General features: G+C 52.2%; 10 protein-coding genes and 1 pseudogene across 22 annotated transcripts; 5 read left to right on the forward strand and 6 right to left on the reverse strand.

Moving 5' to 3' along the window:
• Nucleotides 1-7,440: 7,440 nt before the first annotated feature.
• Nucleotides 7,441-21,748, reverse strand: LOC121160434 (lysosomal alpha-mannosidase-like). Its single transcript, XM_040986225.1, has 24 exons — nt 21,605-21,748; nt 20,898-21,000; nt 20,580-20,753; nt 19,931-20,124; nt 19,614-19,746; nt 19,224-19,369; nt 18,477-18,593; nt 15,139-15,221; nt 14,935-15,055; nt 14,780-14,858; nt 14,499-14,608; nt 14,124-14,231; nt 13,721-13,837; nt 13,043-13,228; nt 12,074-12,171; nt 11,875-11,992; nt 10,689-10,807; nt 9,964-10,065; nt 9,724-9,811; nt 9,526-9,606; nt 9,175-9,402; nt 8,299-8,454; nt 8,098-8,200; nt 7,441-7,702 (listed from the first exon to the last, which is right to left on the reverse strand). Exons 1-24 carry the CDS (start codon nt 21,746-21,748, stop codon nt 7,563-7,565), a joined length of 3,048 nt encoding a protein of 1,015 aa, XP_040842159.1. The 3' UTR covers nt 7,441-7,562.
• Nucleotides 21,749-24,838: 3,090 nt separating this feature from the next.
• On the forward strand, nt 24,839-29,865 carry LOC121160446 (zinc finger protein 709). 3 transcript variants are annotated; one of them, XM_040986242.1, is made up of 5 exons: nt 24,839-24,904; nt 26,048-26,174; nt 26,348-26,408; nt 27,060-27,263; nt 27,351-29,865. In XM_040986242.1, exons 1-5 carry the CDS (start codon nt 24,902-24,904, stop codon nt 28,801-28,803), a joined length of 1,848 nt encoding a protein of 615 aa, XP_040842176.1. In that variant the 5' UTR covers nt 24,839-24,901; the 3' UTR covers nt 28,804-29,865. The 3 variants fall into 3 exon arrangements, with proteins under 3 accessions (XP_040842176.1, XP_040842175.1, XP_040842177.1); XM_040986241.1 differs by having other exon boundaries at nt 27,060-29,865; XM_040986243.1 differs by lacking the exons at nt 24,839-24,904; nt 26,348-26,408 and having other exon boundaries at nt 25,962-26,174; nt 27,060-29,865.
• Nucleotides 29,866-36,118: 6,253 nt separating this feature from the next.
• Nucleotides 36,119-42,654, reverse strand: LOC121160447 (zinc finger protein 182-like). The gene is made up of 4 exons (XM_040986244.1): nt 42,646-42,654; nt 42,434-42,609; nt 39,033-39,159; nt 36,119-37,230 (listed from the first exon to the last, which is right to left on the reverse strand). Exons 2-4 carry the CDS (start codon nt 42,467-42,469, stop codon nt 36,197-36,199), a joined length of 1,197 nt encoding a protein of 398 aa, XP_040842178.1. The 5' UTR covers nt 42,470-42,609; nt 42,646-42,654; the 3' UTR covers nt 36,119-36,196.
• A 3,784-nt stretch (nt 42,655-46,438) lies between these two features.
• LOC121160444 (zinc finger protein 791-like) lies at nt 46,439-95,892 on the reverse strand. Of its 3 annotated transcripts, XM_040986236.1 has the most exons (8): nt 95,536-95,892; nt 94,959-95,047; nt 93,812-93,938; nt 92,796-92,879; nt 91,560-91,642; nt 90,396-90,974; nt 88,537-90,227; nt 70,874-70,886 (listed from the first exon to the last, which is right to left on the reverse strand). In XM_040986236.1, exons 2-7 carry the CDS (start codon nt 94,989-94,991, stop codon nt 89,223-89,225), a joined length of 1,911 nt encoding a protein of 636 aa, XP_040842170.1. In that variant the 5' UTR covers nt 94,992-95,047; nt 95,536-95,892; the 3' UTR covers nt 70,874-70,886; nt 88,537-89,222. The 3 variants fall into 3 exon arrangements, with proteins under 3 accessions (XP_040842171.1, XP_040842170.1, XP_040842169.1); XM_040986235.1 differs by having other exon boundaries at nt 88,537-90,974; XM_040986237.1 differs by lacking the exons at nt 70,874-70,886; nt 88,537-90,227; nt 90,396-90,974; ... (3 more) ...; nt 94,959-95,047; nt 95,536-95,892 and adding exons at nt 46,439-48,384; nt 50,076-50,136; nt 50,337-50,463; nt 54,159-54,216; nt 68,161-68,272.
• Nucleotides 68,734-73,599, forward strand: LOC121160450 (putative zinc finger protein 487). The gene is made up of 4 exons (XM_040986248.1): nt 68,734-68,885; nt 72,157-72,283; nt 72,513-72,605; nt 73,351-73,599. The coding sequence occupies exons 1-4, from the start codon at nt 68,850-68,852 to the stop codon at nt 73,503-73,505; spliced, it is 411 nt and encodes a 136-aa protein (XP_040842182.1). The 5' UTR covers nt 68,734-68,849; the 3' UTR covers nt 73,506-73,599.
• LOC121160445 (zinc finger protein 883-like) lies at nt 80,555-123,106 on the forward strand. Of its 2 annotated transcripts, XM_040986238.1 has the most exons (7): nt 80,555-80,765; nt 81,894-81,948; nt 82,623-82,749; nt 84,337-85,249; nt 85,536-86,929; nt 120,757-120,772; nt 120,984-123,105. In XM_040986238.1, the coding sequence occupies exons 4-7, from the start codon at nt 85,113-85,115 to the stop codon at nt 122,128-122,130; spliced, it is 2,694 nt and encodes an 897-aa protein (XP_040842172.1). In that variant the 5' UTR covers nt 80,555-80,765; nt 81,894-81,948; nt 82,623-82,749; nt 84,337-85,112; the 3' UTR covers nt 122,131-123,105. The 2 variants fall into 2 exon arrangements, with proteins under 2 accessions (XP_040842172.1, XP_040842174.1); XM_040986240.1 differs by lacking the exons at nt 80,555-80,765; nt 81,894-81,948; nt 82,623-82,749; nt 84,337-85,249; nt 85,536-86,929 and adding exons at nt 114,015-114,901; nt 117,078-117,169; nt 117,341-117,467; nt 118,393-118,473; nt 118,887-118,969 and having other exon boundaries at nt 120,517-123,106.
• LOC121160513 lies at nt 83,476-83,560 on the reverse strand (annotated as a pseudogene).
• FBXL12 (F-box and leucine rich repeat protein 12) lies at nt 120,230-139,275 on the reverse strand. 4 transcript variants are annotated; one of them, XR_005884550.1, is made up of 3 exons: nt 130,583-130,675; nt 129,732-129,804; nt 120,230-120,551 (listed from the first exon to the last, which is right to left on the reverse strand). XR_005884550.1 is itself a non-coding variant. In XM_040986247.1 (3 exons), exon 3 carries the CDS (start codon nt 127,525-127,527, stop codon nt 126,706-126,708), a length of 822 nt encoding a protein of 273 aa, XP_040842181.1. In that variant the 5' UTR covers nt 129,732-129,804; nt 139,229-139,275; the 3' UTR covers nt 126,662-126,705. The 4 variants fall into 4 exon arrangements, 3 of the variants coding, with proteins under 3 accessions (XP_040842181.1, XP_040842179.1, XP_040842180.1); XM_040986247.1 differs by lacking the exons at nt 120,230-120,551; nt 130,583-130,675 and adding exons at nt 126,662-127,527; nt 139,229-139,275; XM_040986245.1 differs by lacking the exon at nt 120,230-120,551 and adding an exon at nt 126,662-127,527 and having other exon boundaries at nt 130,583-130,844.
• A 53-nt stretch (nt 139,276-139,328) lies between these two features.
• Nucleotides 139,329-141,461, forward strand: UBL5 (ubiquitin like 5). Of its 2 annotated transcripts, none has more exons than XM_040986189.1 (5): nt 139,329-139,410; nt 140,393-140,449; nt 140,574-140,657; nt 140,746-140,783; nt 141,319-141,461. In XM_040986189.1, the coding sequence occupies exons 2-5, from the start codon at nt 140,394-140,396 to the stop codon at nt 141,360-141,362; spliced, it is 222 nt and encodes a 73-aa protein (XP_040842123.1). In that variant the 5' UTR covers nt 139,329-139,410; nt 140,393; the 3' UTR covers nt 141,363-141,461. The 2 variants fall into 2 exon arrangements, with proteins under 2 accessions (XP_040842123.1, XP_040842122.1); XM_040986188.1 differs by having other exon boundaries at nt 139,335-139,410; nt 140,389-140,449.
• A 4,012-nt stretch (nt 141,462-145,473) lies between these two features.
• PIN1 (peptidylprolyl cis/trans isomerase, NIMA-interacting 1) lies at nt 145,474-152,952 on the forward strand. The gene is made up of 4 exons (XM_040986249.1): nt 145,474-145,581; nt 146,242-146,463; nt 151,704-151,814; nt 152,503-152,952. Exons 1-4 carry the CDS (start codon nt 145,524-145,526, stop codon nt 152,610-152,612), a joined length of 501 nt encoding a protein of 166 aa, XP_040842183.1. The 5' UTR covers nt 145,474-145,523; the 3' UTR covers nt 152,613-152,952.
• A 1,499-nt stretch (nt 152,953-154,451) lies between these two features.
• Nucleotides 154,452-209,226, reverse strand: OLFM2 (olfactomedin 2). Of its 4 annotated transcripts, XM_040986252.1 has the most exons (8): nt 200,251-200,430; nt 175,625-175,667; nt 160,640-160,650; nt 158,102-158,239; nt 156,781-156,927; nt 156,446-156,665; nt 156,052-156,158; nt 154,452-155,435 (listed from the first exon to the last, which is right to left on the reverse strand). In XM_040986252.1, exons 1-8 carry the CDS (start codon nt 200,353-200,355, stop codon nt 154,758-154,760), a joined length of 1,449 nt encoding a protein of 482 aa, XP_040842186.1. In that variant the 5' UTR covers nt 200,356-200,430; the 3' UTR covers nt 154,452-154,757. The 4 variants fall into 4 exon arrangements, with proteins under 4 accessions (XP_040842186.1, XP_040842187.1, XP_040842188.1 ...); XM_040986253.1 differs by lacking the exons at nt 160,640-160,650; nt 175,625-175,667 and adding an exon at nt 178,920-178,950 and having other exon boundaries at nt 200,249-200,430; XM_040986254.1 differs by lacking the exons at nt 160,640-160,650; nt 175,625-175,667; nt 200,251-200,430 and adding an exon at nt 209,136-209,226 and having other exon boundaries at nt 158,102-158,251.
• Nucleotides 209,227-217,825: the final 8,599 nt, after the last annotated feature.

The raw sequence follows: 217,825 nt of genomic DNA on the forward strand, positions 1-217,825 counted from the left end.
CACGTCAGCGGTGGCCGATGGTCCACGGCTGGCCTGCAGGAGAAAGAGTCTTGAGTCCGGGATGGCCCTGGAGGAGGGTGAAGCGTTCCCTGGTGAACGAGAGGGCAGCAGCATCTGGCTGGAGGCCGTGGGGCCAAATTCCTGCCTCAAATGCACACGACAGGGATGCCTAAGCCCTCGAGTGTTTCCTCGGAGCCCCTGACTTTAAAGGGAAAGGGGTCCTCATGAGCCCATGCCCGGAGATGGCATGGGAGGCCACGCTGGACACCCATGCCACCGAGGTTGTGGCAAGAGGAGGCTTGTGGGCCCTCATGGACACACACACACACACACACATACACACACGGGCCCTGTAGGAGAGAAAGACAGTGGGCAGGCAGGCAGGAGGGCAGGGACAGACTCCAGCACCTGGGAAAGGGGGTCATGAGCACTGACACACGAACAGCAAGCAAGCAAGCAAGCAGGTCATTGTGGGGAGGCCGCAGCCATCCACGTGGGCTTGAGCTGTCGAGCGACCAGGTAGGAAAGTGTCTTGTGAAAAGGGATGAGGAGCCACCAGAGAGAGCGCCGGAGAAGGCCTGGAGCCTGAAGACACCCACGAGGAAGGGCAGGGCTTCTGCCGAAAAGCAGGAGGATAACAGACCTGTTGCCAGAGACCAGCACTAAGCAAGCGAGCAGGAAAGCGGTGTCTAACAGGACAACTTGGATCAAGCACTGAGCGGGCAGGGGTAGGCAGGACAGCTGTGGAGGGCCTCCAGGAGGGGCTGGGGTGCACGGCCAAGGCACGGGCAAGCGGGGAAGGGGTAACGAGTGTGTGAGTAGAGGGCAGGGATACGGGGGAGCACCTCCCCAAAGAGCCTCTCCAAAAGAAGGGTTCAGGGCAGAGGGCAGGAAGGGCTGCGGGGAAACAGTCCAGGGGTCCAGGCCTGTGCTGCCAGGAGCACAGGCCCTGAAAGCGCTCCCTTGTCCAGGCCCAAGTGGTTCCCCGGCCACCGTCATACCTGCTCATGACTTCTGCCACCTGCAGTACAAGTTCCCAAGTGTGCCCCAAAAGCCTGGCCATTGGGCCCGGTGCGGTGGCGCAGTGGTTAAGGTCCTCGTTAAGAGCATGCCCGGGATCCCATATGGGCGCCGGTACTACTCCCAGCAGCCCCGCTTCCCATCCAGCTCCCTGCCTGTGGCCCGGGAAAGCAGTCGAGGACAGTCCAAGGCTCTGGGACCCTGCACCCACATGGGAGACCCGGAAGAGGCTCCTGGCTTCGGATTGGCTCAGCTCCAGCCGTGGCGGCCACCTGGGGAGTGAATCATCGGACAGAAGATCTTCCTCTCTGTCTCTCCTCCTCTCTGTATATCCGCCTTTCCAATAAAAATAAAAGCCTGACCATCTCCTTGCACTGCAACACGAACACAGCACTGCATGCCTGCTCGGTTGAGCTCGGCTGGGCTCAGCTGTGCTCGATTGTGCTCGGCGGAGGGGGGGGTGGAGGGGGAAAGGTGCTGGGAATATAGACGCCTCAGAATGCACCTCGAGAGACAAGGGGATGGTGTCTATTGTCCCAGAGCGCCCGTTCGAAGGCTACCTAGTGGAACATCTTTTTTCAAAATGCCTCATCACTCCAGCGGCAAGAGTATTTAAGTGGCCCGACGTGGGACTACAACTTCCAGAGAGCCCATGGGCACGCAGACTGACGTGGGCCTCGAACTCCCACAGTGCCCTGAGCGTGCTGACCTAGGACCCCAGCTCCCACAATGCCCTGAGCATGCTGACTGACGTGGGACTGCAACTCCCACAGAGCCCTGAGCACGCACACTGACATGGGACTGCAACTCCCAGAGTTCTTTGGGTGTCCTGACGGAGTATCTTGCTGGTGAAGGCACCCTGACACTTTTACCACAGAGGCCCAGGCTCATGCTAGGCACCAAGCGTCCTACACCCCCTCCTGGGCCTTGATATGCGGGCCGTTCGGCCTTGGACCCCTGGTCTTTTAACGACACGTGTCCGGGAGCGCTGTCCGGGACCCCCACCTGACGCTGCGGCGACTCACGGCTGGGCTGTCTAGCACTCAGAAGGCCCGAGCCCACCCGGGATACAAAGGGCAGCTTTGCGCGCCCTCTCGTGGCCAATAGCACTCACTGCAGGACGCTCCTCCAGGCCTCTCCTGCCAGATCAAGGGAAGCGGACCCAGCCCAGAGAGGCATTCTCTCTCAAGACCCTCTTGACAGAGGTTGCACAGGAGTTCCATGACAGAAGCCTTACGCACGCCCTCGGGGTCTGCATTCGCACGGAAAAAAGCAGTCTAGAGCCACAGCACAGCACAGCAATGCACAGGACACAGCACACTCCCTCCCAGGAGCCCAGCAGCTTTCTGTCTCTTCCTGCCTGCCTACCTGCCAGCCTCCCTCTGTCCTATTTTCTTTGAAGCACAGAGCAACAAGACAGGGAGAGGCAGCAATCTTTCTTTTTTTTTTTTCTTTCTTTCTTTTTTTTTTTTTTGACTATCTTTGCATAGTTAGTTTGGGTAAATAGGGTCAAGGGTTACAGGAAAGTGGGTAAGACTATTATTTCCATATTGTTTCCTTCATGTATCTGAGGTAAAGGGGGATATTGAGGGAGAAGCCCCAGCCAGTTTCCCACCCACCCACCCCAAGTCCTGCAAGTGGGGCATGCTCTGAGATATTCGCTCAAGAGGTTTCAATAGTTCACCAGTTATGAATCGCTGCCAATCTCGCCCCTCCAAACACGATGAGGTCGTTGAAAAATCCACTGATTGACATTGTCCATCATAGCGTCTCTATTTGCCCGGTATTTTGTTGCCAACCTATAGCTGAGGTGGTTGATGAACTTGTTCCATCTTCTGTCCTTTCATGGTTAGGGTTCTGAGTCTGGCATTTCAATTGGGGAGATCGCCAAAGAAACTTCGTCTGAGGTGTTCCCAGGCCAGATTCTTGTATGCACCAGCAAGTACAGGGTCCGGCACAGTCCATCACCCTGGTCAGCTGGTGGTTGCAATTGCCGGGTTGGTTCTGTTTTCAGCCCTGCTTTCCACTGGAACCAATGGGTGTTGCAGTCCAGACTGGTTCTGCACAGCGCATACTTGGCCCTCACATAAACCCGTGGGAGCTGCAGCCTGGTGAGAGCGACCCGCAATAATCCCCACCAGGCCTGCCCCCTACCCTGGTTTGCCAGTATGTGTAGCAGACCAGTGTAGTCTGTCCCACATCCCCCTTGGCTCTCGTACACGGCAAATGGCATTGAAGTTTAGATCCATCTAAGCAGCTCAACAACCAAGCCCTCACGGGTGTCGATGAGTGCCTCTCTGTCTAGCCACCCCAACCCCTGTCCTAGTTTTTGTGCCAACCCGTGGAAGTCGTAACCCAAGAGGGGGGGAACCCACTATTTCCCTCCCAGGTCTCTCACTCCTGGATTGTGCACTTTCCAGGTGGTTATGCAGTTTAACTGGCAGCAATCTTTCTTGCATCTGCTGGCTCACTTCCCCAGGGACCACCACCAGAGCCAGCAGTGGCTGGGCCAGGACAAGCCTGGGAATCAGGAGCTTCCTCCAGATCTCCCACAGGAGCACAGGGGCACAGGAGCACAGGGGCACAAGCCCCTGCATCAGGGACCAGGAAAGTTGTGGGATATTCATACACACAGGAGCAGATTCTCGGCATCAATGAAACCATATGTTCAGAGCCCAGAAAATATTACATTCCCATATGTTGGCCCAGGACTATCACATCCTCTATTTACCCCCATAATAGTACTGGTCCACTGATTCAGTCCACGTCAGCATGTCTGGCTGCATCTTTGGAGAAGTCTGCACAGGGACCCCAAACACACACACACACACACACACACACACACACCCTGTGAAAAACCCCAGAGCTAAGGGGTGGAGTAGAGGAGAGCCACAGCTCAGGACACACCCTGACTGACATGAGGGTGTGGTGGGGAGCCACCACCTGGCCTTGATCACCAGCAGAGGAGGCCGGGCCCTTCCAAGCAGGACACAGAGCTGTGCCCACCCCCACTGCCCCAGGGACAGCTCTCACTCAGCTCTGGGCATGTCATCCCAGCAGGAGCTGAGGTGTGCTCATACTTGCAGACAGCTGAGCTGCCAGCTAAGGCCACAGCAGTCCTAGTTTTTACATCAGGGTACTGGGACACAGATGGGAGTTGGGATCCCTAAGGTGGCAGTGGAAGTAGGGGAGCCAGGCTGCAGTCCAGGGATCCTGTACATACACCCTATGTTCTCACTAATGCCCCCCTATACACAGCTGCTCTGGCCCCCTCACACCCCTCCCACCACAAGATCCAGGGCATGCATGAGCCAGTGAGCCCGAAACCCAGTGGGGAAGGCCCTCTTCCAGAAGAAAAAGCAATAGGCTCCGTTTCTTCTCTTGGAGCAGCAGTCCAGCCACTCAGATGTGTCCCTTCACCCCATTATTGGACCTGCCAACACCTGCAGACCCACCTCAGGATCACACACCCCAGATTTCAATCACCATGTAGGTTCACTCATCTCATATCCCACAGCTCCCATATCAACACAAAGTCAAAACACGGTAGTGGGGTGTCACCTGTGCTCACATATGCCAGTGCTGACTCCTGCAGCCTGCCTGAGGTGGCCATGGTTCCACTGCCCCGCCACAGCCCAGCCAGGGCCACCACTGCTGGAGTGTTCCTGGGTCCCTCCCAGCTTGGCTGCACTCCAGCCTAGAACAAACCTGGCCAATCAGTGCTGCAGGGTGTGGAGCTCCATCTTCCCTGAATTGGCTGCAGCCCTGAGGCAGCCCCGAGGCAGCCCCGAATCCCTGACCTAGCTCAGGAGACAGTTTCCATTCAGACCGTGACAGCTCTATCCCTTCTTGTGAGAAGAGGGCATCACTCTCCAACCAACCCCCCATGGGGCACTGAGCCCACTGCCGAGGGAGTAGCTCTCACAGTTCAGGCCCCTCCTGAAGGCTGCAGCCCTTACCACTCCCATGTGGAGCATTCGGCCCACCCACATCCCACCCAAGCCAGTGACCTGGAACAGCATGATTTGTGTGCTGCATGAGCAGGTGTGTCTTTGGTCAGCTTGATGACATAAATCCTAGAAGGGCAACCAGAGCGCCAATGGCACCAGGCAAAACCTTTGGTTCACCCAATGGCACCATTTGGAGTTTTGGCAGTATAGGCTTAGATTTGATCTGGGGGATGGCACAGTTGGCGGTAATCAAGGTCCTGAGGGTTCATATCCATGTGAGGAACATCTTCCGTGGGTCTTCCATGGACAAGGCTACTGTACCTGCAGTGCTAGATCATCAGACCCACCAGTGAGAGTCAGAACAGGGAATAGGTAATGTGAGGCTGGTCCATGACACTAACTAGAATGTGAATTATGTCTGGGGACAGAATCTGTGGGGGAGTATGTGGGCTTGCCCATGTGGAACAGCAATCTCCTTTGGCATGCCCAAGATCTGTGGCTGGAACAGGCTTCTTTGGGGAGCTAAGGGGACGCCCTGGCTGGGTTGTAGCTTCCACTGGTGAGTGTGAGAGCCAGAATGTGGATAGCAGCCTGGCCTGGACATGGCATGGGTGTGGACTGGCTCTGGGTACATTAGACTGGGTTCGACTCCAGCACCCACTGGTACTTGTGAGAGCCAGCGTGGATGTAGAACAGGCTTGGCTAAGTCTCAGCTCACACTGAACCACATGAGAGCTATGTCAGTGTGGACCAGTTATGACAGAGCTGCAATATCCAGCAATAACCACCAGATTGTGTATGAGCAGGTTGGGTAAAGACACAGTTCCTGCTGAATAGAAGGTGGACAAAGCCAACCCAGGCCAAGGACCCACCAGGGGATGCAAGATCTACCACTAACAGGACACCTGGTAGAAGAGCTTGGGAAAATCCTTTGTTAGGATTCAGTCCCTGCAGGTGAGCACAACAACCAAGGCAAGGAGCAGCCTAGACCAGGCCAGGTTACAGTATCTGTCAGCATACATGTGGGTCATGTCTGCAGGCCAAGCCAGGCTGGGACTGTTCATAACATCCACTGGCAGATTTAAGGACCAGGATGGGGTGCAGGAGGGGCTGGGCCAGGCCAGGCTACAACCAACCAGTTCACACTAGGGCCAGGATAAGAAGCTGGCTGAGTTGGGATAGACTGCAGCACACACCAGGTGGAGCAAAACCTGGGGCAGGCTGGACCAAACCAGGATGAAGCACCCACTGTTCAATGCTGAGGTGAGGTAAGCCATGTCAGTCTGGGGGTGGTGGGTCCCAGAACCGTGAGTCCCAAGGGTGGGGCATCTGGCAGGGCCTAGGTTGCCTGTCCCTGGTCTTTGGGCCCACCTGTGCAGTTGGTGCCAGGTCTGTGAGCCCCGGGGGTGGAGGCTCCTGTAGAGCCTGGGTTGCCTGGCCTGGGTCCTTGGGCATGCTTGTGCATTGGGTGTCAGGTCCATGAGAATCAGGGAAAGGACTGGGTATCTGACATGGGTCCTTGGGCCGTCCACCCCAGTGGAAAAGACAGAGTACTGGATGGCTAGCCCAGATACAAATAGAGGATATGGAAGCACATTAGGACCTGCAGAGGACAGCTAGTACTATGGTACTGATAAATGTGCATGTGACACCTAGGGAACTCAGTGTGTTGATGAATGGCATAATTCCAAAAGAGCATCATATGTGTTCCAGGGGCAGAACTAATCCATTTGGGTCACTACATTCACATACCACCAGGATTATAAGCAGCTCTCCTGGGAACCCAGTTTTCTCACTTCTGATCTAATGCACATAGAGCACACTGCATTGAAATGAAGCATGTTGAACACCCCACAGAAAACAAGATTCTAGAATTTCCCACACACAGGAACCAGCTCCAGCCCACCTGCCTGGGGCCTCCCGCTGGGCCCCAACTCTGGTTCTAGCCCCGCTGCCAGGACCTCCCAGATTGCCACCACACACATACAACCTCGAACTCTATGGCAATTCAGGCAGCTTGGGGCTCCCTGAACCCAGAACCATCACAGGCCCTGCCTCAGGAGCTGTTTGAGACGGCTGAAGCAGGGTCTGAGCAGAGGGAGAGGAAATGAGGACATGTGCAAGGTGACACATGAAGCTGGGGCCACAGACATGGGGTATGGGTGAGAAGGTTCCACTGGGGGCACTGGCCCTGGGGAGAGCAGGATAAGCTGCTGTTTGCCAGGCTGGGCTTTCACATCAGAACAGCAGCTCAAGGTCCAAGGGTCTGCTCCAATTCCCCTCTCTCTCTTGTGACTGGAAGGTCATAGGTGTTGGGTAACAGTCTGGGATCCCTGGAATCCATGTGGGAGACGTGACTGGACTTTGGTGTCTGGCTTTGGCCACACCCAGTCTGGCTGTTGAGGCCATTCGAGGAGTGAACCAAAGGACAGTACCCCGTCTCCCTGCACTTTGCCTTTCCTTCAGCTAGGCTTTGGTGGCCTTGCAGAATCGTACATTCTGTCTCCTTCCAGAAACAGTCCCACAGTGACCTCATGCTTAGCAGTGTCACTTTAATGGCATCGATGGGTGACAAAGCAGCCATCAGCGAGCTCAGGAGTCTAAGGGGTCTTCTCTGTGGCTCCAGGGGTCCAATTTCCCCATGACTGAAGCCACAAAGGTGCGGATCTCCATGGGCTGCAGCGTAATGGCGGTCAGGTTCACGGGGGCAGCAGGGGGGTACGGAGCAGCATCTAGGGAGGGAGTTGGAGGACCAAGAGTAAGATGGGTGCAGAATTCCTCACCCCACTTCACTTCGTGCTCTGAACACACCTGTGAGCCCACAAATCTATCCCAAATTCAACACTTAGAGTTCACAAAATCCTCTCCAACACCTGGTCCATATTCCAAGAGGCACAGAGCAATCCCAGGAAATGGTCCCCTTCCCAGAACAATCTCCTAGGGAGACCCTCAAATCATGTCATGCAACCAAGTGTTGAGTCCTCAATGCTTATGGATCATTCCATGAACCCACTGCGGGCTCAGCGCTCCTGCCTGGATCTGCCCTGGATACTCTCTATCCTGGATGCCTGCCCAGTCTCATAGCTCCTGCACTGTCCCCAGCTGCCAGCTGCAGGCAGGAACCCACCCGTGTCTGGAGTCCACTTGAGCCTGGAGGCACTTTCTCGGAGCTGGTTGGCCGCCAGCGTGGTCTCCTGCAGGTGGGTGATGGTGACGGTGGAGAACAGGTCCTGTGGGAACCATGGAAGGGCCCGGAGTGAACAAGCAGAGCCAGAATTCCGCTGTTCCTCTGTCTCTCCTGGCTCTTGCCCACCTCTGCTCTCCTTACCTGCAAATTCAAGGTCACAGGAGAGCTCAGGTTGCGTCCTGAGTCCTCCCCAAGGGCGAATTGGTGCTCCAAGCGCAGCAGCAGCCTGTCTGGGCCCCAGCGGGCCAGTGTGAGCAGGTGCACGGATGGCGGGAGCTCCCAGAGCAGCCCTGAGAACTGTGGGAGGGGTAGGCAGGGCCTAGTCGGGGGGCGGGGCATGGACCAGGAAGGCGGAGCTCCCAGAGCAGCCCTGAGAACTGTGGGAGGGGTAGGCAGGGCCTAGTCGGGGGGCGGGGCATGGACCAGGAAGGCGGAGCTCCCAGAGCAGCCCTGAGAACTGTGGGAGGGGTAGGCAGGGCCTAGTCGGGGGGCGGGGCATGGACCAGGAAGGCGGAGCTCCCAGAGCAGCCCTGAGAACTGTGGGAGGGGTAGGCAGGGCCTAGTCAAGGGGCGGGGCATGGACCAGGAAGGCGGATGGAGAGGACAAACCCTACACAGGAAGAGCAAAGAACACCACAGAACATTGGGTGGCTTAGGGAGCCTTAGTAAATGAGACCATGGGACCTTCCCAGACTGAGAGGCCCTGAGGCAGGAAGGATATGCAGCTGGGGCAGGGCTGTAGTTCCCAAGAGGAGAAGCAGGGCAACGTGCAGAGGGTGAGTGGATCAGAAGGCAGACTTCAGGAACTGGTGGGATTGAGGCAAGAAGGTGGTAAAGGGGCAGGCGCTGGACTTTGCCCACTCAGGAGTGAATGGACACTTGGACCAGCCCTGGGTAGGAGCTACGCGAGGCCTAGCCTTGTCCTGGCCTCTTCTGAGTGAATTAAGTTCAGCGGTGGATCCCCACTAAGCCAAGGAAAACCAGCCCCTGAGGCTCTGTGCACCACACTCCCCCTACCTGTGTGCGCCTCGGGGCTCCCTGGAAGTATGGAGCGCCCCCGCCTGGGGCCAGAAACACCTGTGGGGCCAGGACCTCCTTCTCAGCCAGTAGCCGATGCCCGGCGGCCGCCTGGTCTACCGCGTCCAGCAGCACCAAGTGGCGCCCTCGCACCACCAAGCCCGAACCCTGCTCCAGCAGTGCCTCCCCGACTCCGCGGAAATCGTCTCGCAGCAGCTTCCGGTGCACCTACAGGAGTGTGCCCGGGAGAGGGTGAGGGTATAGCACGTGTCCTTCTGCAGAGTCCCGCAGGGCAGCAGTGTGGGACCTGTGGAGGAGGACCCAAGCTTGGCTGCAGCCCCCCACATTCACCATGAGCTCCAGCGAGCCGTCCTGTAGGCTGCTGCCCCCCTGCGAGCGGTCAGTCAGCACCGTCAGCTGCGTCTGCCCATCCTGGAGGACAGGGCTGAGCGTGAGGAGAAGTGGGGAGCCAGTGCCCAGCCCCAACCCAGGCGGTGGGGAGACCCTCCCCGTCCTGGAGAGCGAGCAGCATGGAGTGTGGGAGGGTACCTTGATGAAAATGCGGGTGTTGACTGGGTAGTAGTTGCCCGCCACCACCTGGGTCTGGTTCAAGCTCCAGGTGGGCCGATAATCCCGCCTGGAGTGGGAGGTCACTGGGTCAGCCCTGGGACTGGCTCGCCCATTCTTCCCTCTGCTTCTCTCCCATATTCCCATGGCTCAGCCAATGCCCCCACTCCTGGGCCCCAGCATTTCCCGGACTGTCCCTGGGGTGCCTCTTGGCCCTCGCACCTCCTCGTCAGGATCTCCCGGCCGTTGCTGTCCGTGTAGAAGTAGCCCTTGGTGTCCAGCGGCGTGTCAAAACGACTGATGACCTCCTTCCCCCAGCCATCACTGTGTTCAATGTGACAAAGCGTGTGAGCCCCACTGAACTCCACTCCGGGCAGTTATGAGCATGCCAGCTGGGACGTGGCCATTCATCACAGGGCCTGGGGTTCAGTCCCTCTGTGCCTGCTTCCTGCTAATGCAGCGGGAACAGCCCAGCCACACAGTGGAGACTCAGATGGTATTGCTGCCTCCCAGCTTCCACCTGGACACTCTCGTTTCCAATGAGTTTTCCAGGATCGTTTTGTTTAAAGGAAGATTGAATGACCCCGAGGGGGAGAGGCCCAAGAGTAAGAGACCTTCCATCAGCTGCTTCACTTCCTGAATGGCTCTGTGTTCTACAGGACAAAGCCATGAACCCTGAATTCCATCTTGGATTCCCACATGGGTGGCAGGCACATGAGTACTTGAGCCAACTTACGTTTCTTATCCAAGTGTACTCATAGGGCATGCAGTGGGAAATGGAGCAGCTAGGGACTCCACAGCCCATGGACTGGGAAACCAGCAGGACTCATGATGGTTCAACTCTCTGTGTCACTAATCAGCCCCTTTGTCTTTGATTTCAAATGTTCTTAAGTAAATCACCTCCAGTCTGCATTTTCCACAGACCCACACCCACGCAAGGAACTCACGAAGTGGGTATGGGGCCCACTGTCCACTGCAGCTCCAGGTGCCGCTGTCCCCGGTACAGGCGAACCACCTGGGAACACCAGTCTGAGAAGTTCTGGTGCACTTCCTGCACTAAGGATGACTAGAAACACACAGAGCAGAGGGCAGAGGGCAGTGGTCAGCACAGCCATGGGCAGAGGTGAGTCAGGCATGTCCCACCCAGCTGTGAGCCCCTCAACTCCAATAGGTGCACAGGAATCCTACCTTAACCCACACCTGCCTGGATTGATGCCCACACTCCCCTCATCACCAACATGGATTTCCAGAGGGGGCACATGTGCCAGCTGACTGCCAATGTCCCACCTCCCCTCCTCAGAGCAGTTATCACTTGATTGTGATGGACAGTCTTTTCTTGACTGCTTTCCTGTCTTCCATGAATCTATCCATAGCTGTGTGACGGGAGCCTGGCTCATGGCACTGAGAAAGGGTTTCATGGAGTAGCTGGAACTCGGGCACCCATTATAGACTAAAGAGAAGCTAAGGGGTAGGGAAGACAGTGCATGACACAGAAAGCATTGGGGTGACTGGTATATTCAGAGCTTCCTCAGCGCACAGCCTGTTTCACTGGTAGAAAGAGCATTCCGTCTGGGTTGAGTTCAGTGAATTTGGGTCAACGGTTACAACAGACCAACCTGTCTCATGGAGATGAGGAATAAACTCAAACTTCAAGTTTTGAACATGCACAGACTTAAGTCCTGCCACTCTGTCTTTTCCTGCCCTGAAGGAAACATCCCTGACAGGCCCCAAGAGCTGGCATCCCCAGGGCATACCTACTCTCAGGAGACTGTCCCAAGCTTCCGTCCAAGTGTCACCCTTGACATCTTCCCACCAGTATCACCTCTTCATCCCACAGACCATCTTGAATCCTCCGGTTCCTGAACTTGTGCTCCCCATTTAGTGCACACCCAGCCCTGCTTCCAATTCAGAGTTATGCCAACACCCACGACAGGTGTGAACGGCTTCCTATCTGATTCCTCAGGAGACAGCTGCCATGATGTCAGCCCCCTCCAGGTCCCTTCCACCTACCAACATCCTACTTGGTCTGAGCCCTGTTAGGTGAGGAAGATGGCATCCTCTTCTCCCTGCACTGAACCAAAGACCCATGCTCCCCAGCCTGCCATCCCCACTGCCCAGTCGGCATTCCCGGACCTTCACAAGGTAGATATCAGCCCGCTGGCTCATGGGCAGTGGCCGTCGTCGGTGTGGTCTAAACACATAGGCACCAGAGGACTGCCGGAGCTTCCTGTCACCTATACTGGCTTTGTACCTGTAGACAACACAGGCAAGAGTCAGTAAGGGGCTCCAGGTCCATTAGCCCCCTGCATGGATCTGCCAAACACCTTCTTACCAGAAAAAAGACTGGCTCACAGGCAGTACAACTTTCTGGTCCATGTTCTCAATCCTTATCAAGAGGCCGGTCTCAACACTGAATGTAGCCCGAATGTACTATGCAGAAATGGGAGGACACACGTGAATGACCATAGCCTCAGTCAGTGCCAGCTCCATCTTCCCTCCTTCACTTGCATGCCTCACGCTTGATTCCTTTAAGGACTCCCAATTCTCTGTCTGCCTCACTCCATGCTTCTGCAGGGTTTATTTGATGACATGATTCAGGAGGGCACCTGTGACATCTCAACTTCACCATCCATGTCATCTGCTTCATACCAAAGCCAAGCTGGGCATCCTATACAGCACTATGATTTCTGCACGCACACAACATGGGAGGGCCCATGGGAACCTTGCCATTCCTTTACAACCCAAAGAAAACCACAGGTGTTGAGTGGCGGCCCAGCAGATGGAGCTGCTGCTTTCCACACCAGCAGCCATCGCTGAAACCCAAGTTTGAGACCCAGGTACTCTACTTCCATTCCAGTTCTTGCTGAGGCACCTGAGAGGTCAGCAGATGATGGCTCAAGTGTGTGTGCTCCAAGAACCTTCTGTGGAGACCAGGATGGTGATCCTGGTTCCTGGCCAGACTTGACTTTTGGCTTTTGTGGCCATATGAGAAGTCAGTTATCTGACAGAAGATCTCTCTCTTTCTCTCTCTCTCTTCTCCAAATGAATAACACTTGCTGTTCAATAAATAAAACTGTCCTTCTTCATTTGCCATCAGCTCTGATCTATCTGTCAGTGTTACTCATCTTCACAGCCTCATGAAAGCCATTCAGGCCCACATGAAGGTTGTTCAAGGTCACGCTACAGGAGAGTGTGGAATGGTAGACCTCAAACTCAGGGAGTGCCAACACAGGACACACATAGCTCACCACATATCCAAGTTGTCACCAGCTTAGGGACATGGATACAAGAGGAGTCTCACCTCGTTTTTGATCATTAAGACATCTGAACTGGGATGCCGGGGAATGTACTTGGGTATGTAGAACTTGGGGTTCTGACGAGACACCCGGGCTATGGAGTAGACGCTGAAGCCCAAGGCAGGCACTGAGGCTGAGAACAGCAGCTCTGGGATGGGTATCTGTGTCTCTGCTTGTGGGTTCATCACCACCTCAGGTGAGGTAAAAGGGAAACAGAGTCAGAGGCTGTGAGCTCAGAGCATGACATGCATTACACACAGGCATCAAACGCAAGGAATGGTTGGGTTCCTGGGTAAGGAAAAGAAATCCAGGTACAGAGGGTGAAGAGGTGGAGTCTGTGCCAAACCAGGATAGAGGAAACTCATGGGAGTGTGTAAAGAATGGGATGGGAGGAGAAGGGAAGGAGGAGGAAGAGGAGAGATGTGGGAGGCATAGCAGGGAAGAAAAGATTTCATGGGAGGAGAGAGTTTAGGGGCCAGAGGCATCTGAGGAGCAGGAGTTCTCCACATTCAGGACACGGGGTACGAGAGGGATAGTCAAAGGGAACACACGGTACAAAGATGCTCTGAGGGTCTGGTACTCAGGGTGGGAGCATAATGACATGCCCAGGGACAGAGCTGACCATGAGGGATGGGGGGTGCCCATGGGTGTCCAAGCGGGAAGCAGTCACTGAAGGGACTCACATCGCTGGTCACAGCGTGGCCCTTGGGGTCCTTCACGAGGAAGGTGCCTTCATTGACTGGCAGCCGCACCATGTGAACCACCTTCCGCCCCAAGGGGTTGTAAATGGTGACCTGGAACTGGGGCAAGGGAGCAGGGAGGGCATGGGGCACGGCAGGGCTTCCCCACCGTCATGCTGTAGTCTCCCTGCTGACCCCTAGATACTCAGCGATCGGCAGGACAAGCCCCGTCTGAGCACACTGCTCTCTCCTTGCTGGCTTCATTGCACCTCATGGAATTCCCCAGATCCAGTGTCCAGAAGAGTCACCAACCACCTGGTCTACACCCACCATCAGGAGCCCTGCCACCCCTCTCCACCTCAAGCTCCTATCATGGCCCTTACTCCCTCCTGCCCCACCAGCTCACTCGAGCTGAAATCTGGCTGAGCACACAGAAGCTGATGTTGAGGTCTGGACAGGTGGAATAATCCTCGATGGAGCCACTGAGCCATGCCAGAGCGTTGCTCATGAGAACCTGCAGAGCGGGTAGCAAGGGGAGGCTTCACTCTCAACAATTCTTTAGGCCTCTTCTGCCTCTTACCTGTGCTCAACCCCACCACACAGCAGCCCATTGGTCCCTCTTCAAAGAGGCTTAGTCCATGACCAAGGGGCTGGGCCACATTGCTTTGTTCACTCGGTGACTCATGCCTTGGCCCTCTCACCTATGTCTTGGACATGCCCCATTCTGTCTGCCCCTTCATTCCATGTACACCATTATTCCTCTCCGTGGCTTCCCACACACCTGGCAGGGTCTCCAGCCTATGGCTAGCTTGTGTGCATAGTCATCGGCCACATTCTGGCGGGCAGTGCCAGAGATGGCATCATGGTGCTGCAGCACGGCCATCGCCTCCTCTGCAGACAAACAGGGCACAGTGTGGGGTCTCCACGGGACTCAGCCCTGCCCAGCACGGGGACAGGAAAGGTCAGGGACTGAAGGGCAGGTTACTATTGGCTCTAAGAAGGACTTGGGGGGCAAACCAGGGTTGGTTTCCACCTTCAACCCCATTTCTGCCCCTTCCCTACCGAGGACTGTGCTGGTTCCCCAGCCATAAGGTCCCTTGTTGGCCTCCCAGCCTGTCAGTGCCTCCAGCTGCTTGCACACCTGGGGAGCAGGGCCAAGTTAGGGCACCAGGCTTATCCCCCCTCCTGGTTACCACTTGCCTCAGGGTCCCACACACCTGCAGGAAGTTGTAGCTGACACGCTCATAGTGCTTGAGAGCCGGTCGGCTGGAGAAGTAGCCGGTCCAGAACTGGTGGGGGCCATCAGCATACGGAAAGAAGTCGTCCTCTTTTACTGACCTGCATGTGCGTGGGCATGGAGGACTGGATCACAGGCCATGTGACGTGTCACCCCCTCCCAGCTTCCCAGTGTCCCCAAATACCAGGTGAGGTTGGCCTTGTTGAGCTCCCGCAGGTAGCACGCAGGGGTGGAGTAGAGTACGTGGACCTGGCTCCCATTCGCCTGCTGTTGATGGAGGGTATTGGGTGAGCTAAAGGGCAGCACTCCTTCCTCAGGACCCATAGCTGTGCAAGCCCAGAGGCCCATGTGGTGCCCACAGGCAGGCATCCAACAGGCTCTGGTGCTGCCAGGGGAGGAGAGTGGTTGATCTCAGGGGCCCACAGCTGTGCATGCCCAGAGGCCAACATGGTTGCCCACATTTGAACATCCATTGGGCTCAGGTGCTAAATACCCCTCTGGAGTGCACACCAGTGGTCATGGGTGAAAAAGAATCTCAGGCAATGCCAAATATTGCCATTCTTAGAAGGATTCAGGAATTACGGAATAAGAATCTGAAATTTACTCAACTGTTTCAATAACTCAAGTATTAGTGTGACATTGTACGGCAGGAATATCCATTTTCAGCCCTTTCAGAGTCTTGCCAAAATAACTTTTTTTATAATGAATGTACAACTTCAACTGAGGGAGGAGAAGCCAGGAAGTCAATGTCCAGAAGGAGGAAGATGTTTGCTCTGCTAGCCTGTGTGCCCAGTGTACATGGCAGGTACTCAACCAACACTGGCATCAATGAAAGGATATGCATCCATGTGCATATGTCTATGCACAATACATGATCAACATATATCTCTACATACCTGTGACCAGAACATATGCACACACACATGCCTTTTCAGTACATGCTTATAAATACATGATCAACACATATGTCCACACACATTAACAATATATATGTCTATACACACCGTGATCAGAACAATGTCCACACACGTACATGATCAGTACATGTGTGTACACAATGCATGATCAGTACATCTGTCCTAACACACATGCATGTTTATTACCTCTGTCCTCACAAAAAAGTACAGTTGCTCACATACATGATCAATATGTGTCTGTACATATTTGTGATCAGAATACATGTTCATACTCATGCATGGTCAGTACATATGTCCACACACATGCATGATCAATGCACGTCTATATGCATGTGTGATCAGTGCATGTCTACATAGATAGATCCACATTACACATGACCACAGATAAATGATCTGTACACATGTCTACACATTTACATTATCAGTTCAAATGTTAATACAATATACGATCAGAATATATGTCTGCATACATACATGATCAACACACATCTGTGATCAGAACATATAATCACACAAAAACATGGTTGATATACATCCACACATAATCAGTACATGTCTATGCACATACATAATCGATATATGCCTATATACATCTGTGACCAGAACATACGTCTACAGATACATGATCAGTACATGTGTGTACACAATGCATGATCAGTACGTGTGTGTACACAATGCATGATCAGTACACATATCCACATGCATACATGATCAATACATACATCTACGCACGTACATACTGACAACATATATCGATACACTTACACGCTCAGTACATACATGTACGCAAGCATGATTAATACAAATATCCACACACTACATGATCAGTACATGTGTGTGCACAGTGCATGATCAATACATATATCTGTACAATGTATGGTCAGTACATGTACCCACAATCATACATGATCAACACATGTGTCTACACACTTACGTCATCAGAACAGGTCTGCACACATGCATCGCATGATTGACAGTCACACATCATCATCCACAGGTGACTTTCCAAGATCGCCAGAGAATAGCAAATTCCACAGATGCCTAGTCTTGTAATCAGCAGCAATATTTTGTGGAATGTATGCAATCCTCCTGTGTACTTTAAGTCATCACCAGATGTAGAATCACTGATACATTGTAAGCACTTGAAACACTTGTTATCCAGTATAGTTTAGGGAGAAATTACAAGAGAAGTCTCAGGCAGGCATTTGAGACAATGGTTAGGATCCAAGGAAGGCTGTCTACAGCCCACACCACAGAGTCTGGCTTCAGATTCCCACTCTGTTCCCCATCCCAGTTTCTGCTACTGCACACCCTGGAAGGTTCCAACTTCAAGAGTCTACCACACACATTTGGGGATCAAATCAGCAATCAGAGGCCCTATGTGAGTCTCTAGTTATCATCATAATAATATGAATACACATTCTGGGCTGGGCATTTGGTGGGTGAGCTACGTTGTGTGGGACACCCCCATCCCCTTTGAGTGCTTGGGCTCAGGTCTGGCTCGACTCTTGAACCTGGCTTCTGGGAATGGTACAGATAGCCGAGACCCTGCCACCCATGTGCAGACCGGCATTGAGTTCTAGCTCCAGCTTCACCCCGCACCAGCTTAGGTGTTGCACAAATTTTGGGAATAAAGCAGCAGGTCGCCATCTGTCTTTCAAACCAAACCAATCAATCATCAAAAACAGCCAAATTGTTACAATGAACAAGAAAAAGTCCAATTTCTCAGGAAACACACATTTTTAAAAGATTTATGCATTTAGTTGAAAGGCAGAGACAGGCCTTCACTGGTGGTTCACTCTCCAAATGGGCCTCAGTGCCTGAGGCTAGGGCAGGCAGAAGCCAGAAGCCAGGAACTCCCACGGAGGTGATAGAAGCCCAACAAGCTGGGTTAAGTTGCTTGATTCTCCAGATACATGGATAGATGACTGGTCTGGAAGTGGGGTGCCAGGGCTGAAACCCACAGTGCCTGTGTGGAAGGCAGCTGTGTAGCCCACTGAACCACACTGCTGGCCTGTGTGGTTTCCTGTACACGTACTGCAGGAAGCAACTTAACCCATAGGCTCTTTTCTAAAACTGATTTTTATGCACACTTGGTCGAATTTTCAGATGTCGACTCCACAGACGCAGAGAGCCACCTACCCAGTTCCACACACACATACACACCATGTCCATTCAGCAATTATAAAGTTTTTAAACAAAAATGGAAGATGGTAGTAGAGAATACAAAAGAGCTGTGATGACAGAAGCAGGCCAAGAGAGGCACTGTGTGGCTGGTTTTGAAGACAAAGGGGAGGGCATGAGCCAAGGGGCACAGGTGGCGTTCAGAGCTGCGAAAGGAAAAGGCACAAGCTCTCCCCCAAAGCCTGCCAAAGGACACAGCCCTGCCATGGCTGCATTCCAGCCCAGTGCAACCCGTGCCACACCGCTGACCTCAGAACCGGTGCTCCTGGGTTTCTGCCATTCTCAGCTGCTCAGCTTGTGCTTGTTTGTTGCAGAAGCAAGAGAACACCAAGACGGGACCTTTAGTTCTGCCCTGGACCCCCGTCTTGGGTACTCAAGGACACACTCTTACACAGGAGCACCACAGGATGAGCACACTGACCTCTGCATTGACCAGCCGGATGAGCTTGTCAAGGTTCTGGAACCATGAGTTGGCGTACTCATAGTGGAAGTCACCACCCATGGTCATCACGATGTGGTTGGTGCGATAGTACTGGTGCTGCAGGGCAAAGGGTGGTTCGCAGGCCACACTGTGTCTGGCCATGTGTCTAGCTGCATCTTAGTGTATACAAGGAAGCTCTAAAAACTTTGTGGAAACAACACAGATGCATTCATTTTGTTGCAATACAATCCTTAAAGCCTCATTTTTCATTTTTCTGAGAGCCTTTAGATGAGCCTTCATAAGCATTCCAGATTGTCATTACAGTGTAAGCACATGGGCCAGCGTGTAAGATTCTCTACAATGCACACATCCACATTGCAGCATGTTGGTTCGAGTCCCAGCTGCAATCCTGGATTGCAGCTTCCTCCTAAAGAGTAGCCCAGTAGGCAACAGGCCACAGTTTGGTACTTGATGCTACCCAACCCTGCGCCTGTGTGTGGCCCACACACAGGTGAGCAGCTCAGGTGGGCCCACACACAGGTGAGTACACGTCTAAAGGCACAATGCTATGCTATCTCCTGCACACTTCATTGAGAACAGTCTGCTCATCAGAAGGGCATAAGTGACGGTACCCTCCCCTAAGGGCTCCGAGTAGGTGTTAGGTCATGTCTGCGTCATGAGAAATGCTGTGTACACCTTGTCCCACCTTGTACACCTCAATCCCACAGGTTCTGGACACTGGGTTACCTGGTAAGTAGCCATATGCAGGAAATAATCAACCACTTCTTGGGCATTGTACTCGAAGTCTTCAGGGTCGTCCACTATGAACCTGTCATCACACAGCGTGTCCCAGCACAGATTCTTTGGGGGATCATAAAGGTTGGGGAGCACACCTGCGGGTCACACTAGGCTCAAAGGCTAATCCAGTGCCCCAGACTTTCCCTAAGAAAGAAGCTGGTCTGGCCTCCCCCAGGACAGACTTCAGAATTTGCAGGGGCCAGGACCAAAGGAAAGTTGAGGTCCTCGTTCAAAATGGAGGAAGGTTTTTAGATGATGGCAGCAGAGCAGTCAATCAGGCCCAAGGTCCCTGCGAGTCAGGGGCTCTGTGTGACTGCTGAGGTCAGCCCACAGCCTCACCAGTGAAGAGGTCAGCAGTCGGGGGCTTCAGGCTGGCGCTGGCTCGCCACACCAGCTCCATCTTCTTCCTCTTCATTCGTGCCGCTCTATCTTGGTAATCCACACGCCCCAGGAAGACGCCATCAAAACCCATCTGGGGGGAGTCCCATGGGGGTACTGTAATATGTGCCCAGCCCTCCACTATCAAGCTCACATTAGCTTGGGGGAGATAGGTAGAACCAAGGTCAGAGAGAGACGGAGGGAAAGACAGAACTGGAGCAGCAGAGGGACGAGTCAGAGCTAGGGAAAGGGTGCACCTAGTGAGGCAGGCACAGCACCTGAGCAAACAGGGAAGCCTGCTCCCGAGAGTGGCCAAAGGGGTCAATGTGCCAGGCCACACGGGGGCGCCCGTTATCCCCAAATGTCTTCTGCAGGAAGTGAAGCCCCAGGGTCATCTGGTCCACAATGGCACCATAGTGGGTGGCCGCCTCGTCGTTCATCACCCAGCCACCATTGGCAAACTCCAGGCGCCCTGTGCAGGAAGGGTCACAGACAGGGTTAAGGGCTGGGAACATATATGGTCAAAGGCAGTGTGGTCAGTGTCTCGAGCTGGGTGTGGGCTCAGGTTATCGAGCTGTGTGTGGAGTCAGTGTCTAGGGCTGTGTGTGGGTTCAGAGTCAAGGCCTAGGTGTGGGCAGGGAATGGGTCAGGGTCAAGAGCTGGGGATGAGAGGACTACACAGCCCTACAAAGAGAAAAATGCTCATTCCCAGGCCCCTCTGTCCAGATATGGGGAGCAGAGCTTCCCCAAGGAGCCCCTGGATGTGGACTTTGCACAACACACAGATGTTCCCCAGACCTGCCAGTGTACACTGGAATATGTGCTGTGTGCACAGCCTGCACAACAGCGTGAGGAATCTCACAGACCAGGGCTACAGGAGGCCAAGCAGAGCTGCCCGTTCTCTCCACGTCCTGGGGACAGGCTCACCCTGGCGCACCAGCTCCTGCACAGCTTGCTGCGTTGTGTTCGTCTGCTGGTGCCACCAGCGGGAGAAGAAGGCCATCTCCACGTAGACAAACCTGCGGCTGGGCTCTGCCTGCAGGGCAGCGAACACCGAGTCCAGGATATTCTTCACACCTGAGCGCAGCCGTTCATTCTGCGCTGTAGACACAGGGGTCAGGGGTCAGGCACTGAGGGAGTGCTAGGCGGGGGGGTGGGGGTACTTCCAGACAGGAGCCCATGCAGGCACTGCCCCACCCTGCTGTTCAGGGCACATGTGGAAGGCCGTCCCCACCCTCGACTTACCCCCCTTATAGTACTGGTCCACTGTATAGATCCAACCCACATCATCATGTGTGTGGGCCACCAGGTGGACGTTCAGCATGTCTGGCTGCACTCTGGGACAAGTCTGCACAGGGACCCCAAACACACACACACACACCCTGTGAAAAACCCCAGAGCTAAGGGGTGGAGTAGAGGGGAGCCACAGCTCAGGACACACCCTGACTGACATGAGGGTGTGGTGGGGAGCCACCATCTGGCCTTGATCACCAGCAGAGGAGGCCGGGCCCTTCCAAGCAGGACACAGAGCTGTGCCCACCCACACTGCCCCAGGGACAGCTCTCACTCAGCTCTGGGCATGTCATCCCAGCAGGAGCTGAGGTGTGCTCAGCCTTGCAGACAGCTGAGCTGCCAGCTAAGGCCACAGCAGTCCTAGTTTTTACATCTGGGACACAGAGTAGAGGTGAAAACCCCAGGGGGCCAGCGGAAGTGGGGGCGCCAAGCTGCAGCCCAGAGAGGCTGTGCACCGCCGAGCTCACTCAGCGCCCCTTACACAGCTCTCTCTGGGATTACAAAGTTGAGGCCACTGACCCCAGCCACAGGGCGACTGTCCCTGCCTTGGGTCAGCCACAGTTCCCGGGCGCCCGCGGGGGGCTCCGCAGCCCCTCCAGCCGCCCCCTCCTCAGGGCTTCACCTCAGCTGGCCTCCTTCCCGCCCGCGGACTCCCTCACCTTGTAGTCCGCGGCGCGAGTACGGCCGGCCGCCAGCCACAGCAGGAAGAGCCAGGCCGGGGGGCGCAGCGACCCCCGCCCGGCGCGCCCAGCGGCCCCGCAGGCTCCGGCTCGGCCTCGGCGGGCAGCAGTGCCGGTGCTCATGGCTCCCCTCAGCCCGCCCGCCTGCTTCTCCGTCTGCTCCTCCGCCCGCCAGCGCTCTGCCCAGCTCCAGCCGACCAATCAGCGACGGTCCCGGGCTGATGCTCGGCCTGGCGCCGCCTTCAGACCCTGAGGTGGCAGAGCTGAAGCCTGGGATGCCTGTGAACCCCCGTGAGCAGGGACAAGTCCTGCCTTGGGCGTTCCTCCAGGGGCTGAGGACAACTGCCCCTTTGAGAGTAGAGGCCTCAGCTTTCCAGCGGTGGAGGGTGTTCCTGGGAGGGGAGGGTCCCTGTGCATCCTAGGATAGAACTGGCCCAGTAGCAAATGAGATGAGCATGGGGTCCCTCACTTCGGGCTCTGGATGCTGGGGGAAACCAAGTGCCCCTTGCCGCTGCTGTTTCTCAGTCCAGCGACTGCTCACTTTTCCAGTAAGAAAACCAAAGCCAGGATCCCTCATGACGGCATGATCTCCGAGGTCACAGAGACCACCCACACCTCTGTGTGTCGCCTTGCCCAGCTCAGGCTACCCCTACCACTGGTTGGGGCAGAGGGTCTGTTATTTAAAATAGACTTTTAGTTTACATTATTACACGCAGCTAATTCCCCCAACCTGATTCTTTACCATGAGCCGGAAACACCAAACACGACGAGCTATCTTAGGAGGTTTATTCCAGCGGTGCAGGAACAGATGGAAGTGGTGGGAGTTCAGTGGGAAAAAGCTGGGGCCCCTTATGTTCAGGTAAGCCCTGCTTCATTTACAGAGGTAATGCCACCACCTGGACACTGGCATCCCATACAGGTAAAGGACCAGATTCTTACTCATGACACCAAAACCAAAAGCTGCTACAAGTATAACTTGGGGGGCATGGGCACATGGTGGCCTAGCAGCTAAGGTCCTCACCTTGCATGCGCCAGGATCCCATACGGGCAGTTCGTGTCCTGGCAGCCCTGCTCCCCATCCAGCTCCCTACTTGTGGCCTGGGAAAGTAGTCAAGGATGGCCCAAAGCTTTGGGACCCTGAACACATGCGGGAGACCCAGAAGAAGCTTCTGGCGCAGCTATGGCCATTGTGGCCGCTTGGGGAGTGAATCAGTGGACAGAAGATCTTCCTCTCTGTTTCTCTTTCTCTCTGCATATGACTTTCCAATAAGAATAAATAAATCTTTAAATAAATATACAAATTTGGACTTAATTTTCATGCTTTGAAAGACACTACAGTGTGTTCATGGGAACGTGAAATGCTGCAGCCATACAGAAAACAGTATGCATATTCCTCAAAAAAAGAAGAAATAAAACAGGGTTCATGAAAGATTCACCAATTCCAGTTTTGGTTATAACCAAAAGCAGCTTTAAAACCTACATATTTTCATTTTGTATCAAACATACAAAGAGATGGGTGGAGAGAGATCTTCTATCCACCTCAAATGTCTACAGAAGCTGGGCCAGCTGATGTCAGAAAGGAACCCAAAGGAGGCAATTAGGTTAAAAACTGCCTCTCAGGGTGAGCGAAAACAGCAAGCTGGACTTGGAAATGGAGCTGGACGACATCCCCGGGCCAGGGGACCAGAGCCGTGGCAAAGCGCCCAAATGACGGACCCTGGACCCTCAGACTTTGCCTAGTCCGGAAGCCCAAGCGGACACTTAGCATGCGAAGCAGCCGACGGGCGATCTTCTGTAAAGTCCACCTCAATTATTAAAAAAAAATCTATGGAGTCAGATTCTTTGTTCAGAGTCTGAATCTGAATAAAGATCACAAGTTAGGGTTAGTGGTGCCTGTTTCTGCCAAGTCACGGAGAAAAATCCACCCCCCTGGTTCCTGGGAGCCCCTCTCGCCCCAGGACAAAAGGCCTTGCTCCTTTTGGAAACTGAGTCTGCAACTTCCGACTCACAACTGGACACCCCGCCCCCCACCCCAGTGCATCCCCACACCCAGGTCCGGCCCGAGCACTATTGGGCCGGATTTTGAAATCTCCAGATAATCATCAAGTCTGAAGTCATTGCTAAGGCATAAAGGTGATTTACTCAGGTTAACCTAGGTCTCCCAGTCACCTCCCCCGGCCCAACATGGCTGGACGGGGAAGAGGCAGCCGCAGCAAGGCCGCTGCAGGACCTGCAGGGAGGACACAAAGAAGAGCCAGAGAGAGCCGAAGCCCCCCAGGTCTTACACATTTCAGGCTATTAATTATACAGTCATGATTTAGTGGGCTTCTATTGGTGGATTTGAAACAAGCAACTTTCAAAAAGTACAAATTGATGAGCTATTGGGCAGTGAATCTTATCAAACACCAGGGACCTCCTTCCTGAGGAGTGGTCTGCCTACGTGACCTGCCGGGTGTCCTGCCCGGTGTCACTAGACTATCAGGCCTGGAGTTCACACAGCCCCCGGCCAAGCCATTAAGGCAGAATCACAAAAGGCAGAAAACATCTAGGTTCTTCAGCAAACACGTCCCCCCCCCCCCCCCCCCCCCCCCCCGCGCCCAGCAGGTCCAGCCTTGTCCATCCCCCGCGCCCAGCAGGCCCGTCCATCCCCCGCGCCCAGCAGGCCCGTCCATCCCCCGCGCCCAGCAGGTCCAGCCTTGTCCATCCCCCGCGCCCATGTCCGGCCCGTCCATCCCCCGCGCCCAGCAGGTCCGTCCATCCCCCGCGCCCATGTCCGGCCCGTCCATCCCCCGAGCCCAGCAGGCCCGTCCATCCCCCGCGCCCAGCAGGCCCGTCCATCCCCCGCGCCCAGCAGGTCCGGCCCGTCCATCACCCCCATCCCATGTCCGCCCGTCCATCCCCGCGCCTGAGGGGACACTCACTCCGCCCGCAGCCAAGCTGGGCTCTGTGACGCGTCTTCGCCCGGCTGTCACTCAGGCAACGGAGGCGGGCCGGCGCCAAGCGTCCAATCAGGCGCGCCGCTGGGTGGGCGGGGCGACGCGGCGCTGGCGGCGAGGACGCGGCGAGCTGAGGGGCGGGCGCCGGCTCCGATCCTTGGCGGCCCGGGCTCCGGCCTGTCGTCCGACGGCTCCGATCCTTGGCGGCCCGGGCTCCGGCCTGTCGTCCGACGGCTCCGATCCTTGGCGGCCCGGGCTCCGGCCTGTCGTCCGACGGCTCCGGGCCCGCACAGGCCGCGGCCCCCGCGCCGAAGCCGCCGGCCGCCACGGAAGCCGGGAGATGGTGAGTCCGCGCGGCTGGCTGGGACCGCGGTGGGCCTGCTCAGGACAGTTCCGGAGTCTGAGGCGCCGGTCGGGGCGGCCCCCGCGGGGCTGCGGGGTGGGACTCCGGATGTCCTGGCCGTCCCTGCGCGGGGCGACCTCGGCCTCAGCGCCGCGTCCGCCTTCCTCGTGTGTGATGACCACGGAGGGTCACAGGCGGGGGCGGTGACCCAGGCTGGAGCTGCGGAGTTCCTCCCCGGGGGAGACGCTGCGATTGCTGGGGGCGTTCCTCCCAGTGAGGGGCTCAGATCCACGATCCATCCTCCTCTTTGTAAGAATGGCAATGAAATCCCCAAGTCCTACTTGCCAAAGGCCAAATGTCCATCTCTCTAGCACAGCGTCTTTTTTTTTTTTCTTTTCCTTCAAGATTCATTTATTTCTTTGAAAGGGCGAGTTACAGTAAGAAAGAATCTTACATCCATGGGTTCACTCCCAGAATGGCAGTAACGGGAGCCAGAAGCTTCTTCCAAGTCTTGCATATAAGGACAAAGTCCCAAGCACTTGGACCATGCTCTGCTGCTTTCCCAGGCCACAGGCGGGGAGCTGGGTGGGAACTGGAATAGCCGCGACTCACACCTGCTTTTTTATATGTGATGCTGGTGCTGGTGCGGACACTTCGCCAGCTAGGCCGTAGCAATAACCAGTCGCAGTATCAATCAGCATTTTGTCCTGGCTACAAACAAAAATTTTTAATTGGGCATGGTGTGATGGCTCAATGACTAAATCCTCACTTTGCAAGCATCAGGATTCCATATGGACACCGATTTCTTTCCTGTCAGCCCCACTTCCCACCCAGCTCCCTGCTTGTGGCCTGGGAAAGCAGTCGAGGACGGCCCACAGCCTGGGGACCCTGCACCCACGTGGGAGACCCAGGAGAGGCTCCTGGCTCCTATCTTTAGATAAGCTCAGCTTTGGCCATTGTGACCAATAAACTGGTGCCCAAACGGAATCCCAGTGCATGCAAGGCAAGAACGTTAGCCACTAGGCTACTGACCCAGCCCCAGATACATTCCTTTTTTTTTTTTTTTTTTAAAGAATTGAGTATTGATTTCTCAGTGCTGTCAGTTTTTTGCATGCTGATTTACACACCTGTGAAATGTTTTAGGACTCGGTAGCCTTTGAGGATGTGGCTGTGAACTTTACCCAGGAGGAATGGGTTTTGCTGGATCCTTCTCAGAAGAGACTGTACAGAGATGTGATGCAGGAGACCTTCTCTAACCTGGTCTCTGTAGGTAAGAATGGAGTTACTGCCTCAATGAGAGAACAAGTGTTCCAAGATTTGAAATATGGAAAAATAATACTTTGATAAATAAATAAGACATGATAATGTTCATCATGGACCTAATGAAAAAATCTAGTAATTTTTCCGATAATTTATAAACACTTTTCTGGATCTGCATTTTAGGGAACAAATGGGAGAACTTAAATGTTGAAGATCAGTACCAAAGCCTGGGGAGTGTTCCAAGGTGAGCTGGATTTGTAAATTTGCCAATAATGTTTTCAATGAAATAGATAATATACAAATAATTCTTATTATACCAAAAGAAACAATAGTAAGATGCCCCATGTTATTCCTGTCAGTGCTTTGTTTTGTTTTTTGTTTTTTTCTTAAGACTTATTTATTAGAAAGTCAGATATACAGAGAGGAGAGAGAGAGAGAGGAGGGAGATCTTCCGTCTGATGAAGCACTCCCCAAGTAACTGCAACGGCAGGTGCTGCGCCAATCCAGTGCCAGGAACCAGGAACCTCTTCCAGGTCTCCCACATGGGTGCAGAGTCCCAAAGCTTTGGGCCATCCTTGATTGCTTTCCCAGGCCACAAGCAGGGAGCTGGATGGGAAGTGGGGCTGCTGGGATTAGAACCGGCACCCCTATGGGATCCTGGCGAGTTCAAGGCGAGGACTTTAGCCACTAGGCCATGCCGCCGGGCCCTCCTGTCAGTGTTTTTACAATAGCTATGATCAAATACTCTTCCAGAGTATTCTTTACGTCTGCTGTCCCTGAAAATAGTAAAAATAGTTTCTTCTACTGATTGTGAGATTGACAATAATCATTAGTAATTATACAACAATTACTTAAAAGCCATTCCCATTAATAATAGGTTTCTCATTTGTTACAGAAGTCATATGGCAGAGAGACTCTGTGAAGAGAAAGGAAGTAGTCAATTTGGAGACACTTTTAGTCAAACTCCAAATCTGAAATTGAACAAGAAAACTCTTAGTGGAGCAAAACCATATGAATGCAATGTGTGTGGAAAAGTCTATATGTGTCATTCATCTCTTAATAGACACATGAAATCTCATACTGAACACAAACCATATGGGTATAACAAATATGGAGAAAAGTCATATGAATGTAAAGAATGTGGCAAAACCTTTAACTTTCGAAGTTCATTTCGAATACATGAAAGGACTCACACTGGAGAGAAACCATATAAATGTAAGCAGTGCGGGAAAGCTTTCAGTTGGCCCAGTTCCTTTCAGATTCACGAAAGAACTCACACTGGAGAGAAACCTTACGAATGTAAGGAATGTGGAAAAGCCTTCATTTATCACACCACCTTTCGGGGACACATGAGAATGCATACAGGAGAGAAACCATATAAGTGTAAAGAATGTGGGAAAACCTTCAGTCACCCCAGTTCATTTCGAAACCATGAAAGAACCCACAGTGGAGAGAAACCCTATGAGTGTAAACAATGTGGAAAAGCCTTCAGATATTATCAAACTTTCCAAATACATGAAAGGACTCACACTGGAGAGAAACCCTATCAGTGTCAACAGTGCGGGAAAGCTCTCAGTTGTCCCACGTCCTTCCGAAGTCATGAAAGGATTCACACCGGAGAGAAACCCTACAAATGTAGAAAATGTGGTAAGGCCTTCAGTTTTCCTAGTTCATTTCGAAAACATGAAAGAATTCATACTGGAGAGAAGCCCTATGACTGTAAGGAATGCGGGAAGGCCTTCATTTCTCTCCCAAGCTTTCGAAGACACATGATCATGCACACTGGAAATGGGCCTTACAAATGCAAGCAGTGCGGGAAAGCCTTTGATTGTCCCAGCTCGTTCCAAATACACGAAAGGACTCACACCGGGGAGAAACCCTATGAATGTAAGCAGTGTGGCAAGGCCTTCAGCTGTTCCAGTTCCTTTCGAATGCACGAAAGGACTCACACAGGAGAGAAACCTCACGAATGTAAGCAGTGTGGCAAGGCCTTCAGCTGCTCCAGTTCTGTACGAATACACGAAAGGACTCACACTGGGGAGAAACCCTATCAGTGTAAGCAGTGTGGGAAAGCCTTCAGCTGTTCCAGTTCCTTTCGAATGCACGAGAGAATTCACACTGGGGAGAAACCTTATGAGTGTAAGCAGTGTGGCAAGGCCTTCAGTTTTTCCAGTTCCTTTCGAATGCACGAAAGGACTCACACCGGGGAGAAACCCTATGAGTGTAAGCAGTGTGGCAAGGCCTTCAGCTGCTCCAGTTCCTTTCGAATGCACGGAAGGACCCACACGGGAGAGAAACCTTACGAGTGTAAGCAGTGTGGCAAGGCCTTCAGCTGCTCCAGTTCCATTCGAATACATGAAAGGACCCACACAGGAGAGAAGCCCTATGAATGTAAGCAGTGTGGCAAGGCCTTCACTTGTTCTAGCTCTGTCCGAATGCACGAAAGAACTCACTCTGGACAGAAGCCCTATGAATGCAAACAGTGCCATAAAGCCTTCAGTTGTGCCCGTTCCTTCCGCATCCACGAAAGGACTCACACTGGGGAGAAACCGTATGAATGTCAGCTATGTGGTAAGGCTTTCAAGTGTCCCCGATCCTTTAGAGTCCATGAAAGAACTCACGTTGGAGACATTCTATAAATGTAAGCGATGTGGTAACCTCCAGTTCTCCCAGTGTACTCGGAAGCCGTACTCACACTGGAGAGCAACTTTTTGAATATAAGCGATGTGCTCAAGTCTTCCATTGGCTCACATCCTGACCAAACTTTTGTTTTACTGGGTAGGAACAAAAGTGAGAAAATACAGAAGTTTTTAATTTTAACAATTTTCGTGGTACTTCTTTTCCTGTGAACTTCAAACTCAGGGGGTAACTTCTGCTAGAGAGAGGTACTGTGGGAAAGCCTGGTACAAAGTGATTCATGTACATTCCATAAAAGGCATAATATAACAAAAAGTTGTAAATGCATTATTCCTATAAGTTCATCATTTCTTAAGAAATGTAATTAGAATATGGATTTCTATCTACATTTGCAAACTTACAGTGCCATGAGAAGATTCTAGAACCCTCGTTAACCAGTAGTACACAGTTTAATAGGCAGTTTGATTTTTGGTTACATCGTTTACTACAGTTTTCTTTCCATCCTGAAGTTTGTTGGATTTATGGGTGGACTGAAGTGTATTTCTAATATGCAAGTAGATTGAATTTTTATGTAGTTTTTAAATTGTCCTGCAGGGAACCACTGTAAAATAGCACTGGTCATTAGTGGGATTTCCTTTGTCACCTTGTGTGATACGTGCTCCATGTCCTTCACTCATCATGTGTGTTCCAGTTTTCTTTGTACCTGAAACAGTCTTACTTTGTGGAGGGCATAGGGTTTGTATTCTGTTTTCAGTGCTACAATATAGTTGATACATTTGTGATTATGCAAAATTGATTATATTCTCCAGTTTGACTTCCTTTGATCTTTTGCTCTTTGCTGTTTATCATTCTTTCTGGCTAGAATTTGGATAATAGTTACAGAGTTGTTACACAACGATATAAACCACATTGGGAAATGTCTTTCTTGTATTGTGTCAACATGGATGAATGTTGTGACCTGTGTTTTTCTACAGTATGTCTCTGTGGTTCCATGTTAGAATTCACTGATGGCTGCTTGCAGAGGAGTATACAAGGTAGAAGTGAAGACAAGATGTTAGACTCTGCAGCCACCATACATAAAAACAGGGAAGTACATAGGGTCTTCCGGGACATCTATTTCCACTTCATCTTCCCAATTCTGCTTGAGCAGTGAAGAGTACAGTCATGTACCACTTAATAGTTCAGTCAGCAACAGACTACAGTGACAGTGGTGAGCTGAGAAATGGCCATTGCTTTGTGTTGCCATGGTGTAATGCATTCTTTGTGTGCTTGTGGTGGTGTTGGTGTCAAGAAACCTGTACTGGTAGTATTATAAAAATATACCACATACAAGATATGTATAGTATGGAATATGTGACAATAATAAAGAACTATGTTACTTATGTATTTCATATACTTACTGTGTAGGATGTTTTCTTATTTATCATGATGTTCACGCAGATTATTTCAGCAGGGATTTGTCATGGGTGATAATGGCTCTTTGCATAGTATTGACTCTCAAGACTTTCTAGTGAGACAAATGTGGCAGAAGACCATCATGTAGCTGATCTTGACCCTGTGTAACCCTAGGCTAATCTGTATTTAATTTTTAGCAAAAAAAAAAAAGTTTATAAAAGGTAAAAACACATATATACAAACCACTTTTCAAAGTAGATGACAGCTTATCAAATAAAGATATAGAAAGCAATATTTTTGTGTGACTGTACAGTATATTTGTGTTTAAATTGCTTTAAATTAAGAGATTCAAATGTCTGTAGAGTAAGTTACAGTAATCTCATTGAAGAAAAACTTGTATAGATTTAGAATAAGCTACGTCTTTAATTTCATAAATCCACAGCAGTCAGCATAACATCCCAGGCTTCCCTGTTAACTAGCCTTTCACTGTGTTTCCTCAAGAAACTTTCAGTTCTGCAAGCTCCCTTCATGCCCAGTGACCTCTACAGATGTACCCTTTTTATCTTTGGTGGTTTTGTTCTTGTTTTTAGGATTTATTTATTTTTATTCAAAAGGCAGATTGACAGGAGAGAAAGAGATCACCCAATAACTGGCCCACTCCTTAAGTGGCCACAATGGCCAGTGCTGAGCCAATCGCAAGCAAAGAGCCAGGAGCTTCCTCTGGTTTTCCCGCAAGAATACAGGGTCCCAAGGCCTTGGCCCACGTTCCTCTACTGCTCTCCCAGGCCAAAATTTGGAAGCTGAATTGGAAGTGGAGCAGCCAGGGCACAAACTGACACCCATATGGGATCCCAGCAGATGCAAAGCAAGGATTTTAGCTACTAGGTTACTGTGCCAGGCCTTTTTCTTTTTAATCTTTTATACTGTATCTTTAATGTGCTTTATTGAGCTGCCAGTTTTCTACAGTATTCAGTAGTGTACCGTGTTATAGCTTAGGAGCAGTAGACTACCATACATAGTATGCTATACCATCTAAGTACATCAGAGAGATACACTATAATGTTCTCATAAGGGCAAGATTCATGTTTTCACAGATACTTAATGTCTAATTACAGGGAAGCCTCCATCACGGTTTGGATTTTCTGCCACCCATGCAGGTGCAGGGTCCCAAGGCTTTGGGCCGTCCTCCACTGCTTTCCCAGGCCACAGGCAGGGAGCTGGGTGGGAAGTAGGGTTGCTGGAATTAGAACCAGTGCCCATATGGCATCCTGGCATGTTCAAGGTGAGGACTTTAGCCACTAGTCCACTGAACAGGGCCAAGTTTGACATTTTGCATTTCCAATCTTATGTCTTAAGAAAATTTTCAATGTCTTTACTACTGATTAATGAAGACTTTTGTGGTATTAGTATAGTTAGAATGGCCAGCCTATTCATCATCTTTATTGATCTCTTTTTGATTATAAAACATCTTTTTGTAAAACATTTAAACATGGGTTTACATAGTTGTTGTAATGATTTGAAAATCCTGTCAGAAAGCATTAATCCTAGAACGATTTTGGTCATTCTTGCAGAGAATCAAGCATGGCTAGCATAAGAGCTTTCTGGAGGTAAAGGGGACATAGACTGGAAAGCAGAATAAGGAACTGCAAATACCAGGCATTTCTTCACAGAAATGGAATGGCCCTTATGCTTCCTGATTATGCAACTTTGAGCGTATTGTAAGATTGACAAAATGATTGGGTCCCTGAACTCAAATGTCATTTAAACACTGAGTAGCTTAGAAATACAAGAATAACCTTGCCCATTCCATTGTTTTCTTCCAATAATTCATAGCACATTTCCTTATATTGTTTTTTCTTAACTATTATCAGGTGGGTTTTTTGATAAGATCCAATTTCATTACTGAATTTATAGATGTGACTTTGCAGAACCTTTTTTTAGAATGATCTTTCTTCTTTTAAACTTGGGTTCTTAGCACAATGGTCATAGATTAGCTTCCTACAGCTGCCTTGGTTGGCTTATAGCATCTCTATCACTTTATATATATATATTTTTATGACAACATCTGCACAACTATAGCTTTGTAGCTTCTGCATCTTCTCCAGTGTCTGGGGCAGCTAGAGCTCAACTAGGAGCTTGCAGATCCCTAGAATGAGCCCAACTGTATGTTTTTGGAAATCTTTTGACCATGGTCCTGGTCATGATGTACCAGGTGGCTGCCATGTGCTGCCTCCTAAGCCACAAACATGAGAAGCCTTATCACACCATTGACCTGGAGGGTATTTTGAGGAGGATACTAGATCCAAAAGTGTGGTTTCCTGCCCTGCCACACAAAGCACTTAACACAAGCTGCTATCTGTGGTCTTGCCTTCTGTCCTCTCCCAGTGTCCCAGGATGGACCAGGAGATATGGTGGGGAAATCTGGGGCCACATGCTCCACTAACATGCTGGGCTTAAAAGTGGGTAAAAGTGATGGGGTTTCCTGTGCCTCCGGGTGTGGAATGGCCTTGACGCTGGCACAGTGAACGGTGCACATAGAGAAGCCACAGGTGTTCTTGTGCACACGCTCACAAACATGGCTACCCTGCAGAGAGATGCAGTTCCTGTGGGAATCGCAGGAAACAGCTGGGATATGGGAGTGAACAAAGCCACACTAACCCAGTGAGTTAGTTCATGCTGAAACTGCCCAAGTTATAAGAATGGCCTAGGCATTCAAGGGACTGAGCTCCTGGTAGCGATGGAGACGCTTACGATACTCATGCTTTCTGGGAATGTATCTTTCCTGTCATATGATGATGATTGCTTATTTACTGTAAATATTTAAAATCTACAAAATCATTAGGAAATTCTTATAAACTGATCTGTGTTCATGTGAAGTGTAGTGTTAGATTTGCTTCTCATAAACTGGTGTTTACTTTTTATTAACAGAATAGTTGATATAACATACACTCATTTTCAAACTTATTCATTTCTCATAAATACAATCATAAGAATATAATGACATTCTTTCCTGGTTCCCATGGTTCCCACTCTCCCTCTCTAATCTAGCACTTTTTTACTTGTTTCATACTTCTTTATATATTAAATTCAAGAAGTTATAATTCCACTAACAAGAGATTAACCAACAAAAAGTAAAAAGACCTTAGTTTAGCAAGAATATAAGCAAGAGCTATAAACATAATCCAAGGGAAGGATGGTCAGTCCACTTATACAGTGTCAAAATAATCGCAAATTATTAAAATTATGGTAGTATAACATCCTTAATCACTACTTATAATAAATATTATAAAGTTTGAGAAAATTGCATCTATAATATTCATAGAGACAGGCCATTCTTTATAGATTTATTATTATTATTGAGGATCCAGGTATAACAGATAAAAGCACCATCTGCAAAGCAAGCGTATTAAACAGTTGCTGATTAATGTCCTAGCTATTAAACTTCAAATTCTGTGCTCTGGCAAAGACATAGAAAAACAACCACAGATGAAGCAAGGCCCTGGCGTGACGTCCCACTGACTAAATCCTTGCCTTCCATGTGCTGGGATCAATGATGGGCACCAGTTCGTATCCCACATGCTAAACTGCTCATTAAGCTGTGACTTTCGAAAACCAGTAGTCGTCTCTTTTGATATAATTTCTTTCATCTTTTCAGCTCTTTGCATCAATTAAAGATTTTTGTCCAATGCACAGTGCATTACTTGGTTTTTAAAAAACAGTTTTCTGGGCCCGGCACGGTGGCGCAAGTGGTTAAAGGTCCTCGCCTTGCACGCCCGGGATCCCATATGGGCGCCGGTTCTAATCCCGGCAGCCCCGCTTCCCTTCCAGCTCCCTGCCTGTGGCCTGGGAAAGCAGTCGAGGATGGTCCAAGGCTTTGGGACCCTGCACCCGCGTGGGAGACCCGGAGGAGGCTCCTGGCTTCGGATCGGCATAGTATCGGCCCGTTGCGCTCACTTGGGGAGTGAATCATCGGACGGAAGATCTTCCTCTCTGTCTCTCCTCTCTGTATATCCGCCTTTCCAATAGAAAAATAATAAAAATAAATCTTTAAAAAAAAAAAAAAAACAGTTTTCTTTGAAAGGAAGAATTTTACTGAAAGAGGAGGAAAGACACAGAGACCAATCTTCCATTCACTCCCCAAATGGCAGCAATGTTTAGAACTACGCTGATCAAAAGCTGGGAGCCAGGAACATCTTCCTGGCCTCCAACATCAGTGCAGAAGCACAGAGCTGGATCGGGACTGGAGCACGCAGGACATGAAGTGATGTCCATATGACGTGCTGGCACACGCAGGCAGAGGATTAGTAAAGGCCCACATTACTTGGTCTTATTTTTACTTTGAAACTCCCAAATGTAAGATTTCCATTTTGGTTTAAAAGGCAGGGGTACACAGACATCTTTTATCCTCTGTCCAACATCTCAAATGCCTACAAAATTTAAACATACCCTGCTAGAAGCCAGAATTTAGGAGCTCCTTCAGGTCTCACTTATGAACGATAGCCATATAAACAATTTGCCCACCATCCCTCCCACCCCCAACTCTGGTACACTGTGGGAAAATGAGTCAAAAACCCTGAGTAATGACATTATAATATGGGAAGCAGGCAATCCAGCAGGAACCTAACTTACTGTGCCAGAATACTGCCCCAATCTTTGGCTTTAAACTTTTGTCATAAATCGAATTTACCTCACCGCAAAAAATAAAACAGAGATTGGGCCCGGCACAATAGCATAGTGGTTAAAGTCCTCGCCTTGCACGTGCAGTGATCCCATATGGGCGCTGGTTCTAATTCCAGCAACCCCACTTCCCATCCAGCTCCCTGCCTGTGGCCTGGGAAAGCAGTGGAGGACGGCCCAAAGCCTTGGGACTCTGCATCTGCATGGGAGACCTGGAAGAGCTCCTGGCTTCTGATTGGCTCAGCTCAGCTGATGCGGCCTCTTGGGGAGCGAACCATCAGACAGAAGATCTTCCTCTCTGTCTCTCCTCTTCTCTGGATATCTGCCTTTCCAATAAAAAATAAAATCTTAAAAAAGAACTTGTCAAACACAAGCCATATATCCAAAATCATTAAGAAATAACCATAGACATGACAAGTCTACAAACAGCAGCAAACATTAAGGAAATCCCTGAGGGAATGAAAAGGGACAGCTAGAAAGCTAGCTTATGCGTAAGTTGGTAGGTACTGTCACCTGGTTTCTGCCATCCCCACCCACAACTCCTCCTGTGGGCAGTGTCACGTGGCTATTCTGCCATCCAGGCACATACATGTTCTGGCCATGTGAATGGGCTCTCTCACAGACACACTACAGAGGGTGAAGACATATTTCTCTATCACCCCTTTCATTTCAGGCCTCACCAGCCCTGAACATGGCTCCCGTGTGTCTATGACCCCTCTTACCCTTTAAATAAATTTTCAAATGAAAAAAGTACAAAGACCACACATATTCCCTACTCACAACAAAGTAAGAGCAAATATAAACTGCACCTCAAAGGAAGAACACTTTAGCACTTTGATATTAAAAGATTTTCCATATTCATTACATTTTCATTGTGTTCTCAATCTGTAATCTTGCTAATTCTTTTCAGTCAATACACTGATTTTTTTTTCTGTGAATATAGTGATGTCTGTTGAATTCTTTTCACAAAAAATGTCGTACTCAAAATACCTTATGCAAGGCTTTCTGAATCTGGTTAATACCAAATCTGTGCTAATTAAGCAATGTGCCAACACAGTCACCTTTTATGTTTTTAAAATGTTTAATAATCTTTTTGTTAACAGTTCTCTCACCCACTTTTCCCCATTCCTCAAATCTTCCCACTCTGATCAATGGTCCACATGCCACGCATCCTTAATTGTGTAAACATAAAAAAAAAAATTGAAAAACTTATAAACATTTTTAAAGGTCTTGTAATACAAGAATTTTTGTGAAAATATTTTCCCACTCTCATTCATTTGGTTTCTTTCTTACGACTCTGCTAATGTGTAAGAACAGACAATTTCAAGTTAAAGGCTTTACCATATTCATTGCATGCAAAGTCTCTTCCTCTGAGTGAACTCTCTGGTGTGTAATGAGAGATGACCTCCGGGTAAAGGCTTTTTCGCACTTATTACATTCATAAGGCTTCTCCCCTGAGTGGATTCTTTCATGTCTAATGACAGATGCCCTCCGATTAAAGGCTTTTCCACACTCACTACATCTATAAGGTTTCTCCCCCGTGTGAATTATCTGATGTCTAATCAAATCTGAATTTCCCCAAAAGACTTTATCACATTCACTACATGTATAAGATTTCTGCCTTGTGTGAATTCTCTTATGATTAGTGAGAGATGACCTCCGGTTATAGGCTTTTGAACACTCACTACATTTATATGGTTTCTCCCCTGTGTGCGTTATCTGGTGTTTATTGAGCTCTGACTTATCCCAAAAGGCTTTTTGGCACTGACTACATGTGTAGGGTTTCTCCCCTGTGTGAATTCTCTGATGTGAAATGAGATTTGATCTCCGGTTAAAGGTTTTTGCACACACACTGCATGTGTAAGGTCTCTCCCCCGTATGAATTCTCTGATGTTTAATGAGATCTGAGTGCCATTTAAAAGTGTTTCCACATGCTCCACATTCATAAGGTATCTCCCCTGAGTGGATTCTCTGATGTGCAATGAGATGTGACCTCTGATTAAACGCTTTTCCACACTCACTACATACACAATAAGCTTTCTCCCCTGAGTGGATTCTCTGATGTGCAATGAGATCTGACATTTTCCCAAAAACATTACCACACTCCTCAGATGCATAAGGATTTTCCCTTGTGTGAATTCGCAGATGCCTAATGAGAGATGACTTATGATTAAAGCCTTTTCCACACTCTGTACATTCATAAGGATTCTCCCCTGTGTGAATTTTCTTATGTGTAGTGAGATGTGATTGCTGGTTAAACGCTTTTCCACATTCACTACATACATATGGTTTCTCCCCTGTGTGAATTCTCTGATGGTTAATAAGAGTGGATTTCCAGTTGAACGCTTTCCCACACTCTTTACATGCATAAGGTCTTTCCCCTGTGTGAATTCTCTGATGTCGAATGAATTCTGACCATTTCTGGAAAGGCTTTTTACAATAGCCACATATATGTGGACTTTTTGTTGTATTCACTGAAGGATCTGTCTGGTAAAAAAAACATTTCTCACTCTGGAAATGCTCAAGGTATTTTTCTCCAGAGTATGCTTGCTGATGCTTGCCAATGGAGGGATTTTTGGGGAAAGTTTTCTTTTCAACCTGAATTTCTTCTCCCACCATGGCACGTGGCTTATCACAGCTGTTTCTGTTGCAAAGCTTCTTACGTGTAAAGCACATCTTCTTCCTGCTAAAGGTTTTCCCTTTCCTGCTATGTTCAAAAGACTGCTGCACAGTGTGCCTCTTCACATGCTGCCTGAGATTGTTCCTGCATGGAAGTCTGCTCCCAGGTACATCAAACACATCCTGTTGTTTCTCAAACGGCATCTCATCAGGACTCCTAGAAAAAAGCAACTCTGAAATAAATGATATTCCTCAAATTTCTTTTCTGTACACGTTCCCATTCACACCATCAGTTTCAAATATGGCCAGAACTTCAATTAAGTATCTTTAACAACCTTTGTTAGAATTTTGTTTGTTAAAAACTTTAAAGCCTTTTGCGAGTGATAAATTGTACTCATGATCACAACTTGCCTGAAGCTTATTTCTTGACGTCCCTGATTATCACCAAGCAGCTCATCCTTTCTGTGGGAATCTGAAATGAGAAACTATATTCATCAGTCACATCTAAGTATTTCTTCTCAAACATGCATCTGAAGTCAATGTTGACTGCTCTGCTAATGGATCAGGCAGAGAGAGAAACAGAACCCTCTACTGTTTAACTTTGTGAGTGCTTGCAAAGCTCATCATTTCCTTTATTTGCTACTACATGCGAGCGAGATGCAGAGAAATAACAAAATGATCCATAATGACCAATCAATCATTCACTAGCTCTCAAATTGATGCAACTGCATGGACTGTATCTACCAAACAGAGGAATGTAATTCAAGCACCTCAAACAAAATAAGACAGTGCCTCTCTGCTGGCCATTAACAAGCCCTGAAATAATCAATCATTGAAAAAATAATCTGAAGGGAAAACATGTGTGAACGTAGGCTGAGGAACAAATGAGAAATTCCGGAATATATCTACCCTAGGAAATAACCATTGTAATCCGACAGTGTCTTAACAGTTTTCATAAATCTGAGAAAATATCCTCTAAGAGTACAAAAATCTGACACAATACTATCTAAGAGGAGAAAAACTGGAACATACAAACACACATGTACATAAATATAAACATGATTCTTGGAGACCGTAGAACGCCTGTGTCTGATGCATGGCATCAGCTGTCCTTACGGATGAAACTTAAAAAAAAGCGAAAAAAACCATTTAACTAGAATTCTATCACCATTTCCTGAGCCATGTATCAGCCTCCCTGCCCAGTATGTGCCGACTTACATGAAAGTGTACAGTGTCCACATTTTTCCACCGTCCATAGCATTTCTCCTTGCTCCAACTTGAAGATCAGAGTAGGCTTGGTCATTTCATACCCTGTGAATGGGAAATAATGCTAGATGCTTGTGGGGGACATACACACAGGAGAAAAGCTTGGTTCCGGGATCTGTGCCACAAAAGGACTAATACGAATGATTTACTGGAGCGTAGATACATTCTTTATAGACTCAACCATTAGAATTACCAGGCACTAAACTTTATAAACTGGTCCTTCTTTCGTCGACTAAGAAAGCAGTCTGCTTGGGCACGACAGATTTTCACTCACCCAAGGACAGCAGATTGCTATAGGTCTCAAGCATCACATCCCTGTACAGGGTCCGCTGAGCATTGTCCATGTGCTGCCATTCCTCCTGGGTGAAGTCCACAGCCACGTCTTCAAATGACACCAGCACCTGGAACAGCACATTTCCCTCAGCCCTGGCTCACTCACACACTGACACTGCATTCTCCTCCTCATGTTTAACTGGCACCTTCTATGCATGCAGTCTACATCGCAATCTACGTGACAATACAAGGTAAAAACAAAATGAAAAGATTTTGTCCTGAATTCAATTTGTAATTAAAAAGTACAACAGAATATTTCTCATCATTCTGTCACTGACTGCTTAATGATTCTGAAATGAGCTCACTGTGTAATTTACAGACGTAAATATAAACACATGACATAAAGATCATGGTAGATGAGATAAAGAAGACACATGATTAATCGTGGTCAGAATAAGATAACTTCTGAATAGTTTTTGGAGGGATTTAAAAAAATTTATTTTAAGGATTTTATTTTTATTACAAAGTCAGATTTACAGAAAAGGAAACACAGAGAGGAAATCTTCCATCTGCAGCTTCACTCCCCAAGTGAACAGCCAGAGTTGAATCATCTAAAGCCAGGAGCCTCTCCAGGTCCCCCACGCGGGTGCAGGGTCCCAAGGCTTTGAGCTGTTCTCCACCAATTTCCCAGGCAGAAGCAGGTGGCTGGAAGAGAAGTGGAGAAGCGGGGATCCCAGCAGTTACTTGCAAGGCAAAGATTTAGCAACTAGGCTACCATTCTAAGCCCTACATAATGTTTAAGACTGTACTAAAAAAAGTTAAAGATTTTTGATATATTTATAAAAATGCTCAAATATTTTTGATGTTAAAAAAGCCTATAAAGCAATATTACTAAACTTGGAAAAATTGAAATGTTAGAAATATTTTAAAATATATATTTTTAATTTTTAAAAAGATTTTATTTATTTATTGGAAAGTCAGATATACAGAGAGGAGGAGAGACAGGGAAGAATTTATATTGCCATGAAGATCTTAATTTTTCAATGCTGCCATCCACAGTGACTGAATTAATCTTCAATCCCTGAACATTGTGAAAAAGTGCAACTTTTCCAACATCATCATCAGCATTTGTTACCCTTTGTCTTCTAAACAGCCATTCTGACAGGCTTGAGGTGACAGCTCATGCAGATTTAGATTTACATATCCCTAATGGCTACTTAGGTTGAGCATTTATCTGTTTTGACAACCATCTACTGGGGTCCTTTGACCATTTTATCATTTGATTGGAGATTCTTATGTTGTTAAGGCCACATGGAGATTAAAAAACAAAATTGGCAATCTGAACACACTCTGTCATGCTATTTGCCAAATTTTTCAATGAGTGTAGAAAGTGAAGTCAAGGGCCCAGCATGGTAACCTAATGGCTAAAGTCCTTGCCTTGAATGCACCGGGGAGCGTTTCCCAGTTATGGGAGATCTTTTTCTCTGTCTCTCCTCTCCGTAAATCTGACTTTCCAACAAAAATAAATAATAATTTAAAAAAGTAAAAGGTCAAAATGGGTGAAAACTACAATGAGATTTCATTCTTGTCTAGAGGAAAATGCCTTTGGAAAGCACTCTAGTAATATGAGACAATAAATTCAAAGTACAATCACTGGGACCGGCGTGGTGGTATAGCAAGCTAACTCTCCACCTGAGACATCAGCATCCCATGCTCGTGGCAGTTTATGTCCTGCTTTCTTCACTGTGATACAGCCTCCTGCTGTGGCTTAGGAGCAGAGGATATCACAAAAGATCAAACCCTTGCCCCTGCACCATGTGGTAGATCTGGAAGAGGCTCAGGTTCTTGGCTTTGGATTGGCCCAAGGTCTTGCCATTGCATATCGGGTTCCCTCGTCCAGCGAGCAAGACTCCGACATGGTACACATTCTTTACAAGGTTTTATTATTCAAGAGGCAGCAAGCATATAGCAGAAGAACTGAGAATGCAAGCACAAAGCAAAGGGGAAGCAGCCACAGCATGCTGCTTGGTCTTCCAACGTGAGGAGACAACCTTCCTCTTGCCGCCCATTCTTTTACCTACATCATTAACCAATCCCCTTAAAGGTCACCATAGCATGCAGCAAGCACACCAATCATGGCTCTGATCACGTGCACATCATACAGCTTCCATGCACGCTCGACCCGATCCTCTGCGACTTCCCTAAACTTGTGTACCACCTCTGCGCCATGAGGAAGTGGTCTTGGGGCACGAATCCTCTCTCCACAATTGCACCCTTCTGTAGAGTGAATGTGGAAGCTCTCTCTCCTTTTCTCGGTAACTTTGCATTTCAAATCAAGGAACACATGATAGGGGAGAGCCCTGTGATTTAGCAGGTGGCCACTGCCATCCCGCATGGCACGGCTTCATCTCCTGAATGTTCCAATTCTGATCCAGGTCCCTGCTAAAGCGCCTGGAAAGGAAGTGGATCACGCAAGCACTCGTGTCTTTGCACACAAGTGGGACACACTAAACTCCTGGCTCATGCTTCAGACTGGCTCACCTCTGTCCGTTCTTGACTTTTGGGTAGTAAACCAGCTGATGGTGGATCTGTCCCTTTGTCTATCTCAATGGTTTTGCCTTTAAGACCAATACATAAATCTTCAGAAAGAACCTGCAAGGCATTGTTGCATAGCAGGTTAAGTTACTTCCTGCTCCATGTCCAGCGCAGCGATCTACCAACGTGTGCTGCAAAACAGTGGAAGATGGTCCAGGAATTTGGGCAGGAGATTTCCACGGGAGGCCCAGATGAACCTCTTCCTGTTTCTCTCTGACTTAATCCGTTCTGACCATCGTGACTAGCTGTTGGAGAACGGAACAGCCAACAGCAGATATGCCTGTCTCTCTTTCTGCAACTCAGCTTTTAAAACAAACAAACAATAGTTATCAAAAGATCATGCAGCTGATTCTAAATTCCACCCATTCCTGGAGCAGCTCATGAATGTAGTATAACCTCCAAATGCCATTAGGAACAAACTGCTATTTCAGTAATTACAAAAAAGAAAAACTGGGAATTTAATAACTAGTGTGCTTTTTCTTTTCTTCTTATACTCAGTAACTCTTACCACTGCAAAACGTTGATTGATTATTTCTAGGTTGGTACTAAAGTGCTTTCATGATCTCGTTTATAAGATCAATACATACAATTTCAGACTTGATATCCCACAAGAATGAATGAATTCTTAGCCTCAATTTGAATCATGGCATCAGAAAGCCTGGAGAGAGCTACAATCAGGTTTCACAGCCCTAATGCCTTAGTCATGACACTTTACAGTGCTTACCACAACTTGTTTCTCCTTTTTCAACTAAAAAAACCTTCAAAACTCCTAGCACGCAATGTAAAACAAGCTGAGAAGCAACTTACCGAAGCAGTGTTCATGTTCTCTGGCTTTGCAGACATTTTGTGGGCCGCCCCCCGGCTGCTGCCGAGCCCGGCGTCCTTCCGACGGCTCCCGCGGGGCAGCGAGCAACCAGGGCGGCCGCGGTGAGCCACCCGGGGCCTCTCCGGGACGCACGGCCGGCACCCGCCGACCCGCCGACCTGCCGACCCGCCGACAGACCGATCGACCTGCCGACCCGCCACCAACACACCACCGACACACCACCGACACACCGCACGCAGCGAGCCCGGGCGCGCCTGTGGCGTCAGAGCAGCCGCAGCCAATCAGCGCGCGCTGGGCTTGGGGGCGGTCCCTCGGGGTTCGGACGGGAGGGATGAGGGGCGGGGCTTCGCCTCAGGCCTGAAGCGACCGCGTCTCCTGCAGCTCGAGCCTTTGTCCTGCAGGAGGCGCTGTGGCCTCAGAGCGTTCCGGCGCGGCCGCCTCTCCCGCTCCTTCTCTGACGTCACAGGCGCGCCGGGGCTCGCTGCGTGCGGTGTGTTGGTGGCGGTCGGCGGGTGCCGGCCGTGTGTCCCGGAGAGGCCCCGGGTGGCTCACCGCGGCCGCTTCTCCCGTTCCTGCGTGAAGGCTTGGAGGCCACTAAGGTGTGATCACAAGTTACCGAATGTTCACTGGCTTCGGGGACCTCCTTGGTACTGACTTTTCTGTGTGTGAGTGTTACATCATTAGACTCTTTTTTTTTAACATTTATTTATTTATTGGAAAGTCAGATATACAGAGAGGAAGATCTTCCGTCCGATGATTCACTCCCCAAGTGAGCGCAACGGCCGATGCTGTGCCGATCCGAAGCCAGGATCCAGGAGCCACTTCCAGGTCTCCCACGCGGGTGAGGCCTCAGGCAAGGAGCTGGATGGGAAGCAGGGCCAGCAGGATTAGAACCTGCGCCCATATGGGATCCCAGCAGGTGCAAGGCGGGACTTTAGCCACTAGGCTACCTCGCTGGGCAGTAATGCTGAGCATACAGATTCACTGCAGTCTGAATTATAATAAGGAAATCCCTATTATCTGTTAACCTGCGAATAGTTTCCTTTTGCGATTAGAAGCTGTTTTATCATACAGCTTTTTAATACTTAATGTCAATCATTGTATTTGTCTTCCATATAAATTCTATACATGATTGATTTTTAAATGTTAGCCATCTTTGCATCTCTGAATATCCCATTTGTTTCTTGTTTTCTGGTTTTGTTGTTAGCCCACCAATCATATTTGCTTAAGATCTTTAGGGTTGAGGGGGGGCCCGGCGCAGTAAGCTAGCAGTAAAGTCCTCATCTTGAATGCAGCAGGATCACATATGGGTACCAGTTCATGTCTCAGTGAACCCACTTCCCACCCAGCTCCCTGCCTGTGGCCTGGGAAGGCAGTGGAGGACGGCCCAAAGCCTGGGGACCCTGCACCTACGTGGGAGACCTGGAGGAGGCTCCTGGCTCCTGGCTCTGGATCGGGACAGCACCAGCCATTGCGCTCATTTGGGGAGTGCATCCTCGGATGGAAGCTCTTCCTCTCTCTCTCCTCCTCTCTGTATATCTGACTTTGTAATGAAAATAAAAAATAAATCTATGAGGATCTTGACCCCATTTGTTTAAAACTTCCATGGGAACAGCTGAAATGGCACAGTCAGCAATGCTTGCAATGCTGGCATCACTTATGACTGTCAGTGTAAATCCTGACTGCTCTGCTTCCAGTGCAGCTCCCTGACAATGTGCCTAGGGAAGCAATAGTCAAGTGTTTGGGGCCTACGTTCATGTTGGAAAGGCCAGTGAAGTGCCTGGCTCAGCCTGGCCCAGCCTCAGCTGTCATTTGAGAAGTGCGCCAATGGATGGAAGGTTTTAACTCCCAAATAAATAAATGCAATGAGATAACTTACAGGTATTTGCTCAGGAAATGTAAGACACAGGATTTGTTAATACACAAATTACTTAAGAGCATCTGATATTTCTGACAAATACACACCACAGCACCGCTTCATAAAAAATGCAGATTTTACTCCTATACAACAAGACAGAGTTGAACTATATGTATTGGGAGGATTTAGCAGTAATTAAGCATACCCACAATTTTGTGAACAGGAGAACTCTGGGAGCAAGCAGTCATCCTACAATGCATTAGGAGAATGAACTCTCCTGATTCTGCTTTGCCCTTGTAGGTGTCACAGTAGAATCAACAACACAGAATTACTAAGAGTTATTAACAACAGAGCTATACAAATTACATCTCCTACTAGTACACCCTAAAGAGACACAGCTTCAGAAAACCTTCCACTAAACATTTCTATGCTATCTCAAGTTAGCTGCTTAGTAGCATGAGGCCAATATAAAATGCAAACTATAGATAGATTTTTTTCGACAGGAGCTTGTAAATATTTATGTAGATATCCGAATATCTTGGCCCGGCTCTGTAGTCTAGTGGCTAAAGTCCCTCTCCTGCATGTGCCGGGATTCAATATGATTGCCGATTCTAATCCTGGTGGCCCCCACTTCTCTGCTTGTGACCTGGTGGCCACACAAGTTCCATGCTTCTGGCCTGGGTGAGCAGTAGAGGATGGCCCAAAGCTTTGGGAACCCAAAGCTGTGGGAGACTCGGAAGAAGCTCCTGGCTCCTGATCAGCTCAGCTCTGGCTGTTGCGGCAACTTGGGGAGTGAATCAGTGGATGGAAGATCTTCCTCTCTGTCTCTGCTCTTTCTGTATACGCCTGACTTTCCAAGAAAAATAACAAATCTTTTTTTTTTTTCAGACAAAAAAGTTTTTTTGCGAAGGGACCAGGTGAGCAGGGAAGGAAGAGGAAAGCACCTCCAGAAAGGAAGCCAGGAGGTGGGGCGCCTCTCAAAAGAGAAGGGAGAGACACCCAGAAAAATAAACAAATCTTAAAAAAAAAAAGAAATCTGCACTACTTGAAAATAAAGTCAAATTGTTGGGTGTTCTGAAAATACTCTTGATTTGGCAGAGGGGTAAACAGGAAAATTAACAAGAAGCAGTTATGTACCAAGAGCCTATACCTTGGCTTGGTTCTGGTATCTAATGTATTCATTTAAAAACTTTTAAATAGGATCACATTTTCCTCTGAGTTTTTATTTTTAATGTTTATCTGAGCAACAGAGACAGCCACATCTCCCATGCACTGTCTCATTCCCTAAATGCCCACAGTAGCCAGAGAGATGAGGCCCAATCTCAGAATTCAGTTTTCTAGATGGGTGAAAGGGATCCAATTATTTGATCCATTATTTGCTACTTTCCCACATTCTTTACGTTTATAAGATTTTTCTCCAATTGGTACTGTTAGTGTATACATTAGCAGGAAATCACTGCTTAAACTCTCTGCCAAACACTTGTCCATCTTTATTTTGACTAGAAAATCTTATGGTTATTAGCTTATTGGTGAATTTTAACACAGAACCATAAGGGGAAGATATTCTAGAAAATGAAGGCTATGTCCAACTATGTCATCTTACCATCAATGTCTTTCCTTAATTCAAAGTCTATTATATAAATCTCAATAGAAGACAAAATATGAAAATCCATGATCTAAGGTAAACTATTAAAAATTCTGAAAACTATGTACACCCACCAGTTTATGCCAGCAATAGAAACAAAGATAGGGAAAAGGTTGTATGACCGAGAAACTGAGAAAGTAGTAATTCTTTTCACAATAAAGGAGAATTATTTTTATATTTAAAAGATTTATTTATGTATATTGGCAAGTCGGATATACAGAAAAAAGGAGAGACAGGAAGATTTTCTGTCTGCTGATTTAGTCCCCAAGTGACTACAACGGCCAGAGCTGAGCTAATTTGAAGCCAGGCGCCAGGAGCTTCTTCTGGGTCTCCCACTTGGGCAAAGGGTCCCCAGGCTTTGGGCCGTCCCCAACTGCCCTCCCAGGCCACAAGCAGGGAGCTGGGTGGGAAGTGGGGCCACTGGGACACGAAGTGGTGCCCATATGGTATCTTGGCGCATGCAAGGCAAGGACTTTAGCCGCTAGCTACTGTGCCCAGAATTTAAAACCATTCATTCAATGCCTCCCATATAAACTCCTTAGGGAAAGTTCAACAAGTTATCACTCATTTTTTTTTTTTGAGAGAATGAAAAGAATCATATAAAAATTAAGTCTAATTGTTTATTAGATTTACACTTCAATTCAGCAATGGCTTTAAGGTAAAGTCTTGATTTCAACAGAAAGCCTTTCTCCTTGAACTATACAACATCACATCAAAGTCTCTTAGCAAAAGTGGATGACAGTTGATAAAACATGGTACACTATAGGATTACCTTGCATCTAGCTCTTTGTTACATTTTCAGTTCTCTACATTGGGGAGTTCCCAACTTTGGAATTATTATTGAAATGGGAAACATTCTCATTGGTTTCTATCCAGTGTGAGTTGTCACATGTTTTTGCAAGGACCTGGACAAACGGAAAGTTTTCCCACACTGCTTACATACATAAAGCTTCTCCCTACTGTGGGTTCTTTCATGTCTCTGAGAGGAACTACGAAGACTGAAGGCTTTCCCACATTCTTTGCATTTATACGGTTTCTCTCCTGTGTGTACTCTCATGTGTCCCTGAAAGCTGGTGGGATAAATGAAGGTTTTTCCACACTCCTTACATTTGTAAGGTTTCTCTCCGGTGTGAGCTCTCTCATGTATCTTTACGTAACCGGAACAACTAAAGGCTTTCCCACACTGCTTGCATTCATAAGGCTTCTCTCCAGTGTGAGTTCGTTCATGCGTTCTCAAAGCGCTGAGATAGCCAAAAGCTTTCCCACATACCCTACATTTATATGGCCCTTCACCAGTGTGCGTGATCATGTGTCTTCGAAAATTTTCAACAGAAATGAAAGCTTTTGCACATTCCTTACATTCAAAGGGTTTTTCTCCAGTGTGATTTCTTTCATGAACTTGCAAATCCAGAGGGTAATTGAAGGTCTTTCCACATTTTTTACATTTGTAGGGTTTCTCTCCAGTGTGAGTCCTTTCATGTACTCGACAGTAGCTGAGTCGGCTGAAGGCTTTTCCACATAGTTTACATTTATAGGGCTTCTCTCCCGTGTGCACTCTCAGGTGTACTCGAAAGGCTGGCCGAGCACGAAAGGATTTCCCACATTCCTTACATTTATAAGGCTTCTCTCCGGTATGGGTTCTCTCATGAATCTGAACAGAAGTTGAACACCTGAAGGCTTTGCCACATTGTTTACATGCATAGGGCTTCTCTCCAGTGTGAATTCTTTCATGTACTCGTAGAAAACTGGGATGAATGAAGGCCTTCCCACAGTCCTTACATTTATAAGGTCTGTCTCCATTGTGTGTGATCATGTGTGTGTGTATACTTGTGTGGGAAATGAAGGCTTTCCCACATTCCTTACATTTATAGGGTTTCTCTCCAGTGTGAGTTCTTTCATGTATTTGAATAGAACTGGGACAACTGAAAGCTTTGCCACATTTCTTACATGCGTAGGGCTTTTCTCCAGTGTGAATCCTTTCATGAACTCGGAGAGAACTGGAAGAGCTGAGAGATTTGCCGCAGTACTGACATTCATAGGGTTTCTTCCCTGTGCGAGTCTGTTCATGAGTTTGGAAAGGTTGGTGGTATATTAAGGTTTTTCCACATTGCTGAAATGTGTAAGGGTTTTCTCCAGTGTGAGTCCTTTCATGTATCTGGAAGGATTTGAGGTAACTGAAGGCATTCCCACATACCTTACACTTGTAAGGCTTTCCTCCAAACTTAAGGCCTTCTGGCTTATATCCAGTGTGAGATCGGATGTGCCTGACGAGGGACGAGTGCAGCATGTAGTCCTTTCCACACACAATACATTCGTAAGGCTTCACTCCAGTCGTCTGCCTAGTCAGGCTGAGATTTAGAATCTGACTGAAAGAGTCTTCACACTGACTCTCCTTTTCACTTTCACAGAGTCTCTCTGTCATACAACTTCTGTTTAAAAAAAAAAACACAGTAATAATAGTTGTTAATGATTCTATATTTATTAACAAGTATCAGAATTACATTTTTATCATTTTCAGGGAAACTGGGTTTTCAGTCTTATTTCAGTTGTTTGGAAGTGAATATACTCTGCTTCACAAGAGGGCTCCCCATAACTATTACCAATATATAGTTTAGAAATCAGAGTCTAGTATGATTACTCAGTGCCTAAATCCTCACCATGCAAACCTGGAATCCCATGGTCACTAATTTGTGTCCCGACTCTGCTCCACTTCCAGATCAGCTCTCTGCTAATGGACTAGGAAAGCAGTAGAGGATGGCCTAAGTCCTTGGGACCCTGGACCCGTGTGGGAGACCCTGGAGAAACTTTTGGCTTTGGTTGGCTCAGTTCTGGCCGTTACAGTGAACCAGCAAATGGAAGAGCTTTCTCTCTGTCTCTTCTCTCTGTCAAATCTGCATTTCTAATAAAAATACAAAATTTTTTTGGAAACAAACAAGCAAACAAAAACACAGGCAGAGAAAGAAAAAGAGGCACAAAACTCCCCACAGTCCATCTACTAGTTCCCTTCTCAAATTCCAGCAACAGAAGGGCTAGGTCAAATCAACACCAGGAACTGGAAACTCAATTCAAGCCTTATACCTTCACAAGGTATTCCAGAAATTTGGACTCGTCAGCAGAGTCAGAACTTAAACCCAGGCACTCCAATATGGAATGCAACTTAGCTTAGATGACAACTTAGCTTAGATGACAACTTAGCTAAGATGACAACTTAGCTTAGATGACAACTTAGCTGCTAGGCCAAACACCCACTTATATGTGGTTTCTTTTTTTTTTTTTTTTAAGATTTATTATTTTTTTTTTTTTATTGGAAAGGCAGATATACAGAGAGGAGAGACAGAGAGGAAGATCTTCCCTCCGATGATTCGCTCCCCAAGGGAGCTCAACGGTCGATGCTATGCTGATCCGAAGCCAGGAGCCTCCTCCGGTCTCCCACGCGGGTGCAGGGTCCCAAAGCCTTGGGCCGTCCTCCACTGCTTTCCCAGGCCACAAGCAGGGAGCTGGAAGGGAAGTGGAGCTGCCGGGATTAGAACCAGCGCCCATATGGGATCCCGGGCATGGAAGGCGAGGACCTTAACCACCTGTGCCACCGCGCTGGGCCCTATATGTGGTTTCTTAATAGTGTTTCCAAGTAAAATATTTTTCATACACTGAACATCTTTGTCACTGAGAAATACTTTGGATGGATTCGCCAGCTCCCCCCAGAAAACTGGATATACAGAAAGGAGGAGAGACAGAAAGAGCTTCCATCCAATGATTCACTCCCCAAGTGGCTGCAATGGCCAGAGCTGTGCCGGTCAGGAGCCAACAGCCTCTTCCGGGTCTCCCACACGGGTGCAGGATCCCAAGGCCTTTGGCCATCCTCAATTGCTTTCCCAGGCCACAGGCAGGGAGCCGGGTGGGAAGTGGGCCACCGGGATTAGAACCAGCGCCCATATGGGATCCCAGCACAAGCAAAGTGAGAACTTTAGCCACTAGACTACATTGCTGGGCCCTGGATGGAAATTTTGTTAAGAACACAGCCTGGGTTTATGTGGCTGCTAGGTTTTCAAATTTCTTGTTAACTTCCACACGAAGTAAGACTTGACTGTTTTGTATGTTTGTTTGTTTGTAAGCAACTCACCTTAGAGTTCTTGCTTCTTTTTTATACCGATCTTTAATATTCTGGTCTTGACATTTCTGTCCTAAAGTGGAAACCCCAAAAAACCACTATTAAGTTCATCGAAACTGGAGAAAAATAAAATCACAGTCCACGAAGAGATATGAGCTCAGCTGGTTTATTACCACCTCTACTCCATTTTCAAATTGCAAAGCTTGGAACAGTGATGATGAGCAAGACATGATCTGTTGTCTGTTCCTCAGGTGAAGGAACCTCCATCCTTACCTACGGAGGCCAAGTGCCTGAGGGTCTCCTGCGTCACATCTCTGTAGAGTCTTTTCTGTGAGGGATTCAGTAGCGCCCATTCTTCACGGGTGAAGTTCACGGACACATCCTCAAAGGCCACTGAATCCTGAAACATCCCTCATACGTATTGGTGAGCTGGCACACGGGATCTAAACCCAACTCATAAAACAGCCACAAACAGTTCTGTGGTCTCTTGACACTCATTGTATAGCTTTCTTGTCAGACCTTGACCTGTCCACTCTCATGGGAGTATAGTGGCATCTTGAACACATAGACTTAGCTACACTGTCACTATGGTCACTGCAAGTCTCACTTCTAACTGAAGCATGTGGTTCAACTTAGAGAAACCCTATACAAAGGAAGCATATTTTAGGAACTAATGAGAACAGTTAGTTAACTTGAGGAATGCACTGCTAACCTACAGAAGTCTACTGCAGTCCTCTGCAAGGGTGGGAGCTGTTTTTTTATGCCTAGGAACATTTGGTTATTTAAGCGTGAGTTTTACAAAGGGTCATGCAAATTTATCAGCTTAAAATTAGCCTGTAATGCACTTGCCTGCTGGACTGCAGCTCCCACTGGTGAACATGGGAGCCAGGGCTGACGGCAGTCCAGGCCGGTCCAGGTGGCAGCACCATCAGCATACGGGTGGGTCAGGTCTGGGGATGGGTTAGACTAAGCTAATCCTGCAGCATCCATGAAAGTACATGAGAGCCAGATGGAATGTGGCGTAGACTGAGGTAGGCCACAGCACATGTTGGCACACACAAAAACCAGGGCTGGAGGCCACCTCAGTGGGGGTTACTGCGGTGTGCTGTGGCACTCACCGGCATATGTGAAGACCAGGCCTGTGGTGGGCTAGGATAGGCAGCTGAACCCATCAGTTCAAACGACAAATGGAAACGACCAGGCAGCTGCACCCACTGGTATGTGCACTTGCTGGTGCAACTGGTGATATACTGAACCTGACCTTGATGGCTTGAGATCACCTCAGACAAGGTTTCCTAGGAATCTCTGCAACTAGACCACTGGACTCAAACCCTGGCTACAGAGGATGTGTAATCCACCCATGGAGCGCATGTACTGGGACTGGGCCTCCTCAGTTGCTGACACCTGTGCAGTGGACAGCAAGTCCAGATGCATCATCTGCTGCTTTCCCAGGCACATTAGCTGGGAGTTGGTATGGAACACAGAACATCTGGAACACAATAGCCACTTCATCCAGTCCAGCAGAGGACATTGGATAGGTCGTCAGAGGCAGGAAAACAGAATAGGTTGGACAATTCTCCTGGCCAAGCTTTGCAATCTGTTTCTGGGCCTGTAGATGATACTAAGGTGTACTTGGTCAACCAACAGATCTTGGAAAGGACCATTTTCCCCCTACCGCAACTCCCCGAGGGGGCTGATGTAATTTGCAGCAAAAAATGCTGCCATGCACTTTCCCCTACAGACACAGGAGGAAAAAAAACAAAAGGAAACATTTGTCCCACCCACCTTCCCCCACACCACAATCCTCACCACCCTATTGTAGACTCCCAGGAGGAAATTCCTCTCAACTATGTAAGCAATTTGAAAAATAAAATAAGTCTGCACGAGACTTACTAAATTTTCAGTCACAGCTACAGTTGCCATGGCAGGACTAAGTAAGATGACTGCACTGCCACTGTAATAAAGCCCATGGGCACAGCCTCCTGATTTACCTTCTGTTTGGAGAGGCAGAATGGGTTTGCATTTGTCAGTAAACTCACCAAAGGGCAGCAATGGCAAGAGCTGTGGCCATTGCAAGCATCTGGTGAGTAAACTTGAAGATCGAAGATCTCTCTCTGTCTCTCTTTTTCTCTTTAACTCTGCATTTCAAATAAAAAGAACATACAATAGGGGAAATCTTGTGGTTTATTAGGTAAAACCACTGGCATCCCACATGGGCAATGGTTCATGTCCTGAACGCTCCATTTCTGATCCAGCTTCCTGCTAATGGGCCTGGAAAGCAAGTGGAGGATTACCCAAGCACTGTGTCCCTGTGCACAAGTGGGACACCTGGATGAAGCTCCTGGTACATGGCTTCAGACCGGCTCACCTCTGGCCAGTCTGGATTTTGGGGGAAGGAACTAGCAGATCTGACATTCCGTCTGTCTCAGTGACTCTGCCTTTTAAATCAGTAAATAAATCCTTAAAGATAAACCTTAAGAGAGAGAGAGAGAGAGAGACACACAGAGAGGAAGATCTTCCATCCACTCCCCAAGAAGCCACAATGGCCAGAACCATGCTGATCCAAAGCCAGGAGCCAGGAGCCCCTTCTGGGTCTCCCACGTATGTGCAGGGTTTCAAGGCCTAGGGTCTTCCTCAACTGCTTTCCCAGGCCACAAGCAGGGAGCTGGATAATAAGTGGGGCTGCAGGGGATATGAACTGGCATCCATATGCAATATCCCAAAGGTACAACACAAGGACTTTAGCTACTAGGCTACCTCACTGGGCCTGAAAATTTAAAGCTGACTAGAACGTGAAGAGTCAAGGACTAGAGGAAGGTTGGTGAGACGACTATTTCCACATTCTCTTTTTTCCTTTCCTGTATCTGAGGGAAAGGGGGATAAGGGGAGAAACATACTCAGCCTACCAATTTGCTCAGGTATTCACTGCTAACACTTGACTAGAGTAATTAATCAATTTCTTTTGTCCTCCATCCTCTGTTAATGCTAACAGGTGTCCTCTGTAGGCTCCAGTGTACTGTCAAATCCTCCATGTGCATCTGGATATGCTGTCCATTGCTCTGTCTAAGCCACTGGGGAGGACCAGCTCTGACGCATGCCATGGTCAGGCCGTGGGACCTGTAACTCTCTCCACAATTGGAGTTCTGAGTCCTGCAATTCAGTTGGGGGGATCTTTAAAACAAACATCATCTTAGGTGATCCCAGACCTGGTTTTTTGGGTATGCTTGCCAGTACAGAGTCCAGCACAGTCTATAACCCAATCAGCCTAGGCATATGCTAGTGATTGCAATTATTGGGTCAGTTCTGCCTCGAGTCCATTCTTCTACACCAACCAATGGGTGTTGCAGCCCAGCTCAGTCCTGCCCACCACACACTTGGCCCTTACATACACCAGTGGGAGCTGCAGCCAAGTTGGGGCAACTCCCAGTAACCCTTACAAGGCCCGCCCCCTGCCCTGGTTCCCATGTTTGCCAGTATGTACAGCAGACTGGTCCAGTCTGTCACACATTCCATTCAGTTCTCATACATGTCAATGGGCATTGAAGCTTAGTTCAACCCAGCCAGCCCCAAGGTCGAGCCCACAATGGTACCAGTGGGTGCCACTCTGTCTAGCCATGCCTACCTCTAGTCCTAGTTCTCATGCTCACGAGTGGGAGTGGCAACCCAAGAAGGAGGTGCCCCCTGTTTCCCTACGATCATGCACTCTCTAGGTGGTTCCGCAGAAAAACTGGAAACTTAATAACCAATGTGGTTTTCTTTGGACGAATAACTCTCTGTTTAACACTCAGGAAATCTTACCACTGTAAAATGTTGAGCTTGTTTCTAGGTTGGTACTAAAGTGCTTTCATGATCTCGTTTATAAGATCAATACATACAATTTCAGACTTGATATCCCACAAGAATGAATGAATTCTTAGCTCCAATTTGAATCATGGCATCAGAAAGCCTTGAGAGAGCTACAATCAGGTTTCACAGCCCTAATGCCTTAGTCATGACACTTTACAGTGCTTACCACAACTTGTTTCTCCTTTTTCAACTAAAAAAACCTTCAAAACTCCTAGCACGCAATGTAAAACAAGCTGAGAAGCAACTTACCGAAGCAGTGTTCATGTTCTCTGGCTTTGCAGACATCTTGTGGGCCACAGGGCTACACCTGGAAGGGAAGATGAATGGAGGGAGTTACGAGAGAACCGATCTTGCTCGTTCCTAGTCTTCACTATGCTGAGCAATGGCAGCACAGAAACGGACACAGGATACCAGACACAGTGGCTGGAGAAACAAAACCAGTAAGCTTCCCTGGGCAGGAATAATACCTTACAGATGAGAGTGGCTAGGAAGACCTCCTCGAAAGAGTACCAGCAATTTCACTAACTCTGCAGCGATCAAACTCAAGTTATCCTTAGCTTACACAAGCACACACTTACTACTTATTTTGAGGAAAAAAAAAAAAAAGGTACTGTCAAACAGTAACTTAATTCTTTCAAAGACTATTTCTCAAACAAGTTGCAATGTTCCATAGAAAGAACATTATCCTATCATAAAATCTATCATAAAGAAAAATGGGGTGGTTGGACAAAACAGCATCCACCATCATGTATGTGGGCTCGACAGTGGGGCTGGCTGGGTTGAACTAGGCTTCAATGCCCATTGACATGTATGAGAACTGAATGGAATGTGTAACAGACTGGACCAGTCTGCTGTACATACTGGCAAACATGGGAACCAGGGCAGGGGGCGGGCCTTGTAAGGGTTACTGGGAGTTGCCCCAACTTGGCTGCAGCTCCCACTGGTGTATGTAAGGGCCAAGTGTGTGGTGGGCAGGACTGAGCTGGGCTGCAACACCCATTGGTTGGTGTAGAAGAATGGACTCGAGGCAGAACTGACCCAATAATTGCAATCACTAGCATATGCCTAGGCTGATTGGGTTATAGACTGTGCTGGACTCTGTACTGGCAAGCATACCCAAAAAACCAGGTCTGGGATCACCTAAGATGATGTTTGTTTTAAAGATCCCCCCAACTGAATTGCAGGACTCAGAACTCCAATTGTGGAGAGAAGTGCAGGTGTCATGGTGTGACTGTGGAGTGCATGTGTCAAAACTGAGTGACATCAGTGGCTCAGATGGAGCAATGGACAGCATATCCAGATGCACAGGGAGTAGTCCATTGGAGCCTGCACTGGACCCCTGGTATCACAACAGCGCACAGAGCAAATGGAGCAAGTACCCTAGCCAAGGGTGTCTCTCTCTCCCTCCTCTTTCGAGAGGCACCCCACCTCCCGGCTTCCTTTCCGGAGGTGCTTCCCCTTCCTTCCCTTCCCTGCTCCCCTGGTCCCTTCGCAAATAAAACTTTTCTGTTTGTAACAGATTCCCAGCTTTTTATTTCTAGACTAAGCTGAGGAAAGAACCCACCGGGCATTCTGGTAACATATTTTCCCTGGCGCCCAACGTGGGGCTCAAAAAAAGAGACTAGAGGGGAGCCACGTGGCCCAACTCAACCGAGAGAAGACTTCACAAGGTCTGTATGCCTTCCCTCAAGTGAGACTGTACCCGTGGAAGTGACCCTTGGCACCCCATGGCTCTGCATGAACATGGCCGACCCCCGATCACGGCCTAGCTACGGTCAAACCTCCAGAGGGATTGTATAATTAGGGGGTGGTGTAAGGAAGGGCGACTGTTTAGGCTTCCAGAAGCCTAATCCCTAACCACCTCTGCCCTTTCCTATCACTTCATTCTCCTTTCGGGAGCAAGGCCGTGGGTGCGTGTGTTCAGAGGAAATCTGGAGGAGGACTGACAGTCTCTGGCAGAGGCAACACTTCTGCGTGACTAGAAACTCCCCAGGTGAATTCTAAATGCCGACCGCCCAAATGGGTACCCTGGTGCTGAGCTCCCAGCCACGTTTCGGGCTGGTGTCTCCTCGGTGGAGGAGGGGTGAGACTCCTGGCCACCCCCACGGAGTGTGCGGCTTGGGTTGATCCCTTAAAGTGACTCGAGCGGAGCTTTGGACGACCCCCTCTACACTCTCCAGATGAGTTGAGAAAAGGCCAGTCCCTTTGTTCCGTCTCCCATCTCAGGTCTATCACCTAAGCAGCTTCCCGCCTCTGAAATCCAAACAGCCTTAGAATGGGAGAGCACATCTGGAGCTGCGCTGTTAGGAGATTTTTCCCTTAGAAGCTCCGATAGCCACAGGGAGTCTTTGAGGAATTCAGGGAACCTGCAGCCTGGTAGAAACCTTATCACCTTTGAAGGCAGATCCAACCATAGAAAAGGGAGGGGCGGTCTTGGAGTATGCTAGTTCAGGAATTTAGGACCAAAGTTCTATTTGCATTCCTGTTGTGATTCTTAACAGCTACCATTTGGGGTGGGGGAAACTTCCAAATCAGCTAGCCCAAGGCAATTTGAGAAACTTGCCCTTGCTGTTTTCCAGTTTGCTTTTTGTTTCCTAGTTTGTTTTGGGGCAAGCCTGTTTTAAGGCCAGCTCCATGCCTTGCCAACTTTCAGCCATATTGAGATCATGCACATTTCTATGGGCTTTTATTTTGATCAGGCTGAGAAGAAAGTTCAAGCAATAAACATTGGCAGTCATGTTCCTTAGCTCCGGGGCTACTTTAGATTTTCAGGAAAAGGATAGACAGCAGGACCACTCCTGTAATGACTGCGCACGGGGTCAGACTGGACTTGCCCCCAGCTCTGACATACACTTTGGGCATAGGCTAGACAAGGGAGAAGGGGGCAAGTCTCTCTCTAGCCTGTTCATTGTCTCTTTATTGCTCAGATGGGATCTCAACATTCGCGAGTGGACTCCCGAACTCCTCTTAGTTGTATCCTTAAACATTGGGACATACTTGGCTCACGGATCGTGAGCAAAAAGGACTTGATATTTTTCTGCATGAAGACTTGGCCCAAATACTCTCTTGCTAATAGTGAAACTTGGCCTCCTACAGGGAGTCTTAATCACCACACTATTTCAGAACTGGACAATTATTGTAGACGCTGGGGGGAAGGTGGGTAGAAATTTCCTATGTTCGAATGTTTCTTCATCTCCAGCATCACCTTAAGAATGGCAAAATAGAAAAAAAAACCTAATTCAGACAACTGGGGAGTTGGCCATTTCTGATTCAAAGGAAGAAGGTAATTTGCAAGTGAATAAAGATTCTCCTTCATTGAAGGAATCACGTGAAGGGATTCTGATAGGAACAGTCTGACTATAAGTACTCCACATTTACATTGCTCCAGCAAAACATGACCATAAATAAAAATGGAGCTTTGGGAAATATGGGTTACAGTACTATTAATAATCTTAATTGTATCCTTAATATTGTTATAGTTGTAAGGACTTACTCCAATATCCCACCCTGTACCCTGCGCCATTTCTTCTTCCTCACAGCTCACGGAATTCGCGCCAGTCCAGCCATCCACCAATCAGATGTAACCTGGCATTCCACCTGAGAATCCCACCCCCAATCTCCCAGCCCCTTCCCCAACCCTGCCCACTCACCAATCATCCCCAGGCATTCACCTGCAGGCACCAATCCCCTGGGGCCTTGACCTCAATCCCTCCGAATCCCCACCCCCCACACCTTGCAGACAAAAAAGGCCTCCAGGTGCGGTTCTCTCTCTCTTGCTCTCTCTTCTGGGTTCCTCTCCCCTGCTCTTCCTCTCTCCTCCTTCTTACCTCCCTTCCCCCCTTTCCCTTGTTCCTGCCCCACTCGGTTCTCTCTCTCTCTGTCTCTCTCTCCTCTTGTTTCCTCTCTTCCCCTCTCTCCTCCTTCTGGCCTCCCTCCCCCCCTTCCCCTTCCCCCTTTTCCTGCCCCGCTGGAATAAACTTCCTAAGATATGTCGTTGCGTCTGGTGTTTTCAGCTCGCGGTAAAGAACCAGGTTGCGGGAATTGGCTGCGGGTAAAGTATCGTTAATATCCTATGACCTAGAACTCTTCCACTGTTTTAAATAACTAACAATAGTTTTATCAGAAATTGATGACCCAGAGATAGCTGCAATAATAGACCTCCTTTGCAAGTTATGCTGTGACTTAATAATGGATATAGTGTGTATGTTAGAGTCTTTTAACAAAGGTGACTCCATCTTCCTAAACTACTGGTGAAATGGGGCCTCCTCTCCTATCACTCCTGTCAAGAGACTCCTAGGCGCACAAGCCCTCCCCTTATCACCTTTGTCAAGAAGCCACCATGTACGTAAGCATGTCATGGTAGAAATGATAAGGAAGAAATAATTGTATATTAATGAATATGTATGTTTTTTAGAACTGAGAGAAAGCAAGTGTTACTGACAGATAACATGTAATAACCAATCAAAACATTGTAAACAACTGCCTGTCTTGCCCCTGGATTTGTATATAAACCCATGCATTTGTCCCAGTCACTGAAGCCAACAGGCTCCCACTAGACTGGAGCCAAAGCCCCTGGGCTTGCACTCGAACTTGCAGGCTCCCACGAGGCCGGAGCCAAAGGCCTAGCAGACTTCCAAGAGACCGAAGTCAAGAGGCACTCTCGGTGGCTTCCCATCCTGTTTCGTGTGTGCTTGCCTAAATAAATGCTTGATTGCAAAGCATCCACTCTCGACTCCTGGCATTTGTTCGGGTGACCGGGCTCGGTGTTCGCGACAGATTCCATCAGCCCCTCCTCCACAGGGACCTAGTCTCTGCTTATCTCATCCTGAGGAGCCCTGCCCCCCCTTATCCACAGGCATCAAAGGAAAAGGCTTCTAGGTCTTATCCTCCAGTGAAAGGAGAAGCCATGCTTCCTCTTCAAGCTGTGGGGGTAGGAGAGTTTGGTGTACAGATTGGTTACAAGCCTTTCCGTCTTGGAGAACTCAAGGAAATAAAAAATGATTTGGGCAGTTACACCGACAACCCTGAACAATATGTATAAACTTTTGAACGACTCTGAGAGAGGAGTTAGAGTGGGTAGTAGGCAGTTAGGGTATTCTGGGTCCCCGAGTAAAAGAGAATTTCCCCACCATGTCTTGGATTCACCAGGTCACATTTCTTCCAAGGGACAGGGGTGCTATTAGCATATCAATTCCCCATCTGAAGTATTGGCCATTACTTCCGGCCACTGTGGGAGGGCCTCAGGCTGATCTCTTTATCATTGAAAGGAGAGCAGGAAGAAATAATACACATCTGCCTAAGGCCTGGAATGTCCCATGTCTGGCACCTCTCTGGTCTTTTGCCCCAAAACCAGATACCTGGGGACCAGGAAATTCCTTTGTCCTTGGAAAACCCCCTTCCGAAATAAAGCCTTGAAAGATCCCAACACTTCCCATGCACGGGTCCTTTCTATCTCACTAGGACGGGAGTTTCTCTTCCCAACTTTTCTAATAAATGTTGCTTTAAAACTAAACTGTGTCGGCACGAAAATTCTTCTTCCCTGCGAGACAAGAATTTGAGGTTGCTGCTATACTCGGAATCAAAAATCCTGCAACAACTCCAGTCAGTATATGACCTAGCTTGGAAGGATGTAATGTATTATTAGATGACACCATAAACTCCTTAGAACGAAAGAGGGTGCTGGAAATAGCTCCTGAGGCTGGAAACAATTATTATGCATCTCAGGCGAAAAGCATCAAAGACAAGGCAAACATCCCCATTGGAGCAGAGGCAATCCCCACAAAGAATCCCACCTGGGACCCTCAGGACAAAAGACACGAGTGGGAACGAAATCACTTCATTTACTGTATTCTAGAGGGATTAAGAAGAGCAAAAGTTAAGCCTTTGAATTATAGCCAGCTCACCACTGTCCATCAGGGGGAGAATGAGCCACCAAAGACCTTTCTAGAACGCCTCAAGGGGGCAATTGTGAAGTTCACTAATTTAGACCCAGATACAGTGGAGGGTGGAGCGATCCTCAAAGACAAGTTCCTTGTGCAGTCTGCCCCAGATATCAGGAGAAAGCTCCAAAAACTTATGGCAGACCCTGACAAGTCTTCCTTGGACCAGTTGATCCAGGCAGCCAATGCTGTCTACTATAATGGAGACTTAGAGAAGGAAAGGCAGAAGGACAGGCGCCACAGTGAGATGCTGGCCGCTATGAGTGCATCCACCCCAGGGAAAAGGGCCAGGACAACTGTGGGAAGCCAGGACAACTGTGCTACAACTGTAGGAAGCCAGGACAACTGTGCTACAACTGTGGGAAGCCAGGACATTTTCAGAGGGAGTGCCCTTGAACCTCAGGTCAGGAGTTTCCTCCAGGACCATGTCCCATCTGCAAAGGGGATCATTGGAATTTGTGCTACCCACAGCTCCAGAGAGAGCAGGGGTCTGCTGACCAGGACCCCCAGTGACGGGTCCCAGGGACTCCTATCTAGGCTCCCACCACCTAGGTTCGTACTGAGGAGCTTCATGTCTCACTGATGGTGGGCTCTCAAAAGGTCATTTTCTTGCTGGACAGGTGCGTGATTCTCTGCCTTGCCCTTCTCTCTTAGGCTGAGGTCCGTTCAACGTAACTGTTTGAGACATCTCTGGCCGTGGGCTTGTACTTGGGGATATCTCCACTTCTACCACTCTGTCCTTGTTATTCCTCTGACAACCGTCCCTTTATTGGGAATGAGATATTGGTAAAGGTCCTTGCAGGCTCAGTCTTGGCCCCTGATGTACAAGGTCATTTTCCCTCCTGGGGTAGATACTGACTCTATGGTCTAAGGTCAACCAGATTCTATAGAACCAACCTAAGGCACACTGGAAGATTTAAAGCTGCTTTTCAAAAAGGCACCTAACAGGTAAGTGTTTTCTATATACTCCCCCACATCTTTTCACCCGATACCATGATTGCAGCTAGCAGGATGGGGCCCTAACTAAGAACGTTATAGTGCAGGCTTATAGAATCAGGCCCATTGTTGAGCAGGCTTGTCAACTTAAGCTCATCAGACAAAAGCCTAGGTCTAGCACAGTGCAGGGAACAGGAGCAGATTCTTCACTCCTGGACACAAGCCATTCTGATGGAGACATCCCAAAGGCATGGAAGGTTGATCAAGTGTGAGTCAAGTGTGCTGATCTCACCTTCGTCTCCTTCCTCTGTGGTCTTCAGTGCACACCTGGATGCCACAGGCTAGTCATAGGTATCCTCATTTCAGTACTCCCAGCACATGCTATTCTGATGAGTGTGTCCCAGTGCAAAACCAGGATATACTTGAACTGGCAGGAGTCCCAGAACTAGCATGGCACAGGAAATGGGAGGCTGAACAGGGATATTTCAGTCTTTGCCACCTTATATACTAGGATTCCTTTGAGCATCAGAACTTAATACACCACAGCCTGCCTGCCTGTATTAAACTTTCAATTGGAAAAAAATTAGCCTATGGACCCTCTTTGCATCTGTGTTGGCTCCTGCTCTACATAGAGCATGCAACTGGCTTCTCAACTGTCTTATGTTTGTTTCCTGATTAGGGGTCTTCAGACTCAAGGTGGCCTTGTACATGCAAACTTGTGTGACAACCAGACCAACTTCTGCCATGGCAACTTGGATGACCTGGACTATCTCTCTGGATCCCACACCTTCAGGGGCCCCTTACCCAAACATCACCCAGATTCAGCAGGAAGCAGCCAGAAGACATCGTCTCCCCTTTTCCCCTACAGTAGGATGTGGGATTTCAAGAGGGGGGACTGAGACCATCCTGGTCCTCTGAGGTCTTGGCCACACCTTCAGGTGGGTGGCACCAGCATTGCCCACCCATTTCTTAACTAATTAGGAGACCACCAATGGGAAACATCTTACCTGTAGGCTTCCGCCCAACAAGGAGGGGTCAGGAAATGCTTAAAATCCTAAGACACTCCCAAAGGCCCCTTTGGTTTCTCTCTCTCCCTCCTCTTTCAAGAGGCACCCCACCTCCTGGCTTCCTTTTCTGGAGGTGCTTCCCCTTCCTTCCCTTCCCTGCTCCCCTGGTCCCTTCGCAAATAAACTTTTCTGTTTGTAACAGGAAAAAAAAAAAAAAAAAGTACCCTAGCCAAGTGTTAGCAGTGAAAATCTGGGCAGAGACTCTAAGGTGAACTATATCAGCTAGTGAATCCTCAAAAGATTTCATCGTGCTTGGAATGGTGAGATGGGCAGCAATTCAGAACTGTTGAACTATCTTAACTCCCAACCAGAATGGTTGGGAGGGTGCGTGTGGCCTCTCTCTTTGTCTCTCCCCTTCCTCCCCATATAGGAAGGACAAAAGAGAATGTGGAAACAATGGTCTTACCCACTTACTGCAGACTTTGACTCTTTGAGCCCTAATCAACTATGTAAAGATCATCAAAATAAAAAAATTGTACAGGGCCCGGCGCGGTGGCGCAAGTGGTTAAAGGTCCTCGTCTTGCACGCCCGGGATCCCATATGGGCGCCGGTTCTAATCCCGGCAGCTCAACTTCCCTTCCAGCTCCCTGCTTGTGGCCTGGGAAAGCAGTCGAGGACGGCCCAAAGCTTTGGGAACCTGCACCCGCGTGGGAGACCCAGAAGAGGCTCCTGGCTTCGGATCTGCATAGTATCGACCCGTTGCGTTCACTTGCGGAGTGAATCATCGGACGGAAGATCTTCCTCTCTGTCTCTCCTCTCTGTATATCTGCCTTTCCAATAAAAATAATAAAAATAAATCTTTAAAAAAAAATTGTACAAAAAAACAATAAACCCTGTTTTTGTACTTGGCAGTTCAAGACCACATGCTTCTAGCTAGTGATCATAGATAGGGCATCAAACTATGTAAAGGAAAATTCTATAGAACAGCAAGCAAATGTACACAACCATTGGCAGGATTCAGTACAAGTTAATTGCACAGTAAAAGTACCCAACCAAGGGTAACTGCCAATTAGCAATGTTATCACACAGACATCAGTTAAGATTAGACAAACAAAATGGAGACAAACCACATGGAGAATAAGTGAATGCAGAAAATATTAAGACAATAATCCTTCTACCCTAAAACACCTGCTACAGCATCAGATTTATCTTTAATTTCTAACATAATATTGACCCATATGTAAAACACCATTCATTAGTATATGAGAAACAAAAGGTGATACATATACATCATATAATTATTTACACACATACATAAAACTAATGCAATGTTTATACATAAAACTATAACATATAATAATATTATTTTGTGATATATAAATATATATTTATTGTTACTGATAACAAAACTAAAAGGGCATCCTTGTAACATGTGAAGCTGTCGATTGCCCAGCATCCCATAGGAAACCAGCTGTTCCATTTCCAATCCTGTTCTCTGCTAATAGCCTGGGAAAGAGTGGACGATAGTCCACTTTCCTGGGCCTTTACTGCCCACATGAAGGACCTGGAGGCAGCTCCAGGCTCCTGGCTTCAGCTTGGACCAGCACTGGCCTCTCAGACCATCAGGGGAGTCAGCAAGTGGGTACAAGATCTGTTTCTATTACTCTAACTCCTGCTTGCAAATAAATAGATTTTCAAAGGTTTATTTATTCACTTATTTATTTACTTGAAAAGCTGAGAGGAGAAGAGATCTATCTGTTGGTTCACTCCATATACAGCAGCAATTGCTGGGGTTGTGCCAGGCCAAAGCAAGCAAACCGGAGCTTCTTCTGTGTGACCCACATGGGTGGAGGGGCCCAAATACTTGGGAATCCTTGGGCTGCTTTCCCAGACTCATGAGGAGGGAGCAGAGTTGGAAGTGCAGCAGTAGGTCTTGAACCTGCAGGCAGGTGCGAGTAACAGAGTAACCTAGGCTGTTGTACTGCATCAATCAAAGAAATAAAGTTGAAGCAATCAAAAACATCAAACATCAAAGAGTCAGCAATGCGTCACCTGTGGGAACAGAGCTACAAAAGACCAAGGCCTGAACTGACAAAGGCTTTTTTCCCTTCTCACCTGGTTTATGGTGTTTACAGTCCTGCTGAAATTTGCAGAAAATAAAGATGTCAAGAATTTTCTATCTTTCTGAGATCATTGAATAAACTCAGGTTCCATACAAGAGAACAAAGATGTAACATCCAACTCATGGCATGTAATTCCTACACAAGTGGACACAGTATAAATGAAAGCACAGAATATGACAGAAAATGAGCTCTGGGAAGCAGCCAGCTTACACTTCACAAGGGGTTCACACTCAGAAGCTTATCCAGGTTCCCAGGTCTTGGGGATCACTCTCGCTGAGGACACAGAGCCTAGGGGGGCTCACTCCACTGACCGAGGGAATCCAAAGCAGCCAGAACTGTACAAATGTGATTCCAAACAGCCTGGAATGCCTCCTCCAGAATCTGAGTTATTTTATGCAACCACTCAATACCAACTGTAGGGTGTGACCTGTGGGCTATTTGGTTGTTATCACTGCTTTTTAAAATATTTAATTTATTTTTATTGTAAAGTCAGATATACAGAGAGGAAGATCTTCTGATGGTTTACTCCCCAAGCGGCCGCCAGGGCTGGAGCTGAGCTGATGTGAAGCCAGGAGCCTCCTTCAGCTCTCCCACACAGTAGCAGGGTCCCAAGATGTTGGGCTATCCTGGACTGCTTTTCTACCAAAGCAGGGAGCTGGATGGGAAGGAGGGCCACTAGGATTAGAACTGGCACCCATTTGGGATCTCAGCATGTGCAAGGCCAGGACTTTAGCACCAGGTTGTCATGCTAGGTCCTTGTTATCACTTCTAAGAGCAAGCATGCTATGTTTGCTAAATACCAACTTATCACTATGAACTAATTACAAAGCAATTAAAATCTTTCTTCATCTGGAGTTAGTAGGGGCCTTAGAGTCAAAGGTCAGACTATGCACTGCTAAAGTTAGCAGATAGCAGGTGTTACCTTCTCTTTACCATAAACTTGCCTATTGTCTGGTATGTACATCCCTAAAATCTTAAGATCATTGGGCCTGAGCCTAGTGAGGGAGCTTAGTCGCAGAAGAACTTACTTTGCATGCACCAGAATCCCAGATGGGCGCTGGTTCTAATCCCAGCAGCGCTGCTTTCCACTTTGCTCCCTGTCTGTGGCCTGGGAAAGCAGTCGAGGATAGCACAAAGCCTTGGGACTCTGTGCATGCGTGGGAGACGTGGAAGAAACTGGCTCCTGGCTGCAGACTGGCTTAGCTCTGGCCATGGCGGACACTTGGGGAGTGAATCATCAGATAGAAGATCCTCCTCTTGGGCCCGGCGCAGTGGCGCAGTGGTTAAGGTCCTCGCCTTCCATGCCCAGGATCCCATATAGGCGCCGGTTCTATCCCGGCTGCCCCACTTCCCTTCCAGCTCCCTGCCTGTGGCCTGGGAAAGCAGTGGAGGACAGCCCAAAGCTTTGGGACTCTGCACCCGCGTGGGAGACCCGGAAGAGGCTCCTGGCTTCGGATCTGCATAGTATCGACCCGTTGCGCTCACTTGCGGAGTGAATCATCGGACGGAAGATCTTCCTCTCTGTCTCTCCTCTCTGTAAATCAGCCTTTCCAATAAAAAAATAATAAAAATAAATCTTTGTTGAAAAAAAAAGATCATCCTCTCTACCTTATTTTCCAATAAAAAAATACATAAATCTTTTAAAAATATATGTCATTGGGCCAGAGACTGAGCACAAAAAACAATAACATCATAGTCTCATGGCTAAGTCCAACCTTTGCATCCACTGGGATCCCATATGGGCCCTGGTTCTAGTCCCAACTGCTCCACTTCCCATCCAGCCTCCTTCTTGTGGCCTGGGAAAGCACAGAAAACAGCCCAAAGCCTTGGGACCCCCCATGGAGACCAGGAAGAAGCTCCTGGCTTCGGATCCGATCAGCTCTGGCCATTGCGGCCTCCTGAGAAGTGAACTAGCATATCCTCTCTCTCCTTCTCTCTGCAAATCTTACCTTAAAATAAAAACAAATGAATCATTAAACATTTATTTTTATTGAAAGTCAGATATACAGAGAGGAGGAGAGACAGTGGGAAAGATTTTCCGTCCGATGATTCACTCCCCAAGTAACTGCAACGGCCGATGCTATGCCGATCTGAAGCCAGGATCCAGGAACTTCTTCCAGGTCTCCCACATGGGTGCAGAGTCCCAAGGCTCTGGGCCGTCCTCCACTGCTTTCCCAGGCCACAGGCAGGGAGCTGGACGAGAAGTGGAGTTGCCGGGATTAGAACCAGCGCCCATATGGGATCCTGGCGTGTTCAAGGCGAGGACTTTAGCCGCTAGCCCACACCGCCGGGCCCAACAAATGAATCTTTAAAAAAAATTTTTAAATGAATCTTTTAAAGATAATAATTTTTTAAATCAAACCAGTGACAAGTACACTTATAAATTTATATGCACTCTGCCCCATCAGAATTTGAACTCATTGATGCACAGTTGAGAGCCTCTAGACCATGAGCCCTGTTAAGAGTAGAAAATATGGAGTGTGATGGTGCACCTGCTAGCCCTGCAACTCTGGGGAAACCACGTGGCATTTGGCTCCAAAAAAAAACCTTATCAAATGATGATGATAAAAGTACCAATATCAAAGACTGGTGAATATTAAAATAAGATACATTAAGTATTTGGAATAAGAATTAGCATATAGCTCTTTTCATGGCCATTGGTGGTTATGAGACTAGAACCTCGTAGTTAAGTCATCTATTTTTGGAAACAAGCTTACTTATGCTCAAATCCTGGTTCTACCATGTAATAGCTGTGTGACCCAGGAAACTACTTAGAGTCTCTGAGGGTCACTGCCAGCACCAGTAATTTCTGGATGACAATGGATAACGGTGCACCAAATTCTTAGGCTTTTGGGAAGTCTGAGTTAAAGGAGGGTATGTGGTTAGAGCTCTCAGCAGCGTGTGGCTATTCTTTAAAAGCAGGCAAGGTGGTGAAAGATGGGGTGGTGAAAGACGGGTTTGAGTTTGGGATTTAGCCCACCTCTGAGGAAATCTTGCTTCCTATTTTGTCACGTGCAAACTGCAAGCTGGCCTGCTGCCTACTTCTTTATGCATTTTTAAATAATTTTATTTTATTTTTGAATGGACGCAATACTTTGTGTGGAATGCCTTGCAATGTTGTGATCTGATACATGCATACATTATGAAATTATTGATGACAACCATATTTTCACCCTTAGGAGCAGATTCTCTATGATTTTTCAGGGTATCTGTAGCCCTTTCTCATTTCACTGGGTTCTCCCCACATGGCCTCTTCAAAGTTCCTGTCTCGGAATCCAGCATTAGTGCATAAATGTATCAGCCCTCCTAAGATGAAGGAATTGGGGCTTTCCTTCTTTCCATCTGAGCTTGAAACATCAAAGTGCTTGCGAGTATATCCCTTCTGCTCTGTAACTGGCAGGCACTGCCACCCTCAGTCAGGCTTTACCTCACCTATATCCACGACAAAGGGTCAAGGCTACCGAGAGCATCTGTGACCATGCACTGATAGCTCCTGTTTTACTGACGCATCACCTCAGGAGGAGACCTAGTGACCACCTGCTCTGACCACTAGGCTGAGTTAGCACACAGCCCAAGTAACACCAGGGTCAGGTCTGTTTGGAAATGCGCTGAACAGACAAGCAAAATTAAAAGATGTTTTCCTTCTTCCTACCTACTCTTATGGAGAATACATGATTTTTTTTTTCCGGAGGTAGGATATACAGAATCGGGAAGCGTTCTGCACATTTAGAGATGTATTCCCAGGCTCACTGCTCTCTATGGGGCCTGACTGACTCCTCCGCATCTCACCAGGGCATTTCTTCCCCACGATGAGAACTTACAGAGGGAACCAGCGGGACCACAGGAGAAGCCATCTGAAGTCAGTTCGGGCAACTGGCGGCTTCTCGGCTTTTCCCTCGGGTTCTGACAGGGAAGCCACGTCGGCTCAGCCCTCTGCGCTCCCCCCACTTCTCCACAAGGGCGCTCTGCCAGCTACACCGCAACCTGCGGGCGACCCGCCAGGGCCACAGCACCGCCTTCCCAGCCGCCGGAGTCCCTGCTCGGCTCTCCCTCCACACCACCAAGCCGACGCGGACCCCGCAGGCCCGGGCCTGAGAGCTGCAGCTGGGGGCCGCACACGCCGTGCCCACGAACACGAGGACCCACACCCCCGGCCTCCCAGGACTCGCCCACTCCCGCCGCGCCACCGGGACACGTGGGAGGCCTGAGGGTCGCAGGGCCTGAGGGGACGGCCGCGCACACTCACCGCCCCCCGGCTGCTGCCGAGCCCGGCGTCCTTCCGACGGCTCCCGCGGGGCAGCGAGCAACCAGGGCGGCCGCGGGGAGCCACCCGGGGCCTCTCCGGGACACACGGCCGGCACCCGCCGACCGCCACCAACACGCCGCGCGCAGCGAGCCCCGGCGCGCCTGTGACGTCAGAGAAGGAGCGGGAGAGGCGGCCGCGCCGGAACGCTCTGAGGCCACAGCGCCCCCTGCAGGACAAAGGCTCGAGCTGCAGGAGACGCGGTCGCTTCAGGCCTGAGGCGAAGCCCCGCCCCTCATCCCTCCCGTCCGAACCCCGAGGGACCGCCCCCAAGCCCAGCGCGCGCTGATTGGCTGCGGCTGCTCTGACGCCACAGGCGCGCCCGGGCTCGCTGCGTGCGGTGTGTCGGTGGTGGGTCGGTGGTGTGTCGGTGGTGTGTCGGTGGTGGGTCGGCGGGTCGATCGGTCGGTCGGCGGGTCGGCGGGTCGGCGGGTCGGCGGGTCGATCGGTCGGTCGGTCGGTCGGTCGGTCGGTCGGTCGGCGGGTCGGCAGGTCGGCGGGTCGGCGGGTGCCGGCCGTGCGTCCCGGAGAGGCCCCGGGTGGCTCACCGCGGCCGCCCTGTTTGCTCGCTGCCCCGCGGGAGCCGTCGGAAGGACGCCGGGCTCGGCAGCAGCCGGGGGGCGGCCCACAAAATGTCTGCAAAGCCAGAGAACATGAACACTGCTTCGGTAAGTTGCTTCTCAGCTTGTTTTACATTGCGTGCTAGGAGTTTTGAAGGTTTTTTTAGTTGAAAAAGGAGAAACAAGTTGTGGTAAGCACTGTAAAGTGTCATGACTAAGGCATTAGGGCTGTGAAACCTGATTGTAGCTCTCTCCAGGCTTTCTGATGCCATGATTCAAATTGAGGCTAAGAATTCATTCATTCTTGTGGGATATCAAGTCTGAAATTGTATGTATTGATCTTATAAACGAGATCATGAAAGCACTTTAGTACCAACCTAGAAATAATCAATCAACGTTTTGCAGTGGTAAGAGTTACTGAGTATAAGAAGAAAAGAAAAAGCACACTAGTTATTAAATTCCCAGGTTTTCTTTTTTGTAATTACTGAAATAGCAGTTTGTTCCTAATGGCATTTGGAGGTTATACTACATTCATGAGCTGCTCCAGGAATGGGTGGAATTTAGAATCAGCTGCATGATCTTTTGATAACTATTGTTTGTTTGTTTTAAAAGCTGAGTTGCAGAAAGAGAGACAGGCATATCTGCTGTTGGCTGTTCCGTTCTCCAACAGCTAGTCACGATGGTCAGAACGGATTAAGTCAGAGAGAAACAGGAAGAGGTTCATCTGGGCCTCCCGTGGAAATCTCCTGCCCAAATTCCTGGACCATCTTCCACTGTTTTGCAGCACACGTTGGTAGATCGCTGCGCTGGACATGGAGCAGGAAGTAACTTAACCTGCTATGCAACAATGCCTTGCAGGTTCTTTCTGAAGATTTATGTATTGGTCTTAAAGGCAAAACCATTGAGATAGACAAAGGGACAGATCCACCATCAGCTGGTTTACTACCCAAAAGTCAAGAACGGACAGAGGTGAGCCAGTCTGAAGCATGAGCCAGGAGTTTAGTGTGTCCCACTTGTGTGCAAAGACACGAGTGCTTGCGTGATCCACTTCCTTTCCAGGCGCTTTAGCAGGGACCTGGATCAGAATTGGAACATTCAGGAGATGAAGCCGTGCCATGCGGGATGGCAGTGGCCACCTGCTAAATCACAGGGCTCTCCCCTATTACGTGTTCCTTGATTTGAAATGCAAAGTTACCGAGAAAAGGAGAGAGAGCTTCCACATTCACTCTACAGAAGGGTGCAATTGTGGAGAGAGGATTCGTGCCCCAAGACCACTTCCTCATGGCGCAGAGGTGGTACACAAGTTTAGGGAAGTCGCAGAGGATCGGGTCGAGCGTGCATGGAAGCTGTATGATGTGCACGTGATCAGAGCCATGATTGGTGTGCTTGCTGCATGCTATGGTGACCTTTAAGGGGATTGGTTAATGATGTAGGTAAAAGAATGGGCGGCAAGAGGAAGGTTGTCTCCTCACGTTGGAAGACCAAGCAGCATGCTGTGGCTGCTTCCCCTTTGCTTTGTGCTTGCATTCTCAGTTCTTCTGCTATATGCTTGCTGCCTCTTGAATAATAAAACCTTGTAAAGAATGTGTACCATGTCGGAGTCTTGCTCGCTGGACGAGGGAACCCGATATGCAATGGCAAGACCTTGGGCCAATCCAAAGCCAAGAACCTGAGCCTCTTCCAGATCTACCACATGGTGCAGGGGCAAGGGTTTGATCTTTTGTGATATCCTCTGCTCCTAAGCCACAGCAGGAGGCTGTATCACAGTGAAGAAAGCAGGACATAAACTGCCACGAGCATGGGATGCTGATGTCTCAGGTGGAGAGTTAGCTTGCTATACCACCACGCCGGTCCCAGTGATTGTACTTTGAATTTATTGTCTCATATTACTAGAGTGCTTTCCAAAGGCATTTTCCTCTAGACAAGAATGAAATCTCATTGTAGTTTTCACCCATTTTGACCTTTTACTTTTTTAAATTATTATTTATTTTTGTTGGAAAGTCAGATTTACGGAGAGGAGAGACAGAGAAAAAGATCTCCCATAACTGGGAAACGCTCCCCGGTGCATTCAAGGCAAGGACTTTAGCCATTAGGTTACCATGCTGGGCCCTTGACTTCACTTTCTACACTCATTGAAAAATTTGGCAAATAGCATGACAGAGTGTGTTCAGATTGCCAATTTTGTTTTTTAATCTCCATGTGGCCTTAACAACATAAGAATCTCCAATCAAATGATAAAATGGTCAAAGGACCCCAGTAGATGGTTGTCAAAACAGATAAATGCTCAACCTAAGTAGCCATTAGGGATATGTAAATCTAAATCTGCATGAGCTGTCACCTCAAGCCTGTCAGAATGGCTGTTTAGAAGACAAAGGGTAACAAATGCTGATGATGATGTTGGAAAAGTTGCACTTTTTCACAATGTTCAGGGATTGAAGATTAATTCAGTCACTGTGGATGGCAGCATTGAAAAATTAAGATCTTCATGGCAATATAAATTCTTCCTGTCTCTCCTCCTCTCTGTATATCTGACTTTCCAATAAATAAATAAAATCTTTTTAAAAATTAAAAATATATATTTTAAAATATTTCTAACATTTCAATTTTTCCAATTTTAGTAATATTGCTTTATAGGCTTTTTTAACATCAAAAATATTTGAGCATTTTTATAAATATATCAAAAATCTTTAACTTTTTTTAGTACAGTCTTAAACATTATGTAGGGCTTAGAATGGTAGCCTAGTTGCTAAATCTTTGCCTTGCAAGTAACTGCTGGGATCCCCGCTTCTCCACTTCTCTTCCAGCCACCTGCTTCTGCCTGGGAAATTGGTGGAGAACAGCTCAAAGCCTTGGGACCCTGCACCCGCGTGGGGGACCTGGAGAGGCTCCTGGCTTTAGATGATTCAACTCTGGCTGTTCACTTGGGGAGTGAAGCTGCAGATGGAAGATTTCCTCTCTGTGTTTCCTTTTCTGTAAATCTGACTTTGTAATAAAAATAAAATCCTTAAAATAAATTTTTTTAAATCCCTCCAAAAACTATTCAGAAGTTATCTTATTCTGACCACGATTAATCATGTCTTCTTTATCTCATCTACCATGATCTTTATGTCATGTGTTTATATTTACGTCTGTAAATTACACAGTGAGCTCATTTCAGAATCATTAAGCAGTCAGTGACAGAATGATGAGAAATATTCTGTTGTACTTTTTAATTACAAATTGAATTCAGGACAAAATCTTTTCATTTTGTTTTTACCTTGTATTGTCACGTAGATTGCGATGTAGACTGCATGCATAGAAGGTGCCAGTTAAACATGAGGAGGAGAATGCAGTGTCAGTGTGTGAGTGAGCCAGGGCTGAGGGAAATGTGCTGTTCCAGGTGCTGGTGTCATTTGAAGACGTGGCTGTGGACTTCACCCAGGAGGAATGGCAGCACATGGACAATGCTCAGCGGACCCTGTACAGGGATGTGATGCTTGAGACCTATAGCAATCTGCTGTCCTTGGGTGAGTGAAAATCTGTCGTGCCCAAGCAGACTGCTTTCTTAGTCGACGAAAGAAGGACCAGTTTATAAAGTTTAGTGCCTGGTAATTCTAATGGTTGAGTCTATAAAGAATGTATCTACGCTCCAGTAAATCATTCGTATTAGTCCTTTTGTGGCACAGATCCCGGAACCAAGCTTTTCTCCTGTGTGTATGTCCCCCACAAGCATCTAGCATTATTTCCCATTCACAGGGTATGAAATGACCAAGCCTACTCTGATCTTCAAGTTGGAGCAAGGAGAAATGCTATGGACGGTGGAAAAATGTGGACACTGTACACTTTCATGTAAGTCGGCACATACTGGGCAGGGAGGCTGATACATGGCTCAGGAAATGGTGATAGAATTCTAGTTAAATGGTTTTTTCGCTTTTTTTTAAGTTTCATCCGTAAGGACAGCTGATGCCATGCATCAGACACAGGCGTTCTACGGTCTCCAAGAATCATGTTTATATTTATGTACATGTGTGTTTGTATGTTCCAGTTTTTCTCCTCTTAGATAGTATTGTGTCAGATTTTTGTACTCTTAGAGGATATTTTCTCAGATTTATGAAAACTGTTAAGACACTGTCGGATTACAATGGTTATTTCCTAGGGTAGATATATTCCGGAATTTCTCATTTGTTCCTCAGCCTACGTTCACACATGTTTTCCCTTCAGATTATTTTTTCAATGATTGATTATTTCAGGGCTTGTTAATGGCCAGCAGAGAGGCACTGTCTTATTTTGTTTGAGGTGCTTGAATTACATTCCTCTGTTTGGTAGATACAGTCCATGCAGTTGCATCAATTTGAGAGCTAGTGAATGATTGATTGGTCATTATGGATCATTTTGTTATTTCTCTGCATCTCGCTCGCATGTAGTAGCAAATAAAGGAAATGATGAGCTTTGCAAGCACTCACAAAGTTAAACAGTAGAGGGTTCTGTTTCTCTCTCTGCCTGATCCATTAGCAGAGCAGTCAACATTGACTTCAGATGCATGTTTGAGAAGAAATACTTAGATGTGACTGATGAATATAGTTTCTCATTTCAGATTCCCACAGAAAGGATGAGCTGCTTGGTGATAATCAGGGACGTCAAGAAATAAGCTTCAGGCAAGTTGTGATCATGAGTACAATTTATCACTCGCAAAAGGCTTTAAAGTTTTTAACAAACAAAATTCTAACAAAGGTTGTTAAAGATACTTAATTGAAGTTCTGGCCATATTTGAAACTGATGGTGTGAATGGGAACGTGTACAGAAAAGAAATTTGAGGAATATCATTTATTTCAGAGTTGCTTTTTTCTAGGAGTCCTGATGAGATGCCGTTTGAGAAACAACAGGATGTGTTTGATGTACCTGGGAGCAGATTTCCATGCAGGAACAATCTCAGGCAGCATGTGAAGAGGCACACTGTGCAGCAGTCTTTTGAACATAGCAGGAAAGGGAAAACCTTTAGCAGGAAGAAGATGTGCTTTACACGTAAGAAGCTTTGCAACAGAAACAGCTGTGATAAGCCACGTGCCATGGTGGGAGAAGAAATTCAGGTTGAAAAGAAAACTTTCCCCAAAAATCCCTCCATTGGCAAGCATCAGCAAGCATACTCTGGAGAGAAACTCCTTGAACACTTCGAGAGTGAAAAATTCTCTATTTACAAAACACATCTTAGAAGAAACAGGACAGAAAGTCAGCATACATGTGGCTACTGCAAAAAACCTTTCAGCGATTCATCTTGCCTTACCACCAAACACAGAGCTGGGACAGTGGAAAATCTGTGTGTGTGCGGTGAATGTAGAAAATTCACTTATCAGAAGCCAGACCTCACTAGAAATCAGACAGTTCACACAGGAGAGCTGCCATCCCAATGGTATGAGCATGGAAATACCATTTGTAGGAAGTCAGTCCTCCAAACACAACAGAGACCTCGTCAAAGGAGGAAACCCTATGAATGCAGTGTGTGTGACAAAGCTTTCTGCAGCAACTCTTCCCTAGTAGTTCATCAGAAAAGTCATTCCAGTGAGGAACTTTATGAATGTGATGAATGTAGAAAAGTTTTTTGCAAGAAGTCAGCTCTCTTCAATCATCAGAGAATCCACAGAGGAGAGAAACCTCATGCATGTTTAGAGTGTGGAACATTCTTTAACTGGAAATCAAATCTCATTAAACATCAAAGAATTCATACAGGGGAAAAACGTTATACTTGTAGTGAATGTGGTGAAGTCTTTTGGGATAAGTCAGATCTCATTACACATCAGAGAATTCACACAGGGGAGAAACCTTATGCATGTAAAGACTGTGGGAAATTCTTTAACTGGAAATCAAATCTGATTAGACATGAGAGAATCCACACAGGAGAGAAACCTTATGCATGTTTAGAGTGTGGAACATTCTTTAACTGGAAATCAAATCTCATTAAACATCAAAGAATTCACACAGGGGAAAAACGTTATACTTGTAGTGAATGTGGTAAAGTCTTTTGGGATAAGTCAGATCTCATTACACATCAGAGAATTCACACAGGGGAGAAACCTTATGCATGTAAAGACTGTGGGAAATTCTTTAACTGGAAATCAAATCTGATTAGACATGAGAGAATCCACTCAGGAGAGAAGACTTACGAATGCAGGAAGTGCGGAAAGGCTTTTAACCAGAAATCAGATTTCATTAAGCATCAGAGAGCCCACACAGGGCAAGAACTTTATACATGTAGTGAGTGTGGTAAAGTCTTTTGGGCAAAGTCAGATCTCAGCAGACATCAGAGAACTCACACGGGGGAAAAGCCTTACACGTGTAATGATTGTGGAAAGGCCTTTAGCCGGAGGTCATCTCTCATTAGACATCAGAGAATCCACTCAGGGGAGAAGCCTTATGAATGTAATAAGTGCGAAAAAGCCTTTAGCCGGAGGTCATCTCTCACTGAACATCAGAGAATTCATACAAAGGCGGAAATGATATGCATGTAGTGAGTATGGTAAATTTATTACTTGAAGTCATCTGCAGATTCACGAAGAAGAAACTTAATGAGTGGAAAACATTTTCACAAAATTCATGCATGAACAAGTATGAAAGAAATTTATGTATAAGACATTTTGAGTGCAATATATACTATAGTTATTTTTGCCAAGAGTCACAAGTCAGCAGTGTGTTACAGAAATAAACTCAGTGCCTTGATTGTGAAAAATGAGAATTAGCAAGATTACTATAAAATGTAATGAATATGGAAAAGCTTTGAAGATCTTAGCAAGTGTTAAAGAAATTGCATGAAGTATTGTATAGCAGGGTTGGGATATTTTTTTTTTTTTAAGATTTATTTTTTAATTTTTACCACAAAGATATGCAGAGAAGATCTTCCATCCAATGGTTCACTCCCCCAGTGAGCGCAACGGCTGCACCAGGCCCAAGGATATGTATTCTTAAAATCTGCTTTTGAGATGCAATTTTGCTGGGGTCTGTGCAGCAGGTGTGAATAACACGAAGGTGTGAAGAGAACAGCTCCCCTGCTTGGCAGGGCCCGGCACATTTCTCTGACCACCTTGACACAATTTTCACCCCCTTTCGCATGGACATTCAACCACCCCACTAAGAATCTTGCAATCTATTAGGCATAGTTTGCCCCTGTGAGATGGCTTTTTACAACCAACATGAGCTTAAAAGTTAATGTTACTGATAATGTCTTGGTGAGTGGGCCTTTACCTGCACAGAAGTACAATTAAGCCCATGCTGTTTCCACACACCTTATTGTGTGCCTACCCATTGCTCTGAAATCTGGCCCAAACATTTAGCATGCTTTCTGGGAAATGGCTTGATAAGAGTTTTACAAACTAATGGAAGTAATGGGAGTATGGGCTGAAATTGCTATGACAAAAAATATAGCTACTGAGACCCTAAAAGCTATCCTGCTATGGCAAAAATATAGTTACTGTGACCTTAAAGGTTAGCCTGTCCTTGCAACTCTTTAGAACATAGTAAATGTAGTTGCTTTGGCTGCCTTCATAATTTTTTAACTAGAAGAAATATAAGGTGATTTTATGAACATATATAGTTTTGATTATTGTTTGATCATTTATGAGGTTGTAGAACCTGCAGTTGTAGAGGGATTTAATGTTTGAAACTTTTGTCTTAGATCTTTATGTTTTTTCTCTTTTGATGTATTTCTCATTAAGTGATGGATAAGTTGTAGAATAAGAATTGTAGTAGGAATGTATTACTGAATAAGATGTGTTATCTACTGAGAAAATGTTGGCTGCAACATCAGAATGGATACTGTCCTGTCTTAAGGTGAAACTATCTGTAGAGTTATCTTTGGAAACATTTACTTGCCCATTGTTGAATGTGGAAACCTAAATGGAGTAAACATGGCTCATTGCTAATTGCAATTCTTTCCATCGTCATAACTCTTACTTAGTTAACAAACTCTGTGGGCCTGCAGGCCTAATGACCTTTGGTGTCAATGCCCCAGTTCCCATAAACCAAGGCCTCAGACCTTTTCCCTTACGTAATTCAAGGTAGGGGTCCAGTTGTCACAGGTGGCGCCAAGGATGGGACCCAGACTTGAGGGGAGTAGGTGGCGGCTGGCAAGCTGAGATGAGCAAGGAATGTGGGGTCTTCCCTCACTCATCTCTCAAGCAGTTGTAAATTGTGCCCCCCTTGAAGCTATGTCAGAATGCCCTAAAAGAAAACCGTGTACTGCTTCTGTATAAATAAAGCGGACAGCTTTCTCGCAGGTCCACAATGATGTTGGAATTGTAGTGGTCCGTCTCTTCTTTCTACGCCTATTTCACGCACCGTTCTCGAGCTCCGAACTCAGCTGGAGCTGGACTCTGGTGCAATTTATATTTGATCTTCCCTGTTGAGTGTGAAAATGAATGAGCTCTGCTTTCACATTCCAATTTTGATAGCAAATAAACAGATTGTAATACTTGTTTGAAATACCTTCTTTATCATTTAATATGGCTGGAATTATTTTTTGATGATGTTTACATAGCTGATCAGGATGGGAAAGATTGAGGGTTAGGACAAAGTGGGTGAAACCATTGTTTCAGAATTTTCTTTTTCTTCCTCCTGTATCTGGAGGAAGAGGGGAGACGTGGAGAAGCCACACCCAGTGCCCAACTCCCCCAGTCCCCTTGAAAATTATGAAGGCAGCCAAAGCAACTACATCAGCTCAAGGATCCCCAGTGCAGAGCTCGCTGCAAGGGTTCTCCTAAAGTGGTTTCAGTTGTACTGAAATGCTATCTGTCACCGATCCAAGGATGAGGAAATCCTTCCAAGGTCCATCGGTTGACGTAGCACACCTCAGAGTCTCTGTTTGCTCAGGTATTTGCTGTCGTCACTTGTTGATTTGTCTTTGCTGTGACACCAGATGTCCTCTGCAGGCTCCAATGGGCCACCTTGTCCTCCATGTGCATTTGAGCATGCTGTCCTCTGCTCCATCTTTTCTGCTGAGGAGACCCAGTTCTAACACATGCACTCTGTGGTCAGTCCATCAATCCTCCAGATAATTCTCCATATGTTTAGAGTTCTGAGCCTAGCGGTTCTGTTGGGAGGATCTCCAAAGAGACCTCATAAGAAGTAATCCAAGACCTGATTTTTGTGTGTATTTTCTAGTGCAGAGTCTAGCTCTGCCAGTCACCCACATCAGCCTGTGCACACACTGGGAATTACAATTACCAGGTCAATTATTTCTCCTTATGCAAACAAATGGGTGCTGTGGACCACACCAACCCAGCCCACCACACACTCAGCCCTCATGTACATCAGCAGGAGCTTCAGACCCAGTCAGATCTCTGGTAACTCCCACCAGGCCAACCCCCACCCCCTACCCGCCGGTTCCTGTACTTGCCAGTATGTACATGGATTGGTTCAATCTTCCCCACATCCCACTGAGCTCTTGTACACATCATTGGGGGTTGAAGCCTAACCCAACCAACTCCACCATCTAACCCACACTCATGTCAGTGGGTGCTGAGCTGTCTAGCAAGGCCCACCCCCAGCACTGTTTCCCATGCTCACCTGTGGGAGTTATAGCCCATCAGAGAGGTGTCCATAGTTTCCATATCAGGCCCATTTCCATTCCTGGATCTTGCACTCTCCGGGTGGTTCTTCATTCTAGTCTGACAGGCACTTCCCGCAGTCCCAGCACTTGCCAGCCTATGCTGTAGCAAAGGCTACTCAGCCTGCACTTACTCTGGCTCATGCATACACCAGTGGATATAGTGCCTTAGCCCAGCCTGGCTCTCCCCCAACCCAGGTCACATGCAGGCCAACAGATTAGTCCTGCCTGACCTAGTATGCCCCAGTTCCAGTTCTCACACCAGTGAGATCAGTGACCCTCCAGGGAAGATTGTGCTGCACCTCTATGGGGCTCACACCCCTCCCCACCAGGTCTCACATGTATTTGTGGGTGTTACAGCCAGTCTGGTATGGCCCATCTCACCTTAGTATTTGCTGGCTGGTGCTGTAGCCTGGCCCAGTCTGAGCCTGATTCCAGCTCCTACTGCTGGTTTCTACCACCTAGCCCCAGCCTGGACTGACCCCAGTCCCAGTCCTAAATTTGAACCAGCTGGTGCTGCAGCCTGACCCTGCCTATCCTGAGCCCCATCCTGGTGATCTGCCATTGCCTACCATGCACTGGCCCAGCCTGTGCTGCTCCCAGCCTTGGTTCTTGCACTAGATATACAGGGACTGTGTTGTGACAAAGGAGTTCCCAAGTCTCCTCTATCAGGTCTCCTTTCAACGGTAGATCTCGCACACACCAGTGGGTCTTTGGCCCAGCATGAATTAGTCTACTTGTCCTGGCAAGAACAGTGGCCTTACCCAACTGGTTGGTCCACACCCATTCCGGTTCTTACTATTTGGTGTTACATCTTAACCACTCCTGGTCCACAGCTCTCACATGGCTCAGCGGGAGCTGAAACCTAGCCCAGCCCATTCTATACCCACCCTGGCTCTCATGTATGCCAGTGAGTGCTGGAGTTTAGCCCAGTCTGGTACCTCCCAGATCCATGCTGAGGGACAGTGCAGCCATGTCCGGCCCAGATTGCTGCACTTATTCCGGTTCCCGTGCTCACCAATGGGAACCCCAACCCAGCTGTGGCACCACCATTACCTCCCCAAGCAGGGTTATTCTCAGCCACAGATCTTGTGCATGCCAGTGGTTGCGCTGACCCAGCTCAGGATAGCCCATTCCCTGTCTTGCCCTTTGCCATCAGATGCTGAAGCCTGGCCTGTCCCAACCTGCCCCAAGTCCCAACTCTGGCTGGTGGATGCTGCAGTCTAACCCTACCCAGTCTGCTCCCATCCCAGGCTCATGGAAACTGGTAGTTGTGATAGCCTAGACCAGGATGGTCTGCACTCCTGGCTCCTCATGCCAGTGAACTAAGGTTTGTTCAATCCTGTCGAACCCACACATTTGCCAACAAGTGCGGCAGCCCTACCATGGGTTAATGGTGAAAATCGCTAACATTTGCTGTCAGCGCTCTTGCCATTTGTTTTCCTGGTTTGGGCCTGGGCCGCTCAGGATATGATCCCATACTGGTCCAGACCCAGACCCATCCTACCATGAGTCACCTCTGCCCAGGGCAAGTGAGCCCCCTTTCTAACACTGTAACAGGTGAGTTAGCACCTTTGCTTTTCTGGAGCAGTCTGATACATTCATGTTCCCCTGCCCAGTACAGTTTCTGTTGTTCAGGGTGGGTTCTGTAAACGCCACGCCTGGGGACTGAACTCCACTGACCATCTCCCATGCTCTGAAGTGACAGGTACAGAATCCTACTTATAGACACACAAAAAATGAAAACTTCATTGCCTGCCCCCCCCCAAACAATACTCTTGGGTATGGATATTATTTATAATAGCTAAAAGGTGAAAACACGTAAATCAATGTACTTTTAAATGCACCACGTAGGGCCCAGCGCGGTAGCCTGGAGGACTGCCGGATCTCTCACTCTGCATCAGCTTTGCAGGATTGCCACCATTTACAGCCTGTGTTGTAACCAGTAGGGCCCTGACTGCCACTCCGGTGACTCAATTTGAAACATTATAAAGCCGCACCCCTAGGCTGCTTACGCGGCGGCCTGGCCCACCGCTGTGGTCCTTGTCGTCCAGGACCGCAGGCAAAAACCAAGCGTTTCTGCTGCGCTGTCGGCCCCGCCCCTTCCCGGCGGCTGTCCATCAATCCCGAGGCTCCGCCCCCGGCTCCCAAGGCGGAGATTGCGCGCGCGCAGTTTGGCCGCCATGTCACCTGCGCTCGGGGTTCCCACAGCGGTGCGTGTCCGCTGGCCGGGTGGTCGCTGGACACCGAGGCCCGGCCGCCTGCTGGCCTGCTGGCCGGGTGGTCGCTGGACAGCGAGGCCGAAGCCTGGTGGGGCACACCCGGGTCACCCCAAGGCCCAGCGGGCTGAAGCCGCGATCGGACAGTCCTCGGGCGGCCCTCCTCCTGCGCTGACCTGTGAATTTCCACGGATGCAGGTGAGCTGCAGGGGGACGCCTCGGTGCCCATCCCTGCGCCTGGACTCTGGCCGTGGACACCCGTGGGGGGACGCCTGGGCCCCACTGGATGTCTATCTCTCAGCTGCCCACGGACACCCATGGAGGGACTCCTGGGCCCCGCTGGGTGTCCACCTCTTGGCTGCCCATGGACACCCGTGGGAGACTGTCTCCAGCTAACACAGAAGCTGGCTGAGTTGTCAGTCCTAACATGATACATTATGATCATCTGTCACAAGATTGATTAGATTTTTCACAGAAACTTTGCTCAAGAGTCATATTCAACTTTTTTTAGCCCTCTGGCATGTTTCATTTTTTATTTCTTTCTGCCCTTCCCAAGACCTCGAGCTTAGAGTAGCTCAGTATTTAAATTTTCAGCCAGGCCCCTAGTCCAGGAAGAAATAATTCTACTTCCTCATTAAACAGGATTCTTGCTGCGGCTTGTGGCTTTGTTCTCTTTTGAGGTGGGGGATTAAAAATTTCTTTCATGACTCGTGGCCTGAATGCTCGTCACTGTTGGAGGTCTACAGGCCTGGGTAATCTTTTCCTATTCTGTGAATTATTTTAATCATTGGTAACACTTTCTTTTTAGCCAGCTTGCATTCCTAAGATGAAGCAGACTTATTCTCATAATTCGTTTCCCAGCTGCCCTGGATGTTTTCATATCCTGTTGTGATCATTTGTGCTTTCTGTTCTGGGATTGAAACCACTCGAACAGTCTGTCCTCGTTCATTGGCTCAACTGGCCTGGACAATCACATTACTTGTAGAAATTCATCATCTATGTATTTTCATGCCTGCTCTGTTTTTTTGTTAACATTTATCCCAACAAAGTTTGTAAATTTTTTTTTTTAAGACTTACTTTTTTTGCAAAGCCAGATAGGAGGAGAGACAGAGAGGAAGATCTTCCATCCGATGATTCACTCCCCAAGTGGCCACAACAACCAGAGCTGAGCTGATCTGAAGCCAGGAGCCTCCTCTAGGTCTCCCACGCAGGTGCAGAGTCCCAAGGCCCACTGCCCCATTTCCTCGGGCTCGGGGCGTGGGAAGTGAGTGGGGGTGCCTGGAGTCTTCCAGCTTTACTGAGACCTTCCCTGTACCTTCTCCTCAGGAGCAACCTGGCGAGGGAGAGAGCAGTGTGTGAGTTACGGAGGGACACGATGCAGGTGAGCCAGAGGCAGGCGCCAAGCGACCATGACTGACCATGACTGGCCGTCTCTGAACTGTTCCTGGGTTGGGCCACATGCAAACATTTTGGGCTTTCAAGAGCATAGTTTTCTTTGTTTTTTTTTTTAAGGTTTATTTATTTTTTAATGAAAAGCCAGATATACAGAGAGGAGAAGAAACAGAGAGGATCTTCCATCCACTGGTTCACTCCCCAAGTGGCTGCAATGGCCAGAGCTGAGCTGATCTGAAGCCAGGAGCCTCTTCTGGGTCTCCCACGTGGGTGCAGGGTCCCAAAGCTTTGGGCTGTCCTCCACTGCTTTCCCAGGCCACAGGCAGGGAGCTGGATGGGAAGTGGAGTAGCCAGGACTTGAACCTGTGCTCTTATGGTATGCTGGCACTGCAGGCAGAGGCTCAGCCTGCTTTGCCATGGCATTGGCCTCTGAGAACTATCAAATGAATGTGACAAGATTGATTCAGTCTGGAAGTGTGTGGGGGAGAAAGGGAGAAAGAGATGTGACATCCAAATCTCAGAGTAGATGTGAAGAATGTTCTAGAATCTTCTGAACATCTCAAAAATGGACTCTCGGTTCCCAAGTGTTGTCCACCCCACACATCCTTTTGCACATGTTGGAGGAACGGTGCCTTTCTTAGCTGTCTTTGTGGGATGTTTTAGGCCTCTGTGGTCCTCGAGGACGTGGCCGTGGACTTCACCCGGGAGGAGTGGGCTTTGCTGGACCTTGCTCAGCGGAGCCTCTACAGAGAGGTGATGCTGGAGACCTGCTGGAACCTGGCCTCACTCGGTAAGAGGGGCAGCCATGTGGCTGTCCAGAGGACAACATTCTGCTAACTGAAGAATGAGGATGCACTGGTCCGTGAGACCAGCATGCTCCCAGATCACAGGGCACAACACTGTGATGACAGACAGCGTGTGTTGAGCCGGCCCTTCCTTTTCCTTGAGACTGAAGGCCCTGAGGCTCGTTGGGCCAGGACGTGTGGATGTAGCCTTCCTGCTCCACTGTACAGCATGTGGAGGAAGCTCGTGGTTTTTACTGCATCAGGGCTCCTTGCCCAAAGGCTAGCAGGAACATACAGGTGTGGGACCAGCTAACCTCAATGTGGGATGCTAGCATTACAAGCGGCAGCTGCATGTGTTACACTACAGTGTAATGCCAGTTCCTCCCATTGTCTTGCAGTTTTCTAGTCTTACGTATTAGGGTTAGGTCTGTGGCTCATTTTGAGCTAATCTTTGTGAAGAGTGTGGACATATTTCCAGGCCTGAGGATGCCCAGCTGGTCCAGCACTATATCGGGAAGGACTTTACTTGTTGCAATGCTTTTGCTTCCTGTGGAAGACCAGCTGACTTGACTGTCATCCCTTGGTATCCATGTGGATTTGCTCCAGGACACCTTGTGGAGGGCAAACTGCATGCACACTCGAGTCCTGAAAGAACAGGGTAGTGTTTGCACAGACTCCACACAGACCCAGCCGCCAGCTTTACATCTCTAAATGATTTCTCAGTTTTTTCACGTCAGATGGATAATGTGCCGACATCATAACAAGATTTGGAGGGAGGCACATGTTGCCTCCTGTGTGTGTCAACCACAAAAGGATCTATTTCTGATCCCTAATATGATGCAAATGCTACATGAATAGTTGCTGTATATCTTGTTCAGGGAATAATGACATGGAGACAAAAGTCTATATGTTTCCAGTGCAGTTATGATGTTTTCCTGAATATTTTCCATTCATTGTTGATTGGGTTCACAAAAGTGAGACCCATGGTTACTTTTACTGGAAGCCACACGAGCACTTCCCAGATACCCACCACAGCTGCAGTTGGGCCAGGCCAAAGCCAGGCGCCAGGACTCCATCCAGCGTGTGTGCGAGCAGGGAGCTGGGTTGTTACGTAGAGGCTGGATTGAGATCCAGGAACCCTGACACGGGGTCCGGGCGGCTTTAGGGGAGCTTGAACAGCTGTGACACAGGTGGTCATGTCAGGTGTGGACAGAAACTAGAGGCAGTTCTGTTGTTGAGCATGATGTAGGTAGCGTAGAACTTTTTGCTGGGTCCATCCTTAAACTATCATTGCGAAATAGCCTTGTCACAATCTCAGAGTGCCCTTGTTCCAAGTTGGCATTCTGTGAGATTATTTATGTTCAACTGGACCAGCACCAATCAGCTTGTAGTATAATTGAGCTGTGACTCATGTCAGTTCTGGAATCAGAGGTTTCATCCACCTATCCCTGACCCCCTGCTCTTTCTTTTGAAAACAGACTTGGCATTCTGTTGCAGTTGAACTCAGCCTTGCCATCTCTGGCATACAGGAAAGCCTGGATTTTGGTTGTATCTCACAGAAATGCTTGTGGCTCTGCATTGTCTTCCCTCAGGGTACCTGCTGCACACACCCCAGCTCTTCTCCCAGGAGCTACAAGCGGAGGCCCCAAAGACAGCAAGAGGAAGACTTACCCAAGACGTCTGTCCCATGGAGCACCAGGAAGGCAAGAATCCTTGGGATAAACGGTCCTTGGGATAAAAGTAAACCAGATAAAAGCAAACATACAACCTTGTTTTATCCAAGGAGGCTGCTGCTCCAGATGCCTTAATGACTGTTCTCCCTGTCCTTAGCCAAGGCCTCCCATATCATTCCTTCCTGTAAGTTCCATGTGCATGGAGCTCCATTCCTGTCTGTCCTTTCTCTTTATACTAGTCTACTTTTTTGCCAGCAGTTTCACTCTCCGTAGAATTATTTCTTACATTTAAAAACACTGCTATTTATTTTTATTTATCTGAAAGGCAGAAAGAGCTCTTTCCATCGTTGGTCCATTTTCTACAGGCCTATAACAGCCAACGCTCAGCCAGGCCAAAGGCAGGTGCTGGGAGTTCCCTTCGGAGCCCACCCAAGGGTGGTGGGAAGCCAGCACTTGGGCCATTCTTGCTGTCTCCTGCACTGCTTACTAACAGGAAGCTGGGACTCAACCCAAGCACTCCCAGTCCAGCCTAACCACCGTGCCCATTACCTGTCCTGTTTCTTAGCTGCTAACCATCTCAACCCTGGCGGAAACAGCCAGACTGCTCAAAGTCCTCAGTGTACAGGTGCCCTCCCTTTTTCGTTTCAGCCTTTGAAATACAACCAAAAGCTAAGGAACCAGTTGCTCTGCGAGATATGTATGGAGAAAAAGCATCCCATGAACAGAAAATTCTAAGATTCAAAAGGAATGATTCTTGGTCTTCCATTTTACATGAAATCTGGGAATACCATGATACTGATTATCGGAACAAAAACCAGGAGAGACAGCTGAGGCGAGTGATACTCATAAAAGAGTCCTGAAATTTATCAAACATTGTGATTTCACAAATAATTTTGCCAGTCTATTTTCTCCCGCAAATGATACTTGGTTTTTGGACATTTGACGCACATGCTTCAGTTGTGAACAATTACCAGGAAAATCCTGTAGCTCAAAAGCTCAGTGGAAGTGCAGGCCTTCTGTGGAACTTTCAGCTGATACAACCAGATAGGGCAGAAAGTAGACAAATTCACTGAGAATGGTACATTCCTGTTACTAATAAAGTGCTTTTGATCTTTAAGTCACGTGGCAGAGAATCCCTATAAATACAACGAGGAGCATCAGCGTGGACACAGCTTGAACCAAGTCCCAAATGTCAAGGGCGTGACTGCAGTCAGTTCCTACGAATGCCACGAGTGTGGCAAGGTCTTCACGGATCATCCATCACTTGAGGCCCACCTGAGCTCTCACACAGGGAGCAAGCCCTACCGGTGCAAGGAGTGTGGGAAAGCCTTCCACTTCCTCGCTTGTTTTAAGAAGCACGTGAACACTCCCAATGAAGGGAAGCCCTACACGTGTAAGGAATGCACGAAAGCCTTCCGCTGTTCCTCCCTCTTCAGGGCACACATGAAGATCCACACGGGAAAGACCAGCCATGAATGCCAGGAATGTGGCAAAGCCTTCAGCTGCTCTTCTTCCCTCACAGAACACAAAAGAATTCACAGCGGAGATAAGCCCTACGAATGTAAGGAGTGTGGCAAAGCCTTCAGCTGCTCCTCCTCCCTGTCCAAACACAAGAGGATGCACAGTGGAGACAAGCCGTATGCGTGTAAGGAATGTGGGAAGGCCTTCAGCTCTTCCTCTCACCTCATCATCCACATACGGATTCATACCGGGGAAAAGCCCTATGAATGTAAGGATTGTGGCAAGGCCTTCAGCGAGTCTTCCAAACTCACCGTACATGTGAGAACACACACAGGAGAGAAGCCCTACAAATGCCAGGAGTGTGGAAAAGCTTATAACTGCCCCTCCTCCTTGAGTATCCACATGAGGAAACACACTGGAGAGAAACCCTACGAATGCCTGGAGTGTGGGAAAGCCTTCTATCTGCCCACCTCCCTTAATACACACGTGAAAAATCAAAGCAGAGAGAAGCCTTGTGAGTGTAAGGAGTGTGGCAAGGCCTTCAGCTGTCCCTCCTCCTTCCGAGCACACGTGAAAGATCACCCTGCAAAGATCCAGTATGAATGCAAGGAGTGTGGCAAGGCCTTCAGCCGCTCCTCATCCCTCACGGAGCACCTAAGGACGCACAGTGGAGAGAAGCCTTACACGTGTAAGGAGTGTGGCAAGGCCTTCATCAGCGCCTCCCACCTCACGGTCCATGTCAGGACACACACCGGAGAGAAGCCCTACGCGTGTAAGAAATGTGGGAAGGCCTTCATTTACCCCTCGGCCCTGAGGATCCACATGAGAACACACACTGGGGAGAAGCCCTACGAGTGTAAGGAGTGCGGGAAAGCCTTTCGCCATTCTTCCTACCTCACTGTCCACGCAAGAATGCACACTGGAGAGAAGCCCTTTGAGTGCCTGGAGTGCGGGAAGGCCTTCAGCTGCCCCTCATCCTTCCGAAGACACATGAGGAGCCACACTGGAGAGAAGCCGTACGAGTGTGAGGAATGCGGAAAAGCCTTCGTCTGTCCTGCCTACTTCCGGAGACACCTGAAGACACATGCTTGAGAAAACAGCTAAAGGCAAGGCACGCGCGCGTGTCTGCAGCTCGGAAGATCTCATGGGGAAGACACTTGCCAACATAAGAAGGTCGGAAACTGGGCTAGTCTTGTGTGCAGACTTGAGAACATCCGAGAGAAGCCCTTTCTTGTAAGTGAGCCATACCTCTGTGAACAGCACTTACTGAAAAAAAACAAAGAAATATGTATATTTTTTTCATAGGCAGACACAGGAGTGAATTTCTTTAAAAAATGTGTCTAATGAATGTCTTATTCCTTATAATATTATTATTTTTTTTTTTTAAAGATTTATTTTTATTATTTTTTTATTGGAAAGGCGGATATACAGAGAGGAGAGACAGAGAGGAAGATCTTCCGTCCGATGATTCACTCCCCAAGTGAGCGCAACGGCCGATGCTATGCCGATCCGAAGCCAGGAGCCTCTTCCGGGTCTCCCACGTGGGTGCAGGGTCCCAAAGCTTGGGCCGTCCTCGACTGCTTTCCCGGGCCACAGGCAGGGAGCTGGAAGGGAAGCGGGGCTGCCGGGATTAGAACCGGCACCCATATGGGCTCCCGGGCGTGCAAGGCGAGGACTTAACCACTTGTGCCACCGCGCCGGGCCCACTCCTTATAATATTGATAATTTGGCATGATACAGAGATATTGGAAATGGCCTCATATATTTTTTCTTCTTTTTCATATTCTCTTCCTCTCGGGAAGGAGGACAGAGGGGCACAACTGGGCCGCGCTTTGCCCATGTCACGTCTTTGAGAACCTGGAAGTGCGGGGCTGAGGGTCGGACAGGAGCCGGTGGACCAGGCCTACTTGGTTCCGGCCTGAACAGCACTGGGCAAGGGAGGCAGAGGCGGAGCCTAGAGCCAGGCCTCTGGGCGTGGCCAGGCCGGGGCTGAGAGCCAGGCCTCTGGGCGTGGCCTGGGGTGAGAGGCCTCTGGGCGGAGCCAGAGCAGGGGCGGGGCTGTACCCAGGAGGTGGAGCTCTCCTGGCCAAGGCCAAATCTCCGAGCAAACCTCAGCAGGGGGAGGGCGCACAGAACCTGGTTCCAAGCCACTTCCTGGAGCACTTAGTATGATTCCCCCATTGATAAGCCTGCTCATCCATCCAATGCCCCAACAATCCAGTATTTAGATCTTTATTTTCCCCTTCTTTTCATTTATCAACACACCATGGTCAACTCCTAATAGTTGATTTCTACTTTGTCAGATGCTGAATTGCAGCCAACGGGAACTTTGAGTTAACATATTTGTGCTGTCTGTGCCAAGGATGGGGAGCTACTACAACCAGTAAAGTGTTTCCTTTATAACGTCAGGGTGGACATACAAAAATCAGCAGTTTCTCTATACTAACATTAAAAAATTGGGAAAACATCCTTAAATAAAGAATAAATTTCGGCCAATTGTCACTATACTATGTGAAGCCAGATACAAATATTGCATGACCACACTTAAAATGTGGTATCCAAAAACAACTCAGATTCACCGAAGAGCAGAAAGAAACAGTGGCTATGAGGGGCTGGATGCTGGGGGAACGAAAAGTTCTTGAAAGTGTCAGTAAAGACCAAGAAGAGACACTTTCATATAGCGTGCTGACCACACTTAATGCTACATACCTAAAACCTCCTAAGGCAAAAGAGTTTTCAAAACACCAAAAATAAAACATCACAATGTCAAGCAAGGAATATTTTATTCAGTTTCACAATGTATACGTATGTCACCACCTGGCTATGCACCTTAAAAGGAAAACTGTAGTAGAGATTGGATGTAGCAGAGAAGTTTAAAACACAGATATTTTTAAAAACACTTCAAATATTCAAACAATCGGATGTTCAAAATAAATCCATAAAGCCAAGACATCCATGCTCTTGAACACAGGGGAGCATTTTTCATGTCCCATGCGAACCCTGAAGAACATGTCACTTGAAAGCGACGTTCTGACATGGCTGACCACTGTGAACCTCAAAGCACTCAGGCCTAAGCTTGGCCACATCTTACAGGTTTAGGCTTTCTCTCCACTGTAGAGCTCACACTGAGCAAGACCCCAAGCACTGGTAAGGGCTTTCCATGTTCTGGACCACCGGATGGCTTGCACATGCAGCCTTACCTGCTGGACAGACAGGAGATGCCAGCAGCTTTCCCGTGTTCCTGAGATGCATGGGACATCTTCAGCTACGTTTTCAGTCTTGGCAATGAGCACGGCCCCTCTGGATCAGAACTCGAAAGTGCTGAGGCCTGAGGACTCCGTTCCTCACCTGCAAAGGTTTTCCCCCCAGCGTGTCTGCAGGCATTCAGAAAGATGGGCAGGATTCCTGGACGCTTGCCCGCACGCTTTCTGTTTGTGGGCCTTCTCCGCACTGTGAGTCCTCACATGTTTACTGAGGTGTGAATACACGGTGAAGGCCTTCCCACACTCCTTACACACGTAAGGTTTCTCTCCGGTGTGAGTACGCATGTGGTTCTGCAGGTAGGAGGAACACGTGAATGCCTTCCCACACGCGTGACACTCGAAGGGCTTCTCCCCGGTGTGGATTCTCAGATGGGCGATGAGATAGGAGGAGGAGGCGAAGGCCTTGCCGCACTGGTAACACTCGAAGGGCTTCTCCCCCGTGTGGATCCGTGCGTGCTCAATGAGGCCGGAGGACGTGGTGAAGGCTTTCCCGCACTCCTTGCACATGTAGGGCTTCTCCCCGGTGTGTGTCCGCAAGTGTTTGGTGAGGCCCGAGCGCACGGTGAAGGCCTTCCCACAGTCCTTACACTTATGGGGCTTCTCTCCGGTGTGAATTCTTGTATGTTTGCTGAGATGTGAGGAGACGGTGAAGGCTCTCCCGCACTCCTTACAGATGTAAGGCTTCTCCCCGGTGTGAGTTCGCACGTGGTTCTGCAGGTAGGACGAACACGCAAATGCCTTCCCACACATGCTGCACGCGAAGGGGTTCTCCCCAGTGTGTGTTCGCAAATGCTTGGTGAGGCACGTGCGCTCCGTGAAGGCCTTCCCACACTCCTTGCAGGTGTAGGGCCTCTCTCCGGTGTGAGTACGCATGTGGATACGAAGGTAGGAGGAACACGTGAATGCCTTCCCACACGCGTGACACTCGAAAGGCTTCTCTCCGGTGTGGATTCTCAGATGGGTAATGAGAGAGGAGGAGGAGGCGAAGGCCTTGCCGCACTGGTAGCACTCGAAGGGCCTCTCCCCCGTGTGTGTCTGCGCGTGCTTGATAAGGCCCGAGGATGTGGTGAAGGCTTTCCCGCACTCCTTGCATGCGTACGGCTTCTCTCCAGTGTGAGTCGGCAAGTGTTTACTGAGACCAGAGCGCCCAGTGAAAGCCTTGCCGCAGTCCTTGCATTTATATGGCTTTAATCCGGTGTGAACGCGGAAGTGGTCGTTGAGGCAGGAGGAATTTCTAAAGCATTTTCCACATACCTTGCATTCAAAGGGCTTCTCTCCTGTGTGAGTTTTCAGATGTTGAGTTAATGGGTAAAACCTAGAGAAGGCTTTCCCACATTCCTTACACTGGTAAGGTTTCTCCCCCGTGTGGGTTCGCATGTGAATATTAAGGTTGGCGGAGTACCTGAAACTTTTCCCACACTCCTCACACTCGTGGGATTTTCTTCTGGTGCCTGCCTGCACACGTATATCTGCGTGGCTAACGGAGGAGGGGAAAGTGCTAGCACACTGCTTCCAGGCAGACAGCTCCCCAGCACTGTGGGTCTTCCCACACGCCTGACAGTGTGCTGGGGCTGCGAGGGCTGGGCCGTGGTCGCTGCACGCAGTCTGGTAAACACGCCGGGTCACACTCAAGTCTTTCCCATCCTCACTGAACACTGGAAAGCTCTCTCCAGGGTTCTTGAGCAGAGTAGGGATGCCTTCTGCATGCTGACCATATGGACATGTGTCCCTCCTATTTGGAGCACTCAGGAGTGTCAGAAGGCCCAGGCACTCTCTGAAGACTTCACTATAAGCATTAGAGTCACAGAGTCCCACTCCATTCTGGCTTCTTGCCTATTGACAGAAATAAGTGCTGAATGTTTTCATTGTCAAACATATTAAATAGATTTTAGTCATAGGAGAGCAACAGGAGGAGGACAATGAGTTTCACTATTTCCATCATGTGCACACAGTTCTTACCCTCTGGATTTTCCTTGAATTTGAAAGAGATTAGTGCTACCTGCACTAATCTTGAAAAGATTCCTACAAGACTTTCACAAACTTATTTTTAAAAGCAAATGTCTGGCTGTCACTGGGACAAGTGAATGCCAAGGCACCAAGCTCCACAGGAGGCCTACTTTCCTACTTCCTGAATTCTTTGTCTGGTGGAAGGTTAAGCTTGTGATGATAAAACAATCAGAAAGTATGCCATTGTACAAATTCCAAGAGAAATGAAGGAAGGAAGGAGAGAGGGAGGGAGGACAGGATAGGAAGTAGCATAAGGCTCTTAAAACTGCACAGATGAAATTAATGAAATTTGCTCACTTTATGTAAATCTGAAAAACTAATTTTTAAAAATGTGCCATTTGTGATTCCTATCATGAAATTTCCAGTCACTCTGAATGTGGATAGTAAGGCATTGTCTGCTGTGTATCTTACCAGTTGCATCCCGTTTGGACTGTGTGACCAAAAAATGTCCTGCCAAAGTGCTGGTCCCTTGTTCTTAAGGTGTATTTCCCATTCTGAAGTAAAACAGAAAAACATATGCAAGGATTTATACAACAAAAGAGTAGTCTCAAGAAGTTAACAATGACATAGTTGCATTTGTTTTCATTTTAAACATGCTTAAAAACAAAAGAGATCAGGGTTGCTATTTTGTAAAATTCAGCAATAATGAAGCTACACATTCAAAATGTCGTCAACCTGGGGAACCCAGAGAAAACAAAACGCCAAGAAGTTTAAGAGATGCTGGATGGTCAGAAAGATGAAAACTGGGCCCGGCGCGGTGGCGCAAGTGGTTAAGGTCCTCGCCTTGCACGCCCGGGATCCCATATGGGCACCGGTTCTAATCCTGGCAGCCCCACTTCCCTTCCAGCTCCCTGCCTGTGGCCTGGGAAAGCAGTGGAGGACGGCCCAAAGCTTTGGGACCCTGCTCCCGCGTGGGAGACCCGGAAGAGGCTCCTGGCTTCGGATCAGCATAGTATCGGCCGTTGACCTCACTTGGGGAGTGAATCATCGGACGGAAGATCTTCCTCTCTGTCTCTCCTCTCTGTATATCTGCCTTTCCAATTAAAAAAATAATAATAATAATAACAAAAAAGACCCAGATTATTTTAAAAAATAATAATAAAATAAAATAAAAAAAGAAAGATGAAAACTGCTAAAAAATAAATCTAATCTAAATGAAAAATATGCATTCTCTATGTATAGAATTTGAAAGTGTAACAATTATTTTCTCTTTTTAAAAAATCCATAAATTATTAAATACTTAGCTATTTTATCTTTATAAACTAAAAAAAGAAAGCCCAAAATGTCGTCATTTTGACAAACTTATGCAAACGAAAATGTTCTGGTTAACAGAAACAACATTATCAGAAAGGGATGTAGGCCAATCTCAGCCTCTCCAACAGCCACCAACTCAAGGAAGAGCAGACACTAAGACGAGACAGCAGAGACCTTCCCACTCTGTCTCAGCTTTCTGTATCTGTACTTTAAATAAGTGAGAACATCTAATCTGGCAAAAGAGGAGGGAAAAGACAAGAGGACAGAGTAGGGCGTGGAGAGATGGGAGGAGCAGAAGCAGTCTTCGCACAAACACTCTCAACAGGTTTCCCCAGTGAAGCTTAAGCACACCAGACTTGTCAGGGACTAGGAACGCCACTCACAAACACTCACCTTGAAGAACGCCTCTCTCCGTCGTCCTCAACTCTTCGTCCTCCTCCAGACAAGAGTTCAGGCTGGGTTTACTGAGCTGGCATGCTGTATGCAAAGAAAGACACATTAACGGCAGAGGCTCAATCAAGAAATGATAAACCGTGGCATGATTCAGAGATCAGCCATTCCAGCAGTGAGGCCTGAACCAGCAGCGGGGTAAGGATTCACTTGGAATGCCACACCTCTTATCAGAGAGCCCGGCCAGAGTCCTGGTTCGGTGCATCCTGGGAAACAACAGGTGAGGGCTCAAGGATGGAGCTCTCTGCCTCCAACAAGGAAGAACCAGATCAAGTCTGGGCTCCTGGCTTCAGCCTGCTTTGGTTCTGGCTGTTGAGGGCATATGGGAAACAACGGACAGAGCATCTCTGTCTCTCAATAAAACAAACAAACAAAAATTTTTAAAGAAAATTCACTGCTTGGAAAGCAGTGAAATGAATGCTGAAACACTCAAAAATACAAAGAGCCCATTTCTGGTGCCTTGAGGACAGTGGTCCTAGAAACACAAGTTGATGGTCAAGGGCATGACTACAAGCACACATTTGGACAAAATTTTCCCAGTGATCTCAAATAACTGACTGCATCAGAATCAGAAACACTGGGCCCCGAAAGAGAAGCTTCTGATTCAAGATGTCGGGTGGAGAGCGAGAGGGGACATCTCTAAGAGTAACAGTGATGCTACTGATCTTAGGGTGACTTGAAAACTCCCACGGGAGATTAAAACATAACTATAAAACTCCACCTCTGTTCTTCCCCACAGCAGTCAGACCTGCCATCATGCTACTGGGACATAGTGAGAACAGAATATACAACGTTATCTTAAAAAAAAACTGTGAAATCTATGCCTAGGAGTCTTCAAAAGCTCCTAGAAAATGCACATTATGAAAAAAAAAATGCAGGGATTCCAATGTTTTAAATCAAAATGAGATTTTTAAATTCTCTTTTCCCTTGAAGGCCACAAGGAGTGACGGTCATCTCACCCACTGTGGCCAGGTTCTCATAGTTGTCCAGCATCACCTCTCGGTAGAGGCTTCGCTGAGCTGCGTCCAGCAAAGCCCACTCCTCCTGGGTGAAGGCCACAGCCACATCCTCGAAGGTCACCAGGTCCTAAAACAGTACACAGAGGCGGGCTTGAGCCAAGTACCAACCCACATTCACCGCAAAAATGAGGCCCTGTGAGCCCACACAGTGTCAGTGTATCTCTACCGCTGTCTCCACCAGGAGGCAGTGCTCCAAAGGGCTGCCGCTCAGCTGCACCCAACCACACGGGGCGGATGTGAGGGTGCACAGCAAAATAAGAAACATACCCTTGGCATTAGGAGGGTCAAGATTACTTCATAACGAAACACTGGGATACCATTTGGCTCAGCTCCGGCCACTGCAGCCACTTGGGAGGTGAATCAGACGGAAGATCTTCCTCTCTGTCTCTCTTCCTCCTTGTATATATCTGACTTTCCACTAAATAACTAAATAAATATTTTTTAAAAAATAACTAAGTAAAAAAAAAAAAAAATAGAGAGAGCCTGGTACAATAGCTTATGGGCCAAAGTTCTTGCCTTGCATGCACCAGGATCCTATGATAACGGTGCCGGTTCATATCCCGGTAGCCCCACTTCCCTTCCAGCTCCCTGCCTGTGGCCTGGGAAAGCAGTGGAGGACGGCCCACAGCCTGGGATGCTGCACCCGCGTGGGAGACCCGGAAGAAGCACCTAGCTTTGGATCGGCTCAGCTTCGGCTGTTGTGCCAACTTGGGAGTGAACCAGCAGACAGATCTTTTCTGTCTCCTTCTCTCTGTAAATCTGACTTTACAATAGACATGAATAAACCTTAAAAATAAATAAATTAAACACATGGAAGACAGAATTCTGATGATTTTCATCATACATGTTAAGGTGTGTGACACACGAATGTTAGGTATACAAGACGGGCAGGCTTTCCCTAACTGGACATCACACAACATAGACATGTATTGAAACAATGCATGGCACCTTGTAAGTATGTACAATTTCTAAATGTCTATTCAAAAAGATATGAAAAGAAGAAGATATGAGCAGAGGTATGCCTTGAAGGAAAGGCATCTAGCCATGCATGCCAGGGTGTCACTTTCCAAGACGCAGCTGTGCACACCTGGTAACAACCTGCTGGACGGGCAGTCGCCATCCTTTCTGCTGCTCTCTCGTCTCCCTGAATGCTGACTGGGACCCTAGGACAAAGGCCTGGCAGGAGAGAAAGACGGCATGAGAACCCAGAACTGATCACATTCACACACCCGGGCTCATTCCATCCTAACTCAAAATTCCCTAGGCAGCCAGCACACTCACAAGGTCTCTCTCTCTCTCTCACACACACACACACGCACGTGCACACACTCCTCTACAGTGAGTAGTCAGCCTCACCAGGAGTCAGCAACCACAGCCTGCACCCCACAGTACTCCCATTTCACGGCTAAAGAAGCACAAGCCCTGACAAATGTCTCCATTTGCCTATACTGACAAGAACATATGGGTCAAATTATGTGTAACACTTCTACCTAGAATCAAAGCATGTAGACAAAGGGTTCACCTGAAAAGCAGCCCTCTCTGGGGGACTCCGGCACCCCCCAAAAGGAGCCAGCAGTTTGACTAGTTAGGTCCAGACTACATAGTCCGGAGAGGCAGTGAAGGCACTGATTCTGTAAGACAGGAACGCCATTAGTAGGACTTACCACGGACACGTCAGGGCAGTCTGGAATTTAACTGGACAGTGGCGATCTCTGCTCCTTGTGGGTGGACTATCTGGATTCCTGTCAAGATGAATCAACAAGCAGTTAACTGTCATCAAACATCACACCTGGCGCACTTCAGCTTGTCATACGTGGGAGAGCCGCTACAAACCAGCACACTCTAACGAGTACTGACTGCTGCTGGCCTTGACTGAGGACAGCATGCTAAAGTCACACTAGAAGCTTAAAAGGGGCAGATAATCAGAGCTATGAGCTATAGAACAGTCTGGTACTCTTGAGCCAGAATGCTTGCTGTGAATATTCTACTAGGCCATTATGAAGAGACACACACACACACACACACACACACACACACACACACAATGTGTTAAGAAATGAGCACAGCTCGGCTGCAATAAAGTCATTTGCAAAAATAGGTTTGGGACCAAGTGTGTCCAATGGACCACACTGCCAGCCTAAGAATTTAGTACAGCTTACTCAACGTAATAACAAGTCTCAAACCAGATGTTCAGAAACCACAGGAAAGAATCACAGCTTCTCATCCAATTCCCAGACCTGAGAGACTCCCATTAGAGATGTGCAGGGGGGATTGGCGCGGCAGCCTAGTGGCTAAAGTCCTCACCTCGCACGCACCAGAATTCCATTTGGGTGCTAGTTTGCATCTCATGTGCCCCACTTCCCATCCAGCTCCCTGTTGGTGGCCAGGAAAGCAGTGGAAGATGGCCCAACGCTTTGGAACCCTGCACCAGCATGGGAGACCCAGAAGCAGCTCCTGGCCTCGGATTAGCTCATCTCCAGCTGTTTCAGCTGCTTGGGGAGTGAGCCAGCAAATCAAAGATCTTCCTCTGTCTTTCCTCCTCTCTGTATATCTGTCTTTCCAATAAAATTAAAATAAATCTTTAAAAAATAAATGCCATGTGATCTACACACACAGGAGGGGGACCCCGACGTACATCCCACACCACCCACTCGCCCCCCACAGCCCTGACAGGACGGGCGGCCCCCTGTACATCAGCCAGGCATCCCGCATCACCCGCTCGACCCAGCAGCCCCAACAGGACAGGTGGTCCCGAGGCGCCGACAGGAGCGGGGGGCCCAGACAGGAACGTGGGCCCCAACAGGATGGGGGCTCCGACAGGAACGGGGAACCCTGACAGGAACGGGAGCCCCCGACAGGATGGAAGGCTCTGACAGGAACGGAGGACCCTGACAGGATGAGGGGCTCTGACAGGAACATGGGCCACGACAGGATGGGGGGCTCCGACAGGAACGGGGAACCTGCCCGACAGCCCGGCATCCCGCACCGCCCGCTGGCCCCGGGAGCCCCGACAGGACGGTCCGCTCGCCCCCGCCAGCCTCTCACCTCCACAACGTCAAGTCCCGCCGCACCGACCAGGCCGGAAGAGACGGCGCGGGCCGTGACGTCACCTCCGCTCGCGCGGGCCGTGACGTCACCTCCGCTCGCGCGGGCCGCGCACCCCACTTTGGACAGCTTGTGCTCAGACGGCGCCCCGACTTTCCCAGCTAACGGCCCGAAGCCCTGACCTGCCCCTTTGACAAACCTACCAGTCCACAAGATGGTCTGAGTTCCTGCTTTTTCTGTCACTTGGAGACCAAACTAGTAGTCGTGTTTCCCATATACGGTTTTTTTTTTCCTTCTACAAATATGCATTTCTTTAATGACTGGGATGATCACAGAAGTCCACAGCCCAGATACATCTATCACTGACCCCAAGCATGTTTTCACTCAGGCTGTGTGTTTATGGGTGGCCTCATTGGAATTAATAGGGCCAGGAATGATAGCCTAGTGACTAAATCCTTGCCTTGCATGTACCTGGGGTGGGTGCCGGTTCCTATATCAACTGCCCCACTTCCCATCCAGCTCCCTCCCTGCCTGTGGCCTGGGAAAGCAGTGGACAGCCCAAGGTCTTGGGACGCTGCAACCGCGTGGGAGACCTGAAGAGGCTCCTGGCCTCGGTTCAGCTCAGCACCAGCTGTTGCAACCACTTGGGGAGTGAATCAGTGGATGGAAGAGCTCTATCTCTCTGTAAATCTGCTTTCCCGCGACACTGGCATCTCATGTAGGTACCAGTTAAGAGTCCCCCCTGCTCCACTTCTGATCCACCTCCCTACTAACACGTGAAGGCAGTGGAAGAGGCCCAAAGGCTGGGGATCCTGCAGCTAGGGGTGAGGTCTGGCCCAGCCACAGTGGCTGTGGCCTCATGGGGAGTGAAGCAGTGTTCAAAGCTTTGTCTCCCCCACTCACTCTGTAATTGTTTCAAACAAATCTTTTAAAAAGTTCAGATATGTAATCAGGTGTGTTTTATGCCTCTCCTGATAGCTGTTTTGCCATGCTACTTTTTCAACTTCTGGTGCATAAAATGCACTGCTTTGAGTCCAATCTTCTCTTTCTGCCGATCCAGCTCTGGGCTGATGCGCCCTGGAAAGCAGACATTCCAAACACAGGGCAGATCTGGCTGGAGTTCCAGGTTCATGCACAAAGTTTCTTTTTTTTGTTTGTTTTTTAATAAAGCTTAGTATAAATACTATTGATTTTCAAGAGGACCGTCTGGTAGAAGTTTCTTCCAAGGTATTTAAAATGTATACAATTTATCATTTATTTACATCACTTTTAATAAAGGTAATTACCTTACTCAGCTTCCTATGAATGCTCTCCTAGTCCCTAGGGACTTGCTTTTACAGCAGTAATTAAACTGTAACTACTGCTGGCATTGCTCTAGCTGCCACAATCACATTTCTGGATCATGCTTTCAGTCACTGAACACCGAGACAGGCTTGATGTCAGTCATGGACCACAGTTTGCCAACCTTGGTACTGAAATCTTACTTGATTTAAAAGAGAACAAACAGGTTTGGGAGTCTTTCAAACAAATCTTTTTGAAACTGTAAACGTTTATTTAGCCCAGGTTTACCTGTATCTACTCTTGGGGACTATAGACTGGTGTGGTCATTATGGCTATGGGTGTTCCATATAATACACCATGGAGACTAGCACAATGCAGCCAGCCCATACTTAAGATACCTTTATAGGCAGGGAACTGGAAGGGAAGTGGGGCTGCCGGGATAGAACCGGCGCCCATATGGGATCCCGGGCGTGCAAGGCGAGGACCTTAACCACTGCGCCACCGCGCCGGGCCCGTGAATCATTCTTAAATAAAGGAAATGCTGTTATTTGTGACAACATGGTTCAACTTGAGGATTTTAAACTAAGCAACACAGAGCCAGAGAGAATGACAAGTGAATGATTTTTTTTTTTTTAGATGCAGAATCTAAGTCATAAACTCAACCAGAGAACATAACAATAGTTATTAGAAACTGGTAGTCATGGAAAAAAATGGAGAAGACACTGGTCAAATGTTACGAGTATGTGCTCGCTCTCTGTAAAGCACAGTGATTCTAATTCTCGCCAGTATGTGCACAACAGAAAGCACTTTCATGGCACCACAAGGTCATGAGAAACGCGTTCATGACAGTTGTAAACATCACTTTACAATGTTTATTAAGTCCAATCAAGCTATATTCCCTAATACATGATTTTTCACTTGTAACTCAATAAAGTTTAAAAATAAAGAACTATAATGGAAATTAGAGATCTGTAATTGACATCATTAAAATATCTGTAACATCCAAAATATACAGAACCTTCCAGAAGCCAGATCTGCCAGCATGTAAGATCTCAGGACACAGCACATTCCTGTAATCTGGGCATGCAGCTTCTCCACTCAAATGAGTCCAACATTTCTCACCTTAATCGAGTTCTCTCCACCACATAGTTGCAGGTGAACAGCAAACTATTTAAGAGAATCTTAACTTTTCCACATTACACCAACAATGCTGCTCTCCACTGCAGTATTTCACATGCTTAGACGGAGATAGTAAAATCTTTGCATATTCATTACACTATGGGGCCGCAGAGTTCTCCCACGCTGGGTAGTGAGATAATAGTAACTGTGTGTCTTCCTCAGGGTCACGGTGTGTTTGCAGGGTTCTGAAGAACACGGACAGCAGCACTAATGTTCAAAAGGTTTCTTGACATGGGGACTTCAAATGTGGATACCAGGGAATGAGGAGACCCTACAAAGATTTTCTTCACAATCTTTACACTGACAGAGTCCCTCTCCAGTGTGATTTTTGATGCTCACCCAGGTCGGAGTAGCTGGGGAAGGCTTTCCCACATTCGGTGCATTCACAGGGCTTCTCCCCAGTGTGTGTGCGTAGATGTTTACTCAGGCCCGAGCGCTCCGTGAAGGCCTTCCCACACTCCTTACACACGTAAGGCTTCTCTCCGGTGTGAGTGCGCATGTGGATCCGAAGGTAAGAGGAGCACAGAAATGCCTTCCCGCATAAGGAACACTCGAAGGGCTTCTCTCCAGTGTGGATCCGCACGTGAAGGCGAAGGTAGGAGGAACACGTAAACGCTTTCCCGCACACCGTGCACTCGAAGGGCTTCTCGCCGTTGTGAGTTTTCAGATGTGCGTTGAAATACGAGGAAGAGGCGAAGGCTTTCCCACACTGGTCACACTGGAAGGGCTTCTCTCCCCTGTGACTTCTCATGTGGGCAATAAGGCTTGAGGATGTGATGAAGGCTTTCCCACACTGCTTGCAGTCGTAGGAATTCTCCCCAGTGTGACTTCGGAGATGTACAGTAAGGCCTGAGCGCGCGGCAAAGTCCTTCCCACATTCCTTACATTCATAAGGTTTCTCTCCAGTGTGAATTCGAAAGTGCGTTTGAAGGCATGAAGAATTTCTAAAATATTTTGCACATACCACGCACTGAAAAGGCTTCTCACACGTGTGGGTTTTTCTATGTTCGTTAAGCTGCGGAACGGTAGTGAAGGCTTTTGCACACTGCTTGCATTCATTAGGCTTCTCTCCAGTGTGTGTTCGTAAGTGCTGGCTAAGGCCCGAGTGTGCAATAAATGCTTTCCCACAGTCCTTGCACACATACGGTTTTTCACCCGTGTGAGAGCGCATGTGAACACGAAGGTAGGAGGAGCTTGTAAATGCTTTCTCACACATGTTACACTCGAAAGGTTTCTCTCCAGTGTGAGTTCTCAAATGTGCAACAAGAGAGGAAGAATGAGCCATGGCTTTCCCACACTGGTAACATTCAAAGGGTTTCTCTCCCGTGTGAATTCTTACATGTTCCGTGAGGCCTGAGGAGGTACGGAAGGTTTTCCCACATTCCTTACATTCGTAGGGCTTCTCGCCAGTGTGAGTTAGTACGTGCTTGGTGAAGCCTGCACGCCCACTGAAAGCTTTCCCACAGTCCTTACACTGATACGGTTTTATTCCAGTGTGAATTCGAAAGTGGGTCTTAAGGCATGAGGAGTTTCGAAAAGACTTTGTGCATATGTTGCATACGAAGGGCTTCTCACCAGTGTGTGTCTTTATATGTTCGTTTAGTAAAGCAAAGCTTGTGAAGGCCTTCTCGCATTCCTTGCATTCATAGGGCTTCTCTCCAGTGTGCGTGCGTAAGTGGATCGTAAGCCACGAGCGCCCGGTAAAGGCCTTCCCACATTCCTGGCACTCGTAAGGTTTCTCTCCAGTGTGAGTTCGCATGTGAACACGAAGGTAGCAGGACCGTGTGAAAGCTTTCCCACAGGTTGTACACACAAAGGGCTTCTCCCCGGTGTGAGTTCTTAAATGTGCGGTCAGATACGAAGAAGAGGCAAAGGCTTTCCCGCATTCATAACAACCATAGGGTTTCTCTCCGGTGTGACTTCTTAAGTGTTCACTAAGTCGTGAGGAAGTGATGAAGGCTTTCCCACATTCCTTACACTCATACAACTTCTCCCCTGTGTTGCTCTGCACATGCGTAGTTACACCTGAGGGTTCAGTGAAGGCTTTTCCACTTTCTTTCCATTCACTGGGTTTCTCTTCAGTCTCACCTTGCATATTATTACGGCCGACAGGAAACATGAGCCATTTCCCACCTCCCTCATACTCACGGGGTTGTCCTGTGGCGTGTGTTGGGGTATGTGCAGTTTGGCTCACAGAGTCAGGAACCGCTTTCCCACCCTGCTCCACGTAAGAGGGTTTTTCTTCACCGTGAGTTGAGCCTTGGTCCTGGTCACAATCCCTGCATCCTGCAGATCTGTCTTGTGTGTTTGCTCTCTGACACACATCTGGATTCGGGCTCAAGGGGTCTGCACTCTGGATCAGTGCAGAGAGTCTGTCCCCAGCAGAACTCTGCCTATACAGGGGAAAGAAGTCTTTTTCATGCTGATTCCAAGCAGAACTGTTCGCTGTACTGTTCACACGCATGGGTGTCTGAACGCCTGCATCCTCTTCACACAAGACAGTGTCACACTGGTTAGAGGCACAGAGTTCCTGTGTGCTGTGACTGCTTGCCTGCTGACAGAAACATGGATGCTATTTAAGACTTTTCAGACATTGAGAAATGCGTACTAGCAAGAATTCTGAGGCCCAAGCTTCGCTCTGGATCTCAGGTTTCTCCCCAGACACTGCTCTCTTGTATGTAGTCTACATCACAAAAATATCTCATTTCTTTCTTTTTTCTAATTAATTTATTTTCATTAGAAAAGTAGATTTTACAGACAGAAGGAGCTACAGAGAGAAAGATCTTCATCCGATGGTTCACTCCCCAGATGGGAAGTGGACCTGCTGGGACACGAACAGATGCCCACATGGGACCCTGGCACCTGTAAGGCAAGGATGTAACCACCGAACTATCATGACAGATCCAAAAATATCTCGTGTCTACCAATTTCTATCATGGAAATCCCAACCTCTGAATTTAGAAATTAAAAAATAACTTTTATTAATCTTACCAGTTCTACATTTTTTGAAGTCTCTGAGCAAAAGGTACCCCGATGTGCTCTTCCTTTGGTATTAAGGTCCACTGCCCATCCTGAAATAAAACAGGGAAGCATACGAATGGGTTTGCACAGCAGAATGAATGGCTGTGTAAGTTAAACCTTAAAGGGTATCTGCTACTTGTTTTCATATTAAACATAAGAAAATAAAGAGAAGATTTAACCAGGTTGGCTATGCCTAAAGATTGGTAATCATAAAGACTTGGGATGAAACCTTAGAAATTATTCAACAATTCATTCAATGACAATTAAATGTGATGGTGAAAACCAAAGTATGAGGAACACAAAGTGAGATCTAGCCAACGAGAAGCATTAGTTCAAATAAGAACTGACATGAGTTTCATAGGAACAAGGAAGGAATGGAAGATATCTCAAAACAAATGGTATAAGGCCCCAAAGCTTCAGATTCAAATGCCTTGAACAGGTTTCTTCATGGCACTTCCACACACACCGAACTGACTGCCCAGGGCTGCTTTTCATACTCACCCTGGAGGACACCCTGCTCTCCTATCATGGACTCCAATTCTTCCTCCAACCAAGATATCAGGCTAGGCTTGAACAGCTGGCAGCCTGCACTCAGAGAAACACATTAATGAGGTGAGGATGGCTCATGTGCAAGATGACAGACATTCCCAGGACACAGGATTGCCTAGTAAGAGAAGACTATATAGACAAAAAGCAAACATTCATTCCTTGGGCATCTAGAAAGACTAGTCAGTTATCTCCAACTCAGGCACAACCACAGAGGAAAATCTCTCAAGATACAACTATAGCACCGCTTTCCATCCTCAGAGTAAGTCTGACTCATGTGGAGCGACGTAAACTACCGCCTGCAACGCTGGCATTCCATGGCAGAGTGCCAACCTGGATTCCAGCTGCTGTATTTTGGACCCGGCTCCTTGGCCATGCGCCTAGGAAGGGAACAGGGAATGACCCAAGTACTTGGGGCCCCCCACCACCCACATGGGAAGCCCAGGTTTCCAGGACTAGGTAGCCACTGAGCCTGGCTCTCCTGGGGAACCTGCTGGGGGCGTGGAGGGAGGTGCTTAGGCTGAATTCCAGACTCCTGGATTCAGCCTGACCCCTCGGCCCTGGCTGCATCTGCAGAGCAAACCATCAGATGAAAGATCTCTTTTTGTCTTCCTGTGACTCTGCAGTTCAAATGACACGACTCAAGACTTCTGATTCCTTGTATCAACATGAAGTCACCGAGACTGAATGATGTCCCCAAGCCTAGAAGCACAGCTACTTTGTCCCTAAGCCTAGGAGCACAGCTACTTGACACCACCACAGCCGACTAGATGCTATTAGGACAGGGATGATTTCTTTGATTTCCGTTATACTTGACATCAGTCCTGGAAGAGGTAAGCACAAAACATTTCCACTCCCAAAAGGCTAACATCAGCCTGGCGGCAACCTTACCTACAGAGGCCACATTCCTGTAGTTCTCCAGCATCACGTCTCTGTAGAGGCACCTCTGAGCTGGCGTCAGTAAAGTCCACTCCTCCCGACTGAAGTCTACAGCCACGTCGTCAAATGACACGGAGTCCTAAATCACCAACACACAAGCTGCCTTGAGCCAGGGAGCAGCATTCATAGGAGCGAGGATGGATAACACCTCCACCACACTGAGTGGCCTGACTGCCCAGCCCGGGGGTCAAGGGCCTACTGACTCCCCTGTACCCATAACCCGCCTGTCTGCCTTTCCTGGCACTCCTCACACTGCGAGCGGAGGGGGTGCTTGACCCATCCTACTGTTCTCTATTATACTCCGAGCACAGCATTTGTACTCCATAAGCTGAAGAATTAAGCATCTCACGGAGCACATGGTCATCTCCGCTGTTAGTAGAAAACCAAGACACAGGCTTCTGGAGTCACGATGGTCAAAGTGCTATCTAAGCTGGAATGAGGCTTTGACTGTCCTATGACACCTTAGTGACAAGTCTGACTTTTACATCCAACGATGTTCACTCGTAGCAAGAGACAAATATTTTATACCTGGTGACAGTTTCTTAAGCATTCAGGCATAAAACTTTCTGCCTCTGTCTCGCCTTCATGTGGAGAGAACGAGTCCCTAGAAAGTAGATCTCCTAGAAGACAAAGACAGGATAGATGACAGTCACTCCATATAAACACACCTGAAGTCCTGTCACCCGACTTCCAAATCCCATTATCTTCCAACACATGCAAAGGGGCTCACACATAGGAACACCCAAGGCACCAAAGAAAGGGACTGTGGGCCAGGCAGCCCACACCAAGCACAGCACAATGACCTCAGCTGACGGGAAAGGAAACTTCAGCCCTGAGACATGTCACCCGATTCATCGCCCATGAAGACATACTCACAAGAGAGCAGGCATGGAAGGCAGCCCTCCCTGGCTGCTTCAGCTGCTCCACCATGAACTGAAATCTGCACTGTGCAGGGGAAACTAGGGCACACTCTGAAAACGGCAGTAGGCCTTACCAAGGGACAGCTTGATAACTTCCATCCTGGGAGGCTGACGGTGCAGAAGTCTGAACACTCCTTGATTCCAAGGACACGTCAAGACAGCTTCCCCCTCTAAGTGGAAGGAGAAATATCTTGTTATACACGGCTATTTGGAACCTGCTGGTATCAGTCATGAATCAACAAGCATTAACTCTCAGTCATGAAATACACCATCTGTGCTGGGGCAAACGTGAAAGTTAGAACAGTGCACTGTAACGTGTGTACCGCCTCTCCTGAAGTGCCATTTAATGAACAGTGACGCAAGTTTCTGAGAGCTTACATCTTCTACAAGCTAACTTAATTATCTCAACACTTCACAGCAGATATGACAATCATTACCTCACTGAAAATAAACAAGTGATTGCCTAATATAACCCAGTTTTGATATGGCGAATCACGACTGGAATGAAGTTTGCAGCCCAAGTCCTGTCTTCCACGGTAGCCATTACTGCCATTATCACACACTGCCAACTGCTCCCTGTGTTACTCAAACTGTGCCAACTCCACTTCTGACTGCAAGGCGTTAGAACCAGGATATCACGGATTTTTTAAAAAGATTTATTTATTTTTATTGCAAAGTCAGATACAGAGAGGAGAGACAGGAAGATCTTCCTTCTGATGATTCACTTCCCAAGTGACCGCAACGGCAAGAGCTGAGCCGATCCAAAGGCGAGGACTTTAGCCGCTAGGCCACAGCGCAGGGCCCCAATATCACGGATTTTCAAACCAGCCAGGACACTGTGCAAGCATCAATAGAATCTCGCTATCAACACACTGTGTGAAGTCTTCTGAGCTCTGCCTGGTTCTCGTGAGATGAAGAAAACAGTTCCCTGGGCAACACCAAAGAGCTGGTGAAACACCCACTACCTGAGAGGTCTCAGGGAAACTACGTTATTGTACATCAACATTTTTGTTTTCACTAACAGACAAAAAAGAGGGGCCAGCCTGGTGGCACAGAACGCTAACCCGTCATGTGTAACGCTGCCTCCACTTCTGATCCAATTCCCTGACAACGCACCTGAGATCTCAGCAGATGGCCAAAGTGCTTATCCTAGCACTCATGTGAGAGACCTGGAAAAAGCTCCCAGCTTCACTCTGGCCCAAAGAGCGAGCTCTCTCTCTTTCAAACAAGTATAATACATTTTAAAAAATAAATAAATAGGGCCTGGTGCAGAAGCCTACTGCCTAAAGTCCCCACCTTGCATGTGCCAGGATCCCATATGGGTGTCAGTTTTAACGGGACCTGGTTCTAATCCTGGCTGCTCCACTTCCCAGCCAGCTCCCTGCCTGTGGCCTGGGAAAGCAGTGGAGGACGGCTCAAAGCCTTGGGACCCTGCACCCACATGGGAGACCCTGAAAAGGACCTGGGCTCCTGGCTTCAGATCAGCACAGCACCAGCCGTTGTGGTCGTTCGGGGAGCGAATCACCGGAAGGAAGATTTTCCTCTCTGTCTCTCCTCTCTGTATATCTGACTTCATAATAAAAATAAATAAATCTTAAAAAAAAATCAGAATTATGCCAATTGTAAATGAGGCCACAAAGAATTTATTTAATCAATGAATCTATTTAATCTAGCTCTACCACCCGATACCTAGGACCTGCTATGAAATGATTCTGTTTGACCAACATGCAGTAAATGCTGTTCTTTAAACCTGGCCGACATGCTCAGCGTCTGTCAACAGCCATGGTTCGCACCTCCAGAGACACAGCACGCCTGGCCCAGCCAACCTACATTCTGCCATCACCCAGAGTCTGGACAATCAGCTTGTAAGGCTATCACCTCCCTCCTGAAAGAACACAGCTGTGACATCAGTAACACCCCTCTCCAGGGAGACACAGCGACACACTCCTGAGACCAAACAATTTTTCCTGTGAAAAGCTGGTTCAGGACTGAGGCACTCCCTCTCCAGGGCATCCTGGAGTCCCTGGGTCACTTGAGGTGGTCGCTGAGTGCCCCAGTGGTGTTAAAAAGCTGGTTGAGGACTGAGGCACTGCCCTTTTCCAGGGCTCCCCGGAGTCCCTGGGTCACTTGAGGTGGTCACTGAGTGCCCTAATGGTTCTCTCACTCACCCCAAAACAGCAAATGACTGGCTAGCCTTGGGGCGCTAAGATAACCGGAAGTGCTCGCAGGTCTGACCTGTGACCCACCCCCAAGACTCGGCCATGTGCTGACTTCCAGTCCAGTCACAGAAACACCCCACCAGCTGGGCACGGTTACCATGGGCTTCCTCAAGATAGGACAGAACTGAGGAGGACCCAGATAAGGTCGGACTGAGCCCGTCCAAGAGTGCGGGTGATCAGCTGGCCCCAGAAGCCCCTTAGGACGAACTGAGTGAACAGTTCAAGCAACACAAAGGGCACTTCTGCCCACAGCACTGAAGGCTCACTTCCAACCCCTCAGTCCGGCTGTTTCATGAACCCAAGAAACACTGGGCCAAAGCATTGCCCTGAGGTACGCACAGGCACTCCGGGCCTCAGTGTCCCAGCCCCCTCTCCACACCACTCCAGACTCAGTCTTGGCCTTGAACATGGCTTCAGTGTGGCTGAATGCCTAAAGAAGGACCCAGATCCATCCAGGAAGCTCCTCTACCACCCAGTGGGCTAACACATGCCATGGAAACCGCATATTCTGCCATGATGATGTGATATTTTCTAATATTTATTTGTCTCTTTAAAGGACACAGTGTATACCTGTTCACTCCCCTGTACTGCTGCAACAAGTCAGCTGGGCTAACCCCAGGAGCTCATGCACATGAGCCATTTGCTGCTCCCCAAGGCACCTTAGTATAAGCTGGACTGGAAACACAACAGCTGGCACTTCAGCTGGCATTCCGACACAGGTACCGGTGTTCGTGGGCAGTGGTTTAGCCCACTGCATCACCATGCTGGTTCCTGTGATGTGTTTCTAATCAACACGCTATATTAAAAATGAAGGAACTATAATAAAGGGACTGGGCCCAGCGCAATAGCCTAGTGGCTAAAATCCTTGCCTTGCATGCTTTGGGATCCCATATGAGAACTTGTTCATGTCCTGGCTGCTCCACTTCCCTTCCAACTCACTACTTCTGGCTTGGGAAAACAGCTAAGGCCGCTGGCTCCTGATTTTGAATCGGCTTAGCTGCAGCCATTGTAGCCACTGGGGAGAGGATCCTTCCATTTCTCCTTCTCTTTGTAAATCTGAGTTTGCAATTTAAAAAAGCGGGGAAGAGGATTTTGCAGGTTTAATGGCTTAGGTCAGGTGGTTTACACATGACAGCAGAAAAAGCACCAAGAGGTACCTGCCTTCATCATGGGTGGACTTTTAACACCAAGGCAGGCCTTCCTTGAGGTCTCGCTTACCCACATGGCATTGTAAGAACTGCAGGTGGGCTGAGCAGAAAAAGCCAGCCTCCAAGTGACAACAAGCTGTGTACGGCGCTGTAGGAACCTTTACCCTCTACCTAGGTGTGTGTGCAAATTGATTTTTCCCTATTAAAATGCAGGCCTAGGCTTCCCCCAATTAAGCTGCAAAGACTGTAACCCGATCAGGACCTTGACCGCAGGCAGGTGGAAACCTACCTAAACCACGTCCGGACTCCAAACACCAGGAAGCTGAGTAGCATGCAGTGGCTTAGGCACAACACAACACAAATACGAGTTGTCTAACAAGGTCTAAACTTCGGCCTTGGAGACAGGCAGATGTTCCACTGGCTTCTACTCAAAATCACATTTGTGAAGTTCACACACATTTTTGCGTTGCCCTTTGACGCATTCATACCTTTTATTGCCGTAGAGACTTCCATTCTTCTGCTGGTCTTCAATCGGGTTCTTTCCAATTTGGTATGAACAATCTTTAGTTTTATACTGACACTGCCAACAGTCCTGGAAACCGCTTTTCCAACATCAAATGTGTGCTCTGAACCCTGACTGTTCCATACATCCATCCATCACTGGAACCCTTCTGTGGCAACTAGAAAACATGGCAAGTGCCAAGCCCCACAGCAGCGCCCATCAGGCTTCCTGGAAAGTCCACCTCACGCACTCCCTTCTCTAGCAATGGAATTAGCCTACACACCCATTCCTTCCAGCATGGCTGGCTAACCTCTACAACTTGTATTTCTGGTCTGGATTTAATCACCATTTTTTTCCCCCCGTTCTTCCTACTCCAGTCAAAGACAAAGCAAATCATACCATCCTCTTTGATTTCTTAACACACTGATTTATTTGCTCCTATGTGGGCCTCCTCCCTACTCCACAAATTCCCTAAGGACACCATGAGGTTGGAATATTCTCACTATTCCTTCATCAACCATTCAGGGAGTCTTCAATGGACAGAAAACAAGCAATGGAGGCAACATTTACACATGTTGGAAACAAAGTTATTTATTTCAATCTATTGATTGAAAGAGACTTGAAAAAAGGTTTCTAGTTGAATAAACATCAATTTTAAAACAAACAAAGACATACCTTGGAGTGACATGAAAATGTTGGTTTATATATATTTGACATATGATTTAATCTTTGCTTGGCTCCAGCATGAGTACTGTCGTTTTAGCAGCCAGTGTTTTCTGTACAGTGGATGCAGTCCTGAGCATGTTCTAGCTCAAGTTATCAAAACACCTTCCAATTTCATTCCTCTCAACTTGCCAAAAACACCTACGTAGGGGTCCCAGCGCCAGAAGCATCTGGACACGCGGCCACGGCAGCAGCTTACTCGGCAAGCTCGCACCCTGAGGAGGGTCCCGGGTCTCCTCAGGGCAAGGACGGGGGCGACCCACGGGCGCACCCAACCACCCACCGAGACCCACCATGTCCAAGAAGAGCCTCGGACTGGGAAAGACGAGGTCCGACAACCCAAGGAGACGCCTGTGTCCCCAGACGGGGCGCCAGGGCCCTCGGGAACGAACTTTCTGGAACGGTCTCAGCGAAACGCGTGGGAAGGCCGAAGCGGCCTTGGGGAGGGCGCGGGACACCCAGCTAGGAGCAGGGCAGCCCTTCACCCGGCCCCGGCCCGCTCGGAGCAGCCCTTCACCCAGCCCGGCCCGCTCGGAGCAGGGCAGCCCTTCACCCGGCCCCGGCCCGCTCGGAGCAGGGCAGCCCTTCACCCGGCCCCGGCCCGCTCGGAGCAGCCCTTCACCCGGCCCCGGCCCGCTCGGAGCAGGGCAGCCCTTCACCCAGCCCGGCCCGCTCGGAGCAGCCCTTCACCCGGCCCCGGCCCGCTCGGAGCAGGGCAGCCCTTCACCCGGCCCCGGCCCGCTCGGAGCAGCCCTTCACCCAGCCCGGCCCGCTCGGAGCAGCCCTTCACCCGGCCCCGGCCCGCTCGGAGCAGGGCAGCCCTTCACCCGGCCCCGGCCCGCTCGGAGCAGCCCTTCACCCAGCCCGGCCCGCTCGGAGCAGCCCTTCACCCGGCCCCGGCCCGCTCGGAGCAGCCCTTCACCCGGCCCCGGCCCGCTCGGAGCAGCCCTTCACCCGGCCCCGGCCCGCTCGGAGCAGGGCAGCCCTTCACCCGGCCCCGGCCCGCTCGGAGCAGCCCTTCACCCAGCCCGGCCCGCTCGGAGCAGCCCTTCACCCGGCCCCGGCCCGGGAGAACTCGGCGCCCGGCCGCTCGCTCCTGCCCGAGCCCGCCCGTCACCCACAACTTACTCAAAGCCGCGCGAGCCCCGACGCACTGCGGGCCGGAAAAACAAAACACACAAAAAGGAACTTGCCGCGCAGAACCAGCGCCGGAAAAGACGGCGGCGGCCGCTGACGTCACTTCCGCCGCGGCGCTGCCTGCGGGCCGGGGAGGAGGGTGCCATGTTGGGCCCCTCCAGGGCTGCGGGCGTTTGCTCGCGTTGCGGGGCCGGGTGGGTGCAGCCCCACAAAACCTCTCATCCCGTCAGCAGTGTTCCCGGCCGACAAAGCAGGAAGGACCAAACAAGCAACAGAAGGCCCGGCGGGATGGCTCATTGGCTGAAGTCCTCACCCTACACGCGCCGGGATCCCATAGGGCCGCAGGTTCTAATCCCAGCTGCCCCACTTCCCATCCAGCTCCCTGCCTGTGGCTTGGGAAAGCAGTGGGGGATGGCCCACAACCTTGGGACCCTGCACCCGGTGGGAGACCCGGGAGAGGCTCCTGGCTCCTGGCTTTGGGTCGGCTCAGCTCCAGCCGGGGAATGAATTATAGGACAGATTTTTTTCTTTTCTGTCTCTTCCTCTGTACATCTGCCTTTCCATTCAAAATAAATCGCTTTTTTTTTTTTTAAGGATGCTTTTCTGCGTGCCTCAGGCCTCCTTCTTCACCACTATCCCCTGTTGGCAAACCTGCTAGTTGCTGATTGAGTCAGTCTGTTGCCCTTTCTGCAGGTCTTGACCTCCAGTTTCCTTTATCCGGAGACTACACTGAGCTCCAGGGCAGGTGAAACACTTTCTGTCAGTCTTGTCAAGCGCATATTTCTGTGTACGTGTCTCACTGTAAATTCAGTGGCCCTCTACCCTCCCATGTATTCTTGAGAGGGTTCCAGGGAAATCGTTTTTGCTTTGGTTTTTAGTTAGTGGTGTTTGTCAAGTTAATGAAGTTATTGTGAATGCTGATTTACGTATGAATTTTATCACAAGTGGTTCAGGATTGGTCCAATGTTTTTGAATCTGTTGAGAATTACTTTGATCTTGTGGCCAAAGGAGTTTTGCCCTTTTGAAAATGTTTGATACTTTCTTAAGGCAGTGACCTTCACATTATTTCATACTGACTTCCTTTTGAGTATGAAGTAATTTGTGGATTGATAACTTGTGTGTGGAGGCGGTTGAAACTTTTAATAGCAGGGCACTTTTGTTTCCAAAGGTTTATTTTTATTTGAAGGTCAGATCTACAGAGAGGAGAGACAGAGAGGAACATCTTCTTCCACTAACCCATTCCCCAAGCTGCTGCAATGGCCAGAGCTGAGCCGATCAGGCGCCAGGAGCCTCCTCCAGGTCTCCCACACAGGTGCAGGGTCCCAAGGCTTTGGGCCGTCCTCCACTGCTTTCCCAGGCCACAGGCAGAGAGCTGGATGAGAAGCAGGGTTGCTGGGATTAGAACCAATGCCCATATGAGATCCTGGCACGTGCAAGGTGAAGACTCTAGCCACTAGACTACGGCGTCGGGCCCAACAACAGAGCACTTGTTCAAGAAGGAAGTCATTATCACATTCACTTTTTTTTTAATTGATTACATTGTATTATGTGACACAGTTTTATAGGCACTGGGATTCCCCCCACCCCACATTCACTTTTTTCCTAAGAATACTCAACTGATGAACAGGTTTGAGCATAAATTACATATGTAAAGTCCCTTCCTGTTTTCCACACTCTTCTATGGAAACAAGTCAGACGTCTTGCATACACTCCCGGGGAGGTGGTTAATACTAGGATGTAACCGCACTGTTTGTGGAGCCATGTAATGGGGTGACACCTCCTTGGTTCTTGCAGCCCTGAGCTGGTGTGCGATCGTCACTGAAGTGTTAAAGCAGTGCTCACAGACAAAGGGGGATCTGGCTTGTCTTCCACGCAGAAAGCTTCCGGTGCCTGGAGTGCTCCCCCTCGGAGAAGCGTTTCAAGCTGAAGTGCACACAGGTAGTGTGTGGGTACGCGGGCAATTTGATACTGCAATCGCAAGGCCTGGAAGCCTCAGTGCCCACACCGAGGATTCAGGGCACCAGGCCTTGGCACAGCCTTACCGGAGGTGGGTACTTAGGGGCTTACATGCGATGTGCAGCCTGGGATGTGCCGTGCCTATGTCATAAGGAACACGGGAACCAAACAAGCCATCCGTGTGGTTGGTTCCTGGGCACCTAGTAAGAGTCCCTTAGGCCTTAAATAAGAAGTTTACATACTGGTAAGAAAAGCTTAAAAAGTTCACAGGCCAGCATGGAGACATAGCAGCCTAATACTCCACGCTGTGATGCTAGCATCCTATTTGGCATCTTGGCAGCTCCACTTCCCTTCCAAAGCCTTGGGACCCTGCACCCACATTGGAGACTCGGAAGAAAGTTGTGGCTCCTGGCTTGAGATTGGCGCAACTCTGGCCGTTTTAGTCACTTGGGGAGTGAATCATTGGATGGAGGATCTTCCTCTCTGTCTCTCCTCCTCTCTGTATATCTGACTTTGCAGTAAAAATAAATAAATCTTAAAAAGAAAGATAACAGACATAGGTGCTTGAAGGAAAAAATTGAAGACTTTGCATACAACTGTAGAGATCACAATAGTGTCCAAATAGAAGTGGGTTTAGGGGAGAGTGAAGGCTATTTAATGCATGGGAAAATCTGTCAACATCATGCGGTCCCTGTAAGGACTCAACGGAGAGGAGCCAGTACCCCAGGTAAGAGGAAATAAAATGGGGATGAATTGGGATGGGTCATAAATTCAGAGTGCAGGACATCATGCCAAGGACTGGCAGGTTCTTCGACTCTGCAGCATATTGCTAGGGGCTCGGGGAAGCTGGGTGCAGGCCGGCAGGGTGAAGCCCGCTGCCTCCCGACCCAGGCCCAAACCCCCGTTGGGAGCGCTGGGCCGGTTGGTTCCACGTGCAGCTCCGCCCCCGCCTGTGAGCTCCGCCCATCGGTCCCGCTTTAAACTCGCCCTTCGCCATCGGACCGGTCGCGTTCCCAAGTACGTTCCCTCACCTTCCTCCACGTGGAAAGAAAACCAGAATTTCTCCGCGCGTGGCGGTGCAGAGCCACGGAGCCCCGCCCGGCGCGAGGCTGCGAGGCGGAAGTGACGCCCGCGCACTGCCGCCGCTCGCTGGGCTCGTTTCTCCTCCTGGGCTGATTTGGGGGTCCTGGCGGCAGTGAGCGCAGACTGAAGGGGACCCCCTGAGCCCCCCCAAGGTGCAAGGTTTCAGCCTGAGCGCCTCCGCTCCACGCCCCCAGCAGGTTCCCTGGAGAGCCCGGCTCGCAGGCCACCTAGTCCTGGAACGGCGCGCCAGGACGCACGTCCTTCGGGTGTGCTCGGCCGTGCGCCCCGTCCTGGGGCGCCTGCACATTTCTCGTGTGGTCTTTCCCCCGCCAAGGAGGAAGAGACTTTCAGCGGTTTGGAATCATGATGACTCCGTGCCCAGCGCCTTGCAGCCTCAAGGACCGGGCTACCCAGTGGTGTTCCGGTGAGCACTGGAAGAGTGGGTTCGTCCAACCCCCACCCCCACCCCCGCTCCTCTTCCTCTTTTCCTTACACAAACGGACGTTTCGGCCTGGGGGTTGGCCCCTTCTGGCCGTGAGTTGTATCTCTTGCATCTCTTGCGTTGCTTTCCATTACAAAGACCGAGATAACAGGTGCTTCGCTGTGGCATGTTTCTATTATGGAAATAGAAAAACTTGTTGGTAGACTTTTTTTTTCCTTTCCTAACAAAAGCAGGACTGGTCACCCGTCGCCCAGGCAGTTGGAAAACCTGGGCCTCCAGGCTTGGTGACTGTAGGATTAAATTTTGCATTAGAAAAACCGTTCCCAAAGTCTCTTGCCAAGGCCACTTCAACATTCAAGGCTGGGTGCACACGCTGCAAAGCTATGCTCATTTCTGGCCTTCTGCTTCTTGACTCTCCCTCTCCCAAAGAGAAAAATACATTTTTTTTTTCTTTTTGGTGACGAAATCTGAGAGTGACTTTAGGATTCAATTACAGAGAGGACACAGGGCTTTCCCAGAACTGTGGTGGAAGGAGAGGACGACATTCATTGCCGTAAGCTTACAGCGGTGCTGACTTTGAGCAGCTAACAGTAGTGTCATCTGAATTTGGAAAGGCAGATTCTCCACATTGTTCCCCGCCCAGCTTTTGGGTGTTTCTAGAAGTTAAGATGCATCCAGGCTGCCTACTCTACATTGGTGACCTTGTGTGGTCTCTTGGCCTGTCTCTTTTCAGTAGATGGAGTCGTTTCCAAGCATGTACTTGTTGAAAGTCAAAACCAGACAGATCCATCCCTGGGTTTGCTCCCTGAATGCCTGCTGCAGCCCTGGGCCATTCCAGAGCATTGCCGAGTGTCTCTGGGGCCCCCTGTGTCCCAGTGACGGGTGTGTGGTAAGCCGGGGTGACTACTGCACTCTTCTGCACTGAAGTGAGTGCCATGGCTAGATGTGGGGCTGTGATTGTAGGGGGCAGAGTTGGTGCAAGGAGAACATCAATGTGACCTTGGAGTTGGTCGTTACATTTCTGCCCTTCTGAGCACGTTATGCCTTGCACACACCAGGATCCCAGATGGGCAGTGGTTTGCACCCTGACAGCTCCACTTCCCACCCAGCTCCCTGCCTGTGGCCTGGGAAAGCAATGGAGGACGGCCCAAAGCCTTGGGACCCCGCATCCGCATAGGAGACATGGAAGAAGCTTCTGGCTCCTGGCTTCGGATCAACTCAGCTCCAGTTGTTGCAGCCATTTGCGGAGTGAATCAACGGACAGAAGCTCTTTCTGTCTCTCAGTCTCTTTTTGCCTTTCCAATAAAAAATATTTTAAAATGCTCATGGCAGGACTTTGCACGGAGGCTGAGTGTGAGCAGGTGGACCTCTCTACTTTATTCTACATGGATATCATTCATGTAAGGAATGACTGGCTCCCTCCTGGGCTGTATGGAGTCACAACCCCCACAGGCCCTGCCTCTGGGACCCTGTGCCTGACTGGGCCCTTGGGTAAATCCTGCCTGCAGAAGGGGCTACCTTCTCTCTGTCCCTCGTCAGAAGTCGGGGTGTGCAGAGGGGATGACCCTCCAGCGGTCTCCTGACGACCAGAGGAGCCCTCAGTGCTACCGTGTGAATGGCGGAGGCAGTGCTGCTAAGCGTTACGTGTGACATACGTAGCTTGGGGGACTTGCTGCACTGGATACCCACAAGAGGAGATCAGAGCAGGTGTGCAGGGCATAAACGGCTATGTTCCCCACTCCAAGACTGGGTTTATTCATTTGTTTTCAAGACAGACTAATAGACAGGGAGAGCCAGTCCTCTCTGCTGATTGACTACCCAGATGGCTACAAGGGCCAGCGCCAGCCTTCCATTCCACAAAAATTAAGTAGATTTTGGGCTTATTGTGATACCCTAGTGACTGAGGTCCTCACTTTGCATACCTGGGATCCCATATGGGTGCGGGTTCTCATCCCGGCAGCTCCACTTCCCACTTAGCCCACTTCAACTTAGCTCCAGCCATTGGGGCCATTTCAGGAGTGGACCAGTGATGGAAGATCCTTCTCTCTGTCTCTTTTGTAACTTTAGCTTTCAATTTTTAAAAAAGGTTACCTTATTTATAATCTGGGTATACCTTCACAATATAAATATTTTAAATGAGAGCCAGACTTTCTATAAAAAATTACCTGTAAAAGAGCATCGCCAGGATTGGCACTCAAGACCAGTGCTGTCCAGTTGAAGTTAGGCTATCAATTCTGACTATGCACCGCAAACTCCAAAGAAATGGCGATTATTTCAGCATCGCAGTTGGCAGCCGCTGGTTTGGTGTATGACCCCTCCAGCTGATTGGTACTCATTTTCGGGGTCTTCTCTGGGTGCCGCCTGCACAGTACAGATTCCACAGTGTGGACCTGAGCACTACCCTATCTCCTAGCTCATTTTAGGGGAAATGGGAATAGGTTAGGGAATGCTCTTTTTTTTTTTTTTAGTTATTTTTATTGGAAAGTCAGATATACAGAGAGGAGGAGACAGAGAGGAAGATCTCCCGTCCAATGGCTCACTCCCCAAGTGATCGCAATGGCCAGAGCTGCGCGGATCCAAAGCCAGGAGTCAGGAGCCTCTTCCAGGTCTCCCACACGGGTGCAGGGTCCCAAAGCTTTGGGCCGTCCTCCACTGCTTTCCCAGGCCACAGGCAGGGAGCTGGATGGGAAGTGGGGCTGCCAGGATTAGAACCCGCACCCATATGGGATCCTGGCATGTTGTAGACAAGGACTTTAGCCACTAGGCTACTGTGTGGGCCTGGAAATGTTGTAAGGAAAATTTGGTATTCATTCCCCTCTGTGAACAACGGGTCCGCATTTCTCTGAGAAGTGTTTTCAACCTGCGAAGTGGAAACTTCGCTCATTTTTGCTTTGCTGGGCAGTGAGGCTCAGCATCCTGCTTTCAGCTTTGGGTTAGCCCTGAGGACCCTGATGTGGAGGTTCTCACGAGTGTGCAGGCTTGCCGTAGGAGTTCCAGAGCAGATGGACTGGGTCCCTAGCTGTGCAGTGATGGGTGGCTCTAGGAGTCCATACTTTCTGTTCCAGGAACCCTTCTTTCTGGGAGCCAAATCTGCTTTCCTGAAGAAAGGGTAAAGACAGTGAGGATGCTGGCCACCTGCCCGACAGCTTGTTACCAGGTATGCAGAAACAGTGCCCTTCAACAGGAGACATCCCTGCCCGCACCAGGCAGCCGCACTTCTCCCCGGCAGCTGTGTCTCCTGGTGGTCCGACCTCCTCATTCTAGTGACCACAATGGAGCTGTGCGGTGCCTGTGTGCTGAGGCTGCTTTGTGCTGTGTGATCGTTTAGGACCCTGTGACCTTCGAAGACGTGGCTTTGAACTTCACCCAGGATGAGTGGGTTCTACTGGATCAGACTCAGAGAAGCCTCTACCGAGAGGTGATGCTGGACAACTTCGAGAACCTGGCCTCAGTGGGTGAGACGGCTGTGTCCTCCGGTCCTTGTTAGGGAAGGGTGTGTGTCAGAAGCAGCAGATCAGGCCTCAGATACGCGGTACACACGTCCCAAGTGGCATCTTCTTTTCTTTAAGGATTTATTTTATTTCCATTACAAAGTTAGATATAAAGAGAGGAGGAGAGACAGAGAGGAAGATCTTCTATCCAATGATTCACTCACCAAGTAGCCGCAACGGCCAGTGCTGCATTGATCCGGAGCCATGAGCCAGGAGCCTCTTCCGGGTCTCCCACCCGATGCAGGGTCCCAAGGCCGTGGGCCATCTTCCATTGCTTTCCCAGGACACAAGCAGGGAGATGGATGGGAAGTGGAGCTGCCAGGATTAGAACCAGGTCCCATATGGGATCCTGGCACGTTCAAGGTGAGGACTTTAGCTGCTAGGCCACAGCGCCGGGCCCATTTTTCTTTCTTTTTTTAAAAAAAAAGATTTATTTATGTTTGTTAATAAAAACTAAATAAATAACGTCTAATGTTCTCAATCGCAAAATGTGGTCTAAGATCACCCCAATACATCACCCTATTAGCAGTGAAGACACCAGTCTACCCTGGTCATACTGAATCAAAAGCACGTGTGTTAAGGTGTCTGGATAAATTTGATTATCTATAACATATGAGAGTCACTGCTGTCGGCTGTCCCCCAGAGAAGCAGTTTTTTCTTTGTTTCACTTGATTTCCTGTTTGATTCACAGTGTTAGTGTGAGCATTCATTGGTGGTTCAGCCATCAGAGGTGACTAAACTTTGTGAAGCAAAGAAGGGTTGAGTATTTGCATGCTCAGGCCTTTCACAGTAATCTCACTTCTTTCACCAGAACACTGTCCCTAACTTAGACTGTGTAAGACCTCTTGTGTGCGCATCTGCCACTAATGTTCTCTTCTCTCACGTCAAGGACACCTGCCAAACAAACCTGCTGTGATCTCCTGGCTAGAACGGGAGGACCTGCAGACAGCACCGAGGGGATGCCGCCGAGGTGAGTGCCGGCAGGGGCAGGAGACGTTCAGGATGTTGGGCCGCGTGCTGAGCATGCGTTTTAAGGAGTTCTCTCAGAAACAGTCCAGCCACGTGTCAGAAGACACCTTCAGAGAATATTCCTTTGTTTCCTGTGGTCCCACAGAACAAATTTATCTCATTCTTTTTAAGCTTATCATCTTATTCTATGTTCTTTGTCCAGCTCTTTCCCTCCTTGTTCCTGGTCAAATTCTTCTGTTCTCAGAGGACCAATGCACAATCAACTGCCTACAAGTTTGGATCCACATACTTATCAGTGCGAAGTGTGACCTAGTCAGAATGGTTAATCCTTGTTCCTATGTTTTAATCCAGGTTTGCCTTGAAAACAAAACCCTCATTTCTTTATGCAAAACTTATTTTTCTGTTTCTATTCAGATTGGCAAGAGCAGCTTATCAGCCAAGAATCATTAGCCCAGCAGGACCTCTCGGAAGAACAAACCTCCAGTGAGATACCGATGGTAAGAGGGATGCTTGCTGTTTCCGGTTCTTGGAGAACACTTCGGATGCCATCACAGCTTTAAAGATTTACTTATTTTTCTTGGAAAGTCAGATAGATATACAGAGAGGACAGACTGGGAGGAAGATCTCCCTTGTGATGACTCACTCCTCAAGTGACTGCAATGGTTGGAGCTGAGCTGATGAGAAGCCAGGAGCCTGGAGCCTCTTCTGGGACTCTGACATGGGTGCAGGGTCCCAAGGCTTTGGGCCAAGCTCGATTGCCTTTCCAGACCACAATTAGGGAGCTGGACGGGAAGTGGAACAGCCAGGATTAGAACCAATGCCCGTATTGGATCCTGATGCATGCACGATGAGGCCTTTAGTTACTAGGCTCCTGTGTTGGGCCTAGGGATCTGGCACTGTTATCCATGATTCAATTAGAAAGGAAGCAGCATGGCAGGAACTGTGTGAATACAATGTAAAATTCAAAAATTAGGGCCCAGCCCCGTGACCTAGCAGCTAAAGTCCTCGCCTTTAATGTGCCAGGATCCCATATGGATGCAGGTTCTAGTCCCGGCAGCTCCACTTCCCACCCAGCTCCCTGCCTGTGGCCTGGGAAAGCAGTGGAGGACGGCCCAAAGCCCTGGGACCCTGCACCCGCGTGGGAGACCCATAGGAAGCTCTTGACTCCGTGCTTTGAATCGGCTCAGCTCTGGCCATTGCAGCCATTTCGGGAGTAGACGGAAGACCTCTATTTCTTTTTCTCTCTCTGTAAAATCTGCCTCTCAATAAAAATAATACGTTTTTAGATACTTACTTCCTTTAACTGGTTCACTCTCCAAGTGGCCACAATGGCCAGAACTGAGCTGACCTGAAGCCAGAAACCAGGAACATCTTCCGGGTCTCCCATGTGAGTCCAGGGTCTCAAGGCCTTGGGCCGTCCTCCACTGCTTTCCCAGGCCACAGGCAGGGAGCTGGGTGGGAAGTGGAGCAGCCGGGACATGAACTGGTGCCTGTGTGTTAACCTTGTGCTTGCAAGGTGAAGATTTAGCCACTGAGCCACCGCACCAAGCCTGGTAATTATCTTTTAAAAATCAGCACAAACAAGATTTTGGAGAGAAGTATTGTTCTTCCCAATGAGAAGAGATACTCTGAATATGATGGATTTAGTCTGTCCCAATTCTAGTTCCAAATTTGGCGTTTCAGTTCTTTTAAGTATATGTTATACAAGAGCACTCCAGGTTGTGGGAAACCTGCAGTAGCTTGTAATTCCACTTTTATTTTAAACTTTTAAGGTCCACATTTATTAACTGGGTACTGAAATTCTTAAAACATTCTATGGAAATATGCAGGAATCGATTTAAGATTAGAACAGGTTGCATACCATCCTGAAGTAGCAGTCCCCTGCTCCGCTTGAAGGGGTCTACAGGTGGAGCTGAGCTGATAAGCCAGGAGCCTGGAGCCTCTTCATATGGCCGGTGTCATACAGGGGTGCTGTTCCTCTCATGAGCTGGGTGGTATTTGTTCATCTGAAAAATCCTCTAAGCGTCATCCATGCCTTCAACAGGCAAGAAGCCACAGCAGGAGGCAGCCACTCCACGACTGGAAGCAACGAGGAGGTATATTCAGTGAACACTCATATTTTAAGACATATATGAGAACCCAAAATACACAAAACAGCTGTGACTGTCAGGAGTTTGAGAAAAACTTCCCAACTCTGCACAAGAAAAGCTGCAGTGCACGGAAACTGCTTGTGTTGGATCCGTGTGAAAGAGCCCTCGGCCAGGGTCTAAGTGTTGTTTATCAGGGAACCCGCATGCTAGGCGCACCTTTTAAATGCAGCGACTACGCAAACGCCTGCCTAAATGAGCCATGCCGTCCCCATGCGGAAGATGGCTTCTGCGAATGGGATCAGCGCGTGGGATCTTCTACCCACCCCGCCCGCGATGCCACGGTGGGTCAGAGGCCTGCCATCCAAAAGCGCTACGAGTGTGAGACGTGCGGGAAGGTCTTCAGAAATTCTTCGTGCCTTAGTAATCACGTTCGGACGCACACGGGGGAGAAACCCTACGAATGCAAAGAATGTGGCAAAGCCTTCACCACGTCATCAAGTCTAACTGAACATTTCAGGATTCACACTGGAGAGAAACCCTATAAATGTAAGGACTGTGGCAAAGCCTTCACCAAGCGCTCAGGACTCACGACACACACGCTGACACACACTGGACAGAAGCCCTACACGTGCCGGGAGTGTGGGAAAGCCTTCACTTCCTCCTCGTGCCTCACCCTGCACGTGAGGACTCACACTGGAGAGAGACCCTACGAGTGTAAGGAGTGTGGGAAAGCCTTCCACGCTTCCTCATACCTGCGGAAGCACGCTCGAATTCACACGGGAGAAAAGCCCTATGAGTGCAAGGAGTGTGGGAAGGCCTACAAAAGATGTTACCTGCTAACTGAACATTTGAAAACTCACACGGTAGAAAAACCCTTTCAGTGTAAGCTGTGCGGAAAATTCTTCCGAAGCTCTGCGTGCCGTAATAAACACATCCGCATTCACACCGGCATCAAGCCCTACAAATGTCAGTACTGTGAGAAAGCCTTCGCGGTCTCTTCGAGCCTGACTGAGCACGTGAGGACTCACACCGGGGAGAGGCCGTACGAGTGCACGGACTGCGGGAAGGCCTTCACCACGTCGTCCAGCCTCATCGTGCACAGAAGGACCCACACGGGGGAGAAGCCCTACGGGTGCAAGGAGTGCGGGAAGTCGTACAAAAGGAGTTATCTGCTAACGGAGCATCTGAAAACTCACACGGGGGAGAAGCCCTTTCAGTGCAGCCTGTGCGGGAAATCCTTCCGGAGCTCCTTGTGCCTTACCAAGCACGTCCGTGTTCACAGTGGAATAAAACCCTATAAGTGCAAAGACTGCGGGAAAGCCTTCACGGTTTCTTCAAGCCTGTCTCAGCACGTCAGGACTCACACCGGGGAGAAGCCCTATGGCTGCAAAGAATGTGGGAAGGCCTTCACCACGTCCTCAAACCTTTATCACCATGAAAGAATTCACACGAGGGAGAAACCCTACAAATGTCAGGAGTGCGGGAAGACATACAGTAGATTTTACCTACTGACGGAACATTTAATAACTCACACAGAAGGAAAAACTCTGGAATGGAAGGAAGGCTGAGCGCCCTGGAGGAGCTTCTCGTGTCTGGTAAGAATGTAGTGTGAGGAGCGGGAGGAAGGCACACAGCCCAGATGCCCGTGACGGAAGGCATGTGGGAGAAGCAGCGAGCCTCATCCTGAGGGGATGCACTGCAGGAAATACACACGCCTTTTCTGCTTAGGTCTTGTCATGGTGACAGATACTACTGATACAGGTGGGAAAGTTGTAATTTTCTTAAATACTATGATGTTTACTTGTGCTCCCTGGAGAAAACTGTTATAAAGACAATAAATGTTGGAAAGTCATTATTTGTTATTAATGTTCATTTAGTAAATACGACTCACATAAGAATAACTGAATGTTTGCAATAAAGGAATTGTGTCCTGAACCTTGTCTGACACAAATACGGCTTTCTAGGTGGTTCTGTAGGTCTGTTTTGAACCTTTGGGATCGTGTGAGTCATTCCTGAACCCGTGTGTCTCTCCTCTCGTGTCAGTCGTTCCTGGACCGGTGTGTCTCCTCTGTAGCCACACCACTCTAGTCCATTTGTTACAACTTCAGGTTGCAATCCTGCCAAAATTGGGCTGTCGGATAGATTTGATCCTAATGTAGATCCTGTGGTCCCTTTGTCACTTTCTTAGTTTCCACTTGTGGCAGCTCACATATTGTGAGTTTGAGTGTTGTTAAAAGCTCTTGTACCTCTATGTAAGTTAACTGCAAGCAGGGGCGAGTCAGGAACAGGTAATAGCTGCTAAGCATAAACTGGATTTCCTGACCGTAAGCTGACAATACAGTGACACAATACATGGGAGGAGTGCCGGAAGGCCTTGGCCTGCAGATCCACTTGACAGTTTAGTACAGCAGTCATCGCATGCTTGGACAAAGCAACAGCTCAAACTGGCATTCTCATCAAACTCATATTCCTGACATAAGTTATAAAGCAGCATTACTGACCTCACAGAATTTCAGATATTTCCATAGCAATGCCAGGTATACCAGAAAACTTGGTTATGGCCACATGTACCTGCACTGTTTACTTCCAACAGCATTTCTTTTTATTTATTATAATAAATCCTTTTATTGGAAAGGTAGATTCACATAGAGAGTCAGAAAGATCTAGATGCCGCTTTGTGTCCCGGCTGTTCCACTTCTCCAGCAGTGGAGGACAGCACAAGTTTCCAGAAGCTCCTGGCTTCAGGTCAGCTTGGCTTGGCTTAGCTCCAGCTGTTGCGGCCATTTTGGGAATGAAGCAACAGATGGGAGATCTTTGTTACTCCCCTCTGTAGATCTGTCTTTCCAATAAAATAAATAAATCTTTTTTTTTTTTTTTAATTGGAAAGGCAGATGTATAGAGAGGAGGAGACACAGAGAGGAAGATCTTCCGTCTGATGATTTCATTCACCAAGTGGCCACAACAGCTGGTGCTCCACTGATTCGAAGCCAGGAGCCTCTTCCAGGTCTCCCACCGGGTGCAGGGTTCCAAGGCCGTGGGCCGACCTCCACTGCTTTCCCAGGCCACAGCAGGGAGCTGGATGGGAAGTGGGACAGCCAGGATTAGAACCGGCGGCACCCATGGGAGATATCAGCGTGTGCAAGGCAAGGACCTTACCTGTTAGGCTACTGCGCCAGACCACTGGTATGGTGTTTAATCCTTACCTAGCACATACTGGAATCCTACACAGGCACTGGTTCGTGCCCCCACTGCTACCATCCAGACATGTTAGCAGGAAGCTGAACAGACACAAGCCAGCACTCATACGGAACGCTGGCATTGCGGGGAAGCCTTGAGATACATGCATTATAATTAACCAGCAAATGTGAGCCCCTGAGTTTGGTGAGTCACTTAAGAAAATGGATGAAAGGGCCCGGCGCGGTGGCACAGTGGTTAAGGTCCTCGCCTTGCATGCCCGGGATCCCATATGGGCGCCGGTTCTATCCCTGCAGCCCCGCTTCCCTTCCAGCTCCCTGCCTGTGGCCCGGGAAAGCAGTCGGGGACAGCCCAAAGCTTTGGGACCCTGCGCCCACGTGGGAGACCCGGAAGAGGCTCCTGGCTTCGGATCGGCATAGCATCAGCCGTTGACCTCACTTGGGGAGTGAATCATCGGACGGAAGATCTTCCTCTCTGTCTCTCCTCTCTGTATATCCGCCTTTCCAATAAAAAAATAAAAATAAATCTATAAAAAAGAAAATGGATGAAACCCGAGAAGGGGAATTGTGGGAACCCGGGCTAATTAGTCTGTTATTCTGAATTATAGGGAAAAACTCCACGGTTTTTGCGGTTGGGGTAGGCGGTATTAATCTTGGGGGTGCTGAACCCTCAATAGGATTCTTCAGCATCTCACCAAGGGAGAGGATGCCTGGATTGAAGCGAACAGCGCCCCCTGCTGGCGCCTGCAGCTGCGGCATCGCTTGCAGGCTCCCTGGCAGGAAGCAATCATCACAGCTTTGGGGGTAGTGTGAGACAAGAGGGAGGACGGTGCTTTGCTTTATCCTGTGCAGCCTCACCCACTGACTCCTGGGATGGAAGGGCAAGGTGAGTAGACTGCTCCATTCGCGCCTTTTCCCTTGCTCCTCGAGGGTGCAAACACACCCCAGAGAGAGGGGCCTGCAGGCAGTGTCCAGGAAGGTCAGGTGCTTCTGTGATCGGCCGCCTGGACCATGCCCGAGCTCATCTGCCACAGACGCAGGGGCTGCAATGCCTGAAGGCTCTCTGGGGTGCCCTCAGCTCTGCTGCCTGCTGCCATGTGCTGTTCATCAGAGGTACAAATGCTGTCTGAAGGCCCGGCACAGTGGCCTAGCACACCTTGCACACACTGGGATCCCATAAGGGTGCTGGTTCTAATCCCAGCAGCCCCACTTCCCATCCAGCTCCCTGCCTGTGGCCTGGGAAAGCAGTGGAGGACGGCCCACGGCCTTGGGACCCTGCACCTGCGTGGGAGACGCGGAAGAGGCTTCCAGCTCCTAGCTTTGGGTCATCTCTCAGTTCCAGCTGTTGTGGCCACTTGGAGAGTGAACCAGCAGATGGAGAATCTTTCTCTCTGTGTCTCCTTTCTGTAGACTTGCCTTTCCAATGAGTGAAAATTAAAAAAAGTCCTGTTGCCTCAGCTTGCCTGGACACAACCATAGCGGACCACCACACATTCTCCCAACCGCAAAGTGCACCCAGCTCAGCTTCTGTCTGGGTGGCCCTCCCCATGGGAGAGGAGGCACCTGGCTTGCAGGCCAGGGGGAGTGCAAAGTGGGGCAAACCACAAAGCTGACTTCAAAACAGCTCAGATCACAAGTAGAACGCTCATGGTCCTGCACCTGTGGCTCTCCAGTGGTTTCAACGGAAAAGGCAAGAAACAAAGAGAGCAGCCTCTGGCTGTGTGACTCCCAACGTGGTCACAGAGAGGCACCTGGGAGGGGGACCTGCCCGTCCTGGCCCCACTAGAAAAGGAGAGACAGAGAGGAAGATCTTGTGTCCATTGATTCCCCAAGCGGCCACAATGGCCGGAGCTGAGCCAATCTCCTACGCAGGTGCAGGGTCCCAAGGCTTTGGGCTGTCCTCCACTGCTTTCCCAGGCCACAAGCAGCGAGATGGATGGGAAGTAGAACCGCCAGGATTAGAACCGGCGCCCATATGGGATCCTGGCACATTCAAGGCAAGGACTTTAGCCACTAAGCCATGACGCCGGGCCCAAGATTTATTTTCCTTACAAGAGAATGAGATATTTCATCCACTGGTTCACTCCCTAAGCGGTAGTAACAGCCGGAGCTGGGCTGATCTGAAGCTGGGAGCCAGGAACTTCTAGGTCTCCTGCATGGGTGCAGGGCCCCAAGGCTTTAGGCCATTCTCTGCTGCTCTTCCAGGCCCCAAGCAGGGCGCTAAAAGGGAAGTGGAGCATCCAGGGCTCAAACAGGCACCTGTATGGGATGCTGGCACTGCAGGTGGGGGATTAGCGTGCTGTACCACCATACCAACCCCATGCTTTTATCTGTTTTAGCCATTATTGTTGTGCCAGGGTCTGCAAAATAGTAGCCACTAAAGGAACATTTGTTGAATGAATACAGTGAATGCCTTAAAAATTATTTTTCCTTTAATACCAAAACAATTCTGTGTGAAATTTAGAAAATGCAGAGTACAAAGTATAAAAAAATACAATTGAGACTGTTGATTAACTCTTTAATCATTGAATGGCAGTCCCCCTTGGCCTGTGTCCGCATCTTTGAGGACTGTGGGTTCATAATTGGCCCACGGCGCACGGTGCGTAAGCATAGCTAACACTGACACATTTCTCCGAGCCACTCCATCTCCAGCACCTCCCTCTGCCCAGCGGTCAGCTCCAGCCTTCTGCCGATGACCCCGAACATGACCCTTCCAGCAGGCCTCCTTGACGTCAGAGGCTGACTAAGAGTTCGGGCTTCTTAACACCAGCCGGAGGTAGCAATCACCTTGTCTATTTCCAGCAGAGAACGGGCCCGCCCTCTGGGAGGCTGGCTGGTGCAACACTAACTCTGGCTGTCTGTTCTGCATGGCTCCAGCTGCTAGGCCTCTTAGGAGGGTCCGAGGCTCCACCATGCAAGCTGGCCTGGGGCCCAGCGACGACGGCACAGTCACATCCACCAGTCCATGGACACTTTGGGGCAGGGCCTGACAATGACCGAACAGTGAGGCAGCCCATTACACAGCACGCGCTCTGCCTCCTGTCCTTCCCAGCCCAGTCCCTGCACCTCGAGGACTCGGAGCTTGGGCATGGTGAGGCAAGACGAGACGATCTCCTCTGGGGAGGGCATTTCTGGGGTGACGAGGGGTCCCTGTAGGCACAGGCTCTCCAGGACCGGCATCCTCTCCAGGGCCGCCAGGCCTGGCGCCGACAGGCCACCCACAGTCAGTCGGATCTTACGCACGCCACGGAGGTGGCGGCTGACGGATCGGAGGGTGCTGTCGGCCGACAGCGTGCAGCCCAGGACTTCGAGCCTCTGCAGGTAGTTGAGCTCCTGCAGACTGCTCTCCAGCCCGGTCTCGGTCACGCGGTAAGTGCCGCCCAGCACCAGGGAGCGCAGGGCCTGGAAGCGCGTCAGGCCCTGCAAGTGCTCATCGCGGAAGGCGGGCACGCGGTCCAGCACAATGCACTCCAGCTGCGGCAGCACCGTGGGATCCTGCTCCCGGAGGAGCCAGGCCATGGAGATCTCGCAGCTGTGCAGCTCCAGGGTCCGCAGGGTGCAGGGCAGGCTGGTGATGGGCACCATGGTCAGGTTGGCCACGTGCAGGCACAGGCGTGTCAGGTTGGGGCACTTCTGGCCCAGGGCCCTCAGCAGGGCCGGGGAGAGCTGGGGGGCCTGGGAGCCGGACAGCAGGTAACCGCCCATCCGCAGTGAATGGAGCCGAGATGCCATGTACCGGCGAAGGAGATGCCACAGCACCTTGGGCCGCATCTATGGGAGCCAGGGGTGACTGGGTAAAAGAGGGGTGCAGTCTCCAAGGTCCCTACCTGGCTGCAGACACGCCCCCAGCAAAAGGGTTCTCCTATACCCCTGGGTTCTATTCTCTCCCCACCAGCCCCTCCAGCTGAGCAGTTCTACTCTGTCACAGCTGGGATTTTAAACAATCCCCTGGGAAAAACTACGACCCTGGTAGATCAGGTGTGGGGCAATGTACCTGTTGCCTCTACAAAAGCTTATTTTTATTTGAGAGGCAGAGACAAACCAAGACAGCTCCCATCTGCCTGTTTACTCTCGCAGTGCCAGGTCAGGCTGCTGGTCAGGAGCCCAGGAACTCAACCGTCCAAATCTCCCACGAGGGCTGGCAGGGACCCAACGACTTGAACCGTCATTGCTCCATCCGGGGTCTGAAGCAGTAGGAAGCCGGAAACCAGAGCCAGAGACACGAGAGAAACCCAGACACCCAAAGGTGGCGTGTAGCTACCCTTGCCAGCATCGCCACTGCCAGGCCTACTTTGAATTCTGAACCTCAGGAAAACCGATGCTGAGGCCTGCATTGTGGCTTGTGGGCTTAAGCCACCATCTACGACACCAACGCCTCCTGTGGGCACCAGTTTGAGTCTCGCCTGCTCTACTTCCAATCCAGCTCCCTGCTGATGGCCTAGGGAAGCCTGGGCCCTGACACCCTTGTGGAAGGCCCAGATGGAGCCCTGCTTCCTGGCTGTGCCCGTCATCTGGGGAGGGAACCAGCAGGCAGAAGAAGGTTCCTGCATTAGCAGGAAATTGGACTCAGGAACCGAAGCTGGGCATTGAGCCTAGGCCTCAGACAGGCAGCTAGACTTCTGCTGGCCTCTGCTGCAGGCCTGCCCTTCCACGGGCTTTTTAAGGCCCCTTCGCACTGTTAGCGAGCTTCAGTGCTGAGCACACACGCTAGCTGGCCATGAAGCAGGTGCCCTGGGCAAACAGCCTGGCTCAACTCCAGCTGCAGAGCGAGATTCCAACAGGCTGACTCAGGAACCGGTCTCCCTGTGTGACGTAAATCTACAAGGACAACAGTGGTGCTGGGAGAGATGGAGAGAGCCAGCTGTATCTGTGACAATGTTGCAATGCTTTTACAAGAGCTATTCATGACTTGCGGGTTTTCTTAAACATTCATTTTTCATTACATTCTAAAAAGATAACACAAGGATGGACGCTTGGTAGAGCAGCTTGGGATGCTGGTATGTCCTTAGGCGTGCCTGGATTCCAGAGCTGGCTCCATTGTCCCAGATTCCCACTAAAGCTCACCATGGAAGGCAGCAGCTGATGGCTCAACAGGCTAATCCTCTACCTGCAGGCGCTAGCATCCCAATGAGCATTAGTTTGAGTCCTGAAGCTCCATTTCCCACCCAGCTCCCTGCCTGTGGCTTGGGGAAACAGTTATGGATGGCCCAAAGCCTTGGGACCCTGCACCCCTGTGGGAGGGAGGCCCAGAAGAAGCTCCTGGCTTCAGATCGGCTCAGTTCTGGCTGTTGTCACTTGGGGAATGACCCAGCAGATGGAAGATCTTTCTGTGTGTCCCTAAATTTGCCATTACAATAAAAATAAATCTTTTTTTAATTGACCTATTATTTTATAAATAAATCTTGGAAAAATTAAATATATTTATTTATTTTTATTGCAAAGCCAGATATACAGAGAGGAGAGACAGAGGAAAATCTTCTGTCCAATAATTCACTCCCCAAGTGAGCGCGACGGCCAGAGCTGAGTCGATCCGAAGCCAGGAGCCTCTCCTGGGTCTCCCACACAGGTGCAGGGTCCCAAGGCTTTGGGCCGTCCTCCACTGCTTTCCCAGGCCACAGGCAGGGAGCTGGATGGGAACTGGGGCTGCCAGGACACAAACCAGCACCCACATGGCATCCCGGCACACACACGGCAAGGACTCCAGCTGCTAGGCCACAATGCCGGACCCTTAAAAAGTTTAAATTCTAAGGGTCCCTGCCAAGGGGAAGATTTGGAGACTGAACCAGCAGGTGGGATTTTTGTCAGCAAGTCCGGGAAAATATAAGGACATTATTTTTCCGTGGACAATGCTCAGGACTAACACTGGATGGTGCGGCCGGATGGCGTCTGCTGAGTCTAGGGCCCACGCACACCCCGCTGCCAGGTGCCCACCCTGCATCCCCATTCCAGGGACCGTCACCCCGAGCCCGGCCTACCGTGTACAGCGTCAGGTCCACATGTCGCCACAGCCGCCGGTCATCCACCAGCCTCTTCCAGCGGCGACACACCCTGGGGAGGGACACGCCATTAGGGGCCCTCCGCAGCCACCGCACACACCCCAGATCCCCACAACACCACACTCCTGAGCCCCCACACCCCTAGACCCCACACCACACACACCTGGACTCCTGGATCCCCTCAGCCCGCACTCCTGGTCCTCCACAGCCCGGACTCCCACAACCCCACACTCCTGGTCCCCCACAACCCCACACTCCTGGTCCCCCACAATCCGGACTCCCACAACCCCACACTCCTGGTCCCCCACAGTCCGGACTCCCACAACCCCACACTCCTGGTCCCCCACAACCCCACACTCCTGGTCCCCCACAACCCCACACTCCTGGTCTCCCACAACCCCACACTCCTGGTCCCCCACAACCCCACACTCCTGGTCCCCCACAACCCCACACTCCTGGTCCCCCACAACCCCACACTCCTGGTCTCCCACAACCCCACACTCCTGGTCCTCCACAGCCCGGCCCCACACCCTCACACCCGGACTCCCAGACCCCCAGACCTCACGCCCACACCGCACAGCCCGGGCCCCCCACCCTCACACCCGGACTCCCACAACCCCACACTCCTGGTCCCCCACAGCCCGGCCCCCACACCCTCACACCCGGACTCCCACAACCCCACACTCCTGGTCCCCCACAGCCCGGACTCCCACAACCCCACACTCCTGGTCCTCCACAGCCCGGGCCCCACACCCTCACACCCGGACTCCCAGACCCCCAGACCTCACGCCCACACCGCACAGCCCGGGCCCCACATCCACGGGCCGCACCTGGAGCTGCGGATCCGGTCCCGGACCGAGAGGTAAGAAAAGATTTCCAAGTACACGGAATCCGGCAGGTCGGCCGGGGTCGCCATGATCCCCCTCCCACTGCCCAGTCGACACGCAGTTCCGCTTCCGGCTACAGCTGCGGAGTGGGGGAGGCCGGGAAGTCCCGCTTGCCCGTGCCGGGTCCGGGGTCGTCCTGGGGTCGCGGGGTCAGGACAACTAACTCCACTCGGAGACGGATCCCGAGGACCCGAGGCCCTGGCGCGACTCGAGGTGCAGGGCCGGCTGGGAGGGCGTGGCCTGAGAAGCGAGCAGGGGGCGGGGCCAAGCGGCGGACACAGCGTGGAGGGCGAGGCCTGGGTGACCGGCGGGGCGGAGCCAAGCCGCCGTGCACCCCTCTGGGGGCGTAGTCTAGGTCACAGGCGGCCCAAAGCCGGAGCAAGCCTGGAGGGCGTGGCCCGGGGGCGGGGTCATGCCGCACACCACCTCTTGGGGCGTGGCCGAACATCAGCGCACCCTCCCGGGGGCGTGGTCTGGGTGATGGGTGGGGCCAAGCCGCCGCACACCCCTCGCGGGGGCGTGGTCAGGCCGCGGCGCGCCGCCGGGGGCGTGGTCTTGGTGACAGGCAGCCCGGGGGCGGGGTTAGGGCAGAGCAGGCACGCGAAGCGCAGAAAGGTGACCAAGGTTGGAGCCAGGAGACTCGGGAGGACGAAGCCAGCATGGACGGGCCGGGGGAGTAACCACAAGAACAAAAAACGAACAGGGGATGAGCTCCATAATCATCGGATGCAAGATCTTTCTCTCTGTATATCTGACATTGCAATAAAAATAAATCCTTTTTAAAAAACACTAAGTGCTTTTTGGTAATTGTACAAGAGGATAAATTTGTGTAACTGATGATACAGGACGTACTGAATACTTTCTACTGGTTGACACTGTCGGGGCTATTGTACGGTAACAGTCAAACCAGCTGCCTAAAGTGCTGGCTCCCATATGGACGCCAGCTCGATTCCTGACTGTTCTGCTTCAGGGCCAGCCAGCTCTCTGCTCAACGCCTGGCAAAGAGCTGAGCGTGGCGCAAGGGCTTAGGTGTGTCCACACAAGCTCCTAAGCTAGCAGGCTCTGGGCTCTGGAGCCACCTGGGAAATGATTCAGCAGTTGCGATCTCATTTGGAATGTGCCTCTCTGTAACTATGACTTAAAATACTTGTAAAATATGTTTTTGGGCCTGGTGTGATGGCTAAATCCTCAGGCTCATAGGGATCTCATAGCGGCAATGGTTTATATCTTGGCTGCCCCACTTCCCACCCAGCTCCCTGCCTGTGGCCTGGGAAAGCAATGGAGGACGGCCCACAGCCTTGGGACCCTGCACCCGTGTGGGAGACCCAGGAGAGGCTCCAGGTTCTTGGCTTTGGAACAGCTCAGCTCAAGCCAGCATGGCCACTTGGGAAGATCTTTCCGTATCTCCTTCCCTTTCCATATCTGCTTTTCCAGTGGAAATGAATAAATCTTTTATACACACACACACAAGACAGTTACAGTGAGGAGACACAGAAATATGTTTTTAAAAGATTTTTACTGGGGCCCGGCGCGATGGCGCAGTGGTTAAGGTCCTTGCCTTGCACACCCGGGCATATGGACGCCGGTTTTGATCCTGACAGCCCCGCTTCCCATCCAGCTCCCTGCGTGTTCCCCAGGAAAGCAGTCAAGGATGAGGAGCAGTCCAAGGCTTTGGGACCCTGCACCCGCATGGGAGACATGGAAGAGGCTCCTGGCTTCGGATTGGCTCTGTTCCAGCCGTTGCGGCCGCCTGGGGAGTGAATCATCGGACAGAAGATCTTCCTCTCTGTCTCTCCTCCTCTCTGTATATCCGCCTTTCCAATAAAAATAAAAGCCTGACCATCTCCTTGCACTGCAACACGAACACAGCACTGCATGCCTGCTCGGTTGAGCTCGGCTGGGCTCAGCTGTGCTCCATTGTGCTCGGCAGAGGGGGTGGTGAAGGTGCTGGGAATATAGACGTCTCAGAATGCACCTCGAGAGACAAGGGGATGGTGTCTATTGTCCCAGAGCGCCCGTTCGAAGGCTACCTAGTGGAACATCTTTTCTCAAAATGCCTCATCACTCCAGCGGCAAGAGTATTTAAGTGGCCCGACGTGGGACTACAACTTCCAGAGAGCCCATGGGCACGCACTGACGTGGGACTGCAACTCCCAGAGGGCCCATGGGCACGCACTGACGTGGGACTCAAACTCCCACAGTGCCCTGAGCGTGCTGACGTAGGACCCCAGCTCCCACAATGCCCTGAGCATGCTGACGTGGGACTGCAACTCCCAGAGGGCCCATGGGCACGCAGACTGACGTGGGATTGCAACTCCCACAGAGCCCTGAGCACGCAGACTGACGTGGGACTGCAACTCCCACAGAGCCCTGAGAGTGCTGACGTAGGACCCCAGCTCCCACAATGCCCTGAGCATGCTGACATTGGACTGCAACTCCCAGAGGGCCCATGGGCACACAGACTGACGTGGGACTGCAACTCCCACAGAGCCCTGAGCATGCAGACTGACATGGGACTGCAACTCCCACAGAGCCCTGAGCACGCACACTGATGTGGGACTGCAACTCCCAGAGTTCTTTGGGTGTCCTGAAGGAGTATCTTGCTGGTGAAGGCACCCTGACACTTTGACCACAGAGGCCCGGGCTCATGCTAGGCACCAAGCGTCCCACACCCCCTCCTGGGCCTTGATATGCGGGCCGTTCGGCCTTGGACCCCTGGTCTTTTAATGACACGTGTCCGGGAGCACTGCCCGGGACCCCCACCTGACACTGGGGCGGCTCAGGGCTGGGCTGTCTAGCACTCAGAAGGCCCGAGCCCACCCGAGATACAAAGGGCAGCTTTGCGCGCCCTCTCGTGGCCAATAGCACTCACTGCAGGACGCTCCTCCTGCCAGATCAAGGGAAGCAGACCCAGCCCAGAGAGGCATTCTCTCTCAAAACCCTCTTTTCAGAGGTTGCACAGGAGTTCCATGACAGAGGCCTTACGCACGCCCTCGGGGTCTGCATTCGCACGGAAAAAAGCAATCTAGAGCCACAGCACAGCACATCACAGCACAGGACACAGCACACTCCCTCCCAGGAGCCCAGCAGCTTTCTGTCTCTTCCTGCCTGCCTACCTGCCAGCCTACCTCTGTCCTATTTGCTTTGAAGCACAGAGCAACAAGACAGGGAGAGGCAGCAATCTTTCTTTTTTTGACTATCTTTGCATAGTTAGTTTGGGTAAATAGGGTCAAGGGTTACAGGAAAGTGGGTAAGACTATTATTTCCATATTGTTTCCTTCATGTATCTGAGGTAAAGGGGGATATTGAGGGAGAAGCCCCACCCAGTTTCCCACCCACCCCAAGTCCTGCATGTGGGGCATGCTCTGAGATATTCGCTCAAGAGGTTTCAATAGCTCACCAGTTATGAATCGCTGCCAATCTCGCCCCTCCAAACACGATGAGGTCGTTGAAAAATCCACTGATTGACATTGTCCATCATAGCGTCTCTATTTGCCCGGTATTTTGTTGCCAACCTATAGCTGAGGTGGTTGATTAACTTGTTCCATCTTCTGTCCTTTCATGGTTAGGGTTCTGAGTCTGGCATTTCAATTGGGGAGATCGCCAAAGAAACTTCGTCTGGGGTGTTCCCAGGCCAGATTCTTGTATGCACCAGCAAGTACAGGGTCCGGCACAGTCCATCACCCTGATCAGCTGGTGGTTGCAATTGCTGGGTTGGTTCTGTTTTCAGCCCTGCTTTCCACTGGAACCAATGGGTGTCGCAGTCCAGACTGGTTCTGCACAGCGCATACTTGGCCCTCACATAAACCCGTGGGAGCTGCAGCCTGGTGAGAGCGACCCGCAATAACCCCCACCAGGCCTGCCCCCTACCCTGGTTTGCCAGTATGTGTAGCAGACCAGTGTAGTCTGTCCCACATCCCCCTTGGCTCTCGTACACGGCAAATGGCATTGAAGCTTAGATCCATCGAAGCAGCTCAACAACCAAGCCCTCACGGGTGTCAATGAGTGCCTCTCTGTCTAGCCACCCCAACCCCTGTCCTAGTTTTTGTGCCAACCCGTGGAAGTCGTAACCCAAGAGGGGGGGAACCCACTATTTCCCTCCCAGGTCTCTCACTCCTGGATTGTGCACTTTCCAGGTGGTTATGCAGTTTAATTGGCAGCAATCTTTCTTGCATCTGCGGGCTCACTTCCCCAGGGACCACCACCAGAGCCAGCAGTGGCTGGGCCAGGACAAGCCTGGGAATCAGGAGCTTCCTCCAGATCTCCCACAGGAGCACAGGGGCACAAGCCCCTGCACCATCCTCTGCTGCTCTCCCAGGAGTACCAGCAGGGAGCTGGACCGCAGGGGAAGCAGCCAGGCTTTAAAATAGCACCCATACAGACCATCCGCCTGGCAGGCTGAGGCTTGACCCACTGGGACAACACCCCACACCACCCCACAGCACCCGACTCCACCCCTTGCTGGTTTCTTCAGCAGCTCCTTCACCAGGCTGATGAGGGTGCCTGTCCCCCTGGCTTGCACAACTTATGCCGTTGCGTGCTGTGAGAGCAGCCGGTACAAAGGAGGGATCCAGGCATGTTGCTACTCTACCTGTCCTGGTGAGAAGGAACTCTGTGGAGAACACACATCAGCCGTTGGGTGTCTTGTGGCAGGTGGCACATCAGCGGTGGCCGATGGTCCACGGCTGGCCTGCAGGAGAAAGAGTCTTGAGTCCGGGATGGCCCTGGTGGAGGGTGAAGCGTTCCCTGGTGAACGAGAGGGCAGCAGCATCTGGCTGGAGGCCGTGGGGCCAAATTCCTGCCTCAAATGCACACGACAGGGATGCCTAAGCCCTCGAGTGTTTTCTAGGAGCCCCTGACAAAGGGAAAGGGGTCCTCATGAGCCCATGCCCAGAGATGGCATGGGAGGCCATGCTGGACACCCATGCCACCGAGGTTGTGGCAAGAGGAGGCTTGTGGGCCCTCATGGACACACACACACACATACACATACACACACAGGCCCTGTAGGAGAGAAAGACAGTGGGCAGGCAGGCAGGCAGGAGGGCAGGGACAGACTCCAGCACCTGGGAAAGGGGGTCATGAGCACTGACACACGAAGAGCAAGCAAGCAAGCAGGCCATTGTGGGGAGGCCGCGGCCATCCACGTGGGCTTGAGCTGTCGAGCGACCAGGTAGGAAAGTGTCTTGTGAAAATGGGTGTGGAGCCACCAGAGAGAGCGCCGGAGAAGGCCTGGAGCCTGAAGACACCCACGAGGAAGGGCAGGGCTTCTGCCGAAAAGCAGGAGGATAACAGACCTGTTGCCAGAGACCAGCACTAAGCAAGTGAGCAGGAAAGCGGTGTCTAACAGGACAACTTGGATCAAGCACTGAGCGGGCAGGGGTAGGCAGGACAGCTGTGGAGGGCCTCCAGGAGGGGCTGGGGTGCACGGCCAAGGCACGGGCAAGCGGGGAAGGGGTAACGAGTGTGTGAGTAGAGGGCAGGGATACGGGGGAGCACCTCCCCAAAGAGCCTCTCCAAAAGAAGGGTTCAGGGCAGAGTGCAGGAAGGGCTGCGGGGAAACAGTCCAGGGGTCCAGGCCTGTGCTGCCGGGAGCACAGGCCCTGAAAGCGCTCCCTTGTCCAGGCCCAAGTGGTTCCCTGGCCACCGTCATACCTGCTCATGACTTCTGCCACCTGCAGTACAAGTTCCCAAGTGTGCCCCAAAAGCCTGGCCATTGGGCCCGGTGCGGTGGCGCAGTGGTTAAGGTCCTCGTCTTGCACGCCCGGGATCCCATATGGGCGCCAGTACTACTCCCAGCAGCCCCACTTCCCATCCAGCTCCCTGCCTGTGGCCCGGGAAAGCAGTCAAGGATGAGGAGCAGTCCAAGGCTCTGGGACCCTGCACCCGCATGGGAGACCCGGAAGAGGCTCCTGGCTTCGGATTGGCTCAGCTCCAGCCGTGGCGGCCGCCTGGGGAGCGAATCATCGGATGGAAGATCTTCCTCTCTGCCTCTCCTCCTCTCTGTATATCCGCCTTTCCAATAAAAATAAACTAAATCTTAAAAATATATATATTTTTACTGGAAAGGCAGATTTAGAGAGGAGAGACAGAAATATTTTTCATCTGCTGGTTTACTCCCTAAATGGCTGCAATGATCTGAGTTGAGCCAATCTGAAGCCAGGAGCCAGAAGCTTCCTGCAGGTCTCCCACGCACGTGCAGGGTCCCAAGGCTTTTGGCCGTCCTCCACTGCTTTCCCAGGCCACAGGCAGGGAGCTGGATGGGAAGTGGAGCAGCCAGGATTAGAACTGGCACCCATAAGGGATCCCGGCATGTGCAAGGTGAGGACTTTAGCCACTAGTCTACCACGCTGGGCCATTTTTTAAAATTTATTTTTATTGTTTTGTCAGACATAGAGAAAGGAGGAGATAGAGAGGAAGATCTTTTGTCTGTTGATTCACTCCCCAAGTGGCCGCAATGGCCAGAGGTGTGCCAGTCTGAAGCTAGGAGCCTCCCCAACAGGTCTCCCACGTGGGTACAGGGTTCCAAGGCCTTGGGCCATCCTTTACAGCTTCCCCAGCAACAAGCAGGGAGCCGAATGGGAAGTGGTGCTCCGGGATTAGAACTGGAGCCCATATGGGATCCCCGGGGATGCTAGGCGAGGACGGCAGCTGCTAGGCTACTGTGCCTGGTCCAACGCCGGGACCTTTTGGTTCATCTTTCGGGACCCAAAGGTCATGAATCCAATTGGAATGAGTTTTCCAACCCAGAGTTCCTGCCAGTGAAAGCCACTCAGGGCGAATTTGCAGGCCAGGCTAGTTGTAACATGACCTCTGAGCCTGTTAGGTCAGAAGGCAGTTATCAACTTGTGCCAGGGGGTGGCGCTACAGTGGCCCAAGGAAAGGTATATGGCGGGCTCCATGACTAAGACCTGTCAATAACCCAGTAACTTCACAGGTACTCCTGGCTTTCCCCTCCACAGACCCGCGGAGTATCTTCTCTACTTGCCACCCAAGTCTGAGGACACTGGGCCCAGGGAGAGGGGTGGGAACTGTGGCACAGCATGTTAAACCTCAGCCTTCAAGGCCACATTCCACATGGGCACCTGTTTGAGTTCCAGCTGCTCCACTTCCAGTCCAGCTCCCTGCCGATGCACTGGGAGAGCAACAGAGGATGGTCAAGTGCCACGGGGCCCATGTGGAAGACCTGGCTTCAAGCTAGTGCAGCTCCAGCCATTGTGGCCACCTGGGGAGTGAACCAGCTGATGGAAGATCTTTCTGTGTCTCCTCTCTGTATATCTGCTTTTCCAATTAAAAAGACTTTAATAAAAAAAAAAAAAAACTTGGAGGAATTTACTCAGGAAACCCTTTGTTGGGAAGCCAAGCAGGGAGTACTGGGCCCCGTTTCCCTTAGAAGCCCCAGCCTGCTCCTTGTAGCAGAGGTTACCCCAGGCTGAATGGCTGATTTGTCTCTTTCCCGTCCAGGGTCCTACCCCATGACACTTTGCATCAGAAGTCTTTCTCCGGAATACACAAGAGTTTCTATTCCAGCCACAGCTGCTCAGCAAGGCCAGTGTTGGCCATGGGCCTCCCGGGAGGCTCACCAGGAGACAACCACCGTGGCTCCCCCAGAGCCTCAAGCCTCCTTGAGGAGCTGGCCTGGGTTGGTTCTGAAGCGGTGGCCCTGAAGGGGCCCAGGGGTCCCTGAGCAGCTGTCTGGCTGGGATCAGGGATGCTGGGTGGGGGTATCCTAGCAGACTCCAAGTCTGGGTACAAAGTGCTGCAGACCCAGCAGCAGAAGATGCCAGGGCTTCCTCTCAGGTACTGGGCTGGCGACAGGTGGTCAGTGTACAGCATGGACTCCAGTCCAGACGCACTGCCCGTCTGCCTCCCAGAGAAGATGGGAGAGTGGGAGGGCCCCTCCCAAAGCCCCAGCGGTGAGGGGTCTGTCTGGGGACATGCGGCGACCCCTGCCCTCTCCGCCTGTCTTTGCAGGTGCCTTCCCAGGCACCAAATCCCAGATCCCGCAGGAGCCCACACACCCCACACAGCCCACAGGAGCCCACACACCCCACACACCCCACAAACCCCACACACACCACAGGAGCCCACACACCCCGCAGGAGCCCACACACCCCGCAGGAGCCCACACACCCCGCAGGAGCCCACAGACCTCGCAGGAGTCCCCACACCCCGCAGGAGCCCACACACCCCACACACCCCCGCAGGAGCCCACAGACCCCGCAGGAGCCCACACACCCCGCAGGAGCCCACAGACCTCGCAGGAGTCCCCACACCCCGCAGGAGCCCACACACCCCACAGGAGCCCACACACCCTGCAGGAGCCCACACACCCCGCAGGAGCCCACACACCCCACAGGAGCCCACACACCCCACACACCCCACAGGAGCCCACACACCCCACACACATCCCACACACCCCGCAGGAGCCCACACACCCCACACACCCCACAGGAGCCCACACACCCCACACACCCTGCAGGAGCCCACACACCCCGCAGGAGCCCACACACCCCGCAGGAGCCCACACACCCCACACAGCCCACAGGAGCCCACACACCCCACACACCCCACAAACCCCACACACACCACAGGAGCGCGACGCCTCCCGAGCCCCGTCGCGGAACGGAAATGCTGCACCTGTGACCCGGGGTGTTGACTGACACCGGGGCCTGAGCACTTCCGGTTGCGTTCTTCCTCTTCCGGCTCCCAGCATCAACTCCGTTCAGAGCTTTCGTGTTGGAGCGAGGAGAGGTCTTGGCGACTTGCAGGTCTGAGGTTTTTGACATGCGTGGGTGACTCGGAGAAGGGGTCAGGGCAAAGTGGTCGCCTAGCGGGCCTGCGAGCTGGCGGTAGATGAGGCCGGGGAACCGCGGGGCCGCGGGGCGGGGGTGCAGGGCCCGGAGTCGCGGTGCTGGGCCCGGAGTCGGGGTGTAGGGCCCGGAGTCGGGGTGCAGGGTCCGGAGTCGGGGTGCTGGGCCCGGAGCGGGGTGCTGGGCCCGGAGCGGGGTGCAGGGTCCGGAGTCGGGGTGCAGGGTCCGGAGCGGGGTGCTGGGCCCGGAGTCGCGGTGCTGGGCCCGGAGTCGGGGTGTAGGGCCCGGAGTCGGGGCGCTGGGCCCGGAGCGAGGTGCTGGGCCCGGAGTCGCGGTGCTGGGCCCGGAGTCGGGGTGCTGGGCCCGGAGTCGGGGCGCTGGGCCCGGAGCGAGGTGCTGGGCCCGGAGTCGCGGTGCTGGGCCCGGAGTCGGGGTGCTGGGCCCGGAGCGGGGTGCAGGGTCCGGAGTCGGGGTGCAGGGTCCGGAGTCGGGGTGCTGGGCCCGGAGCGGGGTGCTGGGCCCGGAGTCGCGGTGCTGGGCCCGGAGTCGGGGTGTAGGGCCCGGAGTCGGGGCGCTGGGCCCGGAGCGAGGTGCTGGGCCCGGAGCGGGGTGCTGGGCCCGGAGTCGCGGTGCTGGGCCCGGAGTCGGGGTGCTGGGCCCGGAGCGGGGTGCAGGGTCCGGAGTCGGGGTGCAGGGTCCGGAGCGGGGTGCTGGGCCCGGAGTCGGGGTGCTGGGCCCGGGGCGGGGGTGCTGGGCCTGCAGTCGGGGTGCAGGCGGCTGCCTGGGGTGCTTTGGTGTGGGGAACCACTCAGGCTTGCAGGCTGGGAGGGGTTCATGTCTGAGAACGAGGGGAGAGTTAATGGCAGAGCTGGGCTTCTGATGTGTGGGAGACCCTCGGGGACCCCAGAAGTCCTGACTCCCCCGCTTTTGCTCCAGGCAGGATGATCGAGGTTGTTTGCAACGACCGTCTAGGGAAGAAGGTCCGCGTCAAGTGCAAGTATCCACTGATGGCCGGGAGGCGTTGAGGGCAGGCAGCAGGGCATTGCACGGTCAGCTGGGGAGAGGGGCATAGGAATGGGGACTGTGGGGTCGCACCCCGTTTGCCTTAACTCTGCATCCAGCACGGATGACACCATCGGGGACCTGAAGAAGCTGATTGCAGCCCAAACCGGCACCCGTTGGAACAAGATTGTTCTGAAGAAGTGGTGAGTGGGACAGAAGTGGTGAGTGGGACAGAAGGTGGTGACCCCTGGGCCGGCCTCCTTGCCTGTCTCAAAGGCCTCTCTTCTGTAGGTACACGATTTTTAAGGACCACGTGTCGCTGGGGGACTGTATCCTTTTGCACATGCTGGGCCCTGTTTTTCTTGATTTCATATTGAATCTGTATGTGGTAGCCACTTGGTACAGCACAGGAGGCACAAACTCGGGTGGGGGAGGGTGGTTGGCTGGTGAACTTTTTTTTAAGATATATTAATTTTTATTGGAAAGGCAGATTTACAGAGAGAAGGAGAGACAGAAAGATTTTTCACCCTCTGGTTCACTCCCCAAGTGGCTGCAACAGTTGAGCAGATCCGAAGCCAGGAGCCTCTTCCGGGTCTCCCACGCGGGTGCAGGGTCCCAAGGCTCTGGGCCGTCCTCCACTGCTTTCCCAGGCCACAGGCAGGGAGCTGGATGGGAAGTGGAGCAGCCGGGACACAAACCAGCGCTGGTATGTGATACTGATTTTGGAGGTGGCAGATGAGCTGTTGAGCCCCAGTGAGGCTCCTCTTCCTTTGCCCTGGGCTGCGCACGTGGGAGTGGGTGCGTGGGGTGGCAGCGGTGGGCCACTCACCGTTAAGGTGAGGATTCCTTAACTCTCAACCTCAGACGAAATCCACGACGGCATGAACCTGGAGCTTTACTACCAATAGAGCAGAACTCCTCCTGCTTGCTCTGCTCCGCCTCCCATCCCCCACAAGAGTATGGCTGCTCGTTTTTAAAAACTCACACAAATAAAAGCTTCAATGCTGCTATGTTGTCTTTGATTTGGGGGGCACAGGAAGGGCTGGTATCTTGGCTGTAACCCTCTCCAGTAGGCAGGGGCTCAGGCGGAGTGCTGGAGTCAGGGGGGGCGGGCAGAGCTGGGAGTTGCAGCCGCTCTGGCATATCCAGGAGTCAGAAGATGTCACAGGCTCGGGGCTGTGGATTCTGACAGACCACCAGCAGCCGAGACACCCTGGCAAGTCACTTAATCTCCTTCCATCTTTGTTGGAATACACCTGCCGCTGTCTTAGGTTCTGGTTTGAATGTGTTCCGCTGGGAGCTCGGTGGTGGGTGGTGCTGAGGGGCTAGGACTTCGGGAGATTCGGGGTACCCTCAGAAGGGATTGTGGGACTGCAGTTCTCTCTGGCTTCCTGTTGACGAGCCAGGCGCTCGGTCTCCCATCACAGCAAGGCAGTACTCACACAAAAGCTTGAGTGGAACATTCTTTTCTGTAGCAAGTTCCCTTGGGGTATTTTGTTACAGTAACACTAAATAAGACAGATATAGCTGCAGCGCCTCACACTGAAATATCTTCATTGTGAGGAGTTGAGGGGGGTCGGGATGGGCAGCCTCTTGTCCCTTGAAAATGCACAACCTCATTTTCTTTGTGTGTTTTTAAGATATTTATTTTCATTGGAAAGCCAGATTTACAGAGAGAAGGAGAAAGATAGAGGAAAAATCTTCCATCTACCAATTCACTCCCCAGGTGGCTGCAACGCCTGGAAATGAGCTTATCTGAAGCCAGGAGCCTCTTCTGGGTCTCCCACACGGGTGCAGGGTCCCAAGGCATTGGGCCGTCCTCCACTGCCTTCCCAGGCCACAAGCAGGGCGCTGGACGGGAAGTGGAGCAGCCAAGACACAAACCGGTGCCCATATGGGATCCTGGGTGTGCAAGGCGAGGACGTTATCCACAAGACTACCATGCCTGGCCCTGGAGCTTGCATGGCCCTTGAGGCAGCATGGCACTGGCTGGGAGAGCAAGGACCAGACCTTCTGGGTTTCAGCTGTGACCACGACTCCTGTCTGCTCCACAGCAGCGTAGGGTGATGGTAGCCACATCTAAGGTGACCCAGTCAAGAGAGCAGGAAGCCTGGAACTTGGCATTGTCAGCAACTGCCAGTGTTCTTACCCTGGTTATGGCACAGGAAAGAACAAAGCTCTACCCCTGGCCCTGGCCTAGGTCCTGCTGTTGATCCTAGCCCTGACTGACAGGGCAGAAGAGGAACTGGACCCAGTCTCTTCTCTGGAACCCTTACCCAGAAACCCGAGCTCCATGCATTCCTGCCCATGTCCTAGTGGCCCTGTTGATGCCCAGTATGATGAACGTGTTCAAGACCCGGAACCTACTCCTCCCTCTCCCCCAACACCCTCCCCACTCAGATCACCATAACAGTCATTGGGAATGCCAGGGGCCCTGGCACGTACAACATTGTGAAAGAAAAGCTTGAGCAGAAAGGAGGCTATTTATAGTCTCTTTCAAGTATTCATCTATTGCAAAAACCAAAAACAGGGGCCTGGCGCGGTGGCGCAAGTGGTTAAGTCCTCGCCTTGCACGCCCGGGATCCCATATGGCCGCCGGTTCTAATCCCGGCAGCCCTGCTTCCCTTCCAGCTCCCTGCCTGTGGCCCGGGAAGGCAGTCGAGGACGGCCCAAAGCTTTGGGACCCTGCACCCACGTGGGAGACCCGGAAGAGGCTCCTGGCTTCGGATCGGCATAGTATCGGCCCGTTGCGCTCACTTGGGGAGTGAATCATCGGATGGAAGATCTTCCTCTCTGTCTCTCCTCTCTGTATATCCGCCTTTCCAATGAAAAATAATAAAAATAAATCTTTAAAAAAAAAAAAAAAAAAAAAAAACCAAAAACAGGAGGGGATTCCAAAAGTGCAAGAAAATTATTTAAAGGGACGTGGTGTAATGGCTTAGTGGCTAAGTCCTCACCTTGCAAGTGCCAGGATCCCATATGGGCTAATTTGTATCCCAGCTGCTTCACTTCCCATCCAGCTCCTGAGAGAGCAGTGGAGGACGACCCAAAGCCTTGGGACCCTGCACCCGCGTGGGAGACCCGGAAGAGGCTCCTGGCTTCAGATCAATTAAGAGCCTGGCATGTTATTCTAGTGGCTGAAGTCCTCACCTTACATGCACCAGGATCCCATATGGACACCAGTTCTAATCCCAGTGGCCCCGTTTTCCATCCAGCTCCCTGCCTGTGGCCTGGGAAAGCAGTTGAGGACGGCCCAAAGCCTTGGGACCCTGCACCTGTGCGGGAGACCTGGAAGAGGCTCCTGGCTTCAGATCAGCTCAGTTCTAGCCTTTGCAACCGCTTGGGGAGCTAGTCAGTGGACGAAAGATCTTTCTCTCTTCCCTGTGGATCTGACTTCCCAGTAAAAATAAATATACTGAATTGCTCATTTTAATGAATCTATAGAGAGTTCCTGTGCTACAATCCCACAGTTTTTAGACAGTTTAGGACAGTTACAATACTCTAAGAACACTTTCCAGGACCTTGCCTTTTTATTTGCGGTAGCTTGGATATCATCCCATCAGTAATTTTTTACTTTGTGAATTAGTTTTCTTGGTGGACTTTTTGGGCTTTGTCATGCTTTTGCACACTTGCTACACTGAACTATGACACACTTTTTTTTGTTGTTTTAATTTACCTGGCAAACAGTTTCATTCAACACTTACCTATTTGGGCTGGCATGATGGATCACTGGCTAATCCTCCACCTGCAAGTGCTGGTATCCCATATGGGCACTGGTTTGAATGCCGGTTGCTCCACTTCCAATCCAGCTCCCTGTTGGTGGCGTGGGAAATCAGTGGGGATGGCAAAAAGATTTGGAACCTTTCACCCACATCAGCATGTGGTAGAGGCTCCTGACCGCACTGGCTCAGCTCTGACCACCGCACACATTTTAGGGAGTGAAGCAGTGAACGGGAGACCTGTCTGTCTCACCTTTTCTCTGAGTCTGCCTTTCCAATTAAAAAAATAATAAAACACGTATGTTAACTATGGGCTAGGAGAGGTTTTGAGTGTGCCGGGGGAGCATTCGTTTAGCCGTCACAGCCAACAGTTACGGCTTCCCTCGCTGGAGGACAGTGCCAGCAGCCCAGCTCCATCCGCAAGGCCTTTCAGCTTCTTCCTGCCTCCAGTCCTTCTGCTTGGAGCCATGGCTTTGGGCTTCAGTATTCCCGATGTTCACACAGACCCACAACGCAAGTCCTCCCCACGGACGCCTTCCTCCCCCACGTTTCTCTTTGGCCTGGGTTCCCAGCCTATCTGAAACGGACGCTGGCAGCTTATCTTCCTGCAACCCTCGGCCTCTTCTGCCGTGCCCCTTGAGGGGCAAGGCCAGGACCCACCCGGCCCCAGGACTGAGTTAGATTCCAAGGGCTCCGGAAGGTTTTCAGGTCAGCAGCACGGGGAAATGGCTCGGCCTAAACCAAGCTGCTGTTTTTTTTTTGTTTGTTTGTTTGTTTTCCATATGGAGGAAGCAGGTGGGAAGAGCGAAGATGGGGAAGCCAAATTTAGGCCGTTGGGTGCTTGGCTACCCATCGCCAAGGCAACTGCGTAGTCATGGCAACGGTAAGGCCACCCCGCTCCCTTCCCGGATCTAGTCGCGCAGCGTCGCCTCAGTACCAGCCCGTCGCTTCCGCAGAGGGGGACGCGCCCCTCTTCCGGGAACGGTCCAGACAGTACTAGCTGCCTCGGTAGCCAATCAACTGTCCCGTCGGGTCGGGTTCCGCAGCCGGGAGTGCCAGAGGGGTTGGGACTTTTGTCGCGCTCGGCCCAAGGCGTTGAGAAAGGGCGTCTCGAGTCTCCCGTCCACCAATGGGAAGCTGAGAAGAGCAAGGGGGCGGGGTTCAGCGCCAGAGCGATGGGCCCCGCCCCCATCACCCGTACACAATAGCAAGCCAGAGTGTCCATCCAGACGTTGGACCGTCCAGTGAGCGCGGCGGCAGCTCCCGGGCGGAGCCCGCTGAGCCAATCGGCGGCGTGGGCGGGCGGGCGCGGCCGGCGGGGGCGGAGCGGGCGCTGCGGCAGGAGGGAAGATGGCGGACGAGGAGAAGCTGCCGCCCGGCTGGGAGAAGCGCATGAGCCGCAGCTCAGGTGGCGCGGGGGTCGGGCCGGGGGTCGCGCGCGGACCCCCTGGAGCAGGGCTGGAGCTCGGCCCTCGGGCGCGGGGCCGCGGCCGCCAGCTGCTCCTCCTCCTCGTAACGGCGCCGATCCGCCCCCGTGGAGGGCTGCGACTCGGGAGGAGATGAGCCGGGAGCGTGCGGCGCCTCCTGAGGCAGGGCGCCGGCTGTGTCAGCCCGGCCTGGGCTGGGGAAACGGGGGACCTCCGTGTCCGATGCTGGGCCCGGGCCCTGTCTGGGGGAGGAGGCGGGACCCGCGTGCCGTGCACAGACATGGTGACATGGTGGTTCACATCCCTGCCGTCCGCCCCGCTCGTGAGCCTTGGGTGTCGGGGTGCCCGGCGCTCGGGCACGTGCTTTAAAATGAACTCCATTTTAAAGGCTCGGGGAGGCAGCGGCTCAGCTGGGTTTGCCCTCCTGGAGCCCCCCAAGGCATAGAAGGTTTCGTGCCCACTCCCCCTTATTGCACAGATGCGTGGACTCAGCCTGGGCGGCTGACAACGTTGCCGTTTTCAATCTGAGAAAGTGACACAGCCCGAGTCTTGAAGCCAGGCCTTCTGGATGCCAAGGGCCCCTCGTGGGGCCAGCTGTCCCCTGTGGCATTCACTGAGCCCTGCCTTCCTTGCCCCCGCAGGGCGCGTGTACTACTTCAACCACATCACCAACGCCAGCCAGTGGGAGCGGCCCAGCGGCCACAGCGGCAGCAGTGGTGGCAGCAGCAAGAATGGGCAGGGGGAGCCGGCCAGGGTCCGCTGCTCGCACCTGCTGGTCAAGCACAGCCAGTCCAGGCGGCCGTCGTCTTGGCGGCAGGAGAAGATCACGCGCACCAAGGAGGAGGCCCTGGAGCTGATCAACGGTGAGTGGGATTGGGGGGCTGCTGCTTCCCCTACAGCCGGTCCGGCCCAGAGGGAAATGGGCACTTGGAGGTGGAGCGCCAAGGGGAAGCTGTGGCTGCTGGCAGTGAGAAGGGGGTCGGGGCGCAGCAGATGGAATGACCTCCCCCCAGCTCTGGGATGCACAGGTGCTAGGGGTGGAGGCCTGCGTTCAGCTCGGGTCCCAGGAACAGATTGGCCGGTTACAGGTGGAGACTGGGCCTGTGTGCAGGAGTCTCACGTCCTGCTGGTGCCCCAGGGTCCAGTGGAGGCCATGTGGGAGTGATCGTGAACGTGGGAGTGATCGTGAACGTGGGAGTAACTGGCAGCCAGAGGTCCTGTGACTTGTACTGAGTGGGTGGAGGGTGGTGATGAGGGGGAGGCACAGGCTGCAGGGATTGGGTGGGGTGTTCCGGGGGGGGGCCTACCCGCTTCAGCAGGAGTGGGCTGTCACGCATCCTCCTCTGAGCCGGTCACTGTGAAGAGCATGCTGGAACCTCAATTTCAGGGTTGTGCACTTCTGTCCTGCACGTGGGGAAGCTGAGCAGGACAAGGCTCGGGGACAGCTCCTTGCTACCCCTGGAAGGATCGCTGGGCCAGGCCATGGGAGGCTGGTGGGCTCTGTGCGGACCCTGCAGTGACTCTGGACCATAGCCTTGCATTGTCGTCTCAGTCCTCCCGCCCAGGAAGGACTGGGGTGGGATGGTGAAAGTTCCAGGAGGGCGTGGTGAGCTGGCCCTGGCTGTGGCGTCCTCGGCAATCAGCTGCTCCCTGTGTTCCCCTAGGCGCTTGTCTGGTGGGGGCGGGTGGCCATGCTGCCCTGCGCTGGGCAGCTCACACTTGGCCGTCAGGGGGTGATGGTATGGCTTGCGCCCTCCCAGGCTGGCAACCTGGGCCTCAATGTTACCCCTGGGGATGGACACCCGCAGCGAGAAGCCGCATCCCCTCCCCACCCTTCCTTTCTGCTGAGACTTTCACAGCCTCAGCGCCTCTGCAGCTGCTGGGCTGTGGCCAGAGACTGTCAGGAAGCCAGGGCCCACGGAGTGTCCTTGCTGGTGTCCTTGTCTGACAAAGCTGTCTCCGCTCGTACCCTTAGTCGCTCTGCCCACATGCCCAGGGACGCTCCGAGGCGAGGAGCCACTTCCCCCGACCCCTGTGAGATCAGTAGGCTCCTCTGGCCTGGGCCGAGTCCATGGGCCCCTTGCTGAATCCTGGGTCCCTGGAACTTCATTCTGACCCTCCTCTCCCTGCCCAGGCCCATCCTCCTCGGGTGCCTGGCAGCCTGTGGACTGGACACTGAATGCTGCTTACTCAGCAGATGGGGCAAGGCTGGGGTTCACAGGGTTTCCCTTAGGTAGGGGCGACAGTCTTGGCTTGGGCTGCCATAACAAAATACCATAGACTGAGCGATCCAGACAGCAGACGGGGAACCGGAAGTTCAGGATCAAGACTGGCCCCTTGGGTGTCCAGTGGTGTCTGGCTCGTGGGCAGCGTCGTCTTCCGTGTGTTCATCTGGGGAGAGCACATACTTCTGTTTGTGACCCTTGTGGGTACTCCGCTGAGAGGCAGAGAGAAAGCACCCTCCCATCTGGGGGTTCACGCCCCAGATGCTCACAGGAGTCAGGAGCACAGTACAGGTCTCCCCCACGGGTGGCAGGGACCCCACTTCTAGAACCATCATTGCTACCTCCAAGGGCCTGTGGGAAGTCAGAGTCAGGAGGCAGAGCTGGGATTTGAACCAAGGCCCTGTGGTGTGGCTCTTAACCACAAGGCCAAACACCCATCCCTAGTCTCCCTGCCTTAGAGACCCCATTTCCAAATACAGTCACTCTGTGACCTGGAGGGTGAGGTACAGACATGCAACTCATTCCTGTTGGGGTTTGCTGGGCTCCAGCCTCCAGCAGGGTAAGGGGAGGGGGCGGACCCCCAGTACCCTGTGTTATGAGCCAGTAGAGGAAGGCATGAGTCCCTGCTGGAGCTCGGGGCAGATGGACTGGCAGGAAGCAGGTGGAAGGTCCCTGCTCCCCAGTGGGAGCTCCTGGTGGGCTGTGGAGGGTCTGCTAAGTACCTGACCGGAGTCCTGCTGGATCCTTGTCCTGCGGGTGGGGTCTTGGCCAGGTATGTTGGAGCAGTCATGGAGGCCAGCAGGTTGGAGGTGGCAACTGTTGCGTTTCTGCCTGAATCCCAAGGTGGAGCCCTGGATCCCTTTTCTCTCGGGGTGGGTTTCTACTTTATTTATTCATGACTTCCTGAAACACTAGAGGACACCTGTTTTTTACGCAGCTGGGAGCATTGGGTGGGACAGTGATGAACGTGGTGTCCCTGGCCCCTGTCCACCGGCTGTGAGGCAGGCAGCAGGTACTCAGACAGGACTGTAACCAATGGGACCCATGTGGTGCACTTGACACAACAGGGGCTTTTGGGGGTGGGGGGACCAGAGGACAGCAGGCTGGTTCCAGGCTGGACTTGACCTCTAAGTAAAGGCTTGAGTGGGAGGGCAGGGGTGTGGAGGGGATGATGAGAAAGAACAGGCATAGGAGGGTGGGGGCCTGCAGCCCCTGCGGTCGGTCAAGAAGGCGGCCTGGGGAAGGTGGTGGTTTTGTTTTGTGTTTGAGAAGCAGAGAGAGTGCCCGTCTGTTTATTCCCAAGTACCTGCGATAGCTAGGGCTGGGGCAGGGCTAGAGATGGAAGGCAGGAACACAGGTCTCCCATGTGGATGGCGGAGACCTGGTTGCACGGGCCCTCACTGCTGCTGTGAGCAGGCCACCAGTGTCGCACATGCCTGTGGCCTCAGCTGTTGGACTGTGTGCCTGGGTGGTGCCAGGCCTGGATCCCGGGGTGGGGGTTGCTCGGTCCATGAGGCAGGGGGAGTCCCTTGCTGGTCAGATGGGAGAGAGGCTGGGGGCAACCAGCAGTGCACCCCTGCAGCCAGGAGGGGTGTCCTGGTGCACCCAGTTCAGGTCGGAGCCCCGTTGGATACCTGTGGTGCAGGAGTGGGGCCTTATATGGCACTGCCTCACAGGCACACACACATTCCTAAAAGCCCGGCATAGGGGTGATGGAGTGACAAGTCAGCATCCCAGGAAGATGACACTGACCCAGTGCTGTGCTGCCACCACTTCTGTTCCCTTCCCTGCCTTCCTGCCCCTTCCCTCCCCTCCCCTTGACTTCCTTGAAGGAATCTCAGAGGCAGAAAGATGGAGAAAGATCTGCTGTCCTCAGCTTCACTCCCCAGGTGAACCCAGTAGCCAAGGCTGGGCTGGGCTGCTCTGAAGCTGGGGCTTCGTGTATGTCTGGCACGTGGACGTAGGAACCCAAGCACGTGAACATCTGCTGCCTTTCCAGGTTGTTACCAGGGAGCTGGATTGGAAATGGGGCAGCCAGGGTACGAGCTGACACCCATCCGGGATGCCAGCAGCACAGGTGGCAGCCTTAGGTGCCATGGCACAACCCTGGCCCCTGTGCTGTGTCCCGGGCAGGTAAGATGGTGGTGAGGTGAGGACGTGTGGATCAGCCGGCTCTCAGGTCCCCTGCGGGCATGTGTGCCAGTGACGTCTATGCCAGGCAGGTCAGTGGGCAGATCAGATGGGAACAGCAGGTGGGAGGGTCAGGGTGCTGTGCCAGGTGTATCAGTGGAACCCTCACATCAGGAGAGGCACAGCCGCCACAGCTGGCACCTGTTCATCACCCAGTCAGATGTGCAGGGCATGTGGGAGGTCCCCAGTGCCCCCTGGGGGTCAGCTGCAGAGTCCTAGGAGCCTGCTCAAGGTGGCACTTGTGGGTCCTGGAAGGAAGCAGCAAGGATCCCCATGTAGGGGCAGAGGACCTGTGGGAGCTTGGAAGCATGAGTTTCTGCTGACCTCAGGGCTGCAGGGCTCCAGAGGAGCTGGCAGCCCTTTCCTGGAATGTGTGCTCAATCACACACAGCCGCATGCATGCGAGGTGTGTGCTCAATCACACACAGCCATATGTGAGGTGCACACCCAGTCACACACAGCCACATGTATATGAGGTATGTGCCCAGTCACACACAGCCGTATGCACGTGAGGTGTGCACCCAGTTACACAGCTCTGTGTGTGTGCAGGCCCCAAAGTGTGGCTGTACAAGGATGCTGCGCTGCCATCTTGAGCCCCTGGGCCAGGGGCTCTCTCCTAGGTGTTATCCCTCTTCCTGGGCCGAGGGTGTGCCACGCAGTGTGACACTGTGTGCCTCATGCTGTGAAGAGCTGGCCTCAGAGCCATGCATGCAACCCTCGCACAGCCCCGCCCGGGACCTTGGGAGTCTCTGGCCAGGGCCCCTCCTGTTTGCCCCGGGTTGGACAGCTGTGCTTCCATGTGGGGACATGGCCGACTCCTGATTCCCGGCCACCTGCCTGCTGCCTAGGCCCTTGGGCCCTTGCCCACCTGGCTTGGGACCCACACTCCATCTAGTTTCTTTCCCTGTTCCGTGCTGTCTACCCCATTGGACTGGGGTAGGGGGTACTTCCTTTGAAGCACATGTGTTGGGAGAAGATTGTGGTATTTGTATGTATGTGTGTGCAGTGGGAGGAGGTCATGGCATGTGTGCAATGGGAGGAGTTGTGGTGTGTGTGTGTGTGTGTGTGCAATGGGAGGAGTCGTGGTGTGTGTGATGGGAGGGGGTCATGGTGTGTGTCTGTGTGTCTGTGTGTCATGGGAGGGGGTCATGGTGTGTGTGTGTAATGGGAGGGGGGTCATGGTGTGTGTGTGTGTGTGTGCGATGGGAGAAGTTGTGTGTGTAATGGGAGGGGGTCATGGTGTGTGTGTGTGTGTAATGGGAGGAGGTCATGGTGTGTGTGTGTGTGTGTAATGGGAGGGGGGTCATGGTGTGTGTGTGTGTGTGTGTGTGCGATGGGAGAAGTTGTGTGTGTAATGGGAGGGGGTCATGGTGTGTGTGTGTGTGTAATGGGAGGAGGTCATGGTGTGTGTGTGTGCGATGGGAGAAGTTGTGGTGTGTGTAATGGGAGGGGGTCATGGTGTGTGTGTGTGTGCGCGATGGGAGAAGTTGTGGTGTGCCTGTGGGGGAGGGAGGAGAGCAGAGTGGTTGACAGGTCCCTGCAGGGTTGTGGTGTGTGGGGTCAGCAGGTGTGTCCCCTGGGACTCTTGTGCGTGCAGTGTAGTTGGGTGGTGCCCAGCTCCCTGGGGAGTGTGGTGCTGCCCTCCCCTCTGCCCGCCACCCCCTGACCTGCACCCGTCCTGTCCACAGGCTACATCCAGAAGATCAAGTCGGGAGAAGAGGACTTCGAATCTCTGGCCTCGCAGTACAGTGACTGCAGCTCAGCCAAGGCCAGGGGGGACCTGGGTGCCTTCAGCAGAGGTGCGAGAGAATGGGGGCCACTGACCTGCACCTCCAGCCCTGACCCTCCCCTTCCTCCCCAACTGTGGCTCTCAGCCAGTGGAGGCCTGGGCCCCCAATCCTTACTGCACAGGCACCCAGTGTCCACCAGGTGTCAGCACCCTTCCTGGGCCTCGGGCACTTCCTGCTGGGCAGTGGAGAGGGAGGGTGGCTTGGTTCTGGGTGCTGAACTGTCTCCAGGGGTGTCCCTGTGATGGGTCACCCAACAGGCTGTGTCCTGTCCTTGGGCTCCTGAAGAAATTTGCTGCCTCATTCCACGGGTGCAGGGATCAGGTGCCCACCCGAGTGGGCAGCCCTAAGCTGGGCCTGTGTGTCCAGGCCAGAGGCCAAGGGACCCTTGAGGAAAGGAGGGAAGGGCCCAGGATGGGAGGTGGTGGGGGAAGCCCTCAGGGGGCCCTCCCAGAGGCCTGCCAGGCATTGGGACCGGCCCAGGGAGACAAGCTCTTGAGCAGTGGCGGCTCCGTCTGCCATCCCTCATGCTGTCGCAGTCTTCCCAGGCCTCCTTAATGGCCCTGCTACCCCCGGCTGAGCCAGCGCGGCACCGTGACAGGGCCATAAAGCTAGTGACGGATGCGCGTGCCACTCGGTGCCGACAGGAACCCCATCTGCCGCCGCCCGCCAGGCCCTGACCCACCTCCTCCTTTCCCAGGTCAGATGCAGAAGCCATTTGAAGATGCCTCGTTTGCGCTGCGCACGGGCGAGATGAGCGGGCCGGTGTTCACGGATTCTGGCATCCACATCATCCTACGCACGGAGTGATGGCCAGGGAGGCCGGGGCCAGCCGACTGCGCAGGCGCCTCTCCTGCTAGTGTCACACAGTATTGTTACCCAGGTGGTTGGGAGGGCTCTTCAAGACTGAGGGTTCCCCACCCACCCGCTGTCAGGGCCCTCGATGCCTGACTTGAAGGAGTTGTGGAGGGCCTCGCCGAGGCCTCCTCCCAGGTGCTCCAGCGGACACGGGCCTGGGGTTGTTGCTAGCTGTGCTGCGTTCCTTGTTCAGTCGCAAAAAGTGCGCATATGTGCGCAGGTGTGGCTGGGGCCCCCTGGCCACAGCTCAGCACCCTTTGCAGCCCTGATTAAACCCAGAACCACTGCTGTTGCCCCGCGTCTCATTTCCTCCTTGGCGAGGCCTGGGGGCACCAGGGCCTGGAGGGGCTGGCATTCGGTGGCAGCTGTGAGAACTCCCGCTCCACCTGGGCCTGGGGAGACCTCGTGGTAGTTCCTCCCCACAGCTGGAGAGGAGGGTCTCTGCCAGCGACCAGGCCAGCCCCGGTGTTGTTCCTGGTTGACTCGGCCAGCAGGTGTGGGGGAGTCCTGGGAGACCAGGCTGGGGCTCCACGGTCCTTGCTCCAGCCAAAACCTGCCTGCTTTCCTGTTTGAGCACTCCTGGCAGGTCGTTCTTGGTCCAGCCAACGGGCCCAGCGCCCTCTGCTGATGTGGTTCCCATGACAACAGGGGTCCCTTAGACTGGAAGGGAGGGGGGCTGCAGCCAGGAGCCTCGGAGAGCAGGGATCCTGTGGGAGGGGGCTGGAGAGTGAAGGTAACAGGAGGTACCCCAACAGGTGACAGGCCCACCCCCCCCCCGAGTGGGGGGCTGTGGGTTGTGTGCTCAGCCACCCTGGACTTCAGAGGTTGCAGATCTGTTAGGTGCAAAGAAGGTCCCCCCAGTCTTGCTGGGCCCAGCCCAGGGTATGGGTAGGGGCAGTCTGCTGGGCTGGCCAGGCTTAGACCCCAGGGGAGGCTCGTCACCTCCCCCCACGGCGCCTCGTAAAGCATCACCTCTATCAGCTGCCATCTGGCAGGTTTCAGGAGCAGTCCTGGCCACCGGCCCACCCGCGTTTGTCATTAGGAAGGTTTAATGAGTTTCCTTGCAGTGCTGGCAGGCCAGGGAAAGCCAGCTTGGCTGAATGCACCTGAGCCCCGACGTCCCCCTTGGCGCATAGTTGCCCAGGGCGGCCGCTGCTGTCTGCAGTGGTTATGGGGTTGGGAGAGCGGGGGACCCCTGGAGAGGGTAGGCTGCCATGCCTTGCAGGGCTCCCATGCTGGGCTCAGCTGCTGCCTGCAAGGGGCACGCACCATCCTGGATCTGGTGGCATTCTGGCATCTGCTGTTGCATGTATGTAACCCTGTGATTGGTGTGGCGACCAGGCAGTGTCCGTGTCTACCTGGGACTACGTGGTCCAGGTGTCACTGGGTCAGGATGGCCCCAGAGACCGTTGTGTGCCCAGATGGCTCGTTTTTAGACGGCTATCCCTGCCTGCCCAGAATTGGGGCTGCAAGTCCTCGCCTTTCAATAATTGCCAGACGGCTCCGTCTGATGGACGGGCGGCAGTGCGCATGGGAGGCCAGTTGCATGCCTGGGAGAGAATTCTTGGTGTTTTGATCAAATTGCTTTTAAACGAATTGCCTTCGATCGAAAGCAACTGGCCCACCTCCATAAGGGCTTGCTGGCCTCACAGGAGGGGTGGTTGTCCAGGCTCCCCCAACCTCACACTGGGCTTGCCTGCCCCCCAGGACACTGGGGCATGAAGGATCTGCAGGCTTGGCCCCCACTGCCTTCCTCAGGGGACACGCAGAGCAACCACAGCCTCAAATGTCAAGGTCCCGTTTATTCCGGCAACCCGGAAACAAAAAGTGTAAATTAAAAAAAGGAATTTCATGCAGTCAGCTCCTGGGATGGGGTGAGGGCCAAGTGGGGAGCCAAGAGAAGGGGGTAGGAGGAAAGGCGGGGAAGCCAAGGAGGCCCAACTCGGTGAAGAGAAAGGGGGTGTCCCCAGGGAGGCCGGAGGGACCTGTGGAGTGTGAAAAGCAGAGACCAAGAAAGGAGAGGAGAGAACGCACTGCCAGGCAGAGGGGAGCGTGGACACAACAGACATGGGCGAGGGGAGTGCCCGGCAGCAGCACCTAGGGGTCCCCGGCAGTACTGATGACGTGGAAGAGCGTGACATTGTAGAGCACCTGGTGGCCGTTGTTCCAGGTGTACAGGGCGCGCTCCCGGGGGTTGTAATCCAGCATGGAGATGTGGGAGTACTGGTTGTGGAAGGGCACGTCCGTGTACTCGTAGCTGGACGTGTTTGTGAAGTAGGCGAAGTAGACCTTGGCCCCCGCCAGGTGTGAGTTGGTCACATAGAGCACGCCACAGATCATGAAGGCCTCGCCGGCACTGCGCTTGGGGTAGCCGGTGTCCCAGGAGCGCAGCACCTCCAGGGTGTGGGGGTCCAGCCGGCTGACCACAATGTTGCCCGCGTTCTGGTTGGTGGTGTAGACGGCCCAGAGCCCGCTCTCGTCCACCATGAAGTCCATGTCGGAGAAGCCGCCCCACGAGTAAGGGAAGGTGTTGTTGTAGCCGGCGCCCGGGAGGCTCCTCTGCACCAGCACAGACCGCGAGCGGAAGTGGTACTTGACCACCACGTTGCTCTGGTACTTGTTGTAGAAGAGGGACCCGTTGTAGACCACGTGGCCGGTGCCCGCCCATGGCTGGGGCAGCAGGTGCTGGATAAAGTTCTGGCCTTTGATGAAGTCCCCCAGGGTGCGGAACTCCAGGACCCGGCGGCCTTTGTAGTAGCCATCCATGTACCAGACCTAGGAGGGCAGTGCTGTTGAGCGAGGGCGGCTGCAGGGCCCAGCGAGTGCCCAGCGAGTGCCCAGCAAGTGCCCAGCATGACTGGTTACTGCCCAGGGACTAAGAGCCTGTTGGACTGCATGCAGGCGTGAGGTCCCCACCAGCCAGGAGGCGTTAGGTGGTCACTTTGTTGACCATGGGTCCCATTTTGGCAAGGCCTGGCCGCTTTCTCATGCTCTTTGTGACCCCTGGCTAAGCGGACAAACTGGCACGCGAAAGCCACCCTGACCTCACAGCCCCTGGCCGCCTCCCACCCTCCTACAGCCGGTGACTTCAGCGCCCACCCAGGGAGCCGACAGCTCAGGGAGCTCTGGTCTGGCAGGCTGGACAGTTGTGACCGTGGAGGTCACAGAGCACTGCTGGGGTAGGGGCTGCTGTCCCTGGGAGCTTGCCGGCAGTACGTGGCACCTGCGAGTCTGTGGAATCGGCAAACGGCTTCACTGGTCTGGGAGCTCCTTGGTCACTTGGTAGTCACGGAAGACCCCGGGGCAGGGCCACCAGGGGCTATGGCGTGGACACCTCAAGCACCTCTGGGCACCCCCAGGCTGCAAGTCCCAGGGGGACTGTGTCACTTACCCGGCTGTCTGTGCTGGGGGCCATGGTGTCAGTCATCCAGGAACCAAAGCGGGACCCCATGGCCCGGACGGTGATGGGGTTACTGACCCCGGTCAGTTTCCCACAGCCTGCGGGAGCAGGAGCCACAAGCAGGGCATGAGGCTGGGGGAACGGGGAGACCCAGCGGGAGGCAGGGAGGGGTGAGGTGTGGTCCAAAGTGCCATCAGCCCACAGGTGGGTGAGGCGCCAGGTTGAGGATGAGGTTGGAGGCCAAGGCTTAAAGGTCATTCCCAGATGCCTCCAGATGCCTTCGGTGGCAAGGTCGAGAGTTGAAGTTTGGAAGTTACAACTCAACAACTCTGCCTGGGTAGTGTTGGGGCTGGGGTGCAGGGTTGGGGGCGGGGGTCAGGCGTACCCAGCTTCTGGGCGCAGGCATGCAGCCGGGCCTCCAGAGCCGTCACCCGCTGCTGCAGGTCCTCGTACCCGTAGGCGCCCATCTCCTCCTGGATGGCCGCCAGGCTGCCCGAGAGGTTCCTCACTTCCTCGCGCAGGCGCACGATGGTCCGAGTGTCGGCCTTGTACTGCTCCAGGACCGAGCTCAGGGGTGACAGCTCTGTCATCCTGTCCTTCAGCTCCTGTCCAGCGAGAGGACAGCATTGCCAGTCCTGACACACAGTGCCTCGCCTGGGCCCGGCCCGTCACCCCCTCCTCTTGGACACACACCAAGCCCGTGATGTCTGGGGACCCCACCTGGAAGCTCTTGGCTGAAAGGGAGCCATCGGCCACCCGCAGCCTCGCGTCCAGGCTGCGCAGGAGGCTCTCCATGCTGCGCACATACTGCAGGTCACGGTACGTCCGCAGCTCAAGGACCTCCATGGACTGCGAGACATTCTGCACCTAGGACGGCGACAATTCAGGAAAAGCAAACTCCGCCCCATCCACCGAGATGGCACAGTTAAGGACAGACTGGGACACTTGCCCAGCGAGACCTGCCCTGCACCGCCCTTACCAGAGGCAACCCTTCCCCCTAGGGTCCGACCCAGAAGTCAGCTCTGCAGGCACTTGGAGATTGGGCCTGCCCAGCCAGTCCTGCCCTTCCACCGCCTTTCCCTGGTTACAGCCCCCCAGCCTCCCCCTCTGCTCCCTGGCGGGTGCCTGGCTTACTCTGCCTCTCTCTGGTTCTCCTCCTCCCAGCTCACTGGTGGGTCTCTGTGCTTGGCCTCCTGGTCATAGCCCATCCCCACACACACCCGTCTCAGGTCCTCCAGCTCCCCTGACTGTCTCATTGCCCCCTGCATTGGCTGTCTCCCAGCTGGGACTGCTAGCTGCAGTGTTCCTGTCCCTTGGCCTCCTTCAGGGGGGAGAGGTCTGTCTAGCCTGTCCTTCAGGGGGGAGAGGCCTGTCTAGCTGAGTCCTCGGTGCCTAGCACCGGCCCAGAGTCCATGCTTGAGGACTGTGTTGTGGCTGAATGCAGGAGCAGAACCTCCCTCTTTGTGGTCTCCTGAGCCAGCTGACCCAGGTGGACCCTGTCTGGCTCAGATGACTCAACCTAAGGCAGACTGACTGGGACACGCCTGGATGCTTCTCAGAAACCATGTCGTCGGATGAAGCTGACGCCCTCCTTGGACAACCCTCATCAACAATGAGAGGGTACCACGTGATGCCGAGCAGGGCAAGCTCCCGCAGGGTTCCCGGGTGGGAGATGCCGGCCAAACCTCAGCACCCTGCACCATCGTGTGCATGTAGGGGGTTGCCCACCTCCCACAGGGCCTGCCTTGTCCTTGGAGTGGAAAGGGGCCTGCAGAGTGCGAAGGTGGGGTGAGGGTTACATGACCACCAGGCATGCAGAATGCTGTTACAGCAGATGGATCTGAGCAACAAAGAGCTGCCTGGGACCTACATGGTTGGGACTCCCATGCCGTCTTAGGACACCTCTTCCTTCCCACCAAGGCAGCACTGAATGAAACACCCACGAGGCTGGATCCAAGCTGACCCAGATGGGGACAGAGGGCCGGATGGGGAATGGAGGTATGTTAACAGTTCCTCCTCAGAAGATCTAGAAGGTTCTCACCTTGTCCATCAGCTGCCGCAGCTCTCGACTCCGCCCATCGCGGGAACAGGTGCTCTGGGCAGGGATCACAGCCGTACAGATGCATTTCCCGTCGGGGGCCTGAGCTGAGGTGTACAGCTGCCAGCCTTCCTCTGGGCTCTGGAAGAGGGTCTGCGGGGGGATCGGGATGAGAGAGTAGGACTCAGCCTGCTTTGCACTGGGAGAGAAAGTGGCGGGGCGGGGAGAAGGTACTGACTGAGCGCCTGAGTAGTGTGACCCAGGTCCTCCTTCAAGGAATGCCATTTTACAGGTGACCAGACCAAGGGGGCGGTGAAGGAGGGAATATTCTCATACACACACAACACACATGCTCCTGAAGAGGCTTTGATTAGAGTGCACGGAGACAGAGGGACAGAGGATGCCACGGTGGGGCTGTTCCGTGCTGCAGCCTGAAGCATGAAGACCTGTGAAGGTGAGGGAGGAGCTGGGAGAACATGGAGGATGGGTGAGCCCAAGGCCACCAGCACCTGCTGTGGTCAGAGCAGAGTGAGTGGGTACTCAGCAGACGTCACTGGGAGAGGTTGGGGGCCACAGGGTGGGCTTCTGTTTCTGCTCTGAATGAGGTGGGAAATGAGAATTCAAAGGTTTATTTCTTTGAAAGACATACAGGAAGACACGGAGAGACACACACAGAGATCTTCCATCTGCTGGTTCATGCCCCAAATGACCACAGCTGTCAGGGCTTGGTCAGGCCACAGCCAGGAGTCAGGAACTCCACTGGACTCCCACAGGGTGCAGGGGCCTACGCACTTGGGCCATCTCCCACAGCCTCCCCGAGTTCACCAGCATGGAGCTGGATGGGGAACAGAGCAGCCATGACTAAGGGGACATGGGTGTCAGAAGCAGTGGCTTGCAGCACCCACTGGCACGTGCCAGGACTGGGTGCAGTACCCCCTGGCAGGTGCAAGATCAGGGACTGGGAGCAAGCCTGGTAGGGGAACTGTGGGCACTCCCTCCCTGCACTGAAGCTCCCACTGGTGAGCATGAGAGCCAGGATGGGCAGCAGGCCAGGTTGGTCAAGACAGCAGCACCCGAGGGCATACACATGGGCCAGGTCTATGCCAGGCTGAACTAAGCTCCAGCACACATAGGTGTGCCCAAGAACAGATGGGATGCAAGACAGTCTGGGGTATGTCACAGCACATACGTGCACATGCAAAAACTAGGGCTGGGGGTAGGCCTGGTGGGGGTTATTGGGTGTTGCCCTGACTAGTCCACAGCACTCACTGGTATGTGTGAAGACTGGACCTATGGTGGGCTGAGCTGAGCTGGGCTGGGCTGGGCTGAGCTGGGCTGAGCTGGGCTGAGCTGGGCTGGGCTGGGCTGGGCTGGGCTGAGCTGGGCTGGGCTGGGCTGGGCTGGGCTGAGCTGGGCTGAGCTGGGCTGGGCTGGGCTGGGCTGGGCTGGGCTGAGCTGGGCTGGGCTGGGCTGGGCTGAGCTGGGCTGAGCTGGGCTGGGCTGGGCTGGGCTGAGCTGAGCTGGGCTGAGCTGGGCTGGGCTGGGCTGGGCTGGGCTGGGCTGGGCTGAGCTGGGCTGGGCTGAGCTGGGCTGGGCTGGGCTGGGCTGGGCTGGGCTGGGCTGGGCTGGGCTGGGCTGAGCTGGGCTGGGCTGGGCTGGGCTGGGCTGAGCTGGGCTGGGCTGGGCTGGGCTGAGCTGGGCTGGGCTGAGCTGGGCTGGGCTGGGCTGGGCTGAGCTGGGCTGAGCTGGGCTGGACTGGGCTGGGCTGGGCTGGGCCACAGCACCCATCTGCTTGCATGAGATGGGGCCAGGAATGGGACTGACCCAGCTGCAGCCACTGGTATGTATGTTTTTGGCTGGCATGATGGCTGACCCTGCGCTGGCTAGCACACACAAAATCAAGTCTGAGGTCACCCCAGGTGGGGTTTGTTGGGGAACTCCGCAGTTACAGGGCTGGACTCAAACCCCAGCCACAGAGAAAATCCTAAGATATGTGGTCCGACCTTGGAGTGTATGTATTGAGACTGGGCCGCCTCGGTTGCCTGTGCAGTGGACAGCATGTCCAGATGTACTGGGAGGACGTGACAGCCAGCTTGCCTAGGCCGGCAGAGGATGGAGAGCAGGACAGGTTGGACACTCTGCTGGCCGAGCCTTGCAGCGTGTGTCTGGGTCAACCAACAGGCCTTGGGAAGGTTTTTTCAACCCTGGAACAGTGAAGCTGACGGCATCCCAGAACTATCAAAAGCACTCAAGTGACACACCGAGGCCTCTAAGGTGTCGTCATAGGATCATCGCCATTCTCCGTGCCAGTGTAGTGTGACAGCCAGGAGCAGCCCCACCCCTGCCCCCCTTGCAGATACAGCACAAAAAAATAAAAGGAACCCTTGTCCCACCTGCCTTGCCCCGACCTGAGCCTCCCACATAGGCATGCATCCTTCTCAAAGATGTAAACAACATTAAACCAACAACAACAACCAACAGCTAACCCACTGCACCCCTTGCTGCTCTCCAAGGAGGATTCTGCGCTGAGGAATGCCTGACTGTGGGCATTACTGCTCCATGGGGCTGTGGGGGTCCAGGCAAGCCACCACGGCAGGAGGCAGAGGATCGGGTCTGCCCTGGGATGCCTCCTGCAATGCTGAAAGCAGACGTCTTAGGAGTGAGGCAGCACTGTGATGGCTCCCTCCACAGCCCTCTGTTTCCCACAGGCTGCGGCAGAGATAAGCCAGGCTGGGAGTTCCCAGCAGCCGGGGAAACGCGGCTATTATCCCACCTTCTCTCTCCCACTCAATAAAATCCTTTATTTTTTTTTAACACTTATTGGAGTGTGAGCAAACGATATAATTGTACAGATGAGCTTGACTTCACTAATTTATAAGAAAAACACCATCGGAAACTCCAGTAATGAGTCACGCTCAGAGCCTCAGACGCCCTTCCTGAGTCGGCAGGGCCCCGTCCTCCCAAGGCTGCGTCTCCCGCTCGGAGGGACAGATGAGGCACGGTCCCAGCCTTCTGTTGCCCAGGGAGGAGCCGCGTGGGACGAGGGCTCAGGGCAGAGGCGCCGGGATCCCCCGGGCCCGAGAACTTGGCCCTCAGTGCAGCGTCCAGCGTGCCTTCACACTGGGCACCCCTCCATCTGTGAGCACCGCTTGGGTGCGTTCATCCACAGGCCAGAACTACTCAGGGTGGCACAGCAAGCTAATCTTCCCCCTTCTAGCACCCACATCCCAAATGGGCACAGGTTCAACTCCCAGCTGTTCCACTTCCCACCCAGCTCCCTGCTTGTGACTTGGGAAAGCGGCGGAAGACGGCCCAAAGCCTTTGGACCCTGCACCTGCGTGGGAGACCCTGAAGAGGCTCCTGGCTTCAGATCAGATCAGCTCTGGCTGTTGTGGCCACTTGGGGAGTGAACCAGCAGAAAGATCTCTCTTTCTGTCTCTCTACCTAACTCTGACTCCTAAGAACAATTAATAAGTCTTTGGGAAAAAAAATATTCAGGGATAATGATTTAGCTTAGGGACTAAGAACTCAGAACCCATGTGGGAGTGTCTGAGTTCAGCCCCTAGCTCTGGTTCCCAATCCAGCATTCCTACAAATGCAGACCCTGGGAAACAGGGTGATGGCTCCCGTGCAGGGACCTACCACTCACGAGGGAAACCCCATGGAGTCCCAGCTCCCAGCTTCAGCCAGGGCCAAGTCCTGGCTGCTGGAGAGAGAGCCAGCGGGGTGGGTGGGTATGTGCTCTATCAAGTAACTAATTTTTAAAAAATGCATCTCTATTGGACATAGGCTGTGTTTCTCATGTTGACTGTAAAGCAGCAGTAACAATTGTATCCAGGGCCCTGATACTGTAGGAGGTACCAGTCACCTAGAAATGAGGTAGAGCACGCGAGGACCTACGTGGCATCTGCTGTGTACACCCACCATTCCAGCGCTGGGAGGCCAGTCCCCAGGAGGGCACCAGCGGACACCCATCCCTGCCACCCAGCAGTCCTCAGTCATGACTCACAGGTGCCAGGATAAACACCACCTCCTCCCTCCCGCCTCTGCCTCTGGACAGCTTCCCTTCCCCCAGGTCTCCCAGGGGAGCCCACAGCGCAGCCAGCTCATTTACCCAAGCAGCAGCACAAGCGTCCCACGCCACTCCTCCCTGGGCTGTCGCCTCCCAGGTGCCCTTGAGGAACTGGCTCCAGCACCTGCTGTGAATACCCAGATCCACGGGGACACGCAAGTCCTGCCTACACGGGCACAGCCTTTGTGTAGGACTTGGCCGTGTGCTCCGTCTAACCATCCCTAGATCATGATTCATGGCGCCCGCCCCAGCTCAGCGCCGTGTCCACCGCTGTCACACCGCACTTTGCCGGGAATAAAGACAAGGATCTCGGAGAGGTGTTTCTTCCCCTCCCCCAAAGGGGGCGCATGTTTGGCACAAGGGCCCCAAGAAGGGGACCCACATCCTATGTTGGAATCCTTGGATGTGAGTTCTAACCCTGTGTGCCCAAGGAGAAGTGGCGGGTGCTGGCTCAGGAGTGTGGGTCGCTGCCACCCACATGGGAGACCTTGCTGGAATTCTGGACTCCTGGCTCCAGCTTGGCACAGCCCCAGGTGTTGCAGTCATTTGAGGGGGGCAGTGAGCCAGCAGATGGAGGATCTGTCTGTCTCTCTGGTAAGTGAAATGAAAATAAACAAACAGCAATTTCAAATCCTCCCCCACAGGAGCCTAGGAACACTTTCCTTCTGGGTTCTGGGGGAATCAGAATTAGCTTCACCTCCTTTCATGACAAATCCAATTTCCAACATGAAGCAAAAGCAGTGAACATGAGCCCAGCTCCCCTTCCGCTTGGCTCGGATTCCCAGACAATTAGGACCGGACCCCAGCCCCTGCGAGAGCTTCCTCTGTGCTGAGATGAAGCAGGCCGGGTTCAACGTAATTAACATGTCCTTCCTGCATTTCCTAGCATGTCCTCTGAAGCAAACATGTCATTTTCTCTCAACACATGAAATATTGAATTGTAAGAGAAGCAGGAGTTAAGTGGCAAGGGAAAGAAGGTCTCCGTGGATTTCCTAAAATAATTGTCTGCGTCCGACCAAGCTCGCCGGAGTGTTCTCTGCGGCAGCGTAATTAAATGCCTAGGGTTTGGCAGCCGAGATCTCGGCACTCCGAGAGCCTGAGATTTGCCCAGCGGGCTTAAGTTCAAATACGCAGTCAAGTTCACGTCCCTGGAAGCCACTGGCACATCCCGCACGCCAGGGTGTTTGACAGCACACAGGCCAGCTCTCCCAGATGACAGGTAGCTCTTGGCGGTCACAGCCCTTGGGTCCACAGGTCCATCTCAAGGAAAATGCTTGGGACAGTAAGTGTGAGGGCCACACGGCTCCTCCCGCACAGGGACCTCCAGGGGCTAGCCTGGGTGGGCCAGATGCGGCCAGTGCACTGCACATGCCAGCCGCTCTACAGTTCCAAGCGCAATCTTCCTGCTCACAGGCTCTAAGGGGCAAGCGGGACCCTCGGGTAGGTGTTCCTCACATCATGTCTCCTGGCTCAGGAGTTTTGTTTTTGCAGGTGCTTTTGCTGAGACCCCTGGCCCAATTAAGCACCAGGCTCCCTGCAGGGGAAATGCGCTCTTGCTGTTGGTCCCTGGGGTCACTGTCTCGTAGCTTCTTCAGAAAGTCTGTGGAGGGGCAGATGTTCAGCCTGGTCTCCACTCCTGCCCCTGACTTCTGCTGATGTGCACCTGGGAGGCAGTGGTGAGGGCACGAGTCCTTGGGTCCCCACCACACACGTGGGAGACCCACGTGGAAGACCCGCCTTCACCTTCCTTGCTGCTGTGGATGTTTGAGGGGAACGCAGCACATAAGTATGTTCTCTTTCTACTTTTCGACCAGTCTTCAAGACAGGTGTATGGGCTAGGTCACCAGCAGCAACACGTGCATCCCACATGGCTGCCAGCTGTTCATTTCCTTTTTCAAAAATTTTATTATTTCTTTAAAGATTTATTTTTATTGTAAAGTCAGATATATAGAGAGAAGAGGAGAGACAGAAAGAAGTATCTTCCATCTGATGATTCACTCCCCAAGCAGCTGCAACGTCCGGAGCTGAGCTGATCCAAAGCCAGGAGCCAGGAGCCTCCTCCAGGTCTCCCACGCAGGTGCAGGGTCCCAAGGCTTTGGGCCGTCCTTCACTGCTTTCCCAGGCCACAGGCAGGGAGCTGGGTGGGAAGTAGAGTAGCTGGATTGGAACCGAAACCCAAACAGATGCAAGGTGAGGATTTGGTCTCTGAGCCATTGCACAGAGCCTCCAGCTGTTTTATTTCGCATCCAACTCTTTGCTAATGTGCTTGGAAAAGCAGCGGAGGATGGCCCAAGTCCTCGGGTCCCTGCTATCTAGGTGAGACCCCAGTGGGGTTCCTAGCTCCTGCCTGCAGCCTGGTGCAGCCCTGGCCATGGCAGCCATTTGGGGGAGGAAACCAGCGGATGGAACATTGAGCTCTCTGTCTCTCCCTCTCCCTATATAATCCTGTCTTCCAAGTGAATAAGTCATAAAGAATTTAACGTCCAATAAAGTGTTAGAGTTGATAAAAAAAAATGGATTGGGAGTTCATATTTTGGTGCAAAAAGCTTTTGAAGTCCACGCATATGTTTTCAGTAAGACATTTCCCTACAAAGCACGAAAGAATACAAATGTATATAATATATATCTGCACCAGAACACCTTTGTGCATCCAGATAAAACTCGTACTTTTAACTCCATTTGTTCCCACAAACCCATCCAACCATCCTCATCCGGCTGCAGCGCTGACGCCCACCCACACTTCCCAGAGACTGTGACAGCACCCTGGGGGCAGCCCTGCGTGGAGCACAGCGCCCGGGAGACTTGCCTCTTAATAAAAGCAGGCTCTCGCTGTGTCTGGCTAGGCAATTTAATCAGGAAGCAGTGATGACGGGAGCTTCAGGTATATTTACTTGTAGCCCAGCTTGTTGCAGAGACAACTCTTCAGCGGTTTACAAGGATATGTAAACGACCACAAGATTGCCCCGATTACACACGAGAGCAGGGATTAGATGTTCAGGAAGGCACGCAGCCAATCCACAGCACGAGGTTTTGGCACTTGCACTTTACCCAGCCGATGAGAGCCCATGGATTCAGCTCTTGGAAGGCCACAGTCAAGCAATAGATTCCAACCAGAGGGTTTATCAAATGAGCTTAAAACCAGAGGAGGGGCCCAGTGTGGTAGCCTAGTAGCTAAAGCCTTGCACGTGCCGGGATCCCATATGGGTGCCAGTTCATGTCCTGGCAGCCCCACTTCCCACCCAGCTCCCTGCCTGTGGCTGGGAAAGCAGTGGAGGATGGCCCACAGCCTTGGGACCCTGCACCCGTGTGGGAGACCTGGAAGAGGCTCCTGGCTTTCAGATTGGCTCAGCTCTGGCCATTATGGCTACATGGGGAGTGAACCAGCAGATAGAAGATGTGTCTCCTCTCTGTAAATCTGTCTTTCCAGTAAAACTAAATCTTTGAAAAATGTACTTACTTGAAAGGCAGAGTGACACGGGTGAGAGATGGAGGGAGGGGTACTGAAGACGGGAGCCAAGGGCTCCACCTGGGCATTTAAGCACTTGGCCCATCACCCGTTGCCGCGAGGTGCCTTAGCATGGAACTGAACTGGAAGTGGAGAAGCTGGGACTGGACAAGCATCCCCAGCCAGGGATGCACCTGCACCTTCCGTGAGCTCTTTGGGGTACATTTAGGGGGAATGATTTAAGATACACTACGATGTAGTCGGATTAGTAAGTGGGGTTTGCAGGGATTATCCATCTATATCTTTTATCTTCCTTCTACCAATGAACATGTATTCTTGCAAAGATTTCTAAGAGTCACTTTAAAAATTTTTTTTTTTTTTGGTAAGGGAGAAAAGGGAAGAAAACGAAAGGGAGCACATAAGAGCTAGAAATGAAGCTCAGAAAAACCTATCTCTTTAAAGACCCGAACCATCGGCATATGGTTGGGTCATAAATTTGGCTCCAGCATTCTTAGCAGCCAACTGAAAAAGAGAAAGCTGGTCATTTTTGCGGTTCCCCGTGTCCCAAAACAAAAGCACACCAGATGCTCTGGGAGAAGGCGCAACTATTTTTGGTACTGAGAACAGACAGGGAGTTCTCCCACGGTCCTCCCAAAAAAAGATGCCACGTGATGTCACCTGCGTCCTTCCGGACCACATCCTTACGCTAGATGTGCGCTGTTCTGTCTCGGTCTCTCTTGCTCCTTGCCAGCTGCTGCAGGACCGGCATCCGTGAAGGGGAGGGTCCCGGCATTTACAGCCTGTTGGACCCGTCAGTGGCTGCGTGCACTGAGCCTCCGGGTCCCCTGTCCGTCTCCAGAGGAGGACATGGAGCCTGTCCCCACCTCATGGGGCAGCTTGGGCGTACTGAATTAGGCCCTAAGAACCTAAGGTTCCTCAGAAAAAGTTCATGGCAAACAGAACTCAAAGGGAAGCTTATTTTAATGCAAAACCTTTTAGAATTCAAGATATGTTCGCTGAAAACCCACGACATGAAAGATTTCAAAACTGTGTGCACAAAACTAATCTTAGACCTCTTAATTCCATTTCCCCCCTGTACTTCAGAAACTTGAATGTGAGAGGCAGAGGGTGAACATGAGCTCCCATACGCTGGTTCACCCCCTGCCCTCAGGACGGCCTTGCCAGTGAGGTTCGGAGACCAGAACTCAGCTTAGGGCTCCCCCGTGGGCGGCAGGGACCCAACCACTTGAGTGGCTGCAAGAGAAGTGGGGAGTGGTGAGACTTGAACCAGGCAGGCACTCGGTGAGGGGGTGTGGGCACCCCACATGGCACCTGAACCACTGCACCAAACCCTCACCCCTCCATGAACTTCCAGAAGCTTCGAGTCAGGAGTGCACAGTGGGTGTGACCAAACCAGGTGCCCTTTCGTAACACTCAAAAGGTCAATACGGTAACTTCCAGAAACCAAAATGGAGTGAGTATGACGCAGGATTGCTAGGCCAGCACCCTATGCAGTCTCCTGGAGTCAGGACTGAGAAGGCTGCATGATGAGGCTAAGAAGGCCTGACCATGCAGCAGTGCCCGAGGCAGGTGGCAGGGGGACACTGGCTCCTTCCCAGTTCCCACATGGCCTGGCCACTTCCTGCCCTGGAGCATCTCTGACGGAAGTCGGGGGCGCGGGGTCCCCGGTGCCACGCCCCTCTGGGTGTCTTTCCTGAGAAAACATCCCTTCCATCCCTGTGTCAGCACTCTGTCCCCCCATCTCACAGTCAGACTAACTCCCCCTACCCTGGGGGCACAAATGTTACTCTCTCTGCCCCAAATAGCCTCCGCAGTCCCTACCACATGCCTCCCATCTCTCCATGCGTCTCAAGACACCGCCACTGCCACGCTGAGGACCAAGCTCCAAGGCCACATGGCTCTCAGCGCCTGGCATGCACTGACTGAGGCCCCACCTCCAGGGTGGAGAGAGGGGGAAAGATTGAGACCTTGTGTCTATGGTTCACTCCCCAAACGGCCGTAACAGTGCCTGGAACTCCATCCAGTCTCCCGTGTAGGTGCAGAAAGCCCGGAACTTGAGCCATCTCTCAGATGCATTAGTAAGTAGGAACTGAGAGGGAAGCAGGTACTCGTGTCGGATGTTAGGACCCCAAGGGGCAGCTCAACCCATCGTGCCATGGCACAGGTCCCCTAAAAATCCTTCCATTCCAATTTTCCCACACTCCTCTGCAAGCACCCCTGGCCCCTTCTCTCATCACACCTGCCCTAGCTCAAATCACAACGGCCTTGAGGATCTCACGACGGAGGCCCACCTCTGCCCCTGGAGAGGAACCAGCAGGGCATAGAGTTCTGTCGCTGACTCCCACACGAGTGTTTGTAGAGTGACTCCACAGCTGTAACATGAGCCCCCCCTTTGCAGCAGGTCCAGCTGCTGTCCCTGCTGGGGAGGGACAGCTCAGATCAAGCGGCAGCCAGCCTGGCAGGCTCGGCAGAGGCTGTGGATGGCAGAAGTGCTGTGATGAATGTTCTGGGACACGCGTGTCTGCCGCGTCGGAGCTGTGACGGTGGCCGATTCCTTTGGAGGGCTTGAGATAACGGCAGGCTGCCCTTGTCAAACCTTGAGGTGCTGGGCAAATCCCCCTGAGCGATAGGCCTGACAGGTTTAAAGGAGATATCAGCTCGCCCGTGCCAGGGACTCACGGGCCCTGTCAGCCTCAGCAGCTGGGGCTCCGGCGGAACGGCTGGTGTCTGGAGGACGTCGGGCAGTGGGTGGCTGCAAGGCCAGTCACTCGTCCTCCCACCCATCCATTTATTCATTCATCTATAAATCATCCACTATCATATCATCCACCCACTCACCCATTCTTTTTTTAAAGATTTATTTATTTTTATTGGAAAGGAAGATATACAGAGAGGAGGAGAGACAAAGAGGAAGATCTTCTGTCTGATGGTTTACTCCCCAAGCAGTCGCAAGGGCCGGAGCTGAGCTGATCTGAAGCCAGGAGCCTCCTCCTGCTGGGAGACTCGAGCCGTCCATTTGGAAAGTGGGTCGGTACACGGGAGCTCAGTCTCTTTCCCCCACTCTACCTCCCATTATTCTGTCTTTCAACAAGATGTAACTCTTAAAAAATAACAAATAGGGCCTAGCGTGGTAGCATAGCGGCTAAAGTCCTCGCCTTGCACGCACCAGGATCCCGTATGGGCGCTGGTTCTGATCCTGGCTGCTCTGTTTCCCATCCAGCTCCCTGCCTGTGGCCTGGGAAGGCAGTGGAGGACGGCCCAAAGCCTGGGGACCCTGCACTCATATGGGAAACTCAAAAGAGGTCCCGGGCTCCTGACTTCAAATTGGCTCAGCTTCGGCCATTGCGGCCACTTGGGGAGTGAATCAGTGGACGGAAGATCTTCCTCTCTGTCTCTCCTCCTCTCTGTATATCTGACTTTGCAATAAAAATAAATAAATAAAACTTTTTTAAAAAATAACAAATAAAAGTTGAGTTCACACTGGCTTAGCCCCACAGGCTTGCTCGGTGGATGACGAGTTCAGACACATCAAGGGGCAGTCGCTGCGCATGGCTTACTAAAGCTCTCGAGGACATAATGGGGTCACTCCCCAAGAGCCTACAACAGCAGGGGTCGGGCCAGGCTGAAAGCTGGAACTGGGAGCTTGGTCCAGGCCACGTGCCAAGAAGTGAGCCATGCTTGCCAGCTCCCCCAGGTCAAATCAGCTAGAAAGCGGAGTCAGGACTGAGACATAGGCAGCGGAACTGCTGGGCCGGGACCCCGCCTCCCGCTCACGATGTGTGCTCAGCCTTAAACACCAACAGGCAGAGCTGGCCCTGCGCTTCAGTCACTGCAGGCCCATTGCTGCGGCCCTCTGTGCGAACACACTTAGAGCAATCTTGGATTTATAGAAGTTACCCAAGGATAGCCTGGAGAGGTTCTGTTTACCCCTAAAACTCTCTCCCTGGTGGCCAACATCTTTGTCATTGCCAAGCAGCCAGCATGCTTTTTAAGTAAATGCCAGACTGTGGGTGGGCAATGCTGTGGCATAGCTGCCTAGGCTGTCACCTGCAGTGCTGACCTGCCATCCCGTGTAGGGTGCCACCTGCAGTGCTGACCTCCAGGGGTACCAGTTCAAGTCGCAGCTCCTTCTCTTGCTCTCCACACCCTCCCAATACACACCCTGGGAGAGCAGTGGAAGGCCCCTGCTAGCCTCGTGGGAGACTCGGAGGGAGTCCCTGGTTCCTGCCTGACCCAGCCCCAGCTTCTGCAGCCACTTGGGCGAGGGAACCAGCAGAGGAAAGATCTCGGTCTCTCTCTGTGTGCTCTTTTCAGTAAAATGAAATACATCTTAAATGCCAGACTTATTTGGAAGTTCCCCGGTTTGGTTCAGAATCCAATCTGGATCTGCCCAGCGCACCGACACGGCCTCTGCTTGGTCTCTGGGCTGTGGCAGCCTCTTGTTCTTGGTTTCCGTGACCTTGAGGGTTTTGAGGAGTACCTGGTCAGGGTCCTGCAGAACACCGGGCTTTGAAGGGAGGGAAGGAAGCCCAGTGCCTGGCCCCAGGGGCACTTCCTGAACGAGGGAGTACATGAATGGAGACTTCCCACATCTCCCCATCCGTGTTCTATAGGCATTCCTGCCAGAGGCGAGACCCACCACGTTCAGAGCCACATAAAAGCCCTTCTCTTTTCAGAAAGCCTGCTGCTTGATCCTTTCTCTGTACACATCAAGCATTCGTTTCTTTCATATTTAGGGGCTTTTGAACCAAAGAGCAGCAGCCGCTGCCACATTTGCATCTGACGGCTCCTTTTTTTTTCTTTCAAGGCAAGCAAGAGAGATCTTTCTAGCAAGTCGGGGTTTCTTCCTTTTCAGATCTGTCACTTGCTGTTTCTGCTTGTCTCACCCGCCCCGGCCAGCCCCAGCCTTTGGGCCTCTGGCGGCGAGAGAGTCAGAGCTCTGGAATCCTCTATACATACACAGGTCTTTTCTGCCGCGGCCAAAGGAACTTACTAGAACCTCACCAGGAAGCTGAGGCAGACACTGGGAGCTGAGGGGCTGGTTGCAGACAGAATAGCAGCTTCCCTCACACATCGAGGGGGTGGGCCGCCTGCCGCCACTGAGCTTGTCCTGTTTCTAACACTGGCTGCTTGGAAATGGGACTCCCCTTGCACCACCGAGCTGCTGTGTTCCTTCTGTGGCTGTGCTAAAATGCCAGGAAGCTGGAGGAAAATGCCACAACCAGGTTGCTCCTTCCACGCCACCCCGGGGGTCCCTGCTGCGGGAAGATGCCGGCTCAGGTGGCCCAGGTTTAATCTCAGCTGTCTGAAGTCTGTCACAAGCCACACTGAGCCTGGGGGAGCTTTGCAGACACTTCCCTGCGACTTACAGGAATTCAATTTCTGGCCTGGCCATTAATCTGGAGCCATCAGCGTGCGCCCGCGGGTGGAGGTGGGGGCGAGCTGAGTGGCTGAGGACAGGATTCGGAAATCAATCCGGCACAGCGTGAAGAGGTCGTCTAGGGGAATTTATCTGCCAAATGGGCTGAGGCACTCGGCGCGACAGTCAGGGACACCCCTACATCCAATGGAAGTGTCTGCTGTGAGCCAGCATGAGGGAGAGCCCGGCAGGCCTGGGAAGCAGCACTTTATCATCTAATAACTCGCTGGGGACAGCCCGGGCTCAGGTCTGCCTGGAACCAACCCGCTTCCTGGACTCCTCCCTGCTGGGTGCTGCCATGGTCATCTGGGGGTCACACTTTTCGTGACAGAGCTGGCATCTGACCTGCACGGTAATGTTTTTGAAGAACTCTGCGTCAGCTCAGGCGTTGCTACAGCATTACAAGCCTGTCTGGGGGCCAGGGCCAGGGAGAATGGTATTGTGACATAGTGAGTAAAGCCACTGCCTACGGGGGCCAGCGCAATGGCTCCTTTGGCCAATCTTCCCTCCTTAAGCACCAGGATCCCAAATGCACAGTGGTTTGTGTCCCGGCAGCCCCAGTTCCCATCCAGCTCCCTGCCTGTGGCCTGGGAAAGCAGTGGAGGATGGCCTAAAGCCTTGGGACCTGCACCTGCGTGGGAGACCCAGAGGAGGCTCCTGGCTGCAGATCGACTCAGCTCCTATGTGGTTGTAGCCATGTAGGGAGCAAATGGCTCCTGTTGCAGCCATTGGGGAGCAAATGACTCCTATTGGATTTCTAAGCAGCAAAAACACAAACACACACACACACACACACACACACACACACACACACACACACACACTGTCACCTGCTTTGTAATATCCCACACCAGCCTGGGATTCTGTCATCAAGAAGGCTGCCACCAGAAGACAAAACCAATGTCCCCACTCCTCCCAGCTTGGACTCTGAAACTTCTGGAACCATCCGTCAAAACACAGCTTTTCTCTCGAGATTGTTGTTTGTATATTAAAATGGCTGGCCCCGTGTGATGAAGCATCCGGGCAGAGCGTGACACAACTGCTTGTGCGACACCAAAGAAGCCACGGGACCCCCAAGGAGGCTCGCACAGCCCGAGTGTGAGTCCCTGGGCGAGTGAACCGCAGCCTCAGTTTCCTCGCTTCTCAGCCGGCAGTCTGGAGGCTTCCCAGAGCTAATCCATTCGCTGTGCTCACCGCCTCAGTTCAGAGCAAGCGCTCGAAAAATGCCAGCGGCTGTTTTGCTGGCAAAGGCAGAGAGCCGACGCTGTGCTCTGCTGCCTGGCACTCATGGCAGAAAGCGGAGTCAAGAGGCCTTTATGAAGGGGTGTGAGTGATGGGCTCCATGACGGGGCGGCGGCTGCTGGGAGAGCAGGTGCAGGTCAGCCTGGAAGCCACAGGGGCTTAAACAGACACGATGGATGAGCAGGAATCAGCAGGCTGCAGGCACAGGCTGAGAATGCCTGCTCACCCTGTTCGCCTTTCCTGGGCATCCACTGTGTCCCAGGTCCAGCTCCAGGCCCTGGGGAGCCACAGCCCAGCAGACAGGCAGAGTCTCCCCGCCACTTGCCACAGTTCTTCCCCTGTAGGAAGAGGCAGTGCACGAGGGGGGATGTGGAAGTTGTTCAGGGAGGTGTTGACGCTACAAGGGGGAGGATGGAATGTTCTCTGAATTTATCCGCCATATCCTCTGGGGACCCCAGAGGCAGCCTGCACCTCCCACACTGTCCAGTCCTCCAGCTTTCAGCAAAATCCGGCCCAGGAAAGAGAGGTTGGGAGGCAGGAAGGAGGGAGGCCTAGGGTGTGTACACACACACACACACACACACACACACACACACACACACATGTCTCCTCTCCCCTCAGGCGGTGACTCAGTGGGCGCTGGGGTCCTAGCCTGCTGTTGATGGAGCAGCCAGCCCCTGCCCACAGCTCCCTGCTGACGCACGATGCACACCCTGCCTCATCTGTGCTTGGGTTGAGTTCCCAGTTGCTGGCTTCAGTTTGGCCCATCCCTGGCTTTTTTTTTTTTTTTAAAGTTTGTTTTTATTGGAAAGGCAGAGTCAGAGAGAGCAGAGAGAGAGAGAGAGAGATCTTCTATCCACTGGTTCACTCCCCAAGTGGCCACAATGGTCAGAGCCAGGAGCCGCTTCTGGGTCTCCCACGCGGTTGCAGGGTCCCAAGGCTTTGGGCCGTCCTCCACTGCTTTCCCAGGCCACAGGCAGGGATGAGAAGTGGAGCAGCCGGGACACAAACAGATGCCCATATGGGATCCCAGCACTTGAAGGGGGTTGATTAGCCAATACATCCATCACACTGGGCTTTCCCCACCCCCGCCTCCCAAAGGTCCTAACGATCTCATTTTACAATACTTATTAGTTTATTTCAAAAGTGGACAGAGATGGAGAGGGACCATCTGCCCATGAGATCACTCACCTGGGGCTGGGAGCTCTAACCCACCCTAGTACCTGGATGGCAGGGAGCCAAGGACCTCAGCCATCGCCGGCTGCCTTCCAGGGAGTCAATGAGATCTGGGAGCTGGATTAACAGCAAAGCAGCTGTACTCACCCCAGGCAGTCCCATGTGGGATCTGGGAATCCTATGGGGGAAGTGGGAGTGCCACGCGGGATATGGCAGTCTCACGTGGGATGTGGCAGTCCCATGGGGGAAGTGGCAGTCCCATGGGGCGTGTGGCAGTGCCATGCGGAGAGTGGGAGCCCCACACAGGAGGTGGGAGTCCCATGGGGCATGTGGGAGTGCCTGTGGAGGGTGGGAGCCCCAGGCAGTGACTTGGCTGTTGAACCACACTTCCCTAGCCTTTAAATTCAGTCACATCCTGTGGTTATGGGGTGTTAGGAGTTCCATGTAGGAATTTTGGGGAGACACAGCCTGTAGCCATATGAGAGCAGGAGAGGGTTAGGTGGCGGGAGGTCAACTTGCTGAAACAGAGATTAGGAGGGTCAGCGGCCAGCCCTAGGCCTGCACATCAGGGGCTGCCTCAGCCCAGCCGCTGGAGTTCTCCAGGAGTTGCAAAGAAATGGATCTTAGAGACAGAAAACAGCTCTAGCTGCGAGGCACACGCGAGGACAGTCATGGCCACCAGGCTCCCCTTGTGAGAGAGAACAAGTCACTTGAAGGGAATTGATCCCAGCTAAGTGGGAGCAGCTGCTTGCTGGCAGCCAAAGCTGCTGAGGAGAGAGGCCCGTTCCCCCACCCTCCAGGGCCTGGATGGAGCCAGGGATTGTTCTGCCAGGTGGCGGTGGTGACGCAGCGGTGGCGGTCTCAGGCCTGCAATCAGCCCACATTGTGGCTATCCACACTAAACAGGAGGCTGAACTCCAACTGCAGCCTCTGCACTTGGTGGAGACCGGCCCCGGCGTCATCACGATTGTTACTGACAGCCAAGCCCTGCCGGGTGCCAGGCGCTGTGTGCAGGACCCAAGCTCAAGGGACCTCACCGCACTGCCCAGCCGTGTGGCCGCTGGCAAGTGCAGCTCCACTTCCCCACTGGGCAAATGGGACAGTCACAGAAACTTTCCGGGATGTCCCCAGGTGTCATTGCAGCGGCTGGAGGATGGAGAGGATGAGCATCGGGGGACGTTAATGGTTCACCAACGCCTGCTGAGAGCTCACAGTCTGGAACGTTCCGAGGAAGCTCATGGAAAAGTTGGGTTAAAATACACAAGCAGGGGCACGCTGCTTGCAGTGCGATGCCGAGCTACACTGCTCCTGAGGATGCCCAAAGCGCATTCCAGAATGTCTGGGCTTCAGCCCCTCCGCTGCGCCAGCATCCCATAATGCACAGGGGAGACACTTCCCTTCTTTACCATTTTAAAAATTATTTCTTTATTGCGATTGGCACAGTGGCACAATATGCAAATCCTCCGCCTGCAGCATTGTATCCCGGTTGCTCCACTTCCCACCCAGCTCCCTGCCTGGGAAAGCAGTGGAGGACGGCCCAAACCTTTGGGACCATTCACCCACGTGGGAGACCCGGAAGAAGCTTCTGGCTCCTGGCTTCAGACTGGCCCAGCTCTGGTTGTTGTGGCTATCTGGGGAGTGAGCCAGTGGATGGAGATTTTCTCTGTTAACTCTTCAAGTAAAATAAATCAATCTTTTGCATTTTTATTTATTTGAGAGGGAGAGAGAGAGAGCTTTAACACTTCCATTTACTGGTTCACTCAATGATGGAGACCAGGGCCCCCACCCAGGGTCTCCAGCTACATGAGCCACCCCCCACCCCATCTCCCAGGGCCCCCATCCAGGGATCCCAGCTACTTGAGCCACCCCCACCCCGTCTCCCAGGGTCTCCAGCTACTTGAGCCATCCCCCACCCCATCTCCCAGGGCCCCCATCCAGGGACCCCAGCTACATGAGCCATCTCCCCGTCTCTCAGGGCCCCAATCCAGGGAACCCAGCTACATGAGCCATTCCCTCATTTCCCAGGACCCCCATCCAGGGACCCCAGCTTCTTGAGCCATCCCCCACCCCATCTCCCAGGGTCTCCAGCTACATGAGCCATCCCCCCGTCTCCCAGGACCCCCATCCAGGGCCCCCAGCTACTTGAGCCACCCCCACCCCGTCTCTCAAGGCCCCCATCCAGAGCCCCCAGCCTCTTGAGCCACCCCCACCCCATCTCTCAAGGCCCCCATCCAGAGCCCCCAGCCTCTTGAGCCACCCCCACCCCATCTCTCAAGGCCCCCATCCAGAGCCCCCAGCCTCTTGAGCCACCCCGTCTCCCAGGGTCTCCATCATCAGGAAGTTTGGGCTGGGCATGCAACGCAGGCACTCCAAAGCGGGACATTCTCTCCATGCCCAAATTCTCATTATATAAAAAGTCCTTGGTACTGGCCTGTGCACATATTTCCAACAGCTACCTACCTACTGGTTGTTGTGGGGACTTATACCAAGACCTGGGCCTTTAGCTGGCTGGTCTCCAACAGCTCAATAAACCTCTTTTTGTCTTTTTTTTTTAAAAGATTTATTTTTGTTTTTATTGGAAATGCAGGTATTCAGAGAGGAGGAGAGACAGAGAGGAAGATGTTCCATCTGATGATTCACTCCCCAAGTGACCGCAAGAAACCAGGAGCCAGGAGTTCCTTTGGGTCTCCCACACGGGTGCAGGGTCCCAAGGCTTTGGGCCGTCCTCCACTGCTTTCCCAGGCCACAGGCAGGGAGCTGGATGGGAAGCAGAGCAGCCGGGATCAGAACCAGCGCCCATACGGGATCCTGGTGCGCTCAGGGCAAGGAGCTTAACTGCTATGCTATCGCGCTGGGCCCAAACCTTTTGTTTCTAAGAATCCTCAGCCTCAGGAGCTTTGGGTTAACACCAGCCAACAGACCTGCCGCCTCTCAGAATTGTTCTGGAGGTTAAATGAATGCTGGTGCGCTCGGAACTGACAACTCTTCGTAGCAACTGCCCTGGGTCGGCCACTGGAATGATTATCCCCATTCACCTCACGGCTGCTGAGGGATGACAGGCACGCAGACGGTAAGACAGGTCAGGGAGGAAGAGTCAAGTGGCAAGAGCTGACACGTCCTCAGGGACTGACAGAGACATTCTAGAAGGTTCCACGGTGGAAATTACACAAGGAGCCTGAAGGGCTGAGAGAGACATCAGATAGCAACCGCCCCAAGACAAAATGAAGAGCTGCTAGGGGTGCTGGGGGTGCAGGTGCTCCACAGCTGAGGTCACCAGCAGGACACTGGGTCAGAAGCTGCCTATGACAGGCGTGTACTGCAGCCAGGATGGGGAAGACAGGAGCTGAGAGAGTGCAGCAATCCCATGGTTCCTCTCTTGCCCCACTCCCAAGCCCCCAGCACAGCAGGAAGCAATGGAAATGTCCTTCTCGAGGGTCCACTCCCTCATCACCCACAGCCCAATGGGAAGAGTAGGGATGGACAAGCGTATGAGCAGCACACGGGACTCAGAGCCCAAGCTTCCTCTATTTGAAGTGGTCTTAAAATGCATGGGATGTGGGCCCAGCACCACACTCAACTGGCTAACCCACCTCTTCAAGCGCCAGCATCCCATTACAGGCACGGTTCCTCACCCCGCAGCCCCGCTTCCCATCCAGCTCCCTGCTTGTGGCCTGGGAAAGCAGTGGAGGACGGCCCACAGCCTGGGGACCCTGCACCCGCGTGGGAGACCCAGAGGAAGCTCCTGCCTTGGGATCAGCACAGCTCCGGCCCTTGCGGCCGCTTGGGGAGTGAACCATTGGACAGCAGATCTTCCTCTCCGTCTCTCCTCTCTGCATATCTGCCTTTCCAATAAAAATAAATACATCTTTTTTTTGTTTGTTTGTTTGGTGCAAACAAAATTAGAGTGGGTGAGGGTTGTTTGGGCTTAGCCACAGCATCAGCTGGCAGAGGCTGGCACTGGGGGCTAGTTCTGTCAAGTCAAACCACAGAACTATCTGGAGAGTGCATAATCTGGGAGTGGGAGAGGCCTGGGAGGGAAATAGTGGGCTCATCCCTCTTGAGTTACCACTTCCACGGGAGGACATAAAACTAAGACAGCGGCTGGAGTGGAATGGGGTGTGGGACAGACTGGATTACTGCTACACATACTGGCAAACCAGGGTAGGGGGCGGGCCTGGTGGGGGTTATTGCGAGTCGCTCCAACTAGGCTGCAGCTCCCACTGGTTTATGTGAGGGCCACATATGTGCTGGGCAGAACCAGGCTGGACTGCAACACCCATTGGTTCCAGTGGAAGTCGGCAGTGAAAACAGAACCAACCCAGCAATTACAACTACCAGCTGATCAGGGCGATGGACTGTGCTGGGCCCTGTACTTGCTAGCACATACAAGAATCTAGTTTGAGAACACCTCAGACAAAGTTTCTTTGGAGATCTTCCTAATCTAAATGCTGGACTCAAAACCCTTACCAAGAAAAGAGAGAAGACAGAACAGGTCAACCAACCATCTCAGCTATGATGGATTATGTCAATCAGTGGATTTTTCGAAGACCTCATAGTGCTTGGGATGGCAAGATTGGCAGCGATTCATAACTGTTGGAAATATTAAAACCACTTGAGCAAGATCCTCAGAGCATGCCCTACATCCGAGACCTGGGGAGGGTGGGAAATTGGGTGGGCCTTCTCCCTTAATACCCCCCTTTAAACATGAAGGAAACAATATGGAAAAAATACTAGTCTTATCCACTTTCCCGTAGCCCTTGAACCTTTTTACCCTAATTAACTATGTAAGATTGTCAAAATAAAAAAAATAAACTAAAAAAAAAAAGAAAGAAAACGTAAAACAAAAAAGAAAGAAAGAAAGAAAATTTAAAAAGAAAGAAAAAGAAAAGAAATTGGCTAGGCTTAAGCAGCAAGGCTGGAACTACAAACTCAGGGCCGTGTGGCTTTGGATGCTGGGGTCTCTACTCTGCAGACCCTGCTAGCTGTCCCAGGCCTCCTCGAACTCATGCCTCCTTCGGAGTTCAGAGTAACACACCCCACCTCCCAGAAGCCTTGTTCATCCTCGAAGGCCGGTCAGGGCCCCTCCCGTGGGGTGTCTCTGCACAGCTCTCCACCCTTGTCTCACAAGGTCCTCGCACTTTGTCCTTCTCCTTGTCTGGGTGTGTGTCTGGGAGCCTCATCGGCTGGGAACTCCAAAACAGTGGATTCAGCCTCCCTTTGTCTCAATGGCACAGAGCTGACGTGTGCCGGGAAGTCAGGAAGACATTGGGGCATGGATGAATGCTCGCGTGCATGTCCAGTTGTCCGTGGGACCCCCGCCTTTTAAAGGATTGATTGGTTAATTGATTTGAAAGGCAGAGCAGTGAGGGGTGCGAGAGAATCTTTCATCTGTTGGTTTGCTCCTCAAGTTGATACAGTAGTCAGGTCTGGGCCAGGCTGAGCCAGCAACCTGGGACATGGTGGCAGGGGCCCGAAGACTCAGGCCTGCACCTGCTGCTTCCCAGGTGCACTAGCAGGAGGTTGGACTGGAAGCAGGCAGCTGAGACTCGAACCCATGCCTCAATACAGACGGCCAGTGTCACAAGTGGAGGTTTAAACCCCCGTGCCACAGCACCTGCCTCGCACTGCTCTAACCCTTCTTCCTCTCCCCTGCTGGGAAGAATCCAGGGGCTCTGAGTCTCCCCTGGACTGACCGTGAAGTCTAAAGCGGCTGAGGGCAGCCCTGGACCCAACTGGAGCGCAGAGCCCAGCTCCTGCACACTCCAGCTGGGTGACCTTGGGCGGACGACATAACCTCCCTAGGCCTCACTTTGCCCAGATATCAAGTGGGGTGAAAACACCTCCTTTCTTCGAGGCCATGGGAGGATTAACTGAGCAGTCCTGGCCTGTTGGTGGGAGGAGGGATGGGGGACAGCAGTCATCTTCTGCAATTCCCAAGCAGGGTTGGGCGCCAAGGGCTGAGGCTCCGGAGGTCACCAGGGAATCGGAAAGATTCTCTGCTGTGTCGGGGAGCCTGGGCCAGCTTGGCACGCATTTCCTTCTGAGAGAGCAGGTTCTGGCATGACATCTGAGCTGTGATTGGCACAAATGCCTGGTGCTCCTATGACATACAGCCTGCCTCTCCCCGCTGCCCAGCCACAGCTGTGGAGCCAAGGTGTGTGCTGGCAGGTGCGGCCTCCACAGGTCTGCCTTTGGCTCTTGGGAGCCATCACACCTTGGCCCTACGTTAACAATTGTAAAAGAACTTCCATCCCCTGGCTTACTGCTCACATGCCTGCATCGGGCAGGGCTAAGGCGGACCGAGGGCAGGGGCTGAGCACTCAAGCTGCCTTCCCGGTGTAGATCGGGAGGGCGCTGCAGTGGACACGGGTGGCGTGTTAACTGCCAGGCCCATGCCTTTCGGTTTATGTGTTAATTTTCGCAAAGCAGCTTCCTCCCCACCATGTCAGGCAGTGGCTTCCTGTTTTCGTTCACTGCAGCGTTGTCAGCACCTCAAACAGAGCGCTTTGCTCACCAGAAGGGCACTCGGTGTTCATCTGCTATTTTTAAAAATCCGCACAACCCAAGCAGGCACTTGGCTTCGCACCTGCCACACCAGTTAGGGTGCCCGCATTCCGTGTGGAGGGTCGGCGGGTGCTGCAACCTCTCTGCTTCCCACCGAGCCTCAGGCTCATATGTGCCCTGGGTGCTGGGTTCCTGCCACCTGTGTGGTTTCACCCAGCTCCTGGCTTCAGGTTGTCTCAGCACTGGCTATTGTGGGCACCCGCGGGGGAACCCACGGATGACAGCAGGTACATGCACATGAGTGGGGCCGGGGAAGCTGTGTCGACAGAGGCTCAGGCCCACTTGGCATGATCGGGCCGGGTCTGTGAGTGTTGGGGAAGCCATGGGCCGGCCCCAGTAGGTGTGAGCAGATGTCTGGGTGTGAATGTGTGTATGGCCAAGCACCCGAGGATGCAGCTGTGTTCACACTGAAGGGGTGTGTGTGTGTGTGCGCGTGTGGTGGGCCAGCTGACAGGCCCGGATGAAGCTGGACCCTCAAGCTGAAGGAAAGCAGAGGGTGAATGTACAACCCCATCAGCCAGAGACCCGTTATTTATAGATGGATCCTGGTTCATAAATTCCAAATGTTTTTTTTTTTATCTCCCTCACTGCTAGGCCCTTATAAATATTCATGAGTTGGCTGCCTTAGAATATTTGAGTAGTCAGGAGGAGGAGCGGGGCAGGCAGGGAAGGGGAGAAGAGGGTCCCTGGTGGGGCTGGGAGAGCAGGCCGCTGGGTGGGGCCAGGGGGTCTCTCCGGATTTCTTCTCTCCTCTGGGCTTTTCTTCCAAGCCGAGCTGGGCAATGAGGAAGGGCCGCCATCAACACGGAGATCCACCACTGGCGTTTATTATTCCTCCCCAGCGTCTGTGGAAAAATACCACCCGCTCCGGGGCAGAGTAGGTGTCTGCGCTGTTTTCCCAGCTCCGGAGCTAGCTCCGCCTTGGAAGCTTGTCACCCTGGGACCCACAGCTCAAGAGGGAGGGGGCAGACCCCTCGAACGTAGCATGAAGCCACGGGGCTCTGCAGGGAAACCATGAGCTGGCCATGGGCCTTCTGCTGCGCCCCAGGACGGAGGGATGGCCGCGTCCAGGAGCACGCAGGAGCACGCCTCCTATAGAGGCGCCTGTCACCCCAACGTGTAGCAGTCTGAGGTGGTCAAGAGGGCAGCTGACACATCTTACGGGGCTTTCTCCCTCACATGACGTGGACTTCCTGGAGCCCGTTGGCTCCACGGGAGCCCACATGACTTCCAGACAACAGCTCTGAGCGTCAGGGTGTGGGGCAGAGAGAGAAGACACCACTCAGCAATGCTGGCATGCCCTCTCGGAGAGCTGGTTCCACATCTTGGTCCCTCCATTTCCAATTCAACTTCCTGCTATCATGCCTGGGAAGAAACAGATAATGTCTCCAGCCCCGGGCTCCCTGCCAGCCATGTGGGAGAGCTTGATGGAGGTTCCGGCTTCTGGCCCCGTCCAGCCCCGGCCCCGGCCTCGTCCTGTCCTGGCCCCGTCCTGCCCCGGCCCTGGCCTCGTCAAGTCCCGGCCCTGGCCTTGTCCAGCCCCGGCCTCGTTCTGCCCCAGCCCCGGCCCTTGTAGTATCCGGGAAGTAAACCAGCAAATGGAAGATCTTGAGCTCTCTCTGTCACTGCTTTTTTTTTTTTTTTTTAAGATTTCTTTATTTTTATTGGAAGGATAGATTTATAGAAAGAAAAAGAAACAGAGAGAGAACTCCTGCCCACTGACTCACTCTCCAAACGGCTACAATGGCCAGAGCTGAGCTGATCCAAAGCCAGGAGCCTCTTCCGGGTCTCCCACGCGGGTGCAGGGTCCCAAGGCTGTGGGCCGTCCTCCACTGCTTTCCCAGGCCACAAGCAGGGAGCTGGGTGGGAAGTGGGGCAGCTGGGACAGGAACTGGAGCCCACACGGGATGCTGGCATGTGCAAGGCAGAAACAACCTGTTGAGGCATTGCACCAGTCCCATTTGTCATTCTTTCAAACACAGGCATGGCTAGCCACATTCTTGCCTCAACAACCGCAGAGCTGTGTGTCAATGTGGGGCTTCCCTCATCGGGGTTCCCTTGGTGACTGGGTTAAGTCACAACCCCCACAACCTCCTACAGAGCGGCAGTCCCACTGATGCTTGGTGACTGGTTCTGCAGCAGAGCCTGGCCTGCGCGGGCTAGCACAGAAACCGAGTGTGAGACTGAAGTGGAGCAGCTCTGTGTCCCAGTGATCTGAATGTGCGTGTGTGTGTGTGTGCACGCGCGTGCGCAGCCACATACAGGCTCACTTCTGTGAGCATTAGAAAGTGTCCAAAACTATGCATAGCAGAATGCAAAACAGGTTGAGTAAAGACGTACAAGACTGTGGACACGGCGTGAAAATGTGGCAGGGCAAAGCACAGTGGCACAACCAGTGTTCTCAGACTATGCCACGTCCCACAGGGGAAGCGGGGACAGCCACTCGGGGGCATCCCCCAAGCTGTCGGCTCAGCTAAGAACATACTAGGTGCACAAGTCTTGGATCTGCTAGGACAAGCTGGGATTGCAGGATAGAATTCTCCCCGCTGCTTCAGTCTTGGGACATCCCACACCGTCTGTAACGGCCATTGGTCGCAGAAGCACTCAACAGTTAGGTAGTGATTCCACGGCAGGGAAGGCAGACCTGTTCTACACTTTCCCAACCTCTGTCCTTACGGTTCTGCTCTGACCTGTCTCGGGTTGGGGGGTCATCCCTGCTCCATCCAAGGACTCAGGTCCGACCCAGGTCACAGAATAGCCCTGACCTACCTAAGCCTTGGACTTGGTCCTGGAGGTCCCCTGTGCCTCATTGGATCAATCATATCTTTAATGTAGGTCTATCCCTACATCAAGTTGAGTCCTTGCCCATCCAGCATTTAGGCTTGACTTGAGTCTGTTATGGAGTCATCACCGTGTATTCGAGGGTCTCCAGGATGTGTCCCACTTGCATTTAGCCCCCTTCTTGGGACCAGAGATGGATCTGGTCCGTCCCAGAACTCAGTCCCCACTGCACGTTTACGCTGGTTTCTGGCTCAGCCTGGCCCAAGGTGAACTTTCATCATCAAGTGAATCCCTCCTCAGCATCTTCTCTCTCCTAGAGAGCTCACAGCCCCTGGGTGCAGACCCACTGCAAGTGACCGCCGTGTCCAGGATTAACGAGGATAGGGGGATTTGGTTTTTGCACTGCCATTAGCTAAAATTCATTAACACAGATTTATGGGTCTCTTTCAAAGATTATTACAAGGAGGTTTTTTTTTTTTTTTCTGTTATAAGCAGCATGAATCTTAAAGACTGCAAGATGTTATGAGGCCCCACCACACATCTCATAGACAGGGGAGTGGGGCATCTCCCCCACCCTCTTTGAGCTTCTTGAGGCTCATGTTAGGAGCCCAAGCAAAAGCACTGACAAGTCACACTTCCTGGGTGCACACACTGCACTTCCTGGGTGCACACACTGCACGTGCGAAGTCTTTCGCCACTAGGCTAAAGCTGTGCTCTCTCAGTCTGCCCTGATTTGCCTGCACTTCCTCATTTTCCAGACTGGCTCCTGCATTAATCCACTGAGTTTCTGAGCATTCTATCACCAACAAAACTGCTGTAGGGTCCACCAGTGGGCTCCAGGTTGGCCAACCCAATCGTTCCTTTCCAGGTCACCATCTTTCTCTCGATCTCTTACAACAAGCGTAGGCGCAGGCATTTGGTTAAGATGTCGCTTTGGGTTCCTGCATCCGGTGGTAGAGTTTCTGGGTTCAAGGCCTAACTTCACTGCCAATTCCAGCTTCACCTGGGGAGCTAACAGATGAGGGTTCCAGCCCTTGAGTCCCTGCCACTGTGTGGGAGACATGAGTAGAAATATGGGCTCCTGGCTTCAGCTAAGATCTAAACCAACCTTTTTAAAATAAATTGGGAGGTCTGCTCTCTCAAACGTAATTCCCATCCAATCGCCCTGCATCAGCACCTCTTGCCCCTATGTCAGTGGGCCAGACACCCAGGCTTTCTCTTCATCAGCCGCCTCCCTTGCCACCTCCCCCAACACCGCCGCCCATTTTCAGTTGCTCACCAAGTCTGGCTGACTTCAGTTCCTAGATTGCTTTAGAATTCTTTGGTCTCCATCACCATCCAGTGGTCCTAGCCATGCTCACAGCTCACACAATCAGGTCTACCTCCAACTACCACGCCACTCTCCTATGGGAGCCTCAGGCGCCATGCACCTGTGTGGTCCTGTCCTCCTCCAAACACAGCTGGATTCCTCAGATTCCTGCAGTAGGGAAGCAACTCCCTGATTTGGCTCCAGGGTCCTGCGGCTCCGCCCCGTACTCTTCTCCCTGCTTACGCCTGCCCGGCCATCCCACTCCACGGCTCCTGTCACCCCAGAGTCCTTGCGTTAGCCACTCACCCAGGACACCCTCTACACGCTTTCATCTTATATCAGCTCTCAGATCTCACTTCCTCTATATCTTTACCAATTAGATCAAACATCAAGTATATTTTGTCCCTCAAAGCTTTTTTTTTCACCATGGGTTTATCCTTTTTTTTTAAATTTATTTTGATGATCTTTACATGGTTGATTAGGGCACAAAGGATCAAGGGCTACAGGAAAGTGGGTAAGACCATTGTTTCCACATTCTCTTTTTTCCTTCCTGTATCTGGGGGAAGAAGGGAGAGACAAAGAGAGAAGCCACACCCAGCCTCCCCGACATGGGGCATGCTCTGAGGGCACTGCTCAAGTGGTTTTGATAGTTCAACTGTTCTAAATTGCTGCCTATCTCGCCATGGCACGCATGATGAAATTTCTTCAGCATCCACTGGCTGGCACAGTCCACTTTAGAGTCTCAGCTTGCCCAGATTTTTACTGATCAATTTGCTCTGTGCTCTGTTGTGGTCCCAGGTGTCCTCTGCAGGCTCCAATGGACTACCATATCCTCCATGTGCACCTGGGTATGCTGTCCATTGCTCCGTCTGAGCCTCTGAGGAAGCTCAGCTTTGACACATGCACTCTACGGTCAGACCATGGAACCTGCACTTCTTGTCATGGTTGGGGTTCTGAGACCAGCAGTTTGATTGGGGGGAATCCCCAAAAAAACTTCATCTGAAGTGATACCAGACCTGATTCTTGGATGTGCTTGCCAGTACAGGGTCCAGCACAGTCCGTCGCCCCTATCAGCCTCTGCAAATGCTGGTTATTGCAAAGCTGGGTCAGTTCTGCCTCCAGCCCTGTCTACAAAAACCAATGGGTGTTGGAGCCCATCCCGATCCTGCCCACCTCACACTCAGCCCTCACACAAACCAGTGGGAGTTGTACCCTAGTCAAAGCGACCCACAACAACTCCCAGTAGGCCCACCCCTGCCCTGGTTCTCGTGCTTGCCAGTATCTACGGCAGACTGGTCCAGTCTGTCCCACATCCCATTCAGCTCTCATACATGTCAATGGGCATTGAAACCTAGTTCAACCCAACAGCCCCTCTATCCAGCCCATATATCTGCCAACAGGTGCCACTCTCAACGTTCTGTCCTTTTAATTAAAAACAAAACAAACAACCAAACAAAAACTTACTTGAAAAGGCAGAGTTGAGAGAGAGAGAGAGAGAGAGAGAGACAGAAAGTTCTTCCATTTGCTGGCTCACTCCTCAGATGGCCACCATGGCCAGGGCTGGGCCAGACCAAAGCCAGGAGCTAACGTCTCCCTCCAGGTCCTCCCGTGTGAGTATTCAGGCCAATTGAATCAGAAGTGGGGCAGCCAGGACTCACACCAGCACTCCTACGGGATGGCAGCAGGTTAACCTGCCTTGCCACAGCACCAGCCCCACAGCTACCATTTTTATTGATTTACAACTATGTGGTCATTACCCATTTTGCAAGGAAGCTGCAGGCATGTCAGTCTGCCTCCCATGACGGACAAAGAAGAAACGTTCCGAGAAATCCCGAGAGGTGCATGGATGGGTAAGTGGCCCCAGTAAGTTCAGCACTGAGTCTGGGCGATTCCACCAGGGACTCTCTCTGTGCCCTCAGAGGCTCAGCTCTTAGACTTGGTGGAGGTCAGAGTAGTCTGAAGGGCACAAGATGCCAAGTAGAACAGAATAATGCAGTAGAAGCAGGAATCCAAAAGTGTTAGAGACCAACAAAAACAAGGGCACTTCAAAATGTTTGTGAAAAATAAAGCTTATGGGGCCAGTGTTGCGGTGCAGAGTTAAGCCTCTAGTTTTCACTAGGGGTGTCTCATGTGGGAGCCCCAATTCAGCTCCTAGATGTGCAGCTCCCTGCTAACGCGTCTGGGAAGGCAGCAGCTCTGAAGTGAGGAGTTGAGCTCCTGCCACCCGCATGGGAGATCCAGATGGAGCTCCTGGCTCCTGGCTTCAGCCTCACCCACTCCTGGGGGTTAGAGTTTGCACAAACTCCAAACTGTAGCTAGCACGATGAAGAGGTGCAGAAATGAAGATCTTGGGACCAGCACACGGCTCAGGGAGTGCTGAGACACCGACAACCCATATCACCGTGCTGATTGAGTCTTGCCTGCTCTGTTTCTGTTCTAGCCCCTGCTCATGCACTTGGAAAGCAGAGGTAGGGCCATTTAGGGAGGACACAACAACTGGAGCTTCATTGGCCCCCAGGAGACCCCCGCAAGCCCCTGAACCTGGAGGAGCACCCGTTCACCACCCCTGCCCATTTAACCTGCACAGCACTTCGCACCAGCAGAAAGCTCCTTGTCTAAGTATTGGTTTATTCCTCATCTCTTTTTACCAAAATATCATCCACAGGAGCAAGTGTGTCCACCTAGCACAACCAATAACTGTTAACTGAATTGGTGAATGAATGAAGGAATGAACAAATGCAGACTTCTCAAGGCCCTGGAGTTAAAGCTAGAGGGTTTTGTGGGACTCCTGAATCCCTTTCTGTAAAGCTCCTGTTTTTCTGGACCAGTCTTCCAAACAGACTCTCCCAACCCCAGACTAACTGGAAACAAATGAGAATAAAGAGTGATGTCAGGAATGGCCAACCAGGGAACTAGGAAACCTGGGAGGAGCAGCGGTTAGGGCTTGGATTCGGATTATAGTTTGGGTTAGGGTTAGGGCTTAGATTCGGGTTATAGTTTGGGTTAGGGTTAGGGCTTGGATTCGGGTTATAGTTTGGGTTAGGATTAGGCTGTGGATTAGCATTAGCGTTAGGGTTTGGATTTTGGTTAGGGGTAGTGTTTGGTATATGGTTAGGTTTAAGTACAGTATTACGGTTTGGGTTGGATTTTGGTTAGGGTTAGAGTTTGAAATACCCACCCTTCTCAAGCTGGAGGATGAGGAGGGTGCCTGGAGGGACAGCAGTGGATTGGGGTCAGGCAGGTCTCAGAGACCAGTGTCAAGAACCAGAGTACGAGGGTCTCTCCACAGGCCAGAGTGGTCCTGTTTGTACTGGGTGGTCCCATGGTTCCCTTCCTCTGTGTCTGAAAGGATGAGAATGCCTGCAGCTTGGCTCTGGTCTCTGGGCTTTGCAGATCTACAGAGCTGAGTGCCTGAGTACCCAGACACCCGTGGCAATCAAGACTGCCCCTCCACAGCTTTCTGGAACAGGACCAAGGGACCTCCCAAGGACACCCGGTTGGCTGGGAGATTCCACCCAGCTGAAACCCCTGGGACTCTCCGAGGAGGCCATTTGTGTCTCCACATGGAGGTGGTATTGGGGTCCTTAGGTGTTCTGTGTCTGTGTACAGGACACATTTGGACACAGTCCTTTCTAGTCGTGGACATGTCTGCGCATTAGCAGAGAGCTGTTGCCCGAGGCCATGAACATTCCTGTCATTCAGATACATCCTTCTCTCACCTTTTAGTTCCCTACAGCTGCTTCTCACTTTGCAAGCAAGCCCTGATCCCATAGCCCATTGTATGCTGAAAACACCCTATGTCAGACATGCCTTTCACCCAGCTGACGCCCTGCACGTCCTGGCTCGGCAGTGCAGCACACTGCTCCCCTCGTTGTCAGTCAGCACCTAGTGGGAAACAGCCGTGGTCCTCTGCCTGCTATGCAGCACAGCCAGGGACACATGTAAGTCCACGCAGAGGCCACTGCCATGCCACCTTTCTGTCCAGGCATGAACAGCTGTACCATTCCAGACCTGAGTCTCCACGTCCACTGGTGTCCTCCTGTCCGTATCACAAACTCCTTCTACACTCCTCTTGGTAGACACTGACATCTAGACTGTTCCATCGCGGCCCTCGTAGGTCTCCTCACCAGCTCATTAGCACTCCAGTTGGCCCCGAAATATACCCACAGAATTCATGCTGAACTAATAAGCCTGTGTCCTGCTGAGGTCACAGGCACTTACAGGAGCTAATGGAGCCAGCCTCGGCCAGCAGGGTTAGGGAATCCTACGCTCCTGGCAGAGCCAGAGCACATGTTCCCAAGAATGACGGAACTCCCCTCCTACTCCCTGCACGAATGTCCCACACGATGTCTACTACAACTGTCATATTTCATCATATGTTTATGACTACTGGCTGTTTCACCACATTGTCATTTTGTGAGGTCTGTGCCTCTCATGAAAACTACACCGAGGGCTTCACACGCAGACACAACACTACATTGAGGGTAACATCACTATCACCGTGCTGAAGGCTGCACACTTGGAGTGGTACTACACTGATGGTCCTACGCTGAGAACCACGACTGATGGTCCTACGCTGAGAACCACGTCTGATGGTCCTACACTGAGAACCACGTCTGATGGTCCTACACTGAGAACCATGTCTGATGGTCCTACGCTGAGGACCACGTCTCATGGTCCTACGCTGAGGATGACTCTGATGGTCCTACGCTGAGGATGACTCTGATGGTCCTACGCTGAGGATGACTCTGATGGTCCTACGCTGAGGATGACTCTGATGATCCTACGCTGAGAACCACGTCTGATGGTCCTACGCTGAGGATGACTCTGATGGTCCTACGCTGAGGATGACTCTGATGGTCCTACGCTGAGGACCACGTCTGATGGTCCTACACTGAGAACCATGTCTGATGGTCCTACGCTGAGGATGACTCTGATGGTCCTACACTGAGGACCACGTCTCATGGTCCTACGCTGAGGATGACTCTGATGGTCCTACGCTGAGGACCACGTCTCATGGTCCTACGCTGAGGATGACTCTGATGGTCCTACACTGAGGACCACGTCTCATGGTCCTACGCTGAGGATGACTCTGATGGTCCTACGCTGAGGACCACGTCTGATGGTCCTACACTGAGAACCATGTCTGATGGTCCTACGCTGAGGATGACTCTGATGGTCCTACACTGAGGACCACGTCTCATGGTCCTACGCTGAGGATGACTCTGATGGTCCTACGCTGAGAACCACGTCTGATGGTCCTACGCTGAGGATGACTCTGATGGTCCTACACTGAGGACCACGTCTCATGGTCCTACGCTGAGGATGACTCTGATGGTCCTACGCTGAGGATGACTCTGATGGTCCTACGCTGAGGACCACGTCTGATGGTCCTACGCTGAGGATGACTCTGATGGTCCTACGCTGAGGATGACTCTGATGGTCCTACACTGAGAACCATGTCTGATGGTCCTACACTGAGAACCATGTCTGATGGTCCTACACTGAGAACCATGTCTGATGGTCCTACGCTGAGAACCATGTCTGATGGTCCTACGCTGAGGATGACTCTGATGGTCCTACACTGAGGACCACGTCTCATGGTCCTACGCTGAGGATGACTCTGATGGTCCTACGCTGAGGATGACTCTGATGGTCCTACACTGAGGACCACGTCTCATGGTCCTACGCTGAGGATGACTCTGATGGTCCTACGCTGAGGATGACTCTGATGGTCCTACGCTGAGGACCACGTCTGATGGTCCTACACTGAGAACCATGTCTGATGGTCCTACGCTGAGGATGACTCTGATGGTCCTACACTGAGGACCACGTCTCATGGTCCTACGCTGAGGATGACTCTGATGGTCCTACGCTGAGGATGACTCTGATGGTCCTACGCTGAGGACCACGTCTCATGGTCCTACGCTGAGGATGACTCTGATGGTCCTACGCTGAGGATGACTCTGATGGTCCTACGCTGAGGATGACTCTGATGGTCCTATGCTGAGGATGACTCTGATGGTCCTACACTGAGAACCACGTCTGATGGTCCTACACTGAGAACCACGTCTGATGGTCCTACGCTGAGGATGACTCTGATGGTCCTACACTGAGAACCACGTCTGATGGTCCTACGCTGAGGATGACTCTGATGGTCCTACACTGAGGACCACGTCTCATGGTCCTACGCTGAGGATGACTCTGATGGTCCTACGCTGAGGATGACTCTGATGGTCCTACGCTGAGGATGACTCTGATGGTCCTACACTGAGAACCACGTCTGATGGTCCTACGCTGAGGATGACTCTGATGGTCCTACGCTGAGGATGACTCTGATGGTCCTACACTGAGGATGACTCTGATGGTCCTACGCTGAGAACCACGTCTCATGGTCCTACGCTGAGGACCACGTCTGATGGTCCTATGCTGAGGATGACTCTGATGGTCCTACGCTGAGGATGACTCTGATGCTCCTACACTGAGAACCACGTCTGATGGTCCTACGCTGAGGATGACTCTGATGGTCCTACACTGAGAACCACGTCTGATGGTCCTACGCTGAGGATGACTCTGATGGTCCTACGCTGAGAACCACGTCTCATGGTCCTACGCTGAGGACCACGTCTCATGGTCCTACGCTGAGGACCACGTCTGATGGATAATACGTTGTAGAGTATATCTTTGATAGATAATATATTCTTGACTATTTCTGATGGACACCACATTGAAGGTTCCAGAACACTAGTGTCATGATAGACTGTCACACCCTGTTGGTCATTATGCTGAGGATTATATCATAAGGTCTTCAAGGACAGAATCACTCTCTTGGTCATACCTCTTAGGGCCCCAATTCCAGGTTTTGCATTAGCTTGAACTCTTCCTAATTAATAAGCTCAAATTGAGAAGTAACATCTTTCCTCTCTCTATGGGTGACTGCTTGGTGTGGGGTGCCATGGGGCAGTCTAAGATGGGACTGAGAAATGAACCGACAGGACTATAGCACTCTAGGCCTTGAAGTCACGATGTGGCAGAGCCCAGGAAGCCACGGAGGACAAAGGCACAGTCAGTCTATGAACAGTTGGAAATCAGACCCTGAAGGCAGCAGTGCTGAGAACTTGGGGAGATTCAGTACACCCCAGAAGCTGTAGCTATCCTGACACGTCCTTGCTAATCCTTTGGGGCCCCTTCTAAGCCATTCTTTCATGCATGCCCTTGATGCTGTACCTGCCAGCCAGGCACGGGAGCCACACGCCATGTCAGGTGCTGACAAGGGCCAAGGCCTCAGATGTGTTCCATATGCCCCAATGCCCTTTAGCATGCTCCAGCACGCCTAGAGAAGCTCAAACCCTCCCCACAGGGCAAGAGCAGCCTCTCCAGCGTCCCATGGGCTCCGGCACACCTGGTGGCCATCAGATCCCCTAGGCCAAGCGCTTGTCTGCTGGAAGACTCATTCTAATACACTGTGACACGCCCTGCCACCCAGGGGCAGGCCCCGGCACACACGCCCACGCCTCGGCAGGCTGTGTGGCACGTGGGTCTCCGGCCTCTGCTTGTGTCCCCATGCCCACAGCTACCTCAGCCTTGTGGACAGATTGGCGGGGCAGCAGGGAGAAGGCTGTTATAAATTAAACATCGCAGCCAGCTGAGCATCCAGCCCCGCCATCCAAGCGCTCATTGGCTGGTGGTCTCCCAGGAGGCTGCGGGACTGCGGGGTGGGGGAGAGGGCAGCAGAAGTGGCTCGCTTAATTAATTAGCCCTAATTGAGATATCTTTGCAAATATCTCTTTATTGAAGGACACAATTCCATCAGTTTCCTGGGAATTTGTCACTTCTGTTCGTTGCGGGTCCCTGAGTCTTGTAGAAATGATGAGAAAAGAAAAGAGCTCCCCAAGGACTAGCTTGAACCTTGACTGAGCCGGGGTGGGAAGCCTCGGCCTGGCAGACAGATCCACGCGGAGAGATGGGGAGACGCAGGGAGGGAGGGACGGGCCAGACGCGGTGCAGGCGGGAGGCAGAACAACAGGCAAGGAAGAGATCCAGGCAGAGCCGGAGACACAGGCTCCCAGACAGACGCAGGCGGGGAGAGGCAGAGCAAGTTCACACGATAGAGGACCAGAAACAGGGCCAGATGGACGGACACACGGCTGGGCCGACAAAGCCGCCTCTGCCTTTTGCTGCCTCGCCAGGCCTCCTGGGAAAGCGCGAGCCAGTGACAACAATGGAGCCTGATTCCTCTTTGGTCCTTGCCACCCTCCCCTTCTTCTGTCTCCGCGATCGGCCCTGCAATCATCTCCCTTGTTGAAAATGAGCTGTTGCAGCTGCAGCCTGGACAGCTGGTTCAGGTTGGAGCCAGTGCATGGGCCTGGTTGCTGGGTCCTAGAGAGACGCCCTGCTGGGGGCAGCGGAGAGGACGGGGGCGGTCAGCCCGCTGCCACCACCCCCCATCCCATGACGCTCTGAGGGGGCTTGTAAGGGCCTGTGCGGCTTCAGTTCATCTTGCCACCCTCACCGACACAGCTCTTGGCTCAGGCCACTCAGGTCCACGGCCCCCACCGGGGTCCATGGGTGAAACAAAGCTAGGACCCCAGAGAAATGACAGATGGACACAGAGACATAGGTGTCCGTCAGAGACCAGGCAGAGAGAAACACAGATGCCTGGATAGGAGACTGTCAGAGACGGACAGGGAGGTTTCGATCAATAAGCCACTCAACAAACATTTATGGAGTATCTCTGTGTTTTAATACACAGTTAAGATACACAGTTAATGAAGTGGACCTGGGGGGTGCCCAGAAGGCCAGCTCAGAAATAAAAAGGCCTTGGGGCAAAGGCAGAGACAGCCACAGGCAGTCCCTGTGCCCACTCCCCCTGCCTTTTCCTGCCTTAGTCTCCCAGTGCCAGCCTCTTCCCTCCCACATGGACACACCTAACCACACCCCACTCTCATCTAGACAGCCACCTCCTGCACCCAAGCACTGGAAGTGAAGTCCCAGCTCTGGCTCTCCACCACAGCCTCCTGCTCCTGCAGGCTCCGGGGCACTGTTAATGGTTCAGGGACATGGAGCCCTGCTGCCCACGGGGCAACCCACACTGAATTCTAGTCAGTGATGGCACCTGGAGAACCAGTGGAAGCAAGATTCTCTCTCTCTGTACTTTGCCTCCTTCTGGTTCCCTGCCTCTCAAATAATTTAAATATATAATGTATATATTGGGCCCAGTGCTGTAGCATAGTGGCTAAAATCCTTGCTTTGCATGTGCCAGGATCCCATATGGGCACTGGTTCATGTCCTGGAGGCCCCACTTTTCATCCAGCTCCCTGCCTGTGGCCTGGGAAAGCAGTGGAGGACGGCCCACAGCCTTGGGACCCTGCACTCGCGTGGGAGACCTGGAAGAGGCTCCTGGCTCCTGGTTTCAGTTCAGCTCAGCTCTGGCCATTGTGCTCACTTGGGGAGCGAATCATTGTACGGCAGATCTTCCTCTCTGTCTTTCCTTCTCTCTGTATATCTGACTTTCCAATAAAAAAATCTTTCAAAGATAGCTTCCTCTCTTCCTCTCCTAGCCCAGTGACATGGGTAAAGAGAATTCTGGACCTGTTTCTGCAAATACGACCATTAATCCAAGACTGGTCACCAATTCAGCCTGTGCCCAACCAGGGGCACTGCAGGTGTTCTGCCACGTTTCCTCATAGGATCGCCAGGCACTAGAGAAAAGGCACTCTTGGAAACACACCAGTCACTAGCACATATGCAGAAGCACGTGTTTTTCCACCGTATTCAGCACCCCCGGGAGACCGGGATGGAGTTCCTGGCTCCTGGCTTCGGTCATGGCTGCTGCGGCCATTTGGGGAGTGAACCAGCAGACAGATCTCTCCCTCTCTCTTGCTTGCTTGTTCACTTACTCTGCCTTCCAAATAAATAAATCTTTACAAAGAAGAAAACCACAGGAGATTCGTGTGGGCCCTGATTCTGGAGCTCAAGCTCTCGGCACCACGTCTGGTGAGGACCTTCTAGCCGTCACAGGGCCAGAGCGACAAGGGTGTCCCGGTGCAACAGAGAGGCAGCAGGTGTTTGTGGCTGTTGCTTGTTTAAGATTTACTTATTTGAAAGGCAGACAGAGACAGAGATCTCCTACCCTCTAGTTTACTCTCCAAATGGCTGCGACGATTGCTGAAGCTAAGAGCCTGGCACTTCACCCAGGTCTCCCACGGGGTGCAGGGAGGCACCTTCTGCTGCTTCTCAGGCACATTAGCAGGGTGCTGAAGGGCGGCGGCACTCACTGCACCACAGCACAGGCCCTTCTGTTTGGTACAAAGCCACCAGGACTTGGTCACAGTGAGGCTTGTCTAACCCAACAATGTTCCAAAGGCCCCACCTGTGCGTGCCATCATGCGCTCAGTGCCCGACAGTGGGGGTGCAGGTGGGACGCTCTCCCTGCCTGTGGCCAATCCCTGCGTAGCTGGACCACTCAGCCTTGGTGCACCAGCTCCAGCAAAGCTCCACGGCACCCTGACTTGTGTTGGGGTTCCCAGCCATGTGCCCATCAGCACACGAGCCCTGTCACCAGTACTGGTGACATGTCCGGGGGAAGTGAAGATCCTGCCTACTGCCCCCTCCTCTTCAATTTACTCCTCAACCTGTCAATGTGTTCTAGCAGAAACCAGAAGTCCACAGTGGGATACGGGGGGCAGGACAGGTGGAGTCAATTGCAGAACCGTCCATCTCTTTGGCCCCAGCCCAGCTCCCATTTTCATTCGCTCAGAAAAGCATATTTGCCTGTTTTCCAATCTCCAGTTCCCCTGCTGCACCCCACGTGCACATTCTGTCCTCGAGAAGTACACTGTGACCCCAGATACATTTTTTTGTCTTGTCCTCTCTCTGCTGAGAATCCACCCAATGTATCAATGCATTCATGTGGCAAGTATACAAGAGCCTCAGTCACACACTCAGGCTACCATGGGTCCAGACATTGCTTTTTCAAAGAAACCTCTGGGGCTGGCATGGTGGCGCATCAGGTTAAACCACCCCTTGCCATGCCAGAGCCCTAGCTGCTCCACTTCTGACACGGCTTCCCACTGTCACACCAGGAAAGCAGCTCAAGTTGGTCCAAATGCTTGGGTCTGTGCTCCTAACAGGGGAGACCTCCATGGAGCTCCAGGCTCCTGGATTTGGCCTGGCTCAGCCCCGGTCATTGCAGCCATTTGGAGACTGAACACGTGGTGAGAAAATATCTCTCTGGCACTCTGCTTATCAAATAAATAAAATGAATCTTAAAAGAAAGATACCTCTGGCTCCAAGGACCTCATATAGAATGGAGATCAGGTGGACTAGACAGAGTGTATTACCAGACTAAATTGCAACAAAGGAGCAGCAAGCATAAAGAAGAGGAGTGTGCAGGAGCCGCAAGGCACGTCTGAAGGCCCTACAAGGTCCCCCAGCAGGAGACAGCCCCTTGCGCCCTCCCACAGTCACCCTACTCGGACCACACCGCCTCCCCATTGCTCCTCTAGTATGTCAAAGCCCCTACCTCGCGGCCTGCCGGGACCCTGTGTGGGCGCTGGTTCGAATCCCAGCTGCTCCACTTCCCATCCAGCTCCCTGCCTGTGGCCTGGGAAAGCAGTGGAGGACGGCCCACAGCCTTGGGACCCTGCACCCGCGTGGGAGACCCAGAAGAAGCTCCTGGCTCCTGGCTTTGGATAGGCTCAGATCTGGCCATTGTGGCTGCTTGGGAGAGTGAACTAACAGACAGATCTTTCTCTCTGTCTCTTTCTCTGTAAATCTGACTTTACAATAAAAAACAAACAAATCTTTAAAATAGTCCCCCATCACTCTCCACCTACCCCACCTACTCTGACCTGCACACCTTGACAGTCCAGGTAGCAGGTGATCTAAGACAAGACTCCTCCATGTGCTGACTGGCCGTTCTTCACTCCTGTCCCAAGCAAAGGTTTCTGTCTCCTCTACTCACCAGGGTAGGCCTGGCATACAGTAGGTGCTCCATGTTGCCAATAAATTAGTGAGTGAATGCAGTCACACTCTACGAGAATTCTTGTTTAGACACGAGGAACAGGGGGCTGGCGTTGAGGTGCAGTGCATTAAGCTGCCATCCGCAATGCAGATATCTCATCTGGGTCCCAGCCTCCATTGCTCCACTCTGATCCAGCTCCCTGTTAACAGCCTGAGGAAAACCAGTGAAGGATGGTCCACCCACATGGGAGACCCGGATGAAGCTCTTGCGTCCTGCCTTTGGACTGGCTAGTGCAGCCATTTGGAGAGTGTACCAGTGGATGGAAGATCTCTCTTTCTCTCTCCAGTTGTGATCTTCAGATAAACAAATCTTTAAAGAGAGAGAGAGGTGTTTACAAACCCTGGCCACTCCTCCTGTTTGGGCAGGCTACCGTAGTCACACCTGTCACCCTGTGGGAAATTAGACCCGGCCACATGACCTGCTCTGACCAGCCATGGTGCAGCTTTAGGAGCTGCGAGGTCATCTGCTGCACCCTCTTGTTTCTCACTCCAGGGTTCAGATCCCAGTACAGTTGGTCATCCCAGGTTCCTCAACTAGCAAGAAGTACCATGGACAGAGCTCTCCACCCCCAGGGTCGCCATCTGAGGTTGTCAGCGCAGTGTTCCAGAACACCCAGCACTTTCCAGAACACTGTCAAGAGGAGACACGGATGCTGAGGCCAAGCTTTGGTTTGCCATGGAGCTGTCCTCCAAGAGTGCCTTTCTGTGGGCTGCTCCCACTCCCCCTATTTCTTACATGGGGAAATGGTCCAAAATAGAACCCACTTCCCCAGCACCTCTTCAGTGAGCAAGGGGTGGAAGGGCAAAGGTGTGAAGGTGCAGAGAGCTCACTTCAGGCCCTGCGCTGATACAGGCCATGGCACCGACAGCTTTTCATCTGGTGCTGGATTTATGATCCCCAGGTGGAAAGCCGCTGCGGGGAAGGCTCCTGTCCCACGGGGTGCTTTACGGCTGGCAGTTGGCCAAAGGCAGTGGAGGCGGCAGCTTCCTCTTCCCTCATCCCACAAGAGTGCTAAGCAAGGAAGAGCATGAACCAAAGGTCTGGACCCACTGATCCAGGCAAACACCAGCAGCCAACCTTCCACTCAGAACTGTGGATTGCCACTGTTTAGAGTCCTGAATTGCTGTCTCCCAGACCAGTGCTCACTAACTCCTACCGTGTGCCTGGTCTCTTTCCTCTGTCCGCCCCCATCCCAGGCAAGGGGAAACGGACTTGGGCATTGGACAACTATTTATCTCAGGCTTACTATGTGCTTAATTACAGGGATAAACAAAACAAACCCTCCTTACAAAACAAACACCTACTTCACGCCCATTTGTTTCCATTTGAAGATGGAATGTGAGATTCTGCACCAAGTTGCAACTGTCGATTGAGCCAGTTGACAAATATTTATTTTTACTATGCATCAGGCCTTGGGGTGCAGTTGTGAGAAAAACACAAACTCCCCTGAACCTTATGGTCTGACAGAGACTCAGAATTCCTGATTAACAAGGAAGTTGGAGCGTAGAAAGACTAAATCATTTCCCCGAGGCCACACAGTTAGGTAATTGGAGGGCCAGAATTCAAACCCAAATGTGTTCAATTCAAAGGCCTCTCACCATCTCAGTACCTGTTATGAAAGGCACGACTTGGAGGCTTTCAAACGCACACACTGGGGAGAGAGACAGTAGTACCGCTGAGGAAATAAAAGGGAAGATGAATTGATGGATGGGTAACACAGATGCGCTGAAGAATGGGTAAAGAAATGGGTAGATGGTGGATAATGATTGTGTGGAGGATTAATCTAAGCAAAGAGGGAAGGAAGGATGGACCAAAGGAAGGGAAGATTGATGGGCGGAGAGCTAGACAGAGAGACGGAAGAACCACAGAGTCAAAACAGATGCATGGACACCCAAGTCTAGAGATGGATGGATGAAAGGATGGGAAGAGAGAGGGATGATGGGAAAGTGGTAGACAACTACGCGGGAGAAGGAGAAGATGGACATACAAACAATGACCAATCGGAAGGAGGGCTGTAGAGATGGGCAGGTGAGCGGGTGGATGGAGGATGGCGGAGAGCAGGTGGGAGGAGAGATGGGCAAGGATCCGGAAGAGCGGATCTCTGTCACCCACACCAGCTGCGATGGAAACGATCCCTTCCGTTTTACACACAAGAAAAGTGTGGCTTGGAGCAGTGAAGTCACTGGCGCAGGGCCCCAGAGCAAGGCGGAACAGAATCTAGATACTGGCGCAGGTCTCTCAGACTCCCAAGACCCCCGTCCCAAGCATCCCCTCCAGCACAGCTGGGCATCACTGTACAGAAAGCCCCTGGTGAGCAGGCACAGTGTTGTGAGAGATGCTTCCTTTCAGCTAGGGATGCCATAGGACCAAGTGCTATGAGCCAGGACAGGGCTGGAGTGGAGAAGGGCTGTGTAGGCACACACACACACAGCCTTACAGAAAACACATGACAAACACACCCCCCAGCCATACAACACAAGGGTGCACACACAGAGAGATACACACTTGTCCATACCGGCACACATGCACACGCAGCCTTACAGAAAACATGCATGACAAACACACCCCTATATCCATATGACACAAGCACACACACAGGTACATGCTTGCCCAGATAGGCACACATGACACCTTCACACACAAACACGACGTGCTCTTGTGCATTACTCCCCAGACAATCAAAGACACACGCATATAGCACACACATGCACTTATACAGACTCACACTCTCGAAGGGCGGGGAGGGAGGCTTGGGCTCCCTCCCCACTCGGATGTCAACAAGCAGAAGGCTGTGTCATACACACGCTCACAGCCACAGCTGCAACCACCTCACACACACACGCCCGCAGGCAGCGGCATGCGATGGCATCCCAGCAGACAGGCTCGCTCAGGGACACACCCACACTCACTCCGAGAGGCACTGGCACCCACAGGCTGACACTGCCTGTCCTCCCCGATACACACACCACCACACACTCACACAGCCACACACACCACAATGTACCCCCAAACAATGCCACCTGACGTGGCAGACACACAGCTGCACACATCAGCTGGATTTCACTTGTGCCAAGCCCAGTACCAACTGCCCCAGGGACCAGACAGAGCCTGGCTACAGCGGATGAAGCCCCCATCCCCAGGTCACCACTTGGAACCCAAGTCCTCCCTGGCAGCAAGCGACGAGGGGCTGGGAGTCAGAGGGGAATGGGCAGTTGGGCAACATCGAGGAAGAGGGACCATGCATTCCAGCCACATGCATGGGGAGGGAACTTGGAAATGGACTGAAGCTGGGAGGGGCTTCCAGAGGGGCGCCACTAGAAGAGGGAGTGGGGGACATCTACAGAGGAAGGCCCCTTCCCCCCTCCCCAGGGGAATAAGTAAGGGGACACACAGGCAATGGAGTGGGCGTGGGATGGCAAGAGAGGGGGCAATCCTGGAGTTTCTGGAGGCGGTGTCAGCTCTGTCCTGCCTGCCTTCCAGGGAGGGTTAAGTATGGAGACAAGTATTCAGCCCTTCGCGAGGAGGGATTGTGCAGGAGAAGGGCGGGAAGAGACCGCGAGGGGAGAAGCGGAGAGAGGACCAGAGCGCCCCAGATGAGCTGGGACCCTGCCGCTCGAGACTCGGGGTTCAGACGCAGGGTCCCACCCAGCCCCCTCATCTGGCCCTACCGCACACCTCACTCAGTCCGGACCATGCCACATTCTGCAGCCCTTGTGGCCAGGTCCCAGCGTTCGGGCCAGGGCTCATCCGTCATAGTAACCAATCAATCACCATCGTCATCATCACGATACCATTAGGAACAAGTACAAGGGAGCAGGTCCCGGGGCTCCCTGCACCCCACGTCCCCCGGGAGGGCTGCGCCCTGTGCCCCCCCCCCGAGCGCCCCGGGAGGGCTGCGCCCTGCGCCCTGCGCCGCCCCCAGCACCCCGGGAGCGCTGCTCCCTGCGCCCCCACGTCCCCCGGGAGCGCTGCGCCCTGCGCCCCCCCAGCGTCCCCCCAGCGCCCCGGGGCTGCGGCTGAGCTGCGGCCACCACGCCCCCTGGCGCCCCCCGCGCGGCGGCCACTCACGATTCTCTCGGAGGTGCCCGCGCGGGACACGGTGCCGTTGAGCCCCACGAGCGAAGGCAGCGTCTGCGACATCCAGTTGGTGACCATGGCCATGGTACTGAGCACCGCCCCGATCTTGAGCAGCGGCACCGACATCGCGCCCCCACCTCATGCCCCGGGGCCGCCGGGGGCGCCGTCCCTGGGTGCGGGCTGGGGGCACCGTCCCTGGGTCCCGCCGGGGCAGAGGGAGACGCGGGCTGCGGCTCGGCGCCTGGCGGGCTCCGCTTTATACGGCGCCGGCTTGGGGGGCCCCCACCCCGCTCCACACCCCCTCCCGCGCCTCCGCGCCGGGCACTTCCAGCCGCCGTGACGTCACGGCTCGGGCCCCGAGCCCGGCGGGGGGTGGGGAGCCCCCCAAGCGGGCCTTGCATGCCAGGTGACCCCTGAACAGACATGGCAGCCTGGGGGACACCCCCCTGCAGACATGGCAGCCTGGGGGACCCCTTTGCATGCCGGCCACCCCCTGCACAGACACGGCAGCCTGGGGACCCCCCTGCAGACATGGCAGCCTGAGGGACCCCCTTGCATGCCGGCCACCCCCTGCACAGACGCGGCAGCCTGGGGAGCCCCCTGCAGACATGGCAGCCTGAGGGACCCCCTTGCATGCCGGGTGCCCCCCTGCACAGACACGGCAGCCTGGGGGACCCCCACCCACCGCGGCCACCATCCCCAGCCCCGTCCCCTGGGACACGCCCCCACTTGGCTCGCTGGCACCCCAGCTCAGGCTTGCGTGGGGGGTCGGGGGGCCGGGGGTCGCAGGGAACCCTGGGCGCTCCCCGGAGCCTCTGCTCGGAGAAGGGGTCCCCCGGGCCGAGAAGCCCACTGCGGGGAGAGGGGGCAGCGCTGGAGAAGCTGGGGACATCTCTGTCAGGTCGGGGCCCGCAGTCCTGAGGGACCCTGGGGGCGCGCGGGGTCCCCCGGCCCCCCCAGAGGCGCTCAAGCAGGGTCGCCCTTGGCCCGCGGGTCCCGGGCGAAGCGCACCGGGCCAACTCGAACTTAGGGCGCGGGGCCTCACACTTCCGGCCTGGCCCCGGGCCGCACCCCGCACCCCTCAGCTCGCCGGGCGCGTCTCCACAGCCTCTGCTCCGCCGCACTCACGCCCCCTCCCGGCGTCCCCGCGTCACCTCTCGTCGCCGTCGCCTCGGCCCGCGGCCGCCGCCGTGTGGTGTGGAGGCGGCCATGACTCAGGCCTTTCCCGCCGGCGCGCCGGAGGGGGCGGGGCAAGGGCGGAGCCAGACCGGACGGGGCGGGGCCGGCGGAAGGGGAGGAGCTAGGCAGGGTGGGCGGGGCCAGGAGGAAGGGGGCATGGCGAGGAGGATAGGGCGGGGCCGGACGGGCTGCAAGGGGGCGGGGCGAGGAAGGGTGAGGTGGGGGCCAGGGGCGGGACCGCGCCGGGCGAGGCCGAACAGGGGGCGTGGCCGGCGGGACGGGGCGTGGCAAGGCGGAATGGGCGCGGCCAGACGGGCGTGGTGTTGTTGTGGGCGTGGCCAGGCAGGACCGCTCCACCCACCTTCGCAGTTTTCCTTCTCCAGCTTTCCCTGAGGAAAAGCTCTTCTCACTGCCAGCCAACCGGAAGTCTCCTTTCCGCCTCAGTTTCCCTTCATCCCCGTGGGACGCTCTTGTCCCCCAAGAACTGAGCGACTCGAGGAAGCAGCTGCTCAGTTCTAGACGGGTTAAAATGCCTGCTTGCAAAAGCTAACAAATAGGGCCTGGCGCGGTGGCGCAGTGGTTAAGGTCCTCGCCTTGCACGCCCGGGATCCCATATAGGCACCGGTTCTAATCCCAGCAGCCCCGCTTCCCTTCCAGCTCCCTGACTGTGGCCCGGGAAAGCAGTGGAGGACGGCCCACAGCCTTGGGACCTGCACCTGTGTAGGAGACCGGAGCCTCATCGGACGGAAGATCTTCCTCTCTGTCTCTCCTCTCTGTATATCCGCCTTTCCAATAAAAATAAAATAAATCTAACAAATATCCGAGGCCCAAACCTGAGGAAGATGGCAGCTGGCTGCCTGGGGCCTGCTGGAGGAAGCTGCCATGCTGGTTCTTGCTAGTTGCAGTCGATAAATGATCCCGTGCTTGGAGGTGGGACCTGGCTTGCTAATTCAAAGTCAGGAGCTTCTTTTTCAGAAGTGCTGGAGGAGTGGTTGTTCAGCTTGGTACTTCAGTGTCTGGGGCTTGATTCCAGCTCCAATCCCTGACTCCAGCTCCCTGGTTGTTTCTGTTTTTGGTTTTTTTTTTTAATATTTATTTATTTTTATTGCAAAGTCAGATATACATTGAGGGGAGGAGAGAGAGAGAGGAAGATCTTCCATCCGATGATTCACTCCCCAAGTGGCCACAACAGCCAGAGCTGAGCCAATGCGAAGCCAGGAGCCTCCTCCAGGTCTCCCACACGGGTGCAGGGTCCCGAGGCTGTGGGCCGTCCTCCACTGCTTTCCCAGGCCACAGGCAGGGAGCTGGATGGGAAGTGGAGCTGCTGGGATTAGAACCAGCGCCCATATGGGATCCCGGGGCGTTCAAGGTGAGGACTTTAGCCACTAGGCCATCATGCTGGGCACCTCCCAGGAGAGCATCAGATGACAGTCAAGGCCTTAGGACCCGCCACCTGTGTGGGACACTTGGATGGAGTTCCAGGTTCCTGACTTCAGGGTGGCCCAGCCCTATGTGACTCTGTCTTTCAAGGACCCAGGTCAGGGCTGGACACATAGTAGCTGTCCAAGAAATAGCCTCTCTTAAGATTTTTTTTTTAACTTAAAAGGAAAAGTTACAGAGAAAGAGAGAGAGAGGACAACTTCTACCCTCTGATTCACTCTCCAAATGGCCACAATAAGCCAGAACTGGGCTGGTCTGAAGCTGGGAGTCAGGGGCTTCTGGGTCTCCCATGTGAATTCAGGGCCCTAAGAACCAGGGCCATCTTCCACTGCTTTCCCAGGCACATTAGTAGGCAGCTTGATGGGAAGTAGAGCAGTCAGGGTTCGAACAGGTGCTCATAGGGGTTGTTGGTGCTGCAGGCACAGACTCTGCCTGGCATGCCACTGTGCCAGCCCCAAGCCCCAGTTCTAGACTGGCTGGCTGGAGAGAGCTGTTAGGGTGGTGCAGGTATAGCCTGGGCCTTGGGCTCATGCACCCAGCTTCTTCTGGAGCATTTCCACTACCAGGTTGCACGAGGCTGATGGCACATCACTGCCAATGGGCAGAGCAGGCACATGGCCTACTGGTTAAGAGCCCCAGCTTCTCTGCTTCTGATCCAGCTCCCTGCTAATGACCTCGAAGGCAGCAGAAGATGGACCCCAGTGCCTGGGCCCCTCTTCTCCACATGGGGTGCCTGGGGAGAGCTCTTGCCTCCTGGTCCTGGCCATTTGGGAATGAACTGGTAGATGGATTCTCTGTCTCTTTCTCTCTTGCTTTCTCTCCCTCTCTTTTTTTTTCTGTAACTCTGCCTTTCAAAAACCATCTTTTTAAAAAGCTGAATGTATTTTTAAATTGCCTACAATATGTTGAAATCCATATATACATTTCAATAACATGTATTTCCATGAACTTGTTGAAGATCCTTCATATACTGCTAGGAGGAATATAAAATGTTGCAGACTTTGGGAAATGACTTAGCAGTTTCTTAGGAGTGTAATCAGAACCTTGCTGTAAGACCCAGCAGCTCCATCCACCCCAAGGAAGCGGATGCGTAAGCGGCATCTTCGGGACGTTCATTCAAGAGGCTGGCAGGGTAGCCTAGTCACCGAGACACCTGGATCCCACATCTAAGTACCTGGCTTCAATTCCTGCTTCCAGCTCCGGATCCTGGCTTCTTGCCAGTGCACACCTACAGAGGCAGTGCTGAAGGTCCGTGAGACTACATCCCTGCCCTCCATGTGGAACACCTGAGTTGGGGTCTTCACTCAGCTTGGGCCTCAGCCCAGCCGCAGACATTCTAATTATCTGGGAAGTGAACAAGAAAAGATCTCTCTCCCTCTGTCCCAAACCATAAATGAATTTCTGTAGAATTTCATGGAGAGGGCCCAATGTGATACCTCAGTGGCTAGATCCTTGCCTTGAATGCACTGGAATCCCATGTGGCAGCCAGTTCGTGGCCTGGGAAAGCGGTGGAGGACGGCCCAAAGCCATCTCATGGACTGAGAGATTCTATATGTACCAGCCGCTGCACAAGCTTCATCCAGCACGAGGTGGCGCTCAGCTTCTTTAGTAAAAATGAAGCCCAGCTCCACTCATTCCAGCGCCTACTTTCTTTGGAGTTTTCACAATTTCCTTTTCTTTACTACCACGGGGACTTTTATATGTCCTAGAGGAGCCTAGGGAAGATGGGAACTCCTTAAAATAAAATATATATATATTATTTGAAAGACAAAGAAGAGATCTTCCATCCAGTGGTTGAGCCTCCAACACCTGCAACAGTGGGGGTGGCAGTATGTCAGTGTCACAGGAACCGGGACTACACCCTGTTGCCTGCCAGGGTGTACCTGGAGCTGAAACTCAGACCCAGGCACTCCAATGCAGGATCTGGGCATCCCAACAAGTGTCCTGATTGCCAAGTGCCAATCCTGGGAAGAGAATCTTAGCCCAGGACAGCGGTGCCATGTGTGAGCATGACTACAGGCACAAGCTAAGAAGGTGGGTTTCCCCGACGCCTTTGACCCAGAGGCCTCACACCCACGCTGTGTACACGACCCACCCGTCAGTGACACAGCAGCCTCACAACCACGTGTGTACACGGCCCACCTGTCAGTGACACAGCAGCCTCACACCCACGCTGTGTACACTACCCACCAAACTGTCCCTGAATCTGTCGTATCATACAGTGTTGGAGCTCAGTTAACTCTAGTTTTACTTAGCCGTGTCCCCAAAGCACAAGCGTAGTGACACAATGAGAGGCCACATCTTAAGCCATGGAAGGACAGACCAAGCTGCAGCACTGGGCAACAACGCCGTCAGGCATACAGGAAACTACAACAAGCGGGGGAACAGAACCCACCCGTGTATGAAGACATGTTGAAAGTGTCACAGCCCAGGGGAAGCTGTGGGACCGTCAGCTGAGACGCCAGCATCTCCTGGGAGTCCCAGTGCTCCTCTCCCCACCAGCTGCCTGCTCATGTGCCTGGAGAAGCACAAAGGACAGCCCAAGCGCTGGGCCCTTGCCACCCACATGGGAGACGTGGCTGGAGGCAGACTCCTGGCTTTGAGCTGACCAGCACTGTGGTCACTGTGGTCACCTGGAGAATGAAGCAACACCTGGAAGCTCTCCTTTTCTGCACCTCTGCCTTTCAGCTTTCAAGTAAATAATAAATCTTTTTAAAAATCCTTTCAAGTTATTTATTTGTTTATTTACTGATTTATTTGAGAAGCAGTAAGACAAAGAACCACATAAGAGAGCTCTCCCATTTGCTGGTTCACTCCGCAAATGCCCACGATGGCTGGGCCCAGAGCCAGGGGCTGGGAGTGTGACTGGGGCCTCCCATGAGCAGGGCAGCGTCACCATTTTCTTCAGGCAGCTGCACTTCAGAACCGGAGCTGGGTATCGAACCCTGGTCCTCCGAGTGTGGACATCTTCACTCTTGAAACTTATTTTAAAATTCTATTTCCCATGAGCATGGCTAGGGCCAGGGCTGTCTGCGGTTTCGGGCAGCCACTGGGGGTCTTGAGATGTACCCCTCACGGGCCAGAGGGCAAGACTGGACAGGAAGCCCATGGTTTCAAGAGGGGAGCGACTCTGTGTTTGGTGAGGTGACCATTCAGCTCAACAGTTCCCACCTCCCACGTGGGAATCCCTCATTTCCACCCCTGACTGCAGCTCTACCCCCAGCTCACGCTCACCCGGGGGGCAGGTAATGGAGGTCCTGCCACCTGCCCCGGAGACCTCGATTCAGTGCCAGGCCCAGTGTCACTCACGGCAGGCGCTGGGAGTGTACACAGGCAGTGAGATCTATTTCCTGTCTCTCTCAAATAAGTAAAGAAGTAATTACTGGTTGAACACCTGCTGTGACCCTGAGCTCCGGACCCTGGCTGGCATCTCCTCTGGTAAGAAACCGGACAATGGAATCGATAGATTGATGTGGAAAGGCAGGAACAAAAGAAAATAACCCGGAGAAGCGCTCGGAGAGCTGCAGAGGGAGTCCGTCTCCAACGGCTGGTCAGGGTGGGCTTCTCAGAGGAGGTAACTGTTACAGACTGGAAGGCAAGGAGTTACTGAGGGAGACAGCACCTCCTACGGCGGGAATGGTAACTGCCAAGGCCCTGCTGGAGTGGTCCAGCTGAACTGTCCCCCTTGATCCTGTGGGAGGGCCCCCATCTGCCACCCGCCACCCACCAAGCTGTCCTCAAGCTCAAAAGTGCCCAGGATATGGCCGCGTCTTTCAGGGGAACCTTTCTGGGGTCGGGAAGACAGTATCCCACAGGGCTGTCTGGTGGCTCCCGATCATTCATTGGCCACAGTGCTGAGACATCCCGCCGCAGGGCCCTGGCACCTGCTGTCCCTCCTGCCTGGAATGCTTTCGCCTCGGGATACCCACAGAGTTCCATCTCCTGGGCTCTTCCAGGTATCCCCTCAAATACCACTTCCTGGAGCAGGTATCCGGCGCAGTAAGGAACAACACTGCCTGGCATGACCACGTCCCGTATCTGAGGGCGTGAGTGCGAGTTCCACCTCTGCTTCCAATCCAGCTTCCTGCCAAGGCACAGGCAAGGACTCAAGTGTCGGAGCTTCTGCCGTCCACATGGGAGACCTGGATGGAGCTCCTGGCTTCAGCCCAGCCCTGACTGCCATGTGCTTCCGGGAGAGCGAACCAGCAAATGTCCCTCTGTCCCTCTGTCTTTCAAATAACATGAAGCTACGTAAGTAAAAAAATAGCACCTCCAGGGAGACCTCTGGCTGCCCCCGCTTCCAGCTTCCCTCACTCAATAGTCTGCTTTGCCCATTTGCTATTCTGCATGATATTTACACGATGTTATTATACACTGACCCAACGGCTGACTTTGTAGCCTCTATTTATTTGGTTCTTGTCTCTCTCCTCTGCTGAAAGGTCAGGTCTGGGAGGGCAGATACTGGACCCCTTCTGTTTAATGAGCCTGTAACCCCTCAGGGAGCAGAGACCTCTGGGAGACTTTGAGGGAGAATTGCAGCATCCTGTGCCCACACGGGGGTGGCACACAGGTGCTGGCCACGGTGAGGCACTGCAGCCCCACCCATGTCTGAGTTTAGTCCCTATGTGTTCCCTGCCGAGCCCCTCCCCTGGGAGTACACAGGTCTGTCCCACCCCCAGGCAACTCGCACCCCTCACCCAACAGCTCCCAGCTAGTTCTGTGTCTCCTGCCCATCTCGCTGATGCGGCAGGAGCCCTGGAGCTCCCTCCCGGCTGGCACAAACAGGCAAGGGGGCAGTCCCCAGGCGGCGGTTCCAAGGGTCCCTCTTGGAAAAGTGGCCATGTTCCCTGGTTCTTTCACAAGTTCATGCCTCCTCTGATGTTTCTCTCGCTCTTTCCTCTCCGGATCAGATGCCCATTAAGCACCTACTATGCGGTGCCAGGCACACCCCTCCCTCTCCCAGCAGGCAAGTGGACCCCACAACACCTCCCATGTTCTCCAACCTCCATCTCTCCCGATGCCTTCCTGGGCGTGGGTGCCCAAATGCCTTGATCAGGAAATTCGTTCTGGATTTCCACCAAGTTCCTACCATCACCCACAGAACCTTTGACCAAACGTGACCATGTGGGAGGGCTCAGGAGCCTGCCTGCCCTTCCCCCACGGTCCCCATTCTCTTGAGCAAAAGAGTTCAGTTCTTCCTGGACCTCGGTTCCCCCTCTGCACCCACTCCCCGGGGAAACGCCATAGCTTGTGGTTCAGACAGTACCATCCTATACAGCAGGCGCTTAACACATGCTCACTGGTGTCCTTATTTTTGATCCCTGCTTCCTTCGAGCTCCCACGGAACTGGGAACGGCGGGGGGGGGGGGTGCTCCTAGCCCAGGGAGGGGAGTAGGGAAGAGCTTTTCTAGGAGCTGATGGATGCTTGGAAACCCCTCCCCCAGCATTTTACAAGGCTCCCCCAAACCTTGCCAAAGGATGGGGAGGGAGCCCTTGCTGCCAGGAACGGAGAAGCAGGATGTGCAAGCACGGATGCACACACTTGCACACATAGCCACCCCCAGTCCCTTCCCAAGCCCAGTCGGCAGGCACGTGGCCGGTCACCTCAGAGCTCTCACACAACCACACAGCTGGCCACGCAGGGACACGGTCACACACGGCTGGTTGTACAGGGACAACTCCAGGGCAGGCTGGCACCATCACGCCAACACCAGCGGGGGCCAGCCACGGTCGCACACACACACACAACATGGCTCCCCCCACCCCGCCATGCTCACACCCCAACTCCACACACACAGATTCCCCGTCGGTCACACCCAAGCCTGGACACAAAGACACACGTCCCTGGGCAGTCACTCACGTGTGAGCTCCACCCCTTTCTACACTGGGTGAGCAGTGTGCCAGGCGGGGGGCTTGTACCCCACTGCCCGCCCGGGCCATGACGGGGTAGGGCAAAGGCTCCGAAGTTTCTCCCCACTTAGCTCCAGCCCATAGTTGGGGTGGCTCCCAGGAGATAGCCCCCAAGCCGGTGTCATGCTGTCCCCCCAAACCATCCCAGCACCAGGTAGGACTGAAGCATCCCTTCCCGCTCCACCTAAGCCATGGTGAATGACCCAGCCCCTTCCCCGCGGCGACTCCCAGCCCTTCACCTCCCTGTAGCTGAGTGGGGGTGGGGAAGGGGTGCTGAGGGACACCCCACCCCTCCAACTCGGTTTCCTCGCGGAGTCCTCAGAGCACCCGCCCCTCCCGGAGGCCTCGGGGCGTGCACCTGCCCGTCGGGCCCTTACCTGTCCGGCGAGGCCTGGGCAGAGCAGCAGCAGCAGCAGCAGCAGCAGCGGCGGCGGCGGGACCGTGAGCGGCCACATGACGCGCCCCCGGCCCGGCTCTGCGCGCCGCCCGGGCCCGGCAGAGGCGCACCCCGCCCGGCCGGGGCCCCCGCGCCCGCGCCCCCCGCGCCCCCCGCGCCCGCGCCCCGCGCCCCCCGCGCCCGCGCCGAGCCTTTGTTGCGGGCTCCGCCCCCCGCCCCGCCCCCAGCTCGTCTTGGGCTCCACCGAGCTTGGGGTGGGAGAGGGAGCTGGCACAGGGACTGGTGAGGGACGCTGGGCAAAACGCCCGGACCCCCAGACGCGGGCGGGGCTCGGAGATGGAGGGTCACGTGCTTGCAATCTCCCCCATCCCTAAACTCCTCCCTGTAGAAATGGAAGCAGATGAGGGGAGTGGAAGGAAGGCCTAGGAAGAGAATAAGGGCGCCCCCTCCCCTGACAAAGAACTCAGTAATCGACAGGGAAACTGAGGCACAGCGTGCAATTGGAAGTTTAGGGAAGGGGGTCCATGAACAGACGGACCTGGAGATGGGGGCTAGACGGGCCTTTGGTACTCTGGGTGCCCATTCCCACTCCCCATTCCCATCCCAGGGATGCATGCTCCCCTTCCCCCACCATCCCTGGGATAGACTCCTGGCAAGCAAGCGATGCGCGTGCTGAGGGCGTCCATGCCTGTTCCTCCCTGCCTCTGGTGCCTGGTCCAGCTTCCCTCCGCCCCGACCTATCCCTCGCCACCAATCTCAGTGCAGGTTACTGAGTTCATCCTATGCAGAAATCACCTGTACCCTGGGGGCTGGGGGGGGGGACGGGCAGGCTGGCGTGTTTCGGACCCTTTCTGAGCCCCACGCAGGGAGCAGGCATGGTGGAGCTTTGTCCAGGTATGGCTCTGTCACTCGCTCACAGGGGGACGTTAGGCAATGAGCTGTGCCTCTCCTGGAAGAGCCTGTCACTGGTGGCCATCTGTGACTCCAGAGGGAACAGAGCACTCGGTCCGAGCTCCCAGGGAGACCCTGAGGGGCATGCTCGTGTCCCAGCAGCTGGGGTGTGAATGGTGGCACCCACATCGCACGTTTGAGCGCTTGGTCCCTGCTCCCAGCTCCCAGCTGCTGTGCACCCTGGGGGGCTACTGCCAGGGCACAGCCAAGGACTTGGGTCCATGCCACCCACAGGAGCTCCTGGCTTCCAACCTAGGCCTGGGCCAGTGCCAGCTGTGGGGCGTGAACTACTGGATGGGAAAAGTCTGGGTGCCTTCCTGATTTTATTTTTTAACCCCCCCTTTTTTTTTAATCATTGGAAAAGAAGATTTACAGAAGAGAGAGATCTTCCATCTGCTGGTTCATTATCCAATGGCTGCAACAGCCAGAGCTGAGCTGATCTGAAGCCAGGAGCTTATTCTGGGTCTCTCACACAGGTGCAGGGTCCCAAGGCTTTGGGCCGTCCTCCACTGCTTTCCCAGGCCACAGGCAGGGAGCTGGGTGGGAAGTGGAGCCGCCGGGACACGAACCAGCGCCCGTATAGGATCCCAGCATGTTCAAGGTGAGGATTTAGCCATTGAGACATCGCACCAAGCCCTGCTTTTTTTTTTTTCTGTCTCCTGACTTTCAAATAAATAAAAGTAATTGGTTGATTTTTTTTTTTACATCCTGTGAAGGTACTTCTCCATTCAGCTACTTCTTTTTTCCAAAAAGGAGACTGCTGCTGAATTCATAGGCCAAACCTGCAGCAGGCTTGGGGTTAGGAGAGCAGAGGACCAAGAGTGAGTGCCTGTGGCTTTCAGGACCACGAACAGCGTCTCCCTTGGGCCCTGGCTGCCGGGATGGTCTCCGCCTCCAGCAAGCTATATGGCCTGTGTTGTAAGAACACACTTCAACAGGTTCACAGGAAAAACAGAATGAAAATGATTTTGACTTTTAAATAATTAGGCATAGTTTTTCCACAACATGATACTTTCTTTAAAAAAATTATTTTTTTTATTGCAAATTCAGATATATAGAGAGAGGAGGAGAGGCAGAGAGGAAGATATTCCATCCGATGATTCACTCCCCAAGCAGCCGCAACAAGTGGACCTGAGCCGCTCTGAAGCCAGGAGCCTCTCCCAGGTCTCCCACGTGGGTGCAGGGTCCCAAGGCTGTGGGCCGTCCTCCACTGCTTTCCCAGGCCACAGGCAGGGAGCTGGGTGGGAAGTGGGGCTGCCGAAAGTAGAACTGGTGACCATATGGGATCCAGAAGCATTCAAGGCGAGGACTTTAGCTGCTAGGCCACCATATCAGGCCCATAACATGATATCTTCATAAGTGTTGAAGTCTCCCTTGAAGGCACGGGATTTCAAAAAGCAGATTCCTGGGGCTGGCAGGGCTGCTCAGTGTGCTGATCCTCCGCCTACAATGTTGGCATTCCATGTAAGCACGTTCCTGTCCCAGCTGCCCCACTTCCCATCCAGCTTCCCTGTCTGGGGCCTGGGAAAGCAGTGGAGGACGGCCCAAAGCCTTGGGACCCTGCACCTGCGTGGGAGACCCAGAAGAGACCCCTGGCTCCTGGCTTCAGATCATCTCAGTTCCGGCCATTGCAGCCGCCTGAGGAGTGAATCAGCGGACGGAAAATCTTCCACTCTGTCTTTCCTCCTCTGTGTACATCCAACTTTCCAATAAAAATAAAAAATAAATCTTTAAAAAAAAAAGTGGAAGAACCGGTAGTTTAACCTGATGCCAGCCCAAGATAAGCCTTTTTTTAAGGAAAAACAATTCTATTTATTTAAGAAGCGGTCAGAGTGAGCTGTCACTGAGACACTCCTAAAAGGCCCAAGCAGTCCCACGGCAAGGCTGAAGCTGTGAGATGAGAACTCAGTCCAGGTGCTGCAGCTGGGTGGCAAGGAGCCAGTCACTGAGCCAGCCACGCTGCCTCCAGGGGTCCCATTCCAAGGAAGCTGGTCTCGGAGCCGGAGCCAGGCAGGCACGGCAACCGCCAGGACAAAAGCCCATCCCTAAACCCATCTTTTAATTCCAGTTGCCGTAGACTTCGAAGTGTCCTCAGACAGTTGGTATTTGATCCACAAGGTCTCAGACAGTTCCCCGTGAACTACATCTCCCAAGTCTCCCCTGGCCACACTCCTACACACTACATTTCCCAGCTGCCCTCACCTCTGGCCAGGCTCAGCCAATGCGAGGACTCAACGGAGCTAGGTGGGGCTGGGTGAGGAGAAATCTGACGCCTGCAGTGGCTTTTTCTCTTCCTTGGGAAAACAACCCACTAGCTTGTTCCCATCAGGATTCCATTCTCGCCAGGTGACTGCAGCTCCAGGATTTGAGCAACGACCTCAAATCCTAGAGGCCCTAGAGTTGGTTCACCTTCCCCTGTTGGCCTTCCTAAAAGCTCTGTGATCAATGCTGCCTATCAGATTCCCTCTTTGGAATGGCCAGGAGTGGGCTCTGTCACTCTACTGGGATGCCAGCCGTGGTCTGTATCCATCTCAGCTTCGTGCGCACGCTGGTCAGCGCCCTATCAAATGTGGTTTGCGTGCTGTCAGCATCGTGCTTCTAATAGGATGAGCATTGTGGTCATTTTGTGGTTACCGGTGGTCATTCTTGGTGGGACTCTGGTCAGTGGTCAGTTTCCCAGCAGCATTGTGCTTACCGCAGCCGATGCCCACCCTGGAGCTATGGTCACTGGCGGGAATTTTTCTTTGGTTGGAACTATGATTCGGTCAAGCCATGCTCAGTGAGATGCATAGCGCCCTGGCTACATGATGAGTGCAAGTGTCCTTTCCCTGAAGAGATCAGCATGGCCCAGTGGCTAAATCCTCACCTTGCATGTGCTGGCATCCTATGTGACTCCCAGCTGCTCCACTTCCCATCCAGCTCCCTGCTGTGTCCTGGGAAAGCAGCGGAGGATGGCCCTGCACCCGCGTGGGAGACTCAGAAGAATCTCCTGGCTCTTGGCTTCAGATCAGCGCAGCTCCAGCCATTGCGGCCTCTTGGGAAGTGAATCAGTGGGCGGAAGATCTTTCTCTCTGTCTCTCCTTCCATGTAAATCTGACTTTCCAATAAAAATAAATCTTAAAAAAAAAAAAAAGGACGGCTCAGGGGTTCTGGAGCCAGACCCCATCACAGTCCACAAGAGGGGGGAACTGGATCTCGCCATCGAGTGTGAGAGCTATGCTTTCCTACGGCCTCTTCGTGTCCTCAGTCAGAGGGCAACAGATGCAGCGTGGTTTTGTTTACTGCGCACAGGGCCTGCCATGGAGCAAGGGGTCAAGAAGAGGCAAACGGATCTCTAAGCCCGTGTGTGTGTGCCCCGAATGTCACCCAGGTCTTTATCTTGGTGACCCTTGTAGCATTATGCAAGACTCCTATGGTATCAATTGGAAGAAATTCCACTTGAACTGGATAAAACAATTATCGGACTCTTGGTAACAAGAGGACTTTGAAAACAGCTCTTCCTGTGGTTTAACGCTTTGTTTATTTCAAAGGCAGAGAGAGAGGGAGAGACTAGAGCTGCCCTTTGCCAGTGGCCACAACAGGCAGGGTTTGTCAGGCTGAAGGTGAGTCAGCTCTCTGTTGGTGGCAAGAGCAGAAGTGAACCAGCCAGGACTCAGACTAGCACTCAGTTGAGTTTTTAGTGGCGTGGAGACAGGCTTAACCCTCTCTGCCATCCTGCTAAGGATACAGACTCTTGGTCTTTAAGTCCCCACAGATTGTCTCATCTGGGTTTTTCCCTATTATTTATTTATGATTTTATTTGAAAGAATCACTGAGAGAGGAGGTATATAGAGAAAAGGCCTTCCATCCACTGGTTCTTTCCTCAAACAGCTGCAACGGCTAAAGAAAGCTGAGCTGATTTCTTCCGGGTCTCCCACGCGGGTGCAGGGTCCCCAGGCTGTGGGCCGTCCTCCACTGCTTTCCCAGGCCACAGGCAGGGAGCTGGGTGGGAAGTGGAGCAGGCCACAGGCAGGGCGCTGGGTGGGAAGTGGGGCAGGCCACAGGCAGGGAGCTGGGTGGGAAGTGGAGCAGGCCACAGGCAGGGAGCTGGGTGGGAAGTGGAGCAGGCCACAGGCAGGGAGCGGGGTGGGAAGTGGAGCAGCTGGAATGTGTACCTGCAGCCACATAGGTTGCTGGCACCTCAGGGTGTAGGATTAGCCTGTTGTGACATCACTCTGGTCCCTGTCCTACCTGCTTCACTGCTCAGCTTCTCTTCACATCTTGGGTGCTTGGACTGCGCCCCGGGCGTCCTCCACGCAAGACACACACACATGAGCCACGGTTGTGGGCTCACCCTCTACCTTCACAACTATCTTAGCCTCAAGCGGACAGACACACGAACACTCAACGCAGACACTCACCCAGGTCGCGGCATGCAGCCCATAGCAGCACACACCCCTCCTGCTCCCCAGGGTACAAGTGAGTCAGCCGAGGCAGGCAGCAATGATTACAGTCAACCTGGCCACACCAGTCCATGACCAACCAGCATCACTTTCACAAAGGAAGACATAGCACTCACAAGCAAGGTGCAGCCCATACCCACGCAGCTCACACCCACGCAGCTCACACCCACGCAGCTCACACAACCCAGACACACAGCTCACACACACAGAGCTCACTTGCAGCTCTCACACATACAGCTCACACACACAGTTTACAGAAATGCAGATGCAAAAACAAATCCAGGGGCTGGCACTGTGGCACAGTGGGTAAAGCTGCCAGCTTTGATGTCCATCCCAAATGGGCACTGGTTTGTGTCCCTGCTGCTCCACTTCCCATCAGCTCCCTGCTAATGGCTTGGAAAAGCAGCAGAGGCTGGCTTGTCACTGGGCCTCTGCTCTCATACGGGAGACCGGAAGAAGCTCCTGGCTCCTGGCTTCAGCATGGCCCAGCTCCGGCCATTTTGCCGTTTGGGCAATGAACCAGCAGATGGAAGATCTCTCCTCTCTCTCCCTCTTCATAACTCTGAATTTTCAAAATAAATAAATCTTTAAAAATAGAACAAATGGATGAAGACAAACGCACCCACCAGGCCCACCACATAGCCACTCAGCTCAGGCAAATGGTTCCGGCCCATAAACACGCAGAACAAGAGGGAGGGCTTTGCACACGTGCCAGCAGCACCGCAGGACTCATGGCTGAGGCATCCTCTGACACACACGCAAGCCCCAGGCCAGGGCAGCGTGGGAATGAGACTGTGAGAAGCCGGAGGAGGACCCAGGAGGCCTTGCTGGGGGGAGGTGACGGAGGGGAGGAGGGCGGGCAGGCGGGCAGGCGTCCAGCGCATGTGGTTCCCATTAGGGGCCTGGGAATTGTGCGCTGAGCTGGCGGGACAAGGAGGCCCAGTAATGCTTCCCGGTCTTGCCAAGGCAGGAAGTGCAAGGCCGAAACTCAGGCTTATGTGGCCGGAACTTGGCTCTGAGGCACGGCAGCTCCGGCCGCGGAGCTGAGTGGGCCTGAGCTGGGCCAGGTCAGTGTAGCCGTTGCCCTGCACAGGACCCTGCATGAGGGGAAAGCAGGAGGCTCAGAGAGGTGAGCCTGCTTGCCTGGAGCCACACAGCTTGGAGTGGCAAGCTGGCCTTGCAGCCCGTGTCTCGGGCTGCCCTCGCCTCTCTGCCCCCTGGTAGGGATTTCTCCACCAAGGACAAGTGAGCAAGGTTCTCTGACCGTGTCGCCGGGGTCCTGACCCAGCCAGGACGATTGGCATCAGGGAATGACACCCCAGCTGCCACCTGGAGGGTGAAGAGGGGCAGGCAGGGCCCTGAGGGTAAACCCAAGACCACAGTGGGAAGGTCCTGAGGGGACAAGGCACAGGCACAGGTCATCTGTGAGGACTGGGGCAGCTGAGGTCCGCAGGGGCTGCCAGAAAGAAGGGTTTAAGCCTTACCTTGGGGCCAAACAGGAAACTTCGGGAAGCTTGGAGCGGCCAACTCGGAGCTCCCATCCAAGGCAGCTGAAAATATGCCTTTCCCCAAACTCAGAATTCTGATTCTTAAGCCTCTATGCTCCTGGGGGCAGAGAACACAGGATGTGAAAACACAAAACGGGGAACACGTAACAGGTTCCTAAGGAGATGGCGAAGTATGCACACAGTAGGTCCCACAAGCTCTGTGGAACACAGGACCAGGGCTGGGCATTTGGCCAGATAAGATGCCCTCCTCAGAGCTGGTGTTGTGGTACAGAGGGAAAATCTCCTACCGCAGAGCCGGCATCCCATATGGGCACCGGTTCAAGTCCCCGCTGTCCCGCTCCCAACCCAGCTCCCTGCGAATGCACCTGGGAAGCAGCAAAGGCTGATCTAAATACTCGGGTCCCTGCCACCCACGTGGGACATCCAGACGGAGTTCCAGGCTTCTGATTTTCACCTGGCCAATTGTGGAATGAACCAGCAGACAGAAGAGCTATCTCTCTTGGTCTCTGATTTTTCTCTTTAATTCTGCCTGGGTTCAAGGCGCTGCTACTGCTAAGCCCCAGCTCCAGCTCCCTGCTGCTACGCCACGTGGAAAGCAGCAGACTACGGGCCTGGCACCTGCGCAGCAGACCTTGGTGGAGATCTAGCTGCAGGCTGTGGCCAGCCTTGTTCTGGTTTCACAAGCATTTGGAAAGTGAAGCCATGTGTGGGCGTGTTCTTTTTCACATCCTCTCCCTCTCTGACTTCCATCTCCAGCATCTCCAGTACCGGGAGAGGGAAAGAAAAAGACAGCTGAGCCAACAGCCAGTTGCAAAAGGAATGTGTGCAACCCTGTGCTGATTGGAGAGCATCTAAACTCTCACGTGTGTCCTCTCCAGTGAGCTCAGGATGCTGGCTGGGTGGGGGCGCAGCCAGGGTGTCCTGAGGACAGGGCCTCAGTGGGGGAAGGATGGATGGTGGGCACGCTTGCACAACCTAGCCATTGCACTCACTGTGCTGAACACTCGTGGCGGTTACCACGGTGGGGCCGGCATCACAGCATGTAGCAGTCTAAGCATCTGCCTGCAGCACCAGCATCTCATAGGGGCGTCGGTTCGAGTCCCGGCTGCTCCACTCCCCATCCAGCTCCCTGCCTGGGGCTTGGGAAAGCAGTGGAGGACGGCCCAAAGCTCCGTGTGGGAGACCCGGAGGAAGCTCCTGGCTTCGGATTGGCTTAGCTCTGGCCATTGCAGCCGCTTGGGGAGTGAATCATCAAACGGAAGAGCTTCCTCTCTTTCTCTCCTCCTCTCTGTAAATTCGCCATTCCAATAAAAATAAAATAAATATTTTAAAAAGATAAATCTTAAAACAGAAATTACCTGCTGGCGTGGAAGTAGAGCAGATTAAGCTACGGCCTGTCACACAGGCATCCCCTATGAGCACTGGTTCAAGTTCGAGTCCCAGCTGCTCCACTTTCCACCCAGCTCCCAGCCACTAAGCTGGAAGCCCGAGGCAGCCCCAGCCATTGCAGCCATTTCAATAGCAGATGCGTGGAGGGAAGATCTCTCTTCCTTCTCTCTCTGTCAGTCTGTTAGAAGATGGCAAGCATTCCTCCACGGAGGAGAATGGGTCTTGGATTTCTCTAACTGGACAGCCCTGGACTCTGCCCAGATAGGGATGTCTCAGTGGCCAACAGCCGATCTCACAGCGCAGCTGGGTGGGTTATAATGAAAAGAGGCTTGTTTGGCTCACGGATTTAGAGGGTCAAGGTTGAGATCGGTTGAGGGTGT

Source organism: Ochotona curzoniae, unplaced genomic scaffold (assembly GCF_017591425.1).
Source record: "Ochotona curzoniae isolate NIBS_2020 unplaced genomic scaffold, NIBS_Ocur_1.0 contig_4502, whole genome shotgun sequence".
NCBI classification, from domain to species: domain Eukaryota; kingdom Metazoa; phylum Chordata; class Mammalia; order Lagomorpha; family Ochotonidae; genus Ochotona; species Ochotona curzoniae.

Excerpts from the sequence above, each read along its gene's own strand:
- LOC121160444 (XM_040986235.1), bottom strand. The coding sequence starts at position 94,991 with ATGGCGACTGCCCGTCCAGCAGGTTGTTACCAG. Across the intron at positions 92,880-93,811 it reads TGAGAACCTGGCCACAGTGG|CATGCCAGCTCAGTAAACCC; the intron begins GTGAGATGACCG and ends CTTTGCATACAG. Across the intron at positions 91,643-92,795 it reads GGAGAGAGGCGTTCTTCAAG|AATGGGAAATACACCTTAAG; the intron begins GTGAGTGTTTGT and ends GTTTTACTTCAG.
- PIN1 (XM_040986249.1), top strand. The coding sequence starts at position 145,524 with ATGGCGGACGAGGAGAAGCTGCCGCCCGGCTGGGAGAAGCGCATGAGC. Across the intron at positions 145,582-146,241 it reads GCGCATGAGCCGCAGCTCAG|GGCGCGTGTACTACTTCAAC; the intron begins GTGGCGCGGGGG and ends TTGCCCCCGCAG. Across the intron at positions 146,464-151,703 it reads GGCCCTGGAGCTGATCAACG|GCTACATCCAGAAGATCAAG; the intron begins GTGAGTGGGATT and ends TCCTGTCCACAG.
- LOC121160445 (XM_040986238.1), top strand. The coding sequence starts at position 85,113 with ATGTATGGAGAAAAAGCATCCCATGAACAGAAAATTCTAAGATTCAAA. Across the intron at positions 85,250-85,535 it reads AACCAGGAGAGACAGCTGAG|TCACGTGGCAGAGAATCCCT; the intron begins GCGAGTGATACT and ends TTGATCTTTAAG.
- LOC121160450 (XM_040986248.1), top strand. The coding sequence starts at position 68,850 with ATGTCTGCAAAGCCAGAGAACATGAACACTGCTTCG. Across the intron at positions 68,886-72,156 it reads AGAACATGAACACTGCTTCG|GTGCTGGTGTCATTTGAAGA; the intron begins GTAAGTTGCTTC and ends GTGCTGTTCCAG. Across the intron at positions 72,606-73,350 it reads TGGACACTGTACACTTTCAT|ATTCCCACAGAAAGGATGAG; the intron begins GTAAGTCGGCAC and ends TTCTCATTTCAG.
- LOC121160446 (XM_040986241.1), top strand. Across the intron at positions 26,175-26,347 it reads CTCTAACCTGGTCTCTGTAG|GGAACAAATGGGAGAACTTA; the intron begins GTAAGAATGGAG and ends TCTGCATTTTAG. Across the intron at positions 26,409-27,059 it reads AGCCTGGGGAGTGTTCCAAG|AAGTCATATGGCAGAGAGAC; the intron begins GTGAGCTGGATT and ends CATTTGTTACAG.
- LOC121160447 (XM_040986244.1), bottom strand. The coding sequence starts at position 42,469 with ATGTCTGCAAAGCCAGAGAACATGAACACTGCTTCG. Across the intron at positions 39,160-42,433 it reads AGAACATGAACACTGCTTCG|GTGCTGGTGTCATTTGAAGA; the intron begins GTAAGTTGCTTC and ends GTGCTGTTCCAG. Across the intron at positions 37,231-39,032 it reads TAGCAATCTGCTGTCCTTGG|AGTGTGGGAAAGCGTTCAAC; the intron begins GTGAGTGAAAAT and ends ATGCATGTAAAG.
- OLFM2 (XM_040986252.1), bottom strand. The coding sequence starts at position 200,355 with ATGTCGGTGCCGCTGCTCAAGATCGGGGCGGTGCTCAGTACCATGGCC. Across the intron at positions 156,666-156,780 it reads TTTCAGCCAAGAGCTTCCAG|GAGCTGAAGGACAGGATGAC; the intron begins GTGGGGTCCCCA and ends CTCGCTGGACAG. Across the intron at positions 156,159-156,445 it reads TGCCTGCGCCCAGAAGCTGG|GCTGTGGGAAACTGACCGGG; the intron begins GTACGCCTGACC and ends CTGCTCCCGCAG.
- FBXL12 (XM_040986245.1), bottom strand. The coding sequence starts at position 130,668 with ATGGCGACCCCGGCCGACCTGCCGGATTCCGTGTACTTGGAAATCTTT. Across the intron at positions 129,805-130,582 it reads GACCGGATCCGCAGCTCCAG|GGTGTGTCGCCGCTGGAAGA; the intron begins GTGCGGCCCGTG and ends GTCCCTCCCCAG. Across the intron at positions 127,528-129,731 it reads TGGACCTGACGCTGTACACG|ATGCGGCCCAAGGTGCTGTG; the intron begins GTAGGCCGGGCT and ends TGGCTCCCATAG.
- LOC121160434 (XM_040986225.1), bottom strand. The coding sequence starts at position 21,748 with ATGAGCACCGGCACTGCTGCCCGCCGAGGCCGAGCCGGAGCCTGCGGG. Across the intron at positions 19,370-19,613 it reads GACTGCTGACCTCTTCACTG|GTGTGCTCCCCAACCTTTAT; the intron begins GTGAGGCTGTGG and ends TGTGACCCGCAG. Across the intron at positions 12,172-13,042 it reads TCTTAATGATCAAAAACGAG|TACATTCGGGCTACATTCAG; the intron begins GTGAGACTCCTC and ends ATTTCTGCATAG.
- UBL5 (XM_040986189.1), top strand. The coding sequence starts at position 140,394 with ATGATCGAGGTTGTTTGCAACGACCGTCTAGGGAAGAAGGTCCGCGTC. Across the intron at positions 140,450-140,573 it reads AAGGTCCGCGTCAAGTGCAA|CACGGATGACACCATCGGGG; the intron begins GTATCCACTGAT and ends CTCTGCATCCAG. Across the intron at positions 140,784-141,318 it reads CCACGTGTCGCTGGGGGACT|ACGAAATCCACGACGGCATG; the intron begins GTATCCTTTTGC and ends TCTCAACCTCAG.